The 288,358-nt window shown below is 41.0% G+C and overlaps 1 protein-coding gene across 5 annotated transcripts; it reads right to left on the bottom strand.

The window, feature by feature from the left end:
* Window positions 1-244: 244 nt before the first annotated feature.
* MPPED2 (metallophosphoesterase domain containing 2) lies at window positions 245-197,596 on the bottom strand. 5 transcript variants are annotated; one of them, XM_043908516.1, is made up of 7 exons: window positions 197,011-197,566; window positions 191,088-191,336; window positions 146,473-146,654; window positions 98,037-98,262; window positions 10,214-10,329; window positions 5,882-5,995; window positions 245-1,808 (listed from the first exon to the last, which is right to left on the bottom strand). In XM_043908516.1, exons 2-7 carry the CDS (start codon window positions 191,213-191,215, stop codon window positions 1,690-1,692), a joined length of 885 nt encoding a protein of 294 aa, XP_043764451.1. In that variant the 5' UTR covers window positions 191,216-191,336; window positions 197,011-197,566; the 3' UTR covers window positions 245-1,689. The 5 variants fall into 5 exon arrangements, with proteins under 5 accessions (XP_043764451.1, XP_043764470.1, XP_043764459.1 ...); XM_043908535.1 differs by lacking the exon at window positions 197,011-197,566 and adding an exon at window positions 195,452-195,574; XM_043908524.1 differs by lacking the exon at window positions 197,011-197,566 and adding an exon at window positions 195,135-195,252.
* Between the last annotated feature and the right edge of the window lie 90,762 nt (window positions 197,597-288,358).

Below are 288,358 nucleotides of genomic sequence, written 5' to 3' on the forward strand. Positions count from 1 at the left end.
TAAAAAGTGAGGGGGGGATGGTGACTGCTCCTGGGGACCTAAGACAGCATGCATGCAGGGTTACTCTGTTACCCACTGGTTTGTCTTCTCAATACCACACACATGTCCACAACAGTCCCTCTTCTGCACAGTCCCTCTGTTCCTATAGAAATCACAATAGCTAAAGATGAAATCCTCACCCTCTGAATTCTACAGCAAGACAGATGACAGCATGATGGAAGGAAAAAGTACGCTGAGTGCCTTATCGATCTACCTGCCAGCCCGTGAATGGCAGGTAATAAAAATTTATTGAAAATTAGAAAAAAAAATTCACTTATTCTAATTCCTCTGAAAGGGAATACCAATGTTGCATATGAATAAATCCCTCTTTCCCCAGAACTAAACTACCACCCTCCCACCAGCCAACCCTCCAAACAGCACAGATTTAAAAATCTTGCAATTTTATTTGCATATAAAGGCCGCTAGATATAGAATATCACAATAAATTTAAAGAAACAACTGCTTTCCTAAATTTCATTAACAAGATAACATAAAATAGAATAAAGCTCAACAGCATTTACAATGGGAAAACAGAAATGACTATTAGCGACAATATTTTGTGCTAGCGAAGATTGCATCAACACACAGTGCAAAATGGGGGGGTGGGGAGGGAGAAGGATGTAAGAAGACAATTCAGGGTATTTAAATATAAAGGACAACTAAGCCTTATTTTAGTTAGCTTCCATTGCATCCATTTAAATCTATACACGCCTGCGAGTGTACCTAGATTTAACTCAAGCTCTTTAAGACCTTGAGTTCTGAGAACATGCGTCATCTCCTTCGGACTTCTGATGCTCCACTATCAAGCACCCCTTTACAGTTGTACTGTCCTTGGCAATATTAAACTCCTAACTTAGTCATAATACACAAAAAATATTTATATATATAAACCCATATTGAAAAGGAGTCTGCACGCTCTTTTTTTAACTGCATGAAATACCTGCTCTTGACAGATTCCATTTCCATATTTTTAAAGCTAAAATAATTTAAAAGAAACAAACAGACGATGAGACCTTGTATAACCACAATATGGATCTCACTAGCTAAGCCATCCTCTAAACGAGAGTTGTTTTTTCCCCTTGACACCGCTTTATAGTGAGAGTGTGAAGGGAAGTCTTTTCCACGCCTACTTTTGTTGCAAAGACTGCTCTAAATCTGGGCCACGTCTGCAAAAAAGAAGCATTCCCAAGAAAAACAACACAACAACAACAAACATCATAAAAATAAAATACTTCAAACAATACTCTTAAACTGTTGTGCAAATATGGGTGGTTTTTAAAACACTGCCTACCTGCTTAATTTCTTTTTTTTTTTTTCCAGCTTAAAGCATATTAAAATAAGACCTTTTTCACCTTTTCAAAAGAAAGCTTGGCTGTCCTTTGGCGAACACTAACAATTTACAATGGCGTGGCCTTTGAGAAAACAGAAGTCATTTTACAAATTCACAACGCTCTTTTGATTCGAATGGATGCCCCATTTAAAAAAAAAAAGAAGAAGAAGCATAACCTCTAGCATCATTTGTGTTCCAGCAATTTACAAAAAGAACTCACAGGATCTGGAAATAAACAAGGAAGAGAATGTAAGTTTATAATTAGAAAAATGGCAGTTTTTTTAGACCTTTCCTCACATTCCAATTGGGTGTTAGGAGCTTCAGGAACCCTGTGGGTTTGGAAGGTCAAATATAATTGGAGGGTTGGTCGGTTGAAAGCTGACTGTACATGCTGAGGCATTGATGTACGTTGTGTAACCGTCGGTCATAATGCCATAACCTGTGGAGAGAGAGAGTCACACTTACTGTGAAATACACAAATGACAGTGACTCAGTGCAGGACTGTCAGACAAGGAAAGCAAAAAGTCTTTGCCAGTGGGCAGTGAGATGAAATTCAGTGGAGCCCCCTCTGGATGTTACAGCTTTCAGAAGCTGCCTCCCGCTTTTATTTTCTTTAAAGGGGGAATCCTCTACTTCAAAGAAAAGTGATTCTTTTTAATTTATTTCAACACTCGATTTGTAGAGGAGAGGCTGTGATTTTTTTTACTAGTAAGAATAAAGAAAAAAACATTTTTGCCCTGTTTTTTTCAAATATGATTTTCATTTCAAAGCCCTGTATTAACTATTGAGTTCCAGGGAAGAAGATGAGTAACGTGAACTCCTCAAGGGCAAACACACCCTTCACTCAACCCCAAATGGGCTTCAAGACAGGCAAGACTCAGGCAGGGTACTGTATTGGGACTTGGGAGACATGAATGCCTAGCTTCCTTATCTATAAAATAAGCTCTAAACTGCCTCAATGAAAGTTAACAATAAGTCAACTTTTTAAAATTAATTCATTTGGCTCCGCTGAGTCTTAGTTGCAGCACGCAGGATCTTTGGTTGTGGCATGTGGGATCTAGTCCCCTGACCAGGAATCAAACCTGGGCCCCCTGCATTGGGAGTGCTGGAATCCTAGCCACTGGACCATCAGGGAAATTCCAACATTAAGTGACCTTACTGTCAACTACAAATTGGGGCTTGCCAAGGGCATTTGCCATCTGCCTCTGTGGAAATAGAATCCTGTGTTGCTGCAGCTGTTGACTTTTGACATGCCCTGAAGGCAGGTCAGGATGGAGAGTGAGGCACTCTGTGCTCCAGGGAAACTGGTGGAACAGGTCTTTAGATAGTTAAGATATTTTCAGGAACTGATTTCATGACCAACCCTCTGTTGTTCAGTCGCTCAGTCGTGTCCGACTCTTTGTGAACCATGGACTGCAGCACTTCAGGCTTCCCTGCTCTTCACCATCTCTGGGAGTTTGCTCAAACTCATGTCCATCGAGTCGGTGATGCGATCCAACCATCCAACCATCTCATCCTCTGTCTTCCCCTTCTCCTCCCACCTTCAATCCTTCCCAGCATCAGGGTCTTTTCTAATGAGTCAGCTCTTCGAATCAGGTGGCCAAAGTATTAGAGCTTTAGCATCAGTCCTTCCAATGAATACTCAGGACTGATTTCCTTTAGGATGGATTGGTTGGATCTCCTTGCAGTCCAAGGGACTCTCAAAAGAGTATTCTCCAGCAGCACAATGCCAAAGCATCAATTCTTCAGTGCTCAGCCTTCTTTATGGTCTATCTCTCATGTCTGTACATGATTACTGGAAAAACCATAGCTTTGACCACACAGACCCCAACCCTTGCATCTCTTCATATCTAGAAAAGCACTAAATCCCTTCATGGTGACATCAGCTCCTCGTGACTAGCAGAAAAGCTTTTATAAAGTAAATGCTTGATTGCACCGAATGCCCCCTTCACCAAAATCTTATATATTGACGTTCCTCTACTACCTCTTTGGAACAGTTTCTCAGTTATCTGAGGTGCTGTCTCCCAGGCTGCAGTTTTCATTTTGCCCCAAATAAAACTTAAGTCAAAACTCTCACGTTGTGCATCTTTTTAGTCAACATTTTCGTACTTGAATTGTGTGACTTTGATGCTGAGTTCCATTTTATTCCAAAGAATCAGGAAATAATCAAATATCTGAAGTCTTCCTGGGGAGCTCAGCAGTAAAGAATCTGCCTGCAATGCAGGAGACTTGGGTTCAACCTCTGGGTCAGGAATATCCCCTGAAAAAGGAAATGGCAACCCACTCCAGTAATCTTGTCTGGGAAATCCTATGGACAAAGGAGGCTGGTGGGCTACCATTCTTGGGGTCGCAAAGAGTCGGACATAACTTACGAACTAAACAAGAAACCATCAAATGTCCAAGTGGTCTGGACAGATGCCACCATAGGACACTTCTTCCTACACTTCCTACACCACTGGACACTGGCTCAAGCGAAAACACTTCCCATAAGCAGTATAAATCTCTTGTGACCTGTGAGAAGAAAGCTAAGCAGGTTTCTCTGGGTCTTTGGTACATATATTCATATCTTTTATAAATTTCAACATGTTGAAATTTTTAGCACGTTTGCAGATTCGCACATGTCCCTGGATACCTTATATTTTGTCTTACAGCCTCTGTAATTAAGTTTGTAATTCTATGTCGGTATCAGGTTCTTATGGCACACAAGACTACATCTGTGAAAAAAGAAATTTATCAGGACTTATACAAATAACTGATAAGGCTTTTTTTTCTTCCATTTGCTAAAATTTCTCTAAATAAGCCTGTGGAGAGCTTAATGAGGGTCAATGGGAAAAATCTCTTAAGAAAAGAAAAGAAGCATTTAAAATGTGCACTGTTTAGTTCTGGGGTCATAAAGTCTTGTTATCTCTCTCCATCAAGAGGCTGGTATTTGCCCTCTCTCTGCCCTCTTCAGCTGTCTTAAACGAATAAAAGCGAGACAAGTTTATTTGAATATGATCGCCTTCCTTTTAAGCAAGTTTATTATTTGGGGACTTCAGTGGAATTCCTCAATTGTCTGGCTATTTTAAAGCTAATTAATGATTTTTTTTTAAAAGGATAAAATGCAAACTTGTAGGTGAGGATGCAGAAATTCATAACTGCTCCCCAGAAATGCTATTTAGACATGATCTTCCATCCTTCCCCTACTCCCAGCCTCTATCAGGCCTTAGAGAAGTGCCCTCCTTTCCAAAGAGTGTGGTTAAAAGTCAGGGCAGGATGATATCTGCTCTCAGGGAGCTGGCCCCCTGCTCTCCATCCACACAGCTCGTGCCTGCACTCGGAGCAAGCTGGATTTTCTCTGGCCCCAGTAGGATGATTTTCAATATGCTGTTTATCACCCACCTAGCCAGGAAGCCACTAGATTGAGGACTTTGCAAAGAAAACTTTGGTTTTTCGCAGCGTCAGGCCTAAACTCCTCACCTGCAGGTTCATAAATAACTTCAAAGTAACAGCCGTAAGTGAGTGAATATGAGGCTGCCCACATACACACACTCATTGCACACAAACATATGTAACCAGGAGATGATGGTACAACCACAAAACCTAAGGCCTGTCTGTCCCAAGGCCCAGGGACCCCCGGTTTGAAAAAGTGAGGAGAGACAAAATCTAGGGCTTCCAGTGAGGCTTTCAGATTCTGTCTGTGAACTTGACTTCACAGCTTACCCTGAAAGGCAGAAAATAGCAACTTGACCAGTTCCCATGTAGGGGACATTTAATTATGCTGTTTAACCTCAGCCCCAACTAATAGGATTGATGATTTCTGAGAAGTCTGAAATGGTTTTCTGAGCTTAGTAAGGAAAAGTCTACCTGCAAATGTGTAGGTTCTGCCACTTCACTTCTATCTCTTTCATTGCATGGGCAAAGTTATTAATATTTTTTGGAGAATGTCTTGTCTTGTGTATATTCCATATGAACTGTAATATTTGTAGGTAGGAAAAGGCCAAGGACATTATTTAGTCTAAAATCCAGGCCACTTCTTCTAATGCTCTTGAAGAGAAATTCTGTCCTTTATTCCGTCAGTACTTCTCTGCAACAGTGGTTATCAAACACTCTTTATCAGAGTCCTGAGATTCCAGAAGTCATCTGGGGTTAGTGATGGGTTTCCCAAAAGGTGGACCAGACTTGGTTTCTTACTCTTTATGGAGGAGGGCATGGCAACCCACTCCAGTATTGCCTGGACAACCCCCATGGACAGAGGAGACTGGTGGGCTACAGACTATGGAGTCGCAAAGAGTTGGACATGACTGAGCGACTGAGCACACATATTCTGCTCAAAAGAGAGCAGTTCACAAAATACTTCTCAGCCTTATATGCAAGTGTTTCTCATAACATTTCATATCATTGAAAGCATTCCACAGGTAAAGAGTTTGGAAACCACCACTCCAGTTATTCCCAGTAACTAAGGTCTCCATTGTGAAATGAGTTCATGGATAATGACTCATAATGTTGTGAACCCCTTTCTTCTGGTCTTACCTTCATGGATTCCACCAAACACATGGAGTTTGGGCCGGACTCGCCTCTGGACTGTGTTTAAAAGCTCCACGCAGCCCACTCTCTGAAGCTCCTTTGGAACCCAGTCTCGAAAACCTAAGGGTAAAAGGCAATCAATACTCTTAATTTTCTGTCTTCAGGTAAGGTTTCATTTAGACTTTCAGGAAGCCATAACTCACAGAAGGTTTATTACATTATCTGTAATCCTAGCCTCCCCATTAAAGCTTACAATGGCTTTTAAGGAACTTTTCACTCGTTACTTTGTCTTCTTTAGGATCTTGATTTTTTTTTTTTTTGGTTTCCATTTTTTTTCTTCCGTTAATTAACATTTTTCCCCCCTGTGAGGGATTTGATTTATTCAGCCATAGGCTTCAAATCTTCTTCATGGGCCCAATGACATTTATTCCCGGCAGTCCCATACTCTCTCTTTTTCTCAATTCAGTTGCTTTCTTTTTTAAAAATTATAGCTCTCTTAGAGCAGTCTACTTCCAAGATGTAGACTTTAAAGAAGAAGGGCTGGGAGGGACTTCCTATAAACTGGCCACAAGATACCTTATTCTCTTTATTTTATTTTTATTATCATTTTTTATCTTTGGCAGCACAGTGTGGCATGTGGAGTCTTAGAGTTCCCTGACCAGGGATTGAACCCATGCCCCCTTGCAGAGGAAGTACAGAGTCCTAACCATTGGACCACCAGGGAAGTCCTTGTTCACTTAAACACATCAACTCTTAACCCTTGGTGGTTCCTGATGGCCCAAGCTTGGGAATGCCAAGCTCTTCCTCTGGTCTCCTCTCTAGCAACTGGGCAGCCACGGTGACCCATGGTGGCATGCAGTAAGCTGGGGCTGATGGACTACCTTCATGTAAAAACCACTTAGTTCTACGCCTAATGCAGAAAATCCATAAAAACTGACATCAATTATAGCAAAAGTCAGCTATCTGAATGATTATGGCCCAGAATGGAATCCCATCGCCTCAGCGGGATGGGGTGTTAAGAAAGCAGACAGGCCAAAAGGCTGTCATAATCAGTGGGAACACATGCCATAGCTCCATTAGGTGATTTCTACCACTCAGAACTGATCAGGCAGAGAGGGAGAGGCCAGCTCACTCCACTTTGTTTGGCAAAACAGTAGAAATGAAGTTTCAACATCTCTATAAAGACATGCTGACTGGGGAGTGGCCAGAGAATGTGGAAAAGCATGGAATACAAGCAAGGGGCCCTAAAAAAAAATTCAATCAGAGATTTTAAAACTTTGCTAATTAGAGGAAAAAAAACTTTAATCCACAGCGATTGGGATATTCCCTCATGGATGTATTTTTTTTTTGAAGAGGGAAAACATCTCATTTCATATATAATCACCTGAGAAAGTGTCTTGCTCCCACCATAATAATGAAGTCCCATGTGCCATGCTTCCTTTCTTAACAGGAAAAGATTCAAGGCCCCCACATCCACCTCCTACCTCCTAGTCCAGAATGCTCACAAGAATTCCCAGTAACTACACCGATAAATGTTCAGCTTTAACTAATGAAAACTTTGACCTTTTATTAATAGGGCTTCTCTGATAGCTCAGTTGGTAAAGAATCCGCCAGCAATGTAGGAGACCCCGATTCAATTCCTGGGTCGGGAAGATCCCCCTGGAGAAGGGAAAGGCTACTCACTCCAGTATTCTGGCCTGGAGAATTCCATGGACTGTATAGTCCACGGGGTCGCAAACAGTCAGACATGACTGATCGACTTTCACTTTTATTAGTATTTTGGAACTCTCCGATGTAGATCTTACTCTGCTCCATGCACAGCTGCTGTCTGGGTTACTCCATCTTTACTACAAAGAGAGGGATGGTAGGCTCTCTATTAAGAGTTCCCGGATGGGGGTGGGATGAATTGGGAGATTAGGATTGACGTATATACACTACTGACACTATGTATAAAATAGGTAACTAATGAGAACCTACTGTATAGCACAGGAAATGCTATTCAATGCTCTGTGGTGACCTAAATGCGAAGGGACTCCCCCGCAAAAAGAGAAAGATGTACATGAGTAGCTGAGTCACCTTGTTACACAGAAGAAACCAACACAGAACTGTAAAGCAACTACACGCCAATAAAATTAATTAAAAAAACAAAAAGAGTTCCTGGAATGTATGAATTCTTTGGAGGTCAGAATTCAGACCAACTGCCACTTGCTTTTGTACCAAAGTTAATGACTTTGTTAACAACACATCAATTGTTCTGTTCAAAATTATTTTCCAAATAATACTTCAGGCAGGTAAACATTTCTGTGCTGAGGATGCCCAAGTCCCTGACAGTAAACAGCCTTAAGAGTAAGATCAAGCCCAGACCTAACTAGGTTACTCAGGGAAAGGATCGAGTTGGCTAGGATTCGGTCTCTAGTGTCTCTCTATTTAACTCATGCTGAGCAAAATATTTAGCCAACAATTTAATGACTTAGTCTCCAATGATTGCAAAACAGGGAAATTAATTACTTGTGACTTGATAAAGGTTACTGATAAGTATAACCGTGTAAAGTGTGGAGGAGGTGGGGGTGGGGTAGGGAAAAAGCACAGGGATGGAGATTCTGAAGCTTCGAAAAGTCGGGAAGCGCTGATCTTGTGCCAATCTGTATAAATTCCCTGTCTGCAACAGAACTGGCTCCTTGTCTTGTTTTCCCTTCACTCCTCTTTATGAAAATGTGCCACCGTGGCTCATGCCCTGGTCCTCCCTTCCGCTGTTTCTTTGTGAAACACACAGCACTTCCCTTGTCAGGGCAGGAAGGCAGCGCTAAGTGGCATGGGTGGGGAGGGGGTAACATCTACGAAGATTAAATTCACATCAGGGGATGTGCGTTAGGGATTTTTTATTTTTCAGGTTGACAGAGGAGGGAAGTGACATGGGTAGTAACCCCAAACCACAGGAAAAAAATTACAAAAATCATTTATTTTTGCATTGTTTTCCCCCTCTCTCCAAACCAAGAGGATCAAGAACACTTTCCTAGCACTGAACATTTAACAATTTAAGACGATAGATTTCATGTTATCTGGTTTTTAATACAATTTTTTTTTAAAGAGGAAACTGTCCTACTAAAAAGGAAACATCTGGATTGACTGAGAATGCCTTCGTTTGGACAAGGATGTGCCAGCATAATAGACACTCAGTAGATGGGAGGATCAGGGTGGTAGTCCTGTTTGAAAAGGGGCTTCCCAGGTGGTTCAGCAGTAAAGAAGCCGCCTGCCAAGCAGGAGATGTGGGTTCTATTCCTGGGCCGGGAAGATCCCCTGGAGAAGGAAATGGCAACCTGCTCCAATATTCTTGCCCACGAATCCCACGGGTAGAGGAGCCTGGTTGGCTATAGTCCGTGGGGTCGAGAAAGAGTCAGACACGATTTAGTGACTAAACAACAACCTGCTTGAAAAATATTCTGTGGCTAAGCCAAACCACTAACGAGCACATGAATCATTAGAAGATAATTATATAAATCAAATAATCATCTTCTGACACACAGTCTGGGTAACTGAAGGTAGCTATGGTGCCTACTGGCAATCTAAACCTGGATGCCTGTTCACTGTATCCATAAGACCCAGCATCTTTAAGTAAGGTTCAACATACTGCGCTCTGCTTAGTTGTGTCCAACTCTTTGCAACCCCATGGATTGTTGCTCACCAGGCTCCTCTGTCCATGGGGATTCTCCAGGCAAGAATACTGGACTGGGTTGCCATGCCCTCCCCCAGGAGATCCAGGGATCGAACCCAGGTCTCCCGCATGACAGGCAAATTCTTTTCTGTCCAAGCCACCATAAGTCCTTACTTAACACCTTAGCTTAAAAAGAGAGAGAGAGAAAAGAGTCTTTTCCTGTATAATTAGCTCAGTGCTAAACTTTTAAAGATCTCCTATTACATGGAAAAGGAAAATGAGTTCCTTTGAATGAAAGATTCCATCATTTCATTACCATTCAAAAGCCCTGTGATTGGGAGGTCTGTGTCTTCCTTCTATTCCCCACCCCACCCCCTCACTCCAAAGTGAATACAGTTCTTAAAATAAATGATCAAGCTCAAAGGACTGTGGTGCTATATGCTCATTTGATTTTTTCCTGACTTGACTAAAATCAAAAAAATTTAATTTCAAGAACACCTGTAAGCCCAGCAGAACTGCTGAGTTTAATTATCATACTGGGTTTCTTTAAAGACATTGACTTTTCTTTTTTCGATCACTTTTTTTTTTTTTTTGGAGGAAAATGATTATGTCCCTGAAGCATTAGTCATTATGCTTGGGAAAAAAAGGCATCACAGATAACGAAAGGACACCTTTGCTTCACTTACCTAGAGGAGGTCCGTGTGTCATGAGTATGTCAATGCCCTCGGGGATGAGGTTCCACTTGTCCAGCAGAGACTGACCTCTGGGCAGGTTAAAGCCCCATCCATTAAACCACGGGGTCCTTTGGGGGAGATAATGTACATGGTATCAGGCCAGCAGAGCCACATTTCCGCTCTACACTACTTCTCTCTCACACATTCATTCCCCTACGGTTTGCATTGCTCTCTTTTCTCTTTTTGATGGTTGGCCCTGGCAGCAGGGTGCTTTTTTGTTGACTGCTTCAAAACCAATGCATCTGAAAGCAAGTGTGAAGCCTCCGAATTGTTCAACTAGAAAGCTGCACAAGAGCCTTTCCGGTGGAGACTTTCCCAGCAGACCTCTATCAAAATCTTAAGAATGCTTTGTCTTCCCCCAAATCTCAGTGCTTCGGAAAGATGCCCAAGCCAGATCCGAAGCCTGTCCCCTCTTGCTACAGTACCTCAGGGCTCAGAAATTTCATCAGTCTCCCTCCTTCCTCACCGTCACCATGGAAGGGCTTCACCAGAAAGATTCTTACTGAAACTCTTGGAGAAATAGACAAGCGCTCTGAAGGCAGAAACCTGTGCACTTAAGAGATGTCTTGAACATCCTGGACTTGAGAATGCTGAAAAAAGTTGGGAGGCGGGGTGCTGTGAACGGTGAGAAGGGACACAGGGAACAAAAACTCAATGTGGGATTTTCCCCCATCACCAAAAGGAAGACTTCTGGGGACACCCTTGGTCACTCTGGAATCCACTCTCCTGATACCAAATGCATGCATTCCACCCTCTCAGGGATGTCTGCTCCAGGAATGAGTTTCTGAGATTGATGTTCTACATAGAAATGATGGTGTCTTTGTCCATCCAATGAGAATTTCTAACTAGAGCTGAAAATGTCTCTATCATTTATAACAGGAGAACGATCAATTTTTTTCTATAAAGACTACAGGCTAAATCACATCCGCACTAAACAGTGCCCAGTGCTGTCCTTTTCCCAAACATCTAGATGGGACCATTATTTTTCAAAACCACTTCTCTTTTGTGCTGCAGGAAAATTCTAATTTACTAGGGTATACACGTCAAAGACAAGTTGGTCAGTTTTCTGGCTAAGCCCAACTCTTCCCCTCAGCTTAAGCTGCCCCATCCATGCCTACTGAGAGAGGTAACCCTGTGTACAAGGGCACCCGGTTTGTCACAGCTAACAAAATGGGGGCATTAGTACTTAAAGCCAGTCATGAGTTAGACATCAGTGACACTTAAAGCCAGTCATGAGTTAGACATCAGTGACTCTCAAGACTCTGCACTCAGAAACACTTAACCATCGTTCTTTTGGGGGTGGGTGTGCAGAGTCAAGGGGCTTTCCAGGTATCGCTAGTGGGAAAGAACCTGCCTGCCAATGCAGGAGGCGTAAGAGTTGTGGGTTTGATCCCCGGGTCCGGAAGATCCCCTGGAGGAGGGTGTGGAAATCCACTCCAGTATTCTTGTCTGGAGAATCCCGTGGACAGAGGAGCCTGGCGGGCTACAGTCCACAGGGTCACAAAGAGTTGGACACGACTGAAGCGACTTAACACACACACACACACAGTCAAGGCCAGAGGTGGCAGAACGGCGTCTGACAGGCTGGTGCAGACCCACCTTACAGGTGAGAACCGCACCTGAGGTGGCTGAGAGGAAGCTTCAGAGACAACAGGCTGCGTCCTCAGCTGGAAAAAGAGAAACCAAGGGAATGCCTGACTTGGTTCCTAACCAAGTCCCTAAGCCATCCTCAGAAAACTAACCTGTAGTAACAATAGCTATATAATAACAACAATCAAAGCTACGATTTAGTGAGTGTTCACTCCATGTCAAGGCAGCATTCTAAGTACTTTATTTGTATTAACACATTGAAAGCTCACAACAAGCTCATGAGGTAGGTGCTGTTAGTAACCACATTTTACAGATGAGAAAACTGAGGTACAGAGTGGTCAGGCAAACACAGCCAATGAACTAGACAAAAACCCAAGCAGTCTGATTCCAAAACCCAGACTCGTAATCACCATGCAATTCCCCTTCTCATATACAACCTGGATTCATTTACTTCTTGCCATGAGGAAGCCTCCCTCTGTATTCTTTCAAGTTTGAGTGTCTTATTGCTTGAAGTCAAACGAGCTCTGAACTAGAACAGTCTGTCAACTGCATGGTTCGGAAATCCAGCCATGCTAAAGTACACAGTGATGGTTTCCGCCTATCAATGTCATCCTCAGGATTTTGTTGGTGCTACCTAAAGAGAGGGCTTCCCTGGTGGTTCAGTGATAAAAGAGCCACTGGCCAATGCAGGAGATGTGGCTTCGATTCCTGGGTTGGGGAGATCCCTTGAAGAAGGAAATGTCTCCGGCATTGACTGGCAGGTTCTTTTTTCTCATCTGTAAAAAGTGGATTGCCATTTTCTTCTCCAGTAACTCATTCTTGCCTGGCGAGCTACAGTCCCTGGGGTCACAAAGAGTCAGACACGACTTACTGACTAAACAACAACCACCTAAAGACAAGTCATGGCTTCATCTCTGGGATCCTAACTTGAGAAGTATGGAAGCCTAGTATTGCCCGGGAGCTATTTTACACCATGCAGGTAGCTTATGCTGGAAAAAAAAGTCCCCACAAAGAACGCCAAGCCAAGAAACAGAGTGCCTTGATGATCTTGTTGGCACAGGAAAGCACATTTTTCTTCCAAGTATATAAGCCACCAAAATCCTTTTCTTCTTATTAGTTCGAGTTAGATCCTGTTTCTTGCAACTGAAAAAGTTCTAACATATACAGTTATTGTATTTAGTATGGCGGTGGTGGTTTAGTCATTGTTAGTTGCTCAGTCGTGGCCAACTCTTTGTGACCCCGTGGGCTGTAGCCCTCCAGGCTCCTCTGTCCATGGGATCTCCCAGGCAATAATACTGGAGTGGATTGCCATTTCCTTCTCCAGGGGATCTTCCCAACCCAAGATCGAACCCAGGTCTCCTGAATTGCAGGTGGATTCTTTACCGATTGGGCTATCAGGGAAGCCTTGTATTCAGTGTAGAAATGACCTATGTATCTGTGGTTGGCACTCATTATCCACACCCCAGGATATCCATGTCCTAATCCCTGGAGGCTATAAATATATTACCTTTCATGACAAAGGGGGATTAAAAGTCTGCCAATGGAGTTCAGGACCTAACCTTAACCTATGGAGGTGATCCTGGATTACCTAGGTGGGCCAGTGAAATCACAGGTCCTTAAAAGTGAAGAAGGCAGGCAGATGAAATGAGTGTGATGAGTGTAAGAAACAACCAACTTGCTGTGGCTGGCTTTGAAGAGGAAGGAAGAGGAGCACAAACTAAGGAATGTGGGCTGTGTCAAGAAGCTGGAGAAGGTAAGGAGAGAAAACAAAGGCTCTCACAGAGACTCCAGAAAGGAATACAAGCCCTGTTGACACCTGGATTCAGCCCAGTGTGACCACTGTCAGATTCCTGACCAATAGACGGAGAGGTATTAAATATGTGTTGGTTTAGGTAAATGGATAAAGATGATGTGGTATACATATACAATGAATACTACTCAGCCATGAAAAAGGGTAAATGTTTCACATTTGCAGTAACATGGATGGACTTGGAGGGTTTTATTCCACGTGAAATAAGTCAGACACAGAAAGACAAATACTGTATGATACCACTTATACGTGGAATCTAACAAATACCACAAACTAGGGAATGTAACAACAAAAAAAGAAGCAGATTCACCAGATAGGGAGAACAAGTTAGTGGTTACCAGAGGGGAGAGGGGAGGAAGGAGGTGCAATACAGAGGGGAGGAGGAGGTACAAACTATTAGGTATAAAATAAGCTACCAGGGTGTATTGTACAATGTGGGGAATATAGCCAATATTTTATAATAACTATAAATGGAGTATAACCTTTAAAAATTGTGACTATATTGTACACTTGTAACATATGACATTGTACAACTATACTGCAATTTAAAATATATTAAAAATAAATATTTGTTGTTTTATGCCACTAAATTTGTGATGATCTGTTATAGCAGCAACAGAAAACTAACAGAGTATCAAACTGTCTGGTTATAAAATCTAGGGACTAAATAGGGACCTCCTTGTGGTCCAGTGGCTAAGACTCTGTGCTCCCAATGTGGGGGAGAGGTGCGGGGGGTGGGAGGGGGCTTCGGTCCCTGTTCAGGGAACTAGATCCCATTTGCTGCAACTAAGAGTTCATATGCTGCAACTAAGACCCAGCACGGTCAAATAAATAAATGAACAAATAAATAAAATATACTTGAAAAAAATCCAGGGATTATGAGCGGCCTGAGACTCACCTGGTACACAGTGTACGTTCAATCAACAGTCCTTCCACAACCACACTGTCTGTGACCCTGTCAGACCTCAATGAGCCAACCTTGCTCTCTTTTGACTTTTAGGACTCCCTGTCTTCAGGATCTTCAATATTCTCATTGGAGTCTAAAACAGAGCTTTGCCATTTTGGGATGCTCATCTTTCCCCTTTATTATACAATAATGACCCACTTCCTAGATTTGTTTTTAAAGTAAAAAGAGAGGGGGAAAAAAAGGCAAGTTCAGAACCCAGTGAAGACTTAGTGAGCATTCTGGCATGAGAGAGAGGAAAATAAGCAAAAACATCTGTTTTCCTAGATTTTGGAAACAAGCTTCTGGGCCGATGGGTCCTGTCTGAATGGTGAATAAAGAAGGGTTTGAAAGAGTCCCAAGCACACCCAAGTCGGTGGTACAATGAGGGGCTCTGATTTCACTGCCGGAGTCTGTCCGAGGGCAGTCAGCCCCTGAACCCCCAGGGTATCCCAGCGGCTTTCAGAGTCAAAGGAACACGACACTCTTTCCAGTTTTTCCTCATAGAATGTTCTCTTAGAAACCCACAGCCCTATTCCCCCAGGAAATGCTCAGTTTTACAAGGGCTCTGTAGAAGATTAAGACAGGCCCATGCTCTAGAGAAACCTTAAATTTTATTTGGTTAACGTTAAGCCTATGACAAAATCCAGACGGTTCCAAGTTAAGGGTAAACTTTGAAAATGTTTGGCTTTTCTTTTGACTCAAACCTGTATGTGCACAAGAGCAAGAGAGAGGTTAAGTTACATGAAAACGAACATTTGTCAAGTCCCTGATATGCTTGCTTCCCTGGCGGCTCAGACAGTGAAGAATCTATCTGCAATGTGGGAGACCTAGGTTCGATCCCCAGGTGGGGAAGATCCCCTTAAGAAGGGCATGGCAACCCACTCCAGTATTCTTGCCTGAAGAACCCCATGGACAGAGATGCCTGGTGGGCTAGAGTCCATGGGGTTGCAGAAAGTTGGACACAACTGAATGAACATAAAGAAATATGCTTTCTGTAGGGGTTTGGCTTTACATAGACTATTATATTTATCGATAATTTCTTAAAACAGTCCTTGATATTGGTATCAACAATCCTTGATATTGAAAAAAATAATCCTTAATAATCCTTAGGTATTATCAGCTCTGTTTTTAGATAAAAAGTCTGATGATCAGTGACGCCCAGTCATTTATTCATGTTCCCAGGGTTGGCAAGAGGCAGAACCAAGATTTTAACCCAGACCTGCTGACTTCAAAGCCTGTGTTCTTTCTGTGCACAATGCAGAACTAAAACCTTGCAGCCCAGTTTTCATTTTGGCTTTCACATATATAAGCAAGGCTGATCAGTACGGTCTCTGAGGCTGTGCACTGCGTGACTGCAGAGGGCTCCATGGCACTGTGACGGAGGTGGCTCTTAGTGAAAATTCAGCGTGACTTCAACAGTGCTGGGTGCCTTCTGTTCCTCTGGATCCTCCAGGTCAGGCCTTTTCCATAAGACAGTGACCAGCAAATGGGAAAAGCAGCCCAGTGATGGGCTCTAGAAGTATCCCAGCATGGTACAATAAATGGGACATGTAGGAGTGGGAGACCCGTGTGCTCACTCGCATTCTGGCATCAATTCACCAAGGCACAAGACCTTTAGATAGGAGAAAGGACCTCAGTGGGCCAGTTTCTTCATCTGAGCAAAGAATGAGTGGGTGGATGCCATTACAGGAGTTCAGGATTGCTTTTGGACTTTCCTGGTGGCTCAGATGGTAAAAGAATCTGCCTGCCATGCGGGAGACCTGGGTTCGATCCCTGGGTTGGGAAGATTCTCCTGGAGAAGGGAATGGCTACCCACTCCAGCATTGCTTTTAGGCTGTATAAATGTTATGCACAGGTCCCAGAACCAAAGCAGGTATATGCAGGGGTGTTCCTGCCAGGGAGGAAGGGGCTCCAAACTTGCTCACTCCCTCAGCCCCCTCCTCTTTTCTGACCTACGCTTCTGAGCACAGCTGGCAAAACCTGGCATTTGACGATCTTTCTGTGATCTAAAAACCCCCGAATTCTATCACTCTCTGCAGCCTATCTATGTTCTGATAAATGCTGCAAATTGCTCTCAATGAATTACCTAAATTGCCTGTAAGGGACCAAGTCCAGTGTGGGAGAAATAGCTGCACAGAGCGGAGACTGACCGTGTCAGCATCAATGAATAATGTTTTATCCAGTGGAGTTTCAACCTGAAACACGAAACCCCAGCAGTAAGCCCATCAGGGGTTCACTGGAAAATGTGTGCACAGCCAACCTCCAGTGGCCCACAATGAGTTTTGTTCTGTAGCAGTGGGGAGGCAAGGGGGGGAAGGAGAAGGAGGAGGGAGGAATCTGCAGGAACAACGTCTACTGCCTCAGCCAAGGACTTAATAATTAGCTGTGACTAACAAATGCCACATGGGAGCCGACTTGTAAGAAAATGTCCCACACAGCACCCCACTGCCAATGGGCCAATCCGAGCCTGCGACCGCCCCTCCTAGACAGGGATCAGAAAGTCCTGGAAGGAAGGGGAGGACTTCAGCTGCCTGAAGCCAGTGGACCGAAGACTCAGATGGATGGACGCTGGAGATGTTGTCAAGGCACCCTCCCCCTTGTTCTCAGAATTACAGGCACTTGGCCTCTCCGGGCTGAGAGTCCAGGGGCAGGTGCTATGGGAGTTCACAGAGGCAGAACTTGTTCCGAACAATGTCAATACAAAACAGGTTTGTTCTCTGCAAGCAGGCTGAGATGAAATCGCTGCAAAGGTCATGTGTGTTTGCCATACACAATCCTGTGGGGCGGGCGGAAGGGAGCTGCCGGAGCATAAATCCCAGGTTTGGACAGGTGAATGGCTGTTCACTCCCCTACCAACTTCAGTGGGGGCTGGGTGCACCCCAGCAAAGCAGGATTTGGAAACGAACAGTTGGTACTTGTTCAGTTCAGATGGCTACTCAGGTTTACAGCCCTGGTGTTGGGCAGTGCCAACAATTCCCCAAGGGCCATGGGACCAGGGCAGGGTGCATCACAAAGTCTTGGGATTCTTAAGACAGTCGCCTGGGTGCCCCCTGCAGAGATTAGGGTTGGAAGCACTAAGTGGGGTCTGCTGGGATTCTGCACAAAAGCCGCAAAGGGGGAAAGTGCAAGCTCACGGAACACCCGGATTTAATTAAAAGCTCTGGAGGGTTGGCTGTGCCACTTAAAACCACAAGAACCTGGGGGTTTTGTAAAAGTTAGCCATTCTTGTTTTGAAGGCAGTGGGTACAATACACATTCAAGTCCCAGGTCTGTTCACTGACTGACTTCTCTGACTCTTAGTTTCCTGAACTTTCAAAAAGAAACAGAATAACTGCCCAAGTAGATAAAGTGAGAGGATGTAATTTATGTAAAACTTTTGACAGAGAACTGCAGAGAGTATTAATGTGCAGCTTCTAATTTATATATGCTATATACTGACAGTGTGTGAGATGTATATATACACATTTGTACAGACATAATTGCTTATGTTATTTTTTTCTCTCTAGAACTTCCCAAGCTACGACTCATCAAACCCTAGACCCCACTGTACCAGACTCTGGAAAAGTCCCCAGTGCACAGGCAAGCATCACTAGATGGCTAGATAGTTCCTTGTTTCCCTCTGGCTGATTACTTATTAAAAGGCACTTTCTCAGCTCACTTCTGAGTGGAAGTTTTTCAGAAAGGCACTCCCTTGCTTGCTGGCTGGCTCACTCTTGCATAGACAATCCCGCGGAATGTGAGCGCACAGGGCAAAACCGTTAGTCAAGGCTGCTTAGCCGGCAAGTACAGGTGGCTAGATTTTGACAGCATTTTAAATTGGGGAAGTTCAAGGAAGGGGGTTGCTCTGAGTCCTTGGAATATTTATAATAAGGGGGCTCAGAGAGGTTCAGTGGAGGAATCGACACGCTACTAATTAAAGCCATCACGGCCGTCTGGCACCTCTGTGAAGCAAAACTCAGAAACCAGGAGCCAGTTTCCACATTCCCTTTCTTTTCTAAATGGTGGAGCTTCAGAATCGCAACCTCCTCCACGCCGGGCACTCCCGGCCGCCATCGGCCTCTCTGACTACACATCACATCAGGTCCGAGAGAAGCTAATTTAACCACCGCTGGTTAAAATCACACCGCACTTCACAGCGCCTTTCACATGCCATGAAGCTGTCATGATAATTCTTGATCTCTGGCTCACCTGACAGCTTAGCCCTCCCTTGACTGCAAAGCTTCCCGTCAGTTAGAAATAGCAGTTTCCCTGGCACCAGATGTGTCATCCTGAATATCCAGATGAAAGGCAGACACCTGCCCCGCTCCCCTCCTTGCCTCCTTTTCTCTCCGCAGCTCTGGAGTTTGTTTAAGAAGCCAGCCCTGTCCCTCCCCGAGTCCCTCCACTTGGCAGCCTGGAAGTTACTCTCCTATGCAATTAAAAAGCTGTCTTGCATTAGCCCACGGAAGGTCGTGCAATAAAGAGATGCACGCGGTAACTGACGTCGCTAGAAGAGAGACGCAAAGCTGAATTTCGAGGGGGAGACTGAGACCCCTGGGCAGCTGCCTGGGAAGCCTGCCTTACCCAAACCACGGGCCCAGCTGCCTCCAAAGGGCAGGGCCGGCCTCTCTCACGCCAGCTGTCTAATCCCATCACTTCACTATGGCCTGGTAGCTTTGCCTTTCATTATGAGGTCCTTGGGATGAAAAGAGATACTGTGTTGATAAAGGGCAGGCCTGGATGAATAACGTGGTCGGTTGCCATAGACAAGCCAGGAGCAAATCACACCCAAGAGTCACCTGAGGCCCATGAGCTACAAGTAGAGGTTTTGTAATCCCAGGCAGCACACACCTCTGTCTTGACAAACAGGCTGACAGTGTCCTCTTTTGTAAATAATAAGGAGCAAGTGTCAGAAGTAAGCCTCTGCTACCCATTTTCCTCTCTTGATGGAAAGGACATGATGTAAGCAGAGTTTGCTTTAGGAGCCAAGAAAAAAAAAAAAACCACCCTGACCTGTTTTTGAACTTGGTGTGCTCTGAATTATTAAAAATAATGTTATAGCATCTGCCTGGTCCTCCGAAGCATACCTGCTTTTAATCTTCAAAACAAGTTCACAGCAGGAAGAGAAAGATTTTCAATCGGTTTCCTTCCCATCGGGCTGTGACGGAGACTATTCCCATCCATCAAGGGAAGAATCTGACGGGAGAGGAAAGACCGTGGCAGGACTTCTGTCTTGGTGGGTAGGTGAGGCAGCCTTGGGGTTATGCCCTGGTGCTTCCAGACACGGCTCTCGGTTTTGTTGACGAGGAAATCAGAAGACTAGGTACTAGGGTGCCTGATCAGGTGGGGCCTTGATCCAAGCACCCCCAATGCGACCTGTATTAATTGACATGTAATCCCCAGCAGGGAGAATTCCTGAAAGAGGGGCATCACAGCCAAGTTTGAAAGAAAAAGGAGGCTTGACGGATAGAGAAAAAAAGTAGAAAAAAGAAAAGCAGGATTCTTCTCCAGTAAGTTTTATTGTAGTAAAATAAAAATATATAGCATAAAATTTAATATTCTAGCCATTTTTGAGTGTCTAATTCAGCGGCATTAAGTACATTCACAATGTTGTACAACCATCACCACTGTCCATCTCCTGAGCTTTTTCACATCCCTGATAGAAGATGTGACCCACTGACAATACCTTCCTGTCTCTGCTACCCCCGGCCCCTGACATCCACCATTCTACTTTTTGTCCACAAATATGACCACTCCAGGTGCCCCATGTAAGTGGAATCTTACAGTATTTGTCCTTGTGGGTCTCGCTTGTTTTGCTTAGCATCATATGTTCAAGATTCATTCAAGCTGAAGCATGTGTCAGGAATTCATTCCTTTTTATGGCTGAAAAAATTCCCCTGTACGGGTATACAGCATTCACTTTTTTTTTTTCATCTAGGGTTTCTGAAAGTCCAGGGTGTGCCAGGCACTAAGCTTGGCCATAAGGCGCCAAGGATGACAAGTCTGAGTTCCTTCTGCAGCAAGTGCACAGATAGTGGTGTTAAAAGCTCAGAGGATGGGATTGGTATGGTCCTTCTGCGGCATTTAATCATTCAGCAGACACGGCCTGGGTGCCTGTAGTGAACCAGGTTCTGGCAAGGTCCTTGCTGGGAATACAAAACTGAACACAGTTTCCAGGATAAACCCATGGCTTGCCATTTCAGAGGTAAAGTTGCCCTGGACTCGAAGTCTTTAAATGCTGATCTTCTTTCCTAAGTAACCTAATTTCTGAAGAACTTGGGGGAACACCAAAATGATCTGAGGATGAATCCAGCAATTTCAAGTGCAGACTGGACAAGAGGGAACCTGGGGCAGAGCAGGCTGGACTTTGGGGAGAGGTGTCTCCTTCCACGTCTACCCCTTAGGAAGACTCCGGGGGTAATATCAAAAACACGGGAACACAGAACCACGTCCTACCGGAGAACGAGCTTGGCAGGGCAGCGGGTGTCACACGCCCGGCTGGCCCTAAAGCACAAGACAGGGGAGGAGGTGGGAAGACTGCCAGGTACTCAGCTAACTATGCAGACAGCACCGGCCCCCACCCCACTGTCCTGCAGACAACGTCACAGACACCCAGTCAGAAGGGAGTCTTCATCCAGCGTAGGTTTCCCCAAAGAATAAGAAGACGAGGAAAGGTGGCTTTGGGTTTAGCTGGATATGATCGTGTTACATAGTGAACTCTTAAGAATTGATGTTAACAGACAGGGGTGGACTGATAAAATCTCTGCTCCCAAACAGAGGATAAAACAGTATTTTATTATGTTTTGTTTAGAACATGTCTGTGTTAGGTGTGTGTTGTCACATATTCATGTTGCTTTTGCTGGTTTCTTTTTAAATAATTTCATATTTGAGGGCACCAGGGGGAGGACTGCACTGGTAAGAAAGCCTGACCCTGAAAAAAGAGACCCGAAGACGGTAAGTGATTAGAGGGCCAAAACCCACTAGGCAGCCCCTCGTTAAACGTAACAAGGAAGACTGGAAGTTCAATGACTTCTTTGGCCTAGTTCACCACCGCGTCTCTAGCACCTGGCACAGAGCAGAAACTTAAGTATTTGTCAGCTGAACTGAGTTAAGAATGAGTGTTCATGAGGTGTTTGTAACTTCATGAGAAAATGTGCATTCCCTGAGGGTCAGCGGAAAAGCCAATTTGCAGATCAGGATGAATCCAAGGAGGTAAGAAAATGCTTAGAAAAAAGAAACAGATCAACATGTTAAATGGTAATCTCAGAGGCTACAGAAGAATCAAGAATGATTTTTTCCCCTTCTATTTGTCTATTATTCTCTACTTTTTCTATACTGAATATCATTAGGGGGAAAATTTTTTTTATCCAGTGTGAAATGACTACAGGCTTCCTCAGTGGCTCAGTTGATAAAGAATCTGCCTGCAATGTAGGAGACGTGGGTTCAATCCCTGGGTCAAAAAGATCCCCTGGAGAAGGAAGTGGCAACCCACTCCAGTATTCTTGCCTGGGAAATCCACTGACAGAGGAGCCTGGTGGGCTACAAAACCATGGGGTCACAAAGTGTTGGACACAACTTAGCGACTAAACCTAAAATATCCATATAGTCGAATGCAAGTTGAGCATGGATGGAAAGATTTGGAGGATCCATAATCTACTTAGACTGCAAAGCAGTTTCTTGCAGAGGGGTGAAGAAACTGGTGGATTTAGGGGACTTGTGCTCAGGAGCTGGCACAGGGCTTGCCTTCTTTCTCTGCCCTCCTCACTGCCACTTCTAGGGATGGAAAGGTGTCTTGAGCAGCAGTCTTTTATTCATTCAGGTAATTTAATACATATTTACTGCTCCTTGGAAGAAAAGCTATGGCCAATCTCCTTGGAAGAAAAGCTATAACCAACCTAGACAACATTTTAAAAAGCAGAGACAGTACTTTGCTGACAAAGGTCCATCTATCAAAGCTATGGTTTTTCCAGTAGTCGTGTATGGATGTGAGAGTTGGACTATAAAGAAAGCTGAGCACTGAAGAATTGATGCTTTTGAACTATGGTGTTGAAGAAGACTCTTGAGAGTCCGCGGGACTGCAATGAGATCCAACCAGTCCATCCTAAAGGAAATCAGTCTTGAATATTCATTGGAAGGACTGCTGCTGAAACCTAAGCTCCAATACTTTGGCCACCTGATGTGAAGAACTGACTCATTGGAAAAGACCCAGATACTGGGAAAGATTGAAGGTAGGAGGAAAAAGGGATGACAAAGGATGAGATCACTGACTTGATGGACATGAGTTTGAGCAAACTCCAGGAAATGGTGATGGAAAGGGAAGTCTAGTGTGCTGCAATTCATGGGGTTGCAAAGAGTCGAACAGGACTGAGTGACTGAACTGAACTGAATTTAATACCCATTTACTGAGCATCTGTTACATGCCAGGCACCAGTCTGCTGGGGGTGGTTCAACTTACAGAGGGATTTTAATCTGACTGTAGGGCTTCCCCGGCGGCGCTAGCGGTAAAGAACCCGCCTGCTAATGCAGGAGATGAGCATTCAGCCCTCGCCTGGATGGGGAAGATCCCCTGGAGGAGGAAATGGCAATCCACTTATTCCTGCCTGGAGAATCCCATGGACAGAGGAGCCTGGTGGGCTACCGTCCACAGGGTTGCAAACAGTCAGACACTTGAGCATGCATTCACACACATAGGTAACGTTATATATAACTGCATATACTATACTCATTACAAATCATTCTCACATTTATTAGTTCACAACAACCCCAAGTGGTGGGCGAGGTATTAATTTTAGAGAAAATGGTGTACAGAAACAGGAATTTTAGTAACTTGCCAAGGTCATCTATAGCTGAGGTGGCAAGGACACAATGCTATAGTCTAAAGATTTTCAAGTTCATCATGTGATCTCGATATTCTCATCTACACAGTGGAGATAACAGGACCAACCACGCAGGTTTGTTGTGAGCACTGACTGTTATCTTACATGTAATCCATTTGGCAGTGTGTCTGCCCTATATTAAGAATTCAACGTTAGCTCTTAACCGTTATTATGAAAGCTAATATCATTATAAATATTGATATCACCAACCCTTTGGTTTTTGTTTCCTAATTTACCTTCTTTGTACCCCCACAAAGTGTATCTCTCTCTCCATGTCTCAGATTTAGACTATAGGTACCAAAGAAATAAGTAGATCTATTGTAAAGCGATGAGTGACAGCATCTGACAGGTGAACCAGCTTTAGACAACGGAACGGGAAGGCACTGACTTGGTGTCTGGACCCTAGTCTGGGCTCCTTCAACTTACTTGCTACAAAACCTTGAGCAAGAAACCTCTCCGATCTCCTGTGTCCGTGACTGTGCAAGGGGGATAACGACTTTGATGAAACTTGCAAGCCTGTCACACAAATGCCTGTATAAACGAGTTGCAACTACATAAAAAGTGCCTTCTGATGAAGTGCCTTGGAATTCCCACGTCACTGGCTGTCCGTGTTGCCTGCTCATGCAGTTTGAAAAGCTCAGAGGAACCAGAGTAAGTGACAAGTAGGTCAGATGTAAGTTAAAGTGCTGGCCTCCATTTATCTACCATTTTGGCTCTAAACGACTGGTTTCAATCCAGACCGATTTAGTAAAGTGAGAAAACTGTGACCGCAAACTGGCAGGACACACAATCAGAGGAATGAGTGAGAAGCTTAAGCTGCCCCTTCAATTCAGAGGTTAAAGCGAGTAGACAGACCCGGTGTCTCTGTCACTGTGTGCCAGCCAACCATATATTATTAATTGGGCTCAGCAAGCATTATCCAGCACCTCCCACTGCAAGGCTCTGGCAAGGCCTCCAGGGATCTACATACAATGCCAGACCATCCCAACCTGCCATCTGGTTGGGATAACGAGATAGTCACAGGCAAGACTGTTCTCCCATCTCTGCCCATCAAAATTCTACTGAGCCCTTAAGGCTCAACTCGTATTTTCCCTAAGAAGCTTGCCCTGATCCCCTCGGCACTTTCTTTAATCGTCATTTGGGGAATTTCTCGTACTCTGCATTATTCCTTGCTTGTGTGTGTGCATATGTGTTTTAACTTATTTCCTACTTACAATAAGCAGGTGAATCCAATTTGTGCTATGAAGGTCTCTGTATTCCCCAATGGATTGTCCTATTTATACTGGGAACCCCAAGATCTAGCACCGTACCTGGTACATGACAGATGTCAGGAAAATATTCATAATAATGAAAAAAGCAAAAGGAGTTTAGAATAAGGGCCCAAGGGAGTAATCCAGATAATATGTGTGTCTGGAGGTTAGACTGGGGCAAGACAGATGAAGGTCTAGGTTTTTAAAAAACAAAGGCCATTTAAAAATACTGGATTATAAATCTTACAGATCTGTGCTGCCAAATACTCTAGCTACTATGTGGCTACTAAACACTGGAAATGTGGGTCATCTGACTCGAGCTGTACCATCAATGTGAAACACACTGCATTTTGGATTCTTCACATAAAAAAAGAATGGAGAAATACCATAATTTTTACATTGGTTACATGTTAAATGATAACATTTTGGATGTACTGGGCTCAATAAAATATATTATTTAAATGAATTTAATTTTTATTTACTTTCTAGTGAAGCTACCAGCAATTTTAAAATTACACATGTGGTTCATGCTATATTTATATTGGGCCATGCTATATTTGTATTGGACAGTGCTATCACAAGCCACACAAATGTTTACACTATGATTCAGTAATCCCTATTTACGGATTCTATCCTAATAAAATAACCTAAAAGCAAGTAGAAATGCCACGCACAAGGTTTTTCACTACAGTGTTACTTGTAAAAGCAAAATATTGGAAGCAAGTATATTCAAAACTCTGTAAAAAAATAATAGTTAAGAAAAACAGACAACAGTGTATGAAAATATATAATAGGTGAGATGGCCTTCTGAAGGAGGTCATAAGATTTCCTGGGATGAGCAATGACCGGAAAAAATGGGAAGAAAAAAAAAAGCAAGCTATTCTTTTGGTTGGAGTGGTATGGATTTTTTACATGGGTTCCCAAGCTTTCTTGGATTTTTTACCATAAGAAAACAGAAGGGAGACGAGCCTCTCTGGTGAGCCTCTGGTCCTGGACAGGTATACACTGCTGGCTCAAAGAGGAACCGGGTGTCTAGAGTCAGACCTCTGTCTGCACCAGTGTTAATACCTCTTGCTGCTCCCTCTCTAAGTTTGCCCATCTGTAGAATGGAAAACAATGATTGTATCTGCCTCATCACTACCTGGCTGAGAAATTTAAATAAAATAATCTACATAAAGTTCTTCACAGGATGCCTTATACACAATAAGCACTAAATGAAAAGCATGGGGTTGCAAAACAGACACGACAGTGACTGAACAGTGACAAATGCTGACTTTGCTATTTTTACAGTAAAGGTTATAGGACTAGTTATGACCCAGCTGATCAGGATGGCAATATAGGAAGGATGGAACCTGCATGCTGGTAACACTCTTCTGCCTGCACTGGTTCACTTCTGTTCAGTTTTTAGAATCTTTTATAGCTGTTGAATTTACTCAGCCAAGGTTTCATCTTCCTTTTTTCTTTTAAGGCCTTGAAGGATGATGAGACTGTAAATGTTCTATATAATGTGATAGTGAAATAATTTAAACAGAAAATTATTTAGGTCTGCTGTTTCTCACTCAGCAGCATAACTCTTAAAAAAGCCAAGCTGTACTCTCATTTCAAATTCCACTTTTTCTCCCCAGTATATTATTTGTTTTGCTCCAATTTATTTAGAATATGAAACACAATTTATTGATCTCCAGGTGACCTTCTATTAGTCAAAAACAAAACCAGGTCAATTGCTTTGTTGTTTTTTAAAGAACTGCTGAGGAAGTTAACAAATCTAGAAAAAGAAACATTTCATTTTTCTGATACTCAGTCCTGTTCTTTCTCTAATAGGAGACTAAGCAAGTTTGCCTGAAAACAGACTGTTTTATAAATAGAACATTGTTCAAGGTTTTCTAGAGGTGTCTGCTAAAAATAAAGAGGGCTACAGTTTCTTTCTTTATAGCTTTCAAAACAAAACACGAAAGCCTGAGCTTAAGTAAATGTGTTATATTTCTATTTTGAAAAGGCATCTTTATGTGAGCCAGGCCTGATTTCTGGAAATGAAATTCCCCAGAAATTAGATTTCCTATGTTTATACAAGGTGTGGCTATGTAAAGTAATGACACCAAAGTGGTTTTTATTTTCAGACACCATGGTGTTTTGTTTTGTTTTAAACACCTGCCCCAGAATGAACACAACTGAATGTTGTACTTCCACCCTATAAAGTACTCACAATTCCTCTTTGAAAATCGCTCCCTTTGAGGGATACAATAATGATTTCAAAATATAAATTCTAGGTTATCTGCTCATAAACCGACAGCATTGCTCGGAAGCTGAACCCACTGGTCCCCGGATTGTGAAGGGACCCTGTTCCAAACCGTCTCTAGGTTGCCTGGCTGGAACTGAAGGGTCATGCTGTGGAAACAGGGCCACATTCCCAGGGAAGACCCCAGCAGCCCAGCTAATTCATGACTGACAGACAACGACAAAGCTAACGCTAAGAGCTCCATCAACTGCTTAGAACAATGTGAACTTGGGGGAAAGTCCACTTTTCAGTTCTGGATGCTATAGGGACTCGTTTCTCTTTGCCCGGGGTGGGGATGGAGGCTCCCCAATCTTCAGTTCAGTGATGACTCTGGGGCCAGGGGCAGAGACTGTGAGTTGGATAGAAGTGAACTGAGATCTCTTGATGTAACTTTCCGGGGCAGTATTTACCATACTACGTCCAAGAAAGCTGATCCACTAAGAGTGTTTCAGAGTGTTCTGGATCACAGAACACTGGGATAAGCAAGTCTGAGAAATTACTTGCGTTTCCCCTCCGCTTGGGGGCAATTGCATGAATGCTGCCATAGTAAAGCGCCGAGAAAGCCAAGCGGAAGACAAATGTTTACCCTGTATCACTGAACATGTTCCAAACATATCAGGCCCCAGTGAATCTTGTCCCACTTTTCTTCTAGGATGCCTATACATAATGTGTTAGTCACTCAGTCATGCCCGACTCTTTGTGACCCCGTGGACTGGGGCCCGCCAGGCTTCTCCATCCATGGGATTTTCCAGGCAAGAAGACTGGAGTGGGTTGCCATTTCCTTCTCCAGTGGATCTTCCTAACAGCTAACATTTATTTAAAGCTTATGATGTGGAAGGTACTGTTCTAAGCACTTCACATGCATGAGCTCACTTAATGCCCACACATGCAACCTTCTGAGGCAGACGCTAAGATTAACCTTATTTTATGGATGTGGAAATTGAGGCAAAGAGAGGTGACAGACTCCCAAAGGCACACAGAGACCCGTGTTTCATGACCACGCCTAGTCAACCCTGGAGACCAATCTCCTGGAAAGCCTTCTTTAGGAAACACTGTCCAAGGGGCAAGTCCAGGCTCCCTCAGATGACCCATCAGCCCTTCCCTTTCTTACATTAGTTCCTCACTCACATGTCCCAGCTCTGGAGTTTCTAAAAAGCAGGATTTGGACATTTTCTAAGGGTTCCAACTTTCCCTCTACAAGTTTGCAATGGAAACAAAGTTTAACAATGGGTCTTTATCCACAAAAGAGATCCAGGCTTCAGAGGAAATCAGGTTTACTTTATCCTGGTGTATTAGCCTCCCACTGCTGCTATAACAAATTACCACAAACTTAAAACAACATGCATTTATTACCTCACAGTATTGAAAGTCAGAAGTCCATAATCATTCTCCTCTGACTCAAATCAAGCTACTGGCAGGGCTTGCAGCTTTTTCTGCAAGCAAGAAGGGAGAAGCCATTTCTTGGCGTTTTCCTGCTTCTAAAGGCCACCGCATTGTTTGGTTCCTAGCCCTGTATCACTCCGACCTCTGCTTCTGTGACCACATCGCTCCCCCTGACCTTCCTGCTTCTCTTTTGTGAGGACCCCTGTGATGACACTGAACCCACTGAGAAAATCCAGGATAATCTCCCCAGCTCACTGCCATTGGTATCATCACAGCTACAAAATCAATTTTGCTATTGTAAGGTGACATTCACAAGTTCTGAAGATTAGGATGTGGACATCTTTGGGGGCCCCTTAATCTGCCTACAATACTGCACTGAGCTGCTGGGGAAAACGGGGACCTGGAACTGGCAGGACCTAGAGTTGCCAGGAGGGAGGAGATGGGGATTCCTTTGGGGCCCTGAGTTCCTGCTACAGGAGAAGGGGGAAGGGACAAAGCCACGGGGTCTTTCCCTTCCTCACTTACCCCCTTCACCATCATCAGCTTGGCTATCATGGCCCCTGAACATCAGAGGGGAGATGAAAAAGGAAGGCAGAGCTGCGTATCCTTAAAGATGTTGGGATTTTAATTTTTTTTAAACATTTTATCTTATTTTATTTATTATCATTATTTTATTTTGGCTGTACTGGGTCTTCCATGGAGCACACAGGCTTCTCCTGTTGGGAAGCTTGGACTCTAGAGCACGTGGGCTCCCAGTTCCCCAAACAGGGATCGAACCCACATCTCCTGCATTGGAAGGTGGATTCATAACTGCTGGACTACCAGGGAGTCGCAATGCTGAGATTTTTAAAATCGAAATCACTATTTACATATTATGACAAGTACAGGCAAATTTTTGGTTCTGCTGAAAAAAAAAAAACACTTTAATAATCTTCCTGGTTGTCAGAGTGCATAACACCATCTACCTTCAATGGTACTAGGGACAATTACATAAATTAATACCTATGCTGTGCCTGAACCAGGGCCTGGCACGTAGAAACTCTCAGTGCAGCGTAACCATTCGGCTTGGTTGCTATTCCAGTTCCAAAACAATCGCATAGTCACCTGCCAGGTGCTCTCAATACACGCCTCCTTGGAGCCTCACAGTTGCCCTATGAGCCACGACACTTTTTTTCTGTTTTATAAACAATCAGATGAGGCAAGGTCTATAGTGTTTAAATCACTCCACAGGGTTGCACATCTGACTGGCAAAGTCAGGACCCCAACTCTATCTCCAGAGTCCACAGTCACAACATTTCCATTTCTCCTCCAACTTTGTGGCTCCTATTCCTCCGGGGCCCGCAGAGCAGGTCACAACCACAAGCTAAATCAGAGTGAATAGAGCTTCCCAGTGAGTTCCTACGGGGGCTCTTGTTTGAAGGCTTCCTGAGTACTTCCTTGTGGGTGCCAGCGTCTTAGAGAGTAAGGGAAGCAGAACTGGTGTTCCCCTCCCCCCTCACACACTTTTCCCAGGTCACTCTACTCTCTGATAACATACCATCCCCTGTGTGAAATGGCCCCAGCCTCTACTTAGTCAAACCCCATCTTCTCAAAGTCTTTTAATAAACAGTATAAAAGTGGTGCTGTCTGACTTTTTCAATAACTGGAAATTTTCAAGCATTAGAGTTTTGCTGTGCGTGTGTGCAAAATTGCTTCAGTAGCGTCTGACTCTGTGCAGCCTTAAGGACTGCAGCCCACCAGGCTTCTCTGTTCATGAAATTCTCCAGGCAAGAATCCTGGAGTGGGTTGCCATGTCCTCTCCCAGGGGATCTTCCTGAGGCAGGGATCGAACCTGTGTCTTTTATGTCTCCCGCACTGGCAGGAGGGTTCTTTACCACTAGCACCATCTGGGAAGCCCAGAGTTTTGCTGACTGTCCCTAAAACAGAAAGCTTTGAGCCAGGAGCAGCAATGTCAGTCCCTCACGGCAGCTCCACATGTGGATGAATACCCGGGATACACACATGGATGCTGGCTAAGCATACCACATGGTGAAAGAGAGAAAAATGTCTTTCCCCAAACCATCACAACCGGGAAGGACAGGACATTCTCGAGCCCAGGAGCTGTGACTCCCACTGGCCAGCAGAGCCTGCCCACCCATCATTCCAATCTCTCCCCTAGACTGGAGTCCCAGTTTTGTCAGAGAGACATAACTGGGGGTTTGAATTTCCAGCTCTGCCTTTACCAAAAACTGTCAAAGTCCCCGTGTTAATTCACGTAGGATCCATAGGCAGCAGAGTGGGTATGTGGTCTCAAGTCAGCCTGTTGGCTTCCCTGGGGGCTCAGCAGGTAAAGAACCTGTCTGCTGATGCAGGAGATGTGGGTTCAATCCCTGGGCCAGGAAGATCCCCTGGAGAAGGAAATGGCAATCCATTCCAGTATTCTTACCTGGGAAATCCCTTGGACAGAGGAGCCTGGTGGGCTACAGTCAATGGGGTCGCAAAAGAGACAGACACGATTTAGCAACTAAACAACAGTCTGTCTATAAACTTCAAGATGCAGGACAGAGGAGCTCAGGAAAGCACATCCAGTTTAGCATTTCAAAAAAACTCTCCAGGCAGGAACCAAGAGACCTGGGTCTTAAACCCGCCTCCTAATGATAAGCAGTCGTGTCACCCGAGGTCTGTGGCCAAACCCTTGTATGCAGTTGTTCCTTCATCTGCCCATCAGTGGGTAGAGGGCCGAGGTTCTGCAAGTTATGTTTTTCACTATCTAACAAAGCAATCTGCCAACCTGAGAGCACAGAGCTTGGTATATCAATCACTTAATTTTCTTTAGTGTCTGTCTCACTCTCTGAGCTGTCAGTTCTATGAAAGGAGGCATTTTTTTTAATGCACTGGGTCTCCATTGAAGTGCACAGGCTTTTTCTTTTTTCTAGTTGCAGGATGCGGGCTTCTCCTGTTGTGGAGCATGGGCTCTAGAGTGCTCGACCTCAGTGGTTGTGCCGTGCTGGCTTCTCTAGTTGTGGTGCTAGGGTTTAGTTGCCCCACAGTATGTGGGATCTTAGTTCCCCGACCAGGGATCGAACCTGTGTCCCCCTCATTAAAAGACGGATTCTTTACCACTGGACCACTAGGGAAGTCCCAGGGAAGGCACTTTTTAATCTTTGCTGTATTTCCAACAGTGCTCATCCCTTATAAGATACTTGAAAAACATTTCTGGAATGCAAGAACAAAGTCTGGAGAGGCAGCATGGTTATGAAGCGGCTTTCACACTTTAGGGTGCATGAGAATCACCTGAAAGGCCCCTTTAAAAGTTCAGGAGGTCTGCGGTGGGCCTTGAGAGCGTGCATCTTCCAACAAGGTCCCAGGCACTGCTGGTGATGCAGATCCTGAGACCCTCTGGTGTCACGGTAAAGAGCGAGCTTCCAGGACAGACTTCCTTCGTTCTAATCCTGGCCGTTCACTTCTTCCATCTCTCTGAACATCAGCTTTCTCACTTGTGAAAATGCAGATCCCAATAAAAACCCACCTCACAAGATTCCTGTGTGTAGAATACTTCCAACAGGACCTGATATTTCAAAAACCTTGTGTTTGCTATTATTATTGGGAGATTTTTCTCTCCTGCTTTGATGTTTTCAGCCTGTGTTTCTATCAGTTGTTCTAACAACAAAACGAGGATGTACAATTTGGAGAGTCTGGCTCTTACCTCAATAGTGATTCTGCATGTGACTGGGGACCAGCTTTCCCCCATGAAGATCTATATGGATTTAGACCTATGCCAAGTAATGGAAAATTTCTCACTTAATACATCAATAGACCTTCAGACTTTTAAAGTGAGCACCTATATTTCCCAAATTAGGCCAACATCCAGTTACAGTGATAAGTCTTCTGCCTAGAGAGTGTGGCCATGAGGGTCCGATGGTCAAGGCCATGATGGATACTGATAGATATCACCTTATTGAGACCACCTGGGCTGGCTATGGGAGGTGCAGAGAGCTCCCTCTATTTAATCTGAAGGAAAACAGCAGTGAAACAAATTAAAACAACAATCAGATTTAAGCAGCTTCTATCAGGAAACTAACTTTAATGGATATTGTCATCACCAGGCCTACCTCAGAGTTGCTGGGCTCACAGCGTCATGATGCAATTAAAAAAACCCAAAAACTAGGCCTAAATGCTGAGTTACCCATCCACACTCAGGATGGATCTTGTCTTTACTATTTTATGTTTGCTTTAATATGCTCCTTTCCCTGTTTGTTCAAGCTTTTCTATGATTCTATTATACTGATTACACATCTTTGCAAATGACTGCACACCTTACCTGAGACAGAAGCTCAAATTGAGATCGACAGATGGAATTTCTTTTGCCACTTTCTCTTAAGTGAGACCTGAAAAACCCTTTTTTCTCCATCACAGTCCAACCCTAGAATGGTGAGGGTGCTTGAAAGGGGCTGTTGTCTGTTTCCAACTAAGTCTTCTCCTTCCAGAAGAATAAGAACCTGCCCTGTTATCTGGGCTACATGATCTGGCGCTCTTCTCCATCAAGACTCACTCGAATTCTAGACTGAGTCCAGTCTCCAGCCTTCCTCCACCCAGCAGGCCTCTGAACAGCCTTCCCTCTTTGTTCAAAATACCTCTGGATTCTGCACTGGAATTTAGGCCCGGGGTTCAGCTGTCGTCTTCACTTGCTATTCAAGACCCAAGAGATCAAGAGCAGAACAAGGGAGGCAGTTGGAGGGCATCTGACCTCATGGGAGAATTTCTGACTTGTTAACAAAATGGGCCTCCGGGGTCAAGGAGCAGGAATGTGACAGAGCTGGGGCCTGGCCACCCAGTCCATCTCAGAGCAGCACATGATGGGATCAGGGGCTCAGAGCCACACAGCCGGGTCTGGAGCTCGGGTCCCTATTCGTCAGCTGGGTGAACCCTGACACACCCCCGTCACACCTCAGTTTCTTCATCAGTAAAAGCAGAATAGTTTTTCCACCTAAGGAAGCCGAGTTCAAACATGTAAAATACCAAACTTCCCCTTCCCCCCCGTCCTTGCTCCCTGGCAACTGTAAGTTCATTTTCTAAGTCTGCTTCTGTTTTGTAAGTAAGCGCATTTGTGTCATTTCAGAGTCCACGTCTAAGGGATGTCATACACTGTGGACACGTACACACAGCTGTATTTAAAATGGATAACCAACAAGGTTCTACTGTACGGCTCAAGGAACGGTGCTCAACGTCACAGGGCAGCCTGGATGGGTGAGGAGTTTGGGGGAGAATGGATGCATGTGTATGTATGGATGAGTCCCTTCGATGTTCACCCTAAACTGTCACAACATTGTTACTCAGCTATATTTCAATACAAAATAAAGTTGTTTTTTTTTAAATAAATAAATTAACTCCTTGCCCTCATTAAGATCAATCCACTGGGAGGACTCTCCCTTTTTGTTCACGAGCACTTGTCATTCAATGTAGTCTCCAAGCAATAAAAAAAAAAAAGAAAGTAAAATAGAATGCTGCCTGACACACATTCTGAGTTGTTGATTAAATGAATAAAATCTATTGACCCCGGCTACGCGTCACAGACCGCCAAGAAACGGTTCTTATTCTTAAAGAGCTCATGGTCTCTTAAAGGAGATGGACTTGGGAAGAAGTAAGTGGTGCAAGTGTGTGTGGGGTGATGAGCTCCACTTGGAGGATAAATACAACAACTTCCTTTTATTAAGCACCTATTAGGTTCTTTCTACATCTGTCCTCTCTTTAATCCTTCTCAGAGTTCTGCAAAAGGTAGGAATTACAGTATCAAATTACTTATGAAGAGTGAGACTTAAGGAAAAGTTTAAGTCACTGACCTACTAGTAACAACCAAGTGGATGAGCTAGGATTTGGATTCAGAACTGCCCGACTTCAAAATTCATGCTCTTTCTCCTGACAAGATAAAGGGTTGAGATGCTAGGAAATTATGTGCCATGTGCCTTGCATCCCAGGAGAAACAGGTGGAGCCAGAGGGTGGAAGATTGTTTTTTTTTTTTTTTTTTCCAATCTATACATAACTGTGTGACTCTGGAGCAATTACCATTTCCCATGTGCACCAGCTTCTCCGGGTAAAATACAGTGCTCAACTGTGATTCACCTGCACTGCCAGGTAGAGTTAGTGTGAGATCAACAGCAATAACCAGGCAGCCCTGAGAAGCATCTGAGATGCTAGAGAAAGTAGGAGACTCCAGCTCTAAACCTCAGAGCTCAACCGTGGTGGCATGATCTATCACCCTGTCTTTCTTGAGTTGCTACCATGCAGACCTACCTCCTGACCTAGGCGGGAAGCTTCCCAAGGGCAGGCACAGCATCTTCCCCTTTTCTTGCAACCCTACAGTATTATGACTGCTTTTAGATACAGGCAGGGGCTTCCCAGGTGGCTCAGTGGGAAAGAATCTGCCTGGCAATGCAGGAGACATGAGTTTGATCCCTGAGTTGGGAAGATCCCCTGGAGAAGGAAATGGCAACCCACTCCAGTAATCTTGGGGCTTCCCCAGGGGCTCAGATGGGAAAGAATCTCCCTGCAATGCAGGAGATCTGGGCTTGATCCCTGGGTTGGGAAGATCCCCTGGAGAGGGGAATGGCTACCCATCAGTATTCTTGCCTGGGAAATCCCATGGACAGAGAAGCCTGGTGGGCTACAGTCTATGGAGTTGCAAAATAGTCAGACACGCCTTAGCGACTACACAAGACACAGAGAAGGAACACACCAACCAGTTGTTCACAGAGCGCCTGTGAGGGAGAAAGATTTAAGTAAAAAATGACAAAATGTGTCCAAGAAATAACAGAAGGATGAGAAGTTAGGTAGAACAACTCAAGTGGCCTAAAACAAATAAACTGGGCAAAGAATACTTCCTGCTTCAGAAATATCCTGGGTTCAGATAAACTCAGGTTAGGCCCTTGCACTTCCAGATTCAGAGAAGAACAAACTCTCTAAACCTCTAAAGGCTTGCCAATCACTAATTATATGGCAATTATTCTATTTTGGGCTTTTGCTAATGAGATCTGGGAAGTGTATTAATTACCCAAAATTATGGAAATAATTTCAAACTTGACTCTAGGGCTAGTTTTACTCCACTTAGGAAGAGAAATATAAATGAATGTACATGGGGTTATTTTTTATTAAGAAATAGTCTGAATTTGTTGGCACTCTAAGCTCCTATTGTAGACTTTGGTTTACAATCCTGGTTAGCATCCTGATATGTTGATATTTGAAGTTTCAGGCTCATTTGCAGGGTCACTATTATTAGTACATTCAGTAGACTATAATTTCTAGAAGAAGGCAATCTCTTTCAACTGTGGTGTCCTAGAAATCCCAGTCACTGCTCAAGGAGAAGAGGGGAGTATGCGGGGCCTAGGACACTGGGTTTTCCCAGGAGGCTCACTGGTAAAGAATCTGCCTGACGATGCAAGAGATGCAAGAGGCATGGGTTCTATCCTTGAGTCAGGAAGATCCTCTGGAGGAGGGCATGGCAGCTCACTCCAGTATTCTTGCCTGGGAACCCCATGGACAGAGGAGCCAGGCAGGCCACAGTCCATGGGGGTCACAAAGAACTGAACACGACCGAGCAACTGCGCACACACACACAGAGGACACAGCACAGAAGCAGAAGAAAAGAGGAAACGGGGCGCTTATGACTTAATACACGCTTTTCCCTGTGAGCTGCTCCTACAGCCAAGTAAAAGGAAATCCCCTCAGAGAGTGTGTGTGGGCTCAGGTGTTTCGATCACATCCGACAGAAAGGAATATGCCTTTGTAATTCAGGACCTATTTTTGTGATGTCATAAGGAGAGGAGTTTCGCCTGGAAGGTAAGAGCAAAACTCTCAATCCCACTTATCAACTATTTAACTGCCTTAAGAAAGTTACTTAGCATCTCTCCACCTCAGTGTCCTCAGGTATAAGTCAATTAACCCCACAGGGTTAATTAGAGGCAACATATGTTAAGCCCTCGGCAAACTCTAGACCATGGATCAGCAGACTCTGGTCTACTGGCCAAATCTTGCGTGGTGACTGTTTTTGTAAACAGAGTTTCACATGGACACACCCATACCTGTTGCATGTTGTCTGTAGTTGCTTCACGCTGCAGTGACAGATTTGAGGAGCCATGGCAGAGCCCATATAGCCCACAAAGTCTAAGATATTTTACTATATAAGCCCTCAATGTTCCCTACCCCATTCTAGACTCGAGCACTGGGTGAATAATGCTTCAGAGAGCAGAAGACCAGGTACCTGTTACAGCATTTCACAGATAAAAGAAAAACTCAATAGGGTCACATTCCTGACTTAAGATAGTGAAGCCAGTAAGTGTCGGGCCCAGAGGAGGCCCCGGCCATTTGCCTCCAAGTCCACTGTCTTCCCACTACATTCTACTGACATGTTCGTTTCACTCGATACACCGTCAAGGCTGAGCCCTGCCGTCGAGTTCTGTGTGAGGAACACCCACTTGTAAGACCCGCCAGCTAGCAGTCATCACAAGGATGCATCCAGAGGATGCTAAGAGATCCCACGACATCCCTGCTTTCCAAAGTGGGTCCTGTGGAATGACAACAGGTCTTGGGTTAAAAGCAAGGTACCATAGTCAAGCACATTTGTGAAAAGCTGAGTGAAACTAAAGAAGTTGCAGGACTTTGAACTGCAGGACTTAAGAGCCTTCATTGTATCAGCGCACCCTGGGACGCTCCACGAGGACACAGCGAGAAGCGCCTCCCAAGTCAATCCCTCCTCTCCCTCTCCCTCCCATGAGTCACCCAGCAGGACTGCTGGTTTTCAGCACATTCTCTGGGAAATACTGCTTTTTTTAATTTGGCCTCAGAGATATTGTTTCCCTGTTTCTAAGGAGGGACTCTACCTCCTCATACCCAGACAACATATTTTTTAATTAATTAAAAGAAATTAAAACCAAGAAAATGCCCTTTTAATTACAGCTGAAGCATTTACTGACCAAATAGTTCCCAGGAGTTATTACTAGAAACATATGCTTTCCAATGCTGCTGAGAAAAGATTTAAGTAGCAGTTTATGCCCCTTCTAATCTTCCTAGACTTTCATAATTCTGGGTTGACCATGAGGCAATCCAGATCATCTGTTCCATGTGGAAAATCAGAAATGGAACAAGTGAGGGATCATATTTTTAAACGACATTTGCCACAATCCCTCTCTATGAGACCAATCACTTTGAGAAACATCTGTAATATATGAGTACTTACAATTGACTACAATCTTGCAGTAATAGCTTAATTATGCCTCCAAAAAATATGCCCCCCTCCTTCCAGGAGCCTGGCAACAGATCTGTGATTCTGTGGTTCAGTCTCATATTTCTCTCCCATTTTTGTCCTTTAATTCAAGCCCAACTATGAAAGTGGGAAAAATTTCTAAAGCTTTTGTCCTCAAATGCTGTTACAATGCTATTGCCTGCATTGTTTTTTGTCCCCTTTCTTCTTTTGTCCCCTTTCATTTTTTTTGTATGTTTCTCCATTCCTGGGCCCCAATGGGAACATGTCAGTCGTCAGAACCCCATCCTCGAGCTAGGCTAGGCTGCCCTCCTATTCTCAGCTTAGCACTCTGCAACACTCATCACCCTTGAATTGCTTCATTATTAGAGTCTAAGTCCCAAGAGGCAGATCCTGTTTACCACTGTATCTTCACAGCCTAGCCCAGTGCCTGGCACCTAGATGTTAAACAAGTATTTCTGCTGATCTGTGACTCATTGGAATAAGTCACTCCAAGAGAGCAGGAAGGGAGCATTTTATATACATTCAAGGTATCTAGTTTGAGTAGAAATATAAGAATTGTCAGAGTTTATGGTTTTTCCAGTAGTCATGTACAGATGTGAGAGTTGGACCATAAAGAAGACTGAATGTCAAAGAATTGATGCTTTTCGATTGTGGTGCTTAAGAAGACTCTTGAGAGTCCCTTGGACAGCAAGCAGATCAAACCAGTCAATCCTAAAGAAAATCAACCCTGAATGTTCATTGGAAGGACTGATGCTGAAGCAGAAGCTCCAGTATTTTGGCCCCCTGATATGAAAAACTAACTCATTGGAAAAGAACCTGATGCTGGGAAAGGTTGAAGGCAAAAGGAGAAGAAGATGGCAGAGGATGAAATGGTTAGATGGCATCATCAACTCAATGGACATGAGCCTGAGCAGACTTCAGGAGACAGCGAAGGACAGGGGAGCCTGGCATGCTGCAGTCCATGGGGTAGCAGAGTCAGATATGACTTAAGAGACTGAACAACAGCAATGACAAGAGTTGTTGGGAAGTTGTGGAAGAAAGCGGGAAGAATCTGAAGAGGAGACAAACCATCAAGCATGGCAGCTTAAGAAAATCCTGACACTTTGGAAGAGGAGAAAAACAGAAGAGTAGCCTCTTGACAGAAATACTTCAGGAGTGTTTTAGAGAAAAAAAGAAACAGGGCCCAACTAATTAAGATGCATGATGTGGGAACTTAGTCGAATGAAGTCATGGCTGTCTGCAGAATGTTTGTGATAGGAAAAGAGCCTACAAAATCAACAGAAACATGGGCTGATGGCGCGCTACGCCAGCGTGGCAGGGAGAGGGGAAGAGATAAGACATCTCTGAATGTGACCAATTTCATGGTCTGATAAAGGAACCAAATATGAAAATATTTTATTTTTACTTATTTTTCTTGCTGAGCCATATAGCTTGTAGGATCTTAATTCCCAGACCAGGAATGGATCTCAGGACCCCTGCAATGGAAGCGCTGAGTCCTAACCACTGGGCAACCAGGGAGATCCCTGAAAATATTTTAAAACAATGTGAAAAGTGCTGGCATCCATTCATTATTTCACTCATTCAGTCACACAACAATGAGTGAAGTCACATACTTCACTCGTTCAGTCACTCTACACTCGTGCAGAGGCTGAAATGACCACTTCCACTGGGAGACTCTCAGAAAGTCACATGCAAGAGGATAAGTCAGCAGACTATCCACTGGGGCTCTTTTTTTTTTTTTTTAATAACTATTACCATTGAGCTTGGATTCCAATCTGCTTTGGATGCATCACATAAGAAATTTCTCAGTTGCAGTATTAATATATCCCTTTGCTCACAGACACACAGACTCCTGAAACCAGTCCTCCACACCTGCTTCCCCATCCACTCTGCTGGGGATCTAGCAGGAAATAATATATTTTGAAAAAGTCATAAAACGGAAACGGCGTTTCTGATGAGAAGACAGTAAAAAACAGTTAACACTAGTGAGAGCTTCCTCTGGGTCAGGCACTAGACAGAGTGCTTTACAAGCCAGAGCTTACGATTACGACTTTTCAGTATCCATATTGTCTCTGCTTCCAGCTGAGACATCTGAGACTGAGCAACATTAAATAACCTGTCCAAGGTCACGTGGCCTGTGTGGGAGTCAAGCCCTGGTCTGCCTGACTTCAGGGTCAGTGTCCTGTTTCAATGAGCTCCTCTCACATTGTGGGAGGAGGGGAGGGTAGGAGGGAAAACAGGCAGAAGGTGGGGAGGAAAAGAGAGAAGCTGGACGAGAGACAGAATGAAAGGAGACAGGCGAGAGAGAGGTCAAACGTTTCCCAGAGATGGCAGCAGAGAGTGGAAGGGACACAGACTTGTGCCCAGAGAGATGTGAGTTCCAATCTTGCCTCTACAGAATGGATTTAAGGAAGAGGTAATGGCTTCCCAGGTGACTCAGTGGGAAAGAATTCTCCTGCCAATTCAGGAGACTCAAGATACACGGGTTTGACCCCTGGGTGGTGAAGATCCCTCAGAGAAGGGAATGGCTACCCACTCCAATATTCTTGCCTGGAGAATTCCATGGTCAGAGGACCTACCAGGCTACAGTCCATGGGGTAGCAAAGAATTGACCATGAGTGAGCGGGCATGCACATGCGCGCACGCACACACACACACACACACACACACACACATGCTATGCTTTGCATGTAGTCAGGGGTAATAAACAAGATCCCTTCTTGGGGGTCTTTTGTCTTAAGAGACTGATCAGTAACTAGCTGGATGCAATTCTGTCTGCTTGAAAACACCACGAATCAGTGACACTTCTCACCAGCAGGCAGCCTGTCTCACTACAATAAACAGGCAACTCTCCTCTTAAGCAGGGATGAGCCCGCCTTATGCTTCTCCCTCGCACCCAGGTGCTCAGCTCTCAATCTACATTTGATACGTGGACGCATGCAAACTACTAAGGGACACAAGATTTTCTGGAGGAAGCACTTCTTTGAAAGTGGAATAAACATCTACTTGTCTTCTTGCCATCTCTTGAGAGTTAAACCAAAAACAATCATTTGGAAAGGAAATTGATTAAAGCTGTTGGTGGTGGTTGTTTAGTCGTGTCTGACTATTTTTGTGACCCAGTGGACTGTGGCCTGCCAGGCTCCTCTGTCCATGGGATTTCCCAGGCAAGAATACTGGGGTGGGTTGCCATTTCCTTCTCCAGGGGATTTTCCCAACCCGCGAATGGAACATGCATCTCTTGTATTGGCAGGTAGATTCTTTACCACTGAGTCACCAGAGAAGCCCCAAGTTTTTGGTAAGAGTTAAAAAAACAAGTAACAAGGCCAAATGGCTGGGAAAGCCAAAAAGAAAGCAAGCCGGGTGTAATCGCAGTGAGAGATGAAAATTCTGTCCTCAAAGCACAGAAAAGCAGAATATATGAAATTGAGACAGGCAACCGATGAGAGGCATGATTTGCATTCCACCTGCATTCCAACCTAATGAAAATAAAGCCATGTGCCGGGCCAGGGCTGTCACTTTCAATTGCTCCAAATTGTTTTGCTTGTCTCACAAAGTGCTTCAAACATATCAAATGCACTTGCCTTTCTGAAGAAGTAGTCCATAACAAGACTGGAAATTAATAGTGGTTTCTGAATTACTCTCAAACACACAACACGCCATCTTTTTTTTTTTTTTTTTAAGATGGAACACATTTTTCCAAGATGACCTAACTTCCACGATGGCTAAATCTGTTTAAAATAAACATTCCAGATAAACATTCCAAATAAACTCACCTCAGGGTTGACAGAAGAAATAAAATGCACATTTACTGTGATCCTAAATAATGTTATAAGTTAAGATTTAGCAAGCATAAACAAAGTAACTCACTTTAAAAAAAAACATATATTGTAATCTTGCTCCATTCTACTTTCCCTTTTGTTTTGATTTTTTCCCACTTGTTTAATTTATCTTTGTTAAAAAATGCTTAAATTGTTCGGTAATGCACCAAACCATTAAACAATCGCAGATGCACTCATGACAACATTAAGTTCTTAAATCTTCATAACTGTGTATGACATTGAACCAGCCTCTGGACCACCTTAATTAAATTTCAGCACGTCCTCTGACTGATTTGTTAGGATCTCTGGGAGTTAGTTGATCATCCACATTGGAATGAAAGAACAGGACATATAGCAGTTTCTTGACAGCAACCATGTAAAATTTTTTTTTTTTCTCTCTGGAAATTGTGAAATTAAGTTTGGGGAGAGACAAAACAGTCCTTTATAAATCTTTTGTCTTTTCTTCACTGTTCCCAACACCACCTCGTCTAGGTGTTCGGTCACTGCCTGAGTAACCCGAGACAAAGAGAAAATACACAGAGCAAAAGCCAGGCTGGCCTCATTAAAATATCCAACAGGAGAACTCAGTAGGTGAGGAAGTGCCCTGGGTGTGTAAGGCTGGCATAATGGGAATACTGTTCAATCCTTGCATACTCTGTGTGTGTGTGTGTGTTAGTCCCACAGCTGTGTTCAACTCTTTGAGACCCCATGGAATGTACCCTGCCAAGCTCCTCTGTTCATGGAATTCTCCAGGCAAGAATACTGGAGTGGGTAGCCATTCCCTTCTCCAGGGGATCATCCCAATCCAGGGATCAAACCCAGGTCTCCTGCACTGCAGGCAGATTCTTTACCATCTGAGCCACCAAGGAAGCCCTTGCATACCATAGATAGGAAATAAGGCTCAAAGGGCTGATGTAATTTGTTAGAAAGTCTTTGATGAATACACGGGCCTAGATTCCACACTTTCTGACTCCTAGGCAAAAATCTTTCCATTCCACTATTGGACTAGGGATCAGGAGACCTGGGACCTGAGTTCCAGTCCAATCTGCCACTGATTAACGTAACCTTTTTTTTATTGTGATAAAATGCACATAACATAAAATTTGCTATTTTAACCAGTTTTAAGAGAACAGTTTGGTGACATGAAGTACATTCATATTGTTGTACAACCTTCGCCACCTTCCACTTTCTGAACATTTTTATCTTCCCCATCTAGAAGTCTGTACCCATCAATTAGCAGCTTCCCATGCCCCCTCCCCCAACCCCTGACAATCACCATTCTACTTTTTATTTCTATGAATTTGAGTACTCTAGGTACATCTAAATAGAATTACAGAATCTTTATCCTTTTGTATCTGGCTTATTCCACTGGCATAATCCTTCCAAGGTTTATCTATGCTGTGGCAGATGTCAGAATGTCCTTCCATTTTAATGTCCTTCCATTTATGTATATACATTCTGTTTATTCACTCATTTGTCGATGGACATTTGGGTTGCCTCCTCCTTTTGGTTAGTGTGAATAATGCTGCTATGATCATGGATGTACAGATATCTGTTTGAATTCGTGTAAGCTTTAACCCAGCAACCTCTGCCTTTCTAACTGTCACTATTATCATTCCTAAAAAGACGGTGTAACGATACGTACTTTCTTGAGTGCCCCATTTGCTACTAGTACAATCATTTCTCTATGGAACCATCCAGTATTTCACTAAACTGGTTTTAGAGAGCTGTTAACCCAGCCCAAATTTAGACTGCCACAGAATGAATAGCTTGGCAAAGTCAAAGATGGCAAGTTCCTTCCTGGCCCTGGGAATGCCAACTGTGTACAGAAAAGTGAACATGATAGAGAATACTGGTAAGTTCCCTCCCCTACTCTCTGCTCCTAGCTTTTCACCCACGAGAAATCTATCCTGTGCAGACTCAATTCAGTTCACTTGACAACTGCTTACTGAGCACCTAGCAAGCACCGAGCTTGGTGCTAGGTATTCACTGGCTGGATCTCAGCATCACTAAACTATTTTTGTTCGGAAGACACTGTAATGGAAATGCATGTTTTTAAAAGTGCTAGCTGTCACAAGTTGTGACTTTAAAGGAATAAATTAACTCACTGCAAAGGAAAGGAAAAACAGTCTAAGTGTGCAGAAGAAACAAACACATTTCCATCGCCTCTGTCCCTGTTTGCAGCCTCCTGCAGCCTCCACACTCTGCCCGGTTGCTCCACTCTTCCTCGCAGGCAGGATTTAAAACATCTACGGAGCCTGCTGGGCATAGCAGTTAGACAGCCCCGCGTACATTTCAATCTGGCTAATGGCTTCACAAGTCATCCCTCACTAAAGAAGTGGCTACCACCACAGGAGCATCCCTCCAAGTCGACATCCCTCCACACTCCCATGATGGAAAATAAGCAGCCCAATTTACTTGCCAAGACTGTCAGAGCTCTCCACCCCCAATCTTAGATACTAAGCTTTGGTCTAAAATGACTTTTTCTGTCCAAGTTACTGATTTCCCTGAAAACAACCTGAGTTATAATGAAAACGTGGACATTTAGCTCAAGTGCTCTTCTGTAATTGGTTCTGCAAAGCAAAGCAGCCAACAAACTTAACATACTATGTTTTCTAGCTGGTCAGGAGGGACTGAGGCAGAGAAAAGCTGTTGAAAACAAAAGGTCATTTTATCTGATAGCATTTGAAAAACTTTAGATTTTGTACTCCGCATCCGGGGTTGCATAAACAATGGGTCATTCTAGTCACGCAGGTTGCAGTTGTTCAGGTGGGGTCTTCCTGCCCCGGAGCACCGGGTGTGAAGTCCCATCTCTAAGGGACAGCCCAGGGGACCAGAAGCTACCCTCTTAGGCTGTTACCTGCCACGGCATCGCAAATAAGTTCGGAACTTCTGACAGTCTGATTTGATAAAAATCCCAAAGCCACAGTAGCCCATTATGTGGGCAAACTATTCATTTTACATTCACCTCCTTGTCGTGTTAGTGCAGAGGTCATCCAAAGAGGAGGCCTAATTAATCAAACTGTCAGAGGCAATGAGGAGGAGCATGTTAATAGGACTTGTATTTCACCCAGGAAAGCGGCAGCCTGACAGGGACCAGAAAATATGGCCTTGGTGTTGCTGTTTATTAGCAATGCTGAGATCAGTGGTAATAGGAGCCAAGCAGTGTGTGGTTGATAAAGTGCGAGGTGTCAAGCAGCAGCAGCAAGTCGAAATTAGACTGACAAGAGCCAGCACTCGGCGGATATTGATAGCTGATAAATAGGAAGCCTGGTGCAGAGGGGCATATCAAAGAGGGTGGCATAGCCAAGAGGGGTTTGCTGTTAGGCAGGGGCCAGGGAGAAAAGGCCTAGTGCGCATTCTGTCTTTTGCTGAGAGCTGAAAGGGCTGGCCTGAAAATGAGTCTTTTTTTTTTTTTAAGTTGAAGTATAGTTGATTGACAATATTAGTTTCAGGTATATAGCACAAGTGATTCAGTATTTGCAGATTGTACTCTATTATATATTAGTGCTAGACAATGGTTACAATTCCCTGTGTGATACAGTATATTCTTGTTGCTTATCTATACATAGTAATTTGTATCTCTTAGTCCCATACCCCTAATTGTCCCTCCCCATCTCCCTCTCCCCTTTAACCACAACTTCATTTTCTTTATCTATGAGTCTGTTTCTGTTTTGCATATGCATTCACTTGTATTATTTTTTAGATTCCACATATAAGTGATACATATTATTTGCCTTTCTCTAATTTCACTAAGCATAATATTTTCTATGTCCATCCACATTGCTGCAAATGGCAGAATTTCATTCTTTTTTATGACTGAGTAGCATTTCCTCACATATATATGAGGGAATATATATGTGTGTGTGTGTGTGTGTGTATATATATATATCTCACATACACACACATAGGGCTTCCCTGGTCGCTCAGCCAGTAAAGAATCCACCTGCAATGCAGGAGACCCTGGTTCAATTCCTGGGTCGGAAAGTTTCCCTGGAGAAGGGATAGGCTACCCACTCCAGTATCCATTCCATTCTTGGGCTTCCCTGGTGGCTCAGATGGTAAAGAATCTGCCTGCAATGCAGGCAGACCTGGGTCCAATCCCTGGGTTAGGAAGACCCCTTGGAGGAGGGCTTATTATTTTGGAGAGCAGATTCGCTTAAGAAAGTGATGAAAGTGACAGATCTTCGGAAGAGAAAATTCACATTTATACCAAAGACACAGAACTAATATACAGTTACAGGGGTTTTACAGAATTGAAGCCCATTCAGGGGCATTTTTAGAGGGGAGTTCCAGCTTAAGAGTTCCCTGTCTGCTGTCACCACCTACTGAGGGGTTATTTTTTAAAAATATTTATATGCAGATTTTTGGCTGCATTGGGTCTTCATTGCTGCGCTCAGGCTTTCTCGAGTTGCAGCGAGTGGGGGCTACTCTTTCGTTGAGCGGCACGGTCTTCTCACTGCAGTAGCTTCTGTTGCTGCAGACCATGGGCTGTAGGACAATCAGCCTTCAGGAGTTGCAACTTAGGGGCTCAGGAGTTGTGGCACACAGGCTTAGCTGCACCTCCCTAGATCAGGGATCGAACCTATGTCCCCTGCATTAGTAGGTGGATTTTAACCACTGGACCACCAGGGAAGTCCCTGAGGGGGTATTTTTTCAGAGGCGAAGGAGCATCATTTGGTGGGAAGAAGGAGACACACCACAAGGGCACCATTTCCATAACAGGATTTCCATCAGAAAAAGACAATATCTTCACACCACTCACATTGAACCCCATTCAGAGGCATTAGCCAGCAAAGGAATCAACAGCTCCTGGAGCAAGTGGAACCTCTGAGACTTGAGGGCATAGCAGTTGCACTTGAGGAGTTTCGGTAAGCCTGGCACAGATGCCAGACCCCCACAGGGTAGCCCCATTCTTGACCTCTGGGCAGGGCTTGCTGTTGGTTTAGTCACTAAGTCGTATTCAAGTCTTTGCAACCCCATGGACTGTAGCCCACCAGGCTCCTCTGTCCATGGAATTTCCCAAGCAAGAACACAGGTGTGGGCTGCCATTTCCTTCTCCAGGGGATTTTCCTGACCCTGGGATCGAACCCACGTCTCCTGCTTGGCAGGCAGATTCTTTACCACTGAGCCACCTGGGAAGGCCTCCGATAGTTTCCTGGGCTCCAGATGATCACAATGTGCCCAGAAGGTTTACAGCTCTATGGTACTGATTCTTACAACAGCTTTCAGGGAAGCTACTGCTAGCTATCCAATTTAATGTATGACTAGTACATGGATTAAACCATTGTAGACAACTTTCACCCATAAGGGAGAAATGCAAAGGGTTAATTCTTGGTTTTTGCAAGTATTTTCCTGATTTTTAACTCCCATCTCTATGCTTCTTTCTCAGCACTTATCTAATTCAACACTGGACACAGGGACTTCCCAGTGGTTAAGAGTCTGTGCTCCCAACGGAGGAGGCCTGGATTCGATCCCTGGTCAGGAGGCTAAACCCCTGCATGCCAACTAAGACCCGGCACAGACAAAAAAAGAAAGAAAGAAAGAAGACTGAATGTATTTGTTTTAACTTATCTGTTTTCTTGCTTGTTCTTTAGTCTCCCATACTAGATTTTAAGGTCACCACAGCAGGATCTGTGATTTATTTTATGCCCAATATATGTCCACTGCCAAACAAAGAGCCTGGTAGGTGCACAATAAATGTTTGCAGAATGAATGAATGAATGTGTATGTCCCTAAGTTCAACTGAAAATAAAATCAGAGTATCATGAATCTTACAATTCTACTCTGCTTGAATATGAACTCATCCCTTCACTTCAAAATATTCACTGGACATCTAATATTGCCAGCCCTTATTAGAACCTAGGGACTCAGTTACCAAAAGAGACTTGACATGGCCTATACAAAGCTCTACAGTCTCATTCCTTGTCTAGAGCAGAATGAATAATAAATATGATTGTCGTATGGGGTCGCGGAGAGTCGGACCATTCTTGGCGACTGAACAACAAAAACAACTGGAAGTATATTAGTAATGCTGCACTGTACTTAGTCGCTCAGTTGGGTCCGACTCTTTGCGACCCCATGGACTGTACCCTGCCAGGCTCCTCTGTCCATGGGGATTCTCCAGGCAAGAATACTGGAGTGGTTTGCCAAGTCCTCCTCCAGGGGATCTTCCCAACTGAGGGACTGAACGCAGGTCTCCTGCATTGCAGACAGATTCTTTACCAGCTGGGCCACCAGGGAACCCCAGGAATACTGGAGCAGGTAGCCTATCCCTTCTCCAGGGAATCTTCCCAACCCAGGGATCGAACTCAGGTCTCCTGCATTGCAGGCAGATTCTTTACCAGCTGAGCTATCAGGGAAGCCCATATTAGTAATAACAGGTGTTAAATTGTTCCTATATTTCAGGTTACACAAAGTAATTTGCACATATTATCTCATGGATGCTCATGTATATGGTATAAATGAAATGCTGTTAATAGTCCCATAAAACAGATGAAGATCTGAGCTCTGAAGGGATGAAGTAAGCTGCCAATGGTCAGCAAGGGGCAAATGGGGAAGCTGGGGTTTGACACCAGGGAGACCAGACTCCAAAGCCTGGATTCCTAGGATCAGCAAAACAGGGTCACCCCCAGGTACTTCTAAAAACACCCAGGAAACAGACACAGAAAAATACTCGATCCATACATGAACTTCCTCTCCTGTTCTACATCCAGGTTTTACAGCCAAGAGTTTAATGGCATACGTCTTAATGGGGTTTTTCAGTTTGCAAAGAATATCTACATAAAGCTACACACTTTACTCTCAGAGAAACTGTGCAGAAGAGGAGAGAGAATATTAGCCTTTTTGACAAGAAGAGGTAACAGGCTCAGGGAAGGTCTGGCTAAGGTCACACAGCTGGTAAGAGGTAGAGAAGTGGCTCTCTGGTCCCCAGTATCATTTTATTTTTTCATGTAAAGGATTCAGAAACTACCCGTAGCTTCTGAATTGGGATCCCTGGAAAACAATCTGCGTGGCAGGCACAGGATCAGGAGAGAGGAGAGCAGCAGCTTGGTGAGATGCAGGGGCGACCTGGGCTCTTCATTCCAGCCTCGCCACTGACGGGCTGTGAGGTCTGAATGAACCCCTTCCCCTCTCTGGGCTCCGCGTCTTCCCAGCAAGACGGGGATGGGGACCCTGATGACAGTGATCTGTAGGCTACTTTCCAGCTCTGACACATAGGAAGCCATACCTCACCCCTAGTTTCTTTCTCCTTTTCGGCTTCCCTTCTTCATCTCCAGCTGCTTTTATAACACTTGGGAATGGCACGTGACAAAGGCTGGGCCCTCAGGACTAAGGACCTTGGCTGTTAGGTCTCAGAAACACAATGGCCACTGCTGAGCTGTCCCTCGGGCGGTGTGTAAGTAGGGGCTCAGAGAGGAGCGGTGTCTTTGTCCCCAGGCAGCGACTGTTATGATGGATAACAGGGATTCCTAATACCCTGTGCCTCATGTTAAAACTGAACTGAGTCATGGACTTTGCTACTAAGGAATCTACTTTAGGGAGAGCAATTTATAGTCTGTTTAGAGTCTTATTAGGGGACTTCCCCAGTGATCCAGTGATTAAGATTCCACCTTTCAATGCAGAGGGTGTAGGTTTGATCCCTGGTTGGGGAACAAGGATTCCACATATCGCTTGGTGCAGCCAAAAATGAATACATAAAAAAATCAAAAAATAGAATCTTATTAGAAACCTCCCCACGACTCTATGGGAGATGTCATTTTAATGTTGTGTGCTCAGTCGTGTCTGCCTCTTTGCGACCCCATGGACTGTAGCCTGCCAGGCTCCTCTGTCCATGGAATTTTCCAGGCAAGAGTACTGGAGAGGGTTGCCATTTCCTCTCCAGTTTTAATGTTAAAAGAAGCCTATTACTACAAACGTCGATTCCACTTTTACCATTTTCATGTGTCTGCCTGTAATGTTACAGGAAGTTTCCAAAGAATACAACTGGTTTTGCGGTGGGCTTCATTATCACAGAATTTAAACGGATGGGGGTGGGATTTTGTTTTTTGTTTTTTTCCAATCTCCTTGACTGAGAGCCCACAGAGAGGGATCCAGCTGGAGATTTGGAGGCAGGAGGCCTGTGCCCCAGTTCCCGCTTTCCCTGTAACTCAGCGCAATCATGGGCAAGTCATTTAACCTTGATTTCTTAAATTGAGGATGGAATCACACCAATTAAGCCTGCCTCAAAGGAGCGTGAAAGCAGAAGGGAGCCACGAGCCAGTTCCCATTTCCTGCTCTTCTCATTCTGCTCTTTCTGTATGTTCATGTGCCTAAAATCACCACCACCGATCACCGCAGCAGAAAAGCACAATCAAGAGGGTTTCACTTCTCTGCTTCAAATCCTTTATAAGCTTTTCATTGCCTAATAAACCTCAGATCCGTGAGCTCCCCACACAGAATCCTCGCCTGCATCGACTTCCCTCTTTCACCTCAGTCTCCTTGATTCTCCTATCTTCTGTTCCAAGAACCCTTCCTCTCTAGCACTGCCGAGTGGCCATGGCTGGGCCATCCTCCAAGATCTGGCTTCAACACGACCCTTTCTTTGGGCCTGTGAACCCGCCCAGGCCCATCTTTAGCACGACCACCTTCTTTCTCCTCTGCTCCTACAACCCTCTGTGAGGACCTTCATTAAGGCAGTTTCTGCGGATTTGTAACTAATGATGTTTCTGTGTTCCCTTCCCTCACTGTATCAGTGTTTCTTTTGTGGTCCCTGCATCAGGATTACCTGGGATGCTCCTTAGAAATAAAGGCTTCTGGGTCCCACTCAAACTCAATGAATCACACCTTTGGAGGCAGGTATGTTTTGGGTTCGGTGAAGTCTGAGAATCACTGGGCTAGTGCATGAGCTCTCTAGAGGGAGGCAACACGCTCAATTCTCTGTGCGTCTCCAGAACTCAGCACGGTACCTGGCACGTAGCAGGCACTCAATCAACATTTGTGAGTGAATAAATCACTTATGCCCTTAGGATGTAGGCAAGCGGAGTTCCTGTCCTGAGGGTTTGGCATGAAGACGTTCTGCCTTAGGATGTCTCTAGAAACACATTCGGTCGAGCGGTGGGGCTATAAAAACGGCTGTTAGGATGCAAGAGATCAGATAGCACGACCATGTTTCTTTGCCGACACTGTTCTACATGGCTCTGCAAAAAGGACGGCAAGAGCTTAAAACAAAATCTGGGAAAGAAGGACTTTGGGCTGGGGGAGCCGCTGCAGATGGCAGCCTTGCGGAGGAGACCCTCCTTGTCGAGGATGCCCGGCACGCACTGGCTGTTGTCCAAGTGCAACTCCCTGGTGGAGTCGGCACCAGGATGGAGTCGGCGTTCCCTGCAAGGATGAACAATGAGTTCAGTTATGTGATGTGGGTGCCGAGAAGAAACACACCCCTCTGAACTTTTTTTTCTGCCCAGAAACAAATAAATAAAAAAATAGAAAACAAATTTATAGATGTTTATGCATGCTACTAAGTCACTTCAGTCGTGTCCGACTCCTTGCGACCCTATGGACTATAGCCCGCCAGGTTCCTCTGTCCATGGGATTCTCCAGGCAAGAATACTGGAGTGGGTTGCCATGCCATCCTCCAGAGGATCTTCCTGACCTGGGGACTGAACTGGCATCTCTAATGTCTCCTGCATTGGCAGACAGATTCTGTACCACTAGTGCCACCTGGGAAGCCTCATAGATGTTTATATATATATATATATTTATATTTCATATAAATAGAGGCAAAATAAATATAAAATGGTAAAAACTATGTGCAGCCTAAATGTAGTCACTTGTGAGGTTACGTTCTACTAAAGTAGAAGCAATGGATTCCTTAGGACTTTTTCACTGAAAAGAGAATTTAGGGCTTCCTGGTGGCTCAGAAGTAGAGTCCGCCTGCCAATGCAGGAGACGTTGGCTTGATTCCCGGATCTGGGAGAATCCTGCATGCCATGGAGCAGCTAGGCCCACAGGTCACAGCTACTGAGCCCGTGCTCTAGAGCCCGCCAGCAGCAACCACAGAAGTCCTCGTCCTCTAGAGCCTGTGATCTGCAACAAGAGACGCCACCACCACGAGAAGTGAGCCCATCGCAATGAAGAGTAACCCCCGCTCACCACAATCAGAGAAAAGCCTGCAAAGCAAAGAAGACCCAGCACAGTCAAAAACAAAATAAAGAAATAAAAACTATAAAAAAAAAGAACTAAAAATGGAAAAAAAAAGAGCAAGAAAGAGATTTAGGGTCCAAACCCAAAGGGGAGCGTATCCGGTCCAGCCACAGGCTCCAGTGTAGAAGTTCCGTGCTTGGAAGGCATTCCAGGCCCAGACAGAAGCTGGGACCTGCAGAGGTGGAGGACCTGCTTCTATTACTCACTGGCCCTTGGGCATCCTTTCATTTAGCCTTCTTGAAAACCCATCTCTTTGAATTGAGGCTTTGCAGGGGCCCTCGCAAAATGAAGATGGAGACTACTTTATTTTATTTCTGAGACAATCAAATTTCTCTCCAAGAGGGCAATTTCAAGACTGGCTATTTTTGTAAATAGTGCACTTCAGCCCCACCAGTAACACCACACCCTGCACACCCGCTTCCGGCTGTGTGGCGACATTCTCACGGAATTTGTTTTCCTCAGGCATTAGGAAAATAACTGATTTTCCCTTCCCATGGGGAAAATTGAGTGCACCAAAATTTCTGGTCATTTTCTACAGTTTGCTCTGTGATTTCAAAATGGCACATTTCATTGTGCATGGATAAAACCAAGCAAAGGAAGCTGTTTCTTCTCTCCTGAGCTTCGCCACTTGGCTCATAGGAGCAGGTGCCCTCCTGCTGCCAAGAGTCTCCAAGGCTGCCAGGAGTCCCAGACTTGGTCTCTGTAAGACTGGCTTTGCCCTCCCCAAGGAGGGACCAAGGCAGCATCTGAATGGCATTTGCATGGCGCTGGTGTCCAAAAGGCAACTTCCGGTGCTCTCCCGGCTGCTGTAGGACACAAAAGAGGTCAGGGAAGTGTCATTTCTTTCCCAAAGAGGTCATCCCAGATCTTGTCTCTGTGCCACACACCTTTGTTTCATGCATTCCTTTGAGCAAGCAACCACTTCTTCAAAAGACTCCTTTGAAAAAAGGAAGGGGCTCCTTTTTACCTTGGCAAGGAGACTATTGTTGCTCGAAAACAAAAGGAATCTGCACCTTCATCCCATGACATTGCTACAGGAACCTTATTTACAGTATGACAAAAACCCGGTCCATTCTTATAGCCTCATTAAATCTAAGCCTCATTTAACTAGTAGGACATTTTTACAATGGGTTTACTGGCGCACGGTGATAAATGGCTGTCTTACATCCTTCAACAATAGCCGGGTTTCAGCCATAACCACGATGTGTATAAACACAGCATCAGTTTAACAATGCACAGTGCTGAATAGCAGGAAGTGAAGGCAAACATTTTCCCCAAGCGCTTTTTGTACGTGTGGGGGGTAAAAAAAAAAAAAAAGAAAGAAAAGAAAGAAAAAGAAAAAACTCACTAGAGGGAAATTTATAATTTTTTTTTTACAAGTCCAATGTTTCTACTAAGGAGGGTAAAGATGACCTTTGAAATTCATGACCTAATTTAAAAAAATTTTCCTGAAATTTGATAATCTGATCCCTGAAAGATAAAAAGAGTAGGCAATAGACTCAAAATGACCCTATTCTTCTTTTTCAAAAATCCTATATCTGGAAAATGAATAGAATGGCTTGTGAATATACACAGCTCACCCTTCTAGAAACTGAAGTCTCGCTTGCTTATTTGAGAATATGAGTTAGGTTGCTGGGCAAATTAAAACCACCACAATATTGTAAATTATCCTTAATTAAAATAAATAAATAATTAAAAAAAAAAAAGACTAGTGCCAAGCCAGATTCTAAAGCAATATTTTAAAAGATCAGAAGGCCTGTAAATTCTGGACTTTTTTCTCTGGGATAGAGCATCTAATCACCACATTCATATTCAAGACTGTGAAGGCCTCTTCCAAATACCTGAGGGGGCCAAAAGGTGGAGAAGCAGAAGGTCTCCTAACCTAGTGAAGAAAAAACTCAAATACACGCGACACAGTTAGATCCCATCCGGGTTTTCACTGGATTCTGATTTAATTTCACACCAAGTGCTATTGCATAACTGGACAGAGCAAAGCCTCTAGTATTTACACTGGAGACCAAGGTCTGACACTCTGTCTAAATGAAATTTCCCAGATGTCCCAAGCAGTTTTTACCTTGCTTTCACTCTAGCAGTTTGAAATGTCACTACCTATTGCTGGAGTGACAGGTGAGCATAAGCCAAACCTGGCTTGGCCGGAGCTCAGAGCAAACAGGCCTGGGAAGCAGCCTAAGATCCTCCTCCCTGCTCCTCCTGGGGACTCGGTGAATGTTCCCTCCCACCAAGCAGCTCTGGCAAAAGGGACTCAGAGCTTTGACAGTGACCCTCTCTACAGGCCAATTAATTAGGAGAGACTATGAACAAGTATTACTGAAAATAAAGGACATGATCTCTGTCTCTTTTCCTCTTTGTGCTTTAAGAACAAAAGGCTGCCCATCCAACTGAGTTTTGGCAATAGCTCTAATTTTATTATGAGAATATACATTTAAAACAGAACACCCGTTTTCCATAAAACTAGTTCTCATGGTGTAACGAAGATGAAAAAGCTAAGGGTATATCCTAAGATTACTCCAGTGTCTTTTTTTTCTCCCCCTTCTTCTTTTTAATACCAAAAGGCAGCTTCCACAACCTACGCCTTCCTCCCCACATGGGATGGGAGGTAATCAGAAAGCAGGGCTGTGTGCTTCATCAACAGTGTAAATCACGTAAGCATCGCTGTTTCCTCTAGGAAGTTGTCCCTCTGCAGATCAGCCTGGCTTACCATGATGAGATATGGGAGACCCCCACTCATCAAGGTAAAGATCCCTCACCTGGACAGTCCTGCCCAGATCACAATAGTCTTTGGACATATCCAGAACTCAGCGCTTTGAGACTGACTGACTGATGCCCTAACCATGAGGCTCAATGACTCAGTTTTCCCACTCGAATGCAGACAGGATGCTGACCTGGGGTAATGTTTCATCCTGAACTCAAAGCCTCTATGTCTTACCTGTGAAGCCAAACATAGTGTCTAAAATTTGAAAACTCTCTTCAGGCATGACTTGAGTTGTTCTTTATAAATACTGTTTCTGCAGAGAAAGCCTGCACTAGGACGAGTAGTGGAGGGAATCCTGAGGCAGTTTCTTTTGTTTTTGCTGTCATCCCCCATAATGAGGGGCAAATCAAGAATCTGGGGGAAAATTCACCTGGAAAGGAGACAACACTTAAGGAAAACACCGAATTTCCTTTGACTGTCTGAGGAACTGACATGCGCACTGAGACATAGACAAATATGGATTCAACCAAAGGAGAACATATAGCTTTGCCTGACTAGTGACCCTTAGGTGAGAGGAACAGACGCGCTGCAGTGCAAGGGGAAGGGGGACCAGCATGCAACCAGCAAAATCAATCCTGACCATACACAGGGTAACAGGTGGCCTGGCCACACCTTTATACTACTTGGGTGATTAAGCTGATAGTGGATGAATTCATTCATTCTCATTCTCTCTCATTCTTAAGTCTCTCTCTCTCTCTCCTGTGTTAAGAACTGTTTAAAGGTGCTGGATGGCTACCTAAACATTAAGGAATGTTGCAATCCAGCAATTCTGTCATTCTAAAAATCAAATGAAAAGAGGAATGAAAAGAAATGGTTAGCTTCCTATTTTTTAGCTCCCCTTTTCTCTATAGGGACAATGTATCTACATGGGGCCTTGACAATTGCTTAAACAATGCCACAACGGCCTCATATTTAAGACCATTTACACCAGCACCATCTTTCCAGGAAGGTTTGTTGTTTAGTCACTAAGTTGTGTCGGACACTTTTGTGACCCCATAGACTGTAGCCCACTAGGCTTCTCTGGTCCATGGGATTCTCCAGGCAAGAATACTGGAGTGGGTTGCCATTTACTTCTCTTCAAATACTCTGTGAGAACTAATTATTCAGGCAACCACACAGCTAGCAGCATGAACAAAAACTGTTTAGACTGACAAATATATGGCAATAGGAATTAACTCGCACTTGAAAAAACAGTGATCTATACTTCTGTTAGGAGAAGGCAATGGCACCCCACTCCAGAACTCTTGCCTGGAAAATCCCATGGTCAGAGGAGCCTGGTAGGCTGCAGTCCATGGGGTCGCTAAGAGTCAGACACGACTGAGAGACTTTACTTTGACTTTTCACTTTCATGCACTGGAGAAGGAAATGGCAACCCACTCCAGTGTTCCTGCCTGGAGAATCCCAGGGACAGGGGAGCCTGGTGGGCTGCCGTCTATGGGGTCGCACAGAGTTGGACACGACTGAAGCGACTTAGCAGTAGCAGCATACTCCTGTTAAAAATTAATACTTCAGTGAGAGGAATAAGTGGTAGAAAAAAATTCCTGGTGGGGTCAGACTTTTCAGTCTCTGCTTGGTAAATTTTATTCTCTGTCCTTTAACAAGAAGGAGCTCACTCAGAAGGTTTCAGTCTTTCTGAGAAAACAGTTCATCAGTATCTATGGAGTAAACCACCATGTTCTGAGAAGGCTCCTCCAGCTCTGCTCCTTGGACGCCTTCTAAAGAGATGTTGAGAACTGGAAAAGGGGGTGTGGATGGAAGGACAGAGAGGTTTTTTGCCCTGGTCTGGGACAGGGTTCTCACAGAGGCTGGATCCTTAATGATGACATAAACTGATAATGTGCACGCATGCACGCTCAGTCGCTTCAGGTGTATTGGACTCTTTGCAACCCCATGCACTGTGCCCTGCCAGGCTCCTCTGTCCATGGATTTTCCAGGCAAGAACATAGGCGTGGGGTGACAGGCCCTCCTCCCGGGGATCTTCCCGACCCAGGGATCGAAGCTGTGTCTCTTATGTCTCCTGCATTGGCAGGTGGGCTCTTTGCCACTAGCACCATCTGGGAAGCCCCAAACCCATAGGGCAGTTTAAAAGAAGTTTCTCACTCATATACTGGTTTGACATTTTCACCTTCTAAGTTTTCAAAATGGTCCTTTCTTTTCCAATTGCTGAAAAGTGACATCCTCCTTAAGTTACCTGAGAAGCTTAAAATGACCCCTTGGCATTTTCAAATTGTTGATGTGTGCCCCAAATTTACAAAGTTGCAGACCCTAATGATACCAAAAGGCTTTCCTGGTGGCTCAGATGGTAAAGAGTCTGCTTGCAATGCAGGAGACCTGGGTTCGATCCCTGGGTTGGGACGATCCCCCGGAAAAGGAAATGGCAACCCACTCTAGTATTCTGGCCTGGGAAACCCCAAGGACAGAGAGGCCTGGCCGGCTACAGCCCATAGAGTCGCAAAGAGTCAGACACACCTGGGCAACTAACACACACAATGATACCAAAAGGTAAATGAAGGTCCATGAGAGAAAGCTAGCATTTACTCAGTGCCCATTAAATTCCAGCAATCTTTACATAGGTGGTTGCATTTAATCTGCAAATCAGTTATTTCATAACCTTTACGTTGAGGAGGCCCAGGGAGGTTAAGTAATCTGCTCAGGATCCCATGGTTAGTAAGTAACTGAGCCAGGGTTCAGATCCAGTTCTAAGTCTAAAAGCCATGCTCTTTCCCATGAACCAGAGGCTCCAATAAACTGTACAGTCTATGCTGTCCTGGCAAGTCATCCAGGTTTACTTGTGGATTGCCATAGTCCTACTTAGGTGTTCGTTCATACATGAATCTCCCCAGAATCTAGGTTCTCAGAGTGAATATATGATTTAAAGATACATGCACCCCAATGTCCATAGTTCATAGCAGCATTATTTATAATAGCCAAGATATGGAAGAGAAATAAATGCCCATCACCAGATAAATAAAGAAGATGTGTACACACACACTATGGGATACTACCCAGCCATTAAAAAAAGAATGAAATTTTGCAACTTGAAACAACATGGATGGACTTGGAGGGCCTCATGCTGAGATAACTCAGAGACAGAAAGACAAGTACTGTATGATATCACTTACATGTGGAATTTTTAAAATAAAACTAGTGAATGTAACAAGAAAAGAAACAGACTCACAAATATAGAGAACAAACAAGTGGCTACTAGTGGGAAGAAAGATGAAGGGAGGGACAAGACAGAAGTATGGGATTAAAAACTACAAATGATTATGTATAAAATAAATAAGCCACAAAGATATAATGGGCAATTCAGGGAATATAGCCAATATTTTAAAATAACTCTAATTGGAGTATAACCCTTAAAAACTGTGAATCACTATGTTGCATACCTGTAATTTATATAACATCGTACATCAACTGTACTTCAATTTAAAAGAAATGACACTAATGAACCAATCTGCATTCAATTCCTACTATCCAAATGTCCAGGGCAAACTCTGATGAGGCAGAACCTAATATAATACACGCGAGGTGTTCCTGGAGCATAAGAAACACAGCCTTTCCCGTAACACACCATTCATGTCATAGTGTCACAGTGGGAGAAGCCCTGCGATCGGGTTCTGGCTCCTCCAAAGCAGCACCTCCCATCTGCTTCTCTGTTTTCTCTGGTGCCAAATGAGTGATTAAGATTAGATGATCTCAAAGTTCCTTTCCAGCTCCATGCATGAGAAAATGTTATGCGGTTGAGAGAGAAAAAGTGAAAAAGTAAAATGCTAGTGGAACCATAACATGTTAGGAACCATAAAATGTTAGTGATAGAAAGGAACTCAGAGATCAGTTAGAGATCAAGCAATATTTTCATTTTACAAGAAGGGAGTAAGGGCCAAGGGGACAGGTGACACCCAAAATTACCAAAGAAAGTAAACCATGTATTTAATCTGGGTTCCCTGAGTCGTAGCAGCAACCCTTCTGCTGTAACACAGAGGAGGACAAGCTTGAAACATCTAATTAGCAAGAAGAGATTTTTTGAAAGTCAATAAAAAGCACAATTATCCATATCCCAATCAATCCAGAGTTCTGAATTAACTGAATTTTAATTTATTTTGCCCTCTCTTCCTGGTGGCTCAGATGGTAAAGAATCCACCTGCAATGCAGGAGATCTGGCTTCGATCCCTGGGCTGGGAAGATCCCCTGGAGGAGGAAATAGCAACCCACTCCAGCAATATTGCCTGAGAAATCCCATGGTCAGAAGAGCCTGGCGGGCTACAGTCCATGGGGTTGCAAAGAGTTGGACATGACTGAGCAACTAACACTCTTACAGGAAAGAGGCAAAAATATATCCCAATTGGGAGTTGGTTCATAAGGAGAAATTCGAGGAATAAATACACAGCCAACTCAAATAACTGTGTAAGTTCAAAGCCAGTTGTTCTCACATTTTCAGGGGCATAAAAATCACCCTGGGGGCTAAAGTGCAGATTTCCGTCCCACTGTCAAAGGTTCTGATTCAAGTCTAGGCAAGACCTAGCCACCGGATTAACGAGAACCAAGGTCAAGGCTGAGACCTGTATTCAGGAACCATGTATTCTGAGCCTAGATGAGTGGGACCAATAAAATTCTGTTGATTATGGTCACCTGGAAACACTAGATGACCCTGACTTAAAATTCCTAGGGTAATTCCAAAAAGGTACTGAAATAAAAGAGCCTTTTTGTTTAATCCTCAGAAATTTAAACTTACCACACTACCAAAGAGTCAGATACGACTGAGGGACTGAGCTCACACACACATACAACCACTCTATCACAGATGCCTGTTTATCAGGGAACTGTTACTTTCCATGCCCAATGTCAGCACATTCAGAAATAAACCCAATCACCTAATGTGGGACTTCTATGGGACAGGGGAATATCTGGTTTGAAGTAGAGTCGCTATGACAACTCTTGATTTTATAATAAGAAAATCCACAAACATCCCAGCAGAGAAAATAGAACCTAAACCACGGCTTTGGAAAGGCTGCATCTCTTGAGGTTTTTCTGCAATTGGAAACATTCACATCTTCATAAGAAAGAAGTCGTTGTAGCGCCCAGAGGTCACGTCATAAGATGAGGCCTTGACAAGAGATCATAAAATATTCAGTAGAGCAGCTTTCAGATCACAAAGTTTCACACAGAAGCTCTTTCTCCGGGTCATATTATTCCAAGATGTCCTGCAAGCTAACAGTTACATGAAATGGGAAGTAATGTTCTCCTGCTCCCTCACCACCCCCATCCCCAAACCCAGACCTGCCAGATGTGTGGTTGGTTAGGATGGACTGAATATAAACCGGCATCAAATGTGTCTCTCTTTTTGGAAATCCTGAGCAGAACATGTGTATTGTGACAATTAGTTTTGCCCCAGGGTGGAAACTGCTTTCAGAAAGCGATGGACACTCTCTGCTTCCAGAAATGAAAGGACATGGTTTGAACGGTCTGGAGGCAAACAGCAGCAAGGGTGTCAGGCTGGGGTCTGCTTCACCTTGCAGTCCACACGGACACTTGGGTAGAAGAGAGAACACCGCGGGCTCGGTCCTTATGGAGGCGCACAGGGCGCCTTGTATCTGACACGCTCAAGAACACGTGCACCCTGAGACGAAGGCGCGCTGGATAGATGACAGCTTCACACCCTGTTCACAGCATTTCTGTCTAAATCTAGAGGCTCCTGTGTTCTTTGTGAAAGCTGGCTTTGCTTCTCTGCATTTATTATGCCATAGTTTTAACATTCTATTCTTTGCTTTTTGTTTTAAACACACCTCTGCTCTTGAGAAACCTGTATGCAGGTCAGGAAGCAACAGTGAGAACTGGACATGGAACCACAGACTGGTTCCAAATAGGAAAAGGAGTACGTCAAGGCTGTATATTGTCACCCTGCTTATTTAACTTCTATGCAGAGTACATCATGGAAATGCTGGGCTGGAAGAAGCACAAGCTGGAATCAAGATTGCCGGGAGAAATATCAATAACCTCAGATATGAGGATGACACCACCCTTATGGCTGAATGTGAAGAGGAACTAAAAAGCCTCTTGAAGAAAGTGAAAGAGGAGAGTGAAAAAGTTGGCTTAAAGCTCAACATTCAGAAAACTAAGACCATGGCATCTGGTCCCATCACTTCATGGGAAATAGATGGGAGATAGCGGAAACAGTGTCAGACTTTATTTTTTGGGGCTCCAAAATCACTGCAGATGGTGATTGCAGCCATGAAATTAAAAGACGCTTACTTCTTGGAAGGAAAGTTATAACCAACCTAGATAGCATATTAAAAACCAGAGACATTACTTTGCCAACAAAGGTCCGTCTAGTCAAGGCTATGGTTTTTCCAGTGGTCGTGTATGGATGTGAGAGTTGGACTGTGAGGAAAGCTGAGCACCAAAAAATTGATGCTTTTGAACTATGGTGTTGGAGAAGACTCTTGAGAGTCCCTTGGACTGCAAGGAGATCCAACCAGTCCATCCTAAAGGAGATCAGTCCTGGGTGTTCATTGGAAGGACTGATGTTGAAGCTGAAGCTCCAATACTTTGGCCACCTCATGCGAAGAGCTGACTCATTAGAAAAGACCCTGATGCTGGGAGGGACTAGGGGGCAGGAGGAGAAGGGGACGACAGAGGATGAGATGGTTGGGTGGCATCACTGACTCGATGGGCATGAGTTTGAGTAAACTCCGGGAGTTGATGATGGACAGGGAGGCCTAGCATGGTGTGATTCACGGGGTCACAAAGAGTTGGACACGACTGAGCGACTGAACTGAACTGAACTGCTTCCCTTGGCCATAATGTAAATGTGGAGTACAATTCCCATTCCCATGCCCATTCCCAAATGGAGAAAACCTTTACTAATAAGAATCAGTTGTGTACAGATATCACATTTTTTGGGGGTAGGGAGGGTGGGACTAGGGTGTGCTAAAAAGAACCTGAAAATTGCTAGCAGCAATGTAAAACAGTGCAGCCACCATGGAAATGACATTTTTCCCCTCAAAAAATTAAACATAAAATTATCATAGAGTCCAGAAATTCCACTTCTGGCTATATACCCCAAAGGAATGAAAGCAGGGACTCAGAAATCTGTACACGCATGTTCTTAGCAGCATGATTCATACTAGTCAATAGGTAGAAGCAACCCAAGTGTTCATCAATGGATGAATAAACAAAATGAGGTGTAAACATAAAACAAAATATTATTCAGCCTTAACAAGGAAGGACATTCTGATACATGCTACTACAACATGGATGAACCCTGAACACAGTATGTTAAGTGAAATAAGGCAGACACAAGAGGACACATACCGTTTGATTCCACTTAGGTGTGGTACCTAGATAGTCAAGCTGATGGAAACAGAAAGTAGAATGGCTGCCAGGGGTTAGGGGGAGGGAGAAATGGGAGTTAATTATTTAATGGTTATAGAGTTTCCATTTGAAATAATAAAAAAGTTCCGGAGGTGGTGGTGGTGATGGTTACATAACAGTATGAATGTACTTAATGCCACTGAACTGTACATTAAAAATGGTTAAAATAGTAAATTATGTCATGCAACCTAACATAATAAAAAAAAAAACAAAACACTCTGACAGGAAAAAACGTGGTGTTGCACCAGTAATACCACTGAATGGGACTCAGCACTTCATCTGAGCCACAACAAAGTCTAGCGCCAAGGGGAAAGGATGCTCTACCTTCCGTAAATCATATTCCAGTATCAGTATCCTGAGAAGAAGCCCCAGTGACTGTCAGGGTTGCTACGGGATAAAGAAATGGAGACACATGACCCAAGGGCTTCCCAGGTGGCTCAGTGGTAAAGAATCCGCCTGCCAGGGCAGGACACACAAGAGACTCGGGTTTGATCCCTGAGTCGGGAAGATCCCCTGAAGTAGGAAATGGCAAGCTGCTCCAGCATCCTGGACTGGAAAATTCCATTGACAGGGAAGCCTGGCAGGCTATACAGTTCATGGGGCTGCAGAGAGTCAGAGATGTCTGAGCATGCACAAATGACCGATGACCGGTGCAAAGTCTGGCACCACGAGGCAGGGATGGGATAAAAAGGACCTTAAAAATGAGAAAACACGCTTTGAGAGTTGATCACAATGGCTAAATCTTTATGAGGAGTAAACATTCTTTTGGCCCTCACATATGTAAGTGAAAATCATCTCGACAACTTAATCTCTACAACTTTTTTCCTAGGTCTTATTTCAGAGTCTGAAGGTAAGCATCAGACATCTCCTATAACAAACAGGAACTCTGCTGTGTTTCAGGGGATGATCCTGTGTAAACATTCAGGCAGAGATGCCGGGCATTCACTGTCCGGCATAAATTCATCTGATGAACTTACCAACTGTAATTCAAAACGTTTATGTGTTCCTTTCAGGTATTGCTAGACCCAGAAGTCTGGAAGTGGGGAAGTTAGGGGAGGCTGGGTGAAATACTGTGGATATCAACAAAGGGATTCGCAATAAAGAACTCGGAAAGCTCCGCCCTGGATCTGGGCACGTTTTGAGAACATAAAACTCCAAGGACACAGGCAACACCTGTTCTTCATTATCCCCCTTTCCAGGGTAAAGATACGCCTGTACCAGGGGATAATCACAGATATAAACATTCTATTAACTTAACAAGAAATCAAAAACAGCAAAAAGCAGAATGCAAACAAGACAAACGACAAGCACCAACCACCAGCATCACCTCACTTATGGAATTCTTTGCCAAATCTGGAAAGAGAGGAAAAAAAACCACCCACAACCTACAGATTCAACTGGGCATGAAGGAATAACAAGACTTCAATGTAGGCTCTGCATAAAAATCACGGCATAAATAATGCAAATTATTTTTTTTTAATGTAAAGATACAAAGAATCTTTTAAAAGTATGCTCACAAGTACGTTTTAAAAGGAAGAGGGAAGTGCTCTCTTTTAAGTATAATTTTAAACAATGACTTCCTTCATTTAACACGGAAAAAAAAATCCTGTTTCTATTTCTGGCCCTCAATCTATTTTCCTGGACTAGATCTCCAAGAGAAGTTTACTAACGTCCAAGGACTTGCAAACAAGGAATCCAATAATATCCCATTCCCATCCACTCGAATGTCCATGTAACTGATTAAATAAAAAGCCACTGTAGTATGTTTAATTGATGGAAACTGAAATAAACAGATGTATTTATTACCCGCATGGCAAAAAGTATGGAAAAGGGTACAGCTCCTATCATCTGGCATTTATTTGATGAATGGAAAGTTTAATAAAAAATCTAAAGAGGCACATATGAAGAGATTTTAAATCTGGAGGAAACAAAAAAGAATCACACAAAAGGAAACTGGTTAGAGAAAAGAGTTTTAACTGTTGCAGGAAAGAAGGAATTTCTTCAAGAGCCTGTGGTTTAGAAAAAAGGAAATACAATAGTTAAGAAAAAATAAGTGACTTTGGCATTGAATTTGTCCATTTTTATTCAAATGGTAAACTTAGAGAGAGAAGAGGTTAAGAAATGTTTCTCTGCTATCTATTCAGGCCAATTTTGAAATGTCAGTTCCAATACACAACTGAGAACCATTGAAAGAAATAAACACCAAAGAACTGTAATTATGTAAAGGAAAGGAGCTTCAAAGGGGAGCTGTCCACTTCCTGCCCCCAGTAAGCAGCTTCGAGTGGACATCTGTTGATTGCTTTCCCAGGCTCCTTCTTCCGCTCCTCTTTCCCACAGCCCCAGCTTCCACCTGAACATCCAGGGTAAGCTGACTCCTCTTCAGGACCACAGGACAGAGCTTGCAGCTTAGGCTAAGGATGGGGTGCTTTTCATCGCTCCGGCCCTGGTGATCGGGCTTATGGGCCCAAGTCAGCCAGCAGGATCCGCTTCCGGATTTTACCAAGTCTGGCTTCCCTACATGCGGTCTCTTTGCCTTTCAGTCTCACAGAGCCACTAGCAGCTGATCTGAGAGCGTGAAGAGACAGTATGCCTGAGAACAGAGCCAACCTAGGAAATGGAGAGAGACCGTGCTGCAGTCACATGTCTAGGGTCATGTTAAAACCTCCTCTAAAGCCATATCTGGGCTGGTAAAAAATATGCCTGCAATGGATTTGATCCGTGGGTTGGGAAGATACCTTGGAGAGGAAATGGTACTCCAGTATCTTGCCTGGATAATCCCATGGACAGAGGAGCCTGGAGGGCTACAGTCCATGGGGTTGCAAAAGAGTCAGATATGACTTAGTGACTAAACAACAACATCATCAAAGCCCCATGTACTTTGAATTTTTAAAAAATGTGTGCCAATACATTTGCTCAAGCCAATTTGGCTTGCAACATTAAAATCCTCACTGATACACTGCTATGCCTGAACTGTTAAAATATATATTTCAATATATTAAAACATCATTCACACGTACCCCATGCTGGTGAATTTTTTTTTAACATTAAGTCAGGGAAGGGCTAGGTTGAAATTTACCCATGCAATGTCTAAAGAGACAGGATTCAAAGAGAACATTTAAATTAGTAGACTATAAGCAGATATACAGTAAGCATTCAATAAAAATTTGGTTAGTTAAATTGATAAGTTTAGGATATCTTAACAAGTATGCAAATACTCATGACAAATAAATGAAATGAGATAAACACATACTTGCCTCTTTGACTTGATCTTTAATCACAAAAGGCCAGAAGTAACCAGACTTTTGGATCTCATAGACATGTAAAATCTCAAGGAATGTGTAAGGTACTAATAAGTTGTTAATTTTTATTCTATCATGAAAGGATGTGTGTGCGTGCTCAGTAGTGTCCAACTCTTTGCAATCCCAAGGATGGTAGCCTGTCAGGCTCCTCTGCCCATGGGATTTTCCAGGCAAGAATACTGGAGAGGGTAACCATCTCCTCCTCCAGGGGATTTTCGTGACCCAGGGATCGAATCTATGTCTCTTGCACCTCCTGCACTGGCAAGCAGATTCTTAACCACCATGTCACCTGGGAAGCCAGCATGAAAAAATACTAAAGCACAAACATGCACACTCACTCACAAACACCACACCTGACTATCATCTACTATGTTTCATTAGAAAATAAAATGTAGGATGAACATAATTTCAGAATAAAGAACAGTCCTTCTTAAGAAAAGCTGATAACATACAATAAAACATGACACATATAAACACTTTGTCTTTCTCACTGTCATAATAACCCCATGAAAGTTTACTTTAGTTTTTCCATATACGTAACTCTAATTAACCATTTTGAAACTTAGGCTTTTCACTAATTCAGACTGCTCTTTCTAAACTGTCTGAAAAAACAGCACTTTCTGAGTCTCTTCTATGCCAGTGGGTGGAAACCTGTTAGTCTGAGACTATGTTGCCTACGAGGAGAGTCTCTGATCAAGTTTAGAGAAAAACACATGAATATTCAAAGCTGTTTCCTGTTGCTCACCTTCAATTTACTTTTATGATTTAATAATTTTATAAAATTACAATCCTATAATTTATTTTATGTTTGAGTTTCTATCATGCACGCGTGCTAAGTTATTTCAGTCGTGTCCGACTCTTTGCAACCCCAGGGACTGTAGCCCGCCAGACTCCTCTGTCCGTGGGATTCTCCAGGCAAGAAAACTGGAGTGGGTTGCCATGCCCTCCTTCAGGGAATCTTCCCAACCCAGGGATCGAACCTTTGTCTCTTCTGTCTCCTGCTTTGGCAGGCGGGTTCTTCACCACTAGTGCCACCTTCTATCGTGAGGGTGCAAAAATTTAGGTAAGTGCTCAAGGAAGTTAACTTCTCCCTGGTGGCTCAGATGGCAGAGCATCTGCCCACAATGTGGGAGACCTGGGTCTGATCCCTGGTTCGGGAAGATCCCCTGGAGAAGAAAATGGCACCCCACTCCAGTTCTCTGGCCTGGAAAATCCCATGGATGGAGGATCCTGGTAGGCTACAGTCCATGGAGTCGCAAAGAGTCAGACACGACTGAGATACTTCACTTTTTCAAGGCAGTTATTGGGTTGGGGAGCCTACAGGAACACCCCCGAGGCATCTTGATACCTCACAGACTCTCTGATACCATCCCACTCAGTTAAGCACCAAGTGATCTAAGTGATGCTATTCAGCAGACTGAGTCTGATTCCTATTTCTGCTCCTCACGAGCTGTATGACCTTAGGCAAGTCACCTGTGGGTCTTGGCTCTGGAGTCTATACGGTGATGGCTAATGTAGCTTTCTCACCAGGTTGTGAAGATGAAATAAAATGTTCAGCACCATGTCTGGCACATGGTAAGTTTTCAATCAAACAGAAAGAGTGATACTCTGCAAATTAAAGGATATCAAATGTTTCAGGCTGCCACTGCATTTATAGTTCATGTAGGTGCGGTAAGTAGGTGAGGTTGGACTATGAAAGCAATTGGAAAAAGCGATGGGACCTATGGCATGGACCTCAGAAGACCTTAAACTTTTTGGTTATTTGCTTAAGCAAAATACCGTACATGGAAAACATCACATTTGGAGTCCAAATGTAGCCCTAAGTCCTAGTTTCGAATCTTTGGCAGGTAGAATCTGACAAGATAGTGAAAAGGAGAATGTTTTAGTGAATGAAACATCTTAGAAAGCTACACCTAAATTTGTAGTAACTATAATGCCTTCCCTAAAGTAACCACTTGCTAACACATCAGTCTGTTTTATTCCTGTGCACAACACTTAACAGTCTCTGATACTCTTCTCTTACATTATTTCCATTTTGGATCTGCTGATTTCTTCCTAGAATGAAAGTTCTATGAGACCACAGACATTATTCCTGAGCCCAGCAGAAGATGGTGTTCTACCAATATTTGTTGTATGACTAAAGTAAAGTTATGATTTGATCCGGCAAATTTCTACACAGAATCATTACTTTCAGATTAGGAATTTTAGTTTCTGAAATCTAACAGATTTATCTTCCCCTCTGAATAAGGACTCCACAAAGTGATCGATGTACAGTAGCCAGGTAATTCAATAAAGGGATTAATATCAATATGGAGAGTTCGTTTCAAAGCTGCTTAAGAGGAACTTGGATTTAGCAACTGTAGGATGCGACTGCCCTCCCATGGGGCTGGAGTGATAAAAAGAGTAGGTACTGTTGCCAGTGGCCAGGACCACCCCAACAACCGAGGCCATGATGGCCCACCCAGCAGAAGCTGCGTCCCTGGCAGAGCAATCTGGAATCCCAGCCGGCAGCAGTTGGTCCGCCCTGTGACCCAGACAGGAGCAGGCCAAGGGCAGAGAATGGAGCTGATGCAAACAGCAAACGATCAGCATGACCTGTGACTTATAATACCAAAGGGGCAATGACTTGCGTGGATCTAATCACATGCCAGGCACTGAACTGGTTCTGTTATCTGCCCCCACGTTAAAGGCTTTTGCAAACTGAACACAAACAGTACTTCTCAGGCCTCAAACCTACTAAATTTTTGGACTAAACTCCATTTGAAAGAGATAATTATTAAGACCACGTCTTTCTGATTCTCCTGAGCAAACTGGTAAGACTGGGAAGCCATGTTTAACACTGTACCTATCTGAAATACTCCTGAGTCTCTGAGTAGAAAGAGAGAAAGAGAAAGAAATATTATAACAAATACTTTCAGCATATACACATATTTCAAATTTTTTTACCTTCACACATGACAGAATAGTTAACAGAAATATTTATCTCTGTTTGGTTTTTCTCTCCCTTATTCCAAGAAGGTCTTTGTGTTCCTTTGCCTCAGGGGTGTTTGTATATCACCGGTTTAGGTGGAAGTTGCCAGAAACAGCCCTTACCCCCACCCTTCCTGGCTTTTGTTTTCACTGAGGGCATGAGGCTAGGTCAACACCCTGGGGAGGGAAGCAGGGTCAGTGCCCTTGGGGCTGGGAGCTGGGGTGTGTGTGCGTTTGGTGCCTGTGTGTGTGTGTGCCTGTGTGTGTGTGTGTGCGCGCACGCAACGGTGAAGGTTTACCAGCAGGTTGGAGAGGGAGCTTCTCTACATGAAATAACAATGAGTCCTCACTGTCTGGAGCAGTGGGGACTCAGGTGCAATTCCTGCCAAAGGGGCAGGGTGGGCGGGGGAGGGACCAGCCCTCAGCAGCAACTGCTGTGTGAGGTTCGTCAGGAGGCCAACCCATGCCCTCACCCCCAGCTTGGGCAGAGATCCCCCAGCCTGAGTCAGGGAAAACGCAGTCATCACCTGCTTTCAAGGGACCATGCAAGGCCACCAAAGAACCAAAGTCCAGAGGGCCCCTCCAAGGCCCCTGGTTGGGAGTGAGGGCAAAGGGAGCCTCAGTCATGAGCGAGATCTAATTTCTTCCTGCTCTAAGGACTCAGATTTAGATTTATTTCAACTCTAAAAGCAAACAAACAGATAAGCTGATGTGAAATTTCTTGCATCTGTGTATCCTAGTGGAATAACATTCACACCTGCTACACATGTTTAAATGTTTAAAAACTCCAAGTGGTTGGTGCAGAGTTATTGCTCACGCCTTGGGCTTTCATCAGCACACGCAGCTGTGGAACTGGTGGGTATGAGAAGGGGTGGGTTCTGTGCAGAATCTTACCTCGGAGATAGACTTGCTGACGGTACAGCAGAACTACGGTAAGACGGCAGGGGTGTCCCAGAGGCTAATGAGAAAGGACCGACCCCACAACCTCTCCAGAGAAGGCGTCAGAGCTCCCCCATGGCCCCGGACACAAGTGAAAGATGCTGTCTATTACAACAGGGTTTCCCAAGCTTCAGTCCCCATGTACTCGAGTCATGATTCATTTTCCACATCTGCGTACCACCTGAACTAATATTTACTAAATATTTCTCTGCATATGGCCGCAGTTTTAATACTTAAAGAAGTTTATCCTCACCATAAACAATAACATCCATTAAATCACAAGTTTGGTGTGTACACACACACACACTCACTTTTCAATATGCGTGCCATAAATACAAAATTACTAAAGGACACACGTTCATCTGTGTGCTGCCTGGGATTATGTCATGCTTCGTGTCGTGTTAAGTCGCTTCAGACGTGTCCGACTCTTTGCGACTCTGTGGACTGTAGCCTGCCAGGCTCCTCTGTCCAGGGGATTCTCCAGGCAAGAACACAGAAGTGGGTTGCCATTGCCTCCTCCAGGGGAGATTCCCGACCCAGGGATTGAATCCATGTCTCTTATGTCTCCTCCAATGGCAGGCAGGCTCTTTAACACTAGCACCACCTGGGAAGCCCTCAGTGGCATAACTTGGCCCAGTTTGTAAGAGGTATGGTTGTTTGGGATATTCTGATCAGATTTTTGTCTTCCCTTCAATCCCAGTCTCCTGACTTTGACATCTTTCTGATGATGACTGAGAGAGAGAGAAAGAAAGAGAGGAAGGGATGAAGAAAGAGAGAGTGCGAGAGAGAAAGAAGGGGGACAGAAGGAGGAGGGGAAAGAAGCGGAAAGAAAAAAGAAGAGAAATAAAAGATGCTCAGAGGAAAGAAGTGGAAAGAAAAAAGAAGAAACAGAAACAAAAGATGCTCAGGCAAGAGATCCAAATTAAAACAGACTAGGAACCTCTCTATGTGTGTATGTGTGTGTGAACAAGGCATTCACACCAGTAAGTCTGTTTATCAAAAACACAGTTGCCCCGTGAAGGGCCAGTGTTATCCTGAACAATTACACAATGCTGGTCCCAAGCACAAGCCTGGAAATAGGAAGCATGTATGCTCTAATCCTCCAGGCTTACCCTGTAGCTCCCCTGGCCACTTGATCTTGGCCTCTTCAGAGGCTCCCAGCTGGCTGCACGGCCCGGCCTCCCTCCACCCTTCCCTTCTTACCTCTCTTATCGGCTCAGGAAGAAATTTCTGCAAAACTCTTCCTCTGGTCACTGATATCTCTGGGAACCAAATCCATTAAGATATTTTTGATCCTTACTCATGCTATTTTGAATGTCTGGTGCACAGGAAGGAACCGATAAAAATAGAATTACAATGCCCTTACTGCCAAAGTAGCAAAGGGGCTGATGAAGATTGATGTCTGAATAAACATACAATAGCAGGCTCTCCAATTTTAATAGCCTTTGATGGAAGCAGAAAAGGAGTGAGTTTTCCCTGGCTGTGTGTGTGTACATTTCTGTTCCCTGACTATGTATTTTTTTTTCTTAAAATATGTGCCTTTTTGTAAATATTAAAAGCTCCCTGGTGGCTCAGATGGTAAAGAATCTTCCTGAGACGCGGGAGACCTGGGTTCATTCCCTGGGTCGAGAAGATCCCCTGGAGAAGGGAATGGCTACTCATTCCAGTATTCTTGCCTGGAGAATTGCCTTGGACAGACAAGCCTGGTGGGCTTCAGTCCATGAAGTCACAAAGAGTCCGACACGACTGAGCCATTTCCTTAGTTTAGTTCCTTAGAATAACAACAACCTAATAATATAAAATAATGGCTAATATTCGGTGAGCACTTACTAGATGACAGGCATGGTTCTAGGAAGTTTACATGTACCGACTCATCCAATCTGTACAACAAATAACCTAGTAGGGATGCAGTTCCTCTTTTCTTTGTTTTTATTTTTATTTTTTTCATTTATTTTTATTAGTTGGAGGCTAATTACTTTACAATATTGTAGTGGTTTTTGTCATACATTGACATGAATCAGCCATGGATTTACATGTATTCTCCATCCCGATCCCCCCTCCCACCTCCCTCTCTACCCGATCCCTCTGGGTCTTCCCAGTGCACCAGGCCCGAGCACTTGTCTCATGCATCCAGCCTGGGCTGGTGATCTGTTTCACCCTAGATAATATACATGTTTTGATGCTGTTCTCTCGAAACATCCCACCCTTGCCTTCTCCCACAGAGTCCAGAATTCTGTTCTGTACATCTGTGTCTCTTTTTCTGTTTTGCATATAGGGTTATCATTACCATCTTTCTAAATTCCATATATATGTGTTAGTATACTGTATTGGTCTTTATCTTTCTGGCTTACTTCACTCTGTATAATGGGCTCCAGTTTCATCCATCTCATTAGAACTGATTCAAATGTATTCTTTTTAATGGCTGAGTACTATTCCATTGTGTATATGTACCACAGCTTCCTTATCCATTCGTCTGCTGATGGACATCTAGGTTGCTTCCATGTCCCGGCTATTGTAAACAGTGCTGCGATGAACATTGGGGTGCACATGTCTCTTTCAGATCTGGTTTCCTCGGTGTGTACGTCCAGGAGTGGGATTGCTGGGTCACATGGCAGTTCTATTTCCAGTTTTGTTTTTTTTTTTTTTCAGAATGAGGCGTTCTGATTTATTACTCAAAAATGGTTCATTTTTTATTTAGCTTTCTGACTCTGTGCTTGTGCTTTCAATACTTTCACAACGATCTTCTGCTCTTCAATAAGGAGAGCACGCTTGATCCTGTCGTAAGAAGCCGCCATGGAGAACAGTGCGGAGATTTCTTTTCCTTGTTTTTAGTATTTACTTGCTTCAGGCTTCCTCGGGTCTTGGCTGTGGCACGTGGGCGCTGCACTTTGTGGCACTCAGGCTCTCTACATGTGGCGTGCGGGCTTAGCTGCCCCCTGGCATGAGGGATCTTACATCCTGGAAAAGTGAAAGTTAGTCACACAGTCATGTCCGACTCTGCGACTCCATGGACTGCAGCCTGTCCTGCTCCCTGTGCCATGGAATTCTCCAGGCGAGAGTACTGGGGTGGGTTGCCATTTCCTTCTCCAGGGGATCTTCCCGACCTGGGGATCGAACCCGGGTCTCCTGCATTGCAGGCAGATTCTTTACCAACTGAGCCACTAGGGAAGCCCCTCGTTCCCGGACCAGGGATGAAACCCAAGTCCCCTGATTTCGAAGGCTGATTCTTAACCACTGGACCACCAAGAAAGTCCTTGCATGGTTACTTTTACTCCTTTTCTATAGATGAGGAAACTTAGAATCAGAGGTGTAACGATAGCATAGCAGGGAAATCCAAGTCCGGCCCTGCTTCTCCAAACATCATGTATGTCTGCAGGAAAGCTCCATAAGCACTGCTTCTTCCCATCCTCCTCTGTGAGAATATCTAAGATGCAGGTTGCTATAAGTACTAAAGGAGAGGTGTGTAAAGTCCTTCAGAGACTGCCAGCCACAGAGTAAGCCCTCAAAAGCAAAGCATAATCACCATCATCACCATCATTCCTTCTCCCACATCCTCCACTGATTAGGAAGATAACTGTTTCTCTCTCTCTCTCTCTAAATATAATATTAATCAAGTAAATTTCAGCGCAAAGAGCATGGCCTAGCCCCTATGATCTCTCCAAGAAAATAAGCTTGGGCTCCTGGTCATGGTGCCCTGGAAGGCATCCAGAGAACTCCACAGGGAGTGTCTTGAGCCCATCAAGAACCACATCCCTTAACCAGCAGCATTCAAAGTATGGTTGGCAGTCATTTCAACTCAAAGAGTCTTGCTTGCCTATGAGTGGTTATTCTTATGCCTGTGATTGAATTCTTTCAGCTGTTCATTTAAACCAATCTATTTTTATTTTAGCACACTTCTTTATGTAACTTGACTATTTAACTTCATTTCATACTTTCCTTTTCAGATATAAGTAGAATGGTACAGCATGCAGTGGTCAGTGTGAAGACAGTGATTTAAACACAAAAGTTCCTGATGCGAACACAAGAAACTTCAGAAAACATTCTCCCTTCATTTATCTCCTACGCTACTAGGTTCAGCTTGAACCTTCAAGCCAACAAGTCCCCGTGATCAGCAGCAGGCACCAATTAAAAGTAGAGTGTTTACATCTTCAAATCATTCACAGTCTTATTTAAATCACCCATGCTCTGAGCTACTTGCATCTACGTCCCCAAAATCTCCCACTCCTCCCAACTGAGGACCTGGGAGCTCATTTCCTGCACCTTCACTTTGCTACTACTTTAGCCCAACACTGGGCACCCAAGGTCTGTTTCTCTCCTTGCTTCTCTGTCAATGGCTGTTTCTCTCCTTGCTTCTTCCGCCACTTTATTTGCCTTGAGTCATCCTCAATAGATTTCCGATCTCTAAGACTCTACACGAATACGCCTCCAAGGACAATGAAAGAAGAAAACTTGCAGAATGTGCCAGTTATGAAGGCACCTGGCTATATTCGAGTCAAAAAATTCAACATCTCTCAAAACGAGACTCCTTGGAAAAAGACTCAGTTAATGTTAATGGTCTATTATCAGGTTACTGGGATTATTTAATACTAGTTGGCAAGCCAAAATCTAATCTTAATTTCTCCCTTACTGTTGGTCCATCAGTCCTATATCTTCCAATTCCATCTTCTCAACATGTCTGGAGTCTTGCTGTCCTTTTCATCTCTGCCCCTCACCCCCAACCTCCAGAGAGTACCTGAAGGAAGATTCTCTTCCCAATCTTGTTCTTGGACAATTAACAACATTTCTGACTACTGTTCCTAGTCTCATTTCCTTTCTTGCTCGCTTCATTTTCGTCTACACTGCTGTTAGGGTTCTTCCCAATAGAGTCAAATCATTCTCCCACTTTGAACTCATGGCTTACCAGAACCAGAAGATAAAGTCCAAACTCTTTCACCTGGCTCATCTGGCCCTTTATGGCCTTCTTATCCCACCACACCCAGCATTCTCGCCACAGAATAATAATACTTCCAGATCCTAAATTCTGAATTGCTTCAATTCATTGTATGTGTGGCTCTTTCTGCCTGAAATATTCTCTTACAGATTCGTCTCAATCTTCCTGAAGGATTTTCTTACCCACCCAAAGCTCAACTGGGTGCTCATCATGTCTATCTCCAAAGGAATCTTAAAAAAGTAGCTGTAGTGCTTATGAAACTTGGTTATTAAATGAGCAACTTGCCCTCTCTTTAGTAAGGGTCATTATTTTATTTTGTTCATTCTCATATTCCCAGTACCTAGCACTGTGCCTCACACAGACCAGGCAACTCAACAAATGTTAGCCAAGTTAATAAACAAAACCCAAGACACCATAAAAGTATGTTTTACTACTGAGTACGGACTCTAGAAGGATCCTCTGAGAATATTCGTCTTCTTGAATTTGCTTTATTTCTCTCATGGACCCAGAATCCAAGGATCTCTAAAGGACAACAAATCAACTTAAAGCACAGACTCAGAATAATCTCTAGAAACTTCATGCAATCAAATGACAGCAAGTATTTTTCTTTCCAAGGCTGGTAAGGTCAAGCGCGACGCTTGTTAATCCCAGATACAATGCACACTATTTGTGGACTGTTTGTGGGTACTTGTATAGACTGTGTTTAAGCTTCTCAGGTGAAGCATGAAAGCCAGGGGAGGAAAGAATCCAAGGTACAGTTCAGGATACTATGAGCCAACAAGGGTTTTTAACCTGACACTCAAAGGGAGGCTTCGTATTTCCGCTCCCAGTACATTCACACCATATCCAAATCCTACTCTCAGCACACCAAGGGCATTTTCCTAGTCTCTAAAAGCCTGCTGCTACTGCTAAGTCACTTCAGTCGTGTCCGACTCTGTGTGACCCCATAGGCAGCAGCCCACCAGGCTCCCCGGTCCCTGGGATTCTCCAGGCAAGAACACTGGAGTGGGTTGCCATGTCCTTCTCCAATGCATGAAAGTGAAAAGTGAAAGTGAAGTCGCTCAGTCGTGTCCGACTCTTAGCGACCCCATGGACTGCAGCCTACCAGGCTCCTCCGCCCATGGGATTTTCCAGGCAAGAGTACTGGAGTGGGGTGCCATTGCCTTCTCCACTCTAACAGCCTAAGTGAGTCATATTTAACCTACTTTGAATGCATCATTTTTTGTGCATTAGACTGTAAGCTCCTGAGAGCAAGGGCTACAACACTTACTCACTATCATAGTCTCGGAGTTTGACTCACTAAATACTTGTTCACTGACCCACTGGGATTCATTTCTTTGGGAATATGCATGTTCCTATATGTTCTCCTAAATTTTCTAATTCTTACAGTGTCTTCACAAGTTCACATCACACACAGGAACAAACTCTCCCTCTTTTATATAAGCAAAGAAATACATTTTCACTTTCCAAAATTTTGGAAGAACACAAAGAAAATTTAAAAAATCATAGACAATCCCACTAGTTGGAGACAGTCTTCATATTCTGCATAATTTTTTTGGTCTTACCACTATGTTGGGATCATAATTTGACTTTTATCATCAAACGATCTCATGAGAAAATTTTTTTTTCCAACTGAGGATTATGTCCCATTAGCAGGTCATGAAAAGAATTTAGTGACCAGCATTTGGAAAATGAAATACATAATGAGATACTACTTCACACCCATTTGGATGACTATCATGACAAAAAAAAAGTATCAGCAAGAATGTGGAAAAACTAGGGGGACTGCCTGGGGGTCCAGGGGTTAAGACTTTGCCTTCCGATGCTAGGGGTGCAGGTTTGATCCCTGGTCAGGGATCTAAGATTCCACATGCCTTGAAGTCAAATAACTGAAACATCATAAAACAGAAGCAATATTTTAACAAATTCAACATGCTCAGTTGTGTCCAACTCTTTGCAATCCTATGGACTGTAGCCCACCAGGCTCCTCTGTCCATGGGATTCTCCAGGCAAGAATACTGGAGTGGACTGCCATTTCCTCCTCCTGGGGATCTTTCTGATCCAGGGATTGAACCCACATCTCCTGCGTCTCCTCCATTGGCAGGCAGATTCTTTACCACTGAGCCACCTTGGAAGCACAACAAATTCAAAGACTTTAAAATGACAATAATAATAATATTAATAATGTGGATAAACTGGAACCCTTGAGCATGGCTGATGGGAATGTAAAATGGTGTAACCACCACGGAAATGGTAAGGCAATTCCTCAAAATATTAAATACAGCATGATCCAGCATTCCACTTCCGGCTGTGTACCTCAAAGAAATGAAAGCAGGGGCTTGAACAGGCATTTATACGCTCATGTTCACAGCAGCATTATTCAAAACAGCCACAAGTGAAGTCACTCAGTCGTGTCTGACTCTTTGTGACCCCATGGATTGTAGCCTACCCGGTTCCTCTGTCCATGGGATTTTCCAGGCATGAGTACTGGAGTGGGTTGCCATTTCCTTCTCCAGGGATCTTCCCAACTCAGGGATCAAACCCGGGTTTCCCGCATTGCAGGCAGATGTTTTACTGTCTGAGCCACCAAGGAAGCCCATAAACAGCCAAAAGGTGGAATCAACCCAAATGTCCTTTGACAGATGGAGAAATAAACAAAATGTGGCATATACATACAATGGAATATTATTCGGCCTTAGAAAGGAAAAACTTTTGATACATGCTACAATATACATACAATGGAATATTATTCGGCCTTAGAAAGGAAAAACTTTTGATACATGCTACAACATACATAAAATTTGAAGACGCCAAGTGAAGTCACAGAATGGTAAGTATTGTATATACATATATAGGTGTATTTCACTTAATATTTATGATCCCTCTTGTACAAGGTACCAAGAATGGTCAAATCCATGGAGGGAGCCAGAATGTAGAATGGTAGTTGCCAGATTTGGGAGATGGGGAAAAGGGTGTTAATGATTAATAGTTACAGAGTTCAATCAAGGCAGATGAAAATGTTCCAAAGATGAGTAGCAGTGATGACTGTCCAACAATGTGAAGGCACTTAATGCTGCTTAACTGTACAACTAAAAATGGTTAAAATGGTAAATTGTATGTTATGTATATTTTACCACAATTTAAAATATGAAATCAAATAAAGTAAAAAATACAAAAGCATGTCTTATATACAAAAGATAAGCATGTTCTATGAAATTTTATTTTCAAGTAAAAGTTGGTGTATATTTAATTTTGGTATAAATACATATTTTATTTTGAGTTGTGGTCAAAAAAGTTTAAGACCACTGTTCCCTCAAATTATTTTTAATAACTATAGGACATTCTATCAAGGATACACTGCGATTTTTAAATCTGTTCCTGCTTTTAGACATTCAAATCATTTCCTTCCTTCCTCCCTCCCTCCCTCCCTCTCTCTGTTCTTCCCTTCTTTTTTCTTTTTTTTTTGCTTATTCTCTGTGAACATTCTTAAACATACCTCTTTGTATGCATCTCTATTTCACCTCATTATGCAATTATTTTTTTCAGTTTGTTTCTGTCATCATTTTTGTACCCCATAATCCAACTTCTAACCATAAACATGAAACCCCTCCTGCCAAAGTTCTCACCCTGATACAGGAATTTCCTTAGTCTACATCGTGTACACAGGCCACCATTCAGAGCTCTCAAAGGAAAACTTCAAGGGCAAGGGAGATGGGCAAATCCCTTCCTCTACAGCCCCTGCCAGTGGTACTGTGATGTGCAGCTTCTAAGATGCTCCCAGTGACCCTGCTTCCTGGCATTCATGCCCACGTGTCATCTTTTCCCCCTCAGGTAAGGGAATGGCCTGGGCCTAGTGATGTGCTTCACAACAGTACCATGAACTGACAGGATGTTCCTTCTGAGACTGGATCACCAGAAGACCCCGGCTTCCATCCTGCGGGCCCTCTCCTGCCCTCTCACTCGCTTCCCCTGATTCAAGCCAAGTTGTGAGCTCCCCTCTGCAGAGGCCCACACGGCAAGGAACGGAGGAAGGCCACTGGCCAACAGTTAGCAAGAAACAACAGGAAACGGAGCCTCCCAGTCCAACAACTTGCAAGGAGCTGAATCCTATCAACAACCACTAAAGTGATCTTGGAAGTGGATTCTACCCAAGTCCACTCTTGTAATGAGAACACAGCTCTGGACAGCCCTGTGATTATACAGTCTATAAACCCTTGGCCGGAATACCCAACTAAGCTGTACCTCGACCCTCACCTATAGAAACTATAAGATAAGAGATGTCTATTCTTGAAGCAACTAAATTCTGTGATGTTTTTACACAGCTACAGATAATCACTACAGCTGCAAGGTTACAATCTCAGATTGCCAAGCCTAACATAAATAAAGGCATTTGCCATTCCAGAATTTTCAATTCAAATCATTTCCACCATCCACTGGTCAAAGTACCTCTAGTGACTAGTGCCAGAAGCAAAGACACTGGGATGAAAAAATGATCATGGTTCTTGAAAAAATAGGCCGTGAGATAAATAGGACAAGAAACTTTAAAACTTTTATCACTGGAAGATAATTCCTTTTCTTAACCACATCAGGTATCTTCTGTGTGTGTGTGTGTGTGTGTGTGTGTTTGGATGAGTGGACTATCATTTTGTCTGTGGAACATTTACTCCGCCTTCTTCTGCAAAATGGCACATTAACTTTCCCTGTAAAACTCACCTCTGTTTCATTGTTAATTCAAGTGGTACAGGTAGGGCCCACCCCACCCCCTGCCTGCCTGCCTCAGAGTGTATGACTAGGCCAAGCCAATCAGAGTGTTTCATCTTCCTTCCCACAATGACTGGTTTTAGGAAGGCCATGTAAATCAAGCTGAGATCATTAGACTGTCTCGATTGACTATGAAGCTGAAAGTGTCAGCAGCCATCACAAGGGGAGAGTCTGTTTACAGATGAAGTCAACACCTAAAGATCTAGCCAAGAAATAGAGATGGATTCCTATCACAATGCCTGGGCATCCGGATCAAGCCACGCCTGATGTCATTATCCCCACAGACTTCTAAGTTACATGAGTCGATAGTTTTCTATTTTTGCTTGAGTTATTTTGAATAGATTTCTGTTACATGTACTCCAAAGACTTTTAATGAATACCATCCTCCTGCTTTGCTGCTCCAACATGAAAAAACAAATTAAAAAAACACTGTATAACTTGACCAAGAATGTTGTTGAAACAAATTGACCTTTTCCTGATTATTAAAAGCAGCAATAGCCCTGCGCTGTAAGTTACTGGTAAAGTTGATTCTAGAAAGGCCACTCTCTTATATTTAAGATGGACAGGTAATGGAATCTAGAATTTGAGTTGTTTTGTTTAAGACTTGAGCTTTTTTCCATACTTCTGTTTTCTACTATGAAAGAAATGACATAAATATACCTCATTAACACCTTCCTTCCTTCCTCAAATATTTGATTAAACCTAGCAATAAATGTTGAATGAAATAAGAAAGTCCCAGATGACTATATTTAGCCTAACATCCTTTTATAGTCAACTGTATTTGGACAAAATTTACATACAAGTTGTATCCATTTAAAGTGCACAATTTCATGAAATTTTTTTATACATATTTGTGATGATGAAACGTGGCCACAGTCACAACACCAAACATCTCCATCACAACCCACCCCCTTGAAGATTCCTCATACCTTTGCAGTCTTCCCTTCCCTCTGTGCTTAATGTAAGCATCTGATGATCTTTTTGTCAAATTAGATTAGTTTGTGTTTTCTAGAATTTTATACAAATGGAACCAAATGTTACATACTATTTTGGGTCTGGTTTCTTTCATTCAGTATAACATTTTGAGACTTATCCATATTATTGCATGATTCATTCCTTTTTTGATGCCAAGTAGTATTCCAATGCATGGCTATATCAAAATTGTTTATTCATTTACCTGTTGATGGATGTATGGGTGGCTTCTTGGGTTTTGTTATTGTGAATAAAGCTTCTATAAATGCTTGTGTACAAATCTTTACTTGAACACATGTTTTCATTTGTTTGGATAAATATCTAGGAGCAGAAGGCTATGTTATATGGTACATGCGGGTTAGCTTTTTAAGTAATTGCCAAAAATTTTCCAAAGAGACTGTACCATTTTATATTCATTCCTGCAGTATATAATAACTCTATTTGTTGCTCTATACTTGAAACTCTCGGTATTATAAGAAATTTTAGTTACTCTACACAGTGTGTTGTGGTATCTCTGAGTGGTTTTAGTCCATATGTCCATCATGATTAATGATGGTGTATATCTTTCTATATGCTTAATGGCCATTTGTATGTATTTCTTTATGAGGAGTCAATTTAAACTTTTAACCATTTATTGGGTTATTTTTTATTATTATTGAGTTATAGGAGCCCTTCAGATATTCTGAATAGAGATTTACATAATTGTGAGCTTCATATACTGAGAATACATCCAGATTGTGGACTGCCTTTTTTTATTTTTGTAATGGTGTTTTTTATCAAAGTTTTTACTTTTGATACAGTTCAATTTGTCATTTTTCTCCTTTTAGACTCATGCTTTTTGTGTGTCCCAAGAAATCTTTGCCTATCACAATATTTTAGGTTTTCTTCTAGAAGTTTTACAGAATTAAGTTTTCCTATTTCAGTATAATATCTATTTGTATTTATTTTTGTATATGGAGTGAGGTATCGGTCAAGGTTTTCCATATGACATTTATTTGTCCAAGTATCAATGACTGAAGACTACTATTTCCCCTTTAAATTGCCTTGGCACTGTGTCAAACCTCATTTGATCATATATGTGTGAGTCTGTTTCCAGACTCTTTTTCTCTTCCATTGATTTACATGTCTATATTTTACACCATAACACCATTATCACAGAGTTTTGGTTATTAAAAGATTTATAGTAAGTCCGAAAATTAGAAAATGTAAGTCCACCAACTTTTATTTTTTAATTTCTTTCAGCTATTCTAGATCTTTTTTCACTTTCAAAAAAAGTTAGAATCAAACTTGTTTATTTCCAAAAATCATAAGCCAGCTGATAGACTAAGTTTGCACCTATAGATCAATCTAGGGAGAACAGTCTACAAATATAGTATATCTTCACTTGTTTAAGTCTTCTTTAATCCTTTCAGAAATATTGTTTAGTTATCAGTGAAAAGATACTCAGATTTTCTAAGGTTAATATATTTACCCTTTGCATTTTATGGTTCTGATACTATTGTGTCTATATGCGTGTTCAGTCACGTCTGACTTTTTGCAACTTTATGGACTATAGCCCGCCAGGCTCCTCTCTGCATGGGATTCTCTAGGCAAGATCATTGGAGTGGGTTACCATTTCCCTTCAGGGGATCGTCCTGACCCAGGGATCAAACCTGAGTCTCCTGTGTCTCCTGAATTGGCAGGGAAATTCTTTATCACTGTGTTACCTGGGAAGCTCTGGTACTACTATTATTTTAACATTTTAAAAATTCATTTTCAATTTTATGTTGAGTACATAAATAAAGTTACTTTTTTATATACTAGCCTTGCTAAATTTACTTATTACTTCTTAATTCTTAGAAACAGCTTAGAATTTTGTTGTTTTGGAGATTCCTTCCAATTTTCTAAATGAACAACCATGTCACGTGCAAAAAAGAGAAAATTTTACTTTTTCCTTTACAGTTTTCATTCTTTCTATTTCTTTTTCGTGCTTTATTATGCTGTTTAGGGCCTCCAAAAACTGGTGACTAGAACTATGAGTCCAAGAAGGCTTACATTTTCCTAATCTTAGTTTGAAAGCGTTCAATGCTTACCATAAACTCGGATGCTGACTGTAGGCTGTGACCCTGTGTAAAATGATGAGGCTCCTTTCTACCCCTAACTGCTGAGTTTTTATGAATGAATGTTGAGATTATTCAAAAGCTTTTCCTGTATATATTTGAAAAGACAAAATTCAAATTAATGTGTGTGTGGAGAAGGATGACATAACAGCAACAGAGGTGAAAGCACACAGGCAAACACAAATTACTGTCATAGGTAGTTTTCTGTGTGGTGTGGGTCAATGGATGTTCACTAAAGTATTCATAACACAATAAATAATAAGGGGTAAATAACACAAGAATAATAAGGGATTTGCAGAAACTCATGATAACAGTGTGTCAAGAACCAAGGACTTTTGATACATTTAATTTTGTCCATCTAAAAACAAACTTTTACAGAGTCTTCACCTAGATCCTATGGGCTTCCCAGGTGGCTCAGTGGTAAAGAATCTTCCGGCCAATGCAGGAGACTCAAGAGCCTCAGGTTCGATTCCTGGGTCAGGAAGATCCCCTGAAAGGAATCTGCAACCCACTCCAGTATTCTTGCCTGGAGAATCCCATGAACAGAGGAGCCTGGTCGGCTACAGTCCACGGGATCACAAAGAGTCAGACACCACTGAGCGACTAACACTTTACCTTTTTTTTTTCCCCCCCAAACACATGGTTAATAAAGAGAAAACTCCCTAAATAATGTTGTTATTTTGAATGAAGGGGATAAAAACACAAAACCAGACATGTGTGGATTGTGTCTCTGTTTGACTGAGACAGGAGACATTCCTGTGGGTCAAGGAGTAGGAAGAGTGACTGAAGGTAAGAAAATTTTTAAAACAAGAGAAAACTTCAGCTCACGTGCCTGAAAGCATATGCACATGTCAAGGGCCGTGGGACACTTTCCCAGGGGGCCTGAATAAGAAGCCTCTCTGGTCTTAGCATCTTAACTGAGGCTGAATGGAACACCAGGGAATATGCTGGAGGGAGGGGAGCCATTGGCCAAAGGGGTGGAAAAAGTGATGCAATCAGAGAGCTCCTGCCCATCTCTAGTTTTATGACTCTCCTTAAAAAAGGAAGGAGAACTAAAACCACTTCAAAATAAGATCACCAGAGGAGACCTGGCTTGGAAGACTGGTTCTGATGAGACAGAAATTTCTAAGGATTTATTTTCCTGGCTGATTATCACAGTCCATGCCAAAGGACTACTCCACCTGACTACTGCTTTGTAGCAAATATAGGGTAAATTTTAAACTTACATAGAATAATTTCTCTGGGAACTGGGAACAGCAGGCGGAGAATCTACAAACAAATGACGCTGAGAAATAAAGGCTCTCCTTCCCAACAATCTAAAGCTTGACGAATCATATCAGTGTTTTACATCTCAGTGTATTTAAAAGGGCAAAACAAACAGAAAGCTCTTCTCCACCTGCTTGCTAACTGGTTTGATTTGAAGAAGAGTGTACTCCCAAGGACAAACCTCTAAAGAAAAAAAAATACCATTAGATTTTCTTTTCTTTTTTTCTTATTTGATGCCATTAATAATAAATAGTATGTATTTTCCTTACCCAATTCAAGGGGGAAAAAAAAACCCTTTTTGTTGCTTTTCATATAAAGACACATTTTAAAAGTTATGCCTATAAAGAGTCCATTAAAAAAAAAAGGACAGAGAAATATGCTAATTGCTCTAAAATTCAAAGCTCCAATCAAGTGAACACTCTCATGGGTGTGAGGATATAGGGCCTCTTCAGGGGATGGTAATCCTAATTATGCATCATGAGGCCCCAAGTTTATGTCAGTAGCAGATTCTGATAAGATAGGCACCAAAGGAATCACATCTGGACTGCTTCAATGGGAGGGTGTTGGTGTAGTGCTGGTATTTAGCTGTGATCTAGAGGCCAGCAAAGGTCAGGCTGGACAAAGCAGAGTCTAATGAAGCTGCTAGTGTCTGGGGTGAAAGAGCCACAAGGCCTTTCAAATTAGCAGCTGAATCCTGACACTCATTAGTGACTCTCTATGTAGAGGCTGCAACTTAGTCCCAACCAGGGAAACAGCCTAGACAGCCTGTATACACACGGAGGAAATAAAGTATGTACAAAATAAAGAACTGGAACCGCTCAAATGTTTTCCCTTTTGCATTTTGACATTTTTCTTTTTCTTTTTTTTATATTAATGACAGAACTGCAGTGTGCTTACCTTCCAATTTGGCACTAAAATAATTACCACAGTGACTAAAATGAGACATCGTTTTTTTTTAATCAAGGAAGGTCTAGTCAGAAATTGCTTCTGCTAAGTTCTGTACAAGACATAATATACTCTTGTTAACTAACAAAACCAATAAATCAAGTTGAAGCACTTATTAAAGGATCTTACAGCACTAAATTTATCACTGATGACAAATTTAATTTGGGACTCTGACAGTTTTGCTCCTTGCATATATTTCAACGGATTTCTTTATTATTATTTGCAGGGGGGGTGTTATTTCATAAGAAATTTTTAGAGATGTAAAAGATGACTTCCCATAGAAAACAGTGTTTGTCCCACAGTGTTGCTATCACTGGGAAAAGTTACACATTAAAATTCTTTTCCGCAATCCTAGCCTTCGCACACTAGAGTTAGCAGAATGTTTTAAATGGTGATAATGAGCATTTTACAAAGCAATTTATAATCATCACTCAGCTCGCCCATACTTGCTCTCACACAGTTAGGTCAATGCTTGTCCCTTGATAATGAAGATAACAAAATTGATACACACAGTTTCCCCCTACCTAACAGGTAGAGGAATTTTAATCTGTGGCAAGGTCTTTCAGTCAAAGGAAGGTGGAAAGAAAAAAAGCAAAGAAACTCACACAATTGTATTGGGTCTTTTGATAATTATTCAATATTGTAGCTAAAATGACACTATTTCCACTTTAAGTATCAAAATAAAATTACATTTCAAATACACATAAAATGATTGCCAATAGGCAACCTTTGCTGGACACCAAACTTCTCAGCTCTATAACATAAGTAACGCTTTACTTTCTCTTCCAGTCTACTGCACTCTGAAATGCATTCTACAATACAACCGGGCGACGCAAGTTATATTTTCCATAAACTTTTCTGCTTCCTAAAACACATCTCAATAATTCTACATTAGCATTTTCCTGTTGTCTTTTCCAAAGGTATTTTCTCTCTTCACAATGCAATCGGTATATAAAAACCAAATTTCTCCGCCTGGTCCCATTTAAGGCAAACCGCGCAGTCTAAACCACAGCCTGACAAGGAGAACACATTAAGCTCTGGAACAAAAGCGTCCGAGTCGACCTGTTTTGCAGGCTGATTAATAGAAACAAGCTCCAAGGACTAATCACAAGTCAAGCCCTGTTTTGCAGATTAATAGAACAAAGACACAGGAGAGGAGGGGAGGGTACAGCACCGGAATACAAATAAGCAAAGGTAGGCACCAGGCTTTCCTTGACTGAAGTCGCATCCCGTACAGCCAGACCCACAGACCCAGATGACACTTGGGGATGAATCAAAACGCAGCACCAAAGAGAGGGGGGTTCTGTCAGTCACCCCAGCCCCAAATGAGGCGTCTGGGCTCCACCTTCTTTGGGCGAGTCTGAGTTAAAAGCTTCGGAAGTAAGAATTTTCAGCCGAATGAGGTACAGCGCTTTCAGGGAACCCTTCCACTTCAGCCAGGCACACACAGCCTTTGCTGATGAGCAGACACACCCATCTCCCCATCTCGGGCAATGGCCTGTCACCCAGGTCACCCTGGGAGCGCGTGCATACGTGCATGCCCACAGTCACGCAAGAACCAGATACACACCAGCGGCATGAAGTTAGAAAAAATAAGAGAGTCAATGTCCACATTACCCCGGCATACATTTTACAACTAGAGAATGTGGCCTTTTCTCCTGACTGTAAAAATAAAACCTACCCACTGTAAGAACATATAAAGTCTCAGGCAAGCAGAATGAAAGAAAAAAAAATTCATACGAGAAAACCAATGTTATACTTGTAGTTATTACCTTTCAGTTTTCCTTTTCTGTATATACATTTTCATGATGCTATTGATGCACCTCTGTGTATTTTTGGCAGGCATATGGCTTTTGAAAAGCTTACTGCTAAATTTAAGAAGAAAAACATACCATGACCCTCTTGATGTCTGATACTAATTCTTGAATGAGAAAAACCAGGTGAGTGGGTGAATTTTTTTACTGGAATTGCAAAGCTTTCATCCATGTGCGTGTCTGCTTAACTGAAGACAGTTTACACAGCTTGAGAAACATAATTTTAAGGAATTGAGATGTCTGTTTTTTGTATGATTCCTAACCTTGATATTCTGCAGTAAGTATTTTCCTTTCCCCTTTTTTTTTTTTTTTGGTTCTGTTCTTACTTGTAGAAATCCAGAAAAACCAGTTTTTTGGCCTCATTCACAAGAAGAATACTTGAATCAATGGACAAAGAAAATGAAATTTCTCTGGCATATTCATATTCTGTTCTATTAATAATCCAATGATTTTATTTCAACAATCCACAAAGTAAAAACACACTTACAATGAAAATCATAAATATCAACAGTTACAAAACCTCAGAACTGACTTTAGAGAAGGCTTGTGAGTTTACAAGCTAGACAAACTTCCAAAATTTCCAAAGAAATGATCCTGTTCCTTTCAGACTTTTCAGAACACAGTTCAAACTCTACAGAGGTAATTTCTAGAGCAAATAACCTTAAAAACCAATACCCTCCTTAATATCAGGTTTTCCGTTTACGAGTAGTACTGAACTGCACATATGGTGTGTTTGAATGTAGGCAGACAGTCAATACCCTAAAAATTCCCTCACCTCTCCTGGGCCTGCCTCCGAAGCTGCTCTGTTCGCCAGCAAACCACACAAAATTTGCCTCCAGGAAAAGCTATTTAAAAGCACAAAGGTCAGGGCCAACATTATACATACACACTTAGGTCTCCTGTCTTTCTTATTCATTCTGTGGGACCTACAGGTAAGTACTTCTTACAGAATTATGACAGTTTTTTAAGAGACAAGGTTAAAGAAAAAAAAGCAAAAAACTTAGTCTTGGCTATTTCACTGGGAAAAACGGTAAGCATTAAAAAATGTTTAGTAACAAAGGCATCACAAATACAGCTTAAAATTCTCAATCTCAAGAGCTTCCTATGTATTAACTTATTTAAATAATGTAAAAACAAAACTCACAGATTGAGTTTCTTAAACAAATGTCCTTTCCACAATTTTTCTCCTTAAGTCATAACACCCAAAAAGAAAAAAGAAAACTAGGGATTGGCTGATAATAGCCCAACAGCTTATTTCCAGCTATTAATAGTTTAACCTCCAACAATTTCTGATTAGGTTTTAATCCAGCATCTTTTACCTTGTTTTGAAAAGATCAAAGCAAGACGGTTTTCTTCTATAGATCCTTGATTCAGAATAGAAGCCCCAGTTACAACTAGTGATTTGAGGAGCTGGCCATTTTTCATTTTTTTTGGTCAATTGATTTTTTTTTACAAAAACTTTTTATTTTCTACTGGCATGCGTGCGCGTTCAGTCACTTCAGTCATGTCCAACTCTTTGTGACCCTATGGACTGTAGACTACCAGGTTCCTCTGTTCATGGGATTCTCCAGGCAAGAATACTGGAGTGGGTTGCCATTTCCTTCTCCAGGGGATCTTCCCGACCCAGTGATTGAACCCATGTCTCCTGCATTGCAGGCAGATTCTTTACCAATGAGTCACCTGGGAAGTCCTTAATCAGCGTATAGCTGATTAATAATGTGATAGTTTCAAGTGGGCAGCAAAGGACTCAGCCATATATATACATGTATCCATTCTCTCCCAAACTCTCCTGCCATCCAAGCTGGAGAGGCTGGACTTTTAAAGCATTAAGACAATAAAAACATTTTCCCCCTAGTTTCTGTCTTTGATAACCCCATCTCTAGAATCATGGTGCTCCACGCTACTTCGCATTGCTTATAAAAGCCTTGTTTGGCATTGAAAGTCAGCACTCCTTACTGGATTCAGAGGATTCAGAGTTAGGACTGATTCGTCCCATCATTTCAATACGGACAGCAGCTTGAAATGTAGTGAGAGAAATAGTCATCTCCGTTTATGAAGCCAGACAGGCATCAGAGGCATTTCTTTCTATATGCCATCATTTTGTACATCATATGTAAAAGAAGCTGATAACAAATTAGGGGAGAAAATGGAAAATCAGTCTGTCAGCTCTGATTTTTTTTCCCCTTTACACACCTAGCATTGGTTTTACTTAGTCTTCAAATGCCGATTTACTGGAGTGTTCTAAGAAATTTTAGCACCACTTAAAAAAAATAGAGATCCATCCAAAATCCACCATGCCAGACATTAGGCTTTTATAAACCAGGTGCTTCTCTTCATTTATTTTTCATTTTTTGTTGCAAATTTCATACTTAGACACCTTAGACACAGTAATTGTATTTACACTTTAACCAAGCTGATCTTTTCTAATATTCGTGCAAAACAGTCTTCCTGTATCTCCTTCTGAATTAAAGCAGGTTTGCAACTCATTTTTTCTGCTCTTTATGGAATGCAGACACATTCTGCTAACCCAGAGGCTTTCAAAGTGTGCCACTAACTTCCTGTTTCAGGAACCCTCACGGAACATTCCACTTTCAATTTATAGTTCCCATCCAAGATCACCTTTATTTTTTCTGGGTGAAAACGCAGTACCCAACGTTACTCATACATTTAAAATGACGCTCCATGTAAGTGACCTTAAAACACCCCATATGTCTTCATTTAACAGACATCTATTTACTCTTCCACATCCTTTGACCACATGCTGCAAATATATGGGGTTTCTTTCCTAAATGGTTTTCACTTATCCAGATCATTAGCAACTTGCTGTGCAAAAAAAATTGTACAACGTTTGCTTTTAAAAATCCTCTCCCCTGCCTCACACACACACACATACAGGGTGACTATTTTCCTAGACTAAGTTTCCTATTCACTATTTCTGTCCCTTTTTGCTTCTTCCCTTCTACTCTAGTATATCATAATAGAAAAGAAATCTGACAAACAAACAAAAGTAGCCATCACAAAACTACACAACTATCGATATTACCTTCCAGGGAAGAAAATCATATTTACTGTGGATTTACTGAGTGCCAGGAACATAACATACATAATCGAATTTTAATGCCATGAAACATACATGGAGTAGTGAAAATAATAAAGGCTTTGGGGTTAGACTTCCAGTTCTGCTGTTAAGGAAATGAGTATCTTTCTGTAGTATTTAACTTATCCATTTTCATCATAAAACTTCAATTTTTATCAACTCCCAAATGGGGGGTAATATTACTTTCTTTACCGGATGACAGCTGAGGCTTAAAAACTATTTTATGTAAAATACCTATATGTGAGTGATGCTCAAGAAACAGTGGTTACTGTTGTCTGCATACCCATTTTACAGATGAAGCTGTGGCTCAAGGATGAAACGAGGTGAGTTCTACATGGTAAAACTGAGACACAAGCTTGCTGCAGACAGCTGCTTCCGAAGGCTGCAGCCTCTACACGCCCCCCACTTCTCCCGTCAGCAGGCAGAACAGAGCTGCCGCTGTTTAAGCTACATCCAGTCTGGGTATGTAGCTTTCAGGGTATATCTCCCTGATGGGAAGGTCCAGCGGGCAGTTTTGTTAACCTGAAGGACTAATGGTTTAAGGAAAGAGGGGATCAACAAGAGGAACTCAGCCCAGGTTCAACAAACCCTTCACTGTCAGAGGGATGTCCCTGAACACAGCACCTTTTCGCCTATCCCCCAACAAGCTCCCACAGGCTTACAGGTGATTCCTTGGGAGGCTACATGACATACCTTGACGGCCTTCTTACAGACACAGCCTAACAACCTGTGTCTCACTTTTATCATGCAGATCTCAGTTCCCTCCTTAAGTAGGTTGCTTCATCTCTGAGCCACAGTTTCACCTGTGAAATGGGATATGCAAAAGGCAGAGGGCCTCTCCCAGAACACAGCATGGCTTTGATGACCATGATTCTGTTGTGAAACAACTTTGGCAATGGGGCAGACGCATTAGAAAGGGCAAACGGGCCACCTGAGCAATGCTTAGTCATTAAGTCATGTCGGATTCTTTGTGACCCCATGGACTATAGCTTGACAGGCTCCTCTGTCCATGAGATTCTCTAGGCAAGAATATTGGAGTAGGTTGCCATGCCCTCCTCCAGGGGACCTTCCTGTCCCAGAGATCGAACCGAGTCCCTTATGTCTAACCTGCATTGGCAGGCGGGTTCTTTACCACTAGTGCCTCCTGGGAGGCCCCTGTGCCTGGCAAAGAGGAAGAACTGGGTAGAAGGGGCAGCTTCCTAGCTGGACTCCAAAGCCCATTCACTCTCATCATCAGGAGGACCAAAGGAACCCTCACAGTTACTTGGACCTACTCGTGGGCACGCCTGAACTACAGGGGAAAGCTATGCAGGAAGTGCAGGAAGGCAGAGCATGGAACCAGGCCAACATGGGTCCCAACTGTCAAAGGGACCCCAGCGGGCTCAGTGTCTGGTAACATCTGGAGAAATTCATAGTACACTTACAACTCAAAGGATTAAATAAGAAATACATGTTTGTCACAGAGCTTGAAAGTAAATGGTACAGAATCTATATGGCTTTAATTCAACTCTAAGAATTCAGCCATTGAGAACACAACCATCAAGAAATGTCATATGTTCAATACCTGGTTTCTAATATCCAAAGGACATTCTGAAGGCCCACTTGGTTTAGCTTCTGGCCAAACTCACACTTTACGCCGGTTGCTTTTACTTTAGCTTAAAGAGATAGTCTCCAAATCTAAAAGAAACTTCTGTAGCTACCCAGAGCATGGGGATAAGGCAAATGAAGTAAAGAACCGACAATGAGAGTTTAAAAATACTGTTGGAGCCTGTCTTTCAAAGTTCTCGCTGCCTTCAAGGTCTGTCTCACCACTCCCCTTCCTCACCTTCATGAGACCAGGCTCACCTGGAGAGATTTCATGCACTCTACTTTTCGAATGTTCAGGAAGGATTTAGATGTGTCCGTAAAGAGCTCACGGGCATAGGTTAGCCCTTTCTTTGGCTCCACTTTGTTCTACCATCTCTAGTGGTCCTTGCAGATTCATGGCAATGCTTGATCTTGTCTTAGAAATATTTTCTTTTCTTTTGCAACTGAGTGTCTTGTAAGTGTAGACCTACAGTCCAGGAGCCACAGACACATCTCTACCACCGCCATGCTCATTCATTTATTTAGCAGAAATGGACTGAGCATCCACTGTGTGCCAGGCTCCGAGGTAGGGATGGAGGCCCTGCTCTTGTGGCACTTACAGCCACTTTATCATCTCCTTCCATCCACCCCCAACAACTCTGGGTTAAAAAGGAGCCTATCAGTGTGACACGAGAAGATGAAGGAATGCCCAGTAGCCAGCGACGGGGTCTCAGTGTGGAAGTCCAAGTCTGCCTGGAGCACAGTGCATGGGTCCATGTGAGCCGGACTTCAGTGGGGACACTCAGCCAGCACTTCCTTCTTGGTGCATGTGCCCAGAGCTGCCGTCTCTCTCAGCAGCTCCTCGGCAAAGGAGATGGAAGTTGTCCCCATGAAGCAGAAGGACCAGAGGAACTGGCCCACGTCTTCCGACACACTGAGGTATTCAGTTCAGTTGCTCAGTAGTGTCCAATTCTTTACAACCCCGTGGACTGCAGCACGCCAGGCTTCCCTGTCCATCACCAACTCCCCCCAGAGTTTACTCAAACTCATGTCCATTGAGTCAGTGATGCCATCCAACCATCTCACCCTCTGTCATCCCCTTCTCCTCCCACCTTCATCTTTCCCAGCATCACGGTCTTTTCTAATGAGTCAGTTCTTCGCATCAGGTGGCCAAAGTATTGGAGTTTCAGCTTCAACATCAGTCCTTCCAGTGAATATTCAGGACTGATTTCCTTTAGGATGGACTGACGTATAGGTTCCCATTTTTTAAACCCTAGATTCTGGAGCATATTATGCAAAAGATGCTGGATCATTCTTTTCTTCCATCCCCCCAACATTCCCATTGTCCCCCCTCAAACACCTCACCACTGAAGCCTGAGAGCTCTGCAAGGACTGGCCTGGATTTCTGTGTGTCCTTTTTTACAACCAGACGGGAACAGTCAAGACTTCCATGTGGCCACTTCCTGAGCTGCCTCAGGTCAAGGAGTAGAGTGACATTTGCAGTTAGTAGGATACTCTCCCTCAGCCTCGAAAGCTCCTCAAAGGAACACTGGATTCTAGTGCTGTGTGTGTGTGTGTGTTAGTCACTCAATCATGTCCAACTTTTTGCAATCCATACACCATAGCCCACCAGGCTCCTCTGTCCATGGAATTCTCCAGACAAGAATACTACAGTGAGTTGCCATTCCTTCTTCAGGGGATCTTCTTGACCCATGGGTCGAACCCGAGTCTCCAGGTTCCCTCTGTATTACAGGCAGATTCTTTACTGCCAAAGCCACCAGGCAAGCCCCGATTCTAGCCCTGTCTTTCCCCAGACTAACTTTGGGCACGTCACCTTCTCTGCCAAAAACTCAGTCTTGGGCTTCTTTGTCAAATGAAGGCAACACCATCATGACATACTAGCACTTGCAAAAGCTGGCTCTTGTTAATAATTATTAATACACACTCTTTGCATTTTAATTGTTTAGAATTTTTTAAAATTTTAACTATTTAGAATTGTTGCAAAGCCCAAATGAACACATATGAAAGTTCCCTAAGTGAAATATACCATCCAAATATGTTTCTTATCATTGTTGGCTATTTGAGTTGGTCTCTCAGAATTTTCAGGTAAAAATTTAAATCATGCCCAATGCCGATATTAAGCATAAATGATTGCCCAAGAACACATACATATCTCCTTCCACATTCGCTTATACAACCAATAAAAGCACATGACAGGTTTTAAAGGTTTGGACTCAGCAGGCAGAGAGATACGAGTTGGATCCAACATCCCAAACTCTCATACACCAGCTTCTGCCATGGTATTTACTGGCAGGGCCACTGATGGGAGGTAGGAAGCCAGGGGACTGGTGTTGCTTTCTCCTTTTCCAAATAAACAAGGCGGTTGTTAAACCAGAAGTGAATCTGATCCCGTGCAGCTTTAAGAGCAAGTCAGCTGCATTCTGAAGCAGGCGAAAATGTAAACAGAGCCCGAAACTCTAGAGCAGGCAAACCCGCCATAGGTTTCAGAATGGGAGAGTCCATGGGCCCAGGGCCAAGAAAAATGAAATGTTAGCCTGGGCCTTTAAACAGAATCGTGTAGAAGCAGAGTGCATATTTGTTTAACACACATACACAGACCTTCCTCTGTGCCAAGACCTTCCTGAACCCTCCTGAATAAAAGCTGGAATCCTTGAGACTGGTACAGAAACAATATTGTTCCTACATCGCTGTTCTTTAGCATCCACGGACTTTCCTCTTGAATGTAGAGATGTTTCTTTCTTTTCTTCTTTCTTTTTTTTTTTTTGGCCCAAGTTAATTACAAAGTATGACTATGAAAATAAAATAAATGAGCCCATTCCACTCATCCCCGTATCTGAATTCTATCATATGAGTTGCCCATTGGTTTTCTAATCCTCTCACTCAATATCTGCTGTTAATTTGTTCGCTATTGCCAGAACTTGAAGACTGTCAGCAAAATACATGATGCATCCCAAAACTTATAATTGGAAATAAAAACATCTGAAGCTCTTCTGACAGGGTGAAGTACCATGGGGCTGATCAGAACAAGGAAATGGGAGCAACCTTGTAGCTGTTTGTGTGCAAACACAATTATGTATAAACGCCGCAGAGAGTTGAATCAACACTTAACTCCCACTTTGAAAAACACTGAGAAAATTACATTTAAAGGCATGGACGAACTCAACATATTGATGATCCAAAATGAGGGGGAGAGAAGAAAGGAGAAAATATATCCTGCTCACAATTCCTTTGAAAATGCAGCTTGATGGGCTGTCTCTTGCTGTTTCAACCATTTTAGAATTTTGCTGCCTGGGACTCCATCTAATTTTCTGGCTGCAGAAGTTAAGGCACTTCCTCCACAGTTACTAAATCTGACAAATTACACCTGGGTCTACTCTAACATGAAAAAGTGTGCTCTTTGTTCCTGACCCTTGGTCAGCATAGAGATCAAATTCCTGGACGTTGGAAAGCCCCACTCATTTTCATTAAAAGCCACGGGAGACTAGCTCTGCATTTCTGTTCAGGAGGGGAACGAGGTACACTGTCGAACAATACCACTGCCATGCTCAGGTCAGAGCAAGATGGACTTCTTACTCTTTGCAGCTTGGCTACTGATCCGTTTGTACCCAGATTTTTTTCTTTTTTCTTTTTCTACATAAGCATCTTGGTAGCAAAAGAACAACTGAAATTTAAAAAGAAAAAAGAAGAGGCTAGTCAACTTTTAAATACCAAGTCCCACGAGTGAATTTATTGAAATCTGCTTGCACTAAAATGCTGGCTATAGATCCAGTAACCAAAAATACAAAGATGACTTCAAAATGCCACCTCTCCTCCACCCTGGCCAGACCAGCAGGGAGTGAGTTAGCACAGTGGCTGATAGCTGACAGATGAGAATTTTGTTTCCTCTGATCAGCATTTGGAAAAGACATACAAGAGCTGAAAGTGACCATAAGAGATTAGGAACCACCTCAGTGGCAAAGAACCAACATGAGGGATATAAGAAATCTACGAGCTTTGCTGAACAAGAGCAGAGTCCTGGGCAGATCTAACCGCCAGGCCACACAATACTTTCTTCTGTCCCCCAGAGAGAGACAGAAAAAGGTAATAGGAGAAATTAAGAAAAGCTTTAACTGCACTGTCAGTCCTGTGACAATACATCACGCCTGATTCCTTTCTTTAAGACTCCTAGAAAAATGATGAGGTGACGAAATATATACAGAAGCAACAGAATCCAGCAGAAGGCCTCCCAAGCCAGGTTCCCACCGCCCACCCTCCCACCCTCCCACCTCCCCTCGGGAACTAGTCAACTCTTGCCTTCCTTCCAAGGAAACACCTTTCTTCCAGGACAAGGTACCCCATTTACTTCTTCAGTGTAGGTCACTGGATTTTCCCAGACCCATCAAACCACAGCCAAACCCTCTTCCTTGCAGATGTAATAAGCACCACAGTGCACTCCAATTGCAAACACCCACGAGGGCTCAGGATTGTTTTTAAGCTATTTTCCACATACTAATTCCTCCTAAATTGTAAGTCAGGAGACACTGCGTTAATTCTCTCTGGTCTTTAGGAAGCTTTCAGTGGTACTACAAGTTATAAACATGGAATGAATAAGAACTAATATACCTTGTTTAAAGCAAAACTGAGTCACAATTCACCTTTTGTAAATGAGTTAATAGCTCTCTCCCTGGTCAGATGGCAATTACTTTTGAGAAATCTGTGACATGATGGAAATCCTTAGTATCAAGGTTCTCATTTTGATTTGTTTTTAAATTAAAACCAATAGCAATATCAGCAAATCAGAACTTAATATTTTCTCTGGAAAAGTCATTGGGAAAGCATGGAAATCAAACTTAAATCAGTTCTAACTTACAAAACAGACTCACAGACTTAGAGAAGGAACTTATGGTTACCAGGGGGAGGGTCAGTTAGGGAGTTTGGGATGGACACACACACACTGCTATATTTAAAATGGATAACCGACAAGGTCTTAGTATATAGCACATGGAACTCTGCTCGATGTCATGTGCCAAAATGAACAGGAGGGTAGTTTGGAGGAGAAAAGACATATGTATAGCTGAATCCCTTTGCTGTCCGGGTAAAACTATCACAACACTGCTAATTGGCTATATTCTAACATAAAATAAAAAGTTAAAAAAATTCTTAAATCAGTTCACATTATTTTGGGGTTGGAATAGCTGATGGGTTACTAAGCAGCCATCCACCTACTTGTGAATCCCAGGGATGGAAACATCCTTTTTGCTGACAGGATAAAAGTAATAGCTCTGGTATAAATCCCCCCAAATTTGCTTCCAATCAAATTTTTAATAATGAAAGAGGCTATAAAATGGAACAAAACATTAAAATAATCAAGCATGTCCACAAATACATGCTCTTTGAATATTCTAATTTGGGTGACTACTGAAGTGGGTGGAATCAGAGAGAAAGTGGGGCAGACCTCATTGCCCTGGTTTTACAGAGAAGCTAACGGATTTGTCACGCAGTCACCAGAGACGGAACTAAGGTTAGACCCCACCACATCTGACTCCCAGAGCGACCGTCTTTGTACAAAGGTGGACAAAGGACAAAGTAGATTGGAAACACCAACCCCACTAGACCAGTAACAGCTAACACGTATCAAGTGCTTATTCTTACGTCAGAAAGCCTTCTGTATGCTGTGGACGCATTAACTCACTTACGACAACCATGAGAGAAAAGTAAAATTGCTATTTCCCACTTTAGAGATGAGAAAACAGAGGCATGGAGGTGTTCAGGGAAAAGTGCAAGTCCAAAAGCTGAAGAAGCGGTGGAAACGGGAAATCTGTTGTCCCTGCACAGAAACACTGATGTAAGCATTCCTAAATCGACGTTCAGATTACAGCAGTTCTGGGAATATTAATTTTAACCAAAAAAATCTTCAGTGAGATCCGAACTGAGTTGGACATGACTGAACGACTAACATTCTTCCTGTATCCACTAATCAGTCCTTCTGGATACTAACTAGTAAAGCTAGAAAAAAAAAAATTACAGGAAATGTCTCAACTTTCTATTCTACAGAGGACAATCCAAACTGTTGAGTAGGGGTGTGTGTATGCTCAGTCCTGTCTGACTCTTTGTGACCCCATGGACTGTAGCCCACCAGGCTCCCCTGTCCATGGAATTTTCCAGGCAAGAATACTGGAATGGAATGCCATTTTCTACTCCAGGGGATCTTTCCCACTCAGGGATAGAACTTGCATCTCTTATGTCTCCTGCATTGGCAGGCAGATTCTTTACAACTGTGCCACCAGGGAAGCCCTGGGAAGTTGAGTGAGGTGGCCAATCTGAATTCACTCTGTCCTTTTCCAGCCTTATTCACAACTCCTAGGGCATGACCAGGATACTCTTCCAGGTTGCATAAGTAAAGGCCAGTTTTTGTGCTCTCTATACACATAGGGCTCTCAAAAAGTAAGAAAGCAAATAAATAAAAATCCAAGACCCCTCTGCGATTGATTTTCTGATCTAACACTCCCATTTTAAAGATGCAAAAACTGGCTCTAGAGCCTAAGTGACTCGCTTAAGTTCACATAAATACTTAGTAGCAGAGCTAAGGCCTGAAAAGTGGTAATTATTAATATTGCTCTAAGCAAACCACCAGACACTCTTCTCAATTCATTGCAAACATCAGCCAATTTAATCCTCACCATAACCCTCTAAAGTAGGTATTATTTTCACCATCTTGGAGATGCAGAAATTGAGGCTCATCCTCTATGAGTCAACCTCTTCAAAACCAGACAACTGCCAGTTGACAGCCAAGATCAACATGCTTCCTTATCTGGTCCCAAAGAATATGTACCAGCTTCAACTTTTCTAGAGCTGAGAACTGCAGTACCAAGAATTCTAGAACTGAGCTCTTAACCTATAACTTGCAAACTGTCTGGGGATTAGTCTTGCGTGTGTGTATGTGTGTATTAGTCGCTCAGTCCTGTCCGACTCTGAGACCTCACAGACTCCTCTGTCCATGGGATTCTCCAGGCAAGGATACTGGAGTGGGTTGCCATTCCCTTCTCTAATCAGTCTTGCCTGGGGAGCTTTAAAAATACAGGTCACTGGGCTCCACCTTAAGAAGGAGAATCAGCATCTTGGCGGCGGGGGGCGGGGGGGTGGTGGCGGTATGGCTTCAAAATCTGTATTTCTTCAGAGTTGATCAGGTGATTCTCATGTGTAGCAAGATTTGAGAAACTCTAAGCAAGATATTTCATGAGTGTTTCCAATGTAAAACATAAGGAGGAAATGAATCACCTAAGGCTGATGGAATGTTCAGAGTGGCTGAATCTGCGTGAAGGGTAACACGGTGACCTTCCCCCAAATTTTTGGGTCCCACCAACACACGTGCAGCCCCAGTCACACAAACAGACTTGTATCTACTGTACCAAAGCTCTGCCCTCACTGATCTTGCCTAAAGAAATCTGCATTACAACGAACAATTCACAGCAGTGCCAAAATTCATATTCTGTTGGAAATACAACATAAAGGTTTCATTTCACCTTTATTTTTTTGGTTTAAGACACTTAAGCTGGCACCATGCTTTCTCAGAGTTGAGCTAAAAGAAGAAGGAGGGGAAGATTGCTGGAATGAACACTTACCAAGGTGCACCATATATCCTGAATCCCTTCACTGTTACCTCCGAGTCTTGTAAGTAAATACTGTTCGTCAGGAGGGACTGAACGTTGTCAAAGTCCTCTGGTTTCAATTTGGACACAGAGGGGAAACGGTAGTAGTCCTGTTTAACAAGGTCTGCCATGAATTCCTTATCAAATGTCAGTTCATGATTCCCAGCAATCACTATTTTATATTCGTATGGCAGGTTTCCTGAAATACAAAAAAAGAGCACCAATTAGCACGTTCATTTCCCATCACCAAAGTACAACAGCCAAGACTGCGTGATTACCAGACAGTATCCCCAAATGAAATAGCTCACACATTCCTTCATATTTCCATGGGAACCAAAATTTATGACTACTCCTTTATGCTAACAAAAATGACAATAAACGGGAGACAGGAAGCTGCTCAGAAGCTAAAAAGCTACTAAGGAGACATTAAGTTTTCTAGTTCCATTTCCCTTTTCTGTTTGCTACAGATTCACTGTGATAAATCCATACTGTGATCCATACTTCAGAATCAACCAACAAAAAGTACTTTAGTCATAAGCCTTAAAAAAGGTCTAGATTTGGCTTTAATCCTTAAAAAATAAGCTGACCAATTGTTTCTAACAACTCCATTCACTCACTGCTAGATTTTTAGTATCACCTTAGTACAAAAGACATGGCATACATATTTCACAATTTGCATAAATCAAAGGAAGCACACAGTACAATTTCGTATGGCAAGTTAAAGTTTACCTTTTGGCTTGTGAGTAAAAAGATTAATAATGACCCCCTGATTAGAAGGCTAACTTTCCTCCCATTGGGATGGGAAAAGAAACTGTAAAGCTTAACCCCCTTTTAATATTTATGGTATGGAAATGTGAGTTCGCCGTGTGTGCTTTTTATGCAAAAGTTTCCCGATCAAAATGAGATAATTCTGGGAAGAAGAATGAAAGCTATAAAGGAAAACCCAAACACCAGACTTCTGCATAGATTTATAATGTTTGAATAAAGTGCAGATCATACATATTAATAAGTCATCGTGGTGCTATAAGAACCAAAATCCAAAGGGAGATAGTGCCCGGCAGCTGTCCCCATCCTGAAATTAATGCCCTTTTCTCTTCTTTGTCATTACGTTTCCCTCAAGCCTCACCACTGGGCAGCTGCTCATTTTATTTTATTTCATTTTTATTTTGAGGAGGAAAAGGGTGGGAAGACAGTGCCTATAATTCCAGCTTCCTGAGACTCCCGGGTCCAATGCAAAATTAATGCTTCCTGCTATTCCAGGAAGAATGAAAGTTACCACTAGCAGGAATTGGATATATTTGTTGTAAGAATTCATCCTTACCAGCAAGCCAGAGTCAATGAATCAATTAATGAAGCTTACAGTTGGAGACAGAATTATATTTGGGGGGGAGGGCAAGTTTTTGTCATAGGTCCAGTTGGATTTCACCAATGCAAATTGTAAACAGTATTAAAATTGGATACACAGAATGTGGGCTAATGGGGAGACTTATGAGAGAGATGAAAACAGGCAGAAAATAATACTGCAGGAAGATAAAAATCGTGGCTAAGTATCAATGGATATCCTTGACTACTGGTCCACAGAGCTGTGTGACATGCCTTTGGCCTCAGTTATTCAAAAGGCTGCAGTGAAGAGCTCCGAAAAAATAGGAAGCCTCTCTCAAGGACACTTGACCCACTGGTGGCCCAGTGGTTAAGAATCTGTTTGCCAATGCAGGAGACTTGGGTACGATCCCTGGTCCATAGGATCACACATGTAGCAGGGCTACTAAGCCCATGTGCCACAACCACTGAAGTCCGAACGCCCTAGAGCTGGTGTCCGAAATAAGAGAAGTCACCACAATGAGAAGCCCACCCACTGCAAACTGGAAAGTAGACTCCACTCACTGCAACCAGAGAAAGCCCAGGAAGAGCAATGAAAACCCAACACAGCCAGTAAGTAAATAAATAGACTAAAAAAAGAAAGTAAGAAACTTCTCTTAAACACATGCAGAGCTTATAATCTGCACTAGCGTAAGGCAATAAGATTGTGATGAATGTTGCAAGTTACTCAGATAAAATGATGATATTTTGCACAATTCCCTACTCTTAAAATACAGATAAAAGATGTATTTAGGAGTCTGAAAATTCCAAGCACTGTACATGATAGAAATTTCTGAGATGCCCCATTACTTCAACATCATGGCTCTGTGACCCCACTGGCCCAATACTACCTCCCCGGACCCACCTTCCTCCCAAGGCTGGAACAGAATGAAATGTTTTCCTGGACAGTAATCTGCTCCAAGGCAGGTCCTACCTGACTGAATCTTTGAGCGACTCTATTTGTACGAGTCATGCTTTAGCTGCCAGTTCTCCTTTAATGATTCATGATGATGGACTCACTGCAAACTCTGTCTTTATGCACCACTGCTCTTGCGAGAGGCCTTGGCTTCTTGCTTTTTCCATTTTAGAGCATTGCTTCAGGGATGGGATGGGTGAGACTGGGAAACTAGGCAACCTGAAGGAAGTACTTTTCTCCCCTTCAGATCAGTGAAAGAAAAAAAATAAAACTGCTGCAAAGTAAATCTTTCCCAGGAAGACAGGCCTCTTCAGTATCATTTAAATCACATTTTGGAGACTCAGCATAAAGAACTAGCCACCAAAATGAACAGCCGCGGAAATCGTCATGATATTTACACACTGCCAACAAACTCATCTCTTTCTGAGAATCCAATAGTAGTTTCCAACTTCCATCCTCTGTTACCTATGTTATGAGATTGTCTGACATGTTTTCTTTTTTGCTGGACTGACCTTTCATCTGTAATCTGCCAACCTTTATGTTTTATATGAAAAGTGTAAGCAGGGCAGCTGACAAATCTCCTGTTACTTGATGGCATTTTCTTTTTTTTTTTCCAGACTAGATTAATTTGGAAGGCTCTGCAGGCAAGCTCCAACCTTCTTGGTATTCAAATAGCATGATTTTAAAATTGTCAGACAAAGAGGTGCCTGCCTTTATCCATTTTATTCAGATCAGGTCATCGAAGTTGACCTGATCTGAATAAAAAACCAAGGCCATATGCAGATATTCTAATGTGGAAAAAGTCTTGCTTTGAATGACCTAAAGAATTCTACCCACTAACCAGTTCTATCTTCCCCCAGACATGGTATATGTTTTACTGGTAAGATACAAGATGATTTTAGGCGAAATAGAGATGAACTTCTGAGAGAATGTTAAGTAGCTTTGTATGTTCTAAAAGGCACATTTGAAAAAACACACCAATGCAAGTAATGATATGTGGCTTCATTTTTCTACCATCTTTTCTATTTTCATTTTTGTATATAAAATAGGAGATAGTTTAAAGAAAACTATTGAGCAAATAACCATATAGATAATTCAAAGATTTGGCAAAGTATTGACTACCAAGTGAATGAATGAAATTTGGGAAACTAGCCCATCTATCAGTTCAGTTTAGAGCTACAGATCATAAGTAAGACAACAAGTTCTTGGAGGCAGCAATTAAGTCTTATTCAAAACTGTGTCTCCTGCGGTATCTATATTACCTCACTATATCATATAAATAGATGCTCACTTAAAAACTAAAGGATAGCTGAAGTAAGCTAGGTCTTCACTGCTACTCCACAATTCTAATTATTCTACACTCTTGCCACTGTCTATTCCCTAAGCAGCCGTCACAGAACTTCCAGGTTCCAGGCTCCATTTGACTCCCCACTTAGCTTACAATACACATCTTCTAGCCCCAAGGTAGGCTCTCTTTATTTCCCAATTGCTCCTTTACATCTTCTCATCTTTTTAATAATTGGCCTCAATGCTTTTCTTGTCACTGGCACTTTAATTTTTCAGACATCTCCCTATACTGTTTTGGATGTCTTTATTATATTTCTCCCGCTTAGTAAGTTTATGTTTACTCCCCAAGAAGATAAAAACAAGAAGCTCTTCACACACACACCCCACACACACATCTCAAATGCAATCCTAAACCATCCCTGGAATTATTTCTTCTTTGAGATGTGTCTTCATTTCTAAACTTCTGGAAAGAGGCTTCTAGAAGTTTGCAGCTGGGGAGGTCAAATTCAGCTCAGAGATGTATTATAGTTGGTCCTCAACTGTTTTATTTTCTTAGTTGAACTAACATTTAGAAATCTGGAGGTATCCCACTAAAAATTCAGGGTTTCTGGCTTCTTTTGGAAGATCAAAAATCAGGCAGTTCTGACCTTCAGTCTATTGCAGACCTCCTCATTCTGTGTTACTTCTCACTCCTGGCCTACTTATCAGGACTGTGTACCCTGATGGGCTAACCTACTATTAGAATCAGCAACTGAGACACAAATGGTTACTCAGAATTTGCCCAATGTTGGTCTTCCCTGCCGGCCCGCAGGTTAAGAATCCACCTGCCAATGCAGGAGACATGGGTTTGATCCCTGGTCTGGGAAGATCCCACAAGCTGAGGAGCAACAACTAAGCCCAGATGCCAAACTACTGAAGCCCCTGAGCCGAACGCCCGTGCACCGCAACGAAGAGAAGCTGCCACTCACCGCAACTGGGGAGTCTGCACGCAGCAACACAGACCCAGAGCAGCCAAAAATAAATAAATGAATAAAACTTAAAAAAACAATTTACCCATCGCAACCTCCCTTTGTTTCTGTACTCAACCAAAAGCTTCCCTGAATGTCAGAATTACCTCCTAAAAACTAAAGCCGAGGTTTTCCCTCCATCCTCATCTCCAAGGATCACACGGCAGTGACCTATCTGTCCGATAAAGTATCTTTTCCCTAGATTAGTGATGCTGGACTCTGCCTTCGCCTCCTCCCTCTCCAGGGTACCCCTTCCTCGCTTCTTTCTCAGTTCCCTGTGCCTCTCATCTCATTCTCAGCTGACTTGCTACACTTCCGCTCTTTATCGTTACTTCTATGAATATTATTTAGTATTTTTTTACTGCATGTTATCACATTTCCACTCTACGATTAAATTTTTAAGTCTTATTACAAATTACACCGTGGCGGCAGCATGGGTAAGAGCAGAGACTCTGCAGGCTTCACCACCTATTAACTGTGTGACCCTGGAGAGAGCTCTTATGTCCTCTAAGGTGTCTCAGAAAAACAAGGACAATAATTGCACCCACCTCACAAGCTGCGTTCAAGATAAAATGAGACAGAGCTTCTAAAGCACATGCATGGTATGGAGTAAATAATCAGTGCATATTAATTATTATTATATTCCATTTGTTTAGCTTTTCCCTTTGCATCTGACTTATCTCCTCCAAGACGGTCCTTGAAGGCATGGATTGTGGCTTGTGGTTCCCTGTTTGACCCAAACTAGTTCAGTACCTTGGGCTTCCCAGGTGACTCAGGGGTAAAGAATCTGCCTGTCAAGATCCCCTGGAGGAGGAAATGGCAACCTACTCCAGTGTTCTTGCTTGAAAAATCCCATGGACAGAGGAGCCCAGTGGGCTACAGTCTACGGGGTCTCAAAGAGTCGGACATGACTGAGCAACTGAGCACACGAATTCAATACTTTCCAAATGGCAGGCACATAAAAAGCATCCGTTCAACAAGTGAAGGAAGGACTGAATCCCTGCAAGACTCACCAGGAGCTTCCTATAAAGAATTTCAGGAATGGGCTTGTCATCTTGAGTCATGACAAGGTTTAAGCTGGTATCAGATTGTCCTCCAAGTTTAAGCCCTCCTGAATTGCTAGCTCAGTTAAAAAACACACACAGTTGGGAGCCAACTCTAATACATCTGTGAGCTGAATCTGGCCTACCAGATGCAAGCCTCTGGAATCCTCTTTCCAGAAGTTTAGAAGTGAAATGAAGAAGCATCTTCAATCCAGTCTAGCCAAATAATCTCCAACACACTTTTTTTTTTCCATTTATTTTTATTGGTTGGAGGCTAATTACCTTACAATATTGTAGTGGCTTTTGCCATACATTGACATGAATCAGCCAGGGATTTACATGTGTTCCCCATCCTGATCCCCCCTCCCACCTCCCTCCCCATCCCATCCCTCTGGGTCTTCCCAGTGCACCAGGCCTGAGCACTTGTCTCATGTATCCAACCTGGGCTTCTGGTCTGTTTCACCCTTGATAGTATACTTGTTTCAATGCTATTCTCTCAGAACATCCCACCCTCCCCTTCTCCCACAGAGTCTAAAAGTCTGTTCTGTACATCTGTGTCTCTTTATCTGTTTTGCATATAGGGTTATCATTACTATCTTTTTAAATTCCATATATATGTGTTAGTATACTGTATTGGTCTTTATCTTTCTGGCTTACTTCACTCTGTATAATGGGCTCCAGTTTCATCCATCTCATTAGAACTGATTCAAATGAATTCTTTTTAATGGCTGAGTAATGCTCCATAGTGTATATGTACCATAGCTTCCTTATCCATTCGTCTGCTGATGGGCATCTAGGTTGCTTCCATGTCCTGGCTATTACAAACAGTGCTGCGATGAACATTGGGGTGCACGTGTCTCTTTCAGATCTGGATTCCTCAGTGTGTATGCCCAGAAGTGGGATTGCTGGGTCATATGGCAGTTCTATTTCCAGTTTTTTAAGGAATGGCTGCTATCCAAAAGTCTACAAGCAATAAATGCTGGAGAGGGTGTGGAGAAAAGGAAACCCTCTTACACTGTTGATAGGAAATGCAAACTAGTACAGCCACTATGGAGAACAGTGTGGAGATTCCTCCAATATACTTTTTAAACTGCAGTTTCTTCAAATATAAATGGGGGGGAGGGAAAAATAATCACACTACCCTTAAGGTTTGATGCACATTATATAATCTACTGCATGTAAAGGTGTGCACAGTTTATAACACTTCATCATCTCTCAACAGGCATTAGCTGTGCTCAAATAATTATTATAATGATTGCCCTTCCCAGTTGCCAACCAAGAAAATACTAGTTTGTCCACAAATAGGATCACCCTCTGGTCACATTGCACAATGTCACTATCTTCAAAGATAAGCACCTGAGGATGAAAAGGAAAACTTTGATTTTCCAAAGGCAGAAACTAATATGTTCCAATGTGTCCTTCAAGTTAACAAAAATATCACTAGGGTCATTAAAATGTCTGGATCTGGAGGTGATGGTGGGTGGACATATGAGACTTTCAACCTGTACACACTGCTGTGAACCTAGCTGCCTCTGTCAAGATGTTTCTACCCCTGAAAATGTGTGCCCTTAACCTTCAATGACCCAGTAACCCATCTCTTCTAACATTTATTGACTGCCCCAAAATGGGCCAGGATCAGCCCCTCATTATCAAATGAATAGTATAACCTGTGATAGGTAACACCTTAGATTCTATTTCCCCCCAGAGTGACTACTCATTTGGAATATCCTTAATATATTTTTAATAAAAATTTTATTGGAGTGTATCTGATTTACAATTTTGTGTGAGTTACAGGTCTATAGCAAAGTGATTCAGTGTTACACTATATTCATTCTTTTTCAGATTCTTTACACATATAGGTTATTACAGAATAGTGAGTAGAGTTCCCCGTGTTATGCAGTAGGTCCTTGTTGGTTATCTATTTTATATGTAGTGGTGTGTGTATGTTAATCCCAACCTCCTAATTTATCCCTCCACACAATGTTTCCCCTTTGGTAACCACAAGTTTCAAAATCAATGAATCTATTCAAAATCTATGAATCTACTAACACATATGTGGAATCTAGAAAAATGGTACATATAATCTATTTGCAAAGCAGGAATGGAGACATAGAGATTAAATATACGGACACCAAGAGGGAAGAGAGGGTGGGATGAATTGGGAGATTGGGATTGACACATATACACTATTGATACTATATATAAAATAGATAACTAATGAGTACCTACTATGTACTCTACTCAATACTCTGTGGTGACCTAAATGGGAAGTAAATCCAAAAAAAAGAAGTGAGATATATATATATATATATATATATACATTTTGCTCTACAGTAGAAAGTAATACAACATTGTAAAGCAACTGTACTCCAATAAAAATTAATTTAAAAAAATGAGAAAACAAAAACAACAAAAAAAAATGAATGTCCATTGACAAAGGAATGGATACAGAAGATATAGTACATATATACAACGGAATATTACTCAGCCCTAAAAAGGACAAGATAATGCCTAACATCTTTCATAGAATCAGATAGGGTACTCTTCTATGAGTGTATGGAGAAGAACAGAAAAACTAAGATCTTCAGCTATACATATGTCTGGCAAAGCTGTAACAACTTTAAAGCAGATGCACAGTAGATTGTGTGAAGGTCAACCTCCTTTCCTTCCCAAACTCTGGGTATTTAATGTGTCACTGAAAGTGGCTCCCATGAATCACAGCACAAGAACCTAGAAGCATCCTCAGGAGAGCCTGAGTAATTTGAAAGTTGTGCTCCACAAAGCCTCCTTCAGGTGAAGCAGAGCAACTTGAGGAAACACACAAGGGCAGAAGGAAGGGGACTCATGTTCACCATGGCAGTGCTACTTTCCTTTTATTTTATGATTTAGTAAAAGATTTGCAGATATGCAGATGACACCACCCTTATGGCTGAAAGTGAAGAACTAAAGAGCCTGTTGATGAAAGTGAAAGAGGAGAGTGAAAAAGTTGGCTTAAAGCTCAACATTCAGAAAACTAAGATCATGGCATCTGGTCCCATCACCTCATGGCAAATAGATGGGGAAACAGTGGAAACAGTGGCTGACTTAATTTTTCTGGGCTCCAAAATCACTGAAGATGGTGATTGCAGCCATGAAATTAAAAGATGCTTACTCCTTGGAAGGAAAGTTATGACCAACTTAGCATATTAAAAAGCAGAGAAATTACTTTGTCAACAAAGGTCCATCTAGTCAAGGCTATGGGGTTTTTCTAGCAGTCATGTATGGATGTGAGAGTTGGACTACATAGAAAGCTGAGTGCAGAAGAATTGATGCTTTTAAACTGTGCTGTTGGAGAAGACTCTTGAGAGTCCCTTGGACTGCAAGGCGATCCAACCAGTCCATCCTAAAGGAGATCAGTCCTGGGTCTTCACTGGAAGGACTGATGTTGAAGCTGAAACCAATGCTTTGGTCACCTGATGCAAAGAGCTGACTCTCTTGAAAAAACCCTGATGCTGGGAAAGATCGAGGGCAGGAGGAGAAGGGGAAGACAGAGGATGAGATGGTTGGATGGCATCACTGACTCAATGGACATGGGTTTGGGTGGACTCTGGGAGTTGGTGATAGACAGGGAGGCCTGGTGTGCTGTGGTTCATGGAGTCACAAAGAGTTGGACATGACTGAGCGACTCAACTGAACTGAAAAGATTTGATTTGAAGAAAGTTATCTCTGGCTTGGCTTCCCAGGTGGCTCAGTGGTAAAGAATTATCCTGCCAAGCAGGAGACATAAGAGATGTGGGTTCGATCCCTGGGCCGGGAAGATCCCCTGGAAAAGGAAATGGCAACCCACCCCAGTATTCTTGACTGGAGAATTCTAAGGACAGAGGAGTCTGGCAGGCTAAGTCTATAGGATCACAAAAGAGTCAGACATGACTTAGCAACTAAACAACAACATCCCTGGGCTTAAAAACATTTAAAAGAAAAATCATAGATATATCCAATTCCATTTTACTAATGAAGACAGTGAGTACCAGAGAGGTGCTGTCACTTTCTAAGCAAAGTTCACAGGTCAAGCTGGTTCAAAAGTGGGACAGAAAAGCTCTTTGGTTCTCTTGCTAGTATTCTGTCAGGTGAGACCAAATTTTTAACTGCCTCACGGGGTTTGGCTCAAGACCTACCTCTTACGTGAGTCCTCTTCATCCCACTCCTCCATCTACAGTGATCTTTTCTCTAGATCTGGGCAGCTATGATCTTTATGTTTGCATCATGAAATAGAACTCCCCATTCTACATGACCCTCTGCCTATGTCATGGATTTCTCCTCCAGGGGACATGAAGCCATGTCAGCCTCACACTATGACAACACACACACACACTGGCTCAATTCAGGCCATTTCCCAAATGCTACTGTAGCTGTGGGCATAATTTCTTATCTACTAGCTCCCCAAAGAATTTGGGCACCTACCAAGGAAAGGAAGGTCACAGACTTGAGAAGGGGAAAGAAACTCCTCTGGCCCATCTTCATGCAGGGTCCCAGAATATAAAAACTTGTAGGCTGTACCATGAGAAATAAAATGAGACTCTGACAGGAGAACAGAAGTTCAAAGTAATAAATCAAAACATCTACAGGGACCAGAGAAGTAAAACACAAATGTGAGCTGAACTGGTTAGAAGTCATAGAGAGTGGTGAAGACTAGCGCACACATGCATCAGTATTTTAAAATAAACATATAGAAGGACTTCCCTGGTGGTCCAGTGGTTAAGAATCCACCTTCCAATGCAAGGGATGTGGAATCAATCCTGGTCCAGGAACCAAGATCCCACATGCTGTGGAACAACTAAGCCCCAAAGCCCCAACTACAGAGCCCACGCACTCCAAAGCTGCGCGCGGCAACTACAGAAAAGCCGACACACTGCAACAGATCCCCTGTGCCACAACTAAGACCCGACGCAGCCAAAAATAAATATTTTAAAAGTTAAAAAAATAACATAAATATAAATAAGCACTGCTCTGGCCCAACAAGGTTCCTTGCCCCCCAACCAATAAAAACATTAATTTCCCTCAAAATTATCACACGACTGCAACTTCTTTTTTTTTTTTTAAATCATTATAGAATGTGTTCCTCTTGACAACTCAAAGTTTCAGTCAGATCAAAATGCAAAGTTAATTCCAGAATATTTTGTTTTCTTGAGAATCTGCCTCCACCTACTAGGAGTTGGCACCTGCCCCCAAACACTTCATTCTTCATGAATGGGAAGTATAGGGAAGAGAGACAACCAATATGGCCATCAGGTTGTGACTTATACCAAATACCACTTTCCTCATGCCCCATTTTTATCCTGGATCGCCTATTTATTTCTGCTAAGAACGCAGGGGGCAAAAAAACCCCAAAATACGACGGTAGTTCTTTGTGAAGGAGAGCACCCCAAAGCACCCCTGGGTAAAAGAAAACCTACTTATACAAAGATGACAAATAATTTCAAACTCTCCAATCTCTATGCCCACTTTCCTCAGTACTCCTAAATTCTAGACTTTGAAAATATGTGAGGAAACCAAAGTGAAAATATATGAGGAAACCAAAAATGTTTCTGGCATAACATTCATATTAAATAAAGCTCTCTACAAGAAGAAAACAAGACAAGATGACAAGTCAGAAGAACCTATAATGGCTCCCAGATGCCCAGGAAAATACAACTCACAAGGCACAACCTTCAGGCTTGCCTTCCCTCGACAGTGTGCGAGGAAGAAAAGGAAACTAACTTTCTGAGATTAAAAAGAATAAAATAAAACAGATATGTAGTCATGTTATCATGTTATCACTACTTCAGTCCTATTATCATGGGAGTGTTTCCACACAAAAGACGTATCTTGCAATTCAATCACATTGCTGAAATCTCTCTTCTGCGTGGGGCACTGCAGATGTTCCCTAATGCCAGTGCTATAAAGGGACCTTGTTATATCCCCAAGGTGGATTAAAAAAGGCATTTTTTTTCCATTTAAAATTATTATTATATTTTTAATATCATGACTCCAGCAGAGAGGGAAATGTTCAAACTCTTGAAGGTTCTTTATTCCACTGAGGACTAAATAAGAATAACTTTGGCTTGAAAACTGGTCAAGCAGAAAATTTTGCAGGAGGATGGAAGGAAAAAAAAAATAATACCAATGGCTAAGAGGATGGAAGAACTATGAGGCTGTGGGAAGGACTAAGGTGATGTGTCATTTAAATCCATTCCCTGTTTGGGAGTTTGGGCTTAGCAGATGCAAACTATTATACAGCAAATAGATAAACAACAAGGTCCTACTATTTATTCAGCATGGGTGACTGTATTCAATATCTTGTGATAAACTATAATGGAAAAGAATGTGAAAAGGAATATATATTTATATGAAAGTGAAAGTGTTAGTCGCTCAGTCATGTCTGGCTCTTTGTGAGTCCAGGGACTGTAGCCTCCCAGGCTCCTCTGTCCATGGGATTTACCAGGCAAGAAAGAACACTGCAGTAGATTGCCATTCTCTTTCAGGGCTTCCCTGGGGGCTCAGTTGGTGAAGAATCCACCTGCCAAGTGGGAAACCCGGGTTCAATCACTGGGTTGGGAAGATCCCCTGGAGAAGAGAACAGCTACCCACTCCAGTATTCTGGCCTGGAGAATTCCATGGACTGTATAGTCCATGGGATTGCAAAGAATTGGACACGACTGAGCAACTTTCCTTTCACTTCACTTCACTTCCTACCCAGGAATGGAATCCGGGTCTCCTAAGATTGCAGGCAGATTCTTTCCTGTCTGAGGGAAGCACGCATGCTAAGCTGCTTCAGTCGTGTCCAACTCTTTGTGACCCTGTGGACCATAGCACGCTAGGCTCCTCTGTCCATGGGATTCTCCAGGCAAGAATACTGGAGTGGGTTTTCAGGCCCTCCTCCAGGGTATCTTCCCAACCCAGGGATGGAACCTGCATTTCTATGTCTCCTGCATTGCCAGGTGGGTTCTTTACCACTAACACCACCTGGGAAACCCCATATGTGTGTGTGTATGTATATATACAGATATGCATGCGTGTGTGCTAAGCCCCTTCAGTTATGTCTGACTCTGTGTGGCCTTATGAACTGTAGCCCGCCAGGCTCCTCTGTCCATGGAATTCTCCAGGCAAGAATACTGGAGTGGGTTGGCATGTCCTCCCCTGGGGGATCTTCCTGACCCAGGGATCGAACCTGGGTCTCCTTTATTGCAGGCCGATTCTTTACCATCTGAGCCTATATATGTGTGTGTGTATATATATATGTATATTCATATATATGTATATTCAGTGTATATATATATATATATATATATGGGGCTTCCCTGGTATATATGCAGTTATATATACATATACATATAACAGCTATATGTATATACACATACACATATATGTGTGTATATATACATATAGATGTTTGAATATATATAACACATATATAAATAACTGAATCATTATGCCGTAGAGCAGAAATTAACACAACATTATAAATCAACTATATTGCAATAAATTAAAATTCCTTCCTAGGTGACTACCGGGGGCTGAGAGCACAGAAAGGCTGGGTCTAGCCTGAAGGAACAGGGCTCTGAAGCTAGAAGCGGGCACAACCCATCTTTTCCTGCTGTGCTCCCAGCACCTAGAAAAATGCTTGGCACTTAGTCAGTGCCCACTGTCTATTCCCTAAACAAATGAACGGGCCTCCAGCACCCCCTCTCAGCTCCACGGTTTGCACTCACTTGCCTGGGTTGCAAAGCCACCAGAAGCATTCAGTCAGGGCAAGCTCCATCTCTGACCTCAGTCTGTCCCCCGTCAGGCTCCATTAATTTTCACAAGTCCTGACAGCTCTAACGTTAATACTCACACTTGCTGATGGAGCCACACAGCAGGTTCAGACTGCTACCTTCTCCTCTGAAACTCATGCATTAGGGTTTCTTCCATGCTTGCAATGGGAAACCAAGTCTAAGAAATATTAAACACAGAAAACTAGATTACAATAATGTCAGGGCTGAGCCGGATACCCAGGAGAAAGTAAGGAATGCTGAGTGAATGCTCAGTGGTTTGCTGCAGGAATTAGGGCTAGCCTAAGAAGCCACAGTTGAAACACTCCCTCCTCTTCTTCAGCCTCCTCTGTAAAAACAACCACGAAGCAATAGGAGATGTTAGAAGCCTTAATCTACATAAAGGAGATAAAAGTCCATCCCTCATTCAGGAAAGAAGACCCTGCTCTGGACCCAAGTGGTTACCAGTATATAGCACTGATGGCAGGTAACATAACTAGTAAGACGTGTAAGCCACAAGGAGCAGGCTATTAGGACCCATAATTATTAGGGACCTGAAAACATCTCAGAGATTTGACCTTTTCTCAGCAGCAACTTGTTTCCATGCATTCTTGTCTCAACCATAACCTTACTTTAACATAGCTTTCTGTGACTTACACACACACAGAGACATTCTATTACCACAGGTAGTAAAAATGAATGACAACATCCTCCTTGTTTCCCAACTGCTTATCTCTAAGTTGCCCCCCAGACCAACACAGCACATTCTACATGTGAAGCCGTGGTGGGAACTGTCCAAGGAAGCATGGTTCCAATTATACTTGACTATTAACCATCTGACCATGGGTAGTCTCTTCATTGTTATTTTGTCCAACCTCTTTCTTACAAATGACAGGCTTGGCTTGCTGAGAAAGACTGATATGCCATACAACAAATCTGATTTGAAACAATCAGACTATCTCCTAAAGGCTGTTCAAGCAACTTCCTCAAGTTTCAGAAAACTGAATCCAAATCAGAATTTCACTGGACAGTCGCAAGAAGAATTGGTGACGGTATTCTCAAGTCTCATCTCCACCAGCTGTGTGTATATTTATACCACTGGAGTATACTGGGATGTAGGAATAACAGCTTGATGGGCTTTGGAGTCAGACAGATTTGGGACTAAGTTTCTGTCACTTATTATCCGTGAAACTCAAAGCATGCAATTTAACGTTTATACTACTCATCAGAAAAAATAATGGTAACTGCACAACCTATATCACGAGTGGACATGCAGACTGAGTGAGACTGGTAAAGAACCTAATATAAAACTGACACATAAAGAACAATTATTATTATCATTATTTTTATCCTGTCTTTGGTCTGCATTGTAACTTCATTTGGGATAAGGGGTTCATCTCTTACTCTTACCACTTTGAAAGTGTGTTCAATGAATATCTTTTATAAACTAATCTGTAATAAACTAGCGCTGACTGAGAAAGTCTATGGTGAGCTGAAAAACAGTATATTGGGGTTTGATCCCTATAAAACTGTTAAGAAAACCAACTAAGGAAAAGGTGGTCCATCCAGCAGTGATTATAAAACAAGTAGTGATTATTCTCCTGAATAATTAGAGAACCAAATACAAATCCTATATGCCTGTCTTTTAAACCATTAAGTATGATGAAAAATCAAATTAAATAAAAGTAATGCTAGCATAAAGGCCATCTTCTTTAAAAGATAACTGTTTTAGAGCTTTTTAGATTCCCTTTGCACTACCCCACAAGTAGTAATAAAAAAAATCTTTTTGTAATAGCTACTATTATTTTTGCATGCTGAAACAATGCTTCAGCAAGATGAAATGCAGAATTTCAGTGCGCAGTGATTCCAAGCGGCTGGTCCACAGAAGCCAGAACAGAGGGTTGACAGTGGAAATAAAATCTCTGCCTTAACAGTGCCACTGGGGCTAGATGAAAATGGTCTTCTAGAACTTGATTAAAACTAAATTGAAAAAGAACATATTTGGCTAATATTACATTAGACTAAAATATAGAAATAAACCCTAATACTCTTGAAATCTAATAAGAAAGAACCATCTCAATTTCCAAACTTTCAAAAGCATCTTCTTTAAATGCATCACAGATCAATTTACATGGTACTTTTGCCAATAAGCAAAACCAAATCACAGGTTCCAATCGGCTTATATTGAAAAGTGTGAGAGCAAATGCTAGAAAATGCAATTACTGCAAACAAACTCCATTTTCTCCCCTCTGAAGGGAATTTCAGAGAATATTTTATTGCCATCAAATAATATTTCTGAAGGCATCAATACACAATTCTATTTTCTTTTCAGAGTGCCCACTTGCTATACAATCTAATCCACTCAATGGAATATCGTGAAATTTAGAAGAGTCTACAAAAAAAGATATTACCTTGCACATACATCCTATGTCAATTTTAACAATTTGCACTCTGGACAGGAAGCCGCATAGAGCAAAATTTAGGATCCAATAAAATTGACTTTTTCCATTTTATAATTCAAAATTTTAATGAAGCCTACCAAGGGTGAAAATTCAAAAGAAATCTCTCAGGGAAGGTTATTTTGATCAATAGTGACAGTGATGAAATGGAAAGAATGGAGGTCACATTCATTTCCTCTTCCATTTTTGTTTCCTCCCCACCCCTCAACTGGTAAAATTTTCTACTAATAAGAACTCCAGATAATCAGTCTGGAAGTCTGAAGTCTCCTACTGATAAGGTTTTGGTTTCACTGAAATATTAGTTCCAACAGTCTCTGACCTCTTGGTGGGAACAGCCTTGGGGACTAATTTCACCAAGCTTCCCTGCTGGGATGAAGCACTATGAAGTAAGTAGTATGAATTCTCAGGAAGAAAAGATTTCTGGAAAGTCCATCATGGCCCCTGGGGCCCAAGGTTCCAAGGAGTGGAGCTGGAGGTCTATTTCATATTCTACATTTATATTCTTTACCCATATGTGACGGTCTGTCCCTCACCCCTAATATTCATGTAGTGAAATCCCCAATGTGATGGTATTTGGAGGGGTAACTTCTGGAAAGTGATTAAATGATCATAAGAGTGGGGGTGGGACCCCATTAAAGGGATTAGCACCCTCATAAAAGAGAAGCCACAGAGCTCCCTTGCTCCTTTCATCATGTGAAGACACACAAAGAGGGCATTGTATATGAACCACAAAGAAGACCCTCACCAGAACTCAACCATGTGGGTCCTTTGATTTTGGACTTGCCAGCCTCGTGAACTGTGAGAGGATTTCTGTTGTGTATAAGCCACTCAGTCCGTGGTATTTTGTTATAGCAGACTGAAGGGACTAAGACATTATAGCTTACTAGTTTATAGAGACCTAGAAAAGAGCCTCTTGTGAAGGTGGAAGAGGAGAGTGAAAAAGCTGGCTTAGAACTCAACATTCAAAAAACAAAGATCATGCCATCCGGTCCCATCATTTCATGGCAAATAGATGGGAAAACAATGGAAACAGTGACAGACTTTATTTTCTTGGGCTCCAAAACCACTGCAGACGCTGACTGCAGCCAAGAATTTGAAAGACGTTTGCTCCTTGAAAGAAAAGTTATGACAAACCTAGACAGCATATTAAAAAGCAGAGACATTACTTTGCCAACAATGGTCCACACAGTCAAAGCTATGGTTTACTGATGTACTGGAAATGATGTGAGAGCTAGACAATAAAAAAGGCTGAGTGCCGAATAATTGATGCCTTCAAACTGCAGTGCTGGAGAAGACCCTTGAGAGTCCCTTAAACTGCAAGGAGATCAAACCAGTCAATCCTAAAAGAAATCAACGCTCGATATTCATTGGAAGGACTGATGCTGAAGCTGAAGCTCCAATACTTTGGCCACCTGATGTGAAGAGCAGACCCACTGGAAAAGACCCTGATGCTGGGAAAGGCTGATGGCAGGAGGAGAAGAGGACAATGACTGAGGACAAGATGTTTGGATGGCATCACCGACTCAAAGGACATGAGTTTGAGCAAACTCCAGGAGAAAGTGAAGGACAGGGAAGCCTGGTGTGCTGCAGTCCCTGGGGTCACAAAGAGTTGGACACGACTGAGCGACTGAACGACTGAACAACAACAAGAGCTCTAGTCCTCAGCATCTTAAAAATGAAGGTCAAAAGACAAGTTTGCACTGTGTCTTCCTAAATCTGTTTTCTCATAAGTAGTATACTTAAAGCATAAGGTATTCTTAAAGTATTCCTTTAAGTAATTCAATTAAGTATTTTAAGGAATTCAGACAATCAGACCACAGTTGGAGAGTATGCTCTGTTTGTTGAACATGTTAGAAGCAAGACAGTGAAATGGGGGGGGGGGGGCAAGCACAGGTGGTCTTGTTCTAGAAGAGTCCCTATTACTGAACATTTGAAGTCAAGTGCATACACACTTCTTTAGCCTTAAATTGTCAATATAAAAATACATGTCCATTTTTGTTTCTTATCGCACACAACCATGCCTTCCGACAAGGATTTCCTCTTCCTTTTGGTTTGCTTCTTTTATGGCTGACTTGTGTTCCCCTAAAATTCATGTGAAGCCCTCTCCCAACCATACCTTAAGTATGAGACTGAAGATAGAGCCTTTAAAGAGGTAATTAAAACAAGACCGTAGCGGACTGCCCTGGCGGTCCAGTGGTTAAGCATCTGCACTTCCACTCCAGGGAGCATGGGTTCAATTCCTGGTCGGGGAACTAAGATTCCCACATGCCGCAGAGTGCAGCCTAAAGACAAACAAAAACATAATAGCCCCAAATGGGCACACTTCAAATGCCTATTAATGGGAGATATATAAACAAACTGGGATCTCCATACTACTGAATATTATTCTGCAATTAAAATAAACTAAAAAAAAAAAAAAACAAAAATGAGACCATAGGATGGGCTCTAGTCCAATCTGACTGATGTCCTTATAAGAAAAAAACATGGACACACAGACAGGCACCAGGAATGTGTATATGCCCAGAGGAAGACAGCTTTCTGAAAGTCAAGGAGAGAAGTCTCAGGGGAATCTAAACCCACAGACACCTTGATCTCAGACATCTAGGCTTCTGACTGTGAGATAATAAATTTCTGTTGTTTAAGCCACTCAGTCGGTGGTATTTTGTTGACAGCCGTAACAAACTTACATGCCTTCTTAGAAGGCTTAATCCATCCTATACACTAAAAACTAAGGTGATCTTATTAGAATAGAAAACTGATAATATATATTCTTCCGTTCACTTAGAAACTCGCCCATGTTAAAATCACCCTGGACTCCCAACTATGGCCTGCAGACGAAAGAGCTAAACTTCCTATGTGATGTGCACAACTCTTCATGATCTGGCTGGCGCCCACTGGCCACCCTTCCAACTCATATTTTGGGCTCTGAGCTTGCCCAGTACTTGCAGTTCACAGAATGAAGAGCCTGTCTACAGGGTTCTCTTTCCTACTTGACTATGGACCTCAGCAAGGTCAGACTATTTCTATTCCTCTTTGCATTCCCAGTGGGTTTCAATAATTATTAACCAACTGAATGAAGGAGTGAAGAAATAATTTTACTCTGGTTAAGAATAACGTGAATATGAGTAGCTAGTATCTCAGTTTTGGATTCCAGATGACTTTAAAGTGTAACAAATCCTGTTTTTATTTTATCCCTAAGATAGCACCAATTAAATCTATCACAAGATATATTATTCATTTGTCATTGAGACACCAAATCTGGTCTTAAAAATCCATTATAAGGGGGCTTTTTGTTGGGGAAAGCAGATGGAAACAGACTGATCCGCACACAGTAAAGATTCAAATTTGTTGAGTGGGTGAGTAAATAAGAGGATAAATAAATGAATGAATGCACTATATACTTCAGACAAATAACATTTCAATTTAAAAGAGAAAGGAATTACTACTGTTGCAAAATTAACACTATACATTTAAAGATTTTCCAGCCTTTGTTCCCAGGACTAGGGTGCTCAGAGGAGATAATAGAGAAGTTAAAGCAATAACCATTTATTACTTGATGAGGGTGCCTGTATTTCCTCTTCCCTGTATCCCTTCATGTGAACGTCTTCAGTCCTAGGCATTGTAGGCGAATCACTGCTGTTTTGACAGCTGGCTTTGCAAAGGCCACTCTTTAGGAATGAGTCTACTGACCAAGCCAAATAGGACATGTGTGTGCATCTTCTCAGGCCCCCAAGTCACTGGGTCAGATGAAAGAATCCAAGCTAACATACTTGCAGGGCTGGCTTTTTCCTTTTGCTTCCAACAGAACATCAAGAGGCAGCAGGGTGATCCTGACCTTTTATCCTCTAATTCCAGACTCACTGAGATTCCAACCTAGGCAAGTCTTCTGAGATCAGTCATTCCTCCCATGGGACAAGAAAGTAAGACCCAGCAAGGCTAAATGACTCAGGTCACCCAGTGAGTTCCTGCAAGGTGAAACTCCTGATTTTGCAGACCAATCCTCTCTTCCTTCACCACTTTATACGGTGACCGAGTCACAGTTTTTGACTCAGAGAGATCACTTAAATTAGGAAACTAAGGTTCAAAAAACGGAGAGACTTCTCTGAAGGCTGTGTCTTCAATCATGAATCCTGATTAAATCAATCTGCCACTATTTGCAGGTACCAACCAGTAACCCTCCTGGGCATATGGCTACTAAGTTCTTCGTATCTCACAGACACTCAGGACTGTTCAGTTTATTGTTGGGATATTCTTTTCTGCTCTTTTCTAAACTTCTGCTATTATAGTTTAAGATCATTTTCTTTCATTTGACCCATAGAAGGAGTCTGTTTAGCGACCTTAACTATGAGCTTAAATCAGAGAGCAACTTAATAGAAATGACAGCTCTGAATCCAACCACAATCCTTCCAAACTTTCCTTCAGTCTCTGACACTATTTCTGAAGCATCTTTAATGAAGTCCAACAGTAAACATCTTCCATGGAAGATCAGCATATACCGTGAGAAAACCATAACTGAAAAAGACACATGTACCCCAATGTTCTTCGCAGCACTAATAACAATAGCTAGTACATGGGAGCAACCTAGATGTCCATCAACAGATGAATGGATAAAGAAGATGTGCTACATACACACAAGGAAATATTACTCAATGATAACAAAGAATGAATTTGAGTCAGTTCTAGTGAGGCGGATGAACCTAGGGCCTGTTATTCAGAGTGAAGTAAGTCAGAAAGAGAAAAACAAATATAGTATATCAACACATGTATTTGGAATCTAGAAAAATGGTATTGATGAACCAGTTTGCAGGGAAGGAATGGAGACACAGATGTAAAGAACAGACTTATGGATACAGCGGGGGAGGGACAGAATGGGACGAATGGAGAAAGTGGCATCAACATATATACACTATCAGGTGTAAGATGGACAGCTGGTGGGAAGTTGCTGTGTAGCGCGGGGACCCCAGTCTGGCACTCTGTGATGACCTAGAGGGATGGGATATGGGGAGGGGAGAGAGGCTAGGGAGGGAAGGGATGTATATATAATTATGGCTGATTCGTGTTGTTGTATGAGAGAAACCAACACAACGTTGCAAAAATTTTTAAAGTAAAACAAACAAAAAATCTTCCAAGGGGGCAACATCATCATTTTTATTTATTTTTTCCCTTCAATAGTTAAGGAGCTTTATTTGTTGACTCTCAGTCAATTCAGCACCCTTTTTTCATATCAAATACCAAAGTGGTTTCTCAAAGCTCTGAACAAAAGATTTTCTAGATTGATATTTTTGTAACACATAAGCTCGTCTCAACCATGGTATTTCATGTCTGCCTGTCTCTGAAATACTAACACTTTCCATTAGGATTACTCTCTTCAGAGTAGGAGGTAAAAGCAGTATCATTGATCTTAAATGTTGATGATGGCAGTCAAATTTTTTTTGAAAAAAGCCTACTTTTTTAAAAATGAATTCTTTCAGAATGTTTGCGCCAGAAACTGGAGATGAGATACACTAGCAGGAAAAGACATTTTTGCAGGGTCTAACATAATTCCCCTTTTTGTACTGTTCATGTGGTTCTCACGACAAGAATGGTTTGTCATTTCCCCCTCCAGTGGACTGGAGATCAAACCAGTCAATCCTAAAGGAAATCAACCCTGAATATTCACTGGAAGTATAGATGCTAAAGATGAAGCACCAATACTTTGGCCACCTGATGCAAAGAGCCGATTCATTGGAAAAAACCCTGATGCTGGGAAAGATTGAGGGCAGGAAGAGAAAGGGGCAACAGAGGATAAAATGGTTGGATGGCATCACCAACTCAATGGACATGAATTTGAACAAACTCTGGGAAATGGTGAAGGACAGGGAAACCTGGCATGCTGCAGTCCATGGGGTCACAAAGAGTTGGACACAACTTAGCAACTGAACAACAACAACGTAATTCTCCACAACTGAGAACTCCAACTACTTCTATTCAAGCTCATCCGAAGATTATAAAGTTGATTCCTTACTAGGAAGGTCTGGCCAGATTTCAATTCTTTGGGTTCATCTCCTTTCACTTTTTAACTCTGTAGTATGGCATTTCACTTTAAATGCCACATTCTCAGATTTACCCATTTTGTGGTTTCTCTTTTGGCTCATTTCAAAGCTCTTGCAAAGTCGGGTCACAACCTAATTTCCTAATCCAGCAGCCCTTGGGGAAAGAAACCCTATTAGATCCCATTAAATCTCATTAGATACCTGATCCTCTCAAAGTGAGCATGAGATCTGATAAAGAAATAGGGTCCCGAATGCCCATGAATGATCAGTCTTCCCACAACTTTCAACAACTATGCCCTGGGGTCCTAGGATATGACAGGCACTGTGCTTGATGTAGTGATACACAAAACAGAAAACATCTCCATCCTTATAGAGCTTATACTCAGCTGGGAGCAACAGACAATTAAGCAGCAAATACTCACTAACATAACTCAGGTTATGGTAAGTGCTAGAAAGGGAATTAGTAGGTTCTATGAAAGAGAGTAACAGGAAATCTACTGAGGTATGGCAGTTTTCAAGGATGGTGTCTTTGAGGCAGTTGGTGAACATTTTCAGTCTGCCCAGCCCTTTATCAATAATAAGATACATAAGAAATATACTTTCCTGGGACTTCCTGGATGGTCCTATGGCTAAGACTCTAAGCTCTCAATGTAGGCGGCCCAGGTTCAAGCCCTGAGCAGGGAACTAGATCCCACATGCCCCAACAAAGAGTTCCCATGCTGCGACTAAAGGTCCAATATGGTGTGATGAAGACTAAGACCCAGCACAGTCAAATGAGTAAATAGATATTAAAAAGAAAAAAAGAAATAGACTTGCCTGATCCTGTTTAACAGAAGTTAAAGAAGCAGGAAGCACATTTATGCAAGAGTGCACACACACACACACACACACACACACACACATGCACATACCAGAGATGCTTAGAAGAGTATATCAAGCACATCATTCCTTCAGGTTCTCAATTTTCATGAGAACACCTATCTCCTTTTGTCAATTAGCTGGAAATTAACTAGAGAATATTTTTAAACCTACTCTTGTGATCAAAAACATTTCTAAAATAGACAGGTCCACTAAGGGCCTGATGCTGAAGCAGCCATGCAGGAGGTGAAAAAGCACAAGATGGGCTGAACGTGCACGCACCCTGCAGTGATGCTGCTGTCTAGGTGTGGGCGGGAGCAGCTCAAGTAAGCTGACGTTTCTGCTTATTTTCTTGGGCTTTATCTTTGTCTCTTCAGAATTCTTACTATCACAGGGAATCGGGTTCTGGGTAGTTGAGGGTAAGCATGACGGCTTAACTGAGGGGCTGTCAAACAGGTGACAGAGCGTCCCCCGAGGACCGTGCTGACCTGGGGGAGCGGACGACTAGGGCTGGCTCCTGACAGAGACTCTGTTCCCTCCTCCTGCCACGGTCATTCTACTTGGCCACCGCTGACTTTCTGTGATCTATTCATGCAACCTCAGACCTGCAAGGCCTTAAAATAGGATTTCTCTCAGCCCCGCAAAGACGCCGTGCACAAGGATTTACAGGAAGATGTACCAGCCTGTGTCTTGGTCCAGAAGCAGATTGCTCCTGTATGTCTGTGTGGTAGGGCAAGGGGAGGAAGGGAAAACTTTGTTCAAAGAAGTTTATAAGGGACTTCCTTGGTGAAGTGGTTAAGAATCCATCTGCCAACACAGGAGACACGGGTTCTCTCCCTGATCTGGGAAGATCCCACATGCCTCGGGGCAACTAAGCCCAAGAGCCACAACTACTGAGCCTGTGCTTTAGAGCCTGGGAACTGCAACTACTGAAGCCCACGTCCTAAGAGCCCATGCTCTGCAACAAGAGAAGTCACTACAATGAGAAGGGCATGCATCACAATTAGGGGATAGCTCCCACTCAACACAACTATAGAAAAGCCCTCCCAGCAATGACCAACATATCCAAAAATAAATAAGTGTGTGAATACAGAAGTGTGAATTAAAGTGTGAATCAAAGAAAAAGAGTCAAAATGCATCTGTCGTGGTTGAAGAGAGCTTGAAGGTGGGGGTGAGAGATAGAGTTCTGCACCCCAACCCGGTCCTCCAATGCTAGCCCCTCACTGCCCTAAAAGTCAGATTGTACAAATCCTTCAATTATTACAAGGTCTGAGATAGTCACTCTAGGCCAGTGGCTCCCAAACCTGTCTGATGTCCTGAATTATGTAGGAAATTTTTAAAAAATCAGATTTCAGGTTTCCTCCTGGGAGATTCTGATTCTCTAGGGCTGAGTGGGCCATGTTCTTAAGGAAAAAGATATTCTTTTTTCCCTCACATTCACTTCTTCTTTGCATCTTCCAGCAAACAGGTAAGATCTCAGTGGCCAGCGTAAGGGGTAATGGAGGCTTCTTGTCCTAATTTCGTTCTCGTCCAGGGGCAGAGGCAGTCCTTAGCCCACCCATGGCTCAGGCTAATTCACCTACAAAAGGATTGACAGGCTTCCCAGGTGGCACTACTGGTAAAGAATCCACCTGCCAATGCAGGAGACAGATGTAAAAGACTTGGTTCAATCTCTGAGTCAGGAAGATCTCCTGGAGAAGGAAATGGCAATCTACTCCACTATTCTTACCTGAAAAATCCCACGGACAGAGGATCCTGGGGGAGCTACAGTCCATGGGATCTCAAAGAATGGACATGACCGAGCCCACTAAAGGAGTTGGGCTCAAAACCATCAGAATTGAACAATAATACAATTTATTTCTGTTTCTTTCAGTTTTTGTTCTTGCTGCTTCTTTTGTTGTTGCCTCTGTCAGGCCCTGCTGCTATGCAGGTCTCTTATACTGAGGATTTAACAGGCATCCTTGTCAGCCTGTATTAGTAGGTTCAGGTTCTAACCAAGTGTCTTTCCATCTCTTGATGACCAATCAATGGTGACAACTAACTCATTTGGATTATTAAAAGGATGCTTCCTATGCTACTGTTAAGAAGCTTGACATGCCAAGTTTAGATGGGTAAGAGGGAAAGAAGATTAAGTTACTCTGAAAAGCCAGTCATCAAACCCAGTACACAATTATGAGTGGAGCCTCACAAAGTTTTGGAATCTGACAATATAACAGGAATCTTCCTTCTGGACATAATTTCTACTGGAAAGGGGCACAGATGACTAGAAGTCAATCATCCTGTTTATCATATGGGGCCTGATAGCTGCTTGATGGGAAGGGCAAGAGATGAAATAGAAGAAAGAAAAGAGAAACAAATCAAAGGAAAAGAGAAAAGTAAAACACTTCACGATAAAAATAGGAAACAGGCGATAGGAATGATATTTTAAGTGTTATGCAGGGCTGTCTGAGTCACCAGCCAAGCCATCTACAATGGCTACCACCTCCTGAATTACAGAAGTCACGCAGAATAAACTCTATTCTAGGAAGACAGGAGATGACCTCTCAAAGTGCCAAACAAAGCTCCTTCTTCATTTGTCTCATAAAGCAGACACTGTTGATGATCTATTCAAATCTTCACCCTAGCTTCCCACAATAGCAGGGCATCCAATTTCATTCATATATTCATTCCCCTCAACTACACTTCTCCAAAGCCACATGGTCAAGAAAGGCAGGCCTATTCTTAGAAGACCCGGGCAAGTGGACCTTGATTAATCATTAATTCTATTTTCCTTGCCAGTGATTGGTTGAAACAGGCGTGCATCACCCAGTCCTAGTCAATGAGATAAGAAGGGCAATCTGCTGATGAACTGCTGGGAAATGGTCACCACCTGTACAAAGAGATAATACAAAAAGGGAATGGCTTCTTTTTCCTCTGAACATTGTCATGACTTTATGCCTTCACACTAGGCCTGCAATTTCAACAGTCACTCACCAAACTTAGTAGCAAGACTAATAACAAAAGAGAAGTAGAGAAAGGAGGATTAAAAGAATTCATGAACTATCAGATCCTGAAAATACTTTACTCCCAGCCTTCTTGCTATATGAGATTTAACAAACTCCTTGTTGTTTAAGCTATTTTATTCCTTGCAGCCAAAAGCCTCCTGATTCAACTCACTATGAATAATGATTTTCCCAAACAATACTATTTGTATACCTTCCATTCCTTCTAAGAACAGTCTAGTAAGAGATCCTGATTCATGATTTGCTGCCTCTGGCAAGGTTACTCAGAGCCCCTATAAACAAAATCAAATGATGATGACCATTATGAGGCTTAGAACATACAAAGCACATACCCTCTGCTGGGTACCGTGCTAAAAACTTTATACATTAACCTACTGAACACTTACAACAACCATATGAAATGAGAGCTATTATCCCCTTTTACAGATGAGGTAACTGAATGGAACAGAGATCACAATGGAAAAGAATGGCCTATTGTTAAGGGTGATGAGAGCCTGCAGAATACATCCCTGAACTTGACCATAAGACACTATCATAAGCAAGAATGGCGGCACTGGAGTGGCTGAAGAGCCACACAAGAGTTTATTAGACTGAGGTTATTCATGGGACTTCCCTGGTGGTCCAGTGGTTAAGACTCCACATTCCCAATGCAGGGAGCACAGGTTTGATCCCTGGTGGGGGAACTAAGATCCCACATGCTGAAAGGTGTAACCAAAAAAAAAAAAAAAAAAAAAAAGACCGCAATCATTCAGACTCACTGGTAGAGAATCTGATTCCATAGGTCTGAACTAGATTCCAGGAATCTAAGTTTTTATCCACCTACCTGGGACATTCTGATAAGCAGTTAGTTTTAGGAGACAGGGAACCAGAGAAAAGTGAGCTGCCCAAGATTTGGGAGACATAATAGGATAAACTGAATTGATCTAACTCCTTTACAGATAAGTATGCATAAAGCTAAAAAATTAACTCCCATTAAGAGTGATTAGCGGAGAAGGCAATGGCACCCCACTCCAGTACTCTTGCCTGGAAAATCTCATGGATGGAGGAGTCTGGTAGGCTGCAGTCCATGGGGTCGCTAAGAGTCGGACACGACTGAGCGACTTCACTTTCACGCACTGGAGAAGGAAATGGCAACCCACTCCAGTGTTCTTGCCTGGAGAATCCCAGGGACGGGGGAGCCTGGTGGGCTGACGTCTATGGGGTCGCACAGAGTCGGACATGACTGAAGTGACTTAGCAGAGTGATTAGATAACCTTGATTCTTTATAGATTAAAAGCATAAGCCAAAGTTAAATTACTTCCTAAATCCTACAGAATACAAACAGTCTTATGTGTTTTGTCTACCTGACTGCCTGATTCACATACTAGCCCCAGCCTGCCCCCAAATATGCCAAGAACCTCTTGCAACAGTCATGGAACTGCCTAAAATGTGAAAGAAAGTTAAAAATCCCATCAAGCCAAGTCACAGTCATTTCAGAGACTTTCTAATAGACATACTTGAAAGTCTGGATTCGTCAGAGTTAAAACTAAGCAGGCATACATTTTCACTATGTCAATTTTCTGTCTACCATGGTCAGAGAGCATGAGTTTGATGAAAGATGAATAACACTAAACCAGGATCTGAACACACACGGTATGTGTGTAACCGTCTTTCCATCCTATGAAATGGAAAAACATTGCTAATTGATCACAATGTCTTGAGTCTGGATGTGGCATGAAGATCCTTCTTAACAAAATGCTTCAGGGCTGAAACTCCCTAAGAACATGGATGCAAATTAAGATCTTTTATAGCTAGAAGAAAACAAGATGTGAAAATATTATGTGTTCATTTCCCATATACTCTTCTGGTGCATCCAAGTCTCATTATTATTATAGCTCCTCGTTTCTTGTTGGATAAATGTTTGCTGAATTTAATTTAGTTTTTTCCTACTTCTTCAGCCAACAGATTTAGCATTTCTCTAACACAAATATTAAACTCAGCAGAGCCCATGAAGCACTGGAACCAAAGCAGTTAATTAGCAAGTCACCATGACTGGAGCAAGAAGCAGGAGGCATGGCTTAGGAAGCTGCCCGTTTTTCTTGTAATAAAGAAAATAAAGACAGTAATTCTAAGAACATTTATTAACCCCTCAGTATGGGTAATTGCCATCAGATGTGGGTCTGTCAGTCTTGCATTAACATAAGCTACTGCATCTTGGTTTTCAATGGCACAGTAATGCCTATGATACTGCAGATTAAGTGCTAACGCTGGAGTTTTGAGAACCAAGCCCTCGGTCCAGCAAATGCTTTTTAAAAGAATTTCACCCCCAATGTTTGCTTGCCCAGAAGAAACTCATTTTATGTTTAAAAAAGAGTAGGAAAGAAAACAAGGAGGCATTCAATTGAGCAAGCATTTTCTTAACTCATTTTAAGATAATCTCTTGCATTCACCAACAATTTCTCCAACGGGTGGAACCACAGTGAGAGACTCTGTATGGTTCGGCAGTAGGTTCCACTCTACAATACATTGGTGTACAACCTAAAATAATGGAATAGCGATAAAACAAAAAAAAGAGAAAGGCTATATAATAGTCAGGACACGCCGACCAATTTTAAATTGAATTACACAGCCTGCTAATCTTTATGATGGGATAAAATTTCTTTCAACATTATGCATTATACTAAAATTTGTGGCACCTCCCCCTCCCCACTGCTTGAGCTAAGAGCCCCCCACACATACCTCCTCAATGATAAAGCGTCTCTTCAACCCCAAAAGCATTGTTCCTGCTGACTGCAAAGGCAGGGCACGGCTTGTGCAAGATTTCATTTTTATAGCTATTGTTATTTGGTGTGCATCTATATTTCACACCAGAATATATACAAACAATATTATAAACACCAGGCCTATTTTCCTAATACCACAAGCACACATTAAAAAAAAAAAAGATGGATTCAAATGTACACAGGTGGTGGAAGAGATTTTTAAAACCAACACTATCGAGAAGCTTTGTTAAATTTTTAAAAAGGACACGCAGAACCCTGCATACTGCATATTTGATAAAGCAAGCACACTTCAGAAACTCTGACCTATCCAAGTCTAGAAGTAGTGCTAGCCCTTTTGAAGGTTGAGGCTGCCTGTGTGGTGAGTTCTTGCTCATTTGCTATGCTTCTCTCACTCTTTAGGTGATGGCGCAGGGTGCTTATGTGAGGAGAAAGAGCATGTTCTATCATCATGGACAACTTCAGATGTCACCTGCTCTAATGCCGACAAAGAAAACTAAGAGAGGGCGACAAGAATTGCCTTAACACGTTTCTTGATCCTTCTTCTTCCTGTCGTGGGAAATGAGTTTCCAAACTGACCTTATTAAAACCACATATAAAATACCTCTAGGAGACGTGCATGCATGCTTGCATGCTCAGTCGTGTCTGATTCTTTTTGACCCTGTGGACTGTAGCCCACTCTGTCCATGGGATTTTCTAGGATACCTGACTCTTCTTAAAACTCTAGCTCTTTCCAGACACCCCAAACTATGCAATCTTACTCTGTGATGCATCTGATTTATGTATAATAAAATGAAAGACACACCCAGATACACTGACATGAGAACACATGCGTGCTCCTTGTCACTGAGCTGCATCTGTGACTTTTTTTTTACAACACTTCCAAGGCAGGCAAAGAGACCATATGTAAGAATAAAAACCTGTAACTGAGAGCTACTGAAAAAGCATATAACAAATGATGAGCTCACGAACTAACAGAAATCGCACGTAGTTTGTTTTAGATCTTTCTAGAAACCCTAGACTCTTATAACTGACACTTCCTAGTCCCTGAAAGACCTACACTGGCTGCTGCCCTCAGCACACTGGCTGGCGATAGTCACTATTATTCTTGGTGACCCCTGTCACTTCTGCTCCCCCAAACAGCATCTCACAGCCACGTGCCTCTCTCCCCAAATTAGTTTATATACTTTTTACCATAATTACCTTTTATGTACTTTTTACCATAATTACCTAATGCCATTGTATATTCTTTAAAATGACTAAATATGAACTTTAAAAGACTGTATAATTTGTCACTGCATAAAGAGCAAGTGACACCAGTCTAAAGGTGAGGGAGGGGCTTCCCTGGCAGTCCAGTGGTAAAGATTCCAGGCTTCCACTGCAGGGGATGTGGGTTCGATCCCTACTTGGGGAACAAAGATCCTGCTTGCTGCACAGGACAGCCAAAAAATATACAAATAAAGTAAAAAAAAAAAATTTAAGTGAGACAAAAAGAATCATCATAATCTAGAAGTACTCTGCACCCAGACTATTTTGCAAGCAAGTTTTCGTTCTTACTCACCAGTAAATAAAATGGAAACATGATAAATATGACACATTTTAGATAAAGGTAATAAATTGTATGTGTGATTTACCCAAGGAAGACGGTGCTGATCTTGAATCACCATATTTGTATTCAAAGAAAAGATTTTGGACACGGTGATTAGAAATCAGAAGACTGGGCAAAACCTGAACATCTGTATGTTTCAGTTAAAATAAAAGTATTTACCTACATGCTTATCACCACTATAGTTTCCCGCTTTAGCTGACATTGTGATTAATTGCACACTTTCTAGTCTCCATCACACTAAACAAGAGGACTTTAGTTAGAGTAGGAACTGTACTTGCAAACAGCTATGAAGGTGGGAATGACACCCTTCTCTACCCGTAACCCTCACGTGGCCTTTGCAAGGAACAAAACATCCAGACCTATATCTACACTACAGAAGGCATACATGTATTTTGGTTTCTAGTTATTTTTAAAAAAGAATTCAAACTTTCCTCATATTCACAGCTCTACATATTCAAGTTTAAAGGTTCATTTGTCCACTCAAATATAAGTCATTTTTAGGCTTTGTGTTACACTGACTTGTAAATCCAGGTCTTCTGCAAAGGAAGGATTCATAAAATGAAGCATATGAATCTATGCAAATATCAGCTTGGTTTCCTAAATCCCCAAGAAACTCACCAAGTACAGCCAACTCACCTAGTATTCCTCATGGATGTGAGAGTTGGACTATAAAGAAGGCTGAGTGCCGAAGAACTGATTCTTTCAAATTGTACTGCTGGAGAAAACTCTTGAGAGTCCCTTGGACTGCAAGGAGATCAAACCAGACAATCTTAAAGAAAACCAACTCTGAATATTTACTAGAAGAACTGATGCTGAAGCTGAAGCTCCCATACTGTGGCTACCTGATGTGAAGAGCTGACTCACTGGAAAAAACCCTGATGTTGGGAAAGTTTGAGGAAGGAGGAGAAGGGGCCTGAAGAGGATGAGAATGGTTGGGTAGCATCACTGACTCAATGGACATAAGTTTGAGCATACTCCAGGAGACAGTGAAGGACAAGGAAGCCTGGCGTGTTGCAGTCCATGGGGCCTCAAAGAGTCAGACACAACTTAGCAACTAAATAACAACAACAAACACTAGTCCAATCACTATGACTATCACCATCATCATCATCACTAAGACTGTTATACAGACTTTACAATTTCAAAAGTAAATGATAAAGGAAAATAAATGCATCGGGCTTTGATACAGGCAGGCACTGAATCACAAACGACTGTGTAATGTGAAATAATTCAGTCTATAAGGAAAGAACTAACAGTCTCATTCTCAATATTTTCAGAGAAATCAAAGCTTGGAAGCTATAAACTTTATACCAGATGTCTGTCTTCACAGGCAAGTCTAGTCTCCTCAAAACAAAAAGTTTACCTTCCAACCTTATTTTCAAACAAAGGGGAAAAATACAAAGTAGAGAATAAGTGAGATTCATATCAATGGCAGAAAGAAGGGAGACAATACAGTTTAATGCACTTTATTCTGAAATGAGAAGAAAAAAATGTGCTGTTTCTTTCCTGCTCTTGAAATTTCAATAGAATTTTAAAAACACCAGGAAAATAAAAAGGTTTGTTTCAATTTCATAATGCACACAACACTTGCTACAATAACATCTAAATCTGGCAGATCAATAATGCATGTTACAGTTAGCTGCTTAATTATTCATTTTGGATGTAACCAAATAGGTTTTAAAACAAATGTGGAAAGATCTAGAAAGGACAGATAGTGCAATCAAAAAGAAAAGTTTCTCCCCAATGTAATTCTTACCTGAAAGATCATAAAAGTCTCCTCCAGTTTTCAAAATTAGAAAGAGATATTTTGATTAAGAACTTTATATTTTTTATAATTACATGTGTTTTATGAACCACTACAAATGCTAAAATCAAATGCCTTAAATCCTCCATTTCAAAATACTATACATAAAAATGGCATATATTACATTATAAAAGGTCACAAAGTGACAAAAGTAAATTCGAGTCTAAAAACATTAACCAAAGATAGGCAATAAAGGTGAAAAAAGCAAACAAGGAAAACATTCATCGGGGGTCAAGTCAAAATAGAAGACTAACTAAAGGCGGCTCTATGTGGCTGCAAAGGTTGCTGACTGAAAAAGAGCAGCAGCCCTGGGGGTGAGTGGGAGCTGTGTGCTCTTCAATAAGCATGTACCTACTGGGCTCAGGAGACACCTCTTCACACTTCGTGCAAAAGCACTTTATGGACAAGCAGTAGTCCTAATCAGAAATAACATATTGGAAAAATTGAAAAAAGTTTTTAAATGAAAATGCAAACGACTCCCACTTCCTTCTCCAAGTAATAAAATAGAAAAACAATAAGAAGAATAAACAAAAACAAAACCAGTTGTTCAGATCTGAGTTTCAGAATGAATCCCGCCCCCTTAATTTAGGCTAAATGATGAATATTACTAATCAACCATCTTTGTAGGAACCTCTCCACTGACAGCTCTGAATTGTGCCTTCCAGTTTCTACCAGGACTAACTTAGCCACGTCAGAAACACACAGAACCTGAGTGTGCAAACTTCCAGTACCACTAGCCAGGTTATCAAAGCTCTTTTGAGTTCACTCTGTCACATTCTAGCCAGCAGTCCAAGAGCCTTCCATCACACAAATCTAATCAATTTGACATTTATTAAGGATCTCACTAATTTTTAAAATTAAGATACCAAGCAGCATCTCTTGGAGCAAAAAACAAAAACAAAACTGTTAGATAACTCTCCAAGGTAAATATATTTTCCCGTCTTTGATAGTATAGTGTAAAAACCAGAAATGAAGAAAGGTAACATCACTCAGCTCCCCACGGCCATGAGTCTCTAGGATCCCGGGGGCCCACCCTCCCCCAACACATGGGAGAAAGCAGCATTCGGCACGGATGCTGCCTCTTAGAATCTGGAGATCTGTGTTACGGTAGGTGCAGCATCTATAGCTTGAGATCAAGAAGAACTTCTTTGCCATTTGCAGCTACAGGGACGGACCTAGAGACCGTCATACTGAGAGAAGTCAGTCAGACAGAAAAAAGGAAATATCATATGATATCCCTTAAACGTGGAATCTAAAAAGAAATCATACAAATGAACTTACTTAACAAAACAGAAGCAGGCTCACAGACTTAGAGAAGGAACTTATGGTTACCAGGGGGGAAGGACAGAGGGAAGGGATAGTTAGGGAGTTTGGAATGGACATGTACACTCTGCTATACTTAAAACGGATAAACCACAAGTACCTACTATAGCACTAGGAGCTCTGCTCAATGTTATGAGGCAGACTGGATGGGAGGGGAGTTAGGCAGAGAATGGATACATGCATACGTACGACTGAGTCACCTGAAACTGTCACAACACTGTTAATCAGCTATGCCCCAATACAAAAGAAAAAGTGAAAAACATAAAAAAGTCTCCTCTTCGTACATTTGCTCAGAGGATCAAATGAAATAAATGTGCTTGCGAAACACCTGCAGCGCATGGCATCTTGTTAGTTAATATACAACCCTTATTATATTAGTTAGAAATGCAGGCATAGATAGAGTAATTTTATAGGGTCAAATTTCCTTTATAAACTCTTCACTCTTTTAGGGTAAGAAAGTGAGAAACAGTATTTTGATTTAGTCTGATTTGGCTTGGTTTTTACTAACTGCAAAGCATGATTCTGGATTGGATTCTCGAATAGAAAAAAAATGCTATAAAGGACATTGCTAGGACAACTGACAAGATTTGGAAAAAAAAGTCTGAGAGTAATAATAGAGTTGTATCAATTTACATTTGATTTTGAAAACTGCAGTGGCTTATCGTAAATGAATAGCCATGTTTTCAAGAAAGTCACTGAAATATATTTAAGGGACCCAATGTCTGTAGCACACTCTCAAATACTTCAGAAAAGGGCAGACAGAGAAAGAATGATAAAGCAAATGAGGCAAAACACCAACAATTGGGTAATCTGGGTGGAGGGTAAATGGGAATTCATTGTATTATTCTTGCAACTCTTCCGAAAGAAAGTGAAAGTTGCTCAGTCGTGTCCAAATCTTTGCATCCCCATGGACTATACATACAGTCCATGGGATTCTCCAGGCCAGAATACTGGAGTGGGTAGATGTTCCCTTCTCCAGGGGATCTTCCCAACCCAGGGATCGAACCCAGGTTTCCAGCATTGCAGGCAGATTCTTTACCAGCTGAACCACCAGGGAAGCAACTTTTCTGAAATTTGATTCAAAATAAGAAGTGTAAAAATATTCATTGAAAAAATGATTAAGCAACTGGGGCCACCCACTGGTGTGAGAAGTGCTGTCTGCACCTTAATGGCCCTTCAGGTGCTTCGCCTTGGACTCCACTCCACCTTCCACTCCCTAGGCTATCGGCCTGCCCCATGTGAAGAAGTAACTTAACTGAATTATGTGGACAATGCTATAATTATGTCCTCTTCTCATCTTCCTTGCATGACTCAAAGTGAGCATGTGTAGGGTGAGCTAATGATTTGCTGTGTTATCTCTGATGAGTACTATATTATTTGCATCATAATATTTTCATTTCTTCCTCCTGCACAGAATGCCACATTGACAGCAAGGTCAGCTAAGTTACTATAAGGGATTTTTAATGAAAACAATTATAAATTTAAAATAACTGTGTTTAAAGCATTTAACAGTCACTAGGGTCAAGTGATTACAGCAGTTACAAGACCCATGGGACATGTTCACACCAAAACAAAGTGAATAAATTACCTCAGCTGGCGCATGTAATCACTAAGTGACCACAGGGGTCAGGCAGAGTGAAACCCTGAAGACTCTCACGCAAAACCAATAATGAAAATTTATCAGTCAAAGGGGGAGACGGAGGATGTCAGGAATTAGTGAGTCGAGTGATAGACTAAAAGCAGAACTGACTCTCCCTGTAGCTTCAGGGCCACGAAAATGACAGTCAAAAACCCAGGGGACAGCTGGAGGAAAGATTCCAGGAAACAATATGCAGACGGGCTGGGAGGAGGTGAGAGAGCTGAAATGGAAATGATCTATGCAGTCTCAGCACGTTCAAACCCAGGGTCACTCTGGGACAAGGATGACTATCTTCACCCAGAAACCTGTGGTGGGGTCTGGAAATGAGGCATCTGGAGCGTTCCGATGTAAGAATGTGATGCAATGTGATGTTAAAAATAAAATGATCATCTCTAACATTTTACAGGGCTCTTGACATCTTCTAAGGATATTCCTCAAACATCACCCTCACATCTCAATTTCTCCTTGTTGGAGAAACGTGGTGGCTAAACACCAGGGAAGCAACACATTTTTTCATGGAAGTCCAACTAGGCAGTGAAGAAACCAAACCTTTTACTGAAGAGTCCTATTTGCCAAAGACTCCTCTGGAAGTATGCTCTTAGGAGACTCACAATCAAAAGAGGAGATAAGAGATCTCCCTGGTGGTCCAGTGGTTAACAATCCATCTTGTGATTCAGGTTGGATCCCTGATCAGGGGACTAAGATCCCACATGCCCTGGAGCAATTAAGCACGCGTCATAGCTAGAGAGTCCGCCTGCTGCAACGACTGAGCCTGCACGCCACAGCCAGAGAGTGTGCCTAAAAGATCCTCATGCCTCAACTAAGACACAACACAGCCAAATAAATAAATAAATAAATAATACACACACACACACATATATATATATATACATTTTTTTTTTAAGAGGAGAGCAGCAGCCCTAGAGTAACATGTGCTAACAGTGTGAACACCATACAGAGGGGAGGCAAGGATGACAACCAATTGGAAAGGCAGGGCCAGTTTCATAACAGCGTTAGTAACCTTTGAATCGGGCCTGAAAGAATGAACAGAATTCACAGAAGAAAGGCCACAAGACTGGCAGGCAGGCAGCGGGACCCACAGGAGCAAACATTGAGTTATGCAGCAAAACTGTGCTGAAGGCTGACTGTGCACACGGCCCCGGGCCTGCGTCCTCATCACCGGCGAGGAGCGGACACGCCCCTGCTCTCCTCCCACCACCACCCACTCGGCGCATCTGTGCTCAGCGGCTCCTGTGTGTTAGGGCTCTTAGGCATACAGAGGATACAACAGTGGTAAATGGGGCAAGTCCATACGCTCACGGAGCTCTCATTCAGAGGAGGGAGACTGGTTATCATCAGTCTGATAAACAAGAAGACACAGAATAGGGAAAAATAAGATCTCACCAAGGAGGTGGCATTGGAGCAGAGACTGACAGATCCAGGAGATGGATAAGGTGGGAATGACTTTGGACCAGAATGTCTGCTGTGGTTGGAGGACAAGCAAAGACGAAAAGATATGACATATGCCCAAAGGGCTAAGGAGAGAGTGGAGAGAAGTATGTCGGGGCAGGAAGCTGGGCAGATAGACCAGACCAGCTCATGAAGAGTCTGGAATGTCATGACAAACTTTATTCTATCAGTTAACGGTTCCTAAAATGCATTCCAGAAAATATTAGTCTGATGGGATAATTCACGGGAAAAGGGTCCTGGGCCTCCACTGTATCTATAAAAATGGTGGTAACAGCATGGATCCACCAGGATGTTGTGAGGATTAAATGGGTTAACTCTTGTAGTGGGTCAAGCAAATATGAGTACTCAGAAAGTGTTATTAAACTATTCCAGGAAAATGAATGGTAGGCTGAGCCAAGGCAGTTTCTTTAGATACAATAGATACTCAAGAAAGTAAACTGACAAAACATAATCATATTTAGGTTGAGGCGGTTTAGGCGCCTGGATAAATGGTCATGAGAATCAGAAGGAGAACTGAGGAAAATGAGCAGTATTTGGAGGAGACAGAAATTCAGTTTGAGATGTACTGGTTTTGAGGAACCTTATGTACCTTCTACCTTCTGTGGCAAAATGCCTTGTCTCCAGTTAGATGCAAGTATCTGGAGAGATACTAAGAGATAATCAGGACTCCAATCCACAAATAAAACCTCAAAGAATAAGAATAATCCCCCAGGTCGTGATATGTAGAAATAGTGTATGATGAGAAGCAGCATCACACGCAGGCAGAAGATAAAGCCCCTAGTCCTGTGAAAAATCAGGTAAGATGTTTAAACTCCCTGAGTTCTAGCTGCTTAATTTATAAAATCAGGGAAATAATACTGACACTCAAAGGCTGGATGCTGAATGCAGCAACATTGCTCTCATTCCCTTCTGCATTCTCGGCACCTTCCGCAAAGCAGGACCTGGTCCAGAGCAACGCTTAGCTCACAGGTAAATAATCTTTGGAGGAGGAAATCCCTTCACACCCTGGGATACAAGGATCCTGGCTCCAGGATTTAGGACTGTAACATTTAGGGACTCCAATCTTCCCTCTTGGGCCAGATGATTTGGAAAAGTTGAGGGCATTTTTATTTTCGAAGAGCTCATTTTTAATTTATTTATTTTTAATAGTGGTACAATTTTCATATGGAAAAATGTGAAAAGACTCCCCCTTTTTAGTCAAGTGTCTACCTGGCTGTTAAAGTAATGGTTATATACGTCTTGGCCATGCATATTTCTCTTGAGGCGATGGGGACATTTCAGCAAAGGAGGAAGTAAAAAGTTTTAGTACTGAAGGTTGAAAGAGTGGGGACAACGTCCAGGGACTTTAGCTCTTGTCTCAGCTCCTGGATTGGCTCACGGTATGACCCCAGTCTGTCCTTCTACTTTCTGGATCTCCATCCATCCATCAGCAAGACAGGGAAAATACTGTCTGCCCATACCAACTTTCCTGGACCATTATAAGCATTAATGATCTAATATACTCAAAGGTACTTTGGGTCCTTTGGAGGAAATGTGTCCTATAAATTAGAGACAGGATAATTAATGTTAATTTAAGAAAATAGCTGGCCATAACAGAGAGGATTAGGTTCACACGGATCACAAACGACCCAGTCTTTACATCCTGAGGTCACTGATGAGCCTTTCTAATGGAACAAAACCCAATCTTATTTATTTGAATATATTCAACTGTTTGGTGTTTGGTTTTTTTTTTTAAGTACTTTATTTAATTCTATATCAAACTGAACTATACTTGAATGTTAATTTTGTCTTTATTGGGAAAATGTATTTACATATTTACATATGAGTTAAATCATGAAGTAATTAACTTGAGGATAAAAGATTCTTCAATAGAAAGCAGGACAAGTAAATAGTAAGCATGAATCAACTGTTATTTGGATTAAGTAGATACGCATTCTATACTATTACAGACAGGAAAACAGGATGTCTATATCCACCTGATAGAATATATAGATAACGTGCAGACACTTTTATTCTAGAATCTCATATTAAGGGAAAAAACTTAAATTACCTAGAAAGAGAAGCTATGAATAAATTTAAATAGAAAGAGAAACTATCAAATACACTATAACTCTAGCATGATAAGTGGGAAAACCAAACTATGAATCAAAAGTTCAAGAGTATCAGCATGTGAGACACTGTTTTTGTGAACAAACTAAAGATTATGAACCTTCTCCGATATTAACTCTAAACAGTAAGAATCATGGAATTCTAGGCTCTAAGGAACTCTCTCACACACTCTCCTCTATAAATCACGGGAAAGTCATCTTGTTTGCCCTTTCTTAAAGCCTCTTACCCTGACCTCATTATTAGAGATGACTATTAAGTGGTCATAAAATTACATCACTATAAACATTCCAATGAGGCTCCCCTGCTCAAGTTATTCCTGAAATTTTCTTTTGGAAACTCCTAGGCACTTTACTAGAAAGCAACTGCCATATGTCACATCATTGTTTTGTTCTTATTTTTTATTAAGGTGTAATTGATATATATCAGTTTCAGGTGTATGACATAATATATTCAATATTTGTATACACTGCAAAATGATCACCTCAGTAAGTCTAGTTAATATCATAACTCTACAAAATTACAAATTTTTTCCATGTGATGAGAACTTTTAAGAACTACTCTTATAGCAACTTTCAAATATGTAATACTATACTAGGATATGACTATAATATATATTCTCCTATACTTACACTACAGCATATATATCATTAACTATAGTCACCACGCTGTTCATTGCAAACCCATGACTTATTTATTTCGTTGCCGTTATGTCATATCATTGCTTTTTATTCAAAATGGCACATTTCAACTTGCTCCCTTCACAAATTCCAGTTCCTAAGAATTTTGTACTGTTGAAAAAAAACAGAAGCCTTAAAATGTGCAAACCATGCGTGGAAATCATTATGTGTAAGAGTTCAAAAAATAAATTAAAACCTGCCATCAATAACCTGGTTAAAGCTTAGTGTGCTGGAGCTCCGAAGACAGGAGCTAGTGGGCAGAAATGACTTTTCACAAAAAGAGATGGTGATACTGGCGGACGGGGCCGGGGGAGCCAGTGGATCAGATAGATTCAAGGAGGCAGACCAGGGGGAGATGACAGGAGACTGAGGAGGGGGACAGGGAACGGGGAGGCCTGGCCCCTTCAGGTTGTGGTTCAAAAGTTAACTAGAATCCAAAGAGATATCTATGTGTGCTGGGTGTGGGGCGCTTGGAAAGGAGAGAGGGCCAGGTTTCTGGGGGACCAGACAGGCCATGTTGCTCATCATTTTCGATACTCCACCAGCAGAATGGGCCACCTGCCAGAGGGCCCTGTGGCACAAGAGAATGTAAGGCTACTCTCCCTGAAGTTTCGGCATCCTGAGGAATAAAAGAAATTCACCAACAGGACAGAAAGGTGGAGTCATGGCAGCTCGGGTAGTAGGTGATATTTACTGACCATTCACTACCTGTACACATTGGACACCTGTTATCAGGTCCCCTATTTAACCTCTCTGCAGCCCTCTTAAGTTAGATACACTAAGCATTCATAAATCTCTTTTTACAGATGAATAAATTGAAGATCACAAAATTAGCAACATTAAAACCAGGCAGATTTAAACACAGGCAGACTAGATCTGGCACGCACGCCCTTAGCCTGACAGCATACTAGCTTTCCACAGATCAGCACACACACGTGCATTTATACACCACACGACAGGATGCACACCAGCTGTTAGTAGTAGTTTCCTTGATTTTTTTTCTGTACAACTATTTGTATTTTCTCACAATGAGTATGTAAGCTTTCACAATTAAAAGAGTTTATAGTCATTTTTAAAAAGCCCTTAAAGAGTGAGAATTTTCTCCCACTGAGGATATTCAAACATATGTGACACAAACTCCCCAGTACTACTGAAAGCATTAGAAAGAAATTACAATCTTTACAGAGGGAAATTTGACAATATGTATTAAACCCTTTTAAAAAACACATCATTTGAAGCAATAATTCTACTTATAGGAAGATATCTTCTAAACTAAGGATGTTTGCAAAGAGAGAGCAAGAAAGATATTTATCACACCTGTGCAGATAATAATAAAAAATGGAAACATTGTAGGTGGCCAGTACTAATTTTTGTTGTTCTTCAGTCGTTAAGTCCTGTCTGACTGTTTGCCACCTCATGGACTGTAGCACTCTGTCCTTCACTATGTCTCAGAGTTTGCTCAAAAGCCCAGTGGTAAAGATCTGGATAAATGAGCCAGAGTGCCCCAATACACTTGGGCTTCCCTAGTGGTTCAGCAGTAAAGAATCAGCCTGGAATGCAGAAGACTCAGATTCAATCTCTGGGTTGGGAAGATTCCCCTAGAAGAAGAAATGACAGCTCACTCCAGTATTCTTGCCTGAAGAATCCCATGAACAGAGGAGCCTAGTGGGCTACTGTCCACAGGGTCACAAAAGAGTCAAACTCAGCGACTAACAATAGGAACAGCTCCCATACAGAAAAATACAGTGCTGTAAATTTTTTAAGTTACGGGACAATATGCATAGCTCTATTAACTTTTCAAAATATTCCTTAAACAGAGATGGTGGCAAGGTCAAATGACCCTGCCACGCTCCTCTTCTTCTTTCCCATCGGCTCCCTTCCCTCCAAGGTTCCTGCTCACCCTTGGTGGTACCAACACCATTCTCACCTGGTCCTCCTTCTTGTGAAGCCTGGCTTTCCATCCTGTCCCCAACCTCTTCCCCTAAACCCACGTCCTTCTGGGTTTACTCTGTTGCCCTTCTTGGTTAAGACAACATGACATTAAACAGGGCCCTTAGAGGGAGTTTGGGGGAAAAACAGTCCCTCCAATAACCATCATCCTTTCATGGAAGTCTAAAGGAACAAGAAGAACAGCTTTCAGCTATCATCACAGGATGAATAAGAAACAAAATGAAAATAGCTCTACCAGGACCAAGAACCCTAGAAACCCACTTCAAGAAATTAGTGGTGTGGCCACTAACTACAGAGCAAGGGCTAGGCGTCTCAGTACCATGAGCTGTGCACCTTCAGAAATGGGCTGCTGAGAAATGGTTACTGGATGTGTAGAGACTGACTATTATAGCAGCAGGGAACATGGATGAGGATGGTTAAAATAAAATCAACAAATTGTGAAAAGGAAAAAGAATCAAAATATTCCTTAAATAAAAACCCTTAAAGGGTAAAGACTTGCTGCTATTCAGGATATTCAAAATCAAAAAGAAAAATGTCTCAAGTGCTACACACCAAATAGTAATTACTCCAGAGACAGGATTACATGGAGAAATGTGTATTTTCTACCTTGCACATGTCAAAAACTTTAATTTCTATAATGTATGTGTATCTTATTTATACTGCAAGTATTCTTTTTTGGGAAAAAGTATTTTAGCCATATTTATTGATGTGGAAAGTTGTTCATAAACTATTGCTAAGATGAAAAACAGCTTACAACAGTCTTACTCTAAGATCTCTAATTTGGTAAAAAGTGCTCACGTGTGTATCAATAGAAAACATTCTATATAGAATTACCCTAGTCTATTCAATAGAGAACATTCTATAAAAATGTTAACAGTGCTTATCTCTGGCTATGGGTAATTTTGTTATCTTGTTTCACTTATCTCTATTTTCTAAGTTATCAGGAATGAACATGTACTACATGTATTATAATAATAAAATAAATAGCCCAGGCTGTGAAAGCTTTCCCCAAAGACCAGCTCCAAAACTTCAGGCCAATAGCAAGATCACTGGAAAAGGGACACAGTCTCTCCGTACGACTATTCTGAAGGGGGCAAAATCAACTTTGGTGTCTAGGATCTGGGATGTTTGCCACAGTCACACTCAGTTATAACTGCCTAATACAGTGACCCTACAAATATGAAGAACCTTCTTCTTGACAGTCTCCTTAGGAGCCTCTTCAATCTTTCTTTTAGGCCTGGAGAAACGGACACTCTGAACTATTAAATGACAACTGAGGCAGGAGAAAATACAAAATTGTAAGTTCATGATACTGATGCTGTGTTAAAAGGGATTCTGAGTGACTAGATTGTTGTATATAAACTTTTAGCTAAAAGAACAGACCACCCAAGAACCCTGTCTTTCTAATTTTAATTGAGGAAACAAAACAACTACCATAAACCCCTTTTAAATATTTCTGCTCAAAGTCTCCTTGAATCCCTAACAGCAACCAACTGGATACATATCTTGAGGACAAAAAGGAAAAGGAAGGGCACGGCATTTTATATACAGTACAATATAATTTTAAAGTTTCAGCCAAAAGTGCAAAAAAACCACACAAAAAGCCCTGCCCCTTACGTTCATTCATTCACTCAGTGTGAATCGGCTGTGTGCAGTGACTATTCCAGGCTCTACTCAGAACTGGTGCAGAAGGAGCACTCTCTGGGCATGCTCTGTGGTCTTGCGCGGAAAGACAAGGAAACAATGACGTAACAGCCGTGCGAAGGGCTGCACAGAGGCCAGACCCCGTGTTAAGGAAAAGAGAACCCATCATAAAGGAGCAAGGAGGCCTCCTGGTCATTTCAGAAAATGGAAACAAGGCTTGCAACAGGAAGGGCATGTGCATTCGGGGAGTGGGAAGAAAGTCAGTGTGGGTGCAACTGGAAGGTGGAAACACAAAGGTGGGTGTGCAATCAAATGTTGAGATCTCCATTTGTGTAGCCTCCAAGGGCAAAGATGCATATTCAAGAAGAAGGCTACCACAAATATTCCAAAGATGAGAGGACATGAGGGATCAGTAAAGAACATCAAAGTGGCACAGGTCAGAACACCATAGGGGCAAAGTGAAGGAAGACCAGACACAACCCACTGCCTCACAAAAGTTGTCTTTAGGCATTTCAGTGGTTCAGAATTTACTAGCAATAAAAACAATAACATCTTAACTGGCAGTTAATCTATAGTCGGCAAGTTTATTTTTAAGCCCAGTCTGTAAATGAGATGCAGTTTTGCCAAGATAAAAAAGAAAATGCCATCATGGTTGAGTGACTAGGACCCCAGCTCAGCTCACCAATGCCTATTCATTCATGACATCCATGGAGCATATCTGAGCTATCACATGAATGGGGCTATAAAAATTATTTCTTTGGGAAAGACCTATCTGCACCTTGTCCCCACAACTCTCATATATGAGAAATGCCATAGAGCCATCCTGGGCTCTGAGTCTACATACGCGTGAGTGTGTATGTTTAGAGATCCCCTGGACTACAGCCTGCCAGGCTTCTCTGTCCATGGGATTTCCCAGGCAAGAATACTGGAGGGGGTTGCTATTTCCTCCGCCAGGGTATCTTCCTGACCCAGGGATGGAACCAGCGTCTCCTGTGGCTCCCGCTCTGGTAGGTGGATTCTTTACCACTGAGCCACCTGGGAAGCCCTATGTTTAGACAGGTAGTTAATTTAAAAAAACAATTTTACCCAGAATATGGTCCCTCCCGGCAGGGATCCCAAGCTCAAGGTTGGGAATAGAAAAAGATAGAACACATGTGGCAAGTGGAGTCTGACAGACTGAAAATCAAATTCTCAGGTCACCTCCCAGTTGTGTGATCTTAGGTAAGTTAACTTCACCAAGGCTCAGTTTTCCTCCCAGGTAATAAACAAGCTAATAATATCTTCCTCATAAATCATAGAAGCTATCTCACAAGTTATTTTGGGGACTGCATAAAATGATACATGTTAATGCGGGGCGGGGGGGGGGGGGGAGGTACAGCTTCTAGCCCCCACCACCCACAGATAATGTATATTAGTTCAACCCTCTCCCGGACCAAGTCCCAGTTTCAATGAGACCATTAATTATCTCAGTGACCTTGAGTTGTTCATATAATCTCTCTGGCCTCAGTTTCCCCTTCCATCAAATGAGGAGGTGGGACCTCCAAGTCCTCTTACAGTTTCAACGTTTCGTCCCACGTGTCACTGTTAAGAGGGGGGCCTGTCCTCAGCCTTTATTCTGTGCTTCTTCAGACTCCCTCTTCACTCTAAATTCCTCTTAAACCTATGGAACATTATGCAAGTTAATAAATTCAGTTTCTAGGTTAAAAAAACAGTAAAATGCCAATCCTTTCTGCATGCTTAAGTTGCTCATTTGTGTCTGACCCTTTGCAACCCTTTGGACTGTAGCCCGCCAGGCTCCTCTGTCCCTGGGATTTCCCAGGCAAGACTACTGAAGCGGGCTGCCATTTCCTCCTCTGGATCTTCCCAACCCAGGGATCGAACCTGCGTGTCCTGTGTCTCCTAAACTGGTAGGTGGATTCAGTCCTTTCCAGTTTCTGCCTTATGGATTCTATGCCTCTGGCTCTGCTGTCTCTCTCTACACTATCTGCTGAAAGCTGTCTGTAGGCCAGGGGCTGTGTTAGGAAGATTGCTGTCTGTTGTTTTAATCACTAAGTCATGTCCAGCTCTTTTGCTACCTCATGGACTGTAGTCTGCCACGATCTTCAGTCCACAGGATTTTCCAGGTAAAAACACTGGGGTGGGATGCTATTTCCTTCTCCAGGGGATTTTCCCGACCCAGCGATCAAACACACTGTCTCCTGCATTGCAGGCAGATTCTTTACTGCTGAGCCATCAGAAAAGCCATGTTGAGAATGGCACAAGCTTTATCACAGAATATATTCTCATAGCAACCATGGGGTGTATTATTATCATGCCCATTTTACAAATGAGAAAATCAAGGCTCAGAAATTTAAGCAACAAAGGCAAGGAATTCAACACAGGCTCTTCTCATTACAGGCTGCACTATCTTCCCAACCTGTGGCTGTACCTAGTTTGGGTCCTATCGTCTTATGAGCCTGTGCTGTGCCTGCTTATCTCATAAATTACTCTGCATTAATAACTTTATGTGTTCCTCCTGCCAGGTGGCATACGTACATATTAACCAGGGACCCAACATCTCTGAACCAACAGAGAACACGTGATGGGATTCTCAGCCCCTGCAACTGGTAGGTTAAGGTGAGATTAAATACATTTTTCAAATAACAGCATAACTCAAGTCTCCATGAAGATGCTGGAACATTTTAGTTCAAGCTCAAGTCTGCAAGCTTCCTAGATGCCATAAGCCCACTGGTAAAATCACAGGATGGAAAGAAAAGGGCTCAGACAACACCAGGTTTACTCACTGAGTGAATTTGGGTGCATGTCTTAGACTCTCTGAGTTTCTTTTCCGCTAAAAGATCCTGGGCAACTAAACTCCAGATTCTTCATCTGTAAAATGGGGATAACATTAGCAACTTTCGAAGGTTGGGACAGATAGAAGGTGTGCCTGGTCTGAAGCAGAAATAGCCTTTTGGGAAAGTAAAGGAGCCCAGGGGATGATCAGTTGCTGCCAAGAATCAGGGTAGTCTAGACCCAAGGAGAAAGATGGAAATCAGCGAGAGTTTCCCTGGACTCAAAGTGCCGGCCAAGTCTATGTGGATTCATGCCAGTGAGGGTTGGATGACCTATTATGGCTAAAGCCCTAGACTGATCTGACCCCTGCCTCCACTCTGCTAGGCCACCTGGCAGCTTTTTTCAGGTAAGAGGTTTCCAACTGAGCCAAGTGGTAGCGTGTAATCATATACTAACTCTCACCCTTGGAGCACCCTGAGGTTGCCAGGGTAACGGAACTCTTCTGGGCTGTCCCTCTGGGATTCCCAACTTCTCTTCCCTTATACTTCTGTGGGGGGGGGGGGGGCGGTATTCCTTCAGCCTCACATTCTGCATCCCCTTCTGAGTCCCCTTCCTCTTGCGTCAGGCCACCAGAAGGGAAATGGATGAGAAGAAACTGATCTTGCAACTGGACCTCAGCATTTTATTTATTATTTTATTTCCTTGGTTGTGGCACTTTTCCATCTAAGAAGTACATTCCTTTATAAAATCTCCGTGTGTTTACTTCCATTCCACTAAATAATTCCTCTGACCTCTTCTTGTTTTTACCCTTTAAATATCTGTTGATGGTTCATTCACCACATTCCCCATTCAGTTATTAATGGCCCACAAAAACTTCCTAGCTGCAATCATTTACTGATTAATCTGCACAACAAACCAGAAAGACAGGTAGTATTAATCCTTCGTTCTGCAGAGGGAAACCAAGGGGAAAAGCGAGGTTAACTCAGTTGCCCAAGGTCAGTGGCTAAACAAGATTATAACCAGGATCCAGCCTGTCTTGTATTTCTTCCCACAGGCTTACTCTTTCCTTACAAATCAACATTGTCAATGCAGCGAGATCACTTCTGTGTTGATTCAGCTGTCACAGAACAGCTTGAAACTGTCAAATTCAACCCCAAATAATTCTGTCTGTGAATAGTTCATAAATACAAATTGTTAAAAGAAAGAGGTAATAGTACTGGAAAGCAAACATGCGAAAGAGGAGTGAAAAGAATGGGATTACAGGCCCAGCTGTACCATAGTATAGTCTGTCACGGGTCACTTTACTTCTCTGCATCAGAGTCACTTGTAAAAATGGGATTATGCTGAATGATGTTTAATATATCTTGCTATTTTAAGTGAGATGACTGAGTACCTACTGAAACAGTACAAAATACAAAACTCCAAGATCGTGGTAAAATTGGTATATTCAGGACACAGCTACAACCCCCTTGGGAAGCAATATGCCAATAAACAATAAGGACCGTAAATAATTCCATATCCTTTGACGCAGTAACTTCACTCACACTGTAGTTTGCCCTAAGAAATAAATCAATGGAAACAAAAAGACATATATGCATGAAAACGCACATTTCAGTGCTAGCTTCAGAGGAAAAACTGTTACCAAATTGAAAGTTCATTTTGAAAGAGCTGTCCTATTAAATAAAAATACAGAACAATACAAATGCCATATTGCTATCAAAAAGGATAAATATGAAAATCATGCAAAATCATGTAATATGTTATCAATACTATCAAATGAAAATAAACAATAGTAAAAGAGCATTTATGTATTCTGGTGTCAACTCTATAAAAGATGGATAAAGTGCAAGTCACAAGAAAACTCAAAATAGTTGTTATTAGTTTATTGTTTATTTTCTAAATATTTTAACCATTTTTAATGAATAGTGTTTTCCATCAACACATACACCTTATCATTTAATCAATTATTTAAAAATTTCTCAAGCCTTGCTTTAGTTCGATGGAAAATGAATTTTCAAGTTTCTGCCTAAATCTCCTAAGTGATTTTGGTTGGCTGACACATTATTCATGACATTATTCTTGCAGAGTGATTTCTGCCCTTTCTGTAATTCTTCAGTGTCTTTAGAGATTCTAAAATCTCAGTGTAATTCCTCAGTGTCTTTAGAGATTCTAAAATCTCAGAACGCTGGCACTTCTTTCCCTCACTGAAGAGGATTCTTACAAAGAATTGTCATCTAATGTTGCTGTGAATAACCCCATGATTCCCTTGTAATGCTAATATTTGGCAACTGCCTGACCCAGGAGTCAGCATTTTTCAAGTAACTCCGACCCGCTGGGTGCCCCTACAATAACCACAAAGTTGCCATTACCTTTTTCACAGTAGTGTGTAGGGTGATTTCATAGTCCAGATTTTTGGGGCTTTACAGTAGGACATCCAGGACACCCTTCTGGTTCACTTGGGAAAGTTGCCCCCCAAGCATCCCTGTGCTAAGACCCTCCCTTTAAATAAGGGCTCTGACATCCTCCTCATTCTTTAGAAATATTCTCTTACTGGTACATCTTTGCTCATACTATCTGGGAAAAATGGCAGAGCCAATGAATTAAAAATATGATTCCAGGTCTCATGTGTGCCAATGAGTGCCCTCGTTAAAGCAGAATGACTGAGATGAGATCGGCTTCAAAGCTTTCCATCCCTTTGCCCCAGAGCCGCCGAGGCCAGGCGCTGAAAGGATGCACAGTAAAATTAAATATCTAAAAATTCATCTTTAATTAACAGAACTGGATTAAAGCTAGACACCACCGCATATCATACGAGAAATGGCTGAGCTGGCTTCCAAGTGCTCTAATTCAATTAGGACGCAGTGAGTGACACTCGGACGGGAAAGGTTAATTGGGGGCGCCAGAACGCAATCATTCCTTACCTAACCAGTCATTAAACTTCTTAACCTCTGAGGGCAGTCCCAGCTCGGTGAAATCGCCTGTGTGGAGAAGGATGTCCCCATAAGGCATCTGGATACCATCTGTTCTGGAGTGTGTGTCTGAGATGCAGACAAACCGCGTGTGGCCCGCTGGTTTTGGAGTGTCATATGGGATGGGGTCGACCCTGAAGTAGACATAACAGATCCCATAACAGTTAAATATATTAGAACCCTCGTAATTGTCATCGCACATACATATTGACTGTTATCCGTGAACGCACCCAGACAAACCGATGCAAAGACAGATGGGCCCACTATAACAAGGAACCCTTTGGGGTGCAAAAGAGACTGCATCACCCGTCTCCAAACCCACTGGGCAAATTCAAAAAGTCTTACTTACCTGGTAGGAAAATTAAAAAGCCAGACAATTTTACACGTAGAGTCAGAAGTAACCCAGGCAACTGAGAGAGTGATTAATGGTGAAGTTTAGGGATATTGAACCCCAACTGGGGAAGCAAAATGATATTATCTTCTCTCTCTTCATGCTCCAATTGATCCTACTACTCATTAGGAAATGGATAACTAATTTATTCCTCCTTAAACATGCACAACTTTAGCAAAGAACTAATTTATGGAGAACATTCTACACATGCTTTGCCAACTGAAATGTTAAGAGACATAGTAGATGGTAAGTACTTCTATGTAATTTCCTTTCTAGAACCATTCAATACCTCTATCACGTTTTTCAAGCAGAGATTCACATATCAAACTGTGCGGAGGGAAGGTGATGCCAAAGTAAAAGGACTTTTAAATAAAACACTGATGTTCCAAGAACTTTGCCCAGCTGCTTCTCTACCACCACCTGTGGCCCCAGTTACACCTTAGGTTACTTGGAATGCTCACATGCCTTGGGCAAAGAGTCTATTCAGTACAAATATAGTAAGTCGTTTAATGGGTGTGTACAGATCTACATATGCATTAATATATGTACAGTTTTAGAGATCTAAGCACTGTGAAATTACACTCAGGCATAAGAATCAAAAGGCAAAATGATCCACCCGAAGCAAAGAAAATGAAACAGAACACTCTCATTTAATTGAGTGTAACAAAGTGTGCTAAATAAACTTGGTAAAGCAATGCAAATCTGACTCTTCAAGCATACAGTTTTAATTATTTAAAGGGTTTATAGCAGAGTTAAGGATGCTTTAACTATATTAACTCTACACTGACAGCTTCCTGTAATTTCTCTGTAGGAATGTACACTTATGTTGGATTATGGGTGAAAAGAAGCAGCTATCAAAGCAAAGAGAAGGTCACAAGAGAAGCAAATATGCGATGTGGAGATGAGAGCGTAAAATGTTAAATAAGGAACAATATTTCATTTCACCGCCCCACCCTGGGTCATTAACATGCAGCAGAGAACACAGGGAAAGCTCAACACAAGATTCTCTGTACCAGTTGCCTCCAAAGGCTTTGTTTAATTTTTCGTTCTTTTCCCCACTTTTGTAAAAAGAAACAATCTGTTTTCACAATGGCAATGTTTGTGAGGGGCACAAAGGCAGTCAATATGCAACCTGCCAAGTCCCGCATTTCCTTAATGGTTAGTCTTTTAATTTTATTTTACCTTTGTCAGAGAAGAAGTAAGGAAGAAGAAAGAACTGGAAGAAGACAAAAAGGATGCAGGGGCTGTGAACTGGTGAACACAGTGGGGCTCACTGAAAACCCAAAAAGAAAGTTTAACTTCTGCAAAAACAAACAAACAAAATATATATATATACACACACACCTGATTTTTCCTGTAAAGGTTAGAAAGTAACAATGCTGTCATCATGAAGAAAATTCACTAATCCACTGAGATCTCATGAGTGACCTAGAAACCCTTCTGATAGTATCCACTGTTGATTTTTTTAATATATATTAAAATGTTTGTCTTCCTTTCCATTACTGAGACTCTATTACACTGTCTCAGTGGTTCTAAATTGTATCAGTTGACATTGCCTGTTTTCTAAAAGTAGTTTTCCCAGACAATGAAGGACTGTTTCCTTCCATAGCAGACTGTGTCACCCTCTGGAAGTGACAATATTCTATTCCTACACCCAAATTTAAGATGCTTGCTAGAAAGGGGCTGTGTACATCTATGCTGAAACCACCAATGTCTGCAAGAAAATTCATCAACCACTGGACTTGAAAAGTATACATAAATTCATTATTTATATATCTTTATTTTCCAGTTCTGTTCTCATCCTAATGGTCAAATACAGACACAGTCCCATTTCTTCCCTTCTGTAACTCAGCTAAGCTATGGGCACAACTATTGCATCAAAATCCTTTAAGGCGGTCCCCAACCTTTTTTGGCACTAGGGACAAGGTGCATGGAAGACCATTTTTCCATCGACTGGCGGAGGGGGAGTAGGGATGGTGTGGGGATGATTCAAGCACATTAATTTAGTGTGCACTGTATTTCTATTATTATTTCATCAGCTCCACCTCAGATCATCAGACATCCGATTCCAGAGGTTGGGGACACCAGCTTTAAGAGTCTACACGAATTTATCAGAGAGACATCAGAGTCATCATTTTCAGTTTATAAAACAGAAAGGAGCACAGATAAACATCCTTCCCTGTGAACAGGCCCCTGTGCTAGGAACCTACTCCGTTTACAGAAGCGAATCACCGCTCAGTACATGTTGGGTTTCTTAGCTCTGTGCTGGACAATCATTTTCCATGACTATTAAAACATCAGTCAATTTCTGAGTGGTTTCAAGTCCTTCCCCACCTTCCCTCCTCCTCCAGAGAAACACTCAAAGGTCCAAAAGAATTAACAGGGAAATAAAGGCCAAGAAATAAAAAAAAATAGAAGAGACAGGAAGAAGAGAGAAAAATGAGTCCTCTCAGCTTTGAGCTGAAATAAAATGATGAATCAGAGGGACACAGGATGACTGAGAAGGTGTATCCATCACCACCACCAACTTGATGTCATCCAAGAGAAACAATTAGTAGATACTGGGAAAGATATGGAGGACTGATTCAAGGAAGAGGACTGTGGAAGCCCAAAGCCTGGGGTGTGGATGGGTTATAAACATGCAAAAATATAATTTACATACACCCCCTGACCCAGAGGCACTGATGTCCTTTGCTATCCATCAAAGTACAAGAACATAAGACAGCATAGCCTGTCAGAGCCACACTGCAGGATAACAGGACAAGTATCACCTAGGGGTCATAGGAAAGAAGGCATTTCCACCCAGAGATATTCAGAGTTGAAAATAAGGCTCCCTAGTAGAGTAGGCAAGTTGCAGCAGATATAATTAAAGTTGAGACAACCCTAGGGAAACGACCATTTCCAAATTGAGCATGTGGTAAACACTTTGAAAAGGCAAGACAGTCAAACATTTTCCTGTAAAAGCGTGTTTAAGGGAGACCCTGACAGCTATCAGAAGATCTACCTGTTCACATTGTGGGAAGACCCTCCCACTGCCTGTTCCCTCTTAGTTAACAACCTTACTGCTTACTGTTTATGCTGCTGACTTCTCACATGACCTAACATTTCCCCTAGGGCATCATGTCAAACATCCTAGCAAGTGAGTCTCTTACCAAGGCAATCTAACCCCCAGAGCCAGATTCAAACAGCAGAGTGACATTTGCACGTACATCTGAGTACACCCAGGGGAAAACAAGATGACATGGGAAGATGAGAAGAAAACACTGCATCATAAAATCCCAGAGCTGGACAAAACCTTAGGGGGCATCGGGTTCAGTGCTTTATACGAAGCTTGAGCCTTCTCTATCTGTTTCCTGGCTAGCTTACATAAATTTTCTCTCCAAGTTTTCCAGAGAAGGCAAGCCCCGCCCCTGAGTCCCCTCCTCTCCACCAGGGCAGCCAATTCTGGTTACTTGCTCTACTTGCTAGAAAGTTTCCGATCCAGAAACTCTAAGAAAGCTGAGCATGGTCCAAAGTGACTTGGCCAGAAGCCTGAAGACTGAGTAACAGTCTGGCTGAGTTACTCATTTTGGGTAAGATATTCCACTCTTTGCATCTCGATTTTCTCATCTATAAAATGGGAATAACACTGCCCAATCTCTGCTGTTTTTGTTTAGTCACTCAATCATGTCTGACTCTTTGCAACCCCATGGACAGCATCATGTCAGACTTCCCTATCCATCACCATCTCCCAGAGTTTGCTCAAACTCATGTCCATTGAGTCGGTGATGTCATCCAACCATCTCATCCTCTGTCATCCCCTTCTCCTCTTGCCTTCTATCTTTCCCAGCATTAGGGTCTTTTCCAGTGAGTCAGCTCTTCACATCAGGTGGCCAAAGGACTGGAACTTCAGCTTCAGCATCAGTCCTTCCAATAAATATTCAGGGTTGATTTCCTTTAGGATTGACTAGTTTGATCTCCTTGCTGTCCAAGGGACTCTCAAAAGTCTTTTCCAACACCAACAGTTCCAAGGCATCAATTCTTCAGCACTCAGCCTTCATTATGGGTCCAGTTCTCACATCCATACATGACTACTGGAAAAACCACGGCTTCGACTATGTGGCTCTTTGCTGGCAAAGTAATATCTCTGCTTTTTAATACGCTGTCTAGGTTTGTCATAGCTTTTCTTCCAAGGAACAAGCGTCTTTTAATTTCATGACTGCAGTCACCATATGCAGTGATTTTGGAGCCCAAGAAAATAAAGTCTGTCACTGTTTCCACTGTTTCTCCATCTATTTGCCTTGAAGTGATGGGATCAGATGCCATGATCTTCGTTTTCTGAATGTTGAGTTTTAAGCCAGCTTTTTCACTGTCTAATCTACTCTATCACTATAAGGAAATAAATTGTCAAGTACTGGATCTGACACGCAACACATGCTCCGAAATTAAAGATACTGAATGATGTAAGGTGGGGTGTGTGTGGGGGGTCATGTTTAGCTATAAAGCCAGACTATCTGGCTATGAATCTCACTTCACTTTTATTAAGTGTGACACCGAGCAATGTGCTTGATTCCTGTGTCTTGGTTTCCTTACCAATAAAATGAATATAAAAATAGTTTCTAACTCATAGGGTCACCATGAGGATGACAAAGAATAACTCAAAGCACATAGAACAGTGCCTGACACACAGCAGACTATCAATGTTAGGTTTTGTTTTAACTCAGTAGTAATATTTTTACTACTATTAGTAGCAGTAGTTAAGTTTTTCTGACCTCCATGTCTCCTTCCATTACAAGGAGACAGTAACAGCTAGCACACAACTTTGTTCAATTAAGGCTGATTACACACACAACAGCCAGCAGAGCGCTGGACACATAATCCACAGTCAATAAAAACATTCATTTCTTGGGACTTCCCTGGTGATCCAGTGGTTAAGATTCCATCTTTCAAGGCAAGGGACACACCAGGGTTCTATCCCAGATCAGGAAGATAAGGTCCCACACACCACGGGACAATTAGGCCCACATGCCAGAATCACTGAGCCCACTCTAGTGCTGCAACTAGAGAGAAGCCCGTGAAAGCCACAACAAAGCTCCCGCATGCTGTAACTAAGACCCGATGCAGACGAAAATAAAAATACTTTTTAAAAATTAAAACCATGCATTTTCTTCCTGTCACTTCTTTCTTAATCCTAGTTCTGCACTCAAACAGCAGAGAAGAAGAATTCAGTCCCTTTTCCATTGGACAGTTCTTCACATATCTGAGGACATGTATCATAACCTCCTGAAATCATCTCTAACCCACCTGAGTGGCCACACTGTCCTCAACTTTTTCTTTTGTGATAGGATGTCCAGTGCCCTTGGCATACTGGTGACCTCCTGGATACAATCCAAATGGTCAGAATGCCTCTATCTGTAGTGTCAGAACTCATGGGCCATATGGATTCAGGGGGGGCTTCCCTGATGGCTCAGACACCACCTTCAATGCAAGAGACCCAGATTAGATCCCTGGGTTGGAAAGATCCCCAGGAGGAGGGAATGGCTATCCACCCCAGTATTCTTGCCTGGAGAATCCCATGGACAGAGGAGCCTGGTGGGCTACAGTCCATGCAGTCACAAAAAGTTGGACACAACGGAGTGACTAACACAAGCACATATGGATTCATGAGCCCATGAGTTGTTTGTCCAAGACAAATGCTAGTACAGGCGCTGGAGAACCACCAAAGCCGGACACCCTGGAGGATTTTCCTAGGGGAAGCCTCAGCTATCATCCTGAGTATTCCAATTAAGTCTCCAAGTTTTGTGCCAAGCCTCAAATCTTGTTCTTGAAGCTTGATTGTCAAATGTTTATATATCCCATTGCCTACTCAAACAAATAAACCATTCTCATTCACTCCATCCTGACCCATTAGAGTTTCTTTGTTTTGTTTTGTTTTTTACCATAAAACACTAATATGATAATATTATTGCTTCCACTCTGGAAAGCTCTATTGGTCACATCTGTTATTTTTGCAATAGCAAATGTATACACTGATGCAAGCCCTATTGACAGATCTTCAGAAGAGCTGTAATCATGCGGTCTGTTATGACATGAATTTCTTCTTTAGGCCAAATGAGAAGTAAAAGCCTTATGTACACATTTAGATTATAATTCACTGTCAAACAAGACTAAAACTCTTACAAAGCATTTTAACAGGATTCCAATGCATTTATTATCTCCCATTCCACTTGAAAACCACAATGCTGTGCTTATGCTCCCAGTGACTTTAACAAGTTTTCAAATGTAATGTTAAAGCTTTCATTTTTACCCTGAAAATTCAGCTGACGTGCGAGTTAAAATTAGGTTTGTGATGTTACACCATCCACCCCAGACATAAGAATTCAGTCCCCTCTCCAATCGACTGTTTGATAAAGATATGCAAAACCCTCTAGCAAAACAATAAATAAATAAATACCAGGCTTAAGTTAGTACAGTGGAGAATTTTTCAACTGGACAGGCTTCAGAGATGATTTAATCCTGTGTTTCGCTTCTCTGAATATCGGCTTCATGGTTTTTGCCTTTTTTGTATGCTATTACTTAATTTTTGTGAAGCATATTACAGTTTTTACACAATTTTGTTTAGTTTGGCCCTAAACAGTTTCATCTATGTAGGCATGAAGTGGATATGGTGATTGAACTTTTCAACTAACATTAAAAAATATACACAGGTATAAAAATTTTTAAGCTTTGCCCAGTCTAAAGAACTAGAACTCAAGTTTTCTAACTTCTGATTCACTTCTCTTTTTACCTAACTTTGGAAGCTAAAAATATGCCTGGACTTGGAGAATAAAAGATGTTAAAAATAATAAAATGACATCAAATCAAACCACCTAAACTCTTGTAATCATTAATATCTAGAGACTCTGCTCAAAATTGTTGGAGTTCATTTTCAAAAATACCCAAGTCTTAGTGCACTGATACCTCTCTTTTTATGACTGTTACCCAATTGAATGGAGCCTCTTAAAACCTCAAGAAAATGCACATTAGGGTTCATTAGGAAAATAAGCAATATAGAATTTAATTTTTTGAGTATTGGTTAAGATAAAGTCCCTGATGCTGGGAAAGACTGAGGGCAGAAGGAGAAGAGGGCATCGGAGCATGAGATGGCTGGATGGCATCACCAACGCAATGGCCATGAACTTGGGTAAATTCCGGGACATGGTGAGGGAGAGAGGCCTGATGTGCTGCAGTCCATGGGGTTGCAAAGAGTTGGACACGACTGGGTGACTGAACAACAACAACAAAAATAAAGAGTGCTTCTCATTCCCGGAGACGTCAAGTCACACGGGCAAACTGATTGTGAATGTTTCCAAATACAGGTGGCATTAGAGGGGCCACTTTAGCTGACGGACAAGCCTCATTAAAAAGAGCTCTGGCTGTGGAGTCCAGGCCCTTCCTGCACCCCCACTACACTGGTCATCAATTAGTTACGTGATCCTGGGCAAGTCACTGCCCTTCCTGTAACCTCTGTTCTTCAAGTGTGAAAGAGAGGCAGGAGCAAATGATGCTCCAATGATGACCTGCCTGGTTTCTCCACCGCCAGAAATCTGTGCAAGACCTTAGAAACAAGTCAGTCTCATAAGCAGCTTAAAACACACTCTTTCTCTTTGCAATTGTATTTTCTGCTTTCCAGACAATGCAAAAGTAAATGCAGTCCAGATTCTTTCAAATAGAATCAGAATTAGCCAGACTTCACATGCAAAGAGAAGTGAAATTGCAATTTAGGACCACAGATGGAGCTGCCAGGTCTTTCTAGTGTAAAACAGAGCAAAGAAATCAGAATCCCAGTTACCACAATTAAATAAAAATTAAATGATGTGAGATTTAACTAGTTGCTTCAAAAATGGGCTGTTCTACATTTTCTAAAAGTCTGAGCTGATGAAACTCTCCCAATTTAGCCTTCATGTCCCAGAACAGTAATGGTGCTGAAACACAGTGAGGAAGCCTAACAGAGCCAAATGTTTAAATATACTCACATTTGTACCAAGGGCACTGCTTTCCTTTAACTCTGAACTGCTGTATCAACACTGTTCTACCACCAACTAATTATAGCTAACAAAAGCCCACTGCACAGAGCGTGTCTCATGTTTCATCTATTTTTTTCCTAGTACAGAAGTACAGTGCTGACATCCAATGAATACTAAGTGGTAATAATTTAATTCTTCAAGCACTGCATGTGATAGGAATTTCTGGTCCTTCTGCTGGTTCCACTGGGGCGTTTCGGTGCCCATCAGGCTAGCTACTGTGATAGCCACTGAAGCCTCTCAAATGGCAAACAGTTGGGTCATAAATATCCCACTGGAGATGTGTTGTCCAGGGTTAAGTGTTTCCTGCTCTTTTAACAACCGGGTTTGTTAGCTTACACTTCTGGATACTGGCCTTGCCTTTGAAAAAAAAGGCATATGATACTGAACTGAGTGTCTGTCAGTCCACACAGTCAACAATGATTTCTTAAACACCTACCTGCATGCCAGGAGTCATGGTAAGCTCTAGGACGACAAAGAAGCAACATACAAGGATTCTGGAATGGATCTGTCAATTCCTTACAGGCATACCTCAGAGATACTGTGGGTTGGATTCCAGACTGCCACAATAAAGTGACTATCACAAGAATTATTTGGTTTCCCAGTGTATGTACAAGTCATATTTACATTATACTGTAGTCTATTAAGTGTGCAATAGCATTACATCTTAAAAAAAAAACAACGTGCACGCTTTAAAAAATTATTGCTAAAAATAACTATCATCCGAGCAGTCAGCGAGTTGCAAACTTTTTGCTAGTGGAGGGTCTTGCCTGGCTGTTGGTGGAGGCTGACTGATCAGGGTGGTGGTTGCTGAAGGTTGGGGTGGCTGTGGTAATTGTTTAAAATAAGATAACAACGAAGTCTGCCACATCAACTAATTCTTCCTTTCACAGAAAATTTCTCTGTAGTATGCAGTGCCGTTTGATAGCATTTCATTCACAGAACTTCATTCAAAACTGGTACCAGTCCTCTCCAATCCTGCTGCTTCTTTAATCAGGTAAGTTTACCTAATATTCTAAATCCTTTGCTGTCATTTCAATAGTCTTCACAGCATCTTTACCAGGAGTAGATTCCATCTCACTTTCTTTGCTCATCCGTAAGAATCAACTCTTCATCTGTTAAAGTTTTATCATGAGATTACAATTCAGCCACATCTTCAGGAACCACCTCTAATTCTAGTTCTCTTGGTACTTCCTCATTTGTGGTTAACTTCCTCCACTTCAGTCTTAAACCTCTCAAAGTCATCCAGGAAGGCTGGAATCAACTTCCAAACTCTTGTTACTGCGGATATTCTGACCTCTTCTCACAAATCACCAGTGTTCTTAATGGCGTCTAGAACAGTGAATCGTTCACTGTTCGAAAACACAAGGTTTTCAATTTACTTTGCTCAGATGCGTGAGAGGAATCATTATCTACAGCAGCTACAGACATAAGAATATATTTCTTAAATTATAAACCTCAAAGTCAAAATGACTCCTTGTTCCAACAACTACAGAATGGATGGTGTGTTGGTGTGGCATGCGTGCATGCTCAGTCCATGTGACCCCGTGGACTGTAGTCCGCCAGGCTCCTCTTTCCATGGGATTTTCCAGGCAAGAATACTGGAGTGGGTTGCCATTCCCTTCTCCAGGGGATTGTCCCGATCCAGGGGTCAAACCTGCATCTCCTGCATTGGCAGGTGAATTCTTTACCACTCCACCTGGGAAGCCCCCAACACCACCTTGTTGAGCATCTCCATCAGAGCTCCTGGCTGATTACATGCATTGTCTGTGACAGTCATATCCTGAAAAGAAAGTTGTTGTTTTTTTTTTTTTCCTGAACACTAGGTCTCAATAGTTGGCTTAAAATATTCAGTAAACCATGGTGTAAACAGATTTGTTGTCATCCCAGCATCACTGTTAACTCATCCCAGGCAGAGTTAATTAAGTATAATCCTTGGGAGTCCTAGGCTTTTTGGAATGCTAAAGGAACACGGGCTTCAACTTAAAGCCACCAACTGGATTAGCCCCTAACAAGATTGTCAGCCTGTCCTTTGAAGCTTTGAAGCCAGGCACTGACTTCTCCTCTCTAGCTATCTAAGTCCTAGATGGCACCTTCTTCCAACATATGGGTTTTTGTCCGCATTGAAAAACAGCTATTTAATGCCGTGGTCCCCTTTTTGACCTTTTTGACACCAGGGACTAGTTTCCTGGAAGATGATTTTTCCATGGACCAGTAGGGGGATGGTTTCAGGATGATTCAAGTGCATTACATTTATCATGCACTTTATTTCCATTATTACTATGTCAGCTCCACCTCACATCATCAGGCATTAGATCCTGGCAGCTAGGGACCCCTGGTTTAGTGTTGCCATCTTCATTAATTATCTTGGCTAGATCTTCTGGACAACTTAAAGGGGCTTCTACATCGGCACTTGCTGCTTCACCCTGCATTTTGATGTGTTGGAGACAGCTTCTTTCCTTAAGCCTCACGAACCAGCTCTGTTAGCGTCAAACATTTCTTCTGCAGCTTTCTCAGTTCTCAGCTCTCTCAGGCTTGACAGAATTGAAGAGAGTTAGGGTTTTGTTCTAGATCAGGCTCTGGCTTAGGGGAATGTTGTGACTGGTTGGATCTTCTCTCCAGACCACTCAAAATTTCTCCATATCAGCAATAAGGCTGTCTCACTTTCTTATCATCCACGTGTTCAGTGGAGTAGTCCTTTCAATTTTCAAGAGCTTTTCCTTTACATTCATAACGTGGCTAAGTATTCAGCGTCAGAGATCTAGCTTTCAGTCTGTCTTGGCTTTTGGAACGCCTTCCTCACTAAGCTTAATCATTCCTACTTTTCTTTGATTTCAAGTGAGAGCTGTGCAACTCTTCCTTGGACCCTTAGAGGCTACTGTAAGTTTATTAATTATCCTAATTTCATTATTTTTTGTGTGTTTTAGGGAATAGGGAAAGGAAAGAGGAGGAGAGACAGCAGGGAACAGCTGGTCAGTGGAGCAGTCAGAAATACACAAAACACTTATTGAGTTCATTGTCTTATACAAGGCATGGTTTGTGGCATCCAACGCCCCATAACAATTACAACAGTTACATCAAAGATCACCGATCGCAAATCACCATGGTAAGTATAATAATAATGAAAAAATGTTGAAATATTGTAAGAATTATCGAAACGTAACACAGAGACACAACATCACCAAATGCAGCTGGAAAAGTAGTACCAAAAGATTTGTTCAACAGAGGGATTGCCGCAAACCATCCGTTTGTAAAAAACAAACAAAATACAGCATCTGTAAAGCACAGTAAAATGAAGCACAATAAATCTAGGTATGTCTGCATTCAATAAGTATATGATTTCTGTTCAGTCACTGAGCTCTCTCCCAGACATTCATCAAGCACCTTCTATGGACCAGATTGCGCTAGGTGCTGGGGAGACAGGTAAAGCCAAGCCCCAGAAGGTTTCTGTGGTATGTAAACAAGTGAGTTATGAAACAACTCGCGAACAGCTAGAATCAAGGAGCTGCGTGGTGGTGGTTGTCGCGAATAATCCAGGATGTGTGGGGTACTGTGGGATAAAGGAGAAAAATTCCTGACGCTGCTTGTAGGCCAGGAAGGACAGGGAACATTACAATGGACACGGACACAACGGGGTGTGTCAATTCAATTTCAAATGCCGGGGACAAAGGATCTCAGGCTCAGAAAGAAGAGGCGTGAGAGTGGAATCTGAATTGGGATTTAAACAAGCACAGGACTTGGAAAGTCAGGCAGAAAAGAGGAGCTATCCAGGCAACAGTGGACACTGCAAGGAAGCACATCCCTTATTTAGGGACTTGTGAGTGAAGAGAAAATGCCAGAGCAGAGTCACTGTGTCAGTGAGCAGCAGAAGGTTCGAAAGGCTGGTGGGACTGGGGACCACACCCAAGAGAGCCAGACCGTAGGGCCTGAACCAGTCCTGGAGGCTGTGGAAACCTGCCCCCTCCACCACACTCAACTGAAGAGTGCAAGGGGTCATAAAGAAAGCTGGCTTTAAGGAAAACTGATGTGGCCACTGCAGGATGTGAGGGAAGGAATGGTGCTGAGGGTACTAAAGAAAAGGAGGCTGACTCAAAATTACCTGCCAAAAAAACTAGGCGTATGTTTGACAAAGCCACACCCAATAAAAACAGAAAGTAGAGGATAAGAAGGAAAAGCAATAGAAACCTGAAGGTATTAAAAATAGAAACTGTAAATGATAATTGGAGAAGTCGTCAAAAATGAACTATAACATCCTAGATGATTATAGTTTCTGTAGCTCCATCCAGTCCCCATTTTTATCACTGATCTGATGCTACAGCCCGAGTGTCTGTGTCCTCCCCTAAAATTCATGTTGAAGCCCTAATATGATTGTGTTTGAAGGTGGAGTCTCTGGGAGGTAATTAGGTCAAGAGGGAGGAACCCTTATGAATGGAGTGAGTGGCCTTATAAAAAGAGACACAAGAAAGATGACCTTGACAGAGCAAGAAAGCAGCCGTCAACAAGCCAGCAAGAGGGATCTCATCAGGAACTAAATTGGCTGGCACCTTGATCATGGATTTCCCAGGCTCTGTAATTGTAAGAAATAAATATTTGCTGTTTAAGCCACTCAGTCTGTAGCACTTGTGATAGCAACTCAAGCTGACTAAGACATCTGGATGAAATCTGGATACCGACGTAGAAGTTTTCGGCTGAAAATAATGATGGTCATGATGGGGAGCAACAGCAACCGTTTTCATTTTGAAGCCAGGTGCTATGTGATGCCCTTCATCTGAACAGCTTTCATTTAATCCCTACAGCAGGTAGGCCCCCTATTTCTCCCATTTTACAAATGAGGAACCTGAGACTCAGAGTAAGCAAAGGCACAAGGCCAGGAGGTGGCTCTGCCCCAGGATGACCATCCAGAGTCTGCTCTGTCATCTGAGAGTTTTACAACCTCCTCTCACACAGCTTTCCTGGTGGCTCAGATGGTAGAGAATCTGCCTGCAATGCAGGAGACCCGGATTCGGAAAGATCCCCTGGAGAAGGAAATGGCAATCCACTTCAGTATTCTTGCCTGGAGAATCCCATGGCCAGAGGAGCCTGGAGGGCTACAGTCTGGAGGGTCTCACAGAGTCAGACACGACTGAATGACTAAGCAAATGGTGCATATTAAGTGTTCATTAAGTGCTAGCAATCATTACTGTGATTCTTCTTAGAAAAAGATTGATGGAAGGAATTAATTACATTTGGGGATGGGAAGGTCTTCACAAAGTGGATTTATTTTATTTGGGTCTTGAAGAGGCAGGAGCTCACCAAGCAGAGAGCTAGGGTAATGTCATTCAACATAAAAGGAACACTATTTTAAAAAGAGAGAGGTAAAAAGGTGAGGAAGTGAGTCACAGGGCCAAATTTATAGGAAGGTTATTCCCCAGTGGACATTGTGTTTATAAGGTGACCTGAATTTTCCTAAAGTGTTAACGCTTGTATCTCTCTACTTCACAGTGGTATAAGACTGCTAAGTCAGTCCAGAACGCATTATTCAGATTCACAAAATGCAGACAACAAATCATCATGACTACAGTTATAATCTCACCCAGCCCAGGTACCCAACAGGAATAAGTGGTTATATTATTTTAAACTTTATAAAAACAACAAATGGTACTAGCCAAGAATGACTGAGCCCAAAGTACAGATCACATTTTATAGAGACCAAACTTCCTACATGGAGAAGGAAATGGCAACCCACTCCAGTACTCTTGCCTAGAGAATCCCATGGACGGAGGAGCCTGGTAGGCTACATACAGTCCATGGGGTCGTGAAGAGTCGGACACGACTGAGGGACTTCGCTTTCACTTTTCACTGTCATGCATTGGAGAAGGCAATGGCAACCCACTCCAGTGTTCTTGCCTGGAGAATCCCAGGGACAGAGGAGCCTGGTGGGCTGCTGTCTGTGGGGTCGCATAGGGTCAGACACGACTGAAGCGACTTAGCAGCAGCAGCAAACTTCCTACAATGTACTTAACAGTGAGCTTACATTTAGTGCAAACACACACACACACACACACGATCTCCTGAACACCCGCAGAAATAACACACAAATCTAATTACACCCTAGTCCTTATCTTGGCCAGATCCAATTTCTTTCAGCACCAGGCTATGTGTCACTTCTACATTCTTTTATTGGTCTCATGATAGTTCACATGTAAAATTACCCTGTTCTATTTCAAACCAGTGACTTTCCTGGAAACTCTGGATAGGGGAATAAACTGCAGCTAATTCTCAGGTCCCTATCAACATTTGCAAAATGTCTGCTAGAAAGTCGTCATCCACCTTGATTGCATAAGTCTGTTTGTGCCTGTTCATGCGGCATATATCCATTTGAATGTTAAACTGTAGAGGGCTGTTCTCTGAAGTGCATTCCACAAAATCGCCTACTGTAGTGCCCTGCCAGTCTGCTAAGACTCAGGCATGCCAGTATATTTTTGCTAGAGCAGTGATGGGTAAGATGAAAAGGAGGTTAGGCTACTTTAGTTTTCTGGCAAGAAGATAACTTCCTCAAAAAGTCTTTGCCTTTTCAGAAAAAAAGAAAGAAAATAAAATCTGAAAAGCACTGCCTATGCCCTACCATCAGTTCCCCTCCACCCCCAGTCTCCGGAGGCTGGGCTGCGTGATTGTTTCAACCTCTCTTCCTCCTGAAGAGGCGACCACGTGACCACTGCCATCCATAAACGCTGAAGCAAGTGTACTTAGCTAAAGGGCATTGCAATAATTTTTCTCATCCACGTGAGAAAGTTAGCCTTGAAAATTCTCTGGCTCACTGCCTGTTTTTAAATCATCATTTAGGGAGGGGTGGCCAAGGGGACATGTTAAGTTCCAGCCAGTCCTCCCCTCATTCCTGTATCAATTGCTCCTGAAAATAACAGTAACAACAATTAATAATTAAAAGATGGCAGTCCCACTCAAGCCTTCAGATTTGCTTTCGAGGAAGTGCCAAAGACTTGGATATTTTCATCGGCAGTGCCTCCAAATGCCCACGGTAGGAAAGCGGTCTTGGCTGACAGATTAAACTTGATTAACGTTGGAGCTGGCACTGTTCTGTGAAGACAATGTGATTCCTACTGGAATCTAGGGTGGGTGGTGGCCTGAGAAAGTCACTGGAAGCATTTCTAATGCCCAACTACAAAACCGCTTCTGCTTCCAAAGAAATTACTGTGTTTTTTCCCACCCATGTTGCAGCATGTCACTGTATTGGGAAACACAGTAAAAATTATGAACCCGCTTCCATCAGTGCAGTCGGACTGGAATATAATCTCTCTTTGTCCTGCAGCAAGCATTTAAGAGTTAGGACAAATAAAAAGAAATCTAAATGTTTGTTACAGGACCTGTGGACAGGCAGGGATGTAAGAATAGCCAGGAATTTTGATATATGAGTTTGCCAAAGCAAAACTTCTCTTGAGTGCTGCTGGCAATTTAGCACACAGACAATTTTTATATAGTGCTCTGAGGTATGGACAATCTTGCACACATCTACACTTGATGCTTCCACAGCTTGCCAGGCTGAATAAATGGACTCTTATTCTTCTTGGACACTTCCCTTGAGACCACTCTCAAGGGAAAAGAGTAAACTTTGGCCAGGCCTGACAGAGTTCCCTAGGAACCAAAGGCACAGCCCTCACCTGGGAAAATATGCAATAAGACTTCCCACAAGGTCCAGTTTGGGGCTGGCTTTTTCTTGATAAGAGGTCACAAGACAGGCAAATCTCTGAATAGGGCTGCAGGGTTTCTAGGTTAAAGCTTCCTCCACCCCCCGCCCCCCCAGGAGATTGAGTATTACTCACTCAACTTGTTCTCTGCAAACTGGACTCCTCTGGGAAGTTCCAGTTACAACCTAAACGTAAGTCCACGACTTTGCCCCTTCTGATCTGCTTACAAGTTCCTTCCTCTTTGACTCGTATGTTGGTACAACCCTTCAGACTTTTTCAAAAAGCTGCTTCATGTATAATCTGATTTCATCCTCACCTTGTAGGTAAAAAAGATAATGCTATTTTTGCCATTGGAGCCTCACATCCAGACGGGTTGAGTGACCTGCTCAGGTCAATGTTAGCATCAGAACTGGATCCGCATTCCAAGAACAGGAAGAAAATTACTGCAACTCCCAGGAACAAAAATATTGACTTCCATCAATGAAGTTGTTTGCCAAGCATCAGGCACTGTGCCAGAATTTTATAAACTTTCCCTCATCTATTCCTTGCGAGAACCCTGTAGGGTGAGTACTATTAATCCCATGGTCTTCTCAGGTGGCAGGAGTGGTAAAGAACCTGCCAGCCAACGCAGGAGACATGAGAGACCCAGGTTCCATCTCTGGGTCAGAAAGAGCCCCTGGAGGAGGGCATGGCAAATCACTCCAACATTCTTGCCTGGAAATTCCAAAGACAGAGAAGCCTGGCGGGTTACAGTCCACAGGCTCACAAAGAGCCGGACACAACTGAAATGACTTTAGCACGAATGCATTCAGCCCATTCTACAGATGAGTATTACTGAGTTGATGAGGTTAAATAATCTCCCCAAGGTCAGAGATGCCATAAATGGTGAAGCTTCAATGACAAGGGAAGTCTATCTGATTCCTGGCCTAGTCACTATTACATTGCCTCCTAGTCCAATACTCTTTTCTCCACAAATCCAATGTTAAATTGAAGAAGTACAAGTTTTTCCCAGATCTGAGCAGTTCAAATATTAGGTACTACTTTTAATACCTAATAAACTTCTGAAATTCAAGTTTTGTCCACTCTGATATTGCCCAACAGAAGATACTCTAAAAACCATGAAGTGCTATCTTTCATCAGGTGTTTTGACTGGTCCAAATATCATTCACATTCATCTCAGGTCATTTAAAGGAAAAACAGATGGTTTAATATAAATTCCTGCATGAAATTTACTAGAATCCCTCAGAATACTTTATGAGCATAATAAGTTCTCAAAACTGAATGGATTCAAATCACAAATTTACAAGTGGACAGTCTCTGAACCTCATACTTCAGTTTTCACATATTTGCATTAAGGGTAAACACACTTACCCCACAGAGATGTTGTGAGGAAACAGTGAGAACACACCCAGCACAGTGTAAAGAACCAATAATGATCAAAATGAATATTGTTTTGGGGCTTCCCAGGCGGCGCTAGTGGTAAAGAACCTGCCTGCCAATGCAGGAGACACTGGGCGCACAGGTTGGATCCCTGGGTCGGGAAGACCGCCTGGAGGAGGGCATGGCAGCCCACTCCAGTATTCTTGCCTGGAAAACCCCATGGACAGAGGAGCCTGGCGGGCTACAATCCACAGGGTTGCGCAGGGTTGGACACAACTGAAGCGATTCAGCACACACAATATTGTTTTGTTATTATTTCTGTCTCTCCAAAATTTCTCAGGATTGCCCAATTTCACTAGGATGACAAAAACCTGATAGTCTTCTTAACGAATTATTCCCACATTCTCTTCTAAACAGACAATAAAGCAGCCTACACAGGAAAGACCATACCATTTTGTGATTCAAAATTCAACCCTCACTTAAAATGATTATCTACCTGATGGTATTAAAATCGCCAAGTCTTCTAGGTCACCCCAGTACTAGTGTCAAATAGGTGTTATTATACACAAAAGTAACATGTTAACTCAGTCAAATAAGAGTCATCTGAGAGACCAGACCCACCAAAGGGTAATAAGCAAATTTCCGATCCAGAAAGGTAAATTTCCCCTCAATACGAGAAATTAGTATTCTGCTGTTTAAAAAAAAACAAACAAACCTTTTTCCTCCTAATTAGAGAATATATGCTTACTAAAATTACAAATAACTTAACATTAACAAAATTAAGAACAGGCATATAAAAAGCAAAGAAGAGGAACCCATCCTCAACTCCATAAGAAGAGCTACTAGTAACATTCTGGTCTCTTTCCATTTCGTCCTTTCACTATACATTTTTAAAACATAATTGGGATCATTCTGCATTCAACATGTCATATTTCAGGGATTTTTTTGGCTCCATTTAAATCATTACAATGTCAGCATTTTCAATGTTACTGCAGACTCTTTATAAATGTTTTCACTGGCTGCAGGATATTTCATGGGTTAGTTCTGTCATAATTTTCTTAGCCATTTCCCATTGTTGAACTCCCCCAAAAGGCTTTTAAGCTGTCAAGCCCAGACAAGATTTCTAGACACACAGCCCTAACACTGGGGCTGTCTGTGATCATGAACTGGGCCATCTGGGGCACTTGCTATCAAACTTCACACCGTAAGTGAGAAACACCGTGGGTCCTGCTCTTCAAATGCCAACAGATCAGGAGTTCAGTGATGTGTGAACCCCAAATGCCAATAGTTCTGGGCAAAAAATTACAGTAACTCCTCTAAGATAAATAAAATCATATTTTGGACGGTCCTGGCCACCCATGGTGAGCCCAGGGATGAGCAAACATCTCCCACCTATGCAGTGCGTGCTCCAATGAAAACACAGGGCACAGATGTATCTCCTTTCCTCTTCTTCCCCTACACAGTTTATTTCCAAAATTCACCATTCCATCACCACTCCACACCATTTGCTGCCAACTGCACCATCAAACCTACTTTATAAAGTAAACTACCAAGTAGATCTTGCTTAGAGTCACAGAATGTAACACTGAAGTCAGAAAACAATAATCAGGGCTCACTCACTACCTCCATGCTCACCCACGAATATCATCTTAAGCTTCAAAACTAATGACATTAAGATCCAGTTTCATGGCTTTCAAATTTGGGAAGGATGGTGTGGTCTCAAAAAAACAACTTGTGAGTTAAACGTTTGCATTTCCAGCAGTTAAAAAGCACATTATTTTTTTTAATGAAGCAAATAAAGTTTGAGCAAAGGGAAGACAGCATATCTTTCTGTGGATGGATTTCTAGGCACAGCAGCCAGAATTTTGAAAATCATCATTGTCAGCTGTTAAAAACAAGATTGAGACCCAGGAAGTTGAAAGTCAGGATGGCCTCATGGAAAAGAACGGGCTTTGTCATAAGAACTGGGTTTAAATTCTAATTCAGGCCTCATAAAGGGACCCCTCCGCAGCCACTTCAGAGGGTTCTCAGAGTGTTAAACATGGTATCTACAATTCCAAGGACCACCTCTGACACAGGGCAGGTCTGTTTTACATTTTGTAGTTGCTAAGTCGTGTCCGACTCTTTACGACCCTATGAACTGTAGCCTGCCAGGCTCCTCTGTCCATGGGATTTCTCAGGCAAGAATACTAGAGTGTGTTGCCATTTCCTTCTCCAGGGGATCTTCCTGACCCAGGGATCAAACATGTGTCTCCTGCATGGCGGGTGGATTCTTTACCAAAGAGCCACCAGGGAAGCCGGGATTTCCATATATTAACAGGAAGAGCCTATGATTCAAGGAGGAAGCTGTCAGGTAGTCAGGTTACACTGACCATTTTATGACTGTAAATAATCAGAAACATAAGTCAAAGACCTAGAGATTAAGAAATGGAGGATTACTGCTCTTTTTTTTTTTTTTTTAACTTTATGAAACAAGCTAAGAACTAAAGAGAAAATGCACACCCTTCCCAGATGTCTTGGGATACCTTAACCAACACACAAGGTCCTCCAGGCACTTTGTGAATTTCCCAACAACTGCACAGCAGGATTCCCTACTCCCAGGCCAGTTCTCCACACAGAGATAAGGCAGCTGCACGCCCACCGCTCAGCTTGGTCCCAGGCCAGCTTTCTGGGCTGACCCTGACCAACTCTTGACCACAGATGGCATCCAAAATATCCCAGTCCATTCCTCAAGCAGCTCAGGGCTAAGCCACTTGGGCATCTCCCTCTGCTTTGCCTCCCACTTCAGTCTAGTAAATGGGCTTCTGCCTTCTTCCTGCCATAAGCCTTTTATGTGTGCATGTGTGCTAAGTCACTTCAGTTGTTTCCGACTCTTTGCAACCCTATGACTGTAGTCCGCCAGGCTCCTCTGTCCATGGGGCTCTCCAGGCAAGAATACTGGAGTGGGTTGCCATGCCCTCCTCCAGGGAATCTTCCCAACCCAGGAACTGAACCTGCGTCTCTTACGTCTCCTGCTTTGCAAGCCAATTGCCCTCACTCTGTTCCTTTAAGGTTGGACTCCTATTTTAAAAGGCGAACGATTTATATGATCTGAAGAGAAACCAGGATATAAGGCCCCGATTTTAGAATTTCTTCCCCCAAACTCAACAGTATTTGCTAGAGGTCTGCCACCAGCTGCCACACCTGTGGGGCTAGACGACCCCTCACATTTGCCTTCCCTTAAGCCTCCTCTCCCTGACATGACTACACTAGTACACAGTTCCTCACAGCCTCGGGCCCTCTCACTCTTTCCAGACCTGCAGCTCACACCAACTCCAAGGCGTCTCCAGGACTCCGCAGCAATGCTGGACTGGAATATCTAGCTTTCTCCAGCACCCTTCTAGATGCCACTGTGTACAACAGCAGAATCAGCATCACCTATGCAACTCATCTCCAAGGACAAACCGTTCTCACTCCACTGCAAATGCCTTTATTTCACACTGGGCTTATCTTCTTCCTCTCCTCACAAATAACCCGAGCTCAGGTCCTCTGAATTGTTCCTTCAGCCTTAACTCCAGTCACGTGGGAGCCCTGGCACTCCCAGCACCATCCCAACACTGTCACTCTCTTTTTGTGGCATCAAAATATAAACTGATTCACAGATGTTTCAGCAGTTAGGGAGACCTACCCCACATCTTAACGGATAAAAAAGTGAGGCTGGAGAGACCTGTCCAGTATCAAAGTTTGAGTCAACAGCTATTCTAAAACTGGAGGCGCACTCAGGCTGCTGATGTATTCTTAGATGAGTATATCTAAGAACCAGTGAAAGAAATCAATCTTGACACACTTCTCTGGGATCTGAAATGCTTCTTTCCAGTCAGTAGAAAGCCCAGTCTCCACATCTCTATCTCTTACTTCCGTTATCAGCGTGTTCTTTGAGGAAATTTGTCTTCAAAGGCTCCTAAATGTACTTCATGGTAGAGAAAAGTCTTTTCCTTCTTAAATATTTATGCTCAGCTTTGGGTGTTGAGCTGAATGGGTTAACAGTCTTGAGCATTCCTTCTGGAATTCCATGACTTGTGAGTGTAATGTTTCAATCTGTACCTCTCTCTTGCATTATCTTCCAATCCACGTGGCATTTGAGTAGAAAGTCCAGGAATACAGGGAATTCTGTGTAACATCAGCCTGAAGTCTTAGAATACTCGAAATGCCAGGATTCTTGGCGACCATCTGCTCTCACCAGCATTAGTTCCGTTTTACAGATGCGGGCACTGAAGCCCACACTGCTTGAGTCTCAGTCCAATACGATTTTCTCCATGGATCCTGAAATAATGAATTCCTCCATATTTGTGTTTCTATCTGAGAGAATAAGTCATCCTAGGTCATGCTTCTCTACAGAGCCTCAATCAGTGGAACTATTCCAAAAATATGTTTGTGGATCTGGATTGTATTTATTTCATGCTTCTTCATGACTTCAGTACCACATGGTTTTATCATGAGATTTGTTTTAGAAAAGAAAACAGTCAAAATCCAAATCTTTAATCCATGGATCTGTCACTGTCTCTGAGACAGATAGCCTGATGCACAGACTCAGGTAAACATGTTTCACTGACCAACTGTGAAACCCAGGTCATCCTGAGTGGCTTCTTTCAGCCTTGACTTTCTTATCTGCAAAACGGGAATACCATCTACTTCTGAGGGTTATAGTATGAATTAAATAAAACAGTGTATTAAGGCAGTTATCACTTTACTGGGTACACAGTAAGCACCCAAAGGATGGTAGCCATTTTATCATTATTGTTATTATCTCTGAGGATGTTGTCTTCTATCTGGTTTGCTCATTCTAACTCGTTTACTTGGTCTTAGGCTGTTTATGCTGAAGTCCAGAAGATCCAAGATGCCTTGAAGGAGCGGGAGGAAAGGGGTCCCCCAAAGAAGTGTTTAACTAAGGAAAATAAGACAACAAATTGATGAAAAGGCCATCAAATGGAAAATAATCAAAATAATGAGGGTTAGTTTCATACTCTAGGCTATGACAAATTTTGTATCAAGGCCAATACAAATCATCAGTGGGCAATACATTGAACTACTTTCCCCCATAATAAATTTATGAGATTATCATTTCTTTCTATTTGCTGAATGATCCCATACTCAGAGAGTCTGCTTGCCTAGAACACAGCATGAATGCCATAAATATTTTAATTAGTGTATGAATAAAAGAATGACCATGCCAAATAAGCAAGTACATATCAAAACTCAAGACAGTTGTATTTGCCATTCTATTTATATGGCTAAGTAAGTTTTAGACTATTTCTGTCTTAACTAGAGGTACCAGTCCAAACTTTTGGTTGGAGATAATGTATAATTTTGTATAATCAAAATATAAGAATTCAAATATATTTTGGAAAATTTATATATATTTTCACTTATTCGTGACTCCTGATAGCTTGAAGCAGCTATTATGTCAAGACAAATTATTAGCTTTCACAATTGCATAATAAGCAGAGCTATAATTCATGTTCATTTGGAAGTGTTCTTCCCTAGTTATTATGAGATTTAACATACATTTATAGCCAGCTAATCTATTATGATTGTTAGTTTCCTTTGAAAAAAATGACTATTTGTTAAGTAACCAATCAGTAAACATCTCCAGTCAGCCATCTTGGTGACCTAAACAAAATGTGCAATTATTTCAGCCTGTAAGCTGATGGACCATAGTTCCCATTCATATAGGACCATTTGGATCAACTTTCCAGCAGACAGTCCAATACTTTTGCAGACAAGTATAAGGTTGCTGTGAAAGTGAAAGTCGCTCAGTTGTGTCTGACTCTTTGTGACCCCATGGACTATACAGTCCATGTAATTCTCCAGACCAGAATACTGGAGTGGGTAGCCTTTCCCTTCTCCAGGGGACCTGCCCAACCCAGGGATCAAATCCAGGTCTCCTGCCTTGCAGGCAGATTCTTTACCAGCTAGCCACCATGGAAGCCCCAAGGTTGTGGTAGTACTATGTATATAATATGAACTCTTCACAGCAACCAGAGAAGACATTTAGCCTGGTAAGTCTAAAGTGCCCTGTGGCCAGAGTGAGAAATTCAAAGGTGAAAACTCACTGATGAGTTTTATTCCTTGGGCACCTCAGGGGCTTCACTAGGAAGGCATGAGGACTATGTGTGAAGATGATGTCTGTAACCAGAAAACAGAACTCCTTCCTTATATACACATGAACTGCCTCCAAAAACCACCCCTAAAGAAAGTTTCAGACCCATATTCAGCAATATAAGCACTGCAGGAATAGATGAAAATGAATACACATACACAAGTATATATGTATGTATGCATTTTATTATTTTATTTATTCTGGCAAATTTATGGAAAAAAAAAAAAACCCTGAATCAGTAGTTTATAGACATACTTGAAGCCCAACAGTCTCTCTCTGGCTAGATTCTGGAGTAATTATTTGTTGCCCTCTTTCCTCCAAAGCTGGAGTTAAGCTATTTCCAGGTAAGAGTTGTCTTGGTTTTAAGTATTTTGTGAATTGCTTTTCCCGCTTTTTCCTCTTTCTTTTGTTTCTGTCCTTATTTCTTCCCTCCCTCCTTGTTTTCTTTCTTTTTTTTTTTGTTTTCCCCCTAGCTGGGAACACACCAAAATTTGAAGAGAAAAAAACTGAAAGTGTAAAAATGCTTTACAGTCACAACCAATTCTTTTCAAAATAGTTAGCCAACCTAGTCCTCCTCATTTGGACAATTACGGCCAAAAGAAGGATCTAGTTTCAAAGTGCAGCTGCTCATTTGAAGTGGGATAGGCATGTTTAATTTTTTCAATGAGAAAATGGTGATGAATGGAAGAGAAAATAATGATGTCTTTAAAGCTAGACTAAAAAAAAAAACATATTTTAACTCAAGAAGGTCATCAATTTGGAAATATTATCCAGAGAATTTTCAAATCACAGAAAGGCGCTTTCAGGAAATCTTAAGTGACTACAAATGGAAAGTAGGCCTTGGAGACCAGTTTAGATAGAAGTCACAGTAGTCACATATGCTCTCAGCCCTGCAATATTCAGCTGCAGAGGAATCCTAGGGAGGCCACTGGGATCCCAATGTTTACAATTATCTTCTTTGTAAACCACACAGCCCTAGTAACAGAGGTCTCTACATTTTTTATTAATAAAAGTTTATCACAGATTATGATACTTAAATTCTTACTCCTTCAGAATGTTGTTCTGCAGACTAAAACAAATCATCTTTAAAACTATACCCAATACTGATCACACAAGCAGGTTCCCGTTGTGAGAATTCATTTAGTCAAACACAGTTAACTCGGACTCTTCTCTGTATGTGTGTTGTGCTTCAATTAAAAATTTACTAATTAAAAAGAAGTTATACTCAATCCTCTCCTTCCACATGAAATGTTTTTCCTACGTACATTCAAAAAATAATGAGAATACAAAACTGCACATCTCCTACAAGGTCTTACTGTTAAACAAAACAAAACTGTCAGCTATGTTAGAATGTTAGTTTTTCTTCTGGAATTAGTGTTCTTAAGTCATCTCTTTGGATAGGAAAAACATACCCTCTGATATTTACATGTCCTATTCATCACATTTAATTCTTCCCATTTTTTCCTACTAATAGCCATCCGAGTGACTGAAGATCATCATTTGTTATTCAGCACTTTCATTTTGTTGGTCTATCACTATAACTGGTATCCTTTCTCTTTTTGAAACCAGTTTTCACATTTACCAAAGGGCATACCCAGCACTATAGCTGCTTACTGCCTTGTGGGGTTTTATCAATAATGTAGTTAACAAACAGAGGCTTTGTGGATAACCACACCATGTTCCAGGTTATCTAAGAATGCATACCCTTCCCTCGATTTCCACCTTAAAAATTTATGAATTAAGAAAACCTCAGTGGAAGGGGGAGGTGATCTGTAAAACAGGGCATTCTCATTTGTCACTGAACTTACTGACTTTTGAAGTCAGTGATTATTACTATTGTGTTAAATCATTTATTTTCAAGGAAATAAGCAGGAGAACCTCAAAATGACTTTTATGTTATCTGCCTTACGGATATCCTAAGAGCCAATTAAGATATGTATTTTATAATGGTCATTAAAAAATGGTGACTAACTGAAGCTTTTGTTTTTGTTTTATGCAAACTGTTTTCTGTCGCCAACTGCCTGAAAAGCTTTAGATTGCATTATACATCCAACCCACAGTGACTGGCGTTTACTCTTAGTAAGCAAAAGTTGTCTCAAATGACAGAAAGTGATTAGCCATCACTTGCTGCATGACGTGAATGGTCTTAAAACTCCCATTTACCCCCTACTGAACCAATATCTTAAGCTCATTCTAGGGAAGGAGAATGAGCATTTCTCCCGCAACTAACCTAAGTGAAAATATGAGCCCTAACTCTGTAGAACGCAACAAATTTGGTCACAAAGGAAAATGAAAACAAGCACCCTAATACCAACTCAAGACACTTTAGTTGCAGAAAAACAGCCTGCATCCCATAACATTTTATGATACCAAATGAGATGCAGGCAATGTAATTTCACTTATGTGATTCACTTACAAGCAATGCAAATGCAATCTTGCTGATTACATTTGAAACAAAAGACTGAATCTGCTTATTTATAGAGCAGAGCCATAGTCATGCAAAAATCATGCCACCCCGCACCCGGGGTGGAACCAAAAGAAAACAATCTGGCTGAAGACCTTTTCATCTCCACAGAAAGAAAAATGATGTTAACCATGAACTCTGGGTTGACCCAATATGCTTAATAATGTGACATCTTGGTGCCCTCAATTGAAAACAAGGTCAATTGTTAGCTGAGGTGTTCATCTCAACATGCAAACAATGTCCAGTGTTTTGATTTTTAGATGGTCATAAGAAATGTTCTGAAAATGCTTTCATCTGTGTTTAATTTTAAACCTTCATTTATCCGTGGCTATGTGTGCATATACTTACACATTTGTATAAAGACAATGGAGAGATATGATGTATCATTTCTACAGGCAGCTATAGACTGCTATAACCAATATATTCACTAGCTGGACCCCTCACAATGCGTATTTTATGAGCTTCTCGGTCTAGTAAGTTGAGGTCTTGAACATTCGGGAACTACTAATTTTAACCACCCCAAAATAGAGCTTTTATTAGATAATTTTCCTATTACGAAGTTCAAAAGTTAGAACTGAATGCAAAAGCTGCTGCCAAATGCCATCTCTGAACTTCCCAGAAAAGCAACAGAGCTGGAAGAATTCTCCTACTTTGCTGTGCTGCTCGATTTTAAAGATCAAACAGGTACTCCGGGCTCACCAACAGCAATGGAGCCAAGGCCCAGCTGCCAGCCACAGCATTCGCATCCGAGGCATTTGGCACGAGTCTGGCTGATAGCTAAATCTGCGGCACCCTAGGCAGAGAGGACCATCGCCAAAGCAGACCTGGGCCTGGCTGCAGCTGAAACATAAAGAAGTTTAATAGCATACCTCACACCTGCCACAGAGCTTTTTTCCAAGAGGGAAATTGCATATGGCTGGAAACGCTCCTTGCAGAGTGACTTGTGGCCACAGGGTTTCTAAATCTTAATGAAGAAGACACACTTCAACGGTCTCTTAAGTGAGGCCAAAACACTGCTTACAGCTCACAGAAGCAATTTTCTGGGTAGTAATACCACTTCTTTTCAGTCAGAGAGATTATTTCCAAAGAGCAACCTTTGAGAAGTTCTCAAAAGTGGAGGTGTCTTTCAAGTTAGCCTTCACATTCAACACGTCGGGTCCCAAAACTGTACTCAAATGAAACTTAGGAAAATGTATTGTGTTGAAGCATCCAATCTTCGCTATCTTCATGTCCGCAAGTGGAAAAGACCTAGAAGCGTATAGGTTTGCTCATTTCCACACAGCACAAGCAGCGGGCCAGAAACCATTTCACTTGTTTGGAATGTGAGCCACTATCCAAGCTCACGGCATATGGCCACACACTTCTCCATTCCCACATCCCAGCAAAAATGCAACTGCTGTCCAATACGCATAGTCTCTGAGTAGGAGATGGCAGTGGTTTCTGGAGCTCTGAGGTCCAGAAAAATGCTGCCAGATTTTAGAGGAACCAAGGGGCACGTGGGTGGTAAGAACAGGAGATATTATGAAATGAAAGTAAAATGTGATCCTCTAGGGCAGAAAACAGCTACTCCTGTTTCACTTAAACTTTTTTCCATCACGGGATGCCTCCTACAGGGAGTCCTCCTTCTTTCATGTCTGGGGAAAGGATCAGACCTGAAGACATTTTTGACTCACCTGGGATACGCCTACAGTGGAAAATCAGGAAATAAAACTGAAAAGCAAATGTAATGGAGTTTACCGTAAGGACTGATGACATAATAAATACATATTGGAGACTGTTTATTGATTGGTCAAAGATGTATTTAATTACTGAGCCCACGAGTGCTGCAGAGGATTCAAGATCAGCCCTACCCTTACAAAACTTCCAGTCTAGGAAGTCCAATGCTGGTTATCTGTGACTCCCCATTACACTTGCAAATGGAAATTCCCAAATGAAGGTAACTGGTGCGGGACCACTTGTGGACGTAAGTCACATGACATTGTATAAGGCTGATCTTTTGACCTTTGTGTCCCATGCTTCCTTTTTTTTTTTAAGGTTTTTTTTTGGATGTGGACTACTTTTAAAGTCTTTACTAATGTTTTACAATATGCCTTCTGTTCTGTTTAGATTTTGGCCCCAGGGTATGTGGGATCTTAGCTCTCTGACCAGGGATCCAACCCACATCCCTACATTGGAAGGTGAAGTCCTAACCACTGGACTACCAGGGAAGTCCCTGTCCTAGGCTCCTTATTCTGAGAAACAACTGGGGGAAGGAGACCATTACAGACAGTCTCTTCTACTTTGAGAGAAAAAATGCCTCTCTCTGGCTATATCTTAAGCCTCCCCCAAGATACCATGATTCTCTCCCTTGCGTTATGTGGAGCAGAAAGACACACATCTACTCAGTATTTTGTATCTCCAATGGCTTCTTCCAGTGGACAAAAGGTCATCATTTCCTGCCTTGGCCTGCCCTCTGCCCTAATGTGGGCACATCTACTCGGGCACAGACGTGCGTATGAGCTCAGTCTCTGGGTGTGCTGTGCCTCGCGTCTCATCCCCAGCTGCACGAGAAGGCCTTCTACCTCCGACACTAGTGATGACAACACTCATATGAACAAAAGCTTTGATGGGACTGTGTCCCAGGCAGTGTTCTAGGCACCATACAAAAATCAACAGATTCAACCCTCATGACAGGTCTACGAGGTAGGTACTAAATGTTTTCCCTCATCTATAAACAAGAACATGGAGGGGGCGGGAAGTACCTTGCCCCGAATCATACAACCAATAAAAGACAAAGACACACGCTGGCCATCCGGTTCTAGACTCCATGTTCTTAAACACTATTTATCCCTACCTTATTGTTCAGTGAAGCTCAGGAAAACATTCTAGACCCTTGGGCATTTATTCCAAAACTCCTTTCCAAAAGCTTTTTTATTAAACTCAACTCCATTCTCTTAATTTTCCGAGGATTCAGTTATTTTTAAAAATCTAACCAAGAGCCCAAAAGGAGAAGGAGAAATGTAGAAACAAAGGCACCCAATTCTATGAGCACTGAATGCATTCATCGCCCCCTAATCTGACTCCAGATGTGAACAAGCAAAATACATAAATCTGAGTAGACTGGTAGTTCATATAAACAATTCAGAGTCTTATCATGCCTCTCCGAACTGACTCCAATTCATCAAACATGTAGGAGCAGGTTATATATGGCGCCCTCCATTAACTGAAACGCACCCATAAATTTCCAAAAGGTAGGACTCAGCACCAAAAACTATCTATGTATGGGTGGAGGAATCCCCACGTCTATTTCGGAGCTCCGTGCGGTTTGTCTCCTCCGTGCAGTCTGGCATCATGCATAATGCAACACCGCAACTGCTAACAGCAGGCGCGCACCAGATAATTTACACTTGTTTTTATGGACACGAGGAACTGATCTTTGAAGCCGTCCCTAATGAGATTCCGCTTGGCCCTAACAGCATCCTGAGAGAGTGTTCCGGTTTTCTACTTGGCATCCGGTGCATATTTATAATGCAGAATACAAGCTCATTTAAATTGCACATGTGGATTTTGGTGTCTTCCCTATGTTAAAAAGAGTTTTTCATATAATGAGGAACACCGACTCCTCAGCTACTAACCTATACTTTCCCCAAACAGTGTCACTGCCAGTCGCTCCAAGTACTTATCAAAGAGGCAGGTCCATCCAGGGTTTCGACCTGCAGGGCCAAAGGCTGCGTCAACTCCAGCCCAGCTCAGCAGTCTAGCCCTGAAGCTCAATTAGGTCCTCAGCCAAAGGAGATCGCCAGAAAGCCTAATTATACAGCACCTTTCTCAGTAGACACAGTAAGAAGACAGTCAGGGAGAAAACCTAAAGCCCCAAATTAACCTAAATTAACAACTTCCTGCCCCAAAGTGCTTGCCATGCAAATCTCTCTTATTATCTCCCCTCTTTTACGGTCTGCCCCTTGCAAGCCCCTTGCAAAACTCCTCTTTAGTAGCATTTATTTTTTGTCATTTAATTTTTGAGAGGCTTATAGCTAAATCACGAGTAATTAGAAATCCATCAAATGCTTATTTTAAATTTCATTTGTTTTACCTTTAAAGGAAAAATTTTAAAACACTTTCAATCAGTACCTAACACCAATGTTGTTATGATGTTGTTACCTGTATTAAACCCAAATTACAGGTTTCTGTGAAAATAGTCATCTGGTAAGATACATAAGCGCTTACTATTAAAAAAAATAATAACTGAAGTTGTTAAGAAAACAGGATGCAAAATAAAATTGGTTCACTTTATGCAAAATGTGTGATTCCCATGATTAAGATGACCCGTTTTCATGGTCTTCATTTCAGATAAACTCCACATATTAGGGACAGCTATCAGTCTGAGTCCTGGTATGTGCATATGTGCGTGCGTGCTCAGTCATGTTGGACTCTGTGACCCTGTGGACCGCAGCTTGCCAGGCTCCTCTGTCCACGGGATTCTCCAGGCAAGAAAACCGGAGTGGATTGCCATTTCCTCCTCCAAGGAATCTTCCCAGCCTGGGGATCGAACCCATGTCTCTTGTGTCTCCTGCATTTGCAGACGGATTCTTTACCACTGAGTCAATTTCATGCTTCTATTCAATAATAGTTGATGCCAAACAGGATCAATAAATAAACACTTTACAAGGAGTTAAGACAGTATACTTTCTAACACCCCCATTTTTAAGGTTGAGAACGACACAGGAAACCCAAAACTTTAGGGTCAAGATGAAAGTGAAACTGGTATTTTTCCTATGTTAGAAATGAGAGTCTACTACTGTCAAAGAAAGAGTCAACTGGAGGCAGGACAGATCATAGCATTAGTGTAGGAGTATCAGAAATACTCACTCTGAGCTTCATCCAGCTCCATCCTGAAAAAAACACGGGAGACTCATGTTACCCTTTTTAAAGGCACGTATAGCGTCAAGTCTATATGCATGCTCTCAAAATGAATGAATGATTCCAAGGGAGCACACACTTCCCGGGGAAGCACACAGTAAGAGAATATGGAATTCTTGCAAATTCAACAGCCACTCATTCCTTCAACAGGTATTTGAAGACTGTCTAGAACGTGCTAGCACGTGACAGGTGCTGCAGGTACAGAAAGGCAAGAAAGTAAAATGCAAAGAGTCACTGCCTTCAGAGAACTTAAAAGTCTAGTTGCCAGACAGACACTTCACAAACACTCAGAAAAAAATATTCATAAAACGTGTGACCAAAGAAAAGCATTACTCATAGGACGTGCTCTGAGTACACACATACAAGGAATTCACGGAGTCCAGAGAAAGGGGTAGGGGCTCCCTTGAAGCAGTGACAAATGTGGAGGGAGGAAAAGAAAGTATATTTCGGGAGGAGGACCGTCAGCATCAGTCTGAGCCTCAAAGTTGGGGGCCTGCTGCTCTCCCCACGACTCTCAGTACTTCTCCACTTGGAAAAATAAAAAATTCAGGAGGCATGCCTAGGAAGCTGGATTTACAATGTATCTTCTCTTCAATGTCAGCCCTGAATCCAGACGGAACTGAAGACCTTGGGAAAAACTGGTGGACAGATCACCGACGTTGGCACTAAGAGCTGCCAAATGTCTGGCTGGCACAAATACACAGGCTAAATTGGCCATAAAAACCTCACTGTAGTCTTGCTCCTCTCAAAGGAAATCATTTTGCCATCCACAGTGAGGCTTACCCAGAGGCCAGTCTTGGGGGGAGGCCTTGAATTTTGAGCTTAACTCAATTGCACGGTTTAGGGCAAGAGTTTCATGTTTCAGATGTGCAGTCAGGTAATCCGATCCCATCAGAGTTTTAATGGCTTCTAAAGAATCCAAAGTGTTAAATCCTTTTCCCAGCCTCCCCCAGAGCATCTGAGGGTGCTTTTTTTCCAACCTCTATTCCTCTCCATCCAGTCTTTTACTCTCATACCCAAACTGTTCCTAAATCTGAAACACCAAGTTAATATTCATTTTTTCTGATTGTAATCAGTGTTCTAAAACAGTGCGTGTGCACCTACCATACGTACTGCCTTTAAAAACCACTAAGAGAGGAAATAAAAGAATAAAGGAAGTGGAATATGTAGAAAGGGGGTTTTATTTCAGGGGCAGCACCATTATCAGGAGACCTTCCTCCTAAGCCTGGGAAGAACATTTTCTGGTTCTGCAGAAAATAAAGGCAGCAGACCCAAGCCAATTCCTCACCTCCAGGAAAACACACATCACCAAGAGCTACACTGTCCCAAGAAGCGGACAGGAGCTGCGATCATTGTTCATTAAGTCTGTGCCCCTCGCTTTAAGCAGGTTAACAAAGACTCAATCCCTCCCTCCCGGGGTGGGAATCCCTTGGGAGACAGAGATGCCCTAAATACTTTAAAAGTGCTGAGACAAACAAAAACTTCTCTACAAGAATAGAACAGACACACCCAGCTTAAGGGCAACCCAAAAAGTGAAGGTGAGGATGAGCCACGTGGCACCATGAAAAGTCTGCTGAAGTTCAAGTGTTGACGCTGTGGATACAATCCTGGTAAACAACAGTACTAGTAACAATAGTTACCAGGCACTGAGTATTGGGACACGGTGCTAAGTGCCTTATTCTGTACTAAGCATCATCTAATATAACCTCCATCATTACCTATGGACGCATATATTATTATGATCACCACGGTAAAGGTGAGATTCTAGGAGCGGAGTCTGTAAGTGAACACACACAAGGGGCACCTGGGTAGACAGCCAGGATTATGGACATACTTTTGGAGAACTTCTTAAATGATAGCAGTTTTTATATCTTTAAATGTGCCTAGATTTCTGCTTAGCAACAACCACTCCACTCCCAAACTCTCCTCTCCAAAATACACTCGTGCATTCTCTGGTCTCCTGTTCTGCTGACTGCTTTGTTAAGCCCAGCGGTGAGTCGGGCAGCCCTCGGCAGAGCACCTTTCAAAGCAGCGCTGTTTGTTTATAAGGTGACACAGCCCTCCCTGCAGAGTGTGGGGGCGTGACTAAAGTCCACTAATGGCCAGAAAGCTCATTTCAGTTCTACACTTGACAAAATAAACACCTCATAAAGGCAGGTAAGCAGAAGCTACTTTCCACTTTGGACTGCTCTGCCTTAATAACCTATGAAAGCAAGAAATCCACTGTGGGGAACAGGCTCTCACACAGAACGCAACACACAATTATGGCACAAAGAGACTGCAATAAAAGCACAACTCCCTATGTAAAGTTAATTTTTTTTTCTAGAAAGGGGGTACCTCTCACCAATACAGGCCATTCCTAAATTGCAAAGATTCCTTTGCTGCAAATCCTGGCCATATTAGCAAGAACAAACCCAGGCAGTCTGAAAAACCTGGGTATTTGAATTCCCTGAAACCAGTTCCCAAAAGGGCTGATTTTTTTCCCCCTTCTTTTGTCCACAGAAAAATGAAACTCCACTTATATGTTGGGAGGAAGTATTTCAAAACATTCCTTTTTTTCTCAAAGTGCAGAATTTATGGTAACAGATAATTAACAACAAATGACAACAATGTGAGCAGTAAAGGTCCCAGTTTGGTTGCCAAGATGATGGTATCGAATTCCAAGATAAACAGTGGAGCGTGCCGGCTGCCATTAACGTGGTGGAGGGGTCAAGATGGAGAGATGCAAAATAGGCCAGCCGTCCAGCACCCAGGGGCATGACACGGGGGCCAACCACCTCCCACGCTGTTACTATTTCCCTTCTGAATTCTCAAGAGCGTCAGCCGACCAGGGGGTGGTACTAGACTCCCTCTTCTGTAAGCAAAAGGACACCTACCTGTGCTTTTCTATTTCACATGGAGGGGGAAGAGATGCTTCTTTGAACTGCACTATGGGAGAATTAGGAATTAATACCCTTCAGGAGTTAATACCGCCTTCCTAGTCTGTCAGTTCTTCCCAAAGACTTCCCCCCTCCTCACTCTTCTTTTCTCTAAGCTGGTGGAGACAAAATAGGTTTCAGGGCATCCAGCTGTGCCCAAAATGTGAGGGTCAGCAACAAAGTGAAAACAAGTTAACTGTGAAAGTCAGAATCGGAGGACAACACACGGTAAGTCTCCTAGAGACTAACAGAGGGCAGACCTTGGGCAGCTGAAATTTCAGATATTTTTTACATTGCTCAAAAACCAGTTCATGGTTCACTATTTCTCAAATGGATTTTTTTTTTTTTTTAATATTGAAACACAAACCTAAAGTTCTGAGTTACCCAAAAAAGTCTAACAAATTGCTCCATCTCAGGGATCAACACAGGTCAGTGTATCAAAAATTTCAATTCTGATCTTTTCAAATGCTGGATTCATTGGTATGTAGAGTTAGCATGTATACCCCAAAAATCCAAGGTGAAATCTGTCTTATCTCTCCCTACTGACTGATGTTTACGGATGAGCTGACATACTCCTGGCATTCAAGTCAAGCCCAAGGCCAGGGACATCATAACTGCAAGAAAGAGTTAGAATCTAATAATATACCTTCCAGGCCTTCCCTCTCCTTTTCTCTCTCTTCTTCACATATACCACTACTTTCCCTCTTCTCCATAAAAAGTGTATCTCCTCACTATAGTTCCTCCACACCCTCATAGGACCAATGTACAAAAGTTGGTACTTTTTAAAAAATGGAATAATATTAAATATAAGGCAGAACTAACAGCAATGGGTATGATATCTGTGATTCTTAAAAAATGCCTAATACAGTCTGACATGCTTCTGTGGTTATCTCTGAAGTCTTAAGGCAAAGCAAAATGAAACAAAAGGGGGAAATTTTTCCAAAACTCAGAACCAAAATAGAGCTGGTAGAAGAAGGTCTATGTCATAGCAAAAGGCTAACTCAGGAAATTAGAGAAACATGCTGAGGTTGCTTAGCTGGTGGGAGACTTCACCTTTTTTTTTTTCCCCTTAATTTCAGTTTTAAGTCTTTGGGCAAAACACATTTTAAACTAAGTGTACAATATGTAAACGGTTTGAAACTTGGTCTGTGGCCCAAATACCTAAAACTAAATACCACAAGTAAACCGCTTTTCTTAGCCAATCAGCAGAAATGCCAAAATAGTCCACCGAAAGATGAGAAAAGATATTTTTCTTCCAATTGGAGAATTATCAAATCCTTTAGCTGGAAGGTTTCAGAGACTGTCTAGTCAAAGAAATAAAGGGATTTGAGTAGAGTTCATGTTATGGTGGTGGGGCACCATAATCTATTAAGGAAGCCACTGCCAACCAATGAACCTCAAGAAGGGTTTAATTCTCACATGAAATTTTAAGGGTCAATACCATCAAGTTCTGAAAATTTACCTCTTTGCTCTATTAAATGGTGCTAGTGGTTTTCTGTTTTTTTTTTCAACTAGTATCAAGAGCTTTGCTATTTAATATAAAAACATACGAAAATTTAAACCAACTAGAGGAGTTTATATTCTTGATGTGTGGTAAAGGGAAAAAAAAATTAAAAGCCTGCAAAACAACACATTTTCTTATTTGCATACATTTTACCCTCTTACAGGGACAAACTGAAAGAAAAAAAAATCTTCAAAGCAAAATAGAAGAAAAACATGCAGACCCAAATACTGCAAAGGCCAATAAATTCAACAACGTTTCCTCTTTGCAAAGTTAGTGTTTCTACACAGACAAAGCCTTTAAGTGTACTTTTTACATTAAAAAAAAAAAAAAAGGCAGACTAACACGGTGGTCTGGAAAATTGTGGCAATTTTGTCCACACTGATATTGAAATAATAGCCTAATTATGCCAGGATAGCCACTGAAACATCCAGATTCCAGGATGCTAGGAAAGTCTAAAAGGGAAGGAGACACGGGAAGGAGAGAGCGAAGCAAACACTAAAGATGAAAAACAAGCTGATGCACACATTCCGAGACTTGGTGAGTTGTTTCTCCTTTTTGGAAATACTTCAGAACTACCTAGAGCTTGTTATACGAGAGGTGGCAGATTTAATTATTAGCTTTGTTTTCATATCTTAAAATCTACATCTTCACAGGCTCTAAATCTCAGAATTAAAATTAAGTATGTTTCAGATACAAACTCCTTATTATAATACTCCTTCCCTGGTTAGCTGGTCTTGTCATTTTTGTCTATTTTTATCAAAACTTCTCCCTTAAAGAAATGTTTTTTAAAAATTGGACTCAGATCAGGAGATAAATTTAATCCATAAGGAGAGGTGATTAACAATTGCCCAGTTTCAGGATATACCGATCCACTGACTGGAGCCACACTTCTCATATGAATCTTTTCTCTCTATAAACGTAGGTAACTGTTTCAGGATTTGAAATCCAGGCATACCATAGTAAAAAGAATCGGCTTTGTCAAAATTCTTTACCCTCCCAGAGAGTCAAGGAACCAAAAACAAATAAGTCTACTCAGTTGTGCAACATACAGCTAAATTTCTAAGAACAAATCCATATGGGACAAAAAAAAAAAAAAGTCTAATTTTAGGTTGCCTTTTTAAAGCCAGAATGCAAACAAAGAAATCAACGGAATAAGAAAAAAGTCAATTCTAAAATGAAGCCTAAACTGTCACGGACCACGAGACCAGTACCCTCAGGGAGCGTAACAGGAAAAAGAACTTATTTTTAAAAAGAAATGAGAGAGGAAAAGAAAAAACACTCTGTGTTTGTACATGAGCACAAACCAAAAGAGCCATTCAGCATCTCCAAGATGAATTTCAGATTGAAAACATTAACAAAAATTATGGCCATGCTAATGTGCAGGCCAGTGATAAATTTGTAATGAGAATGAGAAAGTGGCTTACCAAGAGAAAAATGTTTAGAATTTTTTTTTCTTCACACAGCTAATGCAACCCAGCTCTGTGACAAAGAATGAATTTCTACCTTGTTAGTACTGTGCAATTTTACACAGCCCCAGACAATCACTCATTCATTGATAATCCTCTTCCTCCCTACGAGAGGTGGGGGGGGGGTCACTGGTCTTCTCCTCCAACATATCCCCATGGTATCTCACCATGTAGTCTTTCCCTACAGAATATCACTAGTGATGAGGGATTTGTGTTCTTTATTTCAAACAAACTAAAGAAAAGAGAAGAAAAGAGGAAACCCTAGACGGCCAGAGTAGGAAGGAATGATGCTGAAGTGCATCGAGTCCAATGGCTGGTAAGGAACTTGAAATTCAAAGATGCTCAACTTGCTCAGGATCACAGACCTAATTAGTGACCAAGACAGGACCAGAATCCAGGTTCCCTGAAATACTGTCAAGTCATCTGCAACAGCAAGCTCTTTATTTACCAATACTGTACACTTTTCTGGCTTCCAAAAATGAACTTGACAGCATTTCTTAGATAGATTTCCCTCCAGTTACAGGACTAAGAAGGCAGCAGCATCTATGGCCTCACATCTTCACATACATGAGCAAGCTGAATGATACTGAACCAAGGAACAGCTTTTGGTCTCTACCTGGATCACAACATAGAACAGAAGAAGGTACCACCCAAAGAAGCTAGGCCCAAAGAAAGCAGATTTCCATGAGAGCGAGCCTTCAATGCAAATCTTGCTAACTAAAAGCAGAAGGAACTGCAGACAAATCACATGTTTATCATTCTTTAACTAAATTTTTTTTATCATAAAAGCATTATACAGTTCTTATAAAATAGATGAAAGTATATAAAATACAAAGTGTTAAGATCTTTACCTATCATTCCCTCCCTTAAATTTACTTGTAAATTTATTCCCTACAGAATCCCCCAATAATGTTGATATTTATCTTTTTACACATTTTGAGATTTTTTTTAACCAAATGGCATCATTCTCTAACACTCTTCTGTAACTTTCATTTTACATATAAGGATACCTATTGTGTTTAGTTGCTCAGTTGTGTCTGACTCTTTGTGACTCCATGGACTGTAGCTTACCAGGCTATTTTGTCCCTGGGATTTTTCAGGCAAGAATACTGGAGGGGGTTGGTACTTCCTACTTGAGGGGAATCTTCCCGACCCGGGGATCAAACTTGTGTCCCAAGCATCTCTTGCATTGGCAAGTGGATTCTTTACCACTTTGCCACCTCGGAAATGCCAAGGATAACTAATACAGACCTGAAATAAATATTTATTTCCTACCACTTAAGAATAAAACTTCAGATTAGACAAACAAAATCTTGTAAGAATTTGGCATGGGATGATCACCTAGATACCCTAAAAGCTTCAGACCATTTTTGATTAGCAATGCCTGAGCAAACATTGACAGATGCTGTAAAATGCAACAAAGCAACAAGGACAAGTTGGACTTGTCAAATTTCACACAAGCAGTTCAGGGAAAAAAAAAGATGTTAACACTTCATGTTCACCAGCTAATGGACAAGACCAGAAATATGATCACAGCATTTATTTACCAATGCTATCTTCTGGGCACTATGTCATATACATCATCTCAAGTAATGCTTACAACCATCTTAGAGAGTCACTGAACCCATTTTACAGATGAGAAGACAGAAATTCAGTAATCCAGCCCATCATCACCTAGCCAAGCCAGCAACTAGTGAGATCAGCCTTCGGATAGAGATCTCTGACTTCACATCACATTATCAGCTGCCATGAGAACACTGTCCTCATTCCCCAGCTCAAGCTATGCTGTTTGTACTCAATCCTGGTTAAATTCAGTTAATTCTTAAGGCTTCTATTATAACCACTAAGGTCCACCTAGTCAAAGCTATGGTTTTTCCGGTAGTCATGTATGGATGGGAGAGTTGGATTATAAAGAAAGCTGAATGCCGAAGAACTGGTGCTTTTGAACTGTGGTGTTGGAGAAGACTCTTGAGAGTCCCTTGGACTGCAAGGAGATCCAACCAGTCCATCCTAAAGGAGATCAGTCCTGGGTGTTCATTGGAAGGACTGATGGTGAAACTGAAGCTCTAATACTCTGGCCACCCGATGTGAAGAACTGACTCACTGGAAACGACCCTGATGCTGGGAAAGACTGAAGGCAGGAGGAGAAGGGGACGACAGAGGATGAGATGGTTGGATGGCATCACTGACTTGGTGGACATGAGTTTGAGCAAGTTCCTGGAGTTGGTGATGGACAGGGAAGCCTGGCGTGCTGTGGTCTGGTCCGTGGAGTTGCAAAGAGTTGGACACGACTGAGCGACTGAACTGACTGACTGACTGACTGACTTAATGCTTCTGTTTTAACCACAGCCATAGCTACAGAGCCTAAGACACTGATAGGGCTACAAAGGCTTGAGACTAGCACAAATGAATGAAGGCCACTATGATTCTACAAGGAAAAATCAGGTGACAACACTCAGCTCTCCAGATTCCTTGTCCCCTTGGGACTGACAATCTCATGAGTAACTCGAGATCGGTGAGACATCCCAACAGGCACTAAGTCAGGGCACAGAGAAAGACAAATACTATACATTTTCACTTACATGTGGCATCTAAAACATAAAAAGACAAATATAGTAAAACAGAAACACAGACACAAAGAATAGACTGCTGGTGAGAGGCAGAGGGAGGGGCAAAAAGGGTGCGGGTGATTAAGAGGTACAAACTACCAGGTATAAAATAGATAAACTACAAGAATGCAACATAAAGCACTGGGAGTATAGCCAATATTTTATAGTAACTTTATATGGAATATAAAGTATAAAAATATAGAATTACAATTTTGTATATCTGAAACTAATATAATTTTGCAAGTCACCTATATTTCAATAAAAAATTTTAAAAATGAAAAAATTTTTAAAAAGAAGTCAGGGCACCTTCCAACACTGACAGCTGAAAATTACACCCAGCCCAAGTTTGCTACTAAGGCTTCCCCCATGTCCCAGTGGGTAAAGAATCCACCTGCCATGCAGGAGACACAGGAGATGTGGGTTTGATCCCTGGATGGGGAAGATCCCCTGGAAAAGGAAATGGCAACTCACTCCAGTATTCTTGCCTGAAAAATCCCACGGACAGAGGAGCCTGTCGGGCTACAGTCCAATGATTCCTCAACTAAGCACAGGGCAAGTTTGCTAGTAATGACTCCTTGAGGAAGACAGGACAAAACTTAGCAGTGATTTTCGTATTTACTCATTTATCTATACTCCACTAATTTTCAAAATGAACTGAGGCAGAATAAAAAAGTGCAGAATCAATAAAACGATCATCAATGAGAAGAGCTAACAATTATTGAGTACAGACTATATACTAAGCATTCCTCTAAAACTTTTACAAACAATAATGTTTTTAACCTTCACAACAACCTTTGGAGATAGGCGCTACTTTTATCATCTATATTTTAGAGCTAGGAAAAAAAGAGATGTTAACACATTCCTCCACAGTAGGTTATGCAGCTAGTACATCATGCAACCAGGTTTTAAATCCAACAATCTAATTCCACTATACTATACTGCCTCCTCAAAATAAATGTAAAAGAAAGAGTTAAGTAAGATTTCAGGGGTGCTAACAACTAAAGCCATAGACAATAAAGTAGAAAGTATCTAAAACTGAAAATAAAATTTAATTTGAGCTTCCTAACAACCAATCTTGAAAGAAAATGGTGAGGAATTAACCTCAATAGGGTAGCCAACCATCCTGGTTTGCAGGGGACTGAAGGGTCTCCCAGGAAGTGGGACTTTTGATGCAAAAACAGATATGGTTAGATACCTTACTAAAGATGTTTTACAGTACTTAATTAGGCCTCAGACAATGTAAAACATACAAAATCTTGTTGGTGTTTTGAGATCTACACTGATTCCTTGAGCACCTTTCTCCCACCCTCACTGAAAATACTAAATAATTTTATCATTAAAAATACTAAATAGCATTCTGCTTGGGGAAGATGACAGGGCTGTAGAAAAATGAAGCCCTGTTAATTGCTGGTTTTCAACCATCACATCTATCAGTATCTTTAAGAATCTGGATAAGAGGAGCTTACAAATTCTGGGTTCAATTCTGTCCTGCCAACTTCAGCTGTGCTTTGATCTTCTTTCCCAAGGTCATACGGGATTGCTTTCTTTAAAAAAAAACAAAAACCAAAAACTTCCCTACATCACAGGCAGAGATGCAGACCAGTGATTCCTAGAAAGCTTGGTGGCAACCTGTTCAGAACTCCCAAGTGAAACCAAACCAGGGCCACGTGGTAAACCCTTAATGCGAGTTGAAATGACAGCTTTGAAATCAATGACTGAGGTTATGAAGATGGGAACTGGGTCTTCTGCATGTGTGTTCCCCTCACAGCACATCCTGCAAATAAATGTCCTGACTGCAATCTTAATCTTGGTATGTCAGAGCTAAAAGGGTTCGTATCTATCATTTGGTGCAAATGTTTACATTTACCGAGAGAGAAAAGAAAGTAAATTGTCCAAGATGGGTCACAAAGCTAAGGTGCGACAAACTAATTAAATGGGAAGTGAACTATTTCTTAACTAAGTTAAATAAACCTCAACTAGGTTTCCTGAAAGAAAAAGATCACTTAACGGACCAGCACTGTAACTCCAATCCAGGTGATCAGTCATGGGTCTCCACAGATGTCAGTTGTAAGTGCAAAAGGAAAGCCAATGTTTTAAGAAACTCATGCAAAATAAATGAGCAACTATTCAAAAAGAAAAGACAAAATACCTTTAGGGAGAGGAGTAGAGCTCTTACCATGACATGCTAAAAATTTTTTTAAAAACTGAAGAAATCTTAGACTAAATATTTTATAGGTATTTTTCAGCCAATTTAAGTTTCTATTTAGACTCAGGGCAATCTTTTTAGATATAACATGACCATCTTTAACCAAGAAACCTGAATGCCCACTATGGGCTGGTCACTGTGCTAGGGCACCAAGCATGGAAAAGAAAGGTCAAGGAAAAGGTCGGCCAGCATCTTGATAATGTGTACACTCCTTCAAACAACACTGAGTGTTAAGACTGGTCAGAGAGATCCCAGTGAAAATCTCCAAATCTCAACCACAATTTTTCAACACAATGCACAATCAAATCCATGGATCGATCAAGTGATCAATCAATATTTCTAAACACCTGTCACCTGCTCAATCCTTGCCTTTAAAAAAATGAATGATACAAGACTCCCCTGGTGGTCTAGCGGCTAAGACTCCATGCTCCCAATGCAGGGGTCTGGGTTCGATCCCTGGTCAGGAAACTAGATTCCACATGTCACAGGGCCACAACTAAAGATTCTACGTGCCTCGATGAAGACTGAGGAGCCCACGTGACACAACTAAGACCCAGCACAGCAAATAAATAAATAAATGTTAAAAACTTTTTTTAATAAAACAATTTGTAATATTTTAAAAGAAGAAATGAATGATATAGTTTGAGAGAGAAGGTAGGCAGAAGGGCGGGGGCGGGGGAGACAGAAAAAGAGAATAAAAATGGAGGTGGTCTGGTTGGAGGAAAATATCAAGTGATGAGACATGTCATGTTGGTAGGGGGGTGGATGGGCACAGTCACTCTGGACTGGGGAAGAGAGAGAAGAGGTTTCCTAGATGCAGAGGGACAAGAATTGACTCTCAGCAGACCTGAAATGTGAGCGTCTCAGCTGTGAGAAACAGTGAAGGCAACGGCACCAAGACAGAAAGGCCCACGGGGTGCCAACACGCGTGGCTGGAACAAAAGGTGCAGGTGGGAAGCTCCCCACCTGCACCTTTCGTTCACGGGTGATGAAGGTGTAAAGGGCAGCTGAGATAACCGTGGAAGAACTGCTACTCCCAGGGCAGAAGTCTGGCAAGAGGGCTACACAGCTGTCCAGGCCGCCACTGCAAACTCCGCTTTTCAAGCCTTGTTTTCATAAAAGGGATAATTTGATCCTTCAAATTTTTCATGGCTAGATCATGTACATCAGTTCTAAGGTTACATGATTTTTAAAATATCACTGTGCATTCACAGTTCACCAGCGGAATCTTAGGGCTACAAACAAGCAAAGACTAAGCTCAGATTCCCTGTCAGTCGTTTTCCAAGGAATCTGGGGCAAAACATACTTTCTTTTGCCTGGAAGGAAACAAAAATCCACAAAGTGCTGTGCCATTCTTTAACAGAAATATTACACCAGCAAAGCAGAGCTCAAGGATTCCTAAGTCCAGTTTGCACACATTCTATAACATATTTGAAGGAAAAGCAATTATTAGAAGCAGAAGGATAAAAGGAATATTTGAAATGAACACACAGTTACTATTCAGAAAAGCCATTTTAACAAAGAAAAATCTTCCCCTTAAAAACTTTTCCTTAAAACCATGTTAGGAAACCTTCATTATTATGAACATATCCTGATTTAAAGAGAGTATAAAAATCTTAGAAATAGTTTAGTATTAACCATTTGCAAGGATTTCTCTATTTCTTCTTTTTTTTTTTTGCAGAAATCCTATCATAGATAATTGAGTAGCTCTACAGAATATGCAAACTTGCAAAGTAACATCCTAGTACTTGTGACAACACCCAGGCAGTCAAGAGAAAGATCTGTGTTTGTAAATTTGAGGAGAGGGGGTTGCATGTATCTGTGTGTGTGCCTGTGTTGGTGGTGGGAGGGAGGTGGACTTACTGGGGCTTTTTTTTAACGCCCAAATAAAACAATTACTTAAAAAAAAAAAAAAAGAGCTTGTGACTTGGACATGCCCCGAGTTCCATTTTGCCAGGAATGGCAAAATCAGTCAACAGATCCCTAACCTCCTTTCTCTCTTGACTATACAATGCTTTTCAAAGGGGTTTAGTCCTACCATGAAAGACTCATGTTAGACATTGGAAGGGTCTAATAGAGAATGAGCACCAGGCCTTGAATAAACAAGGGAGACGGTGACCTTTTGCCCCTTCTGCTGAAAGCCCAGCACATCCTGTAGCAGAGGAACAGAAAAAAAGCTGGTGTGCACCCAGGTGCTGCAAAAATCCTTGCCTCTGGATTTCTCCCACACTTTGTTCCTTTAACAGTTTAAACCGAGACAGGGCTTAAAAAGTATTAGGGAATGAGGGAAAAGTACAATTCCTGGAACCCACTGTCCCACTGTCCCTTAATCCTTTGTTCCCCATATTGTTCGAATCCAGCAGCATGCGGCACTCGTCCTACAAGCAACAGGCACGACAACAGATTTAGTAGTGGCTGGACAGTTAGTCCCAACTAGGCCTATTTCCCAGCTGAATGTAAAGGGGTGGTGGGGTGAGGTATAGGGGGGGAAAAGCTACAGAAATTTTAAGGACATTTCATCAGGGAAGCAAGCAATGCAAGGTAAATGCAAACTGAACAAGGGGTCAGGTGAATCTGCCAAAATTCGCTGTGTGACATTGGACGAGTATCTGAACCTCTCCATTGTTATCCACAAAATGTAGGCAAGCCCTTGGGGGCTCTAAAGATCTAATGGCAAATTATGGTCAACAGTACATACTCTGGAAAGGTTCGGCATTACCCAGATGCGGAGGATTCCTCTGAGCTGTACTTGGAACCTCAGATAACCCATCTGTCTGGTGAAGCATACATCTTTTATTCTCCAAGTCATTAGCGACTTTCTAATTCCCTGATGGCTAATTTTTTTTAAGTTCACGAGTGATACTTACATATGTACATGTGGCGGCTGGAACCTGCTCTGGTTGATGTTGTAGTGCGTGAATGCCTGGGTGGGGTTGGAGCTGTACTCATCCACCGTGATGGTAACTTTGCCTTGAGAAGGAATCCCATGTGCCATCCTTCCTCTCTATAGGCATGAGCAATTCACAACTTTCCGGAGCGAAGGATGGAAGCGGGCATGGTGCGTTTCAGCCAACCTCTGAACCCAAGGATCTATTCATCAATAATGCTCTGCGTTTCTGGAAAAAACAAAACAAACCAAAAAATGAGGACAAAGAAAAAGAGGATGTTCTAAACAATGTCAGATGTGACACCTGGATGTGAAATTGGTTCAGGAAAAATCTTAATCTGTGTGGTCGCTTCGTGGACAAAACCTCTCCCAACTCTCTACCTAGCACGTACTTCAGAATGGACATGACACTCCAAATGACATGGCTGGCTGCTAGCAAATCATTTCAATGGTGTTCAAACTAAGATTTCCTCTTTAATTATAATTATGGCACTTAACGTGAATTACGGAAGGGCACATCCACAGTTGCCATGGTGTCTAACTATAAATGGTTTGAGCTCGAAGTGGAGAGTCTTCCAAACCTTTCCTGCTAATTGGAATGTTTGGTCTGTACAAAGTTGGTGTCACAGAATAATTTGAAACCTCGGTGCTTAGCACAGTCATAAAACACAATGCCAAATGTAAATTTAAAATGCTCTGTTCATCACAGATACCTGTGTGTAACTATGATACACACATAATATATGCACACATCACATATAATTTTTCAGTGGTTTCAAAATACATAGGTACTCAAAGCATGGCATACATATGAATTCCACTCCAGCCAAGAACTTTATGTTAAGGCAAATCCTTCTTGCTACATGTAACATAGTTTCTTAAAACCGTCCAGTTATTCAGGGGAAAGTTGAACACATCCAGGCTTGGATCACCATTTCGGATGCATTCATTATGAGCAGTAAACGAGGGTGGCCATTGAATCTACTGCTTCATGCCTGCTTAAAAGTCAAAGTCCCTCAGTCCTGTCTGACTCTTTGTGACCCCATGGACTATACAGTCCATGGAATTCTCCAGGCCAGAATACTAGAGTGGGTAGCGTTTCCCTTCTCCAGGGGATCTTCCCCACCCAGGGATCAAACCCAGGTCTCCTGAATTGCAGGCAGATTCTTTACCAGCTGAGCCACAAGGGAAGCCCTCACTCCGGCTTGGTGCTGCAATATTCTCAGTAGCTGGTTTCATCCTTTAAAATTTTTTTCAGCTCATTTTGATTATTTGTATAAAAGACACTATATTATTTGTTGTGCTGGGTTCAGAAATGAGGATGTTTGTTTTTATAGCAGGTGCGCGAAGACTGAGCAGAGCCCATCCCTACTTCTACGCTGTTGCAATTGATCAGGGAAGTTTTAAAGAAGGGGACAGTAGGCTCCTTGGATACCCTTGGGTTAACCCACCCTCTTTTACTTTAAGCGCTCTGCATTACAATACTTTCACCATGTGCACCATTAAGTTCTGGAATCTTAGATGCTATCTCAAATAAAAATATTTAGAATAATAAGATTAGATTTAAATTTGGCATGAAACACCTTAAATATCAGGCAAAAGGCAGATGGCTTGCCATAGGCCATTTATTTTATTATTTTACAACCCAGGGCTTGTGTAAGTCCTCCATATGCTAGCTGAGCTAAGAAATTCCACAGCCTTCTACTCAAATCACTGCCTTCTTCATATTAGCAAAGCAAGCTAAAAAACACCCACCTTGCCTGCGTTCCTAACACATAATGGCTCTGCCAAGACATGAACCCCTCCTGCTCTGGCATTTTAAACAAAGTGTCATTTTGGGTTCTCTTTCTTCTTCCTGACTTCATGGGAGGTATGAGTCCTCTAAGGACTGCTGACAGACAACCAGGCCAGTAGGATTAACGGGAAATTAAAATCTTTGCCTGCTTCTCTGATGTAAGATATCTATAAGAACTGCTTACAAATCATAATGTAGCAGTTTTCATACCAAGTTTGCAGCTGTTTCCTTAATTTCCCCCACAATTATATTTTACTGTTATTTTGCATAACAGTAAAACACAACACCTGCTTCAAATTGCAGTCCTGTTCTAAGTACTGTAATTCTCTTTTGAGACACAAAGTACCGAGACACGAATGAAGTGCAAAACTGCATAATTGCGACATGCTGAAAAGTAAATACAAATGAAAACATCTTCCTGTTATAGAAATGACTGTCATTAAAAAGAATGTTAGCCATCAAAGCACAGAGGGGGAAAAAATACACATTTTCAGACTGGAGAACTTAGTGTTTGCATAAATTAGACAGTGGTGTAAAAATTACACGGCAATTCTTAATGTTCCTGCCATCAATGTCTATTGTGTGAAATACAGAACATTAAGAAGCAAAGGAAATAAAATTCATGTCTAGACCACTGTGACCTCTCTGTAACAATCTCTGCACCCGGAGCCAGAAACAGTTTAAATGTTCCTGGAGTAAACTCACTAATTAAACTCAGCAAAATGGCCTAGAAATGAAAGATGCATACCTATTATGTAAATATCTAGGTAATGACCTACAGTAGTTAGCATTAGACCCTCTCATTTGAAGTCCAGAAAAGCAGGAACTTAGAAGGTGATCAATTTGCACTCTTTTATGGTCCACTATATCCTACAGTCAACATGGGATTGCCTTTTCTATCAAGTGAGATCTGTGCCTCTTTGCACCTTTGCTCCAGTAAGACAAATAGAACATCTTTTCATCAGCAAGCATAGACCCCTGTAACTCAAAAGGGTAAATGGGTGGCTGGCACCTCATTTGAATTCATCTTTACCATGTTCTCTTTCAAATGTTTTATCGAAACAGTACACCTGCAGCGTCTATCTTCTTTAATCTGGAGTCCTTTGAAGAAAATGTCAGACTGAGGCAGAGAGCTTCAAAACTTTCACAGGAACCTTTACAGACAAGTCAAGAAAAAGCTTATTTTTTAAAAATGCTATGTTCACCCCCATTCACATCACAGGATAATCATATCTCAAGAATATGAAACACCAACACATGGAAAAGGCTTTTTTTTTTTTTGGTAAATTCCCTCCTCTAATCTGAGAAACCTGGAAAAAGCTTGAAACAAGACAGAATGATACAACACCTTCAAACTACTAAGAACCTGCATCCCCTTGCTTAACACAGGCAGTAAAACCCTCCAAATGATCAGATTTTAGAACACCTCATCCTCATCACACATATTATTTTTTACATATAATATTTAGAGAGCGGTACTCTTTTTTTTTTTTTTTAATTTCCATTTTTAGACTTCAATACATTTGCTTTACAAAACAAAGGAACCCAGTACTACATGCCAGCAATCCTAAAGAAAAATCTAAAGGGGACTGACACTGCCAAACATTCATGCTGGGGCTACTTTGATTTTCTCTTTAAAAAAAAAATCATGTGAGCACATTTTGCATTTCCTAGACAGCAATCACTTCTCCTGTGCCTTAAGCTGTGCAACTTGCAATATTCTTTTTTAGGAATCTAGTGGGAAATCCTTTTAAAGTCTGCTGGCAATGAAAGGATTAAAAACTGAGGAATTAAATAACTGTCTCCACCTCCTAGACACCAGAAGTCCAATTTACCAAAAGTTTCAAAGCAACAACTCCTGACCTCTCTACCCGAACACCGCACGGCACAGCCTATGAGAAAGGAGCCCGTGATTTCCTCGTTTAAACAAGGATGCTCATTTTATTCACTAGCCCCTAAGAAGATCATCCGACCAACCTCCTGGCCGGACTTTGGAACTCGCTGGCTCCAACTACGCCAAATTTCGCTCTCCCCTCCCTCTGCCGCACGGATCGAGTGCTTTCTCAACTCACGCCCTTACTCTCTTATGCCCATCTCCAGTTACCCATCCCTGTATCCCGGAGCAATGCCCAGAAGCCTTCCGGGCGGTTTCTCCGCCAAGGTTTTAAGACGGATGCACAAAGTCCCACGTGCCCTCTGTCCACAGAGCGCCCTCCCTCCCAACGCACTTACACCTGAACTTGTCTCCAGCACTTCGGACACCCGGCTGGCACATTCTTTCGGAGAGCAAGGGCAGGACTTTTCTCCCGCGCCTCTGGCAACGCGTGGAGTCTATATATGGTGGGGCGGGGGGTGCGGAATTCTCTACTTTGGATTGGTGTGTTTGTTTTAAATCTACGGTGGGCAGTTGGGGGTGGGGGGGTCAGCAACCACATACACACACACACACTCATTCACTCACTCGCGCGCGCGCCCTGCCCTCCCGGCTCACGGCCGGCTCGTCCGAGCTATAGCTCCCCCTTCTTTCCTGGAGCACCAGCTCGCCTTTCTCGCTCAGTCCCTCGTTGCCACCGCCGTCGTCTCCGCCGCGGCCGCCGCGGCTGGCACTGTTGGCGCTGGCGCTCGCGGCCCCAGGCTCTGCTGGGCGCTTGTCCTTCTTTCTCTACCGCTTCCCCAGCCCCGAATTGATTGATGACCACCGGCGGCCAATGGCTCTGACACCGCGCCATCCTCGCTCGAGCATCACAGCCCCACGCCCCCGACGTCAGCCTCTAGGGCGCGTTGGCATCCCCGAACCCCGAGAGCCGAACCCGCGCCCGGGGCCGCCGGCGCCTCCCTGCTCTCCGCCCCGGAGCTGCCGGGCTGCATCCTTGGAGCGGCAGAGAAAGAAAGGGAGGGATCCAGCGAGCGTTCGAAGGGGGTGTTGAGGCCACGGATTTCCACCCCCCTCTTTGGAAATCTTTTCTTTCACTTAAAGTTTTGTTTTGTTTTTTCCCCACCCTGACCTGTTTGTGTGTTTACAGCATCTCAATTACACATTTTTCAAGACCTGCATTTGCACTTAATTGGGGGTGTCCTGGGGAGGGGTGTGGTATAAATCCGCCCACTGGGGCATCCTTAATTTCTTTCCTTGCTGGTGGATTCTAATACCCTCCCCAATCGCCAGGAAAAATGCCCCCTTCACCTCCTAGGCCGCAAAACCTCGGAATTCAAAGGTTTTGCAAAGACAACCCTGTTTCATGTAAATAGCAAAGAAACTCCTGCCTCCCGAGGGAAGAAATCGAGCTGCAACGGTTACTTTTTCTGGCCGTTCGTTCCCCGCCGCCCAGCCCGGGTCGCTGGCCCGCTCTGCAGGCTGCGATCGCGGAGACCGGAGGCGGCGGGGGAGATCCAGGTTGGAGCGCGGGGAGAGGGTGAGAAACGGCCCCGCGCGAGAGCGGCGCGCGCGCAGGCGGCCCGGGGGCGGCCGCGGAGCGCAGACCCAGCACAAAGCTGCGCGGCGCCTTCCCGGCCGCGGCACCTCGCTCCGGCCGCCGCGGGCGCCCAGGGCTCGGGCCAACACAATGCACCCGGGCCTAGGCCGGGGCGGCTCGAACACAGAACCCCCGGACTTTCTAGTAAACAGCTCGCCGTGCCCTCGTCCCCACCCCCATCCCCGCCGCCCGGCTTTCGCCGCTGCCCCTCGCCTACACCCCCTCCTTCGCTGCTGAAAGAGCCCGGCGGAGGAGGGAGCGGCGCGGTGGAGACCCCGGGAGGTCGGGGGCCGAGGACGGGGGCGGGGGGAAGGGAGAAGGGCAGAGGGGCGAGATGCGGAGTGGGAAGGAGACAGCTCCTAAAAAAGAATTCGCTTTCGCTCCAGGGGTTGAAAAAAGCCCTCCTCGGGTTCCGAATTGCCCGGAAAGCGCCGACTCGAGCGACTGTCAGGGGCACCGGGGCAGCCGCGGTCCGCAGCCTCCGAGCCCCTCGCACGCGCCTCTGACAAGGCACCTCTCACCCGGGCTCCGCTTTGTGTGTGCATTTTTTTCCCTTCCTCTCGCGCGCGGCACCGGGCGCCCGGCCGCCTCCTCCCCCTCCCCCGCCCTCCGCCTCCCTTCCCGGGGCGGATTACCTTTCCCGGGCTGCGCTCCGGGTCCCGGGGATGCCTTCAGCGCCCGACGAGCAGGCGATCCATCGCGGAGCAGCCGGAGCCGGCGGGAGGCGCGCGGGGGGCGCGCGGGGGCGGCGAGGGGCGCGGGCGGGCCAGAACCTTCGACCCCGAAGGTCCCGCCGCGGGCTGGGGCGGGGGGCCGGGGGGCGCGGCGCGAGAGGGAGGCGGGGGGGCGGGGGGAGAAAGGACCCGAGCAGCCTCGATCTGGGGAGAGAGCGAGCGTGGGGGCGAGGAGAGGGAGCGAGGGCGCGGCGAGCCGGAGGGAACGAGAGCGGTGCAGTGACAGGGACTGCCACTGGGGTCAAAGGAGCAGAGCTCCAGGAAGCAGGGCGGCCGAGGCGCCGCTCCGCGCGCGCTCCCCGGCGGGACCCCGCGCCCCCGCGCGCCCCTGCTGCGGCCCCGGCCCGCTGGAGCCCCCACTGGCGCCCCGAGGCCCCGGGGTTGCGAGAGGAGGCGGGAGCTAAGGGCGAGGCCGGTAGCCTGCTGGTGCTCCCGGGTCAAGCCGGCGGCAGGAAGCTGAGCTGCAAGTTCATCATCATGAGTGTGATCAGCGTAAAAATGATAGGGGACTGAGGAGGGGGGCTACGGAGCCCCAGGAAAATAAAGGGAGTTTTCCCTCCAAATGGGCGTCTTCTGCAAAGGGAACACCCAGGCCCCAGGCCCCCCCACCCACCGACCTGCCAGGCGCGGTCTGGAGTCCTGGCACAGCTCCAAGGCGCAGAGCTTGCCTGGGGGCAATGAGAGCGGCTCGGGCACTGCGCTGAAACGGGGGAGGGCGACCCTGGGTCTCCTACTGTCTCAGAGCTTAGACTTTAATGGGTAAAGCTATGCACCTTTTCACACACACACACACACACACACACACACACGCATGCACACACACCTCTTTCTTTCTGCAACGTTGTTCCTGAGAAAGGAAAGGCCAACCCAGCTGACAATTTCTTTCACCTCCAGATTCAGTTTAGGGAGGTGAGGAGAGGCAAAGAGTCTAAGTGTTAACATTTTGGTCTTTGGGGCACATTTCCCCCGAAGGATAAGCAATTCAAAAACATTGTAAAAATCAGTTTGCCCCCTTTTTCCCCCTGCTACTTTGGATTATGGAAGAAAAGATTTTCAGAATTGTATGCAAACAACATAAGAAAAAGAAAAGTCGCTGAGATGCTGGAAGACAGGACAAGGAAGAGAAGGCTTTTAGAAAACTTGGTTGATGGCGTTGGCTGTGAAAGACGAGGTGACCCTGTGCTGTTATGCCATTGTCAGAGTTGAAGGATTTGGATGCCAACCAGCTCTAATTCCTTTCCAGGAGTCAGACTCAAAAATCTAGGCATTCTCCAAAGAGAAATCCAGTGGATGTGTGTGAGAGAGTGAAGTGTGCTAGGTATACTATGTGGCAACGGACTAGACATCCTGGCTGAAATTATATCCCCTAAAAATAAAAAGGAGCCATTGCAACCTGGTCTGTGGCCTCTGTGTTGAGACTAATTGGTTTCCAGGGTCAGGGGAGGAAGGGAGAGAGGCTGGTAGGAGCCCCTATAAAAAAGATCAAACGGAATTCACTTGAAAATATGTACCTTTTACAATGGACTTTCCTGGCACTTGAAGTAAGCTATGTCTTATGCCCGAGCTGAAATGAAGGGGAGATGGTCTTGCTAATGTATTTATTTTATTGTACAGTATGTCCAGAGTGTCCGTCCCTGTCAAATGTGCTGGGAACCATAGGACAGTCACTTTCCTTGCCCAGCATAAACCACAGCAAGGAGCACTGGTGTGAAAGAACATCAAAGATGGGCGGGGGGATGGACCTTTTATATTTTGTTTTTGATTGCCAGTCCAGCAGCAAACATTGACTGGAGTCATGTTTTTGAAGAAATGCTTGGTTTTCTTTTCTTTATTCTGTGAGTTAGCAGTACACTCCTTATCTAAATGGTTGAAATTTTTCAACTGATTTTGACTGATATAAATCTGCACCAGCCAAATCATTTCTGTGGTTTCCTTCCTTTAAAAAAAAAAAAAAAACTTGATAGTTAATCAAAACAACAAAACTAGTTTGTACATGATCCCGGATCTAAATAATAATAAATGTACACACACAAAAAATAACACACAAAAAATAAATAACCTGTTCTACTTTAGCGGCACATTTTATAGGACACTTAATGATATTAAAAAAAAATCAAGACAGTGATCTTTACAAAGTTGATGAAGAATTACTTATTATTTAATTGAGTGGGGAGAAATTGAGGCAAACAGCTTAAAATTGTAACATGTAGTATAGGAAGAAGTTCACCTTTCTATGTCTCTGCTAATCAGTTACTTACTGATAGTGACCAACCTATATTAGGATTATGAATTTTTATTTCCATTTGTCTACCAAAATAAAAAGCTGGGGAAGTATACATGAATTTAAACAATAAATTAAGAACAAAAGAAACTCACTTTTCAAATAATTCTCATCCCATGTATTTGAACATACTGCATTTTGTGAAATCATATTCTCTACCAATATAGCTACCTACACTAAAAGCTTGTTTTAAAATGATTGGATGCGAACTATGGCTGTCCCTTGACATCAGCTTTGAAACATCAAGCCTCATTATACCAAATTTTAAGTGTTATATTCTGGGAGTTGTGGGTTTTGTTTTGTTTTGTTTTAAGGTAAGTAAGCCTATAAGATCCATTTTTGTTGTTGCTGTTAAATTCAATTTTTATTGCTTCTGATGGAAAACAAAAGAAGGATGAAAGTCAAATGCCAAGTTTATGCTTGCCTCTATGCAAATATTACAAATTTTTTCCTTTAATGGAATGTAAATCTGGACTCTTTCTCCAGTGATTTCATTGAAGGAACTGGCAAATACACTTCCCAATAGCCTGCCACAGTGTCCTTTAAAATATCATTTCAGAATGCATTCAGGGAAGAAAATGAGAGGTAGAAGCGTGGGAGAACCTTAGATGGAAGCCTGGAAAGTGAATACTACTTCCTTTGAAATCTCAGTACTTTATTTGGAGTTGGCTTTCATTCTCCGTATAAGAACAGCTTTCTAATACTTCAGGGATACTTGCATATAACTTAAAACTTAATTCCACCCTGTGGCTCCTCTTCAGAAAAAAATGAACTATTTTACCTCTTTTTTTCTTTAAGTTGGTTGCATTTTAATCATTTTCCAACAAAACTTAAGATATATATGATCAGAAATCAGTGACTGTTAATAGAACTATTACGACACAATTAGAAAATTGAGCCAACTAACACCTTTACCTTATTCTAAATTCCTACAGTTTTTACTTTTTTTAAAACTTGTTTTAAATGTTTTCATTGTAACCCCCTCAAACTGGAGAATGATGCCCACTATTGCTTTCTGGTTTTCATTCTTTTGTGCTATGCACATAGTATTAATAGAAACTTGGAAATATTTGTTAAACAACCTTATGAGTCAATAAATGAGAAAATGAATAAGATAATTCAGGAGTAATTGAAGCAACTACACAATGAATGAAAATCCATATCATATGTGTAGGAATGGAAGTGACATCCTAAGACCAGTGTGGAGGATAAAAGCTAAGGATTTCCTATGAAGTTCAGAGAGTACAATTAAAGGGGTTTGTTAACATCTTCAGAAACATGAAATAGTACTTAAGACTCTCCCATAAGTTGATTTTCTCATGGAGAAGCTGATGATTTTTATGTATCTCATCCATTTAAAGGCAGCCTTCTTTTTAAATATAGTAGGATGTACAAATAAAGAATTTCTATCTTAAAATTTACATATTGAATACACCAAGATACAGTCTCAAAATACAGCTATGTGCTTAACCTGATTCTCTGATAGATCCTTATTGAAGTAGGCAAAATAAATATATAAATAATGGTTTTTGTCCTTTTTATTTAAAATTTCCTTTTGGTTAACCAATAAAAATGTGTGTGACTAAGATTCAAGAAACACTAGAACTGGTGAAATTTTGTATCATAAAATAAATTTAAAAAATAAATAAATAAATAAATAAATTTTATAGGCATTATCTTAGAAAGACTGAATCTGAACCACCTTTGCCAGCAGCTTAAGTAATAAACATGGAGGAAGTGAAAATCTTAAAATTTTGCCAAGCACTCACTAATTCTTACCATATTTACTAGTTAATGCCTCTCATGTATCAACAAATCAAATGAATATTATTTATGTGATAATTTTAGTAATCAATTTAAAAAAAATCTGAGCAAGATACTGAGCATATGCTGGTATGTTTTACATCCTAACAAACTTGCATGATCTCTGTTGTCAGTGTTTGCTGGGTCCTTCCTATATCATGGTCCCAATTCTGGAAAAGTGGGGTGGAATTTAGTGGTACTTGAGATAGGCTTGTCATGGTGGAAGATGAGCAATCTCATTGAAGTAAAAGCCAAAGTAATCTCTTTTGAAAGATGGGCAGGGTAGAAGACCCATAATCTGATTAAAGAAAATGTATGTGGGGGTTTTCAAGTTTAATAATTCAATTTGACAAGCTAGTATAAGATATATCAATATTTTGAGTAAGCAACCTATAACGTAATTTTCCTTCTCAGCAAAAATAAATGAATAAATACATTTTTTAAAAACTGACTTTGAGAGACCAGCAGACTCTAAACTCCATTTCTCTCAGTATTATTAATGTTATGGTTCGATTATTTATTAAATATTTTAAAGGCTGCGCTCTGTGACAGGCAGAGTACTCAAAACCATGCTGATGATCTTATGATGCAAACAAGCAAAAGTTTTCTCCCATACTATGAAGTATGTAATCTAATGAGCCTGATGAGAGACTGGCTTTAAATAATCACACAAGTAAAAGTTGTATCTAAGAAAAGGAGAGGCAACGGGTACAAAGAAAACTTAAAGTAGGGGTACTTTTCCTCCTCTGAGTGAGGAAAGGAATACAAGGATGTCATAGAAAAGAGAAGCAGTCTGGCAGGTTGCTGAGTTCAAAAGGGATCTGTACACAGCTCTATAGGCAGAAGCCTGAACTAAAGGGCCAAGTTAAAAACATTTGAAGGTCACAGCTAAGGCCCTGTTGAAGATGTTTGACTTTATTCTGAGGGCTCCTGGAAGCTGTTTAAGGATCTTAAGTAGAAAGGCTAACATGATTTGATTTATGTTTTGCAAAGGCCACTCTTGCCCCAGCGTGGAGAATGGATTTTAGGGGGCTAGGGTCAATTTTGGGAGGTCATTTGCAAGCTCTAACAGTCATTAGGTTGAAGGTGATGGTAACCTCCAGCAAAAGTTTGGAGGCGGTAAGGCGTGAAGAGATGTGAATAGATTTAAGAGATCTGAATACATTTCATGTAATAAAAACAAAGTTTTGTTGTTGTTTATTGTTGTTTAGTCTCTAAGTCCTGTCTGACTCTTTTGCGACTCTATGGACTGTAGCCGTCCAGGCTCCTCTGTCCATGAGATTTTTCAGTGGATTGGGTTCAATGGAATGGGTTGCCTTTTCCTTCTCTAGGGGATCTTCCTGACTCAGGGATCAACTTTCATCTGCATTGGCAGGCAGATGCTTTACCAATGAGCTACCAGTGAAGCCCTAAAACAAAGATCACCAAAATCTTGAAATACCCAGCCAGAGAGGCTGAGAGCTATACTTACCTGATGACTTCTTTTATTAAACCCCTCATTCCCCTCGTAGGTCAGACTTCTCCTGTCTCCCAAGTCACCTTCATTCTATTCTCTACATCCTTTTGGTATCCCATCTTGTCATGAAGAACTGCAGTATTAAATACTAGCATAAAATGTCACTAATCTTTTTTTCAAGCACACAGATTCTAAAACTATCCCTCATTCAATGTCCCACACCTATTTTTGGTCCACATATGGACTTGTCTTGTTTTGTATGAAATATAAATGCAAGAGGTAAGTGTATTTCTGCTTTTGCTTTAAAGTTTGCAGATGCTACATCAATTCCAGGTCTGTCCTCATTGGAACTAGTTCATTTCTATTCAATATTCCAAACAATATTCTAAGTGATTCTTAAAATATGACTGTGTTTTAAGTGAAATCTTCAAAGAAGCAGATATGCTTTCAAAGGAAATACAAGTAAGAATACTGCTCTTTTGGTACAGGATCATTCCATGTGGACCCAATCAGTCTTCACCAACCCGTTGTGAAAGTGTTCTAGTTGGTGGGTTCCCGATTGTTGCAAGCTAAGACACTATGGCCCTGCTTAGCAAGTCAGACTGCCAAGAAAGCGTGCAATGGAAATATATACAAACATTTCAGGACATTCATAATGGCAAGCATGTTTTCTAAATTTGCCCCTTTCTTGGCGTTTCTACATTTTGAAAGTTCCATCAGCTTCTTCTTCTGTCCTCATGATTCCCCATAGTGACCATCTGTAAACAAAGCAAAATCTGTACACAAGAAAACAGATGAATAGTCAAGATCTTCAGGACATGGTTTTACCAGATACTAAAATAAAGGCAAGGTTTACAGGAGGGCAGTTTTTTAAAAATCACAGCACTATAATCATGCTTACTACAGAAGGAACTATAAAAAGATTATTTTTTTCCTCTTCAATATTTTTTCTTTTTCTATTTATTATTTTGTGAAAACAGGAAATACAGACAAGCAAAAAGAAAAAAAATTTAAATAACTACAATTTTATCATTCAGAATTTTCCACTGTTGACTTTTGGTTATACAGTTTTCAGTCAAATGTATTTTACAAAAAATGAAGTAAAATTGGGAACGTAGTTAAGTGTATATTGTAGTAGCTGAGGGCAGAGCAAGACTGGAATCCCATCTCTGCCTTTTACTACCTGTGTGACCCTGGGTAAGTTGCTTAAACCCTCTGTGCCGTGGGTTTCCTCATTTGTAAAAAGGAGATATTACTATTCCCTACTTTATAGAGCTGTTACAAAGACTAAATGAGTTAGTTTTTTTAAGAAAACTAACTTTCAAAATGCATGATATGTATCAAGTAATTATTGTAGTCTTGTAATCCATTTCTAAATCTTTTTAATACAAAATTAATACCAGCCATTGTAAATAAATTAAAGACTGAAGTACATTAGGAAATAAAAGTTCCCCTCTTTCTTCCTCATGTCCTGTTACCTATATAACCAGTTCTTTCAACTAAATAGATACTGTGAATATTTCCTCATGTCATTAAACATCGTTCTGTGGCTCTGTAGACTAGAACTTTCATTAAAAGAAGTGTTATGCATTCTATAAGTGTAGAATACCAACAGTTCATGTTCCTTTTCAGGACACTGCACACGTATTATAATCATGTGCACATGCTAAGTCACTTCAGTCTTGTCTGACTCTTTTCAACCCTATGGGCCATAGCCTGCCAGGCTCCTCTGTCCACGGGGTTCTCCAGGTAAGAATACTGGAGTGGGTTGCCTTGCCCTCCTCCAGCGGATCTTCCCAACCCAGGGATCGAACCTGTGTCTTATGTCTCCTATATTGGCAGGCAGGTTCTTTACCACTAGCGCCACCTGGGAAGCCCCATTATGATCATAGAGATTAAAAGATATAGGATTCAGTAATCCTAAAACATTTTAAGAAAATCTTTCTGATAGTTACATTCAAGGGAATGATTGATCTGTGAAAGATCAAAAGATTTACATTTAATTTATTGTCATATTACTAATAAAAAACAATTTTTGAGGCAAAGGCAATATTTTAAAAAGCAATTTAGGGATTCTATATTTTGCTAGCTGCAATCAGTTTTGGTTATTTATGCTGTTTAAATTCATAAGCAAAACAAGCTGATCATTTGTTGAGAATGATGACTAATTGATATTTAACTTTACCACCAATTGTTGATATGACACTTATTTGCATATTTCAGAGCTGTCTAGAATATGTAATAAGCCCTAATCTGTAGCATTCATTTGACAACAGGAGGTTCAAAACGTGATGACAATAACATGGGAAAGTTGTAGAACTTAAGGGAAGGAGGATCTCAGAATCGTTTGGAGCTTGGCAGGTCTTTGGCAAATTGTATGACTGCTGCGTTTCCACCAGCTGGGAACTGAAGTGTATGAAAATGTATATGGCCAGTGTTTATCTTATTATAAGATTTGCACATCAAAATTAAATAGTCTATGATGATCCTCAACCTTTCCCATGTGCATGAGCTAATTTAGTTAAAGAAATATGAGTGTGTTTGGGTGTCAAGGGGTTTGCCTGGTGGAGTATAGGTTTTCATTTTAGAAAAGGCTGTGCTAAGAGAAAAACATGTCCTACAGCAGCTATTATCTGGTATCCAAATTTGCTGTTAGCTAACTGGTCCTTGCATATCTTTGAGGCATATGGAAATTGACGACGAAAATGTCTAGTGTAACTAGAAATATAATTTGATGAAAACTGAAGCAGTGAACTGTGAGAAACTGTTAAAACCAGTGTCATCAAATAGTACTTCAAAAATAATGAAACAGAACTACTAGCCCTTTCTGAGTAATATTGAGTAGAAATGAGAAAAGCACATGGTATGTACAAAAAGTTTAAATATATGAGGTAATGCTCTTTTTAATTACTGTTATTACAAAGGCCACTCCAAAAGTTTACGCCCAGACTCCTTTCCATTTATCTCTAAGTAGACAATGACATCACGTCTCCTCTAAATTATTCAGACTCCGGGGACAGATTTGGCTCATTCAACAGGGAATGCCATGTTTGGTGTTGGCACAGTACTGAAAGCCTCGCTCCACAACATCCCCAAACTGAAAAGCACATTTGATGCTGGCCAAATGATAAAAAAAAAAAAAAAATTCCCTCTAGACTTAAAGCACGCAGAAAATCATGAAGAACAAAAATAGAACTGCACCATAAGGTATAATCATAAAACGTCATAGAAGGAGGAAACTTAAAAAGCAAAAAAAACGCGGCAGTCATCTGAAGGCTAGCAGTTCATGAAGTCATTAGAAGTCATTCCATACGGACTGAGTTTGAAGAAAAGTCAGAGGTTGCTTTGTTCTTGACTCTGAGTGAAATCAAAACCTACCCAGACTCTATACAAAGGCAACTGCGGTCTGCCTTTCCCTTGCTTGGTATCTGCCACTAAATACACATAAATGACTTATGTTCAGAAAACTCTATGATTCTGTTCATATTAATCCATGTCTCAGGCTGGCCAAATGCCTAAGCACAATCAAAGAAGAGGGTAGGAGGCTGCCTTTTCAAACAGGCTAGAAAATTTGTACCGAAAGATCACAGGGCGACAGAGACAGCTGGAAAAATTGGAGCTGGGGCTCTGATTTTTGTGCCAGTGTTACACCTAATGCAAAGGGAATGCAGATGATAGATCGAGAGTTATGTATGTCCTTTAGTTCTTTGGCACTGTGCTTAAACAGGGGTAAAAACCTAGCATTTTAAAAGGAACCTCATACTAACACAGCACAAAAAATCCTAACTGCTGCACAGAATTAATACGTTAAGAGTCCAGCAACAAGTGGCTAATAATATTAGATAAACACACACAATGAATGAAGTGATGACTCCAAAATTAGTCAATAGAAAGGTGCTTCTCTACTAACCCTTAATAATCATTTCTTTGGGAAAATAGTCCTAACAAGTGTTTTTACACATATAGGATTTTCTGCAAGGTAGCTTAAAGTGCTGGGGCCACAGAGGTTTTCAAATCAAAGGTTTTCGCCCATTTGTACTTCTGAAAGGAATGTTTATGATTTTTCTTGGGGTTTAGTGGTGAATTTATTCATAATGGAGAATTTTAAAAAAACAAGGTATTAGAGGTAATTCTTTGTTTGAACAAACCTTTTCACTTAAGATGCTGGTGAATATAATTCTCTGCAGATGAGGTGTATCATCCACAACCAAAGTGCTGTGAGGAAAATGGAGATCATTGAAAGTTTTATTGAGATGTGTTGGGAGTCTCTGGGGTCCACACTGATGCTGGCTATATTTTCAGTCCCCAACACCCTATGGCCTTTGACAGGCATGAAGAAAAGCCAGACCAAAACAGTTCTCACAACGCGGCCGGTGGTCACAAAGAACAGCCCAGGAGACGCCTGTCACTGAAAGAGCAGCCTCTGGAAGAGAACCAAAGAGAAAAAGAGGTGGAAGTAGAGTGTGTGTGTGTATGTGTGTGTGTGTGTGTGTGTGAGAGAGAGAGAGAGAGAGAGATGGATTAAGAGTAGATGAAAATATAATATTTGAACACTAAAAGGTAAAGATTTAAACCCTGAAAAAAATTTCAGTAGCTGAAATCACAGGCATATATTTTTCTCTTCTATCTCCAAGAACTTCATTAATAAAAGAGTTTGAAAATATAGGTGATCAATTACACAATTACATAAAAAAAATCTTCTACACCCTTCAGGCATCTTAGGGAAATTGACTAATAAGTTCCAGAAGGAGGGATGGAATATTCCTAGAAACAACATGCTTATTCTCTTACTTCTTTATTTATCATAACATTTTCACCTTTAGTAAAGCAGCATCATAGTCTACACATTAATTATATCATTAGTTATTTTTCTAACTTGCTTTTCTGACATTTATGCGTTCTTATGTTAAAGTTCTTTTCAGGATAACATTTTGATGATATGTAATGGCACATATATTTTTATTTTATATGTGTATGCATGCCCTGAGGCTTTTTTTAAAAAAAAGATTAAACATTCGAAACACATATATACATAAACTCATGCACCCCTAGTATGTAAATTCTTCAAACAAGCTGGTTAAGATAAAATCGTAAGATAATACGGAGCTAGGCTTCTATCCTGCCATTCTCTCACTACTTTTTCTCCCCCTGGTTTTCCAAATAAACAACAGGCCCTAAGGGTTCTTTGAACTCAATAGAGTGTTTAGTGCCAACAATCACTGGTTCATGTAGCTTATCTTTTCCTGGTATTTCTATGTGATTTAATATTCCAACCCAGCCAAGGGAATGAAAACTTCTGGGTCTGTTTCTGGAAGCATTGAACTTCCCATTGCCATCTGTGATAAGCCAAATAACCTTTCTCTGCCTCAGCTATTTTCTTATAATTGTGTCTGTTTTGCAGCAATGGAGGGAAGCCTGATAAAATAGTTGAAATCGTTCACCAGTGAAGCAAAGCTGGCTTCTGAGTCACGCAGGTGTGCCTAGTAATTAATTAATGAATAAGTACCAACCTTTAGATGGTGATATTAATTAAATATCCAACATTAAAGTGACATTTAATTGCCCAGGGATTAATAAAACAGATCCTTACTCTATTAGACTGGGATCCTTTAGTTATAAGTAATAGAATCTGACCCTGGCTAAGATCAGCAACAGGAAGTTTATTGAAAAGTAACAGGATTACATCAAATCCAAAGGCTCAGGGTGGTAGATTAAATTTTCTGAAAATTATTGCACTAATATATATTCTTTGAGAAGTCTTTGAAAAGACCCTGATGCTGGGAAAGAATGAAGGTGGGAGGAGACGAGGACGACAGAGGATGGGGTGGTTGTATCACCGACTCAATGGACATGAGTTTGAGTAAGCTCCGGGAGCTGGTGATGGACAGGGAAGCCTGGCGTGCGGCAGTCCATGGGGTTTCAAAGAGTCAGACACGACTGCGTGACTGAACTGAACTGAATATATATTCTATCCCATTCTTCCTACAACGTGATGTTGATGGTACTCTTTTGAGAGCTGGTAGTGGTGGTTTAGCTGCTAAGTTGTGTCTGACTCTTGCAGAGTCACCCACCCACTTTCCCACTCACACACACACACGCGTGCACGCACACACACACACACACGCGCACGCACACACACAATTGCCTCAATCATTTTCAGTCAAATAAGCTGCTCAATTTCTTGAAAATAGTGCGACTCACTGATTGTTCAACTGGATCAGAGGTTTATTTGACTGAAATGAAAGGCCATTGATCTAGTGGCTCTGTGATAGAAAAATACAAAGGATAATTTTCCCTTCCTGTCATGATTCATTCAAGTTTTAATTTGTTTTAGTTATTTAACAGGGGACGTTGTCCCCTTTTAAATGATAATGCAAGCAGTGTAAAAAAACTATTCTTAATCACTGAGATTTCTCTTAAGACTTTAAACAGGAGAAATAAAGTCATACTTTAAATCAGGATGCCTTCTTCACTGTAGAGGACTCACGATTTTCACAAGATTTTAAATCAGATTGCATGTATTTAGACACAATATATACTGAAATAATACATCATTGACAAGGCTTCTATTACCTTTTCCTTGAACATGCAAAGAATAGTTTTGGAAATACAACAAAATGAAGAGTTCAAGCCAAACTTGGGAGCCTTATGTAGTGTCAAACTTCATGGTGAAACTTGTTAAAAAAGAGAGACAGAGAAATATATGTACCTCAGAAAGAGAGAATTCCAAAATTCAAGTTTGAGGTTTAAGTGATCCTTTTTCTCCTTATTTATTCATTTATTTTTACTACTTCTGTCCTTTTAAAGCTTGATGTGGCCAGTGAAATCTGGTGAAATAAAGCAAGTGGCTTGAGGGGCTTCCCTTGTTGTCCAGTGGTTAAGAATCTGCCTTGCAATGCAGGGGACGTAGGTTCGATCCCTAGTCAGGGAACAAAGATCCCACATGCCACAGCAACTAATCTGAGTGCTGCAACTCCTGAGTCCAGGAGCTCTGGAGCCATGTGCCACACCTAAGGCCTGCCACAGCTAAGAAGACAAATAAATATTTCTTTTTTTTTTTTTTAATTTTTTTATTAGTTGGAGGCTAATTACTTCACAACATTTCAGTGGGTTTTGTCATACATTGATATGAATCAGCCACAGATTTACACTTATTCCCCATCCCAATCCCCCCTCCCACCTCCCTCTCCACCCGATTCCTCTGGGTCTTCCCAGTGCACCAGGCCCGAGCACTTGTCTCATGCATCCCACCTGGGCTGGTGATCTGTTTCACCATAGATAGTATACATGCTGTTCTTTTGAAATATCCCACCCTCACCTTCTCCCACAGAGTTCAAAAGTCTGTTCTGTATTTCTGTGTCTCTTTTTCTGTTTTGCATATAGGGTTATCGTTACCATCTTTCTAAATTCCATATATATGTGTTAGTATGCTGTAATGTTCTTTATCTTTCTGGCTTACTTCACTCTGTATAAGGGGCTCCAGTTTCATCCATCTCATTAGGACTGGTTCAAATGAATTCTTTTTGATGGCTGAGTAATATTCCATGGTGTATATGTAACACAGCTTCCTTATCCATTCATCTGCTGATGGGCATCTAGGTTGCTTCCATGTCCTGGCTATTATAAACAGTGCTGCGGTGAACATTGGGGTGCACGTGTCTCTTTCAGATCTGGTTTCCTCAGTGTGTATGCCCAGAAGTGGGATTGCTGGGTCATATGGCAGTTCTATTTCCAGTTTTTTAAGGAATCTCCACACTGTTTTCCATAGTGGCTGTACTAGTTTGCATTCCCACCAACAGTGTAAGAGGGTTCCCTTTTCTCCACAGCCTCTCCAGCATTTATTGCTTGTAGACTTTTGGATAGCAGCCATCCTGACTGGTGTGTAATGGTACCTCATTGTGGTTTTGATTTGCATTTCTCTAATAATGAGTGATGTTGAGCACCTTTTCATGTGTTTGTTAGCCATCTGTATGTCTTCTTAAATATTTCTTAAAAAGAAAGTGGCTTGAGTGTGGAAAAGCAGTATAAAAGTGAAAAGACCAGCATCACTGTAAGTCTCTCCCTGTTGTTCTTTCACTGTTCTGTGAAAGTGAGATTTTCAACCTCAGCACTGTCGATGTTCAGTCTGGAAAGTTCTTTCTTCAGGAGCTGACCTATATACTATAGCATGTTTAATGTGTGCCTGGCTTCTACCCAGTAGATGCTAGTAACAATTCAGTCTGTTTTTAAATTGTGGTAAAATATAGGTACATAAAATTTACCATTTTAATCATTTTTTAAGTGTGCAATTCAGTGGCATTAAGTACATTCACTGTTTTGTGCAACCACCAGCATCCAGTTCCAGAAATTTTTCGTCCTCCCAGACTGATTCTTCACACCTATTGAACAGTAATTTGCCTCTCCCACCACCCCCAACCAACCCCTGCTTACCTCCACCCTATTTTCTATATCTGTGAATTTGACTACTCATGATATCTCACTTAAGTGGAATCATACAATATTTGTCCTTTTGTGACTAGCCAGTTTTACTGTTGTAATGTCTTTAAGATTTATTCATGATGTAGCATGTCAATATTTCCTTCCTTTTTTAAGGTTGAATAGTATTCCATTGTATGGATGTACTCAGTTCAGTTCAGTTCAGTTCAGTCGCTCAGTCATGTCCGACTCTTTGCGACCCCATGAATCGCAGCACGCCAGGCCTCCCTGTCCATCACAAACTCCTGGAGTTTACTTAAACTCATGTCCATTGAGTCGGTGATGCCATCCAGCCATCTCATCCTTTGTCGTCCCCTTCTCCTCCTGCCCCCAATCCCTCCCAGCATCACGGTCTTTTCCAATGAATCAACTGTTCGCATGAGGTGGCCAAAGTATTGTACTACATGTTGTTTATTCACTCATCTGTCAATTGGACTTGGGTTGGTTCTACTTTTTGACTACTATGAATGATACTGCTATATATGATACTATATATGATCTATACTCTATATGTATATTATATATGTGTATATACATATACTCTGTATATAGTATATGATCTATACTATATATGATGATATATATATATATGAATGAAACTATATATGAATGATATGGGTCCCTGGGACTGCAAGGAAATCCAAACAGTCAATCCTAATGGAAATCAATCCTGAATATTCATTGGAAGGACTGATGCTGCAGCTGAAACTCCAATACTTTGGCCACCTGATGCAAATAACTGACTCATTTGAAAAGACCCTGATGCTGGGAAAGATTGAATGAGGGAGGAGAAGGGGATGACAGAGGATGAGATGGTTGGATGGCATCACTAATACAATAGACATGAGTTTGAGTAGGCTCCAGGAGTTGGTGATGGACAGGGAAGCCTGGTGTACTGAAGTCCATGGGGTCGCAAAGAGTCGGACATGACTGAGGGACTGAACTGACTGAATGATACTGCTATGAACATGAGTATACAAATATCTGTTTGAGTTTCTGCTTTTAATTCTTTTGAGCATATGGACAGAAGTGAAATTGCTGAGTCAAATGTCTCCAGATATTGTTAAATGTCCCTGGGGTGGGGGGGAGCAAAATCACTCCCAATTAAGGACTGCTTGTCTTATCTAAAGGAGCAAGCTTCTTTGAACAATTGTATTTCCACTGAGTTGATTCATGGACTTCTAGGTTGAGAAGGGACATTAGAAGCCATCTGGTTGAATAAGTGATCTCTACTTCATCCCTAAGACCTATATTTTACCATGAGAAGTGCTTGGCCCCATAAAGCCAAGAGTAAGTCAATCACCCATAAGGCCAGCTTGAACTCTCCCTATCAGTTTTTCTCTCCTTAATACCTTTTAGTCCACTGGATCCTTCCCATCTTGTCTTGCCTATTCATGCCTACTGTATTTCAAGCCTTCTAGTCGCCAGCAAACTTCTTAATAGAGTAATCTATAAAACTTCGACTTCCATTTATTCTTTAATCAATTAACATCTGAAACTTCTTTAAATGTAATCACCTAATTGCTAAATTCAATCATGTTTTCTCTTACTTTTCTTCTTGACATAGTCATAGCAATATCCAGTTTCATTTGGCCTAACTCTCCAGGGGGTTGTTTATCGAACAATTATTGCACTTACTATGCATCAGTGGAGAAGAACATGGCAACCCACTCCAGTATTCTGGCCTGGAGAATCCCATGGACAGAGGAGCCTGGCAGGGTAGAGTCCATTGGGTTGAAAGAGTCAAATATGACTTAGTAACTAAAGCACCACTATGCACCAATGTGTGGTAAAGAATTTCACTGGCTTTTGTCTCTGATTCCTGGAAGTAACCTCTAAGCAGTTGGAATTTTGCCAAAAGATAGGTGTATCTTTGTTATTTATGATGCACCCCTCAGACCACACTTGAAAGTTTATGCTAATGAGGAGCTCATGGTGTTTGTGACATCTTATGTTAATGAGATGAGTCAAGAGGGGCCTCAAAGACCAACCAGCTGATTAGATTTTGGGGCTTTGAGGCTCAAAACTGATATAAGCCTGACATCTGAGGAGAGGGATGGGGCTGGAGATTGAGTTACCAACTCAAAGGCAATGATTCAACCAACTCTGCCTACATAATGAAACCCTAATAAGATCTCTGGATACTGAAGTTCAGATGAGCTTCTATGGCTGGCAAACACTCTGTGTTCTGGCACACACTTGTGTACCCAGAAGGTAACTTGCACTCAAAGCCTCACATCTGAGGCCTTCTTAGACATCATCCTCTGTGCTTCCCTTTTGGCTGGCTCTGATTTATATCCTTTTGCTATAATAAAACTATAATCATTAAGTAGAGAGAGTTGCTCTAATGAATTATCCAACCTGAGAAGGTGATGGGAAATTTTGAATTTGCAGCCAGCTAGTCAGAAGTCAATGTGGCCTGAGGACTCCTGAATTTGTGACTGATGTCTGAAGGGAGGGCAGTCTTGTGGAGTACTCTGCCCTTAGGCTGGGAAGTTTGGCTTAACTCTAGGTAGTTGGTGTCTTTACAGTCATCCTGAGGAAATCTGCAGTACCATGGTGAACAAAACATTGATCCCTAGCCTCATGGAGCTTAGAGTACAGACAGACAGAGAGACAAAAAATATATAACCAGAAAACCAAACATAGAAACTTCTCTGGGAGGATGTCCTTGCTGGTCCAGTGGCTAAGACTCTGAGCTCCTAATCCAAGGGGTCTGGGTGTGATCCCTGGTCAGGAAACTAGATACAGAATGCCACAACTAAAGATCTCACATTCCTCAACTAAAAATCATGCATGCCACAAGGAAAATTCCACATGCCATAACTAAGACCCAGCACAGCCAAAGAAAGAAAGAATAAGAGAAATTCCTCTGGGTACAAATGTGTTAAATTTCCAAAGACTGTATAAATCTATTTGTTTGTACATCCAAAATGATGCCATAAAAGTGATGAAAATATGCACATCAATTAATGTTAGGTTTCATTTTGTTTTCATCATAATGTTATACCACTAATTAGTAGTTTTCATCATTCTCACTGCTTGCACATTCATTGGACATAATGAGATTAATAATGCTCATAAAACACCTCAAAATTACACACAAACATAGCAAGCTCTAGAGAACTAAGATAAATGAAAACAAGATGACTAAGATTAAAATGACTGTACATGACCACTTCTGTCTTCAGTCATTGGTAAACAGAATTAACTTGGCTTTGCTCCAGGGTAAAACTTTGTTTATATACACATTTATGAATTTCTTAAGCTGAACTTCACAAAGTAAGGATAGACATACATACGTAGAAATAGATAAGTAAATGGCCATTTAAATGTCTACCAACCTAGACAGCATATTAAAAAGCAGAGACATTACTTTGCCAACAAAGGTTCATCTAGTCAAGGCTATGGTTTTTCCAGTAGTCGTGTATCGATGTGAGAGTTGGATCATAAATAAAGCTGAGTGCTGAAGAATTGATACTTTTGAACTGTGGTGTTGGAGAAGACTCTTGAGAATCCCTTGGACTATAAGGATATCAAACCCATCAATACTAAAGAAAATCAAGCCTGAATATTCATTGGAAGGACTGATGCTGAAGTTGAAGCTCCAATACTTTGACCACCTGATATGAAGAACTGACTCATTGGAAAAGACCCTGATGCTGGGAAAGATTGAAGGCAGAAGGAGAAGGGGTTGACAGGGGATGAGATGGTTGGATGGCATCACCAACTCGATGGATGGACATGAGTTTGAACAAGTTCTGGGAGATGGTGATGGACAGAGAAGCCTGGTGTGCTGCAATCCAAGGGGTTGCAGAGTTGGACCAGACTGAGGGACTGAACTGAATTGAAGCGGCCCATTTAGATTGAAGTTTGGGGAAGGCTTCTCAGTGCCCTGAAGGTTGAATAAAACTTAGTCAAGAAGAGTGGGGAGAGTACCACTGAAGAGAGGAGGTTTAACAGGAACAAAGATCCTGAGATAAGAAAGAGTTTGGCACCTTGGTGGCAAAAGTTAGTCTATGTAGGGAGTGTGTGTGTGAGGGGGATTGGGGGAGAGAAGGCAAGTAGGTGAAGGAATCTGCCTCAGCAAGACGGTACCAAGGCTCAGGTATCAGAGGGTGGTGATGGTTGAAGATGTATTTGGGTAAATAACTTGGCTAATACTGGGAAGCATGCCAAAATAGTCACCCTGCTGGGATGTGAGCTGCCTGGGGACTGTGGGTCTGTGTGTATATGTGCTTGCTTGCCTGTATGAGTGACTTAGAGCTCTAATAGTCTGGGGTTAATAACAGGGAGACATCTGGCATGAATTTAATCTGGAGTTGAATGAATACTTTCTATGAATTATTTTGGTTAATACTAACAGCAGTTATGATATATGTATCATTATGAATTTATTTTAACTAAGAGAAAGAAATACAATTGAATGGTTAGACTGGGATTTAAACTCAAGCAGTGTGACTCTGGAGCCCTCTGAGCTAACTTGGTTCTGAAAACCACACCTGCGTCAAAGTTATACCATAGTGGGAGATGCTTTCTCTTCTCTACTGCATGGGGAACCCATTGTGAAAACGGAAAGGCTGTTGTAGGATTTCCACACATTCAGCCTCCAGTTAACAGTAGCTGTGACTTATTTGCACAACTAACCCAGAGCCAGACATCCAGACTTGGGCCTAGTGAAGTAGAAGCTGACATATGAGACCTCTGAGGATTAGAAATATATTGGGGGACTGAGTTTCTTGGGAAAACTGGACTTTGTTAAATCAAGTGAAAAGGATTTGCCTGATGAAGGGATTTTGGTATATTCATGCACTGGGGATTAAATTTCAACTCACAGCTGATAAAGCCTGGAATATTCTGATTCTTTGAAGTTATCCTGCTCGTCATTCATTGCTCATCATTTCCATAATGATGTTAGCAAGACCACTCCCATCCTGACCCTTCTGTGCACAAGTTGAAGCCACTCCTCGGGACTGATTTCACTTCCTCTCAGTTTGTATTAATCTAGCATCAAAACTCCAAATTGAGCCTTCTCAAACTTACTTAAGTCTATTTCCTAAAGTTCTTCAAAGTGTTCTAGTCATGCTGATAGTCTTATTGTCCCCAAAACTACTTGTGCCCGCTCACTCTAGTGAATATTTGGCCAAAATCGTCTTACCCGTTTTGTTCCAGGTTTAAAGCCCATTTCCATCTACATCCTTCCATGATGCTATTCCTTGAAAGTCACTTCCTTTCCGAATTACCCATTGTCTGTGTGATAGTTTTTGCACATGGTTGTATTTGCTCTTTATTATATGCTGCTTTGAGTTTCCCTAAATATTTGGTACAGAGTTCCTACACAATCTCCTGGTCGGGCACAGAGGAAGTTTTAGATGGTTTTACAGATGTAGCCCTGAATAGCATCATATCACATTGTGAGAGATGTATTCCTTCTTTGACTATTTTTCAGTAATTGGGATGAGGGTAAGTAAAAGTATCTTTTTTGTCCTAGTCTCTGTTTAATACCTATATAAAACACACTCCTCCTTACATAGAAATGAAAATCTCTTAGAATCTGAATAGACTATGATAAAATATTTTACTGTTTTGTGTTTCTTCTAATAGATATAAATACAGGCAAGTAATAGAGGTAAATCATTTACTATAGTAACATAAAAATTTTGAAAAATATATGTAAGTTAAAATGTAGGTAAATTTTAAAAAGTGAGTAATACTAGCACAGTCTGTGTGTACAGAACTCATGAAGTGATAAATGAATGCCTGAGGTCTAGAAAACCGTAGTTTTATGAATATCAGTGCTATGCCATCATGAAGCACATAATTCATCAAGGTAGGGATATTCTTAAGAAGAAAGAGTGGACAATGGGAAGAAAGTTTGGACAATGGGAAGAAAGTTTGTGTGGATATTGGGAAATCTTGGTTCTGACTTCGGCAATGAGGGCTTAAAAGGACAAGTTCAGGAGTCAGGTCACCTAGATTTGAGTCCTGGTTCTCAATCCAATCCTGTATTAACTTAGATGATTAAGACTTGAAGGCAATGCTGTCTAATAGAACTTTCTGTGATGTTGTTCATGTTCTATATAATCTAGTACAATAACCACTCTCGAGCATCTGAAAATTGGCCTGAAAAACATCTGGGGGACAGAATTTTAAATTTTGCTTAAATTCATTTAATTTGGACAGCAACCTGTAGCTCGTGGCTTTTTATTAGACTGTATAGCTCCAAGACTCAGCTTTCTCATCTATAAAATAAGCATCAGGATCATATGCCTCAGAGGGTAGTTTGAGAATTAAATAAGATAATGCACATATGGTACTTAGTTTAGTACGTGGCACAGAAAAGAACTTAAGATATTAGCAATATATTTAGCTAGTTTTATCGGTAATTTGTTTCATGTCTCTGAAATTCAGTAGTTGCTTTCACATATTAATTTAATGGTATCTAAGATCATCTGAGTACTAATGTATCCCGTTCAGGTCTGACACTAGACCCAAGTGTAGAATGCATAGTAAGAGCTCAATCAATGAGAGCATAGGAGAGTTTTGTTGTTTGGAGCGGATTTTTTTTTTTTAATTTCAGTTTCAAATTTCTTGGAGCTGTGAAAGTCGAAATGTCTAAGGCAATAAAAAATTACAGGGTAACCAAAAGAAAGTTTGAGTAAATTAAAAAGGTTAATATATGACAAAAGCATCCTAAATTGGATCTCAAAGCAAGTGTGAAGGTTTGTTGAATTGATTCTGTCATGTGTTAAAGTTTCTGATATTCTGGTATGATTGTATCAAATAGCTGCCCTCCCTTGAGAATAAAGAGTTGCCATTTATTGAGAACTCATGGCCTGCCTAGCATCTGCCTGGTTATTAGTGCTTATTCCACATCAACCTTCCATAGGTACTGTTATTCCTGTTGTAAAGGTCAGGAAACTGAGCCTTGGGAAGATCAAATGAGTTGCCCAACCTCACATAGCTAAAAATAGAATCCAGCCCTACCTGGTTTAAAAGCTTGCTGGTTCTTTCCAATGTAGCACAATGCATTTCTGCAGGCACATCTATAATGAAGTTGCAATATCTGAGCTATGGCTTTTATACTTAACATTTGTTGGAAGTTCATCAGAATCAAGATCTAAGGATCTATGTGCTTTGCTTGGAGTATTATACTCAGTCTTCTTCATCCAATCCTACACAAGCCATTCTTATATCTGTTTTGTTGACAAGTAAACTGGGGCACAAAGGGCAAACAACTTACCCAAGGTCACCCAGGTACAACTAGGATTAGGCCCCACTTAGTGTGACACCTGGGAGAAGGCAATGGCACCCCACTCCAGTACTCTTGCCTGAAAAATCCCATGGACGGAGGAGCCTGGTAGGCTGCAGTCCATGAGGTCTCGAAGAGTCGGACACGACTGAGCGACTTCACTTTCACTTTCACGCATTGGAGAAGGAAATGGCAGCCTACTCCAGTGTTCTTGCCTGGAGAATCCCAGGGACAGCGGAGCCTGGTGAGCTGCCGTCTATGGGGTCACAGAGTCGGACATGACTGAAGCGACTTAGCAGCAGCAGCAGCAGCAGTGTGACACCTGAATCCAGGCCAGTAGTGCTGCTGTGAGGCCACACATAGGTCAGTACCAGACCTGGGGATTTCTCTAGCAGCTTCCTTATCATTGCTGTTCAGTCACTCACTCATGTCCAACTCTTTGCAACTCCATGGATGACAGCACGCCGGGCTTCCCCATCCTTCACCATCTCCTAGGGCTTGCTCAAACTCATATCCATTGAATCAGTGATGCCATCCTACCATCTCATCCTCTGTCGTCCCCTTCTCCTTCTGCCTTCAATCTTTTCCAGCATCAGAGTCTTTTCTAATGAATCAGCTCTTCACATCAGGTGGCCAAAGTTTTGGAGCTTCAGCTTCAGTATCAGTCCTTCCAATGAATATTCAGGACTGATTTCCTTTAGGATTGACTGCTTTGATCTCCTTGTAGTCCAAGGGACTCTCAAGAGTCTTCTCCAGCACGACATCAATTCTTCGGTGCTCAACTTTCTTTATAGTCCAACTCCCATATCCATAAACAACTAGCTGAAAAATCATAGCTTTGACTATATGAATCTTTGTTGGCAAAGCAATGTCTCTGCTTTTTAACATGCTGTCTAGGTTTGTCATAGCTTTTCTTCCAAGGAGCAAGCGTCTTTTAATTTTGTGGCTGCAGTGATTTTGGAGCCCAAGATAATAGTCTCTCACTGTTTCCATTGTCTTCCCATCTATTTGCTGTGAAGTGGTGGGACCAGATGCCATAATCTTTGTCTTTTGAATGTTGGGTTTTAAGCCAGTTATTTTACTCTTGTCTTTCACTTTCATCGAGTCTCTTTATCCTTATCATACCCTGAGTCTTTTTGCTGCCTCCTTCCATAATACATTTTTTCTTCATACCTCTCCTTCTCCAGTTGACTTTTTGTTCTGTTAAATTCTGATTCCTTTTCTCCTCTGCTTATTTTTTACTATTGGGATACTTTATGTAATATTAGAAAGTGTGTAGGTTTTCTGCCAAAGAAGAAAACAAATTTCTATTGACTGAAATAGTGAACTTTTGGAACAACTGGAATAGAAAAGTGTTGTGTGAATTCATTAAGTAAAGGAGCCCAAATTTTAGTTCTTTCTTCATGTTGCTAGTATAGTTTTCAAGTATTAATTGAAAGAGCAGCTATGTTGTACAGAATCTCCAATATTTTATTTTCTATTAAGAGAGTTTGGTTAAAAAAAACCTATATAACTTTCTGCTTCTAAAAAAACTGCAGTTCTCAGGACTACAATATTTAAGGATATTAATGAGGAATATCCAAGGGAAACACTCATCATTTGAAGGGAAAATACATTTTCTATGTCAAGGAAAAGATATTCCTGTGTTGTAAGTGAGCCAAATTATGAGAATTATTCACAGACTTTTTTTTTTATTGCACTTACCAGAGCAGTTAGGATAATCTATGCTCTATTGCATCATGTGGTACGTTCAGGATTTGGCATTTAAGTATGATACATGCTTAATTGAAAATATCCACTTGTTGTAAGAGTAAGAGAATTCTGTGAGTGGTTTTTCACCTGTCAGAGGTTATCGGAAGCTGTAATTCAGGGAAAAAAATGAAACGAAAAGATGTAGGTTGCCCAATAGATTAATACTACTTAGTGAACTTTCCACCTCCTCAGTGGGGTTTGAGAGCCAAAGAAATGACACACTTTGATGATGACAATCTGGGGACTTCAAAGGCATTCAAATAGTTTTTAGAATTTGTACAGAATATGTGCAAAATATACAAAAACCCCAGCTAACCTTAATCAAAAATTTCTTTCTTCCATTGCTGCCAGCCTGGACATAACAGAGCAAAATAATAATAAGCTGGATGCTACACACAGAACTCTATCATTTGTAAATTTATGTGAGTTTATGTGCCCACTTGGTTTGGGCACATGCTCTGAGATTCTACAAACTGTTAAGCCTCCATGTTTTCGTTAAGCTATGAGCTTTCATTGGGGAGGAAATAATATATAATAGGCAGTATGAATAATATTTTTATCTGATGTCATCATTACAGAAAATGTACTGATTTTAACAGGATTAACTGTATGACGTTGTTAATATTTGACTGTTTTTGATCTATTAAATGTCAATTTTATATGGCTCAACCTAGTATTTTAAGATGTAAATAAACCACAGGCAATGATATTATTTTTTGGATTCTAAGAATAATTGGAGTTACACTGGAATTTGTCCTACTTTATAGAAGCTGTGGAGATTCAAACTTTTTTGTATTTTTGATGAGATGGACTGAAAAATAAATATAGTTGTCCCTCAGTATCCACAGTGGATTGGTTCCGGTACCCTCATGGACACCAAAATCCATAGGTCTCAAGTCCTTTACCTCAGCTGGCAGGGTGTAATTGGCCCTATATATCTGCAGATTCAGAACCTGTGGATACAGAGGGCTAACTGTAAAATTTAGTATGCTCTGACATTCTTAAATATTATATCACATTTGTTCAAACCACCAGACATTTTCAAAACTATCAGACTCAAGCAAACATTATAAATAGATAAGGCACAACATTTAGTTATTGGGTTGAGTACTTTCTGTGTCAACTTGAATAGGTATTAAATGGCAAAGAGGGAAATATAGAGTTTTCCTCCTAGGAAAATCTGTAGCCATACAAATGGTCCCTTGCTTTTCTAATGATAATTAGGGAAATTAAAACAAGAAGAAAAAGACAATTGTACTTTAGGAAATATTTAAGATCTTGATCCCTTTATTTGGAAAAATGGAATTCACTTTGTCATTTAAACCATAGAGAGACTTTTCCAAGAGTGAAAATAAAGTGACTCATTAAAATCATCACTACTAAAAATCAAAGGTCAGTTAGTTCCCAGAAAGAACAAGTAGCAAACTAGCAAAGTATTTCCCCCGATGCTTATTTTGAAGTATTTTAAACCTACAGAAAATTTGCAAAATAGTACTGTGATAATTCATATACTCACCAAAATTCACCAATTATTGTATTGTTACTATTTATTCTCTCTCTCTTTCTCTTTCCCTCAATTTTTATATCTATTCTGACAGTCATAAATAAGCAAAGATATGTTTTAGGGTTATTTTCAAGGATTTTTGAATATTTTTCCTGTGAGTGTGAATCTTTCCTTTTTTCCCAATTTAGCCAATGTGTTAAAGATTCATAGAGAGATTCTATCTCTGGAAAGTACCAAGTTATCTCAGGCATTTGTGCCTAATCCAACCCACTTCATACCATAGAGTTCTAAAGTTCATCCCTTGGAGAAAGAGGAAGCTGGAATGGTAATTCTATCATTTACCCACAGGGCATGTGGGTGAGAAAGAGTATTCACTGGGGACCTTCAGCAACAAAACAAAGCTCCAACAAATCAATTTAAAGGGGAGAAGGGATTATATTACCTTCCTCCTATCAAGGCAGGATCTAATTTTCACAACAAAATCCTTGGGGAATTTAAGAGTTCTACTCCCTTGATCTTGTGCCTCTTCTGGAATAACCTGGTAACCGATCCCTGCCTCCAGCTTTTCCCTCCACTCTCTAACTCATCCTGCACCTTGCTGCCAGTTGAGCCCTCTGGGAACTCTACCTTGCTCGTCTCATTCCCCTGGCCAGAAACTACCAATGTTGTCCATGTCCAACAGGACCAGTTTAGAACTTCTTAGTCTCAGATGGATATTTAGCTGGTATCAATCGCCTGGCATGGCTGTATCAGTTTTTATTGCTTTTGTTTATTTATTTTTTTAACAATGATTTTAAAAGTAATTTTAAAAACTATTTTATTTATGTATTTTGGCTGTGCTTGTGCCCTTATCGCTGTGTGGGCTTTTCTCTAGCTGCAACGAGCTGAGCTACTATGACTGTGGCGAGGAGCTTAGTTGCTCCGTGGCATGTGGGATCTTCCAGGATCAGGGATGGAATCCGTGTCTCCTGCGTTGGCACGCTGATTCTTTACAGTGGAGCCACCAGAGGCCCTGTTATCAGATTTTATGATATTAAAATACTTCCATTCTGGCTGTAAAGAGTAATACAGTATTGACTCTATAAAGACCTAATGATCTAGCATAGCGTTAGCTATGACTGAGAGTAACGGGGCGTGGGAATGATGCTGGCGGGAAGAGGGGTGGTGGACTGTGGTTGCTAAAGGTTTTAGTGGCAGTGGCCCGTGCAGCTCCTGTCAGCGCCAAACCAAGATATCATTTTTGGTTTAGGTCTTGCCTTCAGTCCATTAAAAACAAAGAAATAGATTTAAAAAATCTTCCAGTATCTCATTCTTGGCACTGCTACAGTCTAATCCAGCCCTCCATAAACTCCGCTTTCACATCAATACGTCATCCTTCATGAACCAACCAGAATGACCTTAATGCTTACATCAAAACATCCTCCAGCACTGCTGAAAACCCACGGTGGTCTCCTTGCATCGTAGATGAGTAGCCAACTTCTTGATCATGGTCTCCAGTGCCATGTGGGCTTGAGGTCACCTTCTTTCACTCTTCCCTTGCTATACTCACATTGGCCTACTTTTCATCCTTCAGTTATGCCAGACTTGTAGCCATTACAGGATCTTCAGCATTCGCTCTTCTTTATGCTTGAAACAACCTTCACAATTTTGGCTTCATGACAGCTTTCTTCTCATAAGTCATGCCTTTATCCAAAGTAAAGTTTTTCTGGGCCAGTTTTGAAAACTCCTATCTCCCACTCTCTCTTTATTTCTCATTTCTTTGTTATATCACAGAACACTTGTAATCATCCTACAGATCTCTTTCTTACACATTTATTTACTCTTGTCCTCTTCTGGGCTCTAAGTTTCTGGAAAACAGCCTCCTCTGTCTTGTCAATGCTTTGTCCCAGTACATAGAAGAGTGTGTTGCTGAACACTTCTGTTGACTGACTATGTGATTGACAAAATACTGAGCACCATGGCAGGCACATAGTAAGTACTCAATATCTGTTAGGTGTTTTATCACCAGAATTCTATTTAGTTGTATATCAGCTGGCCCCTCGATTTTTTGGCCCCATCTCTCTCACTTATTATGGAGAATTCCATGGACCATATAGTCCATGGGCTCACAAAGAGTTGGACATGACTGAGCGACTTTCACTTTTCTCTCACTTACATATACCAGATTCAGTAATATGTTTGACACTAAACTGATTCTGTTAAATCTGTATTTTTACTACAATAAATAATAACCTATTCTAGAGCTCAGACAGACTTCTTGGGGTAGTGATATCCTTTTCTTTCCCAGAATCAGATTTTTGCAAAGATTGGTTCTAAGTTTCTCAAGTTATACATATTTCCTATAAAACTAGTGCCATAAACTGGCAGCCTGAGGGCTCCATATCGCACTTGAATGTGATTTGTTTTGCTCAGCAGTGTATGCAAGTTTTTTCAGTGTACATTTAAAAATCAAGAGAGTTCACAGTTTAACTGGGAAAAAGAAATTATATTTTCAGTTTCTCTTGAAAAGAAAAGAAGGAGACGATCTGGATATAGTCGGCTCAATTTCATGTAACCATTGGCTGGAGCTAAGGAACAATTGCTCCTTTCAACCTGTGCATGAGCCACAGAGGCTAGTCTAGCCCTTACTGATCCTTTTTCATTGGTTACTTGCTTAGATCCCTGAAAGAATTTGAGTTTGTGATTCTTATTGTAAAGAAAGTTTCCATAAGCAGAATAATTTTTTTTCCACCTTGCTGAATGGAACTAGAATTTCCCATGCTCATCTGATCCAGGGTCCTGGTTTCATTTGTTGGACTAAGAGTTACAGAAGGAAACTTGAGAAAGGAAGCTAACTTAGATCTAAGAGGAGGGGGAGGACTGCAGACAGAAATGGGCAGATTTTATGTAAGGGGCAAGATGCTTATACAACATTTTGGGTCCTCTGTTTTCAAAAAGAATATACAATTATAAATTTTTAAAAATAGTTAAGCCCTTCTCCAAGGCACTAGAAGAGAGGAGCAAGGGTGGGGTCCTGAGCTTTGAGAATCAATAGCTTCATTGTAAATACTGTAAATACTCCTCTGATTGGAGCGAGGAAGATGGGAAGCTCTATAAGCAGTCATTTAGACATTAAACATCTGTGCTTACTGCAATATCAAACATGAAACTGAAGACCAGTTTGGTAAGTTGATAGAGGTTGAAGGGTGGGCTTTATGCCAAAGCATACTTCTGTTTTTTTCCTATATTATCTACTTCATTCTGGAGGTAATCCTCTCCTTGGAGGTAAGGATTCTTAGATCCCTTGCAGCCAGAGTTTCCCAGGCTCCCATGTCAGCTGGCTTTGCCTAATGGGAGTCACTGGGTGGAGGTGGGTGGTGGGAGGAGGGGAGAAGCTCCCTAGCTTCTGTCTGTCTGTCTGGGTGGTACCTCCAGAAGCAGCTGTATCTCCCCAATGGTTCCAGCTTCCACGTGATAAACCCCTCACGGATCCAAATTCCAACAAGAGATTTCAGCCCCTCGGTTCTGTTTCTGAGCTCCCTGGCCCTTGTCTCTCTGGCTGAGGGTCATGGAGTGGACATTCCTGGTTGTTGTCAATTTCTGGGTTACTTCACTGTTCCCTCTTTGGCTTTTCAGCTCCTTTGTCACCAGTATAAAAAAATTCCCTGCCTTGAAATTCTCTTGTTTGAAATCCTCAGAGGAGATTCTCTTTTTCTATTGGAATCTGATTGATATTGGGACATTTCTGACTATCTTTATTAATACGTTGTACTCATGCTTAATTCTATGATCCTAGTATTCTTTTTTTAAATTTATTTTTATTGGTTGGAGGCTAATTACTTTACAATATTGTAGTGGTTTTTGCCATACATTGACTCGAATCAGCCATGGATTTACATGTGTTCCCCATCCTGATCCCCCCTCCCACCTCCCTCCCCATCCCATCCCTCTGGGTCTTCCCAGTGCACCAGCCCTGAGCATTTGTCTCATGCATCCAACCTGGGCTGGTGATCTGTTTCACACTTGATAATATACTTGTTTCAATGCTATTTTCTCAGATCATCCCACTCTCGCCTTCTCCCACAGAGTCCAAAAGTCTGTTCTATACATCTGTGTCTCTTTTTCTGTCTTGCATATAGGGTTACCGTTACCATCTTTTTAAATTCCATATATATGCGTTAGTATACTGTATTGGTCTTTATCTTTCTGGCTTACTTCACTCTGTATGATGGGCTCCAGCTTCATCCATCTCATTAGAACTGATTCAAATGAATTCTTTTTAACGGCTGAGTAATATTCCATGGTGTATATGTACCACAGCTTCCTTATCCATTCATCTGCTGATGGGCATCTAGGTCGCTTCCATGTCCTGGCTATTATAAACAGTGCTGCGATGAACATTGGGGTGCACGTGTCTCTTTCAGATCTGGTTTCCTCGGTGTGTATGCCCAGGAGTGGGATTGCTGGGTCATATGGCAGTTCTATTTCCAGTTTTTTAAGGAATCTCCACACTGTTCTCCATTGTGGCTGTACTAGTTTGCATTCCCACCAACAGTATAAGAGGGTTCCCTTTTCTCCACACCCTCTCCAGCATTTATTGCTTGTAGACTTTTGGATAGCAGCCATTCTGACTGGCGTGTAATGGTTCCTCATTGTGGTTTTGATTTGCATTTCTCTGATAATGAGTGATGTTCCTAGTATTCTTATTATAAACTCTGCTTTTTAATTTAAAATCTTTTATACTTTTATCACTATATTCTTTACATCATAAAATGTATTAAGTATGCCTCATTGTTGTCAATTGTTTTTTAAATAGAAGGAGATAAGAACAAGTGCTTAAAAACTCTGTTTTGGATTTCCCTCATTTGATGTTTTAACTGCGAAGGGAGAGACGATGATATATACAATGCTAGATTTAAATGCTAAACCATAAGTTCGTTCATATTTTTATTTAATAAATGTTTCTGGAAACTCCTACATGTCAGGTACTCTGCAAAATTCTAGGGATGTAAGAAAAATGAATAATATTGTTACAAAAACTTCATAGTTTAGTAAAAAGGACTACCAATTCATAGATAATTATAAAGCCTCATGATAAATATTATAATGGAGATACATTAGAGGCTTTTTGGGAACACAAGGCATAGCTATCTAACCCAGTCCTACAGTATTTAAGTAAAAAGTTAATGGAACTTCCCTGGTGGTCCAGTGGCTAAGACTGCGTGCTCCCAATGCAGGGGGCTGGGGTTTGACCCTTGGTCAGGGAACTAGATCCTATATGCCACAATTAAGAGCTCACATGCTGTAACTAAAGATCTTGCATGCTGCAGCTAAGACCCAGTGTGGGCTAATAAATAAATAAATATATTTTTTTAAATAAGAAGTTTATTTTAAAAGGTATCCCTTAAGCAAAAGCATGGAAGTATTTAAGAAACCGAAGGAATGAATAAGAAAAAAAAAATCTCAATTCACTTCCAAAATTTCTATTGGATATTTTACCTTAATGAGAATTTAGTAAACCCTGAATATCCCACATTGTTCCAGACATTAAGGAATTAAATAAATTCTTATAAAGTAGCTTACAACATACCCAAGGAAAAAGCAGAGAAAATGGCTATTCTTTGAGGGCCTACATTCTACTTGACCTTTTTATCATAAACACTAATGATAATAATGTCATTAATCCTCACCAGAACTCTTTGAAATATTTTTTTTCCAATTTTCAGGCAAGAAAACAATGCCAGAGAAATAAAATAATAAATTTAAATTCATATAGATCATAAGAAAAATCAAGACCAAAACCCAAATCTATGCTCTAAATCCATGCTATCTCCATCAATTTTATAAGAAGATATTAAGAAAAATTCTAAAAGTTTACTTTTATATCTTTTTTAGAAAATAAAAATTATGTATCACATTACATAATTTAAAAAGTAAAAAAACTGTATGAACTTACAATTTAAAAAAAAACAAAAAGCAACAACAAAGCTCCCAACCATGGAATAGCATCTGAAATGGAGAATTACATTCCAAAACACAGCAATTTGTATAAGCATTTTTCTAATATTAATGTAGTATCATGCTTGAAAATAATAAAATGTACTGAGTATATATAAATTGCTGCATAATTCTAATTTAATTCACTTATTATGCCTTTAAGTTTGTGTTTTCAGAGTTTTACTGAGATTTTACTAGTTGACAGTACCTTAATGATGACACAGAATGAAGACAGAATGTTTTGTATCAGACAACTTGATAAAATATGTTGTTGCTCAGTTGCCAAGTTGTGTTCGACTCTTCAAGACCCCATGGACTGCAGTATGCCAGGCTTCCCTGTCCCTCGCCACCTCCTGGAGTTTGCCCAAGTTCGTGTCCACTGAATGATAAAATATAGGATTAGCTTTATATCAGATAATTCCCAAACACTGGTCTCAGAGTCTAGGAAATTATCACAATCAAACTAGGACTCATTTATCACTACTTCAGTATAGAACTATCCAGAGTATGTAAGTGGCATTGAAAGGCTAAATTATCACTACTGGCTTTACTAAGGTATGCAAAATGTTGCAAGTGTCATTTCGGCTACTAGCTAAGTTCCGTGACACGAAACCAAAGTTTGGATCATATGCTGCACTCAAACACCATTTATAACTTTCTTAAATCAGGGAAGTTATTTCTGATTATACATATTTGTCATAGAAACTAATTTCTGAAACACAAACCTTTGTTATTTAATACGAAGTGGTAACCTTGTTAGTTATGCTAGGACTCTGGCAGTGCAGAAGGTTGGAGCCAATGTACTTTTGAATATTTGATCATTTTTTACTCGACGCCCCCCCCCCACCTCCCCGGGCTTCATTATCTTTCTCGCTGTTCTCTTATTGTAATGTGCTTGTTTCGTTTTATTTCGTTTTGCTTTGTTTTGTTTTTCCCCAAGGACATAACTGGGTCCCTCTTATGATCCAAAACATTATCATTGCTTTTCTTTTGATTTGCTGGTGTCTTGAATGTAGCATATGATCCAAACGTTGGATGTTTATCTATTGACTAAGTTTGATGTATTGATGTCTCACTGATTTGTTAGCTGTTTAATTATCTTGAAAAGACTTTTTTAAAAGCCATGTATTCCACCTTTATTAGTAGTCTTCAGTGATGATTTAAATGATCAAGTCTGCAGTTACCAAAAACTGAAGTCTAGTTCCATCAGTTTTTCTCTAAACTGTATCTGGAATCCATCTGATTACCTCCATTTCACTACTTTCCATTTGAGTAAACATCATCATCTCTTACAGAGACTACTGATGCAAGAATAATTTAACTTAATTTTCCTGTATTTTTGGTTGCCTCCTTGAGCCTGACGTTTTTCAATCTCAGCACCATGTACCTTTTAGGCCAGACAATGTTTTGTCGTGAATTGTGGGAGCTGGGGGTGGAGGAGCCATCCTGTGCATAACAGAATGCTTGGCAGATGCTTGGTCTCCACCCACTAGATGCTAGTGGTGATCTCCCCCTTCCCTCCTCAGCTGTGACCACCAGAAATGTCTGCACACACTGCCAATTGTCCCTTCTGGACTAAATCACCCTCCACTGAGAACCACTGTTCTAATCTATTTATTATACAAAGTTTAACCTAAAAAGTATGTAAGTCGTTAGCCCCCCATCATTGAATGCCCTTTAGTGGGTCTAAGACAATTATTCAAACTCCTTGTAAAGCCTTTCAAGACCTTACCTGCAAAGGCTGCTGTTTGTATTTCTAAGCACATCTCATGCCAATTTTCTGTTTAGACTTTATACTGTAACTGCATTGATCTTTGCCCTTCTCAAAACTGTTTATACCTGTAAGCCTTCACATGTGATGCTTCCTTTACCTAGAAGTCTTTTACTTTTGCTGTCCATCCTGTAGATCTCAGCTTAATTGCCATTTCCTCAAATAGACATTTTGTTGAATGAATGAATGAAGCAATTTTAATTCTAGATTGGGTGCTATCTCCGATGAACCACCTTATTCTATACCCTCTTAACAAAACAAGACAAGTCAAAGCAAAAAAAACCCTAAACCTTTCATCTACTCTTACCTTCCTTAAACCAAGGCAAATTATGATTTTCTCCAGGTTTGCTGAGTCCCGGGAAACAAAGGGCTAATATACACCACTGACCAGTCCTCAGGACTTTCTCTGCTCATCTTTTTTTCCTTAATACACTCCTTCAGATCCTTTCATGATCCTATTATGCTTTATGATCAAACTAATAATTTCTGAGAGGACTAAAAACAAACCGAATTCTTCTTTGTTTTCTTTTGTATTTCCTCTCCCCTTTCTCCATATTCCTACAAACTGCAACTGTAAAGACACAGTGAAATCATACAGATCATATTTCTCAAAGGGAATTATTCCAAATGTGTTTTACTTCGTTTTTGAAAGAGAAATATTAATTCAACTCCAAATTTCTTCCTTTTGTGTTTAGGTTCAGGAGGATGTTAAGTGACAGGATTTCTATTTAGCCCATTATCTCAAGTTTCAGCATAATAATGCCCCAGCCTTAAGGTAGAGGTTAGTTTAATTCTTCAAATCTCAGTTGAAAGAATTCTGGAGAACTCTATCCAAATCACTAGACATTTATATTAGCTAACTTCCTGATGGAGGATAAACAGTCTGCAGATGCTGGATATGAAAGGTAGGAAATAATGCCCATTCACAATATTTGTCTACTATGCCTGCTGCAACTAAGATTATAAAAGATAGAATGTTAACTTCAATAAAAGAGAGTTTGAATTGACAAGACTTATAGTAGAAAATATTGTGAAACAGTACACTGTCTTTTTGTATGTACAGTTTATCATCATTATTTATATCAGACTATGAGAAACAGATGTAAGATGTCTGGAGTTTTCTCTAGGGAGAAATAAGTAATACTAATGAAATACAGATTATGCTTGAACAGATAATCAAGAAATTAAAATTTATGACACTGAACAACTCTTGGTATGGGAATGATCTACTTGAAGCTTCAGAAGGCAATGTGCACCTGAGAAGAAATATCAGATACTCTGAAAGGAGAAAAGAGGTATTTGAACTGTACACTCCTGAAAAGTTAAGATGCAGCCTTAGGAAAATTCTGAAGTACAAATGAGTCCAATCCCCATTTTCTCATTACAAATAATAGACACCACTTTAATCAGGATGTAACTGGAGGAATGTTTGGGAAATTATGAAAGAGTAAGTTAGTTCTATAAAGAAGAGAGCACATGACAAATAAATATTTTCTCTATTTTTTTCAAGGTAAGAAATAAAAATAAAATCTGGTAGAAGAATGGGAGCCTGGTGGAAAGGGAAAATGTTGGGCTGAAAACCAGGGGCTCTGGCTTCAATATTCACCCTGGTTCTGTGACCTTGAATAAGTCATTTACTTTCCCTGCCCTGCTCCCCAAATTAATGAAGTTTATTTTTTAGGTTCACAACAAAATTGAGCAGAAAACACACAAAGTTCTTGTATACCTGCTGTTTCTACAGTGCACAACTTCCCTTACTGTCAACATCCATACTAGAGAGCTACATTCATTACGATAAACGCACCCTCACATTTCATTATCACTCAGCCTCCCTGATTTACACTGAGGTTAACTCTTGATGTCATACATTCTATGGATTTTGAAAAATGCATAACGGTGTGTATCCACCACTGTAGTGTAACAAAGATTAGTTTCACTGTACCCAGATCCTCTGTGTTCTGCTTGTGCATCCTTTCCTTCCTCCCACCTGCTGGCAACCACTCATCTTTTATCGTCTCCATAGTTTTGCCTTTTCCAGAAGGTCATACAGTTGGAATTACGCATTTAAGTTTCTTCCTTGTCTTTTCATGTCTTGGTAGCTCTTCTTTTCTTCAGGTTTCAAATAATGGCCCATCATCTGGAAGGATGGACTTGAAGGACATCTTGATTGCTTCCAACTTTTGGCAATTAGGAACAAAGCTGTTATAGACACCTATGTGCAGGTTTTCAGTGGACATGTAAGTCTGGGTAAATACCTTTCGGTAAATACTAAGGAGCATGATTATTGGATTGAGTGATTGACAACTGACTTGATTTTTTAATAGATAAAGGATTATTCAGATAGTTTATTTCATCTGAGTATGAATTTTTGCAGATTGTGTCTTTCATGGAGTGAGTCTTATGGGCATAGAATTGTTTATAATATTTCTTTTTTTATTGTTTTAATATCCACAGGTTCTGTATTAATGTTTTGTCTTTTTTCTTAGTTGGCTTGTCTAGAGGCTTAGCAATTTTATTAATATTTTCAAAAAGCCAGCCTTTGTTTTATTGTTTTCCATTTTTCAACTGCTTTATGTTCTAATTTTTGTTATTTCTTTTTTTCTTTTACTTTCGATTTATTTCACTCTTCTTTATCTAGTGTCCTATGATGAAAGGTTATTATTGATTTTAGATCTTTCTACCTTTCTAACATAGAGGTTTAATGCTTTAAATGTCTGTTTAAACTTTGTATTCTACATAACCTTTAATAAGTTTTACTTTTGCATTTAGTAAAAAATATCTTTTTAAATTTTTTGAGATTTTTTCTTTAACATGTGTGATTAGAAGTCTGTTGTTTAATCTGCAAATACTTTGAAATTCTTTGGCTATCTTCCTGTTATTGACTTCTAGTCTAATTCTGTTGCTGTCTAAGAGTACAAATTGCATGATTTCTCTTTCCTTTAAATTTGTTGAGATGTGTTTTCTGACCCAGAATGTGGTTTACTTTGTTGAATGTTCTGTGAGAGTTTGAGAAAAATCTGTATTCTGCTGTTACATAAAGTAGTCTAGAGTTATTAATTATACCCTGTTGATTGATGGAGCTGTTGAGTTTAGCTATGTCCTTAGTGATTTTTTTCCTGTTGAATCTTTCCATTTCTAATAGAAGAGGGTTGAAGTCTCAGCTATATAACAGTGCATTCATCTATTTCTGTTCGTAGTTCTATCAATTTTTGCCTCATGTATTTTGATGTTCTGTTGTCAGGCACATACATATTAAGGATTGTTATGTCTTCTTGTAATAATGAGCTTTTCTATCAATATCTAATGCTTTTCTTTATCCATGATAATCTTCCTTGCTCTGAAGTTTTCTTTAGCTAAAATTGCTAGTTATTCCTGCTTTCTTTTGATTGGTGGTCAGTTCAGTTCAGTCACTCAGTCGTGTCTGACTCTTTGTGACCCCATGGACTACAGCATGCCATGCTTCCCTGTCAATCACCAACTCCCAGAGCTTGCTCAAATTCATGTCCATCGAGTCGGTGATGCCATCCAACCATCTCATCCTCTGTCATCTCCTTCTCCTGCCTTCAATCTCTCCCAGCATCAGGGTCTTTTCCAATGAATCAGGTGGCTAAAATATTGGAGCCTCAGCTTCAGAGTCAGTCCTTCCAATGAATATTCAGGACTGATTTCCTTAAGGATTGATTGGTTGGATCTCCTTGAAGTCCAAGGGACTCTCAAGAGCCTTCTCCAACAGCACAGTTCAAAACCATCAATTCTTCAGTGCTCAGCTTTCTTTATGGTCCAACTCTCACATCCAAACATGACTGCTGGAAAAACCATAGCTTTGACTATATGAACATTTGTGGTATAGTGATTTGTTTGATTAGCGTTAGCATGGTACATCTTTCTCCAACCATTCATTTTAATCTATATGTTTCTATATTTAAAGGGAACTTTTATAGACAACATATATTTGGGTATTTTTTAATCTACTCTGACAATTTCTATTTTTAATTGATGTATTTAGACAATTGCTATTTAAGATGATTATTGATATAGTTGGAGTAATATCATATTTGCTATTCTTTTCTATTTGTTGCCATTTAGCCTTATTCCTGTTTTGTCTTCCTGTACTTTTTCTGCCTTTTATGGTTTTAATTGAAAGTTTTATATGATTCTATTTTCTCATATCAAGTTTTTTTTTAACATTTTTAGTGGTTGCTCTAGAGTTTGCAATATACATTACAGATAATCCAAGTCCACTTTCAAATGACACAGTATAGTGTATAGCTTCACATATAGTGTAAGTACTTTATAAAAACAAAATGTTCCCAATTCCTCCTTCCTACCCTTTATATCATTGCTGTTATTCATTTCACTTATATAAAAGCATATATAAATACATGAACATACATAATCAAATACATTGTTACTACTATTATTCTGAACACATAGTTATCCTATAAATCAATTAAGAATAAAAAAATAAAGGTTTTATTTTTGGAGGCACTTCTCCAATCATTCATGCTGAAATTAGATCTTAAATCCTACAAAGAAACTGGGCAGGACTTATCCTCTGGGACCAATAGTTGTTCATCAAAGGACTATGTTCATTCCAGGTCTAAAGTTACACAAATGCTGAAATCTTATTTGATCCTGCCACCCATTATAAGATATTTAACATATAGGAGGTAAAACAATGGTGTTATTTAAGGGGATGAAATAATTACATAGATAGTTCATTCTACAGTAAGTCACAGGGAGAGAGTCTTAGAAAACACAGAGAACTGAAATGATAGTTTGTTTTTTAAGAAAACTTTAAACAATTTCTGAAAAACATGAATATGCCTATGAGCAAAACACAAAACAAAGAAGCAAAAAACTAAAATGAGGCATAATATAGAATGCTCTAAAGCTCCACGTAAACTGCAGAGCTTATCTGTTGCTCTTCAGAAAACTGAGAATATATCAGACCTTTACAGAAACTCCTGTGAATATGAGAGACTGGTATAGAAGCATGAAGGATGGCTAGGCTTTTCCAGGAAAGAGTTAATAGATTTGAGATTCATTCTAAGTGTTGAATGGAGCAAAGGGACGAGGGAGAAAATAATGAACTCAGCAGGGAAGAAGAACTAAAAGGATTTCCTGAAGATTATGGGTCAAGAAAATGACACAGATATGAGAGTTTTTGGATTTATAGTGGGATCAGCGGTTGAAAAGTTTGCATTTCTCACATTGCCTAAATGCCGTCAGATTTGCAGAGGTGAAATGTTGGCCTGCTGGTCTAATATGTCTCTGAGCTTCAGAAGACAAGAGGAAATATGGCTAATTACTATGCAGGGAAAACAGATGGAGATGATGTGGACAGTCAAATGATGGGATGATGGATCTTTGACCATCTGAGTAGAAATACTTTTTCCTCCCCAACCCATTGTCTATTCTCTTCTCAAGGGAACTGTCTAACTTTCTGTTCACTATTTCCCTGGTTACTTGGAAAAAGAAATTAATTACCCACATAGGTTACATTATGTTCTTCCATGATTTCAACTACTCAAGTCAAACCTGCTGTCTGCAAACTCAAACAGAATACGAGTTCCTCTTCTATGTCCTTAAATAGTGTGCATATCTGTGCCATAGCCCTTATTACTCTGTATAAAAGCAGTTTTCAGCTTTTGGGTTTTGAGCATAGAATTTTTGCTCAGAATATTTGAAGACATTAATATATATCTGTGTCACTGTGTTCATTGGGTAGCACTTCAGCCTTGTGTTACTATTTGAGAGATGTTTAACCTGATGATTCATGCACTCAAGAAAAAAATGTCTTAAACTTTTCAGTAATTTCTCAACAGCTGTGACTTAATACTGCATCTCTTACTCTTCAGGGCTTTTATCTTGTAATATGTCACATTGTGTAAACTGTTCAATCCCTCTTGGATCTCATTGTATATATCCTATTTTGTAATAGATAAAAATTTAAGTGATCAAACTTTGGCACATGCCTGCAGAAGATTCAGAGTATTCCAGTGTGACATCATAGCTCTTGAGAACCACTGTTGTATCAAATTCTTATATATATAAAACTGATCCACTTTACTGTACAGCAAAAACTAGAGCAAGATTGTAAATCAACTATACTCCAATAAAAATTAATTTCAAAAATATTATAAATATTAAGGTTATATAATAAAAATGAGAATTTAAAAGACTTTAAAAATATGACATGCTGTAAAATGTGGGCATTTAATTTTTTAAGTCTCATAATTCTTTGACTAAGGGCAGTACTAATTTTCAGAAGTTTCATATAAAGATTTGCAAATATGCTTGCTCTTTCTGCCTTCATCCCAGTCTCTGTCTTTTGCTTGGTACAAACATTTCCTGTCTCTTCCATAAAATTTCAGTCCAACTCAGAAGTTACATAAACCTCAGCATGAGAGACTTTGAAGCATTAAACCTCCTTTTTTTTTTAAAGCTGAGGAATGTATTTTATGGGGTCTGCCCAGGAGAGTTCATTATCACAAAGCTAGTTGTGGCACCTAAATAATTAACCTATAACCAATATACGTGTGAAATTACTGCCTTAAGCTCACCTTGGTGACTGTTTGCCATTAAATTAGTAGGATAAATAATTTATGTCAAAATGTAGGCCTGAGATAACACCATTAAAACTGATAGAACTTGTTCATTAATTGTAAGAAATTAGATGAAACACAATTCCCCAAGAGCAAGCTATTCTGTGGCATAAATTGTGTGTTAGTTCTATGGTTGCATAGAGGAATAGATGAAGATTCTGGAATTGCTTAGCTGATGCGCTAGCTAATGTTTGCAAAGCATTGTGCTAAATCTATGAGGAAAAACAGGTGAGTGTCTCTGTGAGGCAAGCAAATGAGAACAAAAAATTCCTTGAGTTAGAAAAAATAGGACTGCTTATGTTTGTTTTCAGTTTATGGCAAGGATTGTTCAACTTTGATTGGTCTCAAATCATTTATACCCAAAGAAAATCTGAATAACTGGTCTAAGGTGGGGTCCAAGAATATTCTTTTAAAATAAGTGCTGCAAGAGTTTCTGATGCAAGTGGTTAGTGCACCAAATTTTAAGAAGCACAAGCTTGTGCAGTTTATGTGTTTGACCACCATGTTGACCAGGCCCCTGTCTTGTTCACTTCCATAGCTCCAGCACTTAGCTTGATGCCTTCACTCAGTAAGTATTATTTCTTCAAAGAACACTTTGAGCCTAGGTCTGTGCATGGAGCTATCAATAAAGCAAACAGAGCTTTGACTGTGTGGGTGGAGGGAGCACTTTTCTTTTTTTTCCTTTCTTATCTTTTTACTTTTTCTACTTTTTGGCCACATCAGATGGCATGTGGGATCTTAGTTCCCTGACCAGGGATTGAACCTGAGTCCCCTGCAGTGGAAACATGGTGTCTTCACCACTGGGCTACCAGGGAAGTCCTGAGAGAGTATTTTTCAACACCTCACTTAGCATATTCTTTCAAAGTGGCTCCTTTTTGACAATTGACATGCTGCTGGGGACTATGATGAAGAATATGTCAAAGAAAATCTTTGAAACTAAGAGACTGTTCAACCCACCACGGAAACATCAGTGCTTTCATGTAAGTGTCTTAGTCGGCCTGGGATGCTATCATGGAATTCTAAAGACTGTGTGGCTTATAAACAACAGAAATTTATTTTTCACAGTTCTGGAGTCTAGAAGCCACAGATCAAGGCACCAGCGTGGTTTTGCTCTGGTCAGGGCCCTCTCCCTGGTTCATAATGAGTGATGTGTCCTCACATGGTGGAAGGGGAATGGAAAAGAAAAACTCATCCTGTGTTTCTCCTTAACTCTCATGCTACCACCATACTCACAACACCTCTGAGACCACTCATATAGATTCTTTTTCCCCACACCAAACAGTTGTTTGTGACACCTGCTGAGTGTCCTGCAATTCAATTCAACTCTGACATTAGCTGGAGTTAGCACAGACTCCATAGGTGAAGGGCTCAGTCCCATGAGACAGCCTACTCCCTCTGCTCCCCACTTAAGATGTCAATGGCAAGTGGTAGGTCCCCAAGTCACCCACAACTTCTGTCTGACTTGGTTACAAATCAGAGATTCCCATGATTCCCCTTCCTGGGAAAGACCAAATATTAGAAGAGAAGATACTCTTCTACATGCTTCTAATACTCTTATCATTTAGGAAATTACAGGGTTTTAAGGGCTCCGTGCCATGAACCAAGGGCAGAGACCAATTGATGTATTTACTATTACTTCACAGCAGCTAGCATGCCTTCTAGGGCCTTTAACAAAGGTACTGATCCCACTTAGGAGGGCCCCATCCTCAGGACCTAAGTGTCTTTCTAAGGCCCTACCTCCTAATACTGTCACATCAGATGTTAGGGTTCCAACTTGTGAAATCTGCTGCTGCTGCTGCTAAGTCACTTTAGTCGTGTCCAACTCTGTGCGACCCCATAGACGGCAGCCCACCAGCCTCCTCTGTCCACAGGATTCTCCAAGCAAGAATACTGGAGTGGGTTGCCATTTCCTTCTCCCTTATGAAATCTAGGGGAATACAAATATTCAGATTATAGCAGTGAGACAGGTAGGAAAAATTATGTTGCCTTATGTTTTGCTCCCTTGCAAGCCAATAGAGTTGACCTAATTTCTTGTCCTAGACTCAAGGATGGTCCTTTATTGTTAGAACCAGGGTTTACCCTGGATTAATGGAAGATACAACATCAAAGAAGTAGTTGTCAGTCTTGTGATTACATAAAAGAAGTTAAGCGAGCATCTTTTATGTAATCATAAGACCTCCCTGGTGGCTCAGATGGTAAAGAACCTACCTGCAATGCAGGAGATTGGAGCTTGATCCCTGGGTCGGGATAATCCCCTGGAGAAGGGAATGACTACCCACTCCAGTATTCTTGCCTGGAGAATTGCATGACAGGGGAGCCTGGCAGGCTACAGTCAGTGGAGTCACAGAATCGGACACAACTGTAAGACTAATACTTTCACTTCAAGATGCTCACTACTGCTAGTAGTTAGTAAGGCTAACTTAGTGACAGATGATGGGGAGATGATGTTGAAGAATTACTGTGTAAATTGAGAGTTGAAAAGTCAGTGGAACTTAGCTAAGTAAAAATACAGGAGTTGAGTTGAATTAGGGAGATTTTCATGGAAAGCAAACTGCCTGCTGGGGTGACTTTGAGGAAGAAAGCCTAATTTGTAACAAAAGCTGAAAAACCAGTAAGACTAGATCCCTAGAGAATGATGGGAGATAGGATGGGAAGATAAGCAGGGGTGAGACAAAGGAGAACTTTGCAAGTCACTGAAGTTTTAAGCTGAGAGGCTAGGCACGTATTAAATATTATGACTGAATATCTGAATAATCTCAAAGTGGAAAAATAATCTCAAAATTCATATATTGTTTTGAACCTTGATATGACACCCTACTGACATGATAACAGAACTCCAGTTTGTTTGTGGCTCGCAACATACCCAAGCCCAGGATGTGAATCAAAGCACGTCTAAGACGATCATGTCTGTTTTCTTCCTGTTTGCTGGCTACTTATTCTCCTAGCTTCTCTTGTGTCAAGGAATGGCCTATATCTGCCCAATCAGATGCTCAGGGCTTGCATGAATTTCCTGTTGCTTCTGTTAGAAACTACTACAAATTCAGTGCCTTAGCCCACAAACATATCCTCTTAAAGTTCTGAATGCCAAAAGTCCAAAGTCAGTCTCACTGGGCTAAAGTTGAGATGTTAGCAGGGCTGTTCTTTCTGGCAACTCTAGGAGACAATCTGTTTCCTTGCCTTTTCTAGCTTCTGGGGGCCATTTGCATTCTTGGCTTGTGACTCCTTCTTCATATCACTCCAACTTCCTGTCGGTCATTCTATGACCTATTTCTCTTCTGTGTCAAACTTTCTTCCTCCCTCTCATAAGGACCCTCTGATTACACACAGAGATCACCTAGTTAATCCAGAATCATCTCCCACTCAAGATTCTTAATCATATCTACAAAATTCTTTTGTCGTATAAAGTAACACCCACTGGTTCTAAGGGCTAAGAGGAGGATATGGTATGTATTAGTCCACAGACCAGGCCTTTGGGTAGGTTTTGGCTTTCTGATTATTGATGAGCCCTCTCTTCAGTTTCTCCCTTCCTTGCTAAGAATTTGTGGGAGACATTTTTTTTGTACCCATGGTTTTTAACTAAATTTTTTAAACTAAATTTATTCTAGCCTTATTGAGGTATGGTTAGCAAATAAAAATTGTATGTGTGTAGACTGTACAATGTGATATTTTTAAGGTCTATGACATGATGATTTAATAAACATGTATATTGTGAAATGATTATCACAATCAAGTTAATACTTTTTGATGAGTGTGTGTGTGTGTGTTGAGAACACTTAAGATCTACTCTCTTAGCCTATTTCAAGTATGACTACAGTATTATTCACTGTAATAACCAGAACTTAATCAACATATAACAGAACATTTGTGCCCTTTGACCAAGAGGCTCTCCATTTCCCTTACCCTCCAGTCATTGGCAACCATCTTTCTACCCTATGGTTCTTTGAGTGTGATTTATTTATTTACTTATTTATTTTAATTTTTTAAAAAAGTTTTGACTGCACTCCTCTGCATGTGGGATCTTAGTTCCCAACCAGGGATTGAAACTGCACCCCCTGTATTGGAAGCAAGTGTGACTTTTTAAGATTCTATTTATCAGTGAGATCATACAGCAATTTTCTTTCTCTTGGCTTTGATCACTTATATAATGTCTTCTGGTTCATCTTTGTTGAAGCTTGCATGCTTAGAGCTGCTGCAGCCATGTTATAACTGACATCAAGGGCTTTTTTTCCAGGTGGCTCAGTGATAAAACTCCACCTGCAATACAGGAGATGTGAGTTCGAGTCCTGGGTCAAAAAGATCCCCTGGAGAAGGAAATGGCAATCCACTCCAGTATTCTTTTCTGGGAAATTTCATGGACAGAAGAGTCTTGAGGGCTACAGTCCATGGGATCGCAAAAGAGTTGGACACGACTGAGCGACTAAACAACAACAACAAAATGACATCAAAGGATGAAAACCCCACACCAAGGACAGAGAGAGCGTAGGTTCTTAATAGCAATGTTGAGCCACTGCACAGAACCTTGAACAATATGCCTCCAAATTTCCTTTAGGGAAGACAATTAGCTGACTTTTCTGTTGAAGCCACAGTTAGTAGGTACTGTTATTTGCAGCTGAATACACCTTCATGGCTCTGTTTGACAAATGAAGTTCACTGCTCTTTGTAGCTAGGAGTGTTATATTTTTTCAATATTATATGGCTCAGACTTTAATAATATAGGCCTTAATATTAATATAGAAACAGAGACTTGCACAGATAGAAGAAACTATAGATAACATTTGGTTCAACCTCTTTATTTTAAAGATTACTAATTTGAGGCTCAAAGAGGTGATAGATTTCTGCAAGGTCAACAGCCAAAATTTTGTCATAACTAGGATTACAATTTCATCTTCTGGCGCCTAGTTCAACAATATTTCCTCTACCTGTGAAAGCCTTGGAACAACTGAAATGATAAGTTGGAGGGAAGAAAAGTGCAAAGAACAAACATTTTACACTTTCTCCGGGATGCAGGCTTTAACTAGGTTTCAAGTTCTTCTAAGATAATATAATTTAATGGGGAGAGCTCTTGACATTAAAATGCAAAATTTGTTTTTAAAAGGGTAGGATCGTGACACATTAAAGCACTTTTGGGAAGTTGGTAATGAATACCAAGAAAAACTGATGGATGTTATTATACAAGAACAAAGACATTGCTCCTCTGGAATTAAAGGTGTTTCAGTGTCATTGTTGCTTATGGGGAGGAGTAGACACCTGGATTTCTTTTTTTCTCAGGACAGCTTCATTCAAATAAAACTCCATGTGTTTCACCATCCATAATGGATAGTGCCCGTCACTCCTTGAATATCATCATATGGTTGGTGGTCGGCGGATAATGGAGCACTGAGTGTCAAGGTGACTGGCTTTCAATGCACACAAAACTAAAAATTATAGACCTGTCATTCCAGAGGCAGGCCACAATTAGCTGTCTATGCAACTTGAAATTTCCATTTTGCCAGCTGAGTAATCAGTTGACTGGAGTTTCTCATTTTGGATGCATTTCTAAGCCTTTTGTGTGCGGGTTTTTTAAAATGTGGATTCTAAAGTAAATAAACAGTGCGCTTAATCAGATGTATCCTTTTTAGAAACACCCTCTTCCCAAACATACAGACAAACCCCAATGTTGTTATAATAGTGACAACAATAGTGTGACAAAACAATTTAGGCCTTGAGTATTTTATTTAGTAAAACTTCAAGCTGCAAAATGAAAATCCTGCGTTAGTATCTGGGAGTCCAGGGTTGAGACAGAGAAATAGAATTTTGGGCATCAGATGAATTGATAAGGTCACCAAGTAAGAGGTAACAATCAGTCAAAACCAGGGAATGTTAGCCTTGGAAACACTGACTGACTGAAAACTCTCTGTTTACCTATTTTCTATCTAGATTTGGTTTCTAATTCTATATCTGAGTTCTTTCTTTCATCTTTGTCTTTCAGAGTTAGAGAAAATGATGCCAAGCTGAGGTCTATTGAAAACTGTACTACAATTTCCATTCATATGCTGAAATTCAGTAAATTCCAGGACCCTACAGTCTCAGATTTGATTCTAGACCAGCTACCTGAACCTGAATCTTCTTCACCCTCCTTGTCCCTTGCCCCTCAATCCACAGAGCTGTCCGCCTCAGTGGGATGATCCCTGTCTAAATTTAAATTGCCAAGCGAGGAGGACGCAAGTAAAGTTGACAATCAGTACTAATTAAGGAAAAGATCAGAAGTCTGGATCAGAATTCTTTGAGTGAAATTCTCTTGACCAGTCTTGGAAATCTCAGGATTTTATTTAACTTTCCATCATGATTTTGATTATTCGGAGTGTTAGACAAGGTTATGAGGAAGAGAAGAGGTTTGCTAGGCACAGTAAAAAATTGAATTTGTATTGTATTGAAATAGGTCCTAACTAGACTGTTGATGGTGAAATATTGACTATTCTATTGCTTTGAATGATTGAGTGTCATATTTTACTGAGAATTGATTTCTGAGCCTCAGTCAAGGAGTGATTGAATTTGCAATTAGAGTCACTCTTTTGTGTAATTCAGATTATGCAAAGATCATTCTGAAACAGCAACTGAGATTTAATTCAGGATTTGGTATATGGTTTCTCTTTAATTTCTATTTGTTGTGTGTTCAGTTTTTAAAGGAGCAAAAGACTTTTTTCCATCTCTTTAGGAAAATAAAAAGGACATAATCTAGAATTACAGCTGGCTTGACTATCTGTTTTATAAAAATCTAAATCTAGCAATTGGTTAATATTCTGTCTCCCATTTTTAAAAATAGTAAGCTTTGTCATTGATTCCTAATGATTAAAACAAAAAAGGGGAAAGGCTTTTGAAAACCAAGATAGAATCTCTTTAATTCCAAAGTGTCCATTTAAACTGTGAAGAAATATAAACTGTGAAGATAAGCAAAAGCTATTTTCTCTAAAGGAAAGCATTTTCAAATGAACAGAAAAAGCAAATGTGGATTTAATTAGGTGGAGTCAGATGGGTATTAATTATTCACCTTTCCAGGGTGAGAATAGCGTTGCTAAAGAAATGAATAAGGCATGCTATTGGCTTCTTTCCTTTCCTTTCTTTCTGTTGCTGTTGCTCTGATCTGAACTGGCTGAAGATGTGATGGTAGGAGGACAGAATGAAAATTTGCCCTTCCCTTCACAATTGGGGGAGGTAGATTGTCTTTGAAAAGCATAGTATCTTCCACTGAAATAAAATGTTACTGACTATTCACTTTGAGACATAATAAACCTTATGTTTCCTTGTTAGGTCTGGAATATACACACTTTCATTTGTTATACTCTCTTTAATACTTGAAAAATAGCTAAATAAAGTTTGTCCTTATTTTCAAAGTTCCATACATGCTAGATAGGGATAAAATCCTAAGTGGCCAAAAATTCAAGTTGATAATGATCACATGACTAGACCTGTTTACTTTTGCACAGTCTCTTTTAAAAGCATTTGTTAAGCATCTGCTCCCTTATCCAAGAAAATACACGATGCATATGGAGTTTACTAAGGGACTATACGTAAACGCAGCACAGTAAAAGATCAGCACTTATCTGAGTACCAAAAAAATGTATTAGTTCCAAGTGGGAAAAAAGTGGAGTCAGAAAGAACCTAGGGATAAGAGTTAGCAAATTTGGGTTCTGGTCCTGATACTGTTACTGATGAAATATTACATATCTCCCCATATTTATTAAAATATTTATCAGCATATGTTGTGTTGGGTGGGGGTGAATGCATGTGACAGAATGGAGCTGGAGGGAGTAGAGGCAGAGAAACCAACCTTGAATAGTGTTTCCAGGAAGCGAAAAGACTGTTATCCTGTCTACATTCTAATTACAGGCGTACTTTACATACTTTCAATTCTTTAAGTAACCTCCTGTTAACTGCCTTTTATAGTTGAGGAAACCAAAAGGCATGAGGACAAAGTGACTTGGCTCAAATTGGACAGCTTGTCAATAGCAAAGCTGGGAACAAGGCTGTAAGCCTCTGATTTTCTGTGTAAGATACATTTTCCCCTTAAATGAGTTACTTTAACCATGAGTCTCTGAAAAGATGCAATCTATTCGAAGTAACTCTGCATCCCTGTAGGTTGTTGCAGATAGCTTTTTTAAAAGTTGCTATAACTATGATCATCCTAACATATCCATTATAAATTTTGATCTGGTATAGAAAAATATGATTTATTTATATGTTAACTGTTTTTAAATTCCATGACTATTAAAGGAAAAGAATTGTAGAGATATAGGAAAAGATTCCATTCTTTATTTAAAAATCATCTTTTGTAGGGAGAGGTATGTAAAGAGTTGAACAGGAGTCAAAAACAATGAATCCACTTGTGCAATTCTGTTTAGGTAAAATTCCTTGGTGGAGCTGGAAGTCACTTGAAGAAATGTTTATTTGTATACATGTGGCAGAAGCTTGTCTTATCTTGAATCAGCTGGTATTGTTTTTAAAAACAGTATTCCTTTTGGTAAAGTCCAGGAATCATGTAACAAAGTGTCCCTTTCTTTGCCAGAGAAGTTAAATTACACCAATTTTTGTAAATGACTGAAAGTCTTAAGAAAAATACTGTTTATCACTATAAACATTCAACTTCTACACACCTCTGTAAATGTATTTTTTTCATATTAGTTGCTACATTTGTAAAGAGGTGAGTGAGTCAGAAACAAAACAAATGCTATGGGGAAGGTTATTTATAGACAAATGTAATGAATAAATTAAACTCCAAATTAGTACAGTCTTAATAATGCATTCTACTTCTCTTCCAAATCTTGATTTATTACTATTTTGTAACAGACTTTCTGCATAACTCACTGATGTCTTAGTGTTGTTTTTCTGTAGAAAAGAACTCTTTTTTTTTTTTTTGATAGAGTAGAGGTTAACCAAATTTTATAGCTTAGTTAAACTATTTTTTGCAGATGACCAGAATTATGCCATTACTATAAATTATCTTAAAACTCTACGTACATAAAGACTGGCCATTTAATGAATGTATTATTCTTTGTTAACATTATAGGTGGGCTTAAATCCCACACTAAAGTGGTCATAAATAATACAGTGACTGCTAAGTCAAGTTAATATTAAAAGCAGAGTTTTGTGGTGCATCTTTAAGTTCCAGCATTCTCAGGGCTCTAGTTTAAAAAAAAAAAAAAAAAAAAAAGACAGACAACACAAAGTCATGGAGCAGTAGTTTATCCTCCCTCCCCCTCCCGCCAAGCCCCAATTTATCTAAGTTTTATGGGCCTTTCTCTTCTCATGAAAATTACTCTCTCACATCATGCACATGTGTCTGGATCTGAATTGCCTGTGGATTGCACCTTGAATAGATTCCCCAAACTGGAGACGCGCAAATGTTCCCCTTCTGAATATTTCAGACTTGTATGACTTCTCTCATATTTTTGTTTTTGTGCAAGGCCGCTTGTGAGGCGGCCTGGAGCCCTGAATGCTGACAGCCTCCATTAGCATTAATGTTGTTCTCTTATCTCCCCTCGCGCTCCTCCGCTCCCCCCTCGCTCCTTCTCGTCTGACGGTTCCCTGACACCGTTGACAAGGCTGACACCACCAATCAGCTTCGACTCAGCAAGGTCACTGTTCAGACTTGACTCGTGATTGGCTGCTGCGCTTCAGCGTGTTATTACTGTCTGATTTGATCGGAGGCAGGGGGTGGTCTCCAATCAAACAGAGAAAAGGTCCTAGAGAAGGTAATTAAATCCTGTCAGAGGCAATTATCGGTTCCAGGGCCATGACTCTGGCCCTGAATGCAGATGATCTGAAACTGTATTCTTGTAGAAATTCAAGAGGGCTCCTGGCATGGTTCAGCTAGGCATAAAGGAAGCAGCAGGCTTTCTGCAAACAATGCAGTTCTGTATTTTGAACCTTCCTGCCTTTTTTTCCCCCCTTTCCCCGAAGACTTCTGTTTTCACTGATCAAAAATATTCCTTTTCAGGTCGCATTCTAATTAATTTAGTAGACAAGGTTTTCCTTTCTGGTACATAAATAATGACAAGTTTTACTAAAGAACTTCTGCCCCCAACACGGGCTGTAAGAAACAGCCTTTACCAAGGCAAACCAAAGCCTTTCATGAAAGGAGACGGTGCTGTATTTGGGACCAAGGGAGCGAAAAATGGAAAGCCTTCAACGTGGATATTCTGCCTGAGGCGGATCTTGCCCTGCCTGCTTATATCCTCCCATGCTCATGATGGAGTTTGTTGCTGTGACAAAACTGGAAGTTTCTCCCGGATAGTCTATGGACAGCTGTGTGCATTTAATGACGACGGTGTTTAGAGGACAGGGAAAAGCTGCTGCAGTTTTCACTACATGAGGGAAAGGCCTCTCCCTAACCTTCAAAAGAATATTTAGGAGAGGTAAATTGTTTAAACTGAGCCTGGGACATAAAAACATAAAGAAAGGAATGTTGTATTTTTAACTGGGAAGAGAATGTGAAGATAAACTCCATAGGTGCCCTTCTGTTTCTATATAGATAGAAGACTTTGGTTTTGTTCCCTGTGCGATTTCTCTTCAATTTTTATTAAATAAGCTTTGCCGTGTGGTTTTTGCCGGAAGAACCCAGCCCTAAAAAGTAAACCCCTCTCCAGTTCTTGAATCATGTTAATTGTTCTCAGTGATAGTAACCAGTTTAGCATGAAAAATATTTCAAAGGATAAAGGTACATCATTAGTGTCTATATGCTCACTCTACTGGCCTTAACAGACTTTATGAAATGTTGCTCTCAATAAATGTCAGTCTTCCAGATAGATAGCCTTGATTTCAACCTTTGTGTTTTGTGAGCCTGGGTATTATTTATTTTTTTTCCAGGATAAGATGCTGAAAACACCATTAAAACAATTTCTGTATTGTTGCTGATGAAACAGTTTAACCACCAGGGTTTCTCCCGAGGGAACAGTTAACTTTTCTCTAATCTTGGTTGTTTTCTTTGTTTCTAAAACACCATATTCCTTAATACGCCTGACTTTATTTGTTTTGCTGAAACATAAACAGATGCTTTAAGCAAAACATCATTTAAAAAAAGTAGTCCCTGCTACTAGTCCATTAATCAGAATGAGGTATCAGGCTGGGAAAGAAATTGGTGGGAGAAGATGTTAATAATAAGGAAAACTGCTTTGGACACTGGTTGGCTGAGTTAAAAAAATATCGTTAGTCCAAATCTGCACACATGACTGTGGAAATGATGTTTAATTCATCCCATATTATGTCTTTGGAACATCAAAGGCTTCATCAACTTCCCTAATAAAGATAAAATAGATATGAAGAGAGAAGCAAACTGCTCAAAAATCTGTCAGAATATTTTAGATCATCAGGTTTCACTGCTATTACAGAACCATCTCATTTTTCCTCTGAGTGACAACTCTTTCATTTTTGAGTTAGAATGTTTCTTAAAATTTTTTAAATTTGTTTTTATTTTTAAAGACTTTATTGAATTTGTTACAATACTGCTTCTGTTTCATGTTTTGTTTTTTGGCCACAAGGCAGGTGGGATCTTAGTTCCCCCATCAGGGGTCAAACCTATACCCTCTGCATTGGAAGAAGTTTTAACCATTGGACCACCAAGGAAGTCCATACTTTTTTTTTTTTTCTGTAATTTGACCAAAAATTGTTTATTATTGTGTAGTGAGATTATTTTATTTTGTACTGAAGTGGTAGCTATTTTACTGAAGACACCTCTTATGAAAGAAATCTCTGTGTAGGAAAGAAAAGTTTGCAGATAAAGCAAAAGGAAAAGCGTTTGAAATATGTTCCCCCTGGTGATTAAGATCAGTGCTCCTAAAAGAGAGGAAAAAGAGAAAAAAGGAAAACAAACTGGATTACCTGTGCCTGACTTACTGGAGTCCTCTGTATGTCAGGCATCTTTATCCTTTTGCTCTGGATGCATCTTTCAAGCTCCCTCACTTGCCTGGGAACTGCTTAAGGACAGGAATGGTGTCCTTCTCCAACTGAGGTACCCTCAAGCCAATAAATTGAAGACTCTTTTATTCCACAGACCTTTATAAGATGCTCATATGAGTCTCTGTGAGATGGGACCCACTCCCAAGTTGAAATTCTAGAAATCTTCAAGAAGTATATAGTAATGTTATTTAATCAGACAAGGGAGTTAACTATTAAACTAAGGTCTGTCTAGTCAAAGCTATGATTTTTCCAGGAGTCATGTATAGATGTGAGAGTTGGACTATAAAGACAGCCGAGTGTTGAAGAATTGATGCTTTTGAACTGTGGTGTTGGAGAGGACTCTTGAGAGTCCCTTGGACTGCAAGGAGATCCAACCAGTCCATCCTAAAGGAGATCAGTCCTGAATAGTCATTGGAAGGACTGATGCTGAAGCTGAAATTCCAGTACTTTGGCCACCTGATGCGAAGAAATGACTCATTGGAAAAGACCCTGACACTGGGAAAGATTGAAGGTGGGAGGAGAAGGGGACGACAGAGGATGAGATGGTTGGGTGGCATCACCAACTCGATGGGCATGAGTTTGAGCAAGCTCCGGGAGTTGTTGATTAACAGGGAAGCCTGGTGTGCTACAGTCTGTGGGGTTGCAAAGAGTTGGACATGACTAAGTGATTGAACTGAACAAAGGAAATGGCAACCCACCCCAGTATTTTTGCCTGGAAAATTCCATGAACAGAGGAGCCTGGCGGGCGACAGTCCATGGGGTCGCAAAGAGTCAGGCACGACTGAGCAACTGAGCACACAATGTCCTACTGTGGCATTATCTGATGGCTGTTATCTGCATCAAAGTGTTTTGTTTGTTTTATCCCTAAAGATGGGAGTTTTTATGCTTTTACTTAATTTTGTGACCATTTAAGTACCAACCACTAGAACTGCCTCAATGAAAAATATCTGAGATCTTTAGAATTATGTAGGTAGGCTGTCTGCATGATATGTCTTTAAAAAGGTTTGTAAACAGAACTTTTCAGGGGGCATTATGTTGTGTTCAATATTGAAATGTATTTTAAAATGAACAATGATTATGCAAAACATAGAAAATAATTCACATTTATCTCCTTATGTTCAGTTGCTTTGGTCAGCATTATTGGATTGAGAAGAGAGGATTTGCCTTTTAATTGGTCTTTTCCAGATTTCTGGTGAGATTCCTACCACCATTGATGGCAGGAGCACACAGCTCAAACAAAGCTCATTGAGATACATTTTCAGGATGGTGCATGTGGGGGCAGTAATTTATGGACAGTAATAGGAGCTGGGTATGCAATTCCCTGCCCAACACCAGAATAAGTATACCCCACTGATTACTGAGTTCACTGAAAATGCTTGAGTAAAAAAGATAAAATTCAGCTGCTGTTCACCTCATTTGTAAGTTGGAATTCCTTAAAAGCAATTGAAATAACAGAATGACGTGAAAAATCACGATTAACCATTACACACTAAGAACTATATATTTTTTTAAAAGGGGAGTTGGCAGTGAAAAATTAGCTGGACCTTGCCACATAGGAAATGAAAAAATTAACTTTCACTGTTCTGTGATGTGGCTGCAAATTTGCTGTGTTGCAAGCTGCATTTTACCCCTCAAGGGATCTGAAAACTTATCAGATTTTATTAATTTATTGGCTCTGTGCTGAGGTGTATTGTAAACCAATTTTAAGTACTTCATTTTGCTATTTATTCACTGCTCACTAAAAGAAGCCGTCTTTCCTACAAACCCTGAGGGTTTCCATAATCAGTTATATTATAGCTTTCCTCAACCTGAGGATATGAAATCTAAATACATTTAAATATTTTATTTGATGTTTCTTAATGGGTGTCACCTTCATTCCTGATTTGCAAAGTTAAGGACATATTCTTTCAGCGCTGGCATCAAGGTTGGGGATTTAGGATGTGATTGAAGGAGCACCCCTTCCTTCCTATTTATAGCAGATGGCAATTTTACCCCTCCTCTTCTTCTGGAGACAAAAATCGGCAAATGAGGATGGTGAAGTAGGAATGCTCATTTTACCTGTGATAAATCATAACGGAAAAGAATATGAAAAAGAATACATATGTGCATATATGTACACATATATGCATGCCTGCTAAGTTGGTTCAGTCATTTCTGACTCTTTGTGACCTTATGGAGTGTAACCTGCCAGTCTCATCTGTCCGTGGGATTCTCCAGGCACGAATACTGGAGTGGGTTGCCACGCCCTCCTCCATGGGATCTTCCTGACCCAAGTATTGAACCCACATCTCTTACGTGTCCTGCATTGGCAGCAAGTTCTTTACCACTAGCACCACCTGGGAAGTCCATACACACACATGCACATATAACTGACTCACTTTGCTGTACAGCAGAAATTAACACAACACTGTAATTCAACACTTAATAGATTAAAAAATGAGAAATGCTCATTTTAGAATGAGCATGAAGTTGACTGGCAGGGTCAGAGAATGGTGGAGAAGAGATGAGAGCTGTGGCTTGGCACCAGGCGATTTGAAGGCTGAGAAATGGGAAGGAAGAAAGGTGGGAGTGATGGGAGAGAGCTGAGGTCGGGGTGGAGGTGGAGAGGAGAAAAAGAAAACCTCTCGTAAATGGAAATGGCGAAGGGCACCCAGCTGGAATTCCCAGGACTTGGTGGTTCTAGATTGGGTTCTAGTCTAATTAGCTGCTGGGGTAGGTGGCTGTGATCAGTCCTGCTCAGCATCTGCTTCATTTTCTTCCCTCCCCCCAGGGTTGAGAGGTAAGATCCAGGGTTCTCAGTTAAATCTAAATGTCAGGCAAATAAGAATAAATTTTGTAAAAATATGGCCTGAGTTGCCTGAGACATACTTATAATAAAAAATTATCCTGTGTTTATTGGACATTTTGTATTTTCTTTGCTAGATCTGGAAACTCTACCCAGCTGACCCAGAGTGATACTAGGAGCTTAGAGCAAGCACATGCAGAGGTTCCCCAAAGATGGGGCCAATATCAATGTCAGTCTGAAAATTGCCCCTTGGTCAGATTTCTAAGAATCGTGAGGTTAGTTGTTTTTTTTTTTCCTTTCCTCTTACCCCGTGGTATCATCTTTAGATACCACTGCAAATATTTTCTCTTTCGTATTCTAATACCTAACTCTTCTGTCCATCTACTGCGCACCCCCACCACCAGTTAATCACTCCCTTCCTCTGCTTCGCTCAATTCTTCCCAGTGTCTCCAGGAGACAAAGTGATAATTGACAAAGTGATCTTTACCTAAATGTTTGAGTCATCTTGTCTATTAATTGAAACCTTGCTCTTCCTTGAGGATCTTACTTCCTTTGTAGCTGTCTTAAGTTGAGGCCACACTGTGAGTTACCCCAAGAATTATGGAGCGTGGAAACAGAGGGAACATTCTCATTGTAACTTCCTCATCTCCTGAGAGCCCATTCTCTCTGTGTTTACCATATTCTTCCCTTCTTTGCTGACAACTTCTTATCTCCTATTCAGTCTCCACAGTTAATAAAGCCTTTGTCAACTGTCATCAGGAGTCCATTTCCCCATCCTTTAACCCTGGGCTGGCCTTGTAAGTTTTTTGGCCAATCAAATGAGCCAGAAAGGACATCAAGCTGCTGCTGAACAGAGATCTTAAGAAGTCTTGCAGCTTTCTTTGTGTCACTATCACAACACTTCTACTTGTGAACAGACCGAGTGGAGCTGATGGGAGATGGAGACCATGTGGAGCAGAAATGAGCAGACCAACTGAGATCCAACCACCAGATGAATGAATGAGGACATTCTAGATTTTCTGTCCCCAGCAGGGCTGCCAACTACAAAGATCAGCGGATTCCGCTCAGGCCAGACATTTTGGGCTGTCCCAGTCATCTCAGTCAACTCACAGAACACGAGCTAGATAATAAATATTTGTGGTTTTTAGCTACTAGGTTGTGGGGCACTTGGATCATCTTTTCCTTTTTATATATAAATTCTATCACTATCCTTGAGAATTTCAGTGTCCATGTAGAGATTTTACAGACGTCCTTTATTCCATGATTTGGCTTCTTCATCTTTGAAGAACTTCACCTTCATCTTAAAAAAAGTACAGCTTGATACCTATCTATCTGTCTCTATATACACACTACTATGTATAGCATAGATAACTAATGAATACTAATTCATTAGTGAATACCTGATGATACTAGTGAATACTGTGTAGCACTGGGAACTATACTCATTGCGCGTGCTCACTTAGGCAGCACATATACTATACTCAGTACTCTTTGGTGGCCTAAATGGGAAAGAAGTCTAAAAAAGAGGGGATGTATGTATATGTGTAACTGATTCTCTTTACTGTACAGCAGAAACTAACATAACCTTGTAAAGCAACTAGACTCCAATAAGAATTTTAAAAATTTCAGCTAACGTTAATGATTAGGATAGGGAGAAAGAGACAGAAAGGGTAAAAGGGAGTGGGACCAAGTCTCAAGACTGATTTAAAGAGCTGAAATGTTTTTCAGACTGGCAGCAGAAGTGATGACCAGGCAAGAGGGAAACCTTCTGTGGAAAGATAGTCAAGTTTAGACAGTGTAATCAAACTTCCCTGTTTGATTTTCCCTGAAAAATATCTTCCCCTCAATCTGCCAAGGGCCAAACTTGCCCAAATAAATACCCAAGCAAAAAAAAAAAAAAAAAAAAAGAACAAGGCTTGATTCAAATAGGTTGTAATTAAATAGTGTCTATAATAATAGGGTCTCAATCTAACAATTGTGTGATAGCAATGCATTTCTTTTCTTTGTTAAATAATCAACCCTTGCTTTCTGAAGAGATAAGATGTCAAGAGATGTATGTCAGCGCCTACCAGGGAAGAGATGGGGGTGATAATCCCCAAGTGGTGGTAAAGGTAAAAAGAAGGAAATAATATGGGGGTAATGGGAAAGGGTAGATAAATATTGCAAGCTTATAAACCTGGTGTAGAATAGGCATTAACAGTGGCAGAAGATGCTGAGGAGAATGGACTCCATTGGGTACTTCATCAATCTTATGAATCAGTAAATTCAACTCTCTGAGCTTTGCTTTCCTCTTTTGTAAAATCAGTGAGTTAGGCTAAAAGCTGGGACAGCTGATTTGGGGGATGCTTACTAACTCTCCCTTTCCATGACCAGGTCAGAGTTTGATAATCAGTTATAATCCATTGTCCTTTTTGAACCTCTTTTGGTCTAGCAATCCATCTATACAGTAGAGGTAACATCTGAGATGAAAATCTGTTCCTTTACCCTAGACTAAATCATCACAAATAACACTTGGAATTTTAAAATTCATTGTGCTTAGTGTGGAAGAATGTCAGTGATTCTTTCCATCTCTGCTTTAGGAGATGTGACAAAGGATGGCATATTATAACCCAGCCACTCACGTCAAATCACTTTAAGTTCTAGGAAAAAAAGTCAATATAGATATTTGTTCTCTTTCATCTATTTTTCAAAATTCTAAACATGGGAAACCAAAAAAGACATTTAAATTTAATTTTCTCAAGATCAGAGGAGAAATTGATTTTTGACATGCCTAACCACCACTTTATCAGATATACAGATTTCAAGGGGCCAACATTCAATTTCATGAGCTTTTTTTCCTTTCTCGTATATGCCATATTGTAAATCCATTTTGAAGATATCATGACAGTTTTTTAAATTTATTTTTGTTTCATTGGATTTTTCCTAAAGCAGAACCCAAATCTAGTCTTAAAACCAGATCTCCTCAAAACACAAAAACCCAACCCTTCTCTCAAAAATCATCTGTATCTCTCTTCTTTGTTCTGACAGAAAGTGGCACTTCCCAAATTATGCATCATGTTGGAAAATTGTAGAGTGGGTGACACCCAGTTTTTTTTTTTTAAAGCTTATTAACATATCTTGAATAATCTTACCCTCTCCCTATGACACCAAAGATTGCAGAAATGTAAGCTAAGTCGTGTTTTGAATTTTGTTCCAACAAGCAATCTTGAAAAAAGCCAGTATTCAATATATATTGAATATACAGTTGAGCTATAAGAAAAATCTGATGGTATTCCTAAACTCACACCTTTTGGGGGGTCATTTCACATTTTAAAAAATTTGTTTTATTCTCTTCACAAATATTGTTTCAATGCTTAATGTGGAAAACTTAGAAAACACAGAGAATTGAAAAGGGAAAAATGGCTCATTTCTTCTACCCCCGTTACCATGCTTTTATGTCCTTTATCCTCACTCCCTCCCTACCTCCCATCTCTCAGGAATCATGAATCATCTATTATTTTTATTGTCTCTGTTTAACCTTCATTAACATACTATGAAAATGCTTCCACATAAATGCACATTCTTTCTCAACAACTTTTATTGAAGTACATCTTACAATACATGGTACAGTTTATGAGTTTCACAAATGTATGCAACCACGTAACCAACACAATTCAAATATAGAACTATTCCTTCTTCCAGTCAGTTCTTAATTAACATTACCTCCTCAAAGATAAGTTAGTTTTACCTGTCCTTGAGCTAATTTAAATGGAATCATACAGTATGTAGTCTCTTAAGTTTGCCATATTTTTTCCTCAACATAAAATGATTTTGTAATTTGTTCTTGCTGCTGCACATAGTTCTATCTTTTTTATCACTGAGTAAAGTTTCATTGTATGAATATACCACAGTTTGATTAGGTTTTCCATTCTCCAATTAATGAACATTTATTTCCCAGTTTTTTGCTATTTTGATTAAAGTTGCCGGAAACCTTCTTGTTCAAATCTTTGTTAAACATACAAATGGTTTTCAGTGCTTGTATAGGATCCCATTGAATCAGCATACTAGATAAACAACTGCCATTAACTCAACCTCTACTGTTGGTCAGTAAATTATTTGCTGTTTTCACAATCATAAAGAATGTTGCAGTGTAAACCTTTGTGAGTTTTTTACCCTCTCTTTTTTTATTATGGTAAACATTCACAACATAAAATGTACCATTTTAAGTGTATAGTTCTGTGACCTTTAGCAATTCACATTTTTGTCCAAACATCACCACTATCTATCTCCAGAAATTTTTTGTCATCTCAAACTGAAACTCTATACTCATTAAACAATAGCTCCCTTTCCCAGCCCCTGATAACCAGTATTCTATTTTGTGCATTTTGCTATTCTAGGTACCTCATATGTGTGGAATCATACTTCAAATATTTGTTCCTTTGTGTCTGTCTTATTTCACTTTAGCATAGTGTTTTCTGGTTCATCCGAGTTGTGGTGTGTGTCAGAATCTAATTCCTTTTCAAAGATGAATACTATTCCATTTTATGTCTATACCACATTCAGTTTGTCCATTCATTCACTGAATATTTTAGTTGTTTTCCCTTCTTGGCTATCATGAATAGTGCTGCTATGAACAAATCCCTGTTCCTAGTTTCTGCTTTCAATTCTTTAAGGTATATGCCTAGAAATGAAATTTCTGCATCATGCAGTAATTCTGTGTTTAGTATTTGAAGAACTTCCATACTGTTTGCCACAGTGGTTATACCATTTTAATTTTTTACTTTGTGGAATACGCAAGAATTCTACTTTCTCCATGTCCTTACTAATTCTTACTACACTTGTTTTTTGCTTGTTTTTGGATGATAGCCAATCTCATTGTAGTTTCAATTTTGCGAGTCTTTGTGCATAACTGAACAAATCCCTGTTTATGTGTTTAGGTGAAGTTTCCAAAAATGTAACTCCTGTGGAAAAGGTTCTGTCCATTCTGAAGTCTCCTAACATGCGTGGTCATACTTCACTCCAGAAAGGTTATGCTGATTTATTGTATCAGCAGTGATGTGCTAATGTCACTTTTAGTTTGGTTTTTCATTTCTTTTTAGATAAGTCTAAATTATTCTGAATCATTTGCTTGATGGTTTCCAACATTTGGGTATTTTGCCTTTACCATGGCAATTATTCAGTTATTTGGAAATGTTCCATACTTTGCACATTGGTGATCACTGATAGTTGTGATGATGACCAATAATTAACTCCTATCCGTAAATAACTTGAAACCATTTATCAATGAACTATGAGTCATACATATTTTGTGGATTGTTTCTGCCTTGCTCTTTTTGTTCTCCATGTAAGGCTTTGTCTCCTTAAGGAATTGATAAATAATAGTAATTATAATTATTTTTTGCATTAGCATAGAATTTTAACTCTTTAAGCTTTTCCACACACATGAGTGTCATAGCAACCCTTCCAGATACAAAGGTAGGAAATGTTCCCTTTTAATCATTACTATATGTAAAGAGGTTGTAAGGCCAACAGCTAGTTAGTGGCACAGACAAGGTGGAAACTGAACTGAGTGTTTTGATTCCTAGTCAGAGTTCTCTCTTGGAAATTTTAAAACTTTTCATAAGTATATAAAAAAAGAGTAAGTATTTTTAAAAATCACCAAATGTATAACATTTCATGTAAAAACTGAACTCCAGTAGAAGTTGCCACTCTATTTTATCAGGCTCAACACATTTAATTTTGATATAATGCCAGAGTCTAATGAGGAAAGGCATATAATTTCATCATTACACTGAAAATAGACATTTCAAAGCAAGCACAGTGGACAAATTAACTCATCATGGACAGATGATAGTTATTATTTTCAATTACTTTGTGAGCTCTTTTCTTAGCAACTGTCTAATGTTATTCAATGTCCAGAAAGACGTTTGACCTTTAGGGCAGAAAAAAATCTCTATGATACTTATGTGAAAAACTTATTAATATGAAAGTTGTCAAACCTTTAAAAATTAAATTAGGAGATAAAAAAATCCGAAATTTAAAATTTACACTATTGCGGTATGAACAAAATATACGAGATTTTCAAATTTCAACTAGAGGTGCTTTCTGTAGAAATGACATTTCTGCCTGGGTGTCTGCTGACTCAGTTTTGACTCTGGACCCAGAAGCCCTGTAGAGGTAAAGAAATTTGATGCTCATGGCTGTAAAACATATTTAGACATTCTTTTCTCCCTCCCAATTTTATTGAGATATAATTGACACAGCACTGTGTAAGTTTAAAGTGTACAGCATAATGATTTGACTAACAAACTTCATGAAATGATTATTATAAGAAGTTTAGTATGCATCCATCACCTCACACAAATGCAAAATTAAAGAGATAGAAAACATTTTCTTCCTTGTGATAAGAACACTTAGGATTTACTCTCCTAACAATGTTCATATATAGCATACTGCTGTGTTAATTATATTTATCATGTTGTACATTTTATCCTGAGTACTGATTTATCTTGTAATTGTAAGTTTGTACCTTTTGACCACCTGCATCCAATTCCCTCTTCCCCTGCCCATTCCTTTGATAACCACAGATCTGATCTCTTTTTTCTATGAGTTTGTTTGTTTTTGAAATATAGTTGACCTATAGTACTATGTGATTTCCTGTTACACAGTATTGTGGTTTGGTATTTCTATATATTTCTAAATGAGCACCATGATTAGTCTAGTTATGATCTGTCACCATTCAAAGATATTACTTAATTATTGACTGTATTCCTCACACTGTACATTTCATACCTGTGACTCATTCATTTTGCAACTGGATATCTGTATCTCTTAATCTCCCTCACCCACTTCTTTCCTTTTTCTACACCCCACCCCTTTGGCAACTATCTGTTCATTCTCTACTTATGACTGTTTCTGTTTCATAATGTTCATTCACTTTGATTTTTAGACTCCATACATAAGTAAAATCATATAATATTTATTTCTGGTGGCTCAGTGATAAAGAACCTGTCTGCCAATGCAGGAGATGTGGGTTCAATCCTTGGGTTAGGAAGATCCCCGGAGAAGGAAATGGCAACCTACTCCAGTATTCTTGCCTGGGAAGTCCCATGGACAGAGGAGCCTGGTGGGCTCCTCTGGTGGGACTGGTGGGCTACAGTCCATGGGGTCACAAAAGAATTGGACATAACTTAGCGACTCAACAACAACATATAAATGAAACCATATAGTACCTATCTTTCTCTGTCTGACCTGTTTCACTTAGCATAGTATCCTCTAGGCCCATCCATATTGTCACAAATGGCAAGATTTCATTCTTTTTTATGTCTGAACAATATTCCACCACACACACACACACCACATCTTAATCCATTTATCTTTTGATGGGCATTTAGATTGCTTCCATATCTTGGCTATTATAAATAATGCTGCAATGAACAGAGGGGTGCATGTATCTTTTCCAATTAGTGTTTTCATTTTCCTTGGATAGATATCCAACAGATTCAAACTGGTCTACTCTGTCATACCATGCACAAAAAATAAATTTAAGGTGAAATCAAGACTTAAATGTAAGACCTGAAACCATAATACTTATAGGAAAAATGAACGCAGTTCACTCTTTGACATCGGGTCTCAGTAATATTTTTCTGGACGCGTCTCCTCAAAAGAAAAAAAATAAACAAACTACATTGAAGTAAAAAAGCTCTTGCACAGTGAAGGAAACTATCAACAAAACAAAATGTCCACCTACTAGAATGGGAGAAGATGCTGTTTGCAAACAGTATATCTGATAAGGAGTTAATATTCAAAATAGACAAAGAATTAATACAACTCACCATCCGATACTAGTCAGCTGTATGATGGTTGTAATGGAAGTTATGAGAAAGGGTCAGGTCAGCTAAGGAAAGATTAGAGTGAGAAAAAAAAGGTGCCTGGGACAGACCCTAGAGAAATTCCATCATTTAAGGTCCAGGTATTAGTGGTTTTTACAGTTTTACACCAAACAATGCGGCGTTATAGAAGTCAGGTGTATTACTTTCCCAGGACTGCTACCCCAGCAACTGGGTGGCTTAAAACACAGAAGTGTATGCTCTCACAGTTCAGGAGACCAGAGGTCTGAAGTTAAGGTGTCAGCATGGTTGGTTCCTTCTTAGGGGCTCAGAGGATCTGTTCATGGCTGTTTCTTGGCTTGTGGTTTTTCTGCAATCCTTGGCGGTCCTTGGCTTGGGGATGCATCACTGTTATCTCTTTCTGCTGTCACATGGAAATCTCCCCTCTGTGTTTCTGTCTCTGGGTCTCTGCTTATTCAGACACCAGTCATACTGGATTAAAGGTCCCCTCTACTTTGGTATGGCTTCACCTTAATGAATTGCTTCTGCAAAGAACCTATTTTCAAATAAAGCCACATTTCAAGGTTTGGGACATGCAAACATTCTGTTGTTGTTTAGTGGCTAAGTCATGTGCAACTCATTTACAATCCCATGGACTATAGTCCGCCAGGCTCCTCTGTTCATGGGACTTCCCAGGCAAGAATACTGGAGTGGGGAGCCATTTCCTTCTCCAGGGGATCTTCCCAACCTGGGGACATAAATTTTAGGAGGACTACATGACCCGTGAACTTCCAGATGTTCAAGCTGGTTTTAGAAAAGGCAGAGGAGCCAGAGATCTAATTACCAACATCCACTGGATCATCGAAAAAACAAGAGAGTTCCAGAAAAACATCTATTTCTGCTTTATTGACTATGCCAAAGCCTTTGACTGTGTGGATCACAACAAACTGTGGAAGATTCTGAAAGAGATGGGAATACCAGACTACCTGATCTGCCTCTTGAAAAACCTGTATGCAGGTCAGGAAGCAACAGTTAGAACTGGACATGGAACAACAGACTGGTTCCAAATAGGGAAAGGAGTACATCAAGGCTGTATATTGTCACCCTGCTTATTTAACTTATATGCAGAGTATATTATGAGAAACGCTGGGCTGGAAGAAGCACAAGCTGGAATCAAGATTGCCAGGAGAAATATCAATAACTTCAGATATGCAGATGACACCACTCTTACGGCAGAAAGCGAAGAAGAACTAAAGAGCCTCTTGATGAAAGTGAAAGAGGAGAGTGAAAAAGTTGGCTTAAAGCTCAACATTCAGAAAACTAAGATCATGGCATCCGGTCCCATCACTTCATGGCAAATAGATGGGGAAACAGTGGAAACAGTGGCTGACTTTATTTTTCTGGGCTCCAAAATCACTGCAGATGGTGATTGCAGCCATGAAATTAAAAGACGCTTACTCCTTGGAAGGAAAGTTATGACCAACCTAGATAGCATATTAAAAAGCAAAGACATTACTTTGCCAACAAAGGTCCATCTAGTCAAGGCTATGGTTTTTCCAGTGGTCATGTATGGATGTGAGAGTTGGACTGTAAAGAAGGCTGAGCACTGAAGAATTGATGCTTTTGAACTGTGGTGTTGGAGAAGGTTCTTGAGAGTCCCTTGGACTGCAAGGAGATCCAACCAGTCCATCCTAAAGCAGATCAGTCCTGGGTGTTCATTGGAAAGACTGATGTTGAAGCTGAAACTCTGATACTTTGGCCACCTAATGCAAAGAGCTGACTCATTTGAAAATACCCTGATGCTGGGAAAGATTGAGAACAGGATAAGGGGATGACAGAGGATGAGATGGTTGGATGGCATCACCGACTCAATGGACATGAGTTTGGGTAAACTCCAGGAGTTTGTGATGGACAGGGAGGCCTGGCATGCTGCGTGTCATGGGGTCGCACAGAGTCAGACACGACTGAGCAACTGAACTGAACTGCACCCAGTATACAAAGAGAAAAGATAAATTCCAAAAGAAGACAGTGTTAGCAACTTGTGATATTTGCAGAAGAGAGGCCCAGAGAATAGTTTAAAACTTATCCTAGTTTGTTGGAAAGCGGAGATCTGCTGATAAAAGTTTAGTCGGTGATCCCTAAATCTGAATGTGCAAATTCTCTTCTTGTTTTCAGTCATTCTGGGGTCTTATTGGTGACTTGTACTGGAGAGTCTGTCTTCTCCTTTGAGAGATGGCAGTAGGTGTTCCGCATGTGGCCCAGGGGTCCTGGCTCTGGAGCAATGTGAGAGTATAGATGCCATCTTTGGAATTTCTCTTTTTGATCTCTACAACCACTTGATTTCCCTTGGAGATCTTTCCTTAAGTAATATCCAAGCCCTCTCCTATTTAGAGTGCACAAGGGCTAATGGGATCACTAGCTGAGGTGAAACGGTTGCAGATGGTAATGTGAAGACTAATTTATTTTCAGAGGCTTTTAGGAATTCATGTGCTTTTAATGATAGCTTACTATAACCACAAATCCCTCATTTTCATTCCTTAAAGGGAGAGAATATTGCCCATTATTAACAGAGGAAGAAGACAGAGTAGGCAGCTAATTGACCCAGCAAATCTGACACAATCGTGATGGGGTTATGAAAGCTGAAGAGTTTTACTACGCTTGTAAGACTTTGTCTCATTTTTTATATAGACTTCTTTGACCTCCTTGCGAACCATTTTCACCTGCTTGTCTTTCTTTCTCAGTCAAGCATCTATCTGGCAGGCCCCATGGCGAGCTTGGTTTTCTGTGATCCCATTATTCATCAAAAGGCTGAGGCAGTCTTGTGGTCCCATCATTGGGATTGTGACTTTTTCTTGGAGAGGGCAAAGATGGGAGATGGTTGTTTACTCTGTTTTGGGTTCCTATTATCCACTACTTCTTAATCCAGAGAATGACTTGTCGGCCATCACTAGTTTGGCAGGGAAAAGGAGGGAATAGGTCCTTTAAGTCAACTTGACTTGGTGGTATCATATATCTATAATTCACGAAGGCCAGAGGCCCTGAGACAATTCTTGGAAAGGTCTGAATTCTCTTTTGCTGAAAGTTCCTCCTTCCTTCACCGTCTCTACTGAGATTGGACTCTTTGTTTTGCTACCCAGGCTTATGTTCTGCCTCTGACGAGTTGCAGGTTTGTTGTTAGTCTTTCCAGGTCTTGAAGCTTGGATTTCTCTGAGGAGTTTTCACAAGGATTTTATTTCTAGCTCTTAGAGGCCCTAATTAGCCCACGGCTCTGCTCTGTCTCACTCTTCACCCATTCCAGCCAGGGAAATGCTAGACCTCCGGCATACAGGACAATAGTCTGGTTCTGACATCCAGAAGGAGACCTCCACTGTCTCGGAAGTACCACAGGATCATTCTTGTTGGGAAGAGTGTGGGTTTTGAAGGCAGGCCCCTTCAGGGATTGAATGTCAGGTCCTGACCACTTCTAGTTTTACTTTTTAAAAAAAATTCCATTAGGTACATTCTAAAAACCACACAACAATACTTATATCTAAAATATGCATATAAAGACATAGACTGGAGCGTATATATGTAATATGTGATTGTTATTGCTCCAAGGGAACCAGGTAGTACTAGAGAGGGAACGAAGGGGACTTTATGTTTATCAATAATGGCTTAGGTCTTTTATATTTAAAAAAAATATGGAGGTATGGTGACAGATGATTAACTTTTAAAACATTCTGATGGTGGATTACATTATTCTCCCTATTTTTCTACATTAAGCATCTTTTCATAAGTTTATTTGCCATTTTTATTTCTTCTATGAATTGTCTACTAGTAATTGCCTCCCATTTTTTCCATTGGGTTATTTATCTTTTCATGTTTTCTTGAAGTGATTTGTATATTCTTATATCAATTTTTGGTTAATTATGTGCATTGTGAGTATCTTTTCCCTGTCTATAGTTTATCATTTCCATTTATTTGGGGCATCTTTTTAAGAACAACAAGTGACAGAAATGATCAAAGTTGGCTTATCAAACATTTCCTTGATTTCTTTAGTATGCTGCCTAAAAATGTTCATCTTTACCATGAGTCCATAAAGTTAGTTATTTTCATATATTTTCTGCTAATAGACAAAGTTTATTTTCCCTTGTAGATGTCTAATCAATCAATATGAAATTAATTTTTTGGCATGGATAATTTACAAATTTTTTTTTTTCTATATGGAAATCCAATTGTCTGGAACTATTTAGTGGTTGGTTACAGGAATGCGATGGATTTTTTGTATCCAGAAAATTGCTGCATTCTCATACATTTTAATAATCATAGATTTTATTCTGCTTTCTGTGTAAACAAACCCATAGTATTGCAAATAATGACAATTTTGTGTATTCTTTTCTAACTCTTATAGATTATATTTCTTTTTCTTGCCTGTTGTAATGTCAGAGCCTCTAGTATTACAAAGTTGAATAGTAATGAAAATAGTATGTTACCTTATCTCATTATTTACATTGATGAAAATATAGTTAAACTTTTACTATTAAGTATGAAGTTTGCTATAGGCTTTTGTTAGATATTCCCTATCAGGTTAAGAAAGTTCCCTGTTATTTCTAGTGGGCTGCAAATCCATTTTTAAAATTATAAATGAAAGGGAGAGAGTTTATTTCTCTCTTATGTAACATTTACTGTGTGAACGGTTCAAACTGGTGGTTGAATTATGCTCCTCCCGGTCATTTAGGGACAGGCACCTGCTCTGCCTTTCCTTAGGTTATCGTTCTCACTGTGAAAACAGGGAAGAAAGACTTGGAGGGGGATGCCCAAGATCTTAACACCCAGGCCCCAAAATTATGTATGTCAATACCACTCTCTTTGAATAGGGGAAGAAATTGGTTACATGGTTACACATAACTGCAAGGGAAGCCACAAATTGTAGTGGGCAGGAGTCTTTGTCAAAAAGATTAATCTTAGGCGTTTAAAAAATTCTCTATTTTTAGTTATCTTTAATTAACATTGTTGTTTATTTGTGTTATTTTTTCCTCAATTGGTTACCGAAACTTCCCCCCCCCCCTTTTATTAGTATTTTTTTTCTTAAAAAATTGAAAATAACATTGGTGGAAAAACTGGCAAAATCCAAATGAAGTCTGGAGTTCAGTTAATCGTGATGTACCAATGTTGTGTCTATTACTGAATATAGAGTATTACAGAGTATATGAAGACATAAAAAAATAGTCAACATTTATAAACACTAACTATGTGCCAGACATGTTTCTAAGATATTTTAATCCTCAGAATAGCACCATGGGGTAGTTTCTACTAGTATCCATCTGGTTTTCTTTTTTCTTCAGTTTTTACTGGAGTGTATTTGGTTTACAATGTTGTATTAGTTTCTGGTGTACAACAAAATGATTCAGCTATGTATATGCATATATCCCCTCTTCCTTGAACTTCCTTCCCATTTATGTCACCAAAGAGCATTGAGTAGAGTTCCTTGGGCTATACAATAGGTTCTCATTAGTTACCATTTTGCACATAGCAGTGTATATATATTTGTTGTTGTTCGGTTGCTAAGTCATGTCTGATTCTTTGTGACCACAAGGACTGCAGCATGCCAGACTTCCTGGTCTTTCACTATCTCCTGGAGTAGATGAGGAAGCTGAGATGTAGAAGTTAATAAATTTATTCAAGATCACATGGGAGGTAAAGGGCTGGGCCATGATTTCAACCCAGGCTTTTGGATTCTCACACTGGCACTTGGAACCATTGTGCTCCGAGTGACCCAACACTGTAGTTACAAAATGATTTTGTAGCCAGTTTCAAAGGTGAATGCATCAGAATTCCAGCAGGAGATGGAGGACATACTCAAAACTGGCTAACTGAGGAGTTTGAATAAAGGGCATATTACTGAGTTTGGGGACAGAAACAAGGGGCTAGTAACAGTGTGGAACTATCACCAATCCAACCTAAAGGAGGAAAATGAGGGAAATGGTCATTAGGATGTAGACTTGATACCACCAAATGAGAGGGCTGCCAATGGCAGCCACCAGCCGCCAAAATCAGTGGCATTTGGTTGAGGAAGACAGCCAATCCTTCCTGACTACATAATGAGAGAGCCGGAAGAAATACTTCCCTCTCATTCTCCTCCCACCCACCCATATCCTGCTGTTCTCTCCTGTTGGTTAAACCCAAATGGAGCACAGAGAGCCAGGAGCCCATCTGACACCATCTAAAAGGCTTTGCCTCCCAGGGTCCAGGGCAGGATGGGGAATATCTTGGAAGGGTAACAGGAAATATCCAGCAAAGTAAATTTCTCTGTTAAGGAAATCTTCTTGCTCCTGGTATAGTTTTGTACAAAACTGACATCTACAGTAAAATTAGCATATTTAATATGTTAAAAATTTCCCTTTTTTTTTTCCCTTTATTTTCTTCACTTTGGGAAGGGAGCTAGGCTTTGGTAAATGCCCCTACTAATTGTTTGCTTAGTTAAATCTCTATGACAAAAATGTTTACTTGTCTTTGAGTATGTAGATATAACTGAGTGGACAGAAGTCATATTTTGTTCCAAATCAGTTATTGACTTAGAAATAGTGAATCACTTTCTGGCTATTGTGTACAATCATCACAATACATAAAGGAACACTTTAGGGTAGAGGACTTGAAAATCATTCATGTCTTTAGTACTAGAAATCAGGTTGATCAAATCACAGAAGTTTTAGCAGAACTTTAGAAATTGGATGAACCTTTTGGATTATCTGGTTTAACTTCCCACTCATTGAAGCTCTGTATAAGAAATCCTGCAAGATAATTTTTAAATCTATAAATCTGTAAATTAAGGAAATAGACCTCCCTGGGACTGATCTGAATGATCTGTAATTTTCACCTTTTCCAGAATGGACTTTTCCCTCTCTTCTAGTGTTATTTCTATATATCCTACTTTGCACCAATCACACATCTATATTCAATTTTTGAAAATATTGCTTCAAATTACCTAATTTCTTAAATGAACAGGAGCAAGAATATGGCAATACCAAATGGAAGAGTGAATTCAAACTTTATTCACCAGTGTAAGCATTTCCTGGGAAGGCAGGAAAAATTGTTTAGATGCTATACTTAGTTCAAGCTAACATTTTGGATGGGGCTACGTACTTGCGTATGTATCAAGCATTGTGTTTTACATATTTCATTTGGTCTTTACTGTAAGGTAGCTACATAGACCTACAGATATGGAAGTCAGTTCATTTCCCATGAATAGTAAATAGAACCATAATACTTTCTTAATTTTGTCACATTTCAATCTGTGTTTCTCAAGAGAGTAGAAGGAGAGAGCAGGAAAAATGTCTCCAGAGGAGATGATTGAAAACATGTGTGGTTGTTGATTTACTTATTTATTTGATTGTTACATGTTGGAAAGTGCTCCTGATGGCCAAGGATGCCAACACAATAATGCCCAGTTAAGAAACACTGACCCATATCTAAAGTAAGGTAGAACACTGAAAATGTTTATTTTTTTAATAAATTCATAAATTTATAAACATTTTTTAATAAAATGTTTATTTTATTTGGCCACATGGCATGTGGGAGCTTTCCTGACCAGGGATGGAACCGATGCCTCCTGCATTGAAAGTGTAGAGTCTTAACCACTGGGCCACCAGGGAAGTCTTGAAAATGTTTGTTTTAGAAATTACTATTTGAATATTTATATATTTCTTTGGATTTTAATTATGTATATGTGTATTTTGCTTTAAAAAATGTGGTAGGAGAAGAAGTTAGAGTTTTATAAAGAAAACTTATGGATCTGGATGAAGAAACAGAAGCCAAAAGAAATTACATCATGGTTAAAGCTGGTATGAAGGAGTATATTATCTGGATCTGTAGTATTTATTAGTGTTTCAGGCAGTACTTTTTAAGCAGCTGAACTCGTGCTTGAAAGATGTTTCTGGGAAGTCTTATTGTTAAGCTCATCTCCTCTGTAATAATGGGTAAGTTATAGCCCAATCATTGGCTCATACGCTTTCTTGTTTGTGTCAGATAATGTGAATTGGCTGGGGGGTAGGGCAAACATTTTGAACTTACTAAAACTGTTGTGTCCCGTTTGCTGTGATTCGAGAGGTGCAGACAAGGAGAAGCATCTTGGATGATTTAGTCTCTGTATTAATCTTCCCATATGAGGTTATCTAACTTCACATGTAAAATGGGGGGAAATAGTAGCACTCATGGAGTTGAGAAAATTAAATAAAATAATGGGGATAAAAGTACCTGATCTAGTAAGCACCCAATAAATGCAAACCATCATTATTATCCATCATCTGGCCCTTTCCTATCTCCCAGCTTCTACTTTCTCTTGACATTTCTACATTGTATCCTCTGGTTATATTAGATGAACTAGTCGACATTTACAAACCACCTTCCCAATAGGGCTCATGATGCACCTCTTTTTTTCTTTTTGAAAGCGTGTTCTTCTACTTTATGGGGCATAATTCCACTGTCTTTCCAAATCCAGCTAAAAATGTCTACCCAGTTCACTTATCAGAATGAATTACTCCCTTTCATGGCTTTTGTGGCAGACACATAAGTGGTATCCTGCCCCCAGCTCCTCTTCACTAATATAAGCCAGACTTTGTTTAAATCAGCAATATACCAAGCCCCAGGAAAGATCATAATTTTTCTAAGCCAATCACAGCAATACTGTTTCCTGATTTCCCAAAGCTCATTATAGAGGGGAGCAGTCATGTGGCTCATTTCTGGCCAATAGATTCTGAGGACATGTCTGCTGGATGAAATTCTGAGGAGTTTGCTTTCCTACTAAAGGGGCTTGTGTGGTTATTATTGCTTTTTTTTTTTTTTTTTAACCTCCTCTCCTCTTTTCTTCATTGAAGATGTTAGGTCTGTAACAGTACCAGCAACGATGTGTGAAATGGGTTGCAAACATGAGGGAAAAGTCTAGAGAACTGACAAGAAGTTGGCTCTAATATTATTGAGTTGCTGAACCAATGCTTAAAGCCACCTAACCTCATACTTCTTATTACGTGAGAGAATAAGCTTTTACTTTTTAAGCCATTGAAAGTCAAATTGTCCATTATTTGCAGCTAAATGCATTTCTATTTAAATGGAAGTGGAATTACTTAAAAGTCAAAGGCTCTGATATTTTTCTTTTTCTTTTTCTCTGGCCTCACTGTGTGGCATGTGGGATCTTAGTTCCCTGACCAGGGATGGAACCCAACCTATCCCTTGCCATGGAAGCACAGAGTCTTAACCACTGGACCACCAGGGAAGTACCTCTGATATTTTTCTTTTAATAAATATGATATACATTCTTTGCAGAAAATGTGGAAAGTACAGGAGAACTTGTAGTAGACTTTTTAAAAAATATCCGAGGCCTCTCCTTACAGGAGGAGTACAGTTGCTCACCAGGAACATAGGGCACAAGCATGTGGCTTGCTGAGATCAATCAAAGGTGAGGGAAATGGCGTGTATCATTGTTAAGAAAAAGCCATTGGTTTTGATCTGAGACTGGAATGTTCCAGGTAGAGCCTTATCCTTTAGCAATGGATAAGAACGAAGAGAACATGGAGCAGTGCTATGTCTAACCCCGTGGTGGATGTGAGGATGAGTGACAGATCAAATTTGGGGATCATTTCTTCTTAAAGCATCAGTGAACCTAAGTTGACTGATTTAGAACCCGGAGAAGAAGAGGGAGTAGTAAAGGGAATTAGTAATTTTTGTTCTAGTCATCAAAAATTACTAGTAGTAATTTTCAAAACATGTTTCTCCTTGGCTACTAAAACCTTTACATTTTTCTTCATGATTATTTAATGTTCCACTGTTCAAAAACACTTCTTACAAACCGCAAAAAGGGCATTTTAACCATTGTCCTTTGGGTAAACACCTTGAGCCCGCCTTAGAATCTCTTATGTATTTACAGAGCCAAGTACCTAGCAGAGCACCTGGTGTTATGCTCTCAAAACCTTTTGTTCAAGAGAAGTAAAGAGAAGAAGAGAAATGATAAAGTACTGTGGCAGAGATACAGTAGGAGGCCTGGGAAGAGTGTCAACAACTAAACCACATTTTGTCTGGCTCTCTATTTCTTTTTGAAGTTCATTATTCATAGCTTCTTTGTCTATATCACATTTCTCACCACCATATTGATTTTGATAGGAGGACTCCAGAGAGCTAACTGTGTGCTTAAAGGTGAGTGTTTTCTGTCACATAATCATTTACATAATGTATTCATATTTTATTTAATATGCTTTAAATTTGTTATTTATTTTTAAAAATTCCTTAATTAATTTTAAAACTCATATTATGTTTTAAAATATAAATTTATTTTAATTGGAGGCTAATTACTTTACAACATTGTAGTGGTTTTGCCATACATTGACATGAATCTGCCATGGATGTACATGTGTTCCCCATCCTGAACCCCCTGCCCACCTCCCTCCCCATCCCATCCCTCTGGGTCATCCCAGTGCACCAGCCCTGAGCACCCTGCCTCATGCATCCACCTGGGCTGGCGATCTATTTCACATATGATAACTTTTTGGCAGCACCATGTGGCATGCTGAGTTCCCCGACCAGGGTTGGAACTGGCGCCCCCTGCAGTGACGCATGGAGTCAGCCACTGAACTGCCAGGGAAATCCCTTCAGTATGTTTGTTTTTCCAAACTTTTATTTTGTATCGGGGTATAGCCAACTAACAATGTTGTGATAGTTGCAGGTGAACAGTGAAGTAACTCAGCCATGCATATACATGTATCCATTATTGAGTAAATGCCTATTATGTGCATTTATTATATGTGCATTATATGCCAGGTCATAGGCCCAGCAGATGGAGCAATGAATCAAACAGACAAACTTCTGCTTTATGGAACTTTACATTCGGCAAGAGACAGAGGGGAGGTCGGAAACAAAGAAGTTAACAAATACATGCCAAATGATTTTGTTTAGAGATGACTTATAAAGAGAGTAAGACAGGGTCAAGTGGAGAGCATCTGGGGATGTGGAGAAAGGGCGGATGGCTTTAGCGTGGGAGACGAGGAAAAGTCTCCTGGAGGAAGTGACCTTTGAACTGATGGCCTGATGACAAGGAATATTCAATCAAGCAAAGAGGTGAGACCTGGGTGTGCCAACCAGAAGGAACAGCAAGTGCAAAGACCCTAGAAAAAGAATGAACTTGATGTAGTTGAGGGGGAAAAAAAAAGGGCAATATGATGAATGAGGAGAAGATGAGGTGAGGAGGTTGACAGAGTCCAGACTGTATTTGGTTTTATAGACGATGGTTGGGACTTTGGATTTATTCAAGGAAAGATGGAGAAGTCAGTGGAGAGCTGTGTGCATTGGAGCAAAACGAGAGTAAAGTCTGGTTTATAGTCTAAAATGTTCACTTGGTGACTGTGTGGAACACAGGTTGTAGGAAGGTAAGAACTAAAGCAGAGAGACAAGTTGAAGCTTTGCAGTTCTCCAGGCAGGATACGATGGTGGCTTTATACTGCGGTGATGCTGGTAAACATGCAGAAGAGAATGGACCAGCAACTTGTTTTGGAAGTAGAGCCAGCAGATCTTGCTGCTACACTGTGAAAGTGTTGGGTGTCCTTTGTGTTTTGTTACTGGGTATGGGTGCTGGGATCCAGAGGTTTCACTTGGAATCTCGCTTCTACCTCTGACGAGCTGTGTGATTTGGCACCAGCTATTACAGTTCTGTAACTTCCACTTCTGTGTCTGCCAGGTAACTCATAGAGTCGAATAAATGAGCTAATGCATGGGAAATGTTTAGCACAATATTTGGCTCATAAACAATGCTTGAAGAAATTTTAGCTATTATCATCCTTAGGACTATGCAATCTAGAGCATTTTGTTCAAAGACAAGTGTGCTTAAACCACTTGTCTTGAAGTAGGCAGTGAAAAGAAGGTGTGGGTCGAGTAATGCAGGAAGTTTGTCTCAGGAGACTTCTGTCTCCCTGAATGATAGCCTCTGATTTGGCTCTAGACTAAATGGCTGGAGACATATTCCAGCGATAATTCAGGGCAGGATATAAAAGACTATTCAAGAAGAAGCATAATACTTTTTTTTTCCATCTTTGGTAATTCCCCCTAAGATCCCCCCTTTTATTCTAGCACATTATTCATCTGTAATATAAAGGAGATAATGTGGAAATTAAAGTGCTAATTTCAGCTGTTATAGGAATCAGGCCACAGTGTGGGGATTAAGAGACAAAAGAATAGGAAAAAAATTTTTTCCCAGCTAAGTTGCTTTGAGCCTGTGGATTTTTATGAACTATTTGACCAACATTGAATGGAAAATGCCCCTTTTGTTGGCAAATTTCTGAACACCTAGAGTTTAGTGGCACTCATAATAATTCATGGTTCCATATGTGGATTGCAAATGTTTACTTGGTAGCCTGTGAGAAATGTTGATGGCAAGGTGAGCAATCTATAGGCTGCCTTACTATTGGATTATTGTTCACGAAGAGTATAAATGGCCATTTACTGAGTGTTAACTACACACCAGGTACTATTGTTAACATACACTATTTTATTTAACTCTTACTCTATTCCTGGAGCCTGGCTGGCTACATTCCATGGGGTTGCAAAGAGTTGGAAACAGCTGAATGACTAACACTTTCACTTTCATAACCCTGTAAGATAGGTGATGTGATCTCCATCACAGAGACAATAAAACTGAGGCTCAAAGAGGTGTAGTGACTGACTCAGAGTTACACAGTGCGCTGAGTCGCTCAGTCATGTCTGACTCTGAGACCTCATGGACTCGAAGACCAATGGACTGCCAGGCTCTGTCCATGGGAGTCTCTAGGCAAGAATACTGGAGTAGGTTGCCATGCCCTCTTCCAGGGGATCTTCCCAACCCAGGGACTGAACCCAGGTCTGCATTGCAGGTGGATTCTTTACCATCTGAGCCACCAGGGAAGCCCCAGAGTTACACAGAGTAAGGGGGAAATCTGGGATTTGAACCCAGATTCATCTCTAAATCTTGTACTTAAAAAAAAAGAAATTGAAGTATAGTTGATTTACAATGTTTTGTGTGTACAGTAAAGTGATTCAATTACATATATATATATATATATGTACATATATATATATTCTTTTTCAGATTATTTTCCATTTTAGGTTATTACAAGGATATTGAATATAGTTCCCTGTGCTACACAGTAGGTCCGTGTTGGCTATCTGTTTTATATATAGTAGTATGGACCTGTTACTACAACCTAGGTGGTGCAGTGGTAAAGAAACCACCTGTCAGTTCAGGAGATAAAAGAAATGAGAGTTTGATCCCTGGGTCAGGAAGATGCCCTGGAAAAGGAAGTGGCAACCCACTCCAGTATTCTTACCTAGAAAATTTCATGGACAGAGGAGACTGGCAGGCGACAGTCCATGGGATTGCAAAGAGTCAAACACAGCTTAGCGACTAAACAATAATGTATCTGTTAATCCTAGATCCCTAATTTCTCCCCCCTTTCCCCTTTGGAAACAAGTTTGTTCCCTATGTCTGTGAGACTATTTTTAGCTTATAAAATATGAGTGATATCATATGCTATTTGTCTTTGTCTGACGTACTTCAGTTAGTATGATAGTGTTTAGGTCCATTCATGTTACTGCAAATGGCATCATTTCATTCTTTTTTATGGCTGAGTAGTATTCCATTCTATGTATATGTCACATCTTCTTTATCCATTCGTCTGTCGATGAACATTTAGGTTGCTTCCGTATCTTGGCTATCATAAATAGAGCTGCTATGAACATTGTGGTGCGTGTATCTTCAAATTAGAGTTTTCTCCAGGTATATGCTGAAGAGTGGGATTGTGGATCATATGGTAACTCTCTTTTAAGGGATAGAAATCTTGTGTTTTTAACCACTATATTTATAATACTCATATCTTCCAAATGTCTTATTAGACTTTATATAAGCTACATATGTGCCTGGTAAATATAAACCCATGAAAATAAAATATACTTTCTATAGGAGTAAAGGCAAAGAAATTTGCATGTATAATTCAGGTGGCATAGGATATTTTGTTTGTGACTCATTTTTAGAATTACAGTCTTATGCTGTTTGCCACATGCAGTATCCTTGAATATGCAAAACTTTATTTTAAGTTAAAAGTTACTTGTCCTGCAGTTTAAAGACAAGTGAACAGAGGAAATAAAGCCTGAAATATTAGATTCATATATAGCTTGGTTTTGTTTTTGAATTACGCTTCTAACCACTTTAGGCCCTGAACCTTGTCAATTTGACATTTTGTTTATTTCAGAGAGAAATCATATAGACACAAGTCATAATGTCAGAAGGCTAAATAGAAATCCTCCCTATTCTGTCTCATCCTAAGGAAATGTCTTTCACAGATTAACTCCTTCAGTTCATGAGTAGAAAATATCCTACATATCTCCGAAATGGTAATAGTAGCTACCACAGCTACTGAACACTTGAAATAGAGCCAGTCTAAACTCAGCTGTAGTTGTAGGTGTGAAATGCATACCAGATTTTGAATACTTAGTATCACAAAAAAGAGAATGGAAAATTTTTCAACAATTTTGTTTTATTAATTACATGTTGACATGATAATACCTCGAAAGCCGTGGGTTAAATAAAGTAGATGATGCAAATTAATTTCACTTGCTTCTTTGTTCATTTTTTCAGTTGGCTACTAAAATATTTAAAATTGCACATGTAGCTCACCTTATTTTTTGCCTGATAGTGCTGTTCTGGAGTCCTATATGTAACATTTATTTTCAGGCCCATTTTTGAGGTTAATGGGGGAAGAATTCCTGCCCTTAGATATACCAAGACTGAGTGCATAATGGTCCACTTCTGATACAGTGTAAAATCAATATCAGACCCTTGTCTAATTGCCAAGGGTAATAAACTCAAGCTTTAGTTCCTCAAAGCCAAATCTCTTCTTGGGAACACATTTGAATTATGGAAGGCATCCAGGTCTTGCAGTCACACAGGCCTGACTTCACGTATTTAATAGCCTCATGACCTTGGGTATGAGCCACTTCTCTGTATCATTCCACATCCTCCCAGCCCCACTTCTTGTTTCGCCATTACTGTCCTGGTCACTGTACACAGGTGAAATAGGGCAATGTGCTGTCACATTCCACCCCTATCTCCAGCGTCCTGCCCCAGGGCTTAGATGTGGGCCCCTATGGGAATACTCTTGGCTTTGTACCTGCAAAACTAGAAGGGTTCCAGAGTGAGCACCTATGGGCCCACCTTGACCAGTCAGGGTCAAAAATGGTAAATTCTTCTCCCTTTCCAAACCCAGGTGCACAGTTCGGTGACACGCTCACAAATCTCCTTGGAAGGGCCCTGCAGAGTCAAGCTCTGTCCCCTTCAAGGGTGGCCAACTTCATAACACATCCTTGTATTGGTTTTTCCTTCTTCCCTGTCCCGCTTCCGCTGTCCCTCAGCTCTGCTCCCTGGCTCACTTCCCAGATAAACTATCTGTACATAAGCCTTTGTATCAGTTTCTCCTTCAGGAGGGACCTCAGCTAAGGCTCCTTGCAAAAGTGATGTGCCTTCATGGATCTCAATTTTCTCATAAGTAAATTGGGGTAATAATAACTATTTTTAAATGTTGTGGGAATTAAAGAGAATATATAAAACTCCTAGCAGAAACCTTTATAGCCCTGATCATCTTCTCCCTTGACATTTCTTAAGTCAAAATTCCATGCGGATGGCAAAATGGGGTCCTTTAAAGAAGTTGTTTCTCATAAGCGCTGGGAAAGGTAAGGGTTAAAAATTTTTTTTCCCCCTGGAAGGAAAGATCTCAACTAACTGTTCTAAGATAACCCAAGGGGACTAGAAATAGAAAAATACTTTTAAGGAAAGAAATCTCTTCCTTGGTAAAGTAACCCATCTTGAAATGAAACGGGGAAGATGATGACTCCATGGGGCACAGTGTTCTGGTCCGGGGTCCATCACCCAGGATCTTTGTCTCTGAACGTGAGAAGACATACAAGCACAAGTGAGAATGCTTGTACACCGTGTGTTTAGACAAGACAGAAAAAGTGCTCATTCTAATTTAAAAAGTGTTGAAAATTTAATGCACATTAAATATCAGACAATAAACTCAAGTGTACCTAATGTACAAGTGTACCAACTGTACCTAATGTACCTAGTGTACAAATGTACCTAATTTATATGTTGAACCCCTAGTCTATTGACAGTGGGAAATTAGTCAATTCCAGGGAAACTCAGTTGATTTGAGGTTTGCCATTTATTTGTCACCCTGAGGCTGCATTTAAGTTTGTAGGGGAATTGTGGGAACATCAAAGCACTATGTATCATAAAGTCATCGGAGTCAGGATAAAAGAGGCCATCTGGTCCTTGGCTGCCATCTTTCTGTGCTGGAAGCTATTGAAATGTATATAGCATGTGGTTTTTCATTCCTAGTCTCCAGGGCATTATATAAATATCTGGCTATGTTCTCCTGACAGTACAACCTCTCTGGTTCCTCCGGTAGCTACCCCATGGCATGTCCATGCTGTTCTCAACTGTCTGAGAAACATTTTGCTGTTCCCTGTGATACCTTGGACACTCAGTGAAGCTGTGTCGGTCATCACAAACAGCACAGCTGTAGTTGGCAGGATAATGACTCTCTGCAAATGTCCCTGTCTAAATCACCAGAATCTGTGTTTATGTTATGTTTCATATCAAAAGGGAATTAAGGTTGCAGGAGAAATAAGGTTGTCAATCAGTTTGAAATTAAAATAGGGAGATTCTCCTGGATTATTCAGATGGGCTCAGTATAATCATAAAAGTGAAAGTGAAAGTCGCTCTGTCGTGTCTGACTCTTTGCGACCGGATGGACTGTACAGTGCATGGAATTCTCTAGACCAGAATACTGGAGTGGGTAGCCTTTTCTTTCTCCAGGGGATCTTCCCAATCCAGGGATTGAACCCAGGCCTCCCGCATTGCAGCAGATTCCTTACCAGCTGAGCCACAAGGGAAGCCTCTCTGTGTAATCATAAGGGTCCTTAAATATGAAAGAGGGAGGCAGAAAAGTCATTGTCAGAGTGATTCAGCATGAGAAAGACTTGACTGGCCACTGCTAGCTTTGGAAATGGAGGAAAGGGGCCACAAGTAAACGGATGCAGGCAACTTCTGGAAGTGGGAAAGCCTTGAGAGCCTTCAGAGAGAAGTGAAGTCATGTAAATAGCTTGGTTTTAACCTATGGCAATGCTATTTGAAATGGTGACATCTGTAGCTGTAAAACAAGAAATATTTGTGGATATAAGTCGCTTTTTGTGGTAACTCAGCACTTTCACAGCACCATCTTTTAGGATTTGAATTAGCTCAACTGGAATTCCCTCACCTACACTAGCTTTTTCATAGTGATGCTTCCTAAGGCCTTCTTGACTTCACATTCCAGGATGTCTGACTCTAGGTGAATGATCAACCCATTGTGGTTTTCTGGGTCATGAAGATTTTTTTGTATAGCTCTTCTGTGTATTTTTGTTACCTCTTCTTAATATCTTCTGCTTCTGTTAGGTCCAGACCATTTCTGTCCTTTATTGAGTCCATCTTTGCATGAAATGTTCCCTTGGTATCTCTAATTTTCTTGAAGAGAGCTCTAGTCTTTCCCATTCTATTGTTTTCCTCTATTTCTTTGCACTGATCACTGAGGAAGGCTTTCTTATCTCTCCTTGCTATTCTTTGGAACTCTGCATTCAAATGGGTATATCTTTCTTTTTCTCTTTTGCTTTTTGCTTCTCTTCTTTTCACAGCTATTTGTAAGGCCTCCTCAGATAGCCATTTTGCTTTTTGCATTTCTTTTTCTTGGGTATGGTCTTGCTCCCTGTCTCCTGTACAACGTCATGAACCTCTGTCCATAGTTCATCAGGCACTCTGTCTGAAAGTGCTGTATTCAATCTGCCAGCAAATTTGGAAAACTACTCAGTGGCTACAGGGCCGGAAAAAGTCAGTTTTCATTCCAATCCCAAAGAAAGGCAATGCCAAAGAATGCTCAAACTACCTCACAATTGCATTCATCTCACACGCTAGTAAAGTATTTCTCAAAATTCTCCAAGCCAGGCTTAAACAATACGTGAACTGTGAACTTCCAGATGTTCAAGATGGTTTTAGAAAAGGCAGAGGAACCAGAGATCAAATTGCCAACATCCACTGGATCATCAAAAAAATAAGAGAGTTCCACAAAAACATCTATTTCTGCTTTATTGACTATGCCAAAGCCTTTGACTGTGTGGATCACAACAAACTGTGGAACATTCTGAAAGAGACGGGAATACTAGACCACCTGACCTGCCTCCTCAGAAATCTGTATGCAGGTCAGGGAGCAACAGTTAGAACTGGACATGGAACAACAGACTGGTTCCAAATAGGAAAAGGAGTACATCAAGGCTGTATATTGTCACCCTCTTATTTAACTTACATATGCAGAGTACACCATGAGAAACACTGGGCTGGATGAAGCTCAAGCTGGAATCAAGATTGCTGGGAGAAATATCCATAACCTCCGATATGCAGATGACACCACCCTCATGGCAGAAAGTGAAGAGGAACTAAAGAGCCTCTTGATGAAAGTGAAAGAGGAGAGTGAAAATTGGCTTAAAGCTCAACATTCAGAAAACAAATATCATGGCATCCGGTCCCATCACTTCATGACAAATAGATGTAGAAACTGTGGAACCAGTGGCAGACTTTATTTTTTGGGGGGGCTCCAAAATCACTGCAGATGGTGACTGCAGCCATGAAATTAAAAGATGCTTACTCCTTGGAAGGAAAGTTATGACCAACCTAGACAGCATATTAAAAAGCAGAGTCATTACTTTGTCAACTAAGGTCCGTCTAGTCAAGGCTATGGTTTTTCCAGTGGTCATGTGTGGATGTGAGAGTTGGATGGTGAAGAAAGCTGAGCGCCGAAGAATTGATGCTTTTGAACTGTGGTGTTGGAGAAGACTCTTGAGAGTCCCTTGGACTGCAAGAAGATCCAACCAGTCCATACTAAAGGAAATCAGTCCTGAAAACTCATTGGAAGGACTGATGCTGAAGCTGAAACTCCAATACTTTGGCCACCTAATGCAAAGAGCTGACTCATTTGAAAAGACCCTGATGCTGGGAGGGATTGGGGGCAGGAGGAGAAGGGGACGACAGAGGATGAGATGGCTGGATGGCATCACCGACTCAATGAACATGAGTTTGAGTAAACTCCAGGAGTTGGTGATGGATGGGGGGCCTGGCGTGCTTCTGTCCATGGGTCCACAAAGAGTCAGACACAACTAAGTGACTGAACTGAACTGCACTTGTGGTAACTCATTAAGGCAGCAATATGAAAGTAATATACTCAGCCATTTCTATTTTCTTGCCTCTGCCAATACTGACTGGGGGCTTTTCTTTACCCATTTGCTCCTTTGCTTTAACCCTATGCAGAAAAGGGGTGCAAAGATCTCCTCTGCTCTCAGATCACAATACTTAAGAGATTCTGTTATCTTCTCCCCTTGATGGCATCATATTGGGACCTTGCCTAAACTTATGCTTTTTACTTTCCCTGGTAAGCTCTTTTCTTTCCCCAGCCCTTCATCAGTTCTGAAATGGGGAAAAAAATGCAAATTTGGCCAATTATGTATTCTTCAAAATCTACTAGCTATGCCAAGAAATCTGACTCATTAGCTCTATTTTGCCTTCCCTAATGCAGGAAGTCTAGACTACCTAAGCAGTCTCTTGGATGGAAGAAGTATCCAGAAATTAAAACCAAAAGAACATCAGTTAGTAGATTAAATCATTATCTTATTGAAATAGCAGCTAGTTATTATTTAAATAAAGCTGTGTTGAATTCAGAAGTTTTCATTGTCAATATAGTTTGTCTGAGACTCTGTGTGTGTGTGTGTGTGTTGCCATACAACAGATATAGGTGAACATGCACACACTCATGACAAAGAAAGAAAGAGAGAAGAAGAACAGATAGAGGAAGGCAGAAGAACGATGATAAGAGGCAGGAGGAAATATGAGAAGTGGAAACTAAACAGGACAGAGAGAGGGAATCAAGCCATCTATCAGTGACCTGCTGAGAAGCTGGCCAGAGATGCTCGTGTCAGAAGAAGGAGGGAATCAGAATCAGATAACTTCCTCCTGGGGATGGAGAGACTCCTGGGTCTCCTCTAGGGAGCTGTGACTCCCTCTTATTGCCAAATCTCATGAATGCCTTGATTTTCACCTAGATTTTCTACCTCTCTTCATTTACTTTCTTCACCATGAAATTCTTGCGTTTATTTTCATCACAAAATTTTCTGGGTGTTACCCTGGAATTTCATGACATGTGTCAACATTCGGCAAATACTTTTTGAGCATCTTTTATGTGCCAGTGCAGTGGAGATGAGACAAGCTAATTTACTGAGTCAAGTGAACAGAGGTAATTTTTTCCCTAGTAAATATATATAAAGATCAGAAATAATAGAAATGATCACAATGGACTAGGGCCATTTATCTCAGTGTTCTCCCCATATTCAAAGAACTCATAGCTCTTTAAAAAAAAATTATGAGATACTTGTACTGTAAGATAGAAGGGAAATATTTGCATAACATTCTATATTTAATATATAAAATGTTCTCTCAGCAAACTGATGGTGTATTATTATTATCATCCTTCCAGGATTACAACTAAGGAAACTGAATCTCAAAGGAATTAAATAAATACTTTGACCAAGTCTTTAGAAGTAGACACTGGATCCCAGATCTCTTAACTCCAAATCCCATAATTATTTTGTTATACCATCTTACTGTACCACTTACCAGGTTACTAAATAACTGTGAAGTATATTCTGAATTGCATTTTATTTTCATTTTGCAAGCTGTTAAAGCCATGCAGTTCATTCAGTAGCCATTATGTATTTGGTAGCAATTTTTTAAAGAGAATAGAGCTTTAGAATTAGTTTTAAAGAGACTGAAAGTGAAAGCCACTCAGTTGTGTCTGAATCTTTGCAACTCCATGGACTGGACTATATAGTCCCTGGAATCCTCCAGGCCAGAATACTGGAGTGGGTAGCCTTCCCGTCTCCAGGGGATCTTCCCAACCTAGGGATCAAACCCAGGTCTCCGTCATTGCAGGCATTAGAATTAGAAATATTCCAGAAGAGTTCACCTTTTCACATTTAATTGATAACAAATGCTCTCTTTCATTGGGTGGAAGGATATTTTCAAAGTCTCAGGATGCATTCTTCCAGTATGCAAAAGTGTGGATCATCTTACATCAGAAGATGAATTCCAAACCTATCATCAAAGAAAAGGTAAAATAGCCTCCTGAGACTGGGCTGAAGAGCAACCACTCATAAAATATTTGCCTAATTTCACCCTCCATTATGAAGGAAGGATTATGCTGAAGAAAGGAAAATTTTTAGAGAAAAAAATTTGTCCTTACAATTTTTGCAGGTTGACTTGTAGTGTCATAAAATAAAAAATAAAACTAAAAACCTGGTGAGTACCAGCATCACAGGATAAGTAAAAGAAGGGAAGACACAAAATAGCCTAAGGAAGATCATCATGGCCTAAGAGGACAAGGTTGACTAGAAGAATAAGAGGTGAAAATCTGATGAGGGCTTTTTAGTTAGTTATAAACTTAGAGACAGAAACAGAATAAAACGGTTGCATTTGATATTGCCTGTGATCTCATTTGGTTCTGAAATTCTATGATTCTCACCTAGAAAGAATTCAGACACAAGACTCTGATTTATGTAACCCAGCTATCAATTTACCATATTATTTGTATTTGGGGACAGCAAGTGAGGAAACATGATGCTCCTTTTTGAAACCAAGGAGGAAACAAGATAGATAACTTTGAGCTCTTTACATAAACCAGGAAGAATTCTGAAATATGGGTTTTTCTTCCTTTTCCAGTGGATGGTATGACTGTCTCTTTTCCAGTGCTGGTAAATTGTCTAGGTAGGGACCAGGGACTGCAGTCAGTGGCTCTGACTGCTCCTTTTCTTTTTCTGTCAGAAGGGAAATGATGACATGTCTCACTCAGCATCTGATGACATGCCCAAGGATACATAGACACAAAGAGGGACCGCATGTTTCTGGACCCCTGTGGGTGGATCCTTGGAGTCCTTGGGAAGCCAGAATAAGCATGGAAGATTTTTATGAGGTAAACTGACAGGTAAGTTTCAATAAACTGAAAGAGAGAGAATCGTGTGTGCTATTAAAATTTTCCTTTAAAATAACAGTTTTGTTATCTAATGTACAGTTGCTTCCTATTTGATTCACAAACAGTGGTAAAGATGGTAAAGAATCTGCCTTCAACACCGGAGGCCTGGGTTCAATCCCTGGGTCAGGAAGCTCCCCTGGGGAAGGAAATGTCAATCCACTCCAGTATTCTTGCCTGGAGATTCTCATTGACAGAGGAGCCTGGTGGTCTACAGTCCATAGGGTCACAAAGAGTTGGACACACTGAAGAGACTAAGCAGGCGTGCATATTTGATTTACAATGTTGTGTTAGTTTCTGGAGTATAGCAAAATGATTCAGTTATATATATATATATGCTTTTTTATATTCTTTTCCATTATGGTTTATTAAAAGATATTGACTATAGTTCCCTGTGCTACACAGTAGGACCTTGTTGTTTATCTGGTTTATATATGGTTATCTGCTAATCTCAGACTCTGAATTTACCCCTACTTCCTCCCCTTTCCCTTTTGGTAACCATAAGCTTGTTTCTGTGGGTCTGTTTCTGTTTTATAAATAAGTTTACTTGTATCATATTTTAGATTCCACATAGAAGTGATATTGTATAGTATTTGTCTTTTCTCTTTCTGACTTACTTAACTTAGTATGATAACATCTAGGTTTATTCATGTCGTTACAAATGGTATTATTTCATTCTTTTTTATGGCCAAGTAGTATTCCATTGTTTATATATACACTACATCCTTTTAGCCATTTATCTATCAGTGGACATTCAGGTTGCTTCCATATCTTGACTATTATAAATAATGCTGCTCTGAACATTGGGGTGCATGTATCTTTTCAAATTATAGTTTTGTTCAGAGGTATGTCCAGGAGTAAGATTGCAAGATTATGTGATAACTCTAATTTTAGTTTTTTAAGGAGCCTCCATACTGTATCCATTTTGGCTGTACAAATTTACATTCCCACCAGCAGTGTAGGTGAGTTGCCTTTTCTCCACATTCTTTCCAGCATTTATTGTTTATAGATTTTTTTGATGATGGCCACTCTGACCAATATGAGGTGATACCTCATAGTGGTTTTGATTTGCATTCTCTAATAATTAGTGATGTTGAGCATCTTTTCATGTGCCGATTGGCCATCTGTATGTCTTCTTTGGAGAAATATCTATTTAGGTTTTCTGCCCATTTTTATCTTTTTGTTATTGAAGTATATGAACTATCTATAATTTTTGGAAATTAAGCCCTTGTCAGTCACAACATTTGCAAATATTTTCTCTCAGTCTGTAGGTTGTTTTTTCATTTTGCTTAATGTTTCATTTTCTGTGCAAAAGTTTATGAGTTTGATTAGGTCTCATTTCTTTACTTTTGGTTTTATTTCTATTGTCTTGGGAGATTGACCTAAGAAAACATTGCTGAGATTTATGTCAGAGAATGTTTTGCCTATGTTCTCTTCTAGGAATTATATGGTATCATGTGTTATATTTAAGTCTTTCAATCATTTTGAGTTTGTTTTTTGCACATGTTGTGAGGGTGTGTTCTAACTTCATTGATTTGCCTATGGCTGTCCAACTTTCCTAACACCACTTGCTGAAAAAAATTGTCTTTTCTGCATTGTATATTCATGCCTTCTTTTTCAAAGATTAATTGACTATAGGTTTATTGCTGAACTGTCAGTTCTGAACCATTGATCCATGTGTCTGTTTTTGTTCCAATGCCATGTTGTTTGGATTTTTGTAGCTTTGTAATGTTTTCTAAAGTCTTGGAAGGTTATGCTTCCAGTTTTGTTCTTTTTCTCAGGATTGCTTCGGCATTCTGGGTCTTTGTGGTCTCATACAAATTTTAACATTATTTCTTCTAGCTCTGTTTAAAAAGATAATGGTAATTTGATAGAGATCACATTAAATCTGTAAATTGCTTTGGGTAGTATGGGCATTTTAACAATATTAATTCTGTCAATCCAAAAGCTTGGGATATCTTTCCATTTCATTGAATCATCTTCAGTTTCCTTTATCAGTGTTTTATCAACAGTTCTCAGCATATAAGTCTTTTACCTCCTTAATGAAGTTTATTCCTAAGTATTTTGTTTTATTTTTTGATGCAATTTTGAAAGGGTTGCTTTTTTTCTTTTAACTTTCCCTTTCTGACATTTCATTGTTAGTGTAAAGATATGCAATAGATTTCTGTGTGTTAATCTTGTATCATGTGAAATTACTGAATTCATTTATCAGTTCTAGTAGTTTTTATGTGGAGTCTTTGGAGTTTTCTGTATATAGTATCATGTCATTTGCATAAAATGACAATTTTACCTTTTCTATTCCAATTTGGTCATCTTTTATTTACTTTTCTTGTCTTATTGCCATGGCTAAGACTCAATACTATGTTGTATAAAAGTTGTGAGTGGGCATCCTTGTCTTATTCCAGATTCTAGTGGGAAGGCTTTCAGCTTTTCATTGTTGAGTATTTTGAGTATTATGTTAGCTGCAGGTAAATTGGGTGGTTTATAAATAAGAAATGTTTATTTCTTACAGTTCTGGAGGCTGGGAGGTCAATGTCATGGTGCTGGCAGATTTGGTGAGTGATGAGGGCCCACGTTCCTGAAGACTGTAAATTCACATTGTGGAAGGTGCTAAACCTGGGGTTTCTTTTATAAGGGCACTAATATGACTTAAAAGCACTCCACCTTCATCACCCAGGCACTTCTCCAAAGTCCTTACCTCTTAATACAGTCACACTGTGCTTATGAATGTGAATTCAGTATATGAATTTGGCGGGATACATTTAGTTTATATCAAAGAGTAAATTATTAGCATAGTGACAGAAATTCTGGAAAAAGTTTTCTAGTTCCCTCTCTGGCAGGGCTGCAGAATGACTGACATGGACTTCAGGAATATCTGCCTTCATGGGCTCCTTCTTCCACCAGAAAAATCACAACTATATTTTATGACTGTGTTAGTATAAAGGCAAATATAATCCAGGTTGGGTTGATTATTCATTGTTATTATATTCATCTCTTTCTTCTGATTTTTAAAAGAAATTAAAATGAAAAGATTCCATGGACCTTTAAACATACTTGAGACTCCAGGCACTATGCCTACTGGATGCCAGCCCTGATGTTGGAAACACCTTCTTGTTTTTCCCAATGATGTTTAAAGACCCAACCCAGGCTCTGCCCCTCCATGAAACCACCCTGGTCCTCCCTGTGGGATTTTTTTTCAATTTACTTTGCCATATGTAAAATAGATAGCCAATGGGAATTAGCTGTATGTCTCAGGAAACTCAAGCAGCGGCTCTGTATCAAGCTAGAGAGGTGGGAAGGGGAGGTGGATGGGAGGGAGTTACAAGGTGGGGGGACATATGTCATACATATACCTATGGCTGATTCATGTTGAAGTTTGACAGAAAAAACAAAATTTTGTAAAGCAATTATCATTCACTTAAAAAATAAATTTATAAAAATATTCTTGTCTAACTCATTTTGCAATTAGTATATTCCGCATTCTATTATCATTTATCTTTTATGTATGAGTCCTTTTATTCCAAGTAGATTGTAGCTTGCTCAAGGGCAGTGGCTGTATTTTATACTTCTTCTCCTCTTTGGCACTTACCATGTTCAGTAATAGTTACCATTTATCAAACACATGCTGTGTGCCTGCCATGGCTTTGTTATATATGTGGCACAATCCTCCCTTTACAGATGAGGAAAAGGAAGTGCAGGAAAGAGAAGTGACTTGCTCCAGGCTTCCCATCCAGACTCAGAATTGCAATCTAAATTTCTCTGCTTCCCAAACCAGCCATCTTCCTGTTCAATGCCACTGCTTCCACATGTGAACAGTGATGATGATGATAAGGAAGATGAATCCAGAGAGTATTTTTTTTTAAGTGAAAAAACAAATGAAATCAAAGTAAAACTTAGTAGGTGTTTCATTTCTGTGTATTAGAGCAAATTTAAAGGCAATATTTTTCAGATCTCTTTCATCGCTAACTTGAAATCTTTGTTCTAAATGTTTTGGACAAGAAGAGGGAGCTATTTATCATAGTACTTGTGATGGGTAACTTATTTCTGGTATAAAGGAATCCCTCACTTCAGATGGTGAAGATTTCATTGTTGCATCTTCTTTTTACATTTTTAATAAAGATCAAGAAAAAGTACTTTCTTCTCAAGGATGACATACTCAAGCACTACTTCTTTTTTCTATATGTCATGATCATGTTCCATATTTCAGTCAATGTTGGGCAATGTCAGAGGTAGGCCAAATAGCATCTATTCAGTGATTCCAAATTGGGAGCAATACTAGTTATTCATTGACAAATCCAACACCAATATATTTATATCTGATATGCTTTCATAACATTTCAGAGAGCAGCCTGTAATTCTGTCACTTTCTCATGGCATCCTGTAGCAATCACTGAGTAGTTAGTCACATTCTCTTTTTTAGATATGAATATTTTTCTACCACAACTTCAAGTGGGAGTAGATTTGAATTGTGTGCTACAGTTTGTCAATCTGAAATCTTCTCTGTCTAAAATTGAGAAACTATAGAAACCTAGAAGAGAAAAAGACTATTTTTGCATATGCAAAGCTTAGTATCTTCAAAAGATTATGAGTTCTGGATCCCAACACATCTGGTCTTAGAACCTGCTTCTACCACTTAAAGCTGGTGTGGCCTCAGAAGAGTCACTTAATTCTGTTTGCTTATCTATAAAACAGATGATAAAAGTATATACCTTTACAAGTTAATTGCAAGAATAAGCAATTACCTATGAAAAATACTTAGCATAGTACCTAGGATGTAGTAGGTGCTTAATAAATGCTAGCTTATTAATATTGGTATTATTGTTACCATCTCTAAACAATGCTGAAGGACCAATTAGGGAAGTTAAGATAAAAACCGCTCTTGAATTTATTCACTTGGGTCCCGAGATGGAATAGGCTTTTTATGTTGCTGAAATAGCCAGGGAAATGTAAGTGCAAAATCACATTAAAATGTTTCATGCAGGGAAAAATAAGTGGTCCCCTAACTTGATTTTTCTCATTTATTTTTCCAGCAAGCATTAAACCATAATCAGACTCTTAGAACTGGGAACATCTCATGGCAATTAGAGGTTCATGTGTAACGACTGAGGTCTTTAGGGAAAGAGATGCTATCAACACACCAGCCCATCTCTCCTCCACGATCTAAAGCCCTCTTTGTTACACTGAGCATTTTGTAACACAATTTTACTATCCTGAAATGAAACTCATAAATTAAACCTATCTGTGCAAAGAATGCTTTAAATGCCTTAATTATAATATGGAGGAAAATTAAAAGAAAAGTGATAAATAATAAAATAGTATAAAATGCTTGGACTTAATGAAGTCATCAGACGCTTATGCTTATAAATAGAATCACCTTGACTATGATAACTATAGATATGGATTGACACAGGTGACTGGATTGATAACTCAGATACCAAGAAATATATGGCATCTTCGATGTTATTTTCTGAAATGGTGAATAACTCTTGATAAAGTTCCCAAAAAGGTGAAGTACAATCTTTCTTTGATTTACGTGGTGATTACATTCCTGGCAAATTCAATGTACATTAAAATTATGCAAAAAATTTTCACATTATATGTAACATGAGGTTAGGCTCTAAACCAAGAGAGTTACGTACAAGTTTTCCATTGACATGAATGTCTGAAGGGACATTCCAAACTTGTATAGAACTTGGGACAATTTTTCATTATGCAGAATTGGGCTGCCCGTTACAGAACATCTAGCATCCTCGGCTCTTTCTAATTTATAGGCCGGTAGTACCCACCACTCAATGGGACCTGGTACCAAAATATCTCCATTGCTTTTTCAAAGCATCCCCTAGGGGGCGGTCCTGCCGCCACTGAGAACACTGTTTTAGTCATGCTAAGTACTTGCAGTTCTCTGAACTGCCAGCCTTTGCTGATTCTCTTCTGTCTGCAAGAGATGTTCTTCCTCTACTTGGCATCACTACAATTCACTCATTCCCTAAGGACTCACCTCAGGTATCTCTCAACCAGGAAATCCTCTGTAAAGCTCCAGTTACTCCTTCGTATTACCATAGACCCTCTGTTTAGGATTCCTATGAATTTGATTGTATTTTATTATCAATTTTCATTTCTGTTTCCCAACATTATTCTAAGAGCTCCTGAGGATCAATCAAACTATTTATTTATCTTATATTGACTTATTTTAACATTTTATTTCTTTATCCTTAGTGCCTGACTCATGTCTTCCACATGTGAAGTATAGGTGAATGGAAAGATGTTTGAAAGGATTAACAAATAAATAATAATGTTTATACCAAATGTCTGTTATCTACTTTTCCAAGGTACCATGATTTGGTTCTGGAGGATACAAAAGTAGACCCTGTTTTCAAGATGTTTGTGATCAAAGTGAGGACTTACATCACCTGTGGTCATTTTCAAACGCGGGGTAACCTAAGCAGGTTAATGAGATAAGGGTTGAAGTAATTTACATGATGCCATCTACTTTATTTGGAATTAGTGGAGAAAAAAAGGCTTTTTGTAAAGCCTTGAGTTTAAGAGTCATTAATGTTATTTCAGGTGGGCTAGCTAGGTTATTCTGATATGGTGCAGAACAGCGGAGAATTGTTTTTAAAGAGCAGTTTTCATACTTGGGGTATTTCAAAGTACTTTAAAGTGCTTTACAAAGTAATGAGTTAAACGCTAGTAGTGAGAAACTATGTATGCTAATGGGAGAAACCTATTATGCTCTTGACAGTAGCTCAAACGGGACTGAGGAAATTAGAGGCAGTTTTATTGATATTGGCCAGGATTTGGGATTAATCCTTGCTCCTTTTGAAAATTGCCAGGGGATCTTTAAATTGCACTTGGATGGCCACTGTGTTTAATACGATTGTTTTCAGGACCTGAAACTCAACCAAAAAGTTTTTGCATTGACATTCTACAAATAAAGCACATTTGGAGATAGCATTTTTTTTTTTTTAAATAATGAATTTGGATAATGGAAGATTTTCATAGAAGAAGAAGCAGGGGAAAAAAGAATCCCCATGACCCCTCCTTAGCTTTTGGAAGTAACCTCATTGGAGGGTCTGAAATATTCAGATAAATGTGTTCCAATTTTGCCTTTGCTCTTCAGGGTTCTGGCTGAGACTGATGTAGAGATGCCAAAAATCTAATGAGAAAGCCTGTTCATGAACAATTTCCATACTACTTTCAACAGACTTGCAAGGTTAAGAAGATCTGAATAAATATGCAAACTTTATGATATCAAATGGAATAATTTCTCATGGCTTTAGCCTTTTGAAAATTTTGTATGAAATTCCATCTAAATTGTATGCAAGTACAAATGACAATTTAATTGAAAAGAGTGTAGCAATTTGAAGTTTAAAAATTATTTTAATATATTGTATTATCTATTAAGTTAATATGAAATTAAAAGTTAACACCATTATCAGTATGCTTGAGAAATCTCCACTATAAGCCTACAATGAAATCTACAACTTAAATGGTAGATGTTAAGCTAGTTATTAAACAAAAATTTTGTTAAAAATTTGCTTAGAATTTACTGAAAACTATGATACTGTAATTCACTATTCATTTATTCAACAGTATTTGATTAAGTATCTAATGCCTCTAAGACAGGGGTGCATGTAACAAAATGAATCTTTACAATAACAATGAAATATCAGAGAGGGAAAGTCAAAAAACAATCCCT

The sequence above is a fragment of the Cervus elaphus genome, chromosome 1 (assembly GCF_910594005.1).
Source record: "Cervus elaphus chromosome 1, mCerEla1.1, whole genome shotgun sequence".
NCBI lineage: Eukaryota > Metazoa > Chordata > Mammalia > Artiodactyla > Cervidae > Cervus > Cervus elaphus.

Coding starts and splice junctions, on each gene's coding strand:
- MPPED2 (XM_043908516.1), bottom strand. CDS start 191,215: ATGGCACATGGGATTCCTTCTCAAGGCAAAGTTACCATCACGGTGGAT. Junction 98,263..146,472: donor GAAGTTTAATGACTGGTTAG/GTAAGGAATGAT, acceptor TTTGTATTTCAG/GAAACCTGCCATACGAATAT. Junction 10,330..98,036: donor AGGATATATGGTGCACCTTG/GTAAGTGTTCAT, acceptor TCTCCCCCAAAG/GACCCCGTGGTTTAATGGAT.